Here is a 267,870-nt window from a genome sequence, read left to right as displayed (position 1 = left end):
GGGCATTATGTTTTAGTTTTTTGGTTGTTGGGTTTTTTATTAATAGATGTTCAATAAATGTTTAATTTATATATTAAAAACATAACTATATCCTCATACATATCATGAAAGTTGTTTTTGTTATTTTATCATCTTCTATTTGATGTTTTGTTATTTGTTATGTTAAGTGATAACCTCAGGTCCTTTTAATTTCCATGCCAGATATAAGATCAAGCTTAAAATATATTCTTCTAATTTTCTCTTAATTTCTATTGTATTTCAGTGACCATGTTACACCACAACAAACCGGTATGACATAGCTACTGCAGCATTTCGTAGTAATTTTTTAGGTGAAGTAATTTCTAGAAATGATGCCATGTTTGTAAGGAACTTGCTATAAAACAGAATTACAAAGATTATATCAGGGAATAAAAACTGTTTTCATGTAAACAATTGTTGATGTGTATTTAACTATCAATATGTCTTTTCTTTTTTTTTTTTTTTTTTTTTTTTGCATGGGTGAGGCACCAAAACTGACTCTAGCCCCAACCCCCAAATTCTCCTCAATCCGGCCCTGGTTGCGTCTAACCTATCAGATGTAGCAATTAGCTCCAAACATTACAACTGATCTTAAAATTAATTTAAATTATTGCTTAGTCCACTGCGTCAAGAACTGAAAAGGAAATAATTATATGTGGCTCTAATATACAACTCAAAATGTTTGATTAATAGCTTTTAGCTATTAGTATTTTATTATTCATAATTTTATTTTAGTCATTACATATTTCATTTAATCTTAATAATCATTTCTTAATGCTGTTAGGGGTGATGGATGATATTGTGACACCTTTGGGACTCAATACCTTCATCAGGTCTTTTGCAGTTTATTCCCATCTAGTCTGTCATACACGCACCAAATCAACTAAATATTACATCTGAATTTTAATTATTTTTCTCCCCCAAATCCATCCTGTTTTCCCCCTCTTTCCTTTTTCTTACACCAACTAAATACTCAAGGCCTGTATCAGAAGCAGAATTACTCTGAGCTGTTTTTAGCATTATCATTTTATCTGCTTTGTCAGCTCCTTAGATCTATTTTTCATTATATTGGCTAATGTTTCCTTAGATCTATTTTTTGGGATGGAGGGTGTTATTGCATCCTACTTTCTTGACAGGTGTGATGTCCTCTGGGACGCACCTGAATTCCTCACTGGCAGCAGAAGACTGAGCTGTTTTTTTATTTATTTATTTATTTTATTTATTTATTTATTTTATTTTTCCTATTTTTTTCCTCTCTCAGCAGCAGCCAGACTGGACACAAATAACAGATTCTGAATTGGATACTCCATTTCCACGTCTTATTTTAGTCTAGCTGAACCTTTAAAAAGATACAAAAGAGGGATTTTTAACTGAATGTTTACAACTAATAGAATGATGTTTTCTATTAGTTATAAAAAAAAATGAACATCTCATTAATTGAAGCCAGAGCAATTAATATTTTATGTATCAAATAATAAACAGGTACGACACAATTATATAAAAAGCTGAAAAATGATTAAATAGCCATTTTAAAAACACCTTATCGCCATCTGAAATATATGTTAAAATTAATAGCAGAGTCCATGCCTGCTAACCCTGTTAGCTGGAGGTACATATCAACGATGAGCTCAGCAGCTGTGACTCAGTTACTTTATCAGATCAGTGGGGAAAATGCAGCTTCTGGTATCTGCCAGAAATTTGATGCTGCAATCACACACACACCAACAACAACAACAACAAAAAAAAAACATCAATTAATTCAGCTCTACCTACAAGAAATTGAGCTAAAACATCCATGCAGGTGACACTTGCAGTCTTGCAAAATCAAGCAGAGCAAGATCAAAACAAGAACACAGAATTGTTGATGAAGAAATATTGTCTGATGCCTTCATGCTGTAAGACGCGGGAAAACTAAATATTATGACACTAATTCCTCTGTATCTGCTGTCAGCGGGGTTGTCAGGGAGCACCGATGGGGAATCATTGTGCACGCATGCAGCAGCAAAATGCTGGGAGTCTGCTCCCAGACGCGCCCAGGCCAGGCAGCTCCCAGAAAAGCAGACGACTGCGCTCAGTGATCGCTGATGTGCTTTATCTGGATGAGGTGAAAGCAGCGCTTGTGTTGGCTGGCTGCAGCCCAGACAGCGACGTATGGGGAGGGCGTGAGGGGAAAAGAGAGAGGGGTTGCAGGCACCGGTTCTCATCCAGTCTTGTCTGTGTTCAGGCAGCTGATGGAGGAAGAAGAGGCACCCTGCTGTTCAGGGGCCCTCGAAATCTGGACCCCGCGCATCCCAGACCAAAGCAGAGGGGGCTCCAAGCTGGCCTCCACCCGGATTGCCTCAGCAGGTACCGGAGAGTTTACTGGGGGGGCTGGCAGCATGTTATCACGCGTGCCGTGGAGACACCTGTCTCTGATGCCGCCCCAGTGATTCTAATCTACAGGACCCTTTAATAACAAGATGATAGGCTTTGCTGCTGCTGCTGCTGCTGCTGCCCCCACAGCTCGGGATGAGGGAGCAGACGCACGCTCTGCGTCCGTTGGTGTTATTTATGTTTGCTGTGGCTTTTGTGTGTTCACCTCTGCCCCTGGTGGCGGCTGCTTGGTAAAAAACCCCCCCAAAGATCCGCCACTCTCATCTCAAGAGGCAACACCGGGGTCTGATCCCATGACAGCCCTGATCATGAATTTACTGATTCCCAGTGAAGCCATCACTTCTTCTGTCAACAGAAAAGAAAAAAAAGAAAAAATCGAATTTTTAGGTTATAAAATGTAAAACATATGCAGCCTATCTAACTGTGTAACCTCGCTGGAAACTTTGAAGGGATTTTTGTTTTCTTTGTCCTTCTGAAGTGTCAAAGAGAATATATTTGAGCTGTAATTGGTTTTTTCCTCAATGCATGTGTATTTCTTTAGGTAAATAACTTTTCAACAATGTTGAGAAAAATAAAAACATTACAAAATGCTCCGTGACCTGCATGTCAAATTTTAATAATTATGTAGATATAACTTTGTTCTTCCTGTTTTATGTGTTGTTTTGTACATTATAAAAGTTTTTTTTTTTTTTAGCATTTTGGTTTTTCCTCATTCCTAAAATTTGATGACTTTCATTCCATCAGCACTCTCCACATTTAATCAGCCCTGTTTTATTTAAATCAGCCTTGTTTTGCAGCTGTGACACAAATTTGTGTAACATTCTTGAAATAAATTCATCATTTTTTTTTTTGCAGTTATATAATCGCGCATTGAAAATCCAACCTCTAAGCGTTAAGTTAATCACATTTATTGGGCTGGGAAACAACCGCTAGTTTCCTGTTCTTAATTCTCAGCCAGTCATTGACAGATTTACTGACACGTTTTGAGCCATAGCCATGTTGCAGGGTCCGGTGCTTTAGCTGAGTCTTGTTTATTTATGTTTGCAGATGTTCTCATATTTTTCTCAGCAGCCCTCAGATAGTCTGTGCAGTCTGGCCGGTCAGGTGTTGCTGCAGAAAAAGGGCCCAAAAGCACGATACTTAGGTCTCCAAGCTTCACAGTTGGAATGGATTTCTTTTCTTGAATGCTGCATTTGGTTTATGTCAAACAAGTCCTCTGTTCTGATGCATAAGTAATTTAATTTTAGACTTGTTTGTCCTGGTCTTTGTCTATGTTCTTCCAGGCCAACTTCAGATTGGAAGTAATTTTTTCTTACAGATCAAATGTTTTCTCCTTGCACATTTCAAGTCAAGTCAAGTAAATGTTTTTTTTCTAAAGCAGACTGATCATTTAAAGCAGCAATAATCAACATAAAGTAGTCTAAACAGCTGAATGAAGAGTGGAATAAAACAATAAATCTCAACAAAGTAAAATAATAATAATTTCCAATGGAAGTTAAACTTCTGTTGACTGTTTCTAACTGCACAGACATTTAAAAATATCAACTTAGTAAGTAGTGATCCTGGACTTCCTGTTTCTCTGCAGTATGACGTAAATCGCAATATTCTTTGTTTAACCCATTTTTTAAAATTGAAAAGATAAGAGCACATGTTGTATAAGTAAAGCAGAGGTGTAATGATGCTCATTATTCCAAAAATGGCTACAAGAGAATAACTCCTTGCCTAAACTTGTCAGAGTATTAATTAAAACATTTTAAACAACCGCAAAGTTGACCTAAGTTTATCTCATCACATTGAGCAGCATGGCAAAAGAGGTAAAATAGAATATCCAAAGCTCACTATTAAAGGACTGTAGCATTCATTTCATCGTGAGATTAGGCTACTGCAACAAAACATGGATTCATTTCAAAGGTTTTTATACATGCTTACCAAAACTAGGTTGCAGTGAAATGCTGAATTCATAATTAAAGAACTTCTGAGGCAAATTCCTGATTTTTAGAGGATGGGTTTGCACCTCAATTCATTCTCTGATTATATTACAACTGCAGATTTTGAAGCCAGGCAGTTGTTTAAATCGACTGTATCCAAATAGTTCTCCAAGTATAAAATATAAGTTTTGCTTAAATAAGTATTTGTAAACATTTTCACTTTCCAACATCGCTAATTTGTTCACGACTACCACGCAGGCAACGGAAATTACGCCCTTTCAAATTTGCAGCACAAAACAAACAAACAAAAAAAAAAAAAAACATTTGTGTCTAACTAACTTTTACCACGAGCATCAGCAGCACATTTCTCTCCCAAACTGTTAATTATCCATCAAGCATCCATGGTGCCAGCCATGGCCAGTAAAAAGGTCCCTCATTAGTTGATTAACATTTTACTGCTGAACATTTTCTTCTTTTTTTTTTTTTTCCACACAGACACACACACAAACTTAGCTTGTTTTATGTAACATGTTTATTACTGCAGGTTTTTTTTCCCCCCTCCCTAAGTGGAACTCTCTGTTTAACCTCAGCTGCTTTTAGTCGAGTGTAAATGTTCCCCATTGTTGGGACTCATGCTGTATAACATATTTGCCATTTGCTGACAGAACAGCTAATGTAAATTTAACCAGTGGGATAATACAGCAGTTAGCTGCAATTACTGCAAAACTAATGGTGCTTGTCATTACTTTTAAAACAGGGATTGGAAAGCAGAATTATCTGATTATGGACAGCATGTTTCATGCTGTAGATAATTGGTAGAGTAAAAACAAATCAGAAGATGAATATATGTAAATGTCAATATTCCTCAAATTGACCACTTATCGTTGTTCCCGCTCGTTTTGCACGTTGACGCTAAGGCGCTGTATAATCATATATGTTTCTTCTCGTTGCTATAATAGAAAATCAATTCCCACAACAGAATATAGTGCTTTAAAAATAAAAGGTTGCTTATAGATTCTTCTTTAAACTGCTTGGACAAACAAAAATAACGGACATAATGTTGCAGCCGGTGTTCTCCTGCTGGTGGTCAGTTATTGCTGACATATTGCACAGAAATAAACAGATTATCAATCAGGATGAAGCACAACGCCACAATAAAGAAGGCCGTGTGTCTGCACCCGTCATAAAATCACATGTTTTCTTTGGGTTAAAAGTTTATTAATCAATCAATATTTAAACCTTCTGATCGATGCAGGCCATAAATGCTTTTTCATGACCCAACATGGCGAAGCTGAGCGTCTCCAGATCCTCCCTCCCCGGCATCGTGGGAAACGCATCGGGCGGCTACGTGTGCTGTCTCCCGCCGCCTCCAAAACAAACAGGCAAGTGTTTTTCAGAAACGGACGCGATAGTCATTAATCAAGGTCACAGGCACGACCCCGGACTCTCTAAACGTGGAATCCACCTGAGAGACGAGGCGACTTATGTACGCTCTGCTGCTGCAGATCTGCAGGCCAACACACACACACACACACGCACACACACACACACACACACACACACACACACACACACACACACACACACACCCCCACACACACACACACACACACACACTCACCTGTCTGTCATGGCAGCATCTCGCAGGGAGAGGCGAGCCAACCCGCTGCCGGCTAGCTGCTAAATGTTACTGAAAGGTCAGTGCTGTGGAAGCCAATGGGTTGTTGGTTTGAGAAATGTTTTCACACCGGCTTTGCAATGAAGGCATCAGGCGTCAGGTTGCCAAAGGGGATTTTTATTCTCTGATTCATGTCTTAATGCAGGAAGGAAGCTGTGGCGCTGGCTTGTCAATAAAACGTAGGTATTTCATTATTTTACTGTTATTTTACGATTAACCAACACAAAGTCCCCCCACCTCTTTTCACTAAACAGAGTCTGGCTGTGTGTAATTTAATCTCAGTACTAATCCAACTGTTTTATGAAAGCTGCAATGAGATGGTTTAGATCAAAGTATATTCATGTTTTAGTCCACAGTTAAATCCAACTGAGAATATTTGGCGTAATTTGAAAGTTGGGTAACACTTTATTTGATGGGGTGTGCATAAGACTGACATTACACTGTCATAAACATGACATAACACCAGTGATGAACATGAAGGAGTCTTTATGAATGTCTAATAATAATATAACAACATTATTTAGCACTTCTAAAGGACTTTTAAAGCAACTTTTTGGGCAACTTTGCAATAAAAATGTCATTATTTACCGAATCACACTTAATGACAACAGTCATAGACATTCATAAAGACTCCTTCATGTTCATAACAGATGTTATGACAGTGTAATGTCAGTCTTATGCACACCCCATCAAATAAAGTGTTATCAAAAGGTGATCCTGAGATGAACAGAAATGATAAAAATCTGTTCCAAAAAGCAGGAAGAGACATATTACATGCCACACTTTTCAGATTTGTATCCTTTTCCTTCCATTTCAGAATTATGAGAGACATGCCTAAACCTGAAAAAGTGCTAATAGCTTTTTCAAGAGATTCTTCTGCATTCACAGTATATAATTAAACCAAATGATGCGTTATAGATAGATTAATCCCTCTGCTGCTCTTTCTGTGAGCTTGACCTCCCATCTAACTGATGGACTTAAGTTCTGATCTCAGTCTATCAGTCCCAATTGGGAGTTCCTCATGAATTTGAGATGCTGTAGGTGTCAAATCATGCCTTTCTGAAAGGAAACTCACACAACAAACTCAATCTCCGACCTTTTCCCCAGAACCAAACCAAACTGAAAAGCAGACTAGAGAACAAACATGAAGCTTCCTGCTGGCCCTTGCTTTGTGTCCCTAAAATGGTTAGCTTTCCTTTTCTTGCAGTTGTGTGAGTTGGACCCTACACATCTATGCTCTGGTAATGGGGGGGGGCTCCTTTCAGATTTTTGGTTAAGAGGCTGGGAGCATCTTATAGAAGGTACTTCCTCAAACAGGAAGCAGGAGTTGCTATTGTGAGAGAAGAGAAAGAGGCAAAATATGTCTGCTTCATTTTTCTGACAATGGGGATTTAATTAAAATCACAGCGAGCGCAAGCTGACCTTTTGGGCTGTTCCGAATGAAGAGTCATTATGTCCATTGTGCCTTCTTGAAAGTTTCTGTTTAAGTTGGGTTTTGAGAAGTTTTGAGACTATTTGTCAGTAGAATTTCCAAGGTAAACAACATGAGTTAGAAAACTCACATTTTCTCCCCGTCGTTCTAAAGAAACAAATAAAACGCAATTACTCATACGCTAAGCTCATTTGAACTTGACATTACTGCTCATTTACTCACGTATAAAGTACAGTTTGTCTCTATTTAACGGTATAAGTTCTTGGAGAGGACCAATCGCATCTTCAACATCTGCACTTGTTACCAAGCGACGCGACCGAGCCGTGACCTCGAGTCAAACGAGTCGCATCTCTGCGTAAATCGAAGCAACGTCGTGTTCATTTGGTCGTGGTTTTATTAACATAATGGGAGATGAGCCCATTAATGAGATTTTTTTTGTGCAAAACGAGACAAAAGGAAGCTAAGCATCATCCAAGGTTAAGCTGAGAGCAGGTTAGAGTGGATGCAAAGGATCTTTCCCGCGCCGTCTCACTTTACAATCATTATGTTTTCACAACATAAGAAGAAAAACGGTATCCGGTCATTTGATCAGTGTGTGAAATATATCCACTTGTACGCAAACTCTCCTATTATATCAAAAATATTGAGGCTTTCTCCATTTTGTTGAAGTAATGCGGTAAAACCGAGGCTTTTATTTTGTTATTTGTCGAAAGAAAATATAGAAGAAATGTTGAAAATGACCTCAGTGTGAGAGACAACAGTATGTTTTCACTTTGCACAACAGTCAACTAACTGTAACATGTTGCTATACATGCGTCTAAATGTAAAATGCTGAAAAAGCCAGAGGACACAGTAACGTGTGTATGGATCCATCCGTTTGCAGATTGTGTATGAAAACCTTTAAAACGTGTTTTTCATCACAGTTCCATACTTATTGGTTCCCCTATAATGTTTCACAAGGTCAGAGCATATGGAGAAAGAAATCCTCTCAAAATCTCTCTTCTCTTTAGTTTACAACACAGATTTTCTGCAGGATTTAGATTTAGGACTTGAATGTTGGTGTCATGTTGTGTGAACTGTTTCTGTATTGATTTAGCCAAATATTTCAGATCATTTTCTTCATTTTTTTTAATCAAAAATTCTCTGGTGTGTCCTAAGCTGCCTTTAAAGCCAGGCCCCAAAACACAATACTCTTCTCTTTGTTTTAAAGCTAACTTCACCTGGAGTGCCAAAAAGCTCAATGTTCTGACCAGAGATCACTCTTCCATGAAAAACACTCTTCATATCTACCGCAGACTCTCGGCTCGATTTAGGCACGGACTTGAGCTGATCTCCAAAGCACATTGCACCGCTCTGCAAGAACAACAGAGAAATGTATGTTGATATCAAGATCAAGAATGCATGACATTTCATACATCACAAGCAATCAAGTGAAAAAAAAACTCCTTTTAAGTCCTGATAGGTCCCACCCACTGCAACATATGTACATAGTGGTTGTCAGATACCACACGAGAAAAAAGTTCTGCCCAGATTATGTGTCAGGAAGGAGCTGCAAGAACAGAATGATGTCCTTTTGTTCATGCAGCCCTGGGTAAGAGAACAAATGTCTCTGTTCTTGTTTGGGTCTTTACACATGAAAATGCTTTGATCTGAACCCTTTCAAGTCTATTTCAGCTTCTATCAGGGTTTCTTTCCAGGACTGCCCTGCATTAAACTCCGTCCATCTTCCTATCAACTCTAACCAGCTTCCCTATCCCAGCTGAAGAAGAGCATCCCCACAGCATAATGCTGCCTCTACCATGTTTCAGAGTGGGGACTGGATGTTCTAGAGTGAGTCAAGTCTCACTCTAGATGGTTAATGTCTAGTTCGGTTCTAGCCAACTGGGGTGTGTCTCCACTATATGGGAGTGAAAATGGGCAGGAATGTGGACGGGATTGTGGGAGCAGTGGTCGATGCTCCGATGGTGTCATTTTGCATGTCTACCTTCCGGAGGCCAGTTTCTCCAAAATCTCTGTTCATCACAGACGCTGTATCTGCTCTTCTGTCACAATAAATAAATAGATTTGGACATCAAGGACCATGGAGTCACTGGTTTCCATCTAGTCATCTCACCAACTACTACGGTCTTGATGCAGATCGAAAACAGCGGTTGAGATTTTGTTGTTCATAAATTGGGCATATCCACAAAGAAAGTCTGTTGCCAATCTAGTTGCTCACGAGTTACTATGGCCCTGTTGGTTTCCTGTCCCCTCCCAGCCTGTCAGGTTACGTTCTTGTAGAGGAATCGCGATGCTTCTCCATCACACAAACACCTCACCAAATGCAATCAGAGAAACATGCAGTTCACCACTTTGACACATTAAATTGTAAAATTAGAGATTGAACCACCAACCATTTGACAGTCACCCTCGCCACTTCGCTAAAGCCATCCTTTAAATCTATGTTTAGCTCATTCCAGTGGGCCCAGAGTGTGTTCCAGAGTTAGGGACCACAGTCGCCAGCGAATATATCTATAAATACTTGATATCCATTAATAAATACAGTGGAAACCATCTTAGCACAACGCAGTTCAGGGGCTGACCAGCCTCTTTTAAGCCTCCTGAAACAAGAAACTAGCCACCGCTAGTTTGAATGTTTTGTACTAATATCATATGAAAAAAGAATCAGCCTCTATTGCATGAGTTGAAAAAGCACTACAAATATGCAAACCAGTGATTTAAAGTTGAAAATCTTCTTAACTTTTTGCAAAAGCTGCCTTTCGTTTTCTAAGCCAAATGTTCTGTGACTTTGTTTTATCTGAATTCATTTCCAAAGGAAAATATCAAATTTCTTGTCAACTTGATGCTCTAAGACAACTTAGAAACAGCGGTTTTAGTTTATTTTTGTACAAAAACGACAAAGAAATCAAATAACAAAAAGCAGAAAGATGCTACAAAGTACAAATTTTCCCTGTAATTTTTCTTTTTGCCCGTGATGCTCTTTGTTGTCAATACAACACACACTCTTTGCTCACAGCTGCTCTCAAAGGTCCATCAGCCTTTTGTTCTAACACTCCACCGATGTAGGGGTGGGAGTGTAAAAAGTTTAAGGGCATACTTGGTTCAAATATTGATCACCTCTTAGGTATTTGCTTTTCTTCCCTAAAATTGATTCCAAAAACATCATCCTAATCACACAGACAGATCTGTGTTATAGGCAGATCAGATGCGTTGTGGTCGTTTAATGAACACCCCAAAGCTTCAGTGTTTTGGCTGGAGCCCTCGTGGTCTCCTTCGAAGCTCCTAATTGAGAAATTAATGCAGGAAAATCAATTGGCCTAAAGTTTTCTGTCCGATATGCTCCTGAAGGCTTCAAGTGAGGAAGAATCAATGCTTTCCACATGGGTGACCGCACCGCTCCCTCTCTCTTTTGTTTATGTGCTCATAGCTGGAGGTTTTCCGATATATGAATTGCAAATGAAATAAACATTAATGAGCGTTCCACCTTTCCACTGTCCCGTGTGCTATCGGATGCAAATTTCAGGGCATGAAATCTTGTGGTTAACTACCGCTTAGGTGTTACTCGAGCTCTCCAGAACTGGGGACGCATTACGGAGGAGCCGCAGCCTCTACCAGCAACACTTTTGAGCTTTGCCTTATTTACACTTCAAACTGAGGATCTTTTAGCAGTCTGTGATCATCTGCGGCATTGTAGGTGGATGAATCAGCCTGTTCTGTGCATCCCTTTCGCCCTCAGGACGCCAGGCTTGTTTAGGGCCATTTGAAAGCTCGACACATCATCATCGTCGCGCCAATAAAAAAGATGCAACCTTGAATTCCCTTTGACACAGACGTCTTTTTCCAGTCGAGGACGCATCACCTTGTTAGGACTTGAGGCGAAATGGAGAACTTGAGGCCGTGGCAGACGCAAGACGACTGCTATTTCCCCCGCCTCAAATTTACTGTCATGAGCAGAGGAAAGCGGGCATTTACTCGCCTTTGGTGGATGGGTGGAAAACGAATGCAGTGTTCCTCTTTGTGCTCGTTAACCACCTTCCAAATTCATCATAAGCCCGGGGATCAGATCACAGTAATATTTGATCAATATTAATAAGGATAGGCAAACTCCTCCAGTAATTACCACAGTCTCTGGGCTTTGATTTGGACCATTACTAACGCCTCTGCATCTTTAGATTAAAAAAAGCGACCCCCTTTTATTTTGTAACATTAAATCCCGACATGCATCTTCTGAAAGCTCTAATAAGACAAAGATAAGATTTGCATCCCCATACAAGTGTCTTTTTCAATTGATTAGGAAGCCGCCATTGATGTGTGAGAAATTGATGTTTTCCTCTGTTCTTAAGGGCGGCTAATAGAAGGGGCGGGCTTCGAGGAGGAGACTTTACCACTTTGATCTTCAATCAGTAAAAAATCCTACTTCTTCTTTGTCAGGCTATATTTGGTAAATAACAGTGACAATCTGCGCGGGCCTAGAAACGGAAAAGAGAGGGGGGGAGATTTGGAGAGGGAAAGTGGATGTGTGGAAGCGATAAAGAGGAGTCGGTGGGAGTGGGAGGGGTGTTGGGGGGGGGAAGGGCATAAATAGCTCGCTTGTTAAATTATAAAGTGAGATAAGACTATCCTAAATGCACCAAAGTTTTACACGACACCCTCTGGTGCCGACAGCAGCAAATATTTCCCGTCCTCTTTGAGTGAGTGACGTCGCATCACGACATAAACGGCAGCCCTCTAATTAGGCCCCATGACAAACAACAGGTGGATGTGAGAAAAGTAACAAATCAGTCTGCAGATATGGCTGCCAAAAGGCCTGTTGGCCTGGAGGTCTTCCTTTTGTTTCTTTTCTTAAAGTTCTTCTTGATGCATCTGCAAAAACGGCTGGTTGGCGGACACGCACTCTGAACAGATGCACAAGACATCTTGTACGTCCCACGCATATTTGTGCAGCACATCATTGCTGTCTGGCACTTTTTATTCAGATTCTCAGTCGTGTTGATCGTGCCTATACGGACCAATAATTGGCAACGGTGCCGTGTGCTATGGGATGCAATAAATATAGACACAGAGTGAAACGGGGCTTTTTCAAATGTCACTCGCAGACAGCATGAAGATAAGGATGAGATGGCATTAAGTTCTTTTCACTTGCACTCTGAGTAATATTGATTTTGTTTCCATTTTTATTGATTTAGATGGAAAGATTGTCACAACTTTCTCTGTTAGACTAGAAGTTGTTCGTCTTCACGTATAGAAATAACGCATTGCGCTTTTGTGAGTTTTGTGGTGCAGTTTGCCGGACCGCAAGACGTTTCTGGGTTCGATTTTAAGTCTCCGGTGTTTCTGCGTTGAGTTTGCATGCATGGGTTCCCTCCAGGTACTCCGGCTTCCTCCCACAGTCCAAAAACATAACTGTTAGGTTGATTAGTCCTTAGATGATGGACTGGGGGCCTCTTCATGCAGAAAGGCCCCAACCAAAACCCAGTGCGGGAGCTTTATGCTGAATTTTGGAACCTTGACTTCAGAAACAAGTCTGGTTCAAAGTATAGACGACTAGTCCTTGATTAGAACCCGCTTCACCACACTTTGGACTTCACAATTTGCCAAAAGTTTGTCTCCTAACAGTGCAACGACTCTCTGCACACAGAAAAATAACAGAGTGACTTCAGGATGAGCCTTCTTTAGTGGCCTGACGAGACCCGACACCTGAACCTGACTACAAATCGCCAGAGAAACGTGAAAATGGCCGTGAACCGACGCTCCAAATCCAACCTGTCAGAGCTTGAAAGCAGGTGTGGAGTAGGGTCTACCTGTCATGCTCACTGATTTAACTGTAAAACAACACCATAAAAATGGTTACGAAGGCTTTAAAAAGGGTGGCTGGCTTTACTGGAGGCTCACCTGGACAGATGGAAGAGCACCGAGTGTCTCATCTTCATACTGATTCTCTCTTTTCCCAACATAATCCTGCTCTGTAAAGTGATCACTGCAAAAGTGAAGCTGTCTCAACGAAAGCAGAGGCGCATTGGCATCTTAGCCAGCACAGTGAAACCATGTAACTGTTTAAAATACTATTCAGACGTGATCACATCTAAGATGGAGGTGAACCAGAATTTAAAAGCCTCGTTGAGTGAGATATGACAAAGCTGTCTCTAAAAAAGAGAGAATAATGACAGGAAACAGGGTTGTTTTCTACCCTAAAGCAATTGATGTCTAACAGTAGGTGAAAATACACAAGATGCAAAATCATTGCTTTCGAATTTACAAAGTTCCCTAGAAATGTTTTTATAGAATTGTCACTTTTTTCTCATTTAAAAAAAGAAAAAGGAGTTTAGAATAAAAAAACAATAATAATAATAAGCAATAAACTACTGTACTCCTTTCAGGCACACCAAACAGAGCAGCAGATGCTTTTAACTTTCACATCACAACAAAGAGAAAAAGGGAAAAAAAGTTCAGATCTGTGCCTTTTTCAACTTTTACACAGAGGCTACAGTAAATGTGTAAATCTAAGCTGCACTGGACAGTTTTGCTTTTTTAAAATAATTGATCCCTTTTTACATATCTGTTGATGAAAACAGCATTGTTTGGACTTGTTTCACCAGGACAGATACAGCCTTTTCCATTAGAGTGTACAGCCGCAGGTTAAAACTCCATCCATGCACTGGTAAATGTAAAGAATCGGCTATAAAGTTGTTATATAGTTCCAATGTGCTTAATATCTACAAAATGCTCATTTTGTCCAATAAAACAATGGAAATTACATTTCAGTTTGGGCTGCTGAGACTGTCAGCTGCTCAGTCAGCTCAATCTGCTTGTTGTAGTAGCTTGTACACATTTATTTAACTGTCTAAACTGTTTAAACTGACAATAAATCTTTCATGTAACTTTCATGAAGAGACTTTTGTCTTCTTCGCAGAATTGTTGGAATTCAATTTGCCTGTTTACGGTCCCATGACAACGTTTTAATCCGATTTAATTCCAGACTTTGACTAGACCACTTTAAAACCTTCTACTTGTTTTTTGTTTGTTTTTTATGACCAATTGAAAGGCGGACCATCTGATTTACTTCAGAAAACGTTATAAAGTGATGACCAAAGAGCAGGAATCATGGTTCCGTCAACTATGACGAATGTGCAGGTTCTGAAAAAGCAAATGAGCTCCAGACCAGCAAACTCCCACCACCATGCTTGATTACTAGAATGATCACTTTGTAAAAAAAATATCGTTAGCTGTAAAAGGAACACCTTCCAAAACGTTTCACTTTTGTCTCATCTTTAGATGATTCCTTTAAAAGTTATGTAGCAAATTTTAGGGCAAAATAAAAAGAAATTACAAGCACAGAAAGGTTTGATTGGAACTGGAAATCCCACAGTTTAGTTCCAGGAGACGGGCGATGCAGCGGTTAGCCGGACAAGCAGGGAGCTGGAGACGAGGCCAGAAACAGAGGGAGCTCGGTGGGAGACGGTGCGGAGTCTTGGGGCTGGCTCCGGGCAGAGGAGAGAGCAGCAGAGATTTGGAGGCCTGGGATCAACAGAAAAAAACCCGAAACACTCAATAAGTCCCAATGGATGGCAGGAAGAAAACCTAAAATGCATTCACTACATGCAAAGCCTCATTTATAACCTTGAAGGAACAAATAGGTTGATTAGGCAATTTTATATCAACAAACACAAGATAAACCTGAAATAAATGCACATGCAGAATTATTTTACTTACTTATCACCCTTAGATGTGAAATCGTGCACATGGGGGTGGAGTGAGTGCAGTGCGGACGGAAACTATTGCTGAGTTACTTTACAAAGAGGATAACAACGCTCACAGTTCACAGCAGAAACATCACAGTGCTGTTTTCAGGTTTAGAAACCCAGAGCACTGCAGATTAAAGACGGATTTTTATCAAATATGAAGCGATCTGTTTTATAGATCATCAGGAGCACAAGTAAAGCTGTGCTATCAAAAATCTGGCAGAAGATGTAATGAATATTCCTGTTTTAATGATCCTCTCCCCTAATGCATTCATTACAATATTTTTGTGATGCTTTGTTTATTTAACCAAGTTGATATGTGCATGTAAGATTTCCAAATAGCAGGACCGGATGACCTCCCCACAGTGTAATCACGGCGCTGTATTGATTTTATAATTTGCGAGCGAGTCATGAATATGGATCGAAGGGAAAAAGGCGAAAGCACAAAACAGCGTTTTCGACAGAAAGCACACAGCAGACGGGTCTGACTTTCCTCCCTCCTCAAACTGAGAGGAGAGAAGGTTGCGAAAAAGTGTCAAGGCGCCGCCGCAGCTGAGAAGCTCCGGTGAGGACGGAGGGGGGATTCGTGTAGCGGTTACCGGCTCACTGAAGCCTCTGACCCGGCGACCAGCAGCCGCTCAAACGTAACTCGAGCCAAAAAAGTATACATGAGAGGCTCTTTTCTCTCCAGCCCACGTATATGAAAAGTTGTGCTGCTTCACTCAGTCTAAAGATGGCTCGTTTCTCCAAACATCTCAAAGCCGAAACGATACAACAAAAAGGTCCAGAAACAAAAAAGAAGGAAAAGAAAAATATGTTGTCTTTGCACTTAAAACAAATCCATTCTGTCTTCCCTGAGTTTGCCAAACTGAAGCAGCAGCAGCAGCTCAAAGACAAAGAAAACGCAGAGAGAAAACTTTGTCGTCTTTCATGGGGAATAAAAATTTCAGGAGGGCTGTTGATCTCCGATCCCTGCAGGTCTATTAGCGGCCTCCCCTGCGCCCCGGCCGCCACGGGAGAGGGGCAGAAAACCTGTGTCACAAAGTCTGTTTTCTAACAGAGCCTCATCAGCATATTTGAATAATACATAGTGCTTATAAGCATATTAAATGGAGAGTGGCCACGCGTCATTTGAAGACAGAGATTAGACCTTCCCAGTTAATTATAAAGATGTCAAGTGTCAGCGGGTGAACCCAAGCCCCGAGGTCGCCCCCTTTAGTTTAGTGATTATATGCACAAACTATAGATAAAGTGTCATCATACGGGCTATTACGGTGCTGAGGCTTAAAGAGAAGCTTCCTCTTGACTTTATTACTATGCAGAATCTGTCAAGGGAGGAAAACGAGACCTTAATGGTTTCTAAAACAGCTACCAGACTCGGCTTTATACACTTTTTGGGGGAACGGGGATTAATAGGAAGGCTTGGTTGATGCTAACTTGCTAAATTAGCTGGCTTTTGGGTTCTGTAATCTTTTGCTAAAATGCCCTTGACTGAGACATTTGGAGCATAAACGGTTGCAATGCCTGTCAGAATTTCACATATACTTATTTTAGGCACAAAGGCTTTGTTCTTTTATTTTATTTTTTATTTCTTTTCCCAGGGCGAACTGATGAGACAAGATAAATATCCAGCTTTAAAATCACAAATTAGGTTTTATTCTATTGCAGAGTTTATTAAATTCTCACAGGGTCAAAATTATACATACAACCCCAATAATATTTGGAAAAATGAGTTTCAGGAAATTGTGAGGAAACCGCCGGCAACCAACAGCCGTCTGGTTCAATTCTGGCTGGACACTCAACTTCAAAACATTTTAAATGTATTCAAAGTGGTTGTTTTACTTCAACAGGACTGAGGAGTATCTCTATGTTCGCTCACTTTACCCGTTCAAACACCAGCGTTTGTTTTTTGTTCAGGACCATAGGAGATTTTTTCTAACTGCTCGTTTGAGATGAGATTGGAGTATTTGAAAGTAGTCCTTTGTAAATATTTTACCTACTTTGTGAGCTCCACCATTACCACAAAGAGGAAAAATCGCCCACATTATGACACTGTCACCACCATGCTTGAAAGCTGGTTCTTAATAGCTCAAACATTACCTCACCTGACCATTTCCTGCAGAAAACATTCGACTAGTCAGCTGAAAATTTCGTTTTGGATCGCAAAATCATCTTTAGCATGTTCCTGCTCTTGACGTGTGTGAGCCTCGCTGGTTCCTAGTTGAAACTGCAACACAATTTGGTTATGAAATGGATAACGCAGGCTAGCATTACGCGTCTGGAATAGAATTGACCTCAACTTGTTTTCAAATTGAATAGTCTGTCTTTGAATGATGAATTGAAGCCAGGAAACAAACTAATTTGAATTAAATTTACCATTTTTAATCAGACAAGTAATCAAATAAGCAGTCAGAACTATAGCAGAAACGTGCTGCTGATGAGAAAACATTTAAGGTTCCTCTGCAAGTTGCTAAAATAAATCCAAATCGGATCATTTTCACCCTTAGAGAAGATTCACAATAACGTTAAACTTGTGCGCCCATCTCTTGATTATAGAAATTCATAAAACTGCAAATTGTACAAACATTCCCCTCCATTCAAAATACATTTTTACAAGCGCACATATCTGAATGAGAATCACAATCATAAGATGATTGTATGTAAACTTCCGGCCGCACTGGGGTGTGAGTTTGTTTTTGGGTCATTATCGCACTATTATGACCTGATCAGCAAAGCGGAGCAGCCTGGTGGAAAGAAAGCAGCGCGGGCCGGAGAGAGCGCCTTGGGCTCGCCTTGACAGGACCGCCAGTCAAACGGAGCAGCCCTCTCTGTGTTCCTGTCAATCCGATCCCCCCCTCTGAAGTTCATTTAAAGGGAGGAGCAGCGGCTCACTAGCTCCTAACAGGTAAGAGGGGCCCATATTATCAGCCCTCAGAGAGAGCAGGGCAGGAGTCTGATGTGCTCTTTCAACTGTACTAAACTGTCTGTACTGTAGCTCAGCTCACTGGCTGACTACACACACACACACACACACACACACACACACACACACATATATATATATACACACAACCCCCTTGGATGATTGAAAAACAGACAGAAGTGAAAAAGTAGAAAGAGGAGAAAAACCAGCATGATGAGAAGAACTGATTTGCGTATGGAAATGAACAAAAAAGATTAAGGGAATGAGGATGAGATTAAATCTCGGACATCATGATCCCGGCTGCTTCGAGGGAGCAGAAGAGGCAGATGAGAGCAGCAGGGAGAGCTGGATGGGAAAACAAGAGACAGAATGCTACATTTCCAGGCTGAGACGCATCGCAGCAGATTTTTCACATTTCAGGAACACATTAACAGGCTATAAGAGTTTGTTTTGGTTTTTGGGGAGCAAACACAGTATCTTCCGTTTCCACCATCATGCATTTTTCACCCCACACACACACACATACACACACACACGCAGACACGCGCGTGCACGCAAACCCTACATGAGGCCCCAGACGAGGCTTCGCAGCTTCCTCAATATTTCATGGCTTGGGCCCATGCTGACTAACTCAAGGCCATGCAAGCAGTTCTCCCTTAACCAGCCAGAGAGTTCACAATCTGCTTCCCAGCTGCCAATATCCACCATCATGAAAACAATAATATTTAGCTTCACTTCCCAGGAATTGGTTGAAAAATACAAAGAGCAGCAAAAAAAAAAAAAAAACCCAATCAAAGGTAAATACCGTTAAATATAAACGACGTAAAGTTTTCTCATTTGTTGTGGTGAGCGAAAGCTTAAAGAATTCACAACGCTCAGCCCGTGAATACAAGTAGAAGCATCCTCTGGGTCGGACACAGGGAGAAGTTTTACAAGTAAAACTTGTTTTCTGCTGATTGCATGGCGTTACCTCATGCAAAGTTCTTTAACGTTTTCCTTCGCAAAGTTGTTTCAATTATCCCCTGATGGTGATCCTTGAAAGTGAAGCTCAATTGGTAAAAAGTTAGAAATCACACTGTTCAAGAAGAAGAAGAAGGCTTTTTATTTTTTATCAAGAGTGTGAAGTAGAAGAGCTTGAGAAGGGACTGGTTGAAGTGTCGTTGTTCACAGTGAAACCAGTTCTGCACCAACATGGGCTGAAATGCCGCTCAGAGACGAAGAAGCCCCCCCCAAAAAAAACAAACAAATAAACAAAAACAACATTGAACAACAAAGCACTCAGGAACAATAATCAACATAAATTCTAGAAACACATCTTGTGATCTGATGAAACTGAAACTAAAGAATTTGGTATAATTTGAGGACAAAATGCATGAGAACATCATGTCAGCTGTGAAACACGGAGGTGTCAGTTTTGTGCTCTTTGCGGCTAGACGGACTGGTGCACTTTACAAAATTGATCGTTTTGTGAGAAAAGAACAATACGACAAAACATTGTAGCGACCTGTCAAGAACTCTGGAAGCTACAAATGGGTTTTCCAAATCATACTGCTACATCTGATAACTTTTCTTGATTTTGAAAGGAAAAATCTCCATAATTTTTCTTTAGTCTACCAAATAAAAATATTTTGGGTATTCATAATTAAACATTTATTCTGATTCTTTGACAGGTAGAGAGAAACCAAAGCAAAGAGAGACTAAGCTGTCTCTTTTTATACGGTGTATTTAAACATCTGGGAATTAAGTTAGGAATCAATTGATAATTTATAAGTTGAAGAGGCAGCAGTGGAATCAATCTTTGGTCCTTTTTCATAAAAAAGATATACTTGATAACTAAGTCAAGTCTCTTTCTTCCCCAATTCTCGGCATTGCAATCCCAAGCCTGGTTGTTTTTAGTTTAGCTGGGAAGAAAACAAGCAGGTCGAAGTTAAGAAAGTTATGAAAATATTAATCCCTATCAGTTTATATTTACAGAGAAAGACATGTTCCAAATGTTAAGCCCCAACATAAACAACTCCAGTGTTTATGGAGTTAACAGTTACTGCTACACAGTTTGTAAAAGCTAAGTGACGTGACGGAGGATTCTGGAGTACCTGGAGAGATCCGGGGAAGGCGTTGGGAGAACATCCAAACAGCCACACCAAAAAAAATACTCTGCTTTGACATCAACCAGGCGCAAAAAATGTTGCTTTTTGCCATAAAACTAAATCTCAGTCTCTGCTACCCAAACCACACAGCTACGGTAGGAAACGCCGCAGCTTCACGTTTGTGATGGTAGGAGAGAAGCAGCTCTTTTTCCGCCTCACTCCAAAATAACCTGCTGTTTGAGATGTTGTTAATGGTTGCCATGGAGACTTAGAGAACCTGACAGATGACCTGCAGATTTCTTTCAGTGATGTTTATAAATACTTTCAAACCTGGATCCTCGACTGTAAATGTGGGCAAGTCTGGGCTGTTTTACGGCCAGCGCCAAAATAATATTTCAAGTCAAGCAGATACACAACTGGCACTTTTCGGCAAAAGTGTTGATAACATGAAACAAACAAAATTATCAGAAACATCAGTTGATATTTGAGTTAATATGTAAATGATGATTTTGTCAAAGTAAACCAACTGTCTATATTAAGACGTAAAGGGATCTGTTTGCGGCTTCAACGCCGTTATTTGCACGAAGGTCATTAAGGCTGTTCAGAGGCACAGTTTTGAATCAGGCCAAAAATGACATGAAAATTCACTTTTTATTCAGTTTTTGACCCGCTCTTTGTTTTCGAGTCTCTTCAGCGTGAATATCAAACCATCAAACACTCCAATTTTCACCACTCTGCCTTGTTTGTCTGGGTTTTCTTCGAGCTGAGTGTCATTGGAGAGTAAACTATGTGTACGCTTTCAGTCCTTTGTATTTTTCCCCTCCGCCTCCCTTTTCTCCGGATGTGTGTGTGCAAGAGAGCCGGCACGCGCGCCTGTGTGTGTGTGTGCTCGCAAACGAACCTGTGCAAGCTTTGTTTTTCTTTTGAACATCCCTTTGATGTTGCTGTTTATTTATTTATTTCCCTGCCTGCAAAGGCCCTTTCTCAGCGGTTAGGGCTACAGCGGATTGAGCGTGCGTTGCTTTGAGTGCCATCCATCAGCGCCGAGCCTCTCTGACGGATGAACCGGTGACCCCGGCCCCCTACACCACGGCAGCTCCGAGCTGGAGCTTCGTCGGGGGATTTTTGTTTTATAAGGAGTCGTGGTGTAACCAGGAGAGCCCTCTGCTTCGTCAACAATCTGTCTGGCTGAGCATCAGTGTGTGTGCCACTTGTAAAACACTGCTGCTTTGGTTTCTCCGCCGTAATGAAGCCATTTTCTCCAGCTTATTTGTCCGTTTTGGGTTCGGCAGTCACCAAAACTGAAGAGTTTACACGGTTCTCTGTGTTTACTGGCGCTGCTGGTAAGAATGAGTCAAAAGCCTAGTAATAAATAAATATTTTAAGAGTTTGGACTTTTTTTTAATACCCTTTTTTTTGCCAGATAAACAACAAATCCCTGAATTAAGATCTGTTGTGGCATGTTCTCTCTTCTTCCCATTTTGAGCGCTGAGGAAGAGAAGTTTGTCCTTCGTGTCAATTTAAAACAGTATATATCAAGTGCTTCGTTTACATTTATCCTATTGGACTGTTATTAAATGCTACAAATTCCGTTTTACACATATGGTGCGTTTTCTTGTCTTTTCCGTTTTGAAGAATAGAAAAGTAAATTATATCTATATGACTTCAAAGCGCCTTACTTTACCGTCATGTTCGCTTGTGTTTCCACTTCTGAAGAGTCAACTTTAAAACTTTTATTCAAATTCATTTTGTAGGAATTGTCAGGAGTGGCACAGATCAGGTGTTTTATTTGCTTAAAATATATGTTCTCCAATCTTTCCCATTTTTAAGAGCAGCTTAGAGAAATACTCTCACTCTGTCACCTTTATAAGGTACATAATTTACATTAAAAGTGCTTTAGCTTCATTTATTTTTCAGAAATTGTTTGGAGTGTCACTGACAACTGCCTTTCTAGAATAGGATGGTTTCTTGTCTTTCCCATTTTGAGGAGCGTCTAAGAGACATGGGTCTCTAATTCATTCATACTTAAACTTCAGGGAAACAGAGCCTTATTCATTACTTATTACAAAATCCATCTACGCATTTTGATAACCAAAATATGAATTAAAAATGTTGCAAAGCGGTATTAGGGGAGCTGCTGAAGATCATTAGCTGTAACAGAAAAGTAGATTAAAACCAAAGAAATATCACATAAAAAAGCTCAAATTTCTGCCTGATTTGCAGTTTTAGACAAACCTATTCTCTTTAAATCTGTCCTACTTTTAAACGAGGAAGATAATTTGCTTAAAAACTCAGTGAAAAGTTGCGTAGCTGTCCATGGTGCTGATTCAACCTGATGAACATTGTTTCTGATCTAAACGGTTCTTTAAATCTTGCATGTCAAACATGTTGCACAGTTTGTCACCATGTCTGTCACACAAGAGGCTTCTGTTCTCCGTCCTGCATGCTAAAGCCCCTTACAAGTCGTCCTCTTGCAGCTTTTCTGGCATTTTGGAAACCCTTACACTAAATTTCACATTTAAGAGGACCTTTCTTTCACTTGCAAGGTCAGATGATTTCCCTCTCCATGTTGGTTTCCTCTGCTTTGAAGCAAACCTCTCATGCATGTCCCCCGGCTTCATGTTCAGCTTGTCTTTGTCCACATGTCTGGCCTTTTCTTGGATTCTTGGTCTTCTCAGGTGGATAGCCATCATCCATCAGTCAGGATATTGTAACTCTTGGAGTTAAACCCCTGACAGATATCTACTGAGGCATCCCGACTGCTAAAACTCATTTAAGACTATTGACTAACACACACCTGGCCTTAAATAAATCAAAACATTACGATTTAACGTTGGATATCTATTGGATTGAAAATGCTTTTTCCCCCCGCTTTTTTTTGGGGGGTGAAATTGATCGGTTTTCCATCAATTATCTTTTATGATAATGGGAGAAATTGCATAAATATTATCTGAAATGGCCATAACTTATTAATTATGTGGTGATCAGGCCATTAAATATAAACACAAATCATTTCAGAAATGAGGTTGCACATACTTTTAGCAGCAAGTTTGCCAGTAAAAGCGGGATGATAAAAGACACTGAAGGTAGGATTATCCTCTTTGTTTTGGTTGAGATTATGCTGCTGCTATACAACATGTCTCTTAAATCACTGAAGACTCTTGTCTCAAATAAATCAACACAAAATATAAAGAAGGAAGTCAGTTCAAGGCATTTTAAACATATTTTTAACGGTGGTGAAATGAATAAATGAGGGGGCTGTGTGAGGTTTTATTTTTCCGCCCACATGGATTTCTGCTCAGCCAAATTTCCAAATTTTTTTGATAATCTTATGTTGCTTAATGGGTGTTTTCTTATGTTTGTTCTGTATATGAAGCTGCTAAATGCCTTGGTTTGACTTGCATATTTAGGTTAAATCACTATGATGACTTCTTCAACCATTTGCATGATTTATGTTCTTTGTAGTTTGGAATTGACTGTATTTTTTTTTGTATAAACAGTCTCTTTGTGAGATATAAAAATCCAGAAAATGCCACAAGTGTTCAGCTTTAAAGGACACAGCTCTGCCTGTGAGGCTGAACAGTATTTCTAGATGTTTTGTTGGACATAAAGGAAGGTATGAAGTGTATTATATAGTGTTAGAGTTGCACCGAGATAACTTTGACCTTCATGAAGATTTCCAAGTTTTCTTCCTCTTCTACGTTCGAACAGCCTGTTAAGAGACAAAGACTGTTCATCACTCTTTTCATGTTTTGTCACTTTGTGGCAAAATCAATAAATCAATCAAATTAGCTTGTGAAGCACATTTCAGCAACAAGGCAGTACTAAGCCCTTTACATCATAAAAACATAAACAAATTAATAAATAATAACAACAACATGTAGTCACCAATTGAGAAAGCAGCAACAAACATGACACGTTGTCATTTTGTTTAGTGCCATCCTCAAAGTCATCAATACACATCGTTGATTACGTTTCAAATGCAAGTCTAAAAATGTGGGTTTTTTAGTCTGGATTTAAAGGAATTCAGTGTTTCAGCTGTTTTGCAGTTTTATGGATGTTTGTTCCAGATTTGTGTTGCATAAGAAGCTGAATGCAGCTTCCCCAAATTACTGAAATTTGGGGAATTTCAGTAATTAGCTTCCAGAAATTTTGAGGAGCAAAACTAATAAAGTCAAGAGTTTTTCTCGTTTTTCCTGGTTAAAAAGATGACCAGATAAAATCTAATCAGATTTAAGACATCATTTATGTCAGAAAGAAAGGATGGATATGGGAACAAGGGAGTTCAGCAAAGAAGAGCTGAAGCTGGTTTCAAAACATGCAAACAAAAGAAGATCAGGAGAACATTCAATTGTAAAGTTTTTATTATTTTGCTTGTAAAGCCTGGGCGTTAAATCCTGGCCTGTGGTGTGAACTTTTCCAGAGTTGACGGCAACAGAATCCAACAGGAAGTCCATGAGTTCCAGTTTAAAATAATATAAACACCTTTTAATATGTTTGAAGTATTAGGGCATTATTATTTTTTGGGAAAACAACCTCTCTCTCTCTCTTTTATATTAAGGTAATTTCTGTAATTTGCAACAATGGGGGAAAATATCCCCCTTTGTAAAAGCACTGATATACAGATTAGCAGCTGTGTAGACATTGAGTCCTGTCCTTTCAGTTATCAAATACTGGGGAAAAAAAAATTAAAATATTACAGCATTCAGGTGAACACTGAATGGAGTCCTTTTGATAATCTGGTTTTAAAGTGGTTTCATTCATTCCTTTAGTGATTTGTGATGATGTAATGAATGAGACGAAGAGGACGCTGGAGGGAGTTCAGTGACGAGGGTTTCTCACTATTACTAAGTTCTAAAAGGTGTTTTATTTGAAGAAAATATATCATTTATCACAAGCCTTTATCATCAATAAAATTCAGTCGTGTTCTTCACTTCTTTTAACCACAGCAATGACTCAAGCCACTCATTCGTATCTGCATCCATTATCATAAATCCCTTAGAAAACTTGAACAAGGAGATAAAATAAGTTTCCACACAATGAGACCGTGTTGAATGACCACGTGGGAATAAAAGATGGGCCTTAATGAAGGATGAATAATACACATTTACGACAAGTGTCCTCATAGTTTACTCTGTTGGTCGCCACGGATAGAAAGAGGAGAGTCGTCTGAAAGGACAGAGGCAGAAACTGTGCAGAAGATAATCTGGAGCTCGACGTTCGGGGCAGAAGACGCCCACTCAGAACCGAGGTCAACCCGAGGTCAACGCACAACCACCCCGGCACGACTCGCCCTCTCTGCATCTTCGAGTAAGGAAAAACAAAATTCTTTGTAAAAGCATCAGTCTACCAGTTTTATTTACCTTTTGTTCCCGTTGTCCTGCTTCAGCGAAAGACCGCCACTCGAGAAAGCATTTTCCCTCTTTGAATGAGTCCTGCGGTTCTGAGCGTCCTCTGAAAGGAATTAGATGTGGGCTACTCTAAGATCATTCTGTATCCAGATTGTTTGCCCTTGAACCGTTTCCATCAAAATCTAATGCAAGATTGCATTTGATTTCAATGGTGCACACAGGGGGTTGGCTGAATAAGCAGTTTGCTTTGTGCGAGCCATAGAAGAGTATTTATTTTTAATCAAGTGGTATAGTTTGTTTAGACTTTACGTTTCAGAAATACTGAAGTACTCTTGCATTGACCACAGGACCAGTGCTGGAGTTGAATTCAGAGGGACGAATACTTTGAATCCACTTTTGGTTTGAGGAAACCTCACTAGAACATAAACTGTTGGGTTCACTTTAATCAGACTCTAATTTGTTTGCCTGGAAAGTTTGGTTCATGTGTGAAGGAACAATCAAACTCTGATGTGGAGCAAAAGTGCGAGCGCTCTGGTCCGCCTACAAAATCTAGGTCTCGGTTCGGTTTCAGTGAATTCTGGCGCAGCTTGAATGACCAGAGACCAATCCAAGAGCAGGAAGTGTACTAGCACATGGCATTCTGGGTAAATACAACCAAAACAAATGTGCGAATCCAGTGCCAGCGTGAGAAATGTCTTGTGGTTTTTTACCAAAGACAAAAATAAATCCTAAAACCGATAAAACCTGACGCTACTCCATTTTCGTTTACGTTTTGCAAAGAATGAAATTGCGCTCATGTCGCTAAAGGTTTTCCTGTTGCGTCCTTCAGTAGTTCTTGATGCAGCGCCCCCCGCAGGCAACGGGGAGAACAGGTGTGAAAGCAAACAGCACCAGCTGAAAATTTGACAAATGTTGCAATTTTGGTCCCGAACCAAAATCTGAACCCAACAGATTAGCAGGTGTGAAAACATCCTGAATGCCAAAACTCACATCCTTTACAAAGCTCTGCAAAGATATTAACATTCTGATCTTTTTCAGCTGCAACAAAGAAATTAGTGTTTGTTGGAGCTACAAACATTAATTAATCTTCTTGAGGATTTTGTGTGACGAACTAAGTGAAGCGGAAGGAGAACGAAGAAGAATCAAGTAGAGCAGATAGACCCCTGAATAGGAAGGAGGATGTTTTACATGGATTGAATTTTTTTCTCTTCTGTTGAAATATTGAGAATAAAGTTGAAATGATGATTAAAGTTTAATATTGAGAATAAAATTGAAAAAAGGGGAAATGAAAATATTATAATAATGCATTTTGTTTGTTAGCACCCTTACAAGATGAAAACAATGCAAGAAACACAAGATGAGTGAAAAAGCTAACTTGATCAGATGAGTTTTGAGTTGTGCTCCAAGACTCAGAAGAGTCAATATTATGGATGTCTGGAGGTAGGAAGTTCCAGAGCTGGGGAGCAGAGAGAGGAACGGTTCTGCTCCCCGTGGTGCCGAGGCGGACACAGGGAATAGTGAGGCGGATGGAAAAGAAAGAACGGGGAGAGCGGGAATGAGGGAGACTGGACCGGCAGGGAGGGGTGATGCACTGGATGGCCTTGAATGTGTACAAATTGTATTCTGAGCAAGTTGCTGTAAGACTGGGGTGATATGATAAAGTGAAGGGTTTTAGTAATTTTGGACCGTTTGAAGTTTTTTGGAGGGATTTGTTCAGCAGACCCAGGAGAAGAGAACCAGTAGCCTGAGATGAGAGCGACACCAAGGAGACAAACTGTTAGAGCCAAAGTAGAAACTTTGTTTGTTAGGGAAGTTTGACACAAACCAGGATTTTATGTGAGCTCAACAGGAAGTGATGGAAGAGGAAGGAAGAGATGAATTTGATGAATTAGAAAAGAAGAGCTGGGCGTCATCAATAAGGTCATGAAATTGATGTTGAATTTATGGAAAATATATCCAAGGTGTGACTTTTTTCCAGCTTTTCATCACCGTATCAACTTTAAATTTGAAATGGGTGACAAAAAAAACAAAAAACAAAAAAAAAACTAACAAAACTTTCTACTATTTTTTTTTTCTTTAAGTTACATTAATACTCCATCCCACCCATAGCAACTCTGGATGAGATGCAGAAATAAAAAGTGGGAAAACTCATTATAAAAGACGACAGCTGTGAACTCTAATAGGATGATGACCCAAAGAGAGGATGAATGGTCCAGTCAAAGTCTAGAAACCTGTGGGAAGCCTTTAAAACTGATGCTTGCAGATTCTTCCTATCCAATCTCACAGAGCGTGGGCTGTTTTAAGGCAGAATGAACATAAATATGCAGAGCTGGTAGAGATAAACCTAAAAAGACTTGCAGCTCTAAGTTTTGTTTTGGAGACAATGAAACAAAATGTTAAAAAAAAAAAATGCAAGGATGGTCATTTATACACCAGCAGTCTGAATCAAGCCTAAATAAAATACATTTTTTTCCAAAGTTTTTTTTTTTTTTTTAAATAACTCATTACCTGTCATTAACTTTAAGGCATTGACCATATATGGCCTAAAACCAAACTCAAAGGCTTTTTAGTCTTTGAATGTAAAACTAAAGAGATATAAGTGCTTTGTTAGAGTCAAACTGTTTATATGCCCATCGCAGGTCTCTGTGTATTTCTCTTTTCACCTCCTTCTCTCCTGAGTTCAGTGTGTGAATTCAGCATTTTGATCCTGAAGTGTAATTGAGCGTCTCCGTGTTTGGAGAACCGCTGAGGGATTGAAGTGCGATCAATCACCTCGCACCGGACTGTCCGCAGGTTTTTTTCTTTCTTTTCTTTTTTTACATGTGACTGAGTCCGTGGGGTGTTCAGTCGTGGGAACCACAGCATGAAAGTTTTCATGGCACTCATAAAAAAAAAATAAAAGAGAAAAAGAGAAGAAGAAAAAAAACACCCTGACGTTTAAGGTTGGTTTATGTTTTTCTCATTGCGTAGAAAAATGATTTTTGAAAACTGGGGGTTTGTGCCAATGTCTTGTGTCAGAACTGAACCTCGCTTAAATCAGTCTGAGATTCAACTAAACAAAACACAGTAAATGTGTTAATCTGAAGCAGCGCTGTGCGATGGGCTGCTCTCAGCTGGGTCAACCTTTGTGGTGCGCGTTAACAGCCATGCCAGGAGAATAATTAATATGTTTTTACACCCTCCTACGTCTGGTCAAAGGAAGACCTATGGGCCAGGGATGTACTTGGCCTATTTAGCATAAAATGAGAGCATTAATATCCGGAGACTCAATTATTTTACAAATAGTCGTTTGACACCGCAGGTTATGAGGAGCTCCAACACTTTGAAGACTTGCTAGCTTGAGGCGATGACGGTTTTCCAATGAATTGTGGAAAACAGAACGGCATAGATTAAATGAAATTAATGATTTTGTTCAGAATCTTTTAAAATACCTTTGTGAAGTCCTGCAAGCCCCCAAAAATACATATAGTGTCTCATATCAGTTTATGAATTAGTGTATTTTGCTCCTAAATGATCTTGTGCATAAACAAGCATGAAGTTCATTCATGTGAAAATCAATTCTTGGTCTTTCCAGCGAGTTAAAACACACAATCACAAAGCAGAAGATTAGTTTTCTTTCTTATGATTAATATTTATTGAAAGGAAAAACTAAAGAAAACATATTTCTAAGGATTGTAGAAAAAACCCCCATCATGTCCAGTAAATTATTAGACTAAATAAAATAAACCAAAACAAGCCTCACTACTTATAATTAAACCAGTGCCAAACTGAAACGTACAACTACAGTAAATGTAAAAGAAACACTTGTTGACAGAAGGTTAAAAGAAGCGGCAGCTCTTTTTCAGCAAAACAAAGCTGTTTAAAACATTACATGTCCAATAATATCTATTTAGATGTCAAAATGAAGGTTATTTCAATGCTTTAACTAGGAGTTTGTAAAGATAATTTAAAAAAGAAACATGCTACCTCTGCAAACGTCTTTTCCGAGAAGTCTTCCTATGATGTGAAGACGGGTTACATATTATCTGTTTATCACAGATTTTTAAAATTTTTTAATAATATCCAGTTAACATAACTTCTTTTTTCCCCCGTTTGTCTTGGCTTTCGCCACATTGTGTAATGCAGAGCCGGCCTGCATGTCGATGTTTTAGTAGGTTTGCGTTTTGTAATTTAAAGACAAGTTTAGAGTCTTTCCTCAGTCTGGCTCCGCATTACCTGAACATTAGCACCCAACATCACCGCCTGTTGTTGTTTTCCACATTTAAGATATTTCACACATGCAGTCACTCAACAGAAGTTTGATGTAATAAACAATTCACCATTCACTTTTGAACAATAGTAATAAAATTGAAGTGAAATAGTTCACCTTTGCTGTCCCTTGTTTTACGAGTCCAACGCCGCCGTAGAAGGGTTTTGTGTAAACAGAACAATACAACAACAACAGCAGTTCAGAATGCCAATAAAATCATTGTTTACAGATTAGTTGATATGTTTTCAAGATACTTTATCTGTTCTAAATTGTAAAGCTTAATTGATCTGGAGGATGAAGGTCAAAACTAACGTACGGTTTATCCTACGAGCTTTAAAAGTGACTCCAGACACAGAGCTGACCCCAATTCTTTAGTTTTTGCACAATTATAACCACAATAGCAGTCAGACGTCTGAAAAAGCCTCACTTCGAGGACTCGACTGAACCGGCTGTGACTTTCATTGAGTCTCACCTCTCTTTGCTTCTTGCCCCGTAGATCCATACGTTTCCCTTTACCCATAATCCTCCTCCTGACTCGTTCCCCTTCCTCTCACCTGATTAGAATTTCTGGCGTGGCCTCTGGGATCGGACGATTTCAACATATTTTATTTAACCGCTTTTGTAAGCCCTGATATTCAGCAGCTGTGATCTGTGGCCGCATTACAATTTCCAGGGTCAAGGAAGGACTTGGTTGTAGGAGACAGTGGTAGGTACAACCGCTGCACAGGTGTGAGGGGGACGGGAGAGGGAGCGGGAGAGAGGGGGGGATGAGTGTGCATGTGCGTGCATGTTGGGTGGAAGTGAAGGGTTATGGAAAAGGGGAAAAAAAATCTGAGGGAAAAGGAAAAGAAGAATCTCTCGAGTGGTGTTTAAAAATGAATGAGAAAATGGGTAATCCCAGTCGCGGCATGAAAAGAGGTAAAATCAATAAGGCCTCTCAGTTCACTTGGGCCCTCACAAGTCCTTGAGATGAACAAAAAGTTGTGCATTTTGTTGCCACGTCCATACGTCTCAATAGGGAAGTGTGTGTTTGTGTGTACAGCTCGGCGAGTGTGTGCACAGTAAGAAAGCCTGTGTTTTTTTCTTCTTCTTTTCTTTAGTGCCTGCAAGCTGTTTTCTAAGGTGAACACAAAAATGTTTTCCCACAAAAGCTTGGTTTACAATTTGGTACTTGAGTACAACATGGGTCGGTCTTTGGTTTCAAGAGATACCACGGTTTTTAAAAATGTTCCTGTGGTTTAAACTCCTTTTAATAACTTGCCAGAGCTGGTTAAGGGTTGTTTTCCGTTTGGATGACACAGGGTTGCATGGAATGAGGAGTAACGCCTCATCCTACCTGCTGCCGCAAGTTGTGAGTCAGCTGTGTGCAATGGTCAAGTGGAGGGAAACTCTCCTAACTTTCTCCTAAGGTGTTTTGGCAAGAACTTGGTTGTAGCAAGAATTGAGAGAGGCTACAGAGAGAAGGAGTTATGTTGGTGCAAAGACAGGATGTGATTGGAACCTGAAGGCTGAAGTCTCTGTTTTTTTTTTGTGTTTTCCACATCTCTTAAAAGAGGATCTATTATGCAAAATTGAGATTTGCACATTTTTATACTTCTATTTGTATCTCAGCTGCCTCTATAAACAGTCAAAGAGGTTAAAAAAACAACAACCTAAGTTTTATCTGGCAGTAAGTTAATGTTTTTTGGTGTCTGGAAAACAAGACATTTCAGAAACCTCCTGATTGTTAAGTCACAATCGATGTGCTGTTACCCAGCAACCCCAGCTGAGCCCAGCTCTTCATTAGTAATCCAAGTTGCTAAGTGAGCTGCTTTTACCACTGTATGAGTTGTACAATGGCTGCTGGAAAAGACAGCTGTTTTGTTGTTGACAGAAACCACTTACTGCATTCTTGTGGGTTGTGCAGGAGGCTCTACTTCTGCTTTTCAAAGCTGTATGACTGTTTCGCATCTGTGCATCTGTTTGCAGCCATTTCCACGTTCAAGAGTAAGCACTGAGTCAGGTGTCGTGGCCAGCAGCAACTTATTAAGATTTAAAGTGACAAGTGGCCCTAAAACAGCTCAATCTGCTTGAGATGATTTTTGTGCATAAATAAAATCAATTATAGTCAGTTGCATGCAGTTACATTTTCTTAAATTTCACCACCCTCATTTTTATTCAAACATCATGCAGTCAGGATCACAGAGCCGATCTCGATCCGGTTGGTAGAAAAGTCTGAAGAGACGTTACTAGAAAGGTCATAATTACATGAGAAAAAGGAGAAAGGAAACATCTGTTTGAATGGAGAGATCATACAAGCACTGCAACCTTTACAGCGTTGATTCAGCTGACCCAGTGCACCGGTCTGAGAATCAAATAAAACTTCCCAGCTGTCATGGAAAAACTGACCAGAGAGCTTCCGTAGTGCGTAACTTCTGATGAATATTTAACTTCCAACATCTACCTACGGGGAGGCTGCATATAGACGGGGGTGGTAAACAAAGACTGGATGGAAGAATTGGAGGACGTCAGCTCTATGCAAACAATCTCTATCTCCTTCTGTTCTCCATCTAGTTAAATGTCTGAGAGCTTCAGCTTCTCAATCTGTCCATCCATCCATCCATTCCCAAAATCATCCACCCATCTCTGTGCTCTTATGCTAAGCAATACCTCCCCACCCCCTCAGCTCCCCCCCCCACCCCTTCAGTTCATTAGCGAGCTCCTCAGTAGCCTGTCATGGCGGATGTGCTCCATCAAAGCTGATCGACTCCCCGTTTTTCCAGAAAGATGTCGCAGGTTATCACGGCGCGCTCAGATCTCCGGCTGCGGGAGAAGCGTGACTGGCAGGACGTCTTTTGAAGGCAGCGATTCCTCCGCTGATGCCTCCCAGTTGGAAATTTAGAATCGTGTCTGCTAAGACACCGTATATGCAAAGTAAATTAATGTACAGGGGCGAGCCCAACTAAACTCTCCTCTCTAAGAACGTCCAGGCCACTCAGTGCCTCGCAGGCAGCCTGGCCTCCTTTGCACTCATCCCCGCTTTTCACCTCCCATCTTCGTTCTACGATGTTTGTCTTTTAAAACTGACAACCGACCCAAGGAGAAACTTTCACAAGATTAGACCCGGCCGCAACATCTGAAAAGTCATAAATGACTTTCTTTAACATTTACTTGGACATGCTGTAATCTCTGTACAGTCAGGGGTGAAGGGCGTACGAAAAAGTGACAAAACATGAATGAAGAGGAGGAAGAAAAGGAGGGGTTGCCATTAGCAGCTCGCCTTTCAACATCTTCAGATTATCATGCAAATGACGTTGCTGCTACAATTGTACGTCTTTGTAGAGGTAAAGTGTTAATTTCAGTTCAAAGGTTGTGGCGGTATTCTACAGGGAGAAACACGGAGGTGTGATGGAGATGAAAAATGAGGAGGAGGAAGAGGAGGAAGGGAGAAGGGGGTTGGTAAATGCTGCTAAGTGATTCGGTTTGGCCTTCTCAGCTCGGCTTTTACCTGCTTCTTTGTGTTTTAATGCTTCTTTGGCTGAACGTTTACAGGCTTTAAAAACACGGTAGTTTGAAGACTCCAGCTGATTTGCCTTTTTACTTGCCTCCAAAGTTATTCACTTGCAGCTGGTAACCAAGCTGGTTACCGGGAGACTGACGTGCTTCCTTCAGACAGCACAAATCTTTCCAAATGTTTGCGGTGGCAAATTTTGAGTTGTGCCACCGTTTTTGGACAAAAGTCGTGCAGGAAATCCTTTATATACAGTAAATACCTTGAATTCAATCATTTGGTGAGAAAAATCCATTGAGGGATTCAGTAGCCGAGAAAAAAAAATGTTGATCTTCAAGTGAACGAATCAGACGTTACCCTGTTTTCTATGGTGCCTCATTAAAACAAAGCATGCATAGAACTGGATAATCTCCTTTTGTGTTCACATGGTTACAACTGCTATCGCTAACATCAGATAGCCTCACAACAACCGAGACTAGAACGAGTTCAGTTAGGCTGCAACGTCAACACCAAATCCAAATAAGGACTTTCAAAGCCAACGAAACTCAACATGAGCGAACAGCTAGATAATCTACCCATAAGTAGGTTGAGTGTTTTAGCAGTGTTAAGATAAGCAGTCAAATAGCAGTTTATTTAGCTGGGCTAAGGGTAAAATCTGCCGTTTGGATAAACAACAGAACCCTTGCCAAGCGATCGTATGCAAACAGAAAATGGTAAACATATCCCCGTTTACGAGAAGCGCACAGCAGAAGCCTTAATCGTAGTGAGTTATCACATCATGCTAATGCTAATATTCACAGTTAGTTGATCCACAGTGTCATTTAAATTGTTCAAACACGATCACTAATTGTTCAGCAGCAAGTGTTGGAAAATTTGTACTTAACCTGAATTTAAAACGGTTAAGGATGCTGTTTGCTTTTTTGCTTTTAAAACAATCAATCTTATGTGTCGTTTGCCCTTTAGGAAACAAACCAGACAGTTTAATTTAAATTTGTTTTGGTTGTAAATAGTTATTTATCTGCATTAAATGCTCCTCCACATTGAACAAGCTCCAATTTTCCATGCGGCTAAATCACTCAGCAATGATAGAGGGCTTTAGTTTCCAGAACTAATGCCCTTTTATTTAATTTTTTTTTTTTTGTTTGACATGATTTTTTTTTTTGATTGAATAATTGTGAAACAAATCTAACTCCATACACATCCTAAGAATGTGAATTTTTAAAAAAATCTATCTAAATCCCAATTTTACAAGGAAAAAGCTAACACAAATTCAACAACAGGACGTGAGATTTTGTTTTATAGAGGTTGGGACTATTGTTTGACTCAGATTATGTTAATTCCAGTTTATTTTGAGATAAAACCAGGGAGTAACGATGCTAATCAGCTCAGATTCAGTGCTAAACTTTGATGTTTCCTCCTGGTGTATAAACCTAATGTTAAAAAAAGCAGCTTTCTACGCGTCACCTTTTCATCCCAGCGCTCTGGCTGCGTCCCAACTGCATCGTCACGTAAAGCCCGCAGACGTCCGCGCATCTACGGCTGCAGAAGCTTCCTGGAATAAATGGGGCCCATTGTCGTTTCACTGCGAGCACAAACGGCAATGAAATGCTCGACAGCGCTGATGGGGCGAAAAGAAAAGACAGATGAGAGAAAGGCGGCCATTCTGCTGGGAACTGGTGGCGTGTACAAACGGAGAACATGGCTCCTCTTCTAACAGGCGCACACTGGATTGTGTGTCCCTCTTCTTAATGGGCTGCAGCCACCATACGTGCCGCAGCGTGCATGCACTTTTGTGTGCCTGCTGAATCAAAAATAATGCTCATTGTGGCCCTCAAACGGAGCCATTGTGTGTGGGTTTTCTTTCTTGGGCGGCCGTTGTCGCGGGCCCACTTTATTTGTATTTATTTATTTATTTATTTTTTTTTTTACACGTGTGCGTTGATGTGTGGCAGATGACAGCATCGCGGACCCTGCTGAAGATGAAGCGAACCACCCTCCCGTTGTGATCCCACCACTGGCGCTGTTTATGCAGTTTAAGGCCCACCCTACACGGGGGGTGAGGGGGGGAGAGACAGCTCAAACGTCGCTTGTCATAATCTCTTGTCGTCTTAAATGGCTGACAAACATCAGGCTGTTTGTAATGGTGGCGCATCACAGAGAGTCCTTGTCTGGGAGGCTTCCTTTTACAAGTTTTATGCGAAACCTTGAAGAAAGGACGAAGGGAGAACTGCTGAGGTCGGCACGGCGGATGGCACTGATGCGAACAAAGGTGGCCAAGAAAAATCTACAATGTGATGTTTGCAATGTAAACGATAAGGAGCCTCGAGTGTCATGGGGAAGTTTTAATCGAAACGTTCCTGACACACACAAGAGTGACATGCTGTATTTCAAGTGAGATGTTGATGATTAAAGCCTGCAGCTCACTTCTTGGAAGATCAGATTACTGTATAAAACCGATAAATATTTGCCTGCTAAGAAAAAACCGTCCTTGGTCGTTGCTCCTCTACCGTGAATTACTGCATCAATGCGGCGTGTCATGGAGGTGAACAGCCTGTGCCCCAGCATGCTTCAGTCTATGTGGATAGTTGGCTCTGGGTTTGCTTATACTGATGTTGGTTTCTATGGGGTTCAGGCCAGGCCAGTGTGCCGGACCGTTTAATTGGTGACCATTAAAGCAGGTTTTGGTGTTTTTTTTTTTTTTTAAGGGTAAGCAGGCACCTGAAGCTCATCGATAGAGGGACACATGTGGAGCGGGAGTTTCCTGCTGGATGGTTGGGCTTATTTTAGACTTCAAAAACTTTAGCATCATCACGACTGCAGAACATTCACATTCAAGCAGCTTGGATTTCCGTAATGTTGTGTTTCTGTATGTCTGGATGAAATGCTGCATTTAATTTTAATTGAAAAGTGAAGTCAGACTCCAGTGTTACAGTCCAGTTGATGATTCTGCATATACGAAGTAAAGATAGTGGGTGTATAGTGACTTTTATAGTTATGATTATGGTACAATCTTGTCAAAACTCACAAATACAGTTCGCCTCACTTCTCAAGGCTTGAAGTTGTCCTAAGGCTTTTCCTTCAACAGAACTTTTCATTGGGTTGTATGGATTCAGGGCTCTTGTAACTCTCTCAACTGGTTGTTGAAGCTGGTGGACAACTTTTAAGTTAGAGTCTCACCCCATGACTGTGTCGGCCAGGGGAGTCCAAACTGTGGCGCAGGGAATATTTGCTTTGGACTGATTTTGTTTGGACCTTGATGACATCAGTGAAAACCAGAAACGAGTTTTTCCAGCTCAGGCAGGGATGCAGTAACAGAACTGAGACTGCTTTTGCTTGTTTCGCTAAAAATATTGTGGGTTTAGTTAATTATTTAGCAGGTCAAAATGAAGAGATAAAATTGTGTTCTTTTGCAATACTTTTCAAAAGAAGACTGATTACTTTCAGTTTGACATTTTTCGGCCCCCAATCGCAAACAAGCGAAAACAGCCGAAAACGCCAATTTGCAGATAAACTCAATTTAAGATTTTCATTAGCTGTAAAAAGTGTAAAAAAAACAACAACAAAAAAAAAAAACTTCATAATATAATTTACTGAATTAATTAGTGAAATAAATGAACTATTTGAAGATGGAGCTGTAAGACGGGAGGCGAGTTCAGCAGGACAAACATGAGATCAACGGATGAATGAAGAACTTTGTAAAGCAAACAGCTAAAAGAAAGACAGCCACTCCTCAGACATCAAATAATTAACCGCCCCACCCTCGTCCTGTGGTGTCTGTATGGAAGACGCCGCTCCTCCAGTCACTTAAGGAGGGTTAACACCCGTCTAAATTAAATATTAAAAGGTGTCTGTACCTGCTGCTATTGTTGCCCTTTGGAATAAGATATAACCTATTTTTGACAAGTTTTCATCCTCAGCTTTCTGCGGTGAGACGCTTGTCGAAAACCAAATCAGCCAATTGAAAGATGACGGTAATGTGTGTGTGTGTGTGTGTGTGTTGGGGGTTTGCGGGGGTGGGCGCTGATTAATAATCTAGTTTGTATTCTGATGACACACGTCACTCAGTAGGGGAGACTGAAAGAAAGGGATGGATAGAGATAGAGGACAGGTGGAAAAATGAGAGCAATGTATGGAGGAGGAAAACATGAAAGGGAGGGAAAGAGAAAAAGAGGAAAAAAAGAGGAGTTGATAGCCGACGTCTGCCAGGGTTTCACATGACAGTGCTCCTGTTTAAATAATAAAACAGAAAAAGGGGCTCTAAACAAATCGTTATCTCTCCACCTCCATGCGTCAATCCGCCTCTCCCCACCTTCCCTCCCTGCTATAAAAAAAAAAAAAAAAACTTGTTTTAATGCCATTTCTTAATGAACATAATAGCTCGGCGCTAATAATGAAAAGAAAATAAAAACATCTAAAAACGCGGAGGGGCCCCCGAGTTGTCGCCAGCGCTCAATTATTTCCTTGTCAAGTGGGTCTGTTTTTAATGAGGCCCTGTGGGACTGACGTCTGTCAGTCAGCCCTGACTTTTTGACACCATTACAACTTCAAATAGAAGCCGCCGCCACGCTGCCTTCCACCGCTCGCTTGCTAGCTACCGCTCATCTGACAGGCTGGGAGGGGAGGGAGCGAGGGGAGGACAGGGAGGAGGAGAAAAGGTGGCAGAGGAGGTAGAGAGAGGGAGAACGGAGCACATCAGCACATACTGTACAGGCTGCACACACGGTGCATTTAGACCGAGCGAAAGCACAGTCACACAGGGTCATTATCAGACAAGGTTTGTCAAACTGCCCGGGAATCCAGCCCCCCACCTCTCTTCTTCCCAGTCCACTTCCTCCTTTTTCCTTCCTCGTTTCCCCACTTTAATGATAAGTCTCTGTGGGTCGGCCCCACGCGGGACGGTCAAAGGGACGATATTTTGTTGGCCGTTAATTTGGTGCTTTGAAGGAGACAGTGACGCCGCGGATGGTGAGGGCCTGCGAAATGGAGGCCGACAGGGGAGGGAGAGATTTGTAAGTCTGTCTGCGTGTGTGTGTGTGTGTATTTGGGGAGGGTGGGGTGCCAACTCCCCTGTATCTTGAAAATGACGAATACGGCCCTGAAACGGAATAGCAAATGTCCTCACAGGGAACCGGGCAGCCAACCACAGGAGACAGTATTCACACTGAATGCATGTGTGTGTGTGTGTGTGTGTGTGCGCAAGACAAGTACTCATACCCCCTGCACTTTTTGCCACAAACCTCAGTGTGTTTTATCAGGTTTTTATGTCAAATCAACACAAAGTGATGTGATTGTGAGGTGGAAGGTAAACGATGCATTGTTCTGAATATTATACAAATAATAACAAGAAAAACCTGTTTTAATATTTAGCCCATTTTAGTGTAACACACCTAAATAAAATCCAGTGCAAGCAACTGCCTTCAGAGAGATTAGGGTTCACCTGTTTGTCATTTAGGGTGCATTCACACCAGCTTTGTTTAGTTCACTTTAATCAACCCGTCTTGTTTGGGGAGCTGTGAATGTGCAACTGAACTCTGATTCACCTGAAAACTCAGTTTGGTTGAAGTGAACTCTGGTGCAGTTCTAATGGAAGCGGATCAGAGACCACTCCAAAGGCAGGAAGCAAACTATCGGACACGGCATTCTGGGTAAATACAAGCAAAGCAAACGCGAGCGTGTAGCGCTACCAGGAGAAATGGCTCGTGTTTTTTTTTTTACAAAAGACGTTAGAGAAATCCTACAACCACTGAAATCTGATGCTACTTCGTTTTATTTACATTTTGTGAAGAAGGAAGTTTTGCTTTGGAAATTTTCATATTGTGGTTTTTGGTGCAACGCCCCCTACAGGCGAGGAGGGGAACAGATTTTTCTATTAGTTTGGATCATTTGACACAGTCCAGTGTGAAAGTGAGCTGCAGAAGCTGAAAAGGTAACAAATGATGCAATTTTGGTGCCCAATCGAACCGAGTCTCATCGACTATCAAGTGTGAAAACAACCTAAATCTCAGCATAAATCAAGTTGCTCTGTGAAGGCTGGAGACATGCTTTTCTTCAACAAGGACAAGCATGATACAACACCATTCATTTCAGATTTTTATTTGTAAAACTTTTTGAAAACAATGCATCATTTTCCTTCCATTTTACCGTTATGGATTACTTTATGTTGTTCTATCTCATACAATCCTCAGAAACGCAATAAAGTGTGTGGCTGAAATGTGACAAAAAGGTGATAATTCAGGAAGTTTGAACACTTTTGTGAAACAAGCTTAGATTTTCCAAACATTCAATAAGAACCACACGGGAAGACGAACCTGCAACCACATTATATCATCGGTTTGGATGCTGATAAACAGAAACATGTGTTGTGACAGTCCTGAAATACAGAGAACAAACATTACAGGTAAGATCTGCTTACAGAGAAAACATAAGAACCTCGAAAACAACTAAAAACCAACACAGTTTGTTTTGGTCCTGCAATACAATTCATGTTAATTCAGAAAAAAAAAGAAAGAAATCTTTAAACAAAATAAATCATACAGCTATATCACAGATATTTAAACTGAAACCTCTGCATTCTTAAATAAATAGTAACAGAATCACTTGCAATGAAAGCAAAACCACTATACATGACATACATTTAAATGTTAGTACATACATATATAAGCCATATGTTCTCACACAAAAAAAGTTGCAAAGTCCAGAGTAATGATTTATGATGGGAGAAAAATTTACCAAATATGGAAACTTTTAAGTATTTTTAAAGAGTGGGCTCACTTTCGGGTTAAAAACCTTAGTCTCTCTTCAAACATTTGTCAAACATTTGTTCTTGAATTGAAGCAGCTTTCTTTCAATAAACCAAACTATACGTTTGTTTTTTTAAATAGTATGAACCAAAATTCTGCCCTGAAAATAATGATTTTTGTATTTTGCGGCGCGGTTTAATGCAGGACTTTTCTGTAGGCGCTGTTCTCTGCGTCATAAAAATGGCTGACTCATTAAGTTACCAAAGCTCTGACATACTACAGTTACACATCTCCACATACAACAGTCAGAGGGCCTGCAGTTTACGACTGCAGCTGTTGCAAGTGTGCATGCATGCGCAGAACTGTGTCCAAATACTTATGCAAAATGCACACAGTTGTATTTTCTTCCAGGTTCCAAGACGAGACGTCGAGGATGACATGAAAAGTTTTACCCATCAGAAAAAAAACAAAAAAACAAAACATTTCACACCACTGTTGTCTCAAGAGATGGTAAAACAAAGAAAGAAAAAAAAAAGGCCTGAGTACAAAAGAAAAGAGAAAGGAAAAAGCAAGGGACGTGAAAAGTGGAGAAAAGGAACAAAACCAGAAGGAAAAAAGGAAAGTCAAATGGAAAAAAAGCTCCCTGTCAGGCTTAGGAAAGTATGATTCATGGGTACCATTTGTCCTAATTACAGCAGAACAACGCTGTTGTCGCTATTAATCACGCATATGTGTGTGTGTTTATATTTGCGTTGAGAGGCGTTGGGGGGGAGGTGTGGAGTGTTTTTGTATGGGTACACAGTAGAAGATCAGTGACTTCGCAGATTTAAATAGATGGCCAAGATGATGGTGAGAAGGATGATGCCTCCGAGGACGAAGACCAGGATGCGATTCTGGATGATCCTGCAGAGAGAGAGAGAGAGAGAGAGAGAGAGAGAGAGAGAGAGAGAGAGAGAGAGAGAAAGGGAAGTTAATGCAGTGTCAACACAGAGCAGTAAACATGTAAAACAGTCACATGTTTATGTGCAAATTAAATGACCAGTAATCAACTGGAGGCTTATTGTGTTTAATAGTTACCATGAGGTTTGGATACAAGGTATTTATCACTCTGTGGTCGCTGCTATGAGAACATTAAAACTTGCATAAAGTTGAATGAAAAACGGGGAAAAGAAAAAATAAAAATCTGCTGTGTTTACTCCTGCGTAGTGTCTGTAAAAAGAAGGCTGCCCTAATGTGTGTACACTTCTGAAACAGAGCAAAACACTTATAAACAAATGTGACAGATCAGTATATACACACTGCAAACTGGCTCTAAAACTTTATTTGCACAGTAAAGTGGAAAAAGTGGCTCAGGAGTTTCCTGGAGGTAATAAAAGTCGCAGAATTACTGAAGGAATTCACCATAAAACAACCCAGCCTTTTGGACAATAAAATGTGCCATTTTAACTAAAGCGAGGCGGTTCTGAACCAACACAACACAACCGGAGAGCAGAAGCGCAAACATGCTGAACTTGAGACGTTGAGGTTTTATTATAGAGAAATTATGAAACAACGTATGCTGATCAGACAGGACGGTAGTAATTGTTTGGATTGTCTTCTGGCATTGTAACCATCTTAGATAAGCACTTTATCAAATAATAAAACATGATAGTTAAAAAAAAAGCAACAACCCAGTGCACTACTGTGAAATGAAAGGAAAATATGAGTGGCTTTATAGAAAAGATTTGGCTGTTGATTCGGCTCAGGTCAAATATTAGTCAATAACTACATAGATACGTTTTTGTAGAAGTCTAAAAACACCACCAAGCTTCATGTTGAACACACCCTCCCGATGGTGGAACACGATAGTGGCAGTGTTATGATGTGGGAGTGCTTTTTCATGTGAAAAAGGTTATAATTATGTTTTGTTCACTTCACAGTTATATCTTGCTCTATGTTGGTTTAATGCGACTTGACAAAGTTCAGGTGGTGTGAAAACTTCTTCACGACACTGTGTGTGTTTTATCGGGTTGTAGTAAAACAAACAAAAAAACCTACAGTGAACATCACCTATATACAGTTAAATATTTGATATTTTCTGTGTCAAAGTTATTTGTAGAAAATTGGCTCCTTTGAGGGACTTTTTGTAATGCGTATTTAAAACATAAAAAAAAAAAAAAACAGAGGTTGGGATGCTGAAATATTGAAGTGCTATGCTACTTTACATGTTACTGACTGGCCTTTGCAAAGCAGCCAATCCAGAAGCTGCCTTTATTTTCCTTGGCTGTGATTGGTTGTATTCCTAGGAGCAGAGATAAGAAAGACAGTAGACATTAGCTACTGCCAAGAAGGTTTGCACTGTGTGGACTACTGCATATTAAGGCATATTTAAAGTTTGAACTAGACCGTTACAAGCAGTTATAGTTGGGGTCCCATGAATTTATAGATCTTTAGCTGTGGACCTTAACTCCTACGAGTCGTACAGTTAAAACCTGAAGTTGAGATGTCCTAAAGCAGAGATAAATGATGCCACTTAAAACATTATAGATAAACTGCACAGATTTTCAGAAACTGAGATTTTTCTTTCTTGGAGAAAAAAAAGGAATAATGAAAAAAGTCCAAAAGCTCAAACATTTTTCATTTTTTGGAGAATAATACAGGCCAATTCAGCGCTTTTCCAGACGTCTTAGGACTCTGCGGGAAACCGTGGCAGAAGCACACGCTCGCGCTCACACAAACACATTCCCAACCCTCCGCTGCATCTGACAAATGAGAGAATTATCACATTTGCTGACTTGTGGAGGGATAGGAGAGACGCCATGCAGTGGGGGGTACTGTCCACTTCTCTAAGCATGAGATGAATAGCCCGTGTCGCGGCCATTTATCACCGGTGAGGGTAGAGGAGGGGCCAGCTGGCTGGTTGCTCAGTCACCCTGCTACCCTCTAAAGTCCAAGTCTGAGCTTGCGGCCTTCTACACTCCACCAGCTCAGACTCACAAAAGATTCAGCAGGCCAATTAGTCTAAAGCCATGACTGCGGAGGAATGTTTTAAGCAGAAAGCTGCAAAGATGCAGCTCCGCTCGTCCTAATCGATGAATATACAAACTAAACTCAATCGCCTTGAACTTCATTTATTTTTTTTAAAACAAACAAGACACCGGACATTAGAGAGCTCACCACAAATAATGTTTGAGGTTTGGTAGGGATTTAGAGGCGGATTATTATCCAATAAACACACAAATCAAACAAAAAGATTTGAAGTTCTTTTCATACGAACTGGTGCAATGCATTTTCACACTCGCCAAAAACAAAACGGCGAATAATTCTGATGCTGCAGTGAAATATGAACCGGTAATCGAGAAGTTGCAACGAGCAAACCCGGCTCTGGTGTTTAGAGGAGGCCGCTGTGATTGGCTGAAAGCAGCTGGGGAGGAGATCCCACTGAAGCCCTCATCAGAGGACGCTTAGCAAGGCCACGTCTCTCCCCATTAATTGACATTCATTATTTAGAATGATTATTTATCCAAGCCAAATACCCGGAGGAGCACGTGTCTTGTGTGTGTGTGTGTGTGTGTGTGTGTGTATGCTTTGGGAGAAGCCAGCTTGCTTTGTGGTGTTCGTTTAAAAAACCCCCAACAACAACAAAATAAAAACAGGGTGACTTAAAGCTTACTGTGGGAAAAAAATAAATTGTACAGGACGTTAGCTTTATCCATTCAGATGAGGAGGCAGAGCGCTAATAAACCAGCGTTTATTAGAGGAGTCTTATTTGGCAGCAAAAAACACAGAGAATAACTTCAAAAACCCAAGTGTTCAAAGCTGCACTGAATATGATAAGGCTGGAATTTGTTTAATTATTTATTTCTGTCCCAGGGGTATATTAAAAAAAATACCCATAAACACACATTTTGACGTAAGGAGCCTCTGTGCAGAGGAGGAACATCTGTTTACAGATACAAAGCTGAAAAAAATATATCATGTAAACATCGGCAATTAAAGCTTTCCCCGCTGAGGGAAGGTAAAAGTGCAAATTCAATCCCCATTTTTAAACGTCTTAAATGGACAGTGAAAGGCGAGTTAAAAATCTAAACGTCTAATTAGAGAACAGATGATTCGGGTTTGATTGGCTTTAAGGATAGAGGTTCATGTTTGAGCTCATCGTTTGTTACATTTACGTGGAACAACGAAACTCGAAATTATTAGAAGATTGAGGACGGATGTTTCTTAATGTCACGTCTTTCAAATATACTGTTGAATTATTATTGTTTTTATGAATTCCTCTTTTCGTCTCGTCCGAGCTGCGCTGCACATCAAGCAAGACGTGAGAAGCTTTCAGCTTGTTCTTTACTTTGTAGATCTAACTGTACATCCGGGCAGCAGAGATGATATTTTGTTGGAGAGCAATGCTAATCCACCTCGTTTGCTTTTGCCACTCCTTTTTCAAACTCTGGGAAACTGGACAGAGAGATGTTGGAGTTGGGGATATGATTCTTGGTCGTACTCTGCATCCACCTTTTCAAGATTATTTGAGTCGTGGGGAAACTAATCAGTTCCCAGTTGCAACCTTCCCGCCCCCCCCGCCTTGCTGCCACATCATCATAACCGTCCTAAAGTAAAATGAAGTAAAGGTAAAAATCCCGTCAAGCTCAACACATCCAGAACAGAAGGGAACAATCGTCCAAACAAACAAATGATGAACAAAAGAACCATTGTTCTTACACTGTCACATGAGCAGCGGCAGCAAAGTCTGTTGAAATTAGCAATAAATCAATTAATCGCATGATAAATTAAAACGAGCTCAATAATTTCCATTTGCACGATTGTTTTTCTCGTGTCTGTCTCTCTTTGTACTAAAGACTGGAGGGCAAACGGCTTCAGTCTGGTGCCTGGTCTCAACTAGACCCTTTTGTGATGGTCTGCTGTGTTTACAAAGACTTCAGTTCCCATTTTATTATTTAATTAGCTTGTTTCATTTATTTATTTAGGATATTTAAAATGTCTTCCAGTTCTGCTATTGGACGTTCACTGGAAATTAGAGTTTATTGATCCTTGAGAGGACCAACTTACATTATTATGCCATCGCCATTACATATTTTGAAAATGGTCTCAAAATGATAACATCGTTAATCGCAATAACTTCTGGGACAATTTATCGTCCAGCAAAATTTGTTGGTGTGACAGGTTTAGAGACATAACTAATAAGGAGGAGGAAATATGACTTATTTCTCTTTGTGTCAGACAATGAGTCTGTAGATATTGATAAGTTATTTAGAATTTGTAACAGAAACAACTAGAATGCAATCTGATAGGTAAATAGATAAATGTTTCCTTTAAGCGCTCCCTGTAAGGAATTAAAAGAAAAGAAAAAGTGGGAGGTAGGAAAGTGAACACAGCTTTCCTCCACTGTGTGGTTGATCCTGTCCTGACACGTGGCCAGACAGAACAGAACTTATCAAACCGGATCCATCCTCCAGTTTTGACACTTGACATAAAGGCAGAGGGAGAGAAGTGTGTGTCTGTGTGGGGGTGGGGGAGACGGAGGTCTGAGGATGTGTGACTGATGCAAAGGGTGCAGATGTGCACACTGACCCACATCCACTCAGATCCCTACAACGATGCTAAGCTACTGGAAACCCAAATCACAACGTGTCGGTTTGTGCATTATTGAGCTTCTGAACCATGTTTTCCAGATCAGAGTGACGACGACACTAAAGAGGACATGTAGTGATTCATTCAATTAAAATGGTTTGTTGTAGGATAAAAACTACAATCAGAAGCCTTTGTTTCTTATTTTATAAACTGTAATGGTCAACATTTTACACGTGTTGCATCTTAATGGGGCATTTTGGATCAAATGTTTCCTTCAGTAAGATTTCGACAAAAGCTTGTTGCAAAATGAGTGAACAAAACAAAAGCACTGATATCTTTTTCTGTGACAGGGTAGATCAAAAACGTTCATTAAATAAATGAATAAAATTCTGCTAAAGTGGTTTCAACTATTTATTTCACAAAATTCATGTCGACTCAAGAACCTGCTATTTCTTTTTTTTTTGTAAAAATAAATAACTGAATAAAATAATTTTTATTTCCCTATTTGGAGATGGATGTTTAATATGACAAGTTAAAAACGGTATTAATCAACTCCACTTTCAACCATTTGACGCTGACAAAAGCATAAAAACCCCATCATGATGATGTCATCTCAGGGATGCCCTCTTATGGCCCACCTCTTCCTTTTCAACCCAGCTTGAAATCATCATTTCTTCATGTTTATGTCGTGTTTTCTTGTTAAAACTGTTAATTGAAGTTTTTAAAGTATTCTATGTAAAATTTGAATAAATTCATCATTTAATTCTGAAGTTTTATTCATTTAAATGATATAATGTGGGCAATTTGTTCAGTGCCTGTTGATTTTGTGAATACTATTTAAGGCTTCTAGCCAGGAGAAAATATTTAAAACTAATAAATATCCAATTCTTTATAAAGGTTTTACTTTTGTACTCTTATAGTGAAATATTTGTTAAAGAAAGTCTTTCATTTAGTGAATGGAGTTAGTAAACTTTTCAACAATATTCAAATTTATTAAATATGACTATGTATAATGTTTATGACCTAACAGCAAATTTACAGCATCTCTGACTGAAAGAGCAGAGCAGTAACTGTAAAGTGACAGCCAATAAGAGCGCAGGGTCCTGGCTATCCTATTGGCTCTCGTCACTGCTCCTCTCCAGGTAACCGGAGCGGAAACACCTAACTGGATGGAAATGCGATGTAGGAGAGACGGTCACAGAGAGTGGAAATGATCAGCGACAGAGCAGAGAAAGGAAAAGAGATGGACAATAAAGGAGCTGGAAATGGAAAAACACGAAAGAGCGGAGGGGTGAAGCAGAGAGGTGGAGAGTGAGGGGAGAAACGCAGAGCCGAAGATCGGGGGAAAAAAGAGAGGTAAAGAGAGAAAGGTCCGTTTACCCGAGGAGGCAAAGCTGGAGGAGAGGCTCCTCAGAGACAGATGAAAATAATGAGGACTTTTCTGTCAGGAAAGATTTACAAAATCGTACCAGTGTTATTAAAATTTAAAATCTCCCTTTTTTTCCTCCCCTTTTCTCCATTCCCATCCTCTTCCTCCCTCCCTTCCTTCCTTCGCCTGTTTTTTTCCCTCCTCTTTCAGCAGCACAGCCTTATTACCAGCTTTAATGAGCACCGGGATACACCTCAGCTGTGCGCGCGCATGTGTGTGTGTGTGTGTTTGGGTCCAAGTCCCTGGTGCCAGCTCCATCAGCACCCCAGATTCCCCAGCTCCTCAAATGACACACATGTGTGTGTGTACACATGGAAAACACACAACGGTGGGCACACAGTACACTTGTACAGTCTGCTTTTGATGGCTCTCTGAGGTGGCTGGACATGCACACAAAAACAAAAACACACACATAATTTTCAGACGGATAGATAACACCCCTACCCCAAAACAAAAACAATGGCGGTGAGACAGACATAAGCAGACAGGCCCAACCCACCTTCAAACACACACACACACACACACACACACACACACACACACACACACACACACACACACACACACACACTTCAGTACGAGCAAACTTAGCAGCAGAGTTGCATCTCTCAGGCCCTCCCTTATCCGTCCTCTTTCCACAAGTAGACCAATAAAATAAAAATCAATGGCTGTCTGAGCCATTCTGGCTCTCCTCCTTGCAAACCCTGGGAATATACAGCAAGGAAGACAAGGAGGAGGAAGAGGAGGAGGAGGAGGAGGGGAGAAATGGGAAAAGGAGGCAAGGATCAATGTGTTCACAAATGGTTTGAGTGATGGACATGGAGGTGGAGCACTGGTGGGGGTAAGTCTTAGTAACGCCCCGACTTGTTAAAACGAAACTAATTCAAATAAATGTTTCATTGTAGAAGCACATGTGCTCCCTAATATTCACACACCGACTCCCTTTGTCTGAGGCTTCCACACACTCTCAAACACACACGGAGCCTGAAACCGCAGACTGAAATATGATGAAACAAAGGGCTGAGATGGGCCTGCGATCGCTCCGGCTAGGCAGAAAAACGGGCAACGTTTGAAACACGCGAACGTAACGAGAAACGGGAAGGCCGAAGCGTTCAGGAAAGTTGGATCAAGTTCATTCTGCAGACCAGAGATAATGACTTGACTTGTTTGTAGGAGAGATCTGATCCCGCTATGTATGCTCAGCCTACTGCCCCCAAGGGGGTGTTAAAGATAAATGGTGATTTTTTTGCTCCCCCCCCAAACATCTACACACACACACATACACACTTACACGGCGTTAAAGTAGGTCTTTAATTGGACGCTGTTTACTGTAATTATTTAAAGAAGACCCCAACACCATGCAATTCCCCAAAGAAAAACAACATTTAAGAGGCTGCACAGACCAACACTTATATACCGACTGTACAGCAAAGAGCTTTTATTATAGGCCGTCATGCAGCGGTGGAAGGAATTTAAATACATTTTTTAAAGAAAAGAACATGTAAACATTTAGAATAATAAGAACAATAATGAAATATATATTTGATTTAAAAAAGCTAACTGTTGTGCTGAATCACTTTCCTAATTTGAGGTACAGAAGTCAAATTTTTGTTCCCGATTTCTGAGCTTTTGTAAAGCCCAAACCTGATGGTCACGATTTTAGTTGATTTCTCTTTAAGAACTATAATTTTAAATATTTTTTTCTACCCTTATGCTGTCAGTGAGCCTGTATAACAGAACCAAATCATGAAATTTTTTTTTTTTTTAAGGTTTTTCTTGTTGGCTCTAGTGGCCTTTATTTTGAAAATAGTTTGACAGGAAGGAGGGTTATGAGAGAGAGGGAAGACATGGGGCAAATGTCACCAGGCCGGGAATCGAACCTGCGACCACCGGCATGAGGACTAAGGCCTCAATACATGGGTTATGCTTTGCCCCTGCGCCACCACAGCACCCCATAAAAAAAGTGAAAAATGTTCAACCTGCATTTTAAATGGTCTTTAGCATCTACAAGCACAGTTAGTGAGGCTAGCCTTACTTCAACAAAAATCTCTGTGTGTACAGGATAAAGATCGGTCCGGTGGTATTTGAGAGGCTGAAATGACTAAAGGATAAAACAATTTCCTTCAGCCTTACTGTTACCTGCTAAAAGTCTTGCTCTCTCTTGCAAAAATAGAGTTGCCTTTTAAAACAACCTCTTAAAACTTTGTTTTTGCTTCCTCTGTCTGGAAAGAACCACAATCATCATCTTCCATCAGTTAATGCATCCAAACCAAAGAGCAATACTTTTGTTTCAGCGCATAGGTGTGGTTCAGATTCTGAACACAGAAAGCAACTCCTCTGATGAAAGCAAACAATATATGCAAATAAAACATTTCTAAACTAATGGATCATAATAATTTACAGCTAAATTTTAGTAAAATAAAAATAATACCAGAGGTTCCTTTAAAATTACTGATAAGAGTATATAAAAAACTAATTGGTCAGGTTTTAATAAGGAAGACATGGCCTCATTCTTTCCTTGCCCGTCTCCCACTTTCCTCCTTTTCCTTCTAACTAAAGGCAGGAAAATAGCACCAGAGCTTTAGCAGTTCATCCATTTTTTATTTGGCTGCTAACAACCACGGCCAGCAGCGGTAGCAGCAGCAGTACAAGGCTAGACTGGGATTCAGCAGTCTGCTGGAGAAGTAGTGCAAGGAGAACGGGAATGGGGACAGATGGAGAAAGTTAGCAGAAAGACGGTGTAAATTCAGAGTGGGAGGCAGGAACGCATATGCAAAAGATGAGATAAGGGATTAAAAGAGGGGGGAAAAAGAGATGGAAAGAGGAAACTGAAATGGGTGAAAGAGGAAAGAGGAATATGTTGCAACTGTTTCTGGAATTTTTAAGAACTTTTCTTGCCGGCAGCAATTTTGTGTTTCTGCTGCAACTTTTCCCTCATTCTGGTCTCGGCGCAGGTGGCTTTCAAAGCTCCAAACACACACAGATCAGTCCCATGACAGCTAACCTTCCTGAACCCTCACCTTCTTCTGTCTTTTCTCTTCTGGTGCACAGTTGTCTCATCTTTATGTCCCCTCCCTCACACCTTCTGCTTACTTTCTGTTCTTTCAACAGAAAGCCCTTCTTGGTTGACCTTCTCTAATTTTTCTCCTTTTCTATTGTTCCCTGTTTAGGCTGTAAGATGATAGCAGCATGTATTTTTAAGTAGATTTGTATTTTATGAAGGCATGCCATATTGATTAACTGTCATTTTCTGAATAGAGCATCCTGAAATAAGACTGTGCAGCATCTTAGTTAGCATTTAAGGGAGATAGTAGTCTATTTGGAGAAAGATAGTCCCATTATCCTTAGTTGGTGAGATACTCAAAGAAAATCTCAACAACACAGGTATTTTTTTAAGTCACTGATCGGGTTTCTCCTGGCTGATGCCGATTGGTGGATCACATCTGATCAACTGATTCCAACTTTATTTCTCGAGACTATAAAACAAAGAAATCAAGGTCTGATGAAGGTTTCTTGTCAGAGCCAGCAGGTTTGAATAAGACAGAAAATAAAGGCACTAAAAGACGATTGCAAGTCATACATTAAAGTGCATGCTGTTGGTTATGGAAATTGTAGATAATAGAAAAATATTTAAATTGGTCAAGGAGGAGTAAAGTTCCAAAGAACTTCAGTTTTGAGATTAAATTCATGTATTTACAATAAAAATCTTAGCTGTTCTCCCAAAACTAAAGCTTTTATGATTAAAATGCATACAATTACAAAAATGTATTATATAATAAGATACTGTGAAGTCAAGAATTTGAAAGAAAAAAAAATCAGAAGGTTTTTAAAAACTACACATTTTGCGCTAGAAGTTGCGAGAATTGATTTGAGTTTTTCAAAGAGGAAGTAGTAGAGTCGGGTTCTTTTCATGTGTCAGAACAAAATCTCCAGAGTGCGGACTCACTATAAACCTGGTGTGAGATCCAGAATGCACATCTATTTAAATTTAAGCCTTTAATCATAGGAAATTGTAATTTTACTCTTGCAATTTATAACTTTTAGACATCAGAGAGTAGTGGAAATTTACTCAAATGTTGTTTTTGTCAATTTTTCTTCTCTCTACAATGGCCCTAATTGTCCAACACAGTTGTATGATGGATTTACAGACTGAAAATATTGGGAATTCTTGGTTTTGGTGCACTTAATGAATAATAATAATAATAATAATAATAAAATACATTTCAAACAATGAGAAAAATGGCCAACATCTCTCTGTCCAATTGATTAGTGCTTCTCTGTTGTGTTGCAACTGCTTTCACCCAATGGAAACAAGAAAGTAGAGTTAATTCAGTAAAAAACTAAACTATATGGGGTAAGAGTTCCTTCTTAAACATCCATCCATCCATCCATCCATTTTCCTTCACCCTTGTCCCTCAGTGGGGTCGGGAGGGGTGCTGGTGCCTATCTCCAGCTCACGTTCCGGGTGAGAGGCGGGGTACACCCTGGACAGGTCGCCAGTCTGTCGCAGGGCCTTCTTAAACATCGATAGTCATTATTAAATTCATGTTGAATGAAAAGAACGGATACATTTATGACTTGTATGAAGAAGTTAACTTTGTTTTGTGTTTACGCCTCGTTTCGTAAGATTTTCTAAAGCCCAACCTGCCAAATGCAAATGCCATAAAAATGTGATCCTGTGAAAAATCCGAAAAAGCTGAAAGGTATTTTGTTTTATTGCATTTTTAAAATAACTTAACATGATTTGATTCATAAAAGCGCAGTCTTCTAAAATAAATCTGAGCACATGTTTGAATGTTAAATTTAAAAATAATAAACAAAACTTTGTTAAACTGTTGAAAACTGACATTTTGCACCATGTGCTAAGGTTACCCCATAAAAAAACGACCCTAAATCCCACTTGTATACATTCCACGAGGGCCGGGGGCCAGCTGCAGATCCGATTTCTGGCCACGGCGAAAAAAGGTGAAAGAAAATAAAATATTACCCATTACAGCTGCAGGCCTCCAAAAACCTATGACTTCAATAAATTTTTGCTGTTTGTTCAGTGTCGAAATGTCATTAACGTACATAAATCGAGTTAACGCCATGCTAAACTTTTAACTTTTTTCCAAGATAACTTGTCGGAGCTGCTTTTCTTTTGCTGGCTTTTTTTTTACAGACAGACAATGTGAATCCGTGCTTGGACACCTCAAACCAGCACTCTTGTTTGAAACGTCTTAAAGCCAGTTAATAAAACGCTGAACCAATATGTGAAATTAAAACTTTCAGCTCATTTTTCTTTTCAGGGGTTAAATTGCTGGTTTAATTGCTGGAGTTATCTTCTTTCTTAAATGAAAGTTCATATACTTTATCTCCAAAGCTTTAATTCACAAGGTGCCTAAAACTGTTTTTCCAGGAAAAAGAAAAAAAAAAAAAGATCCCAGCTTGAGATAAATGGTTTAAACTCTTTGGTCACAACAAATCCAGTCTATTTAAGCTTCCATGAGAAAGATGAGGACATTAGTATTTATGTTTGTTTCTGTATTTTCTTCTTTTTATAAACGGGTAACAAAGATCCTGTAAATGTTGCTTGTTTGCTTTCATAAAATCTAAATATTTGCTTCAAGTCCCATGTGGTTTTTGCTTCATGTGTCTCTGCACATACCATGACGTTTTATTGCCCACCGGCACACACTAAGTTAAGCCACTCAAATACACACACCCACACACACTGGTTGTTTTAAACAAATGCAAAAAAAAAAAAATCCGATGCTGGCCAATTCTCGACTGTGTAAACTTTATTATGTACTTCAACTGGATTCTTCAGTAGTACCATGTTACCAGTTGCTTCTTTGAGAAGGAAGTCCCAATAGAAGGAAAAATGGCTTTGCAATGGTGGTGCTATTTGAGAATACTAGTGGATTAATTAAGATTCAGACAGAGAGTCATTCACAAAACAAAAATCTCTTCTACTTTAGCTTGTAACTTTCATCAATAAAGACTCATTTCAATGGTCTTTTTAAATAAAGTGTTCACATTACTAAAAACCTTCCCCTGCTAATACTTTTTCCAAACATTTTGTTGTGATATTTAACTACTTTTTTGTGCTTTTTCCATCCATTCAAATATCAAAACAGACCAGGAGGTGTTAAAAAAGAAATAAAAAAAAGCTACCATGTCTTCACAGATTGCTGTGTTTTTGTTTTTTTTGTATATTTGAACTAACTGTTGGGAGTTTAAATAGATTTGTATTAGCTTTAAGTTAAAGCCAACACATTTTAACTGATTCCAGTGAATTTGAATAAGTTCATGCCAATTCAGAAGAATAGCAGTGAATTGGTTCATTTCAACTCGGCTTGATTCCTGCACATCTGAACTGATTTTTAAACTGGCACTTGTGATTTTGATCAAATTCATGCGAGTTTGGAACGACGCCTTTGAGTTTGAACAGATTCGAACGAGTCTGAATCATGACTTTGTTCATTTTTATGAACGCAAACGCAACTTTGCATGTTCGTGGAGGCAATTTGGTGGAGAAAATCTCACAACCTAGACAAAAATGACACAGAACAAATGTACAAATGTAATGCACATTTAACAGCCACAGATCATTTTATCCAGCCAGTAGGAGTGCAGTAAAGGAAGAAGATGTAGGGGTATAATGTCATTTTACAATCCCCCATTTGACACTACAAGGTAGACTTTAGTCAGACTAAATAATCCATGCTGTTCCATTAAATTTGCAGACAAGCTTCCCTAGACTCAGAGATGAGAAAGACCCAAGAGTTACAAGGCTACTGATATGGAGCTTATGTGGTGGATTAGACTAAACTTGAGGAGGCAGGAAACATTTATTATATTCACCTAATTTAAGAATATTTTCCATTTCCAGAGCATAAAATAGTTATAGTTTAGAAAAAATAGAGTCACCTGGAGGAGAGAAATCACAAAGTAAGTGTGCACAAATAAGTTTAAATAAGACAACGATCTGCAATAGACACAAATCTCCCCTTTTCTCTCAATCCCTGAAAAGAAGCAATCGTGGTTGTGCGGGGGAAGCCACCACTGTGACTGGGATTGTTGAAGAAACAGCAATATCGACTGGTTTCTCCAGCTACATTTGCTTAGTGCTCTGGAGGCCTGATCAATAGACTCTGAGCTCTGAAGCCCTGCTAATCAGGGCTTGCATCCTTGCAGAGTCAATCATCTGCTGAAACTAAAAAAAAGAAAAAAAAAAGAAAATAATAAAAGCGACCATTAAAAAAAGGGAAAAAAGGTTGGGGGAATAAAACGAAAAGAATTTGAAGGGGCCGATGATGATAGCTGGAGTTTATCGACAAAGATTTTCTTCCTCTTTGTTTTAGAAGTAAACTCATGTGGCATGCTATCTTTCCATCTCAGCTACAGCGTGGGCGTGAAGCGCCATGAGAGATGCAGATTGCTGCTTCACCTCTGCTTTTCCTGTGAACCACAGTTCAAAAGTCAAGGGGCATCTGGGTTGCTCTGGGACATTTGGAAATAAAAGAGGCAAATCATATTTGCAAAATCCTGTTGTGATATCTCATGAGGACGCAAAGAGCTCGACTCACATATATAAGAAGGAGGGAGTTCATTTGGAGCAAGTTAACATTATTATTCATGCAGGAATTTAAAGGTACGCCTTTTGAGACAACAGTCTCTAGGGTACTTAATGGCCCAATTGCATGAAGTTTGCACAAAGGGGTTTGAATGATCTCAGTCATAAGGGTTATTAATGTTATTGGGGAACTCTGAACCTGTTAACTCTTTATAAACCTAACCTTGTGGTGACAAAGGTTAGTTGCTCTAAGAGAAAAAAGAGGTAATTTCAGGATGTGGGCTGCTATACAAACTCCTTTATTCATACTTCAACTCAAATCCTTGTCTTCCTGACTAGCCTATGTCTATGCATTAACAGACTTGCAGCTTAGATAAGCTGCAAGTCTTTTGTAGACAAAAGACAAAAGATATTGTCTTTTGTCTACAACACTGTCCTAACTTGTTGATGCCAGGTCTTAAAATAAATGGTTTGGTAGATTCACTGACCACAAGTTGTGATTTTTTGCTGCAGTTCTCTATTAGTGAGCATGGACTCCCTTTCCATCCTCCTCACTGTAAATGGTGGGAAAAGAAAAACTTGGATTCGTGTCCAGCCTTGTATGTCAAAGTTGCATTTTTAATTTATTCTATGACTGTAGATATGGGAAGGTTTAGGTGACCATCAATATTCTTTCAATATTTCATTAAGTTCAACCCACATCTGCTGAAATGTGCGAGTATGTTGCAATATATCAATCAGTATCTTAAAGAACTACTTTGCAAACAAATTGTTTATGTGGTTTTATAAGTTGGAAACTATTAATATATTTGGTCCTGCTAATTGCTGAGAGCTGCAAAAAGGTTTGATAGTGTTGCTTAAGTAAAGCCAAGCATCTAATGAGTTTTATTGCCCAATCATTAATCTAGCTTAGTTTCTGTATTGGGAAATGTTGTTAAAAAGAAAAAAAATGCATTTGCTCTGGTGTATATACTTGCAGTCAATCCAAATTTAAAAATTATAAACATGTATTTTCAAGTATTTTATATATTTCACAAGTCATACAGAAATCTCAACAGTCATTTCAGTGGATTGCATATTCAGCCCTGATTAAAATACAATACAGTGAATATGTAGACAAAACATGAGAAGGAACCAATCTACTCCTTCATCAATTTGGATACCAGTACCTTGTCATTTTTTCCATTTTCATAAGCAAACCATTTTATAACCTTCATAAACCACTGCAGATCTATTTTTCCTCTCAGTTTTTTGAGGAAATATGGAGGTAAATAGTTATAAAAATGATAAAAGTTTTCATAAAACTGACTAAGGTTTTTTTCCTGAAAATGTTGTAGACCTGTAACTTGCTAACTTGCTGAGAGACTGAATTTTCCCATTAATGGACAAATAAAAATCATTTTATTCTATCTGATTCCTATTTGGGACTGTCAGCTGTTCAGAAATATAACAGATTCTGGCGCGCTAATAACTCAAAAATAGCTTTGATGGATGATGAATGGCCAAAACTGCCATGACCAGGATCCATGATTACAAAAAATATAGCTACATTCACCAAAAAGTAACTTTTTGCACAATAGTTTTGTCATGTTAATGTGACAGCTGGACTTAAAACTTGTTCCTCAAGAGTGTAAAAGTGCACAACATTGACACTGATCACACAAAATTACACAAACTAGACATAATTGTTAAAATAGCTTACTTGCTAGCCAATGGTCCATGTGATTACTATGTTCCTGAACCTGACTGCGAGCTGGGCTTCCAGTCAAATAAACTCTCTGCAGTCTCATGCACATCATAAGCTCAGTATGGAATGCTATGGGAAATTCACGGGGGACCAATCCATCAAATATTAATGATCTAGCTGAGCGAAGCCAGTTTTCTTGCAGGTTCCCCCCCTTCCCCCCAACTCATATCTATGGTCACTGCCAGAGTTTCCATAAAGAAAGAACAACAAAACAAACCAAACAGAAAAGGAAAAGAGGACAAAAGGGTAAGAAAAGGCAATAAAGATGTGTGTGGGGGTTCAATATTTTCTTTTAAGGGGCCAGAGTCTGGTTACCTTGAGTGCAAACAGGGGTTTGATACATAGGTCCCTCGGTGTAAGCACAAACCTGTACAGTGTGTCATTGCTTTTTCTCTTTCTCAACACTTTTGTTGGACTGTCAGTTGGCGAACTGGGATTATTCTATCCAGAGACAAAAAGGTAAAAAGAGAAATATTTTCACTGACACTGAGGTTTTCAGTTCTTTATGATCTTAAAGGCAGAAAAAAAAGTGTTTATCAGCTTATTTTAAAGGCAAAACATGTAACAGGATTGTGCGTTTTATTACTGTATTCATTGAAACTGGACATTATCGGTGCTGAACAGAACAAAAACCATAACAAATAATGATGCAAATACTCAGAGATCTGTAGAACTAAAACCCTTTGCACACAGACAATGACGGGAATATTTAATCTGCTCATCAATAGAGTCTTATTCTCCATCTCTTCCACAACCCTCGCAACAACCCCCTGAAATACCAACACCCACCATAGCTGCATAAGTGGAAACGCAGGGTCAGCACCCTCCCCTTTGGCCTTGCTGACCAACAGATATTTTTATAATCACCTTCTTTCTACACTTGCAGGCCTACAACCAGTGGATCCCTCGTCCATGTTGGCCCACTGCCTCTTCCCTACACCGGGGGGCTTTACGGAGCGGAGCTGCTTCGATACATTAAAACTGCTGCCCCATGATCAAACGAGCAAATACCTCCCGGGTCAGCAAAGGGCTGCCCCACGTCAGTTAACAATGCAGCATTTAAACATCAGTCGTATGCAAAGCGGCCGATTCGCAGGGGAGGAGATGTGCGGCAGGAGAAAGCGGGGAAGCAAGGTCTGGACTGGAGAGATAATGAGCGCAGGAACCGACAGGAGGACATCAACAGCTATTTAACGGCACCGTGTCAGCACCTACACAGCTTTACGATAAAAATACAATGCTGCAAGGCTGCATCAATATTATAACAGGGATGAACTAATCACTGCGCATTTTTATTTTATCAATGTTAAAAAGCAGACACAAAATTACATGCGCTTGATTCTGGTTTTAGCTATCTCGCTTGTGTTATGTAAATTGTACCTACAGCCACATTCTTAAATTTTGACATTAGGAAGTTACTCTAAATCTACAAAAAAAAACAAAAAACTATTGCAACAGAATACAAAAGTTTTACCTCCACCACAGATACTTGAACTGTATCAGTGAGGAGGAAAATATGAACGATTCTTGACAGCTATAGGATATGTTTATTTTACATACTTATGGTATTCTTCTGGCAGCATGGAGGTCTACACAGGCCAACACAGATGCAAGGCCAGACTGAAAACGTACAAGCACCGGGTCATGTTTGCTCTACAGCATTCAGTCAGACCTATGTCTCGGGATGTGAGGCCAGCACAGTTTGCAGGAGCGCAAAAGTACATGTTTGCTTTAACATTTTTGACAAGAATATGATGCACCTTTTAAAATGTGTAGGACTCTTTAATCATGCAGCAAAAACGTACAGAAGTGTTTTTTTTTTTTTCTCCAGCTGTCTCCCTCTGCCTACTGCTTGGTTAACCGGCTGACCTGCTGTCAAAGGAGCCTTTGTGAGTGCATATTGGCGGAAGGCCAATCAGATCCTCTGGCTTGTCTGTCTCAAGGAGGAAAATGGCGCCCCTGGTATGCCATCAGCAGCAAAAATGTGCAGACTGTCTGACTTCTGAGGCAGCCTTTGCTTGCTGTGGCCCTTTCCAAAACTATGCCGGAGGTAGTACCTGTCTGGCCCGCAGCCAGAGGGAGTCGATCTGCAAAGGCTGCTGGTTGTTTATCTGTTTATTCACTTACACCTTCCTCACATGGGCACTTTAAAACGTTTTATTACTACTTCATATCCACTTCCTCAGGTTCCCCTCTGAACTATAAAGGCACAACACGGGAAACAAACCCTGTTCATGTAGTTTAAACTTACACAAAACGTGTTAATTATAATTACATTTATGTATATGCGTATACATATCAGAGAATGTTTTATCTATGCATATTAATGGAAAGTTGAGTGGAAGGAAAAAAATGTGGCAGAGAAAGTCGCAGTTTTGGTACCACACATACATGTAACTCAGCAGTAATTATTGCAGATGTTTGTTATACTCCTGAGAGAGTCAAGGAGAATCTATTTTTCATTTTTTCCAAGACATTTTTCCATTCGACACATCCCACATTCTAAAGGCTGTACTATACTTTGCATGTAAACACGGTTCCCACGGTCTTCCATCTCACTTCCCATTAGGCGAAAGCTGCTTTGCCATGTATTTAGCCTTTATTTCATGCCAAACCTACCTGGAGTTTGGGCTTCAACCGTTTAGATTTACCATCTAATGGTTGTTATGGCAACATGGGAACCACAAGATCAATTTTTGCTACAGTTCTCCAACTGTAAGCTTTGGGAAGTGTTTTTGCTGCCTTACTGTCTTCCTAACTGTGCCTGGAGGTAAGATGGACTTGCTTGGCACAGTCGGCTCTTTTAAATGTCTCTCTTATTGCTCTGACTGCAGATATGGACGAGTTCAGTGATTTTTTTGATTGTTAAAGATGATCTTTTAAGAAACGTCTGTATGAGAGCATTATTACTATAAAATACTGCAACTTAATTTAATTGAGGCGTCTTCATTCATCTTTACAAGGAATCTCTATAAGTGGGGAGAGTGAAAAAAATGTATATAAGTAGTACGAAAGGATTTAATTTCGGGGCTACTGTATAACAACAAATTCCCCCCAAAAAACCCAAAACCAAAATCAAACGCAACAATAAAACAAGTTCTGAGAAACAAGAAACAAGACTTTGCACATTGTATCGCTGTGTATTTCTGTTCATATTTACTGTGTAAAACCTGCCAAAGACAAATACAACTGCACAACAAAGTGCCACTTGTGACAGATCATCCAAGGAAGCAAATGTTCAGGCTCCTGCTTCAGAAACAAACTTCTGACAGCAGAGGATGATGAAACAGAGCGGATCTCAAATTATTCCTGTGCTCCTCAGAATCTGCTAAACCTGCAACAGCCTGGAGCATGCCCCTCACCCTGACACTGACAGAAAGATACAAGGAAAAGTAAGGAGAAGAAGTGAAAATAGGTACAAGAGTGTTGACGTCGGAAGGTTTTAGTTTTTAACGTTATTTAGGACTGTTTTCTTCGCAGTGAAAACATGAGGCTTCTCTGCTGTTTACCTGCTGCTCTGGGAGTAACGTCAGCAGTTAAGCGAATGTGTGTAAATCAGAAGTCCATCTCCCTTTAAAAGTTTATACACACATGTAGTATGCTTCATTTAATGGCTGTCACACTGATGCACTCAGGAAACTCAAACACAAACATCTCTTGACCGTGTCTGTGTTTGTTTCCAAGCTTGATGGGGGAGATTTAGGGCAGGCGAACCAGTGAGAAGCGACCAGATCAGGTCATAAAACAAAGAGGAAGTAGGGAAAATACAACAGGACACGATCATGGTAACTGCAACTAGTTCCAGACTCTGTCTTCTTTCAAAGTTACCAGTTATCAATATCAGTATTTCTAGCACTTCATAGCAGAAGTATGTAACTTTTATTAATTTTTTTCCTTTTTTTTTTTTTTTTTTTTTTACATATTTGTTAAAACTATAACTATGTCGTGACAGTTTGGTATGAGACATGGACCTGCTGTCATTCAGACTGCTCTATCAGAAGCAACCAATCACAGGCAGGAGGAGGGCCTTAGTGCTGTCAATCATCTTTGTGTACATGCTGCTCACAATCTCCCCCTTTCTCTCTGATATGCTACAGATGGTTCACCACAACAGATGCTGCGATGAATGCTTAGACTAGTTAGCATGACAACCGACGACAGCTATTTCTTCAGGCAGCAATAGTAGCTCAGGGAGGAGCTTGATCTTTTCTGAGAGTATCTGTCTTGTATTACAGTCATGAGATGGTGACAATTTTAACAAATATGTCAAAAATAGAAATTTGTAAAAGTTGCTTAGGGGAGCTTTAAGAGAAATCAGCTAAAATTAGTATCTGAGAATCAGAGCTTCACGAAACGGTGACTGAAAATTGACCACAAAATCTCTCATTGGTGAATCTTTGGTCTTGTGTTTCACTAAACTCAGCTCATGAAAAAGGTTAAAACTTGAAACACTCCCACTGGGAGCAGAAATAACCCTCCGATGCAGGAATCAGAGCAAGCCGCTCACAAAATGGGAAGGAGAGCTTCTGCGACAGAAAAAAAAAAAGAAAGCAAAGAGAGGCAGATCTGACAGTGGAGGTACAAAAAAAAAGCTAAAAAAAAAATAAAAAATCTAGCTTGATTTTTAAAGAAGTTATGAAGTTTAGTAATAATAGATGAAGAGATCCCTTCCTTGTCAAGTGTTCTTGTGATTGTGCCAGTCGGTTCCTGAGGCGGATTTCACTGGTTATTCTATTCTTGTCTGCAGGCCACAGTGGTGTGTAAAATGAGAGGGAATGCTATGTTTTGGGAAATCTAATTTGAGGCTTGTGTTTGTTTTTTCTGCCTTATTTTGCAACCGGGAGGCTAACTCCAAAGTAGTACGACTTTCTCTCTTCCCTTACTTTCACAACAATGTCCAGCAACAACATTGAACACAAGGCCTGCATGCTCCAGTTTAGGTAAAGGTATTATTCTTACATCAGCTCCTTTTTCTCCCGTCTCTCAGATTTAGCTCAGAATTACACAGACAGTTAATTGGAAGGGTTTTCGTCACAGAAGCATATGCCTACATATAGATGCATTTAAAAACAGAAATGTTAGCAGTCATCCTTTGGCAGCTAATTGCGACATGTACCCTGTGGGAGGAGAGAAGGGTCCTCTGTCGATAATTAATCCTCGTTTAAAAGAGTAAATGACATTCATTAGTGGGGAATCGAGCCAAGTGCCACTATTTACATGGCAATAATCTTGAGCATGCTGGTGGCAGTCTTTTAATGTTACAGAAATAACTCTGGGACAGGGGGATGAGTACAGTTGCCTTCCTCCTCCTTTTTCTCTCCATGTCTTCGCATGCAGGAACAATTAGGCTCAGGCGAACAGATGGGGACGCCTCTGACTGTGAAAGCTCCTCTTCATCTCATTCCTATCTCATTCCCTCATCCACGCAGACTCAGGCATGAGACAACTTCCACAGCCAAAATAAGGACTAATGCACAAACACTCACAAGACAGCATACTTTTAACTGAGTCAACTTCAGTGTTTATGACAAAGGAAAAGGTTTCACAAGAGGCTAAACAAGGACTTTAAAAATGCACAAATTTAAAGAAGAAAACATTGTAATGGCAAAAAGGATATGTTAATGATAAAATTATTAGGAGTTCATTATGGCTGAATTCTACAAAGAAACCTGTTTTCTTTTCATTAGTAACTGAATACAAATGCATCTCAAAATATTAAAATATGATCAAAAAGGGTCACAGCCAAAACATTTCTGTATTTGAATACTTTTCTCAATCATTAATGGTCATATGTAATGTTATAATTTTCTGAGAAACTGAAATTTGAGGTTTCATTAGCTGAAAGCCATCAAAATTAACAGAAGTAAAATGCAATATCTCTTTATTGCTATTCAAATTGAGATTCACATTTGAACCTAATCAGAAATACAAATATCTTTGAGTCAACTCAGCTAAAGCTTGTAAAATGATCAAAATGTTGCATAATGGGCCATTTGTTGCACAACCTCAAACTTTCCCACAATGGCTCTAGTGTCTGTGGAATGTACTGTACTGTCAGTGATGTAGACAGGACAGGAATGGAAAGAGAGAAAGACATGACCCGAGAGAAAAAGAGCCACTGTTGGTCACAAAACCCTGGCAACACAAATGAGGGGATGCCTTGCGAGAGATGGGAGCAGGAGTTGTAAAATTTACTATCTACCCAGTATAATCAGCATCTGTCTGCTTGATCACAGACTGAACGTGAGAATGGGCCTTGAGGTGCAGTATGAATTGGAGTCAAAAGGGGCTGGATACTAGAACAAAGTCTGTCCCAATACACTTTCTTTCAAAATGGACTGAGATTAAATAGTACAGGTACCAATAAATAGATGGACTCCACAACCATGTCTAAGACCTATAAAAATACTCACAACTCTCTTAACAGTTAAACCAACAACGATGCCTCAATATGCATTATTACTACAGCAGGAGCTAATATCTACAGTTTTTCTTATCTCCGTTCAGGAGGGTAACAGCCAATAAATTAATGATCCAGGATCATTAATTGATCCTGGATTGGCTACTAGCATTGCACCTACATGTCTCAGCTTCCCAAGCATATTTAAAATATTTTAGACATGTGCTACGAAAAAATCCTTGAATGGGCTATTTTTTCTAAATAATTTGGAGTCATATTCCATATAAACATCTGTGAACAGGTGAATCCGTGAATATTGAACTGCGAATAGGTGGGAGTCTACTGTAGTAACTAACACCATAAAAAATCATATAAGATAAATGTTGGCCTTGGTAAACAATATTTATAATAAATAGATGCAAGAACTCAAATGTCAACTATCCAGGTGCCAGTGGGAAAAACTGACAAACCAATCTGGGGTTAATCTGTGAATAGTTAGATGGTAATTTCCCTGATTTGTTAATGTCAGTTTTCTGCTCTTTTCTAGCAGTTTTCTACTCCAAACCAATTCCAGAGCTAAAGTGGTGTGAATGTTTGCCAGGCACTAGTTATCTGTTTTTCCACTGGTGCAAGTACCAACTCTGGTACACTTAAATTGGTGCTATTTCAGCACCAAGTCTTTGTTGAGCCATAAAAAACAACAACCTAGGAGCTGGAAGGCCAGGCCATGTGGGTTAATTTCGCTTTTGAACAGCCTAATTTTGACAAAAAAGGCCAACACAACTGTCAGTTGTGGTAATAACACAAGTTCACCGTCTCGTATATTCCCAATATTTATTTTATTATCATGTAATTTAAGTGTGTTAATGCACTGACAGCTTATTTTCCACGTGAAAGACCATTAATAACCCAGTTTCTAAAATCTGTACTTTTTGTTATATTAACTGAGTTAGTAGTGTTGATAAATCTTGCTTTAAAAGTTGTTTTGAACTCCACAGAGTGATCTACATGTTGGAGATGTAGGAGCTATATTTATTTATTTTTTTATATTTTGTGTTTATGTTTTATGTGGGTTTGTTGCATTACTTGTGTAGCCACTTGGTGTCACTTCTGAGTTGGTAAATATGTGAATAAAAAATAGGAACTTTCATTCAAGAAACAGTTATTGGCGGTCTAAAGGAGCATAGTGTAATGTTGTTTTTTTTTGTTGAGTATTGTTTGCATTTTGGGTATTTGGTTACTCATTTGGTAACCCATAAACCCTTTCAGTGACCAGATGAACATGTGTTAACACAAGAAAATTCAATGCAGCGGTGGATAATTTGTATTTTTTCACTGTATGCGACAGAGTGTGTTAAACATTTACAAGAAGAAATGTTTTGGCGATGAATGATGTGGCTCCACGCTGGCTGTGGAAAACCAAGCTGGTAATTTGATACAAACCAGTAAAGAAATTGCTCTAGCGCAGCCCAGGTTAAGCACTAGAGCTTTGGTGGAAAACCCCACTCCTAGATCTTAGATTAATGAAAGCACACTAAAATATGATGTAAAAATTATGACAGCTACTTCAAATTTCATTCTCATTGGAGGATCAACGATCCCAATGACCTGGTTCCTGGAGGGATTCCCGCTAGCCTGTCCAATATCAGACACGTGAAAGCTAACACACCTGTTTTTGTGCAACCTGTTACCCATCTTTGTCTGCTAAGTACAATGATTAAGGTATCAGTCCTTGGGGAACCATTTTCAGACAAAAACAGAGGCAGAGACAGCACTGGGAGGACACATAACAGCATCACAGTTTCAGTGTGCCCTCAGCCTCCTCTGTGGGGATCTTCTCTGCTCCCTCTGGTCATGCTGTTAGACGGGGAAAGTTCCATCAGTCTCATCGCTCTCCTTTATCCAGAAATATTAGGTTACATTGACTTGTGTTTGGTGACACCAAGGTAGCACCCGGACTCCCTTAAGGACTCCTCCTACATCATATTTGGTTACAATTCCCAAACAATAGACCTTGTCAAAAAGGTAAACACAAGTATTTCTTTGTTTTTTCCAAGGACAGCACATTAAAGAGTGTTACATGTAAAAACAGAGCAACTATTGTTTTGTACATACTGGCTAATTTACAAACCTAGTCCTTGGCTAGGGTTGTAAGACACCTAAATTAAAATTAAAGATTCCTGTCACACGCACAGACACACAAACATATATGGTGAATTTTTATGACTATAGACAAAAAAAGATGAAAATGCATATTAGACAAAACTACTTCTCCACCTCTAAATAAGTCTGTATTAATGAGAATTCACTACTTGTTTTTGTATTGTTTCACCTGGGAATTAAAAACTCTAAGATATTAATGTTAATGTTGATGGTAAACTGTTCAGGACCTCTGAATGAGAAGGAACCTTGACCAACCTATGTTTAAATCAATGATAGTAAATTAAAAGGGCAAAGGCAGGGTGAACGCTAAAATATGTTTCTATTTTGAAATTGTAAAACAAATAACCTTAATTATTAACCAAACTTAACCTTCTGTGCTCATTTATGTTCTCGTTAAGATCTACTGCAGCCTTTTGAATCGTAAAAGGCTAAAATTGAAGAAAAATCTTCTTCTTAACTTGTGCATCCAGCCAGCCACTTCCACCATCTCTTCTTGTGTGACCACTCCTCAACAAACTCTCATCGATCTGCTTACCTCCAGAGATAAAAGGTTTGTACGGTTGTTGTACATTTAGCCTGGGCCGAGTCCACCCACATTATGTCTAAATATTAATGATAATAAAGTCTCACACCCATCCCTGTGTCAGGCAATTACAGCCAACATCGATCCTTAACTCTCTGCTCCAATTAGAACTCACCTCTCGTAATGCGTCTCAGCACATCAAAGGATAAGAGCCATTGATCCACTCCTGGATCTTAACATTTACTGTTCGAAGAGGGAGAAAGATGTGGAGTAGCAAAGAGAGGGGGAAGCAATACTCTGACCACAGGAGCAGATAGAAGCCAAAGAAACCATTTTATCCAGTAAGTCAGGAGAAGGAAGGGTGGAAACGTCACGGCAGTGGAAAATGGTACGCAAATATCAAAATTCACGTCTAAATTTATAAGCCTTCCGAGTGGAAACATATTATGTGAACAAACCTTTTGCCATTTCTCTTATATAGATTCAAATATTTTGTGTTATTAAATATATATTATAATAATTGTTATACTTGGAACAAAAAAAAATCTTATTTTAGGTTTTTAAAACTGTTATCGGAATCAGAAACAATCCAATAAGAACAACTTATATAAACAACTTATACATTTTTGAGAGCTTTTTAGTAATGTGTGCACTAACAATAGGATTTATGTGAAATGCTTAATGTTGATGCCAGAACTTGACCTAAACCATAAACTCAAGAATACAGTTTCTGATAAGGCAAAAAGAGAAAAAAGAAAGAAAGTAAAGCACAAACTGTCAGTGGAAGGGGAAAAAGCCACCATGTCTTCACCCACACCTATGTCTTTAGGCTATCTATCCCTCATAACTGACCTTTATGACTTTGGAAAGTTTATAGAAAGTAAAAATCTTAAATCCTTGTACAGCTTATAGATGGTAAAATCAATTCAAAAGCACAATAGGCAGAGAGAAACATGGCAGCATCTGACCTACTGAGTCTATAGACAGCGACAAGTCACCATTAAAACAGGGACATTCCTTACACAAATGAAGCTGCACAATCCCACTGCTGACACCATTATTTGACAGGGTCCGTTGTTATAGTGTTTCCCCGCTAGACTAATAGCACTGATAGTCTTGGCCTTGGTCACGACCTCACAGAGGCCTTTGTCACAGAGCTGGACGAAGGCTTGTCCATCGCTCTGGGCTACAATGACACTCTTCATGACATCGTAACACACCGAGAGTCTGTGTAACGGGAATGCAACCCCGTGGTTTGTATACCTACAATTATTTGGCTGTGGGTTGCCACTGGAAGATAAACTAAAAATGTGAGCAATGGAGTTACATGGGGAGAAAAAGAAATTAAAGAAAGGTGTAAAGTAAATAAGATTGTTAAATTAGTGTCACAATAGTGATTCGAGATTCAATATTTTTTCTCCAATGTTTTTGATCAAACAGTTTTTAACATCACATAAAGATGATCCAAATTGAATGCTGTACTTAAAAGCACTTTTTCAAATAGTGATTGCATTTATTAAGGGGGGAAATCTATCCAAACCACCTTAGTGTACTTATGTGAAAAGGTAATTGTACCCCCTTGTTAAATTGTGAATCAACTGTGATTACTGCATTTTCTAGAAAGATGCATTCAATTTCACTAGCCACACCCAGGCCTGATACCTGTACAATTAAGAAATCCCTTAAACATAACCTGGCTGACAACATTATATATATATATATATATATATATATATATATATTAGTCTAGACAGGAACTTAAAGCTATTTCTAGGGCTTTGGGACACTGCAAACCAAAGTGGAAGACATAAAACATGAATTGAACCCTGCCAAGAGCAGCTGACCAACCAAAATTACTCCGAGGGTGCCAAACAACTCATCTAGCAGGTCACAAAATAATCCAGAACAACTAAAGCACTGTATCTTTCCGTCTAGTTAAGGTCAGAGGGAAACATTCAACCAAATGAAACAGACTGGGAAAGAACAGCATTCATGGGAGAGTTCAAAGGTGTACTGACCAAAACCCCCCCGCATAGGCCTATCTGAGATTTGCCTATGCAAATCTCAGATAATTATAATGTCATTGTAATCAACTGAACTGATGACAAGTTATTTGTCCAGTTACATCAAAACTAGCACAGTTTTTCAGAAAAGAAACAAGACCCCTAAAGGCAAACATGGCAGTAGCACTGAACTAGTCAGAGTCATTGAGAGGGAAATTAATTTTGACAGAATATTTACCAGAAAATTCCTATGAACACAGTCAGGAAATCAGTTAAGCATTCTTGGGTAATGCAGATTAAAAGTGCGACTTAAGACTGGACTTAAACGCAATTTATATGTTGCATAAACGGAGTAATGATTGAAAATGATTCAATGTGGCACAACAAAAAAGTTCATAGAAGTAATAAGGAGGCAAAATTCCTTCACAGTGGTGAGAAAGACACTTAAAGTTAATACTTGTGGGCTTGTGGTTTAGTTATTAGGGCAGCTATGTTTTCACATTGCGTTTATATGGTGTTTATGAAAAGAAAATCTGAAAGGGGGGTAATTTTTTTTTTCCTCAGGGTTGTATGCAGGACTTTATGAAAGCAAGTGAATGAACAGTGGCTTGTTTGTTTTTTTTTTTTTTTAATTACAAAGCTATAATCATAAACTTTTAAAACAAAATGACAAAAAATCACAAAGACAGTCTGAGAAATCTTCAAGCTCTTAACACCTTAACATTTCTTAAGTATTTTTTATGTATGATATTTTTTCTTTTCCAAACCCGCTGGCTTTCAGCTGTGGTATCCCTCGCTATTATATGCTTTGATAACATGGTGCTTTGCTTCAATTCTGTACCTCGGTTGCTACGATGTAATTAAAGATCAGTAAAATGAAACCAGTGTTTAGAAATGGTTTATGTCTAGTCTGTTTTTTAAATGCTCCACCACGAGGGAACTTTTAGATGGGATGAGTGTACGTCAACGTCTTGTTAAACAAAATGAGAGTCCTGGCCTAGAGGCTCAGGGAAAAACAACCACACAACAGAGCCTAAACACGAGCCAGGACAGAGGACAAATACAGCAGAAACAGCAGGAAAACATTTGCTGCTGGCTGGAATATCAAGCTCCTCACATGTGTGTGATACTCCATGATGCAGTCAGGTCAGCTGAGGAGAATGAGGGTATTTGGCGGGCTCCACAAACAGGCTGGGAAAATGACACTAGGATGCAAGGCCAAGACTTCAGTGTCCTCACAACTTCCCTGTAACAGTGAAGCAATGTTAGCCATGGCGCCATCAGAATGTGGGGTAAGGGGGGTTATGGTTTACACAATGGCTAACAGGATGTATGCAAGGGACCCAGCAAACGCTTAGAAAACAAACAAGATGGCTCTGAATGCTGAGCTGCTCTACATTTCAGAATCCAATGTTATTTTAGGGAGAACTGGATATTTTTCTTGTGTTGCCTGCATCTAACAGGCAAGAATGGGGCAGCTATCTGACATCTGTAGCAATTTGTATCCAGATTAGCTTAAAGATAAAGATATCACTTATTGCAAAGTTGTCTGGGGTTGTAAGGAGTCTTGTAGCAGGCCCCTATTTTAATCAAACATTTGCTTTGTCTGGCTTGCAAAAGTTCTCTAAATCTCTGAAACTGTGAGGACATCTTTCATCCATAGCCATCTTTAGGTTCTATTGTATCGCTGATGGAAGACACCGTATTACACCGGTTCCAAAAGTTGGGGTTAGGATCGATTCATAACAGCAGGGGCATGAGATTTCTTTCAAAAATCACACAAAACTACAAAAACTATAATAGTCAAGAATTATGTAATCAATAGGTTATGTGATTTGATCTAGGTAATTTAAGTGAAATTACCAATGTCATAAACAGTATATGGGATCCCAAAAACTATTTTTTTTCTACATTTCTAGAAATTTTAATTACTTCTTTTAAAATAACTTTTGTCATATGCCTTGTTTTTTAAATAACCTTACTATTTGATTTTACAAGCAAATAAGAACAAATAGATGTTAATGTGGTTTGGAAAATTTTTACCAGTCACAGTAATATTGCTAGCTCACAAATGAATACAAATAATAAAAAAAGGCCTATAAAGAGTTTTCAGAGCTGTGCTGTGAGCATGGATCTTCACGCTGAGGCAGGTCACAATGGGATGATGTTGACCCTTTAGGTGCAAACTGTGATCCCTGTCGCCAAAGAGACGCGAAGATTGTGGTGTGAGCAAGGATATCTTCTCTAGAGCTGGCAGCGGGCCCGATCTAGCACCAAGGTGCACAGCCAACTGCTCCCATCCCTCAGTCACACCCTCCCTTCTCTGTGTCTTTCCCCCCACAGCCTCCTGAATGCCAGTCTGCCTGGCTGGTGTGGTCCAAAAAGAAGCCAGCCGTTGGGGCCAATGGGGCACGGAGTCTCTGCCAGCTGGGCAAGCACTTCACGGCCGAGCACCACTCTCCAAACAAACAGAGCAATGGGCCACAAGCCACGGGCAACATGGAACCTGTCATTACCAGCAGTGCAATGCTGGTACACTCCCCAAAAGCCCAAAAGCCCAAGCCAGGCCAACAGCTTCAGTATGCAATGCACTTGACTTTAACAAATTTCTTAGCCATTTTTGCCAACAAAGACACTTTGATAGAATGGTATAGATCAAGCTATCCACTTGCTTTGTGTCTATTAACTCCTAAAAAGTTATGCTAACTTTTATCGTCAACCGTTTGGAATGAGAAACGTTGCTAATTTTAAAGTGTGACGTTTAAATTAGAGATGCTTAAACAAAGCGGAAAAATTGTTCCATTTAGGTTGGAATTACCTGTAGATTATACAACTTATTGAAAATATTCACATATTTCCAATTTTAGAGTGGAATGGGCATATTAAGGTTTATCTCAATAAATCAAAAATAAATTCGGTTGCTGAATTGTTTTCCTCAGATTTTGATGATATTTTCTGAATAAAAAGGAGCTAAAATGTAAAGTAATAGAGTATGATTAGAATTATTAATCAAAATGACTGAAATGAGGCAAAAATGTTTGAGGAGGATGACTAAAAATGCAGTAAGATTAACAAAAAATAGATTTAAAACTAAAAACACTACAGGTGGCTAAAATGTGACAAAATCTAGACAACATCTTAGTCAAGTGACAATGAATAAAACTAAATTAAAATGTGCTCTCAAAGTTTACACGGGTTAAAAATTTTATTTTTTTTATTAAACTGGCTACAATGTTAAACCAATGCTGGTACTTGCGCCATTTTTGTCGCCACCAGAACTGGTGTAACTAGTGTCACTTTTCTCTAATTTTGAGCTAAGACATATGGAAAAAATAATAATTTCAAAGTGGCAAGGTATGTGAGCCTTTCATCAGCCTAAAACTAAGTCCCAAGGTCAAACAAAAAAGAGCTTTAACATTTATAAAAAAGGTAGATTAGCACCAACAAAACCTGAGCACAATTTCTGCTGTTTATTTTGATATTACTCTTTTTGCACGGTTTGACAAGGTTGATGTACCACATACAGCTGTGGTTACAAGTGATATTTTCAAATTTCCAACTTATCTCTTAAACATCTTTTAAGGAGTGTGTGTCTTTAATTGCACCCTTAATTCTACCATAACACCAACTCTAAAGTCATCTTACTAGAGTGATGAACTAAAGTGTGCAAAAACATTTAACCGGAAAAGCATTCGACAAAGACAAAGTTTAGAGCAACAAATACGTAAAACCATTTCATATAGAAAAGTTTGCATGCATGATCTAAAAATCTGCTATCTAAAATAAGAATGAATTCAACATATTTGTGAGCATTTTGAATTGCCTTGTTGCTGAAAATGTGCTATATAAATAAAATTACCTTGCCTTACCTTACGTCCTATTATCAACAAGCACTGCCAAAGAGAGGACAGAGTTCAACGCTCAAAGAATGAATTTATAAGAAAGTTCTCAAGAATCTACATTATTATGAAGTTTCACCAATAACAGACCAAGGGCCAAATAATAGACTGAGAAAAATAATTCTTTTCTATAAACTCTTTTACTCAATTATTATCGGGACAAAGTCAAGTCTGGGCCAAATGCAAAGAATGAAAATAAAGTAAATCTTTTTAGACAAAAGTATTACTGGCCTATTACCCTTTTCACACTAACAACTGCTATTTCAAATCCTGAAGAAACTACATGACTGGATGAGTCTCTTTTTCCATAATCTGAATTACTTTAGTTTTTTTTTAATGGCATTTAATCTTGCAGCAATCACTACTAGATTAACTGATCAAAATTTTAGCATTTATTTGAAGATTAATTCACAACTGAGAAAAAGCCACAAAAAACCCTGAACAAACAAGGAAGAAAACAAGCGTGCTTTAACATTTTGAAAGGTTCTTTTGAAATGCCAAAACTGAATGGCATCTTTCTCTTTCACAGGGTAGTAAAATCTGCTGAATAAAACAACAATGATGATGTGAATCAATAACAAAAAGGCAAAAGCTCCACTCTTCGATTCGGTTATTCCTCCCTTCTGCTGTATCTTTCTTAATCGGTGACACTTCTGTCAGGAATGAATCACTCCAATTTTCATATGACAATAGAAAGAATTCAAACAAGATTGAGATTGAATTTGAAGATTGGATTTTGGCAAATAAGACATGTTGAAAGTGGTTTTCTTCAGTATTTGTTAAATAAAACCTCTTGTGTTTTAGACATCATGGAATGCCTTCACAACATCACCAAACCAAACTAAGGGATGGGTGGGCCTGGCCTTTTGCCTCCCAGGCTTTGGTATTGAAGCACAAAAATACAATATAAATCCCATTTTTGTGTTTTGTATAAAAGCGCTCAAGGTTAGAGGGTGTTTTGCTTGGAAACGGGACCAATGTGATGTTAAAGTATTTTACAGGAGCTCCTGTTGTCTACAAATGTTTTTCCCTTTAAACCTTTAAACTTTCTTAAAGAAAAAAAATTGTGATTGTGTTTTATTGTTTTGCCCAGTTGTGATAAAGAATATCTTTCATGCCATCAACAACATTGCAATAATGTTCTGCCTTTGTTTCATTGCACCATCCTGGGGGGCAGCGAGGATGAGACAGACATACAGAGGCGCAGTAAATGATTGATGAGCTAGAAGAAAATATTAAGACAAGTAAAAATTTGAGCTTTTCTAAATATTTCAAGCAAAGAAAGATATAAGAAGAGCAACACCACTAACGGTAAAAAGTAAAAAGAAACACTGCTCATCACCAAAACAACTTAAAACCAACGGTATAATATGGTGGTACCGGCATTACGCCCCGGGGTTTTCTATCCTTAGACAGAAAATTAGAGCTAGACTTTTTTCAATGTGGATGAAATCATGAACGGTGTAAAATATCTGATAGCCAACACTGAACTTGTTAGGAGACTACTAGAAAGCTAAAGATAAAGAAGGATTTTATTTTTTAGCACCAATATGTGTTAAAATCACCAACAAAAACCCAAATATATGGAATAGCCCAAAAAGTTCAGAACTAGATTTGACTGAAATTTTTCACCTAAGGAGGTCTGAAAATGACAGATATCTTCAGATTTTATTAGATTTGCACAGCTTTTGCAGTGGAGGGTTGAGAAATATTATGACCTGTTTATTTGGACGGTTAGTTCCATTGACGTCTATGTTTTTGTCGTCATCTTGCAGCTTCATTTTATGTACATTTTCATTTATCTTCATTAAAATATAAATTAAATAATAATCCTGTTCTGCTGTCTGTATTTTGGTCCAGTTTTAAACTCAGCAAACTTAACACCAGCTTTCTATTCTTATATTTTTGTTGAATTTTTACAGGATAAACACTATTTTGCCAAAAGTATCATCTCACAGTTCATTCAGGTGGTCCCATCATTTCCTTGGCCACAAATGTATAACATCCAGCATCTAGGCACACACTCTGCTTTTACAAATATTTGTGAAAGAATGGCTTGTTCTCCGTGAACTCCAGTGTGTTACAGTGTTAGATTCCCACCTATGCAATAACTGCAGTAAGAAAATCTCTTCGCTACAAGATGTTCCACAGTCAATTGGGTGATTGGGAATGACAGCAACTCTGCCACAAAGTGGGAGGGAACATAAAAATCACAGAGTGGAGTGCAGAGTGTGCAGAGGTCTCCAACTTTCTACCAATCAACCAATGCAGACTTCCAAACTTTACGTGGCCTTCAAATTCACTCAAGCATGGATAGAGCGATTCATTTAATGGTTTCCCTGGTCAAGCAGTTGCATCCAAGCCTTACACCACCAAGAACAATGCCGAATGCTAGATTAGGGCTGTAAAACATGTCACCACAGGATTCTACAGCAATAAAGAGGTACTCTCTGGTGTGAGAAATCATATGTCTCTGGTTGGCAACCCGATGGATGACCCTGTGTTTACCAGTTGCCAGGAATATGGCACTTGCCTGACAGCATTGTGCTAAGTTTAGAGTTTGGTGGAGAGGAGATTATGGTGTGGAGCTGTTTTTTATGAGCTGGGTTTGGACTTTTGGATCCATTGAGAAGAACTCTTAACACATCCACACACCAAGGCATTTTGGACAATTTTAAGCTCCAGTCCATCAGGATGTGGATGAGCAGGTTTTGTGTGGAAGAACTCGACTGACCTCAGCCTCACAGCACACAGAGAATGTGAGCCAGACCTTCTTGTCCAACATCAGTGTCTGACCACACAAATGTACTTCAGAATCACATTTACTGCCCAAAACTGTGCGCACAAACAAGGAATTTGGCTTTGGTTTTCAAGTGGTCATGGTGTACACACAACAGAAGGAAATAACATAAGAATGTACATTTTTCTGGAAGAATTGTCAAAATTTCCCATAAACTCCCTCCTAAACTTTAGAAAACACCTTCCCAGAAGAGTCACAGCAGTTAAAGCTGGAACCCTTCTGGATTAATGGCAGTTAAGATCTGAGAGGCTTGATTGAGCATTTATTTTTAAATCACAACCACCTGACAGTTCAACTGGGGTGTGTAGACTTTATACATGCGGTTTAAATATATTAACATAAGCACAACAACAAAAGGAACATACATCATCACAGAAAATTGTCCGAGTGACACTATTGTAAAACTATGCACCACACGATAGCAGCCTTTTCTTCTCCTCTTTATACAAAACAAGCTTTTATTGATGAAGCGGCATTCCACAAAATTCCTGGAAGCTGTGGCAAAAGCCTGCCCAGAAGTATCTATGATGGCATGCTGGGAGGAAAAAGGAGTCAAAGAAAAGACAATGTGATAGGTTCTAATTGCTTCAAAATGTCCTGGAGAAGGCCCCCTATTACCTATTTAAATCAGCTGATAATGGGAGGCTAGAAGGAGGAGACGGAGGGGAGCGAGGGGAGGGTATGCAGAGGGTGAAAGCTATCCTCTGCGCTGCTGTCGCCTCATTATTTTCTGTCTTGACGGACGCCTGCGCTCAACCCCTGGATGAATGGTCCTGTGCTGAATAAGTTATCGCCAGACAGACAAAGGGAAGGGTGCGCTCAACAAACAACACAGCACTACTGCAAAAGCACAAATCTCTTCTTCCTCTCCTTCTCAGCCCCTCCACCCCCAGCCCCACTCATACCCACTATCTTTTCCCCTCTAGACGAAAGGCTGGGCCTGCCATAGACTGAGAGCTCACCTGTAATTTCTACAGAAGCTCACAGTAGGAGGGGATAACATAAGGGATATAATAAAACAAAAGGCAGGAAGGAAACCAGCATCTATGTTCGCTGAGAAGATATACACTTCCATTCCTCCATTTTGTTTTATCTTTCCCTCTTTGTTTGTGCAGCACCTCAGTAATAACAGGGACCTCCTTTGGACAGCATCTGAAGATGTCTGAGAGGATGCTTTTTGTTCTCAAGACAAGGCCCACAGCATGATCATTGAGGATGTTTTGGTTTCATCTGATGTTTATTTTGCTTTCTTATGCTCTGCGGACTGTCAGGGCTTGGGATATCAAATCAGGATCATTCCTATACAATGCTCCCATGGGTGGTGGAGGTGTCAAGAGGATTCCCTATAGCTGCTAAACTCGAGCTAGGCAATATCTACAACTGGAAAGAAGCCCAGCTCCACAAATGATTATGGGGACGATGTGCTCCACATCTGCCAATTCCTCACCCCTCCCATCACTCAAAAGTAAGAGGTGGAACTTTTGGACAGGAAAGCCTCTTTCCCTTCTGACGGGGAAATCAGAGGGTGCCGTGGCCCGACAGGCGCTTGACGGCAGATCAAAAAGGGCGGGTACCCTTGGAGTGACACCTGGAGCCACTTCAAGGGCTGAGAGCGCCACTGATCTCCAGTCATCTCGTCAGAACGACAGTCTGTCAGGGTTAAAGGAGTGTGGAGGGAAAAATATAGAAACTCCATCGGTTCGGATGGTGTTAGTGAGGTCCAACGAACCATCACCTCTATATCGGGACGAGATGACCCCTGAGCATTTGGAGAAGTGATGGCACAAAGTCTGTTTTTCTTTTTTAGGGTTGAAATACTGAGATTCAGCTTTGAAGACGAGTTCCTGGACAAGCTGAGAGATACTTGTACCAATAAAAGAGTCTAACTCAAAATATGCCCAAAGTTTCTGCTTGCTTTGCTTTAACTTGAAATGCCAATTACCTTAGAAGGTGTAAAGCAGATATTTTGTACTGTATTTAAAGTTTGCTACCCATATTAAATCCTGTTTTTTTTTGCAAAGATGAATTTTGAAGCAATATTTCATTGCACTCACTTGGAATTAACCTTGGAAAAAAAAAGGATGCCCACTATAAGTACAGGGAAAGGGGGGCTTTGCTAGTCAGTGAAGCAATTCAAGCCTCAACAGACAAATGCATGCCTTATATAAAACAACAACACGTCTTTGCCCTTGTCAACAACCCCTTACTCTACAGCTCAGGCTTGTGTGCATCTTTTTCTTCCTGCAAAAAACGTCCCATCAGCACTCTCTAATGGGCGAGGTGTAGAAAGAGAGAAAAAGACAGCGATGGAGCGGGAAGGAGAGTGAGAAAGAGAAACAGTAAGCAGTGGTGCTTGTTTGACTCTGGAGCAGTGAGTAATGAGGCTGAGGCGCACCCTGTCATTGTCCCAGCAGCAGCCTGTGGCCACAGACACAGAGGAATAATAAAAAGTATCGTCTATCTGCAGACTGCACACTTATCTGACATTTAAAACCTGAACAGGTATTTCAAAATAAATTAAATTTATTGGTTCGTTTTTGTTTTTATCTGATAGGCCACACAGCTTATATTTGCATTCAGCCACATTCCTTTGAGACATTTTTGAAAACTATGTTAAACCCATCGATAAAGGATATTTAAATATGAAATGTCAGCAAGCTGAAAAGTGTGTCTTTGTTTGTAATTCCTTTTACATGAATTAGGCTGTTTTTATTTAGCAAAAAAGTATGACTGTGCTGCTTGCCTTCTTTCCCCCAAATTAAAATAATTTTACCTGCTCTTTATGGACAGAGGCAATCTGTTCAATGACTACAACAAACAAGACAGAGGAGAAGTGAGCAGCATCTCGGACATTTATCACAGTTTAAACACATCATGTTACCGCAACAAAAACAAATGTGATACTTTACTTTCATGCTCCAATATGTTAACTAAACCTAACCTTAACCTTTCTCCTACTCTTGACCTAAACTTTTATGACAAATTACATTAATAAGTTGTCAAATTATTTATTGTTTATCAGCCTGTACACAGTTTAGCAGTGTGCATAGGTTACTGGTATTTGCAAACCAGAATGGGTTTCACACTGTGGAGCCCTAGGGTGATTTTGAGTCTTACAGTGGTGTTAACAGTCTGCAGCTAAATACTATTGCTCTGAATAGTCAGTTGCTAGTGGCTCAGCCGCATGGAGACTGCTTGTTGACAACTGTCATGTCAGCAGTCTTCCGCATGATTATGTAGACGATAGCTTGGATTAAAAATCCCCTTTTTTAACTGGTCATATGTAATATAATTTTCTGAGAAGCTGAATTTCAAGTTTTCATTGGCTGTAAGCTATTTTAATAAAAATGAACAGAAACATGCTTAATATACATCATTCTGTGGCTAACGAGTCTACAAACAAGTCACAGTTTTTCAATTAAATTGCTGCAAAAATTAACTTCTCAATTGTATTGAATATACAGCACTGCACCTGTACTCCTTTACTATCAAACACCATAAATCTATTTTACTATACCAGCAAAAAATACAGCAAAGTACTAGAAAAGAAAACACAAACAGCTTTGCAAGAATAATGATCAAACCCTTTAAGAATTTCAGTCCTCAGATCACCAAAAAACAACAAAATCACCTCTAACAGCTAATAGCATGCTGTCCTTGTTTCTCTGAGCATATCGGACAACAGCTGCGCTCACCTTGATATGCACTATAAAGTTAACCTAAGCAGTGCCAAGGGAGCACACATGCTTCAAACTTTGATACTATGCTTCTTTGCCAAAATAAAAGCAGACTGGACATTAAAAACTCAAACACGAATAGGATGTCTCCTGAGATGGGAACAGGGGAAAGTGCAGAGGTGGGACTGACCCAAAGGAATAAACCAAAAGTGAGGAGGAGCAGGAAGAGGTGTGTGCATGCAATGGGAAAGGATGCCAGGATGAACAAATTGCAAAGCAAAGTGAACATGTTCACATTTAGTATGTGGAATTATTGTGGCAGCCACACAGACAGCAGATCAGAGAGAAGATCCACTAGGAATAATCTGCTACACTTGGGACAAAAAAAAAAAGGCTGCCATGATGTGTTCAGGTGTAATTCACAAACAAACCTTACATAAAATAAACTGAATATCTCAGTACTTCAACACGATATGTGAATATTTGGCTGCAGAATTTTATTTGAGCAACATTTTAAATGGTTGTAATCAATCTCATTGCTACAGATAAGAGATTTTAAAAAAGTCATCTTAGGGGTGCCTGTGGTGGGTAGACTAGTTGTTAGCTTCTGAAATTATATTATGGTAAATAGTATGATTTCCATTGGAGCACGTTAAGGCATATTTGGAGTTTGAACAATTAAATTGGGCATCTATAAGCGAGTGGATCTCAAGAATTTGTAGATTTTTGTAATTTGTGGGAATACTTCACCCATTACTATAAAACTAGAGTTCATAAGAGCTTGTTTACTTGATTAATGTGCTTAAATAAATAACTGTATGTGTTAAATTATGATAAACAATATATTATTTGATTAGAGAAATTCAGTCTTATAGGCAGCACGATTGTGGGAAGTTAATGAGAGACTGTTAATTTGAGCCATTAGATATTTGAAACTTGATTTCACTTGGGGCAAAAGACTTGGGACTTTACTGGATTTGGAAAAATGACTTGTGAAAATCCTGGCTGATAATTTTTATTTATATATATATATATATATATATATGCATATATAATGTGCCCAGATACATGGTAATTTGAACTTCTCTCCTCTGTTTATCTGTGACTTGTTTGTATTCAGTTAGTTCCATGTTTTAACTGAATTTTTACAACTGATCTAGTATGTAAAATCAAAGAGCGGATAATGGCCACATGAAAATGAAGCTGGAGAAAGTAAGTTCATGGTTTGGTAACAGAGCAGCACTGGATGTAAGCATCCATAGGATGCTTACATCCATAGGATGTAAGCATCATCCTCGCATCATCCTATGGGCTGATCTCTTCGTCAGTGTACAGAATGAGCCCAAGTTCTGTCCATCCTGCCTGCCTGCCCGTCGCTACTGCCAGTCCCAGCCATGAATATGGAGCTGTTCTGTGGCTGTGAGCTTGCTTATGTTTTCTGTCTGATATCTAGACCCCATTCCCATTTCAAAGGCAGGTCCACCCGGGGCCTTGACTTTTTGATCTGCCTGGCGACTGAGTCGACCACCTGCATGTGGGATCAGCTGCCAGTGAGAGCAGACAACCCCTCAGCTTCAAAATATACATCCTCTCCCCCCTCATCCTGCTCTTGCTGCTTCATTGCTCTTCACTGTAACCATCACCCCCCCAGCCCCCTCTGTCCTGCTTCCAGGAGCCCCAGTGGTCCTAACTGGGTGTGGAGCTGCATGCCATACCCCAAATGTTCTGACCATGGGTGGGAGAAATGCTGGAGGAGTTCAGAAAATCAGCTGGAAGGATTTTACTCTTGTCAGAGAATCATCTTGTATTTATGAACGCCTTGGTGTCAACATGTCACAGAAACAAGAGAGGCCTTAGTTGGGGCTATGGCCTTTTTAATCAGGAACAGCAGACAGCCAGCTTAGAGTCCCTGTCATGCTGACACAGAAACAGAAAATCCCTCCTCATCTTCAACTTTCTAGTTCAAGTTTGTTTTCATCCAAAACAATGGACCCACTCAAAGTTTTTTTTTTCTTCTAAGACTTTAACCAGGTCTCAATATTGCCAGAAGTGTGAAGTGGAAGGAAAACATGATATATGAATTAATGTTTTTAAAAATAAAAATCTGAATGATTCAAAGTGCATATGTATTGAGGCCCATTTATAGATTGGTAAACAAAAAGCAGTGCAATCAATTACCTCCTAAATAATCTGGAGTCCACCTCTGTGGACTTAAGTCATTATAATAACATTATAATGATTTAATCTCATTAAATCATTATAATGTTTTAATGATATTAAAACATTATAATCTCATTATGTTTTAATCTTGGTAAAACATTATAATATTTTATGTTTTAAAAAACATTATAATGATTTAATCTCATTATAACTACAGTTGTTCTGTGAAGGTCTCAAAGGTTTGTTAGAGAACAAGCAGCATCCTTCGAGTAGGAATTGTCCTTAAACATACAGCAAGAACTGAGATTATACAGTTTAGATCAGAACATTTTCGTCCACTGGAATGACCCAAAGTCCTAAGTCCTAAAGTTGAACGTTTGTGGCAAGACTTAAATATATATGGTCACATACAGAGTGACTCAGCTAGAGCTATTTTGCAAAGAAAGTCTGCAGAAACTTCAAATGTGCAAAGCTGGTTGAGACAAAAAGAAAGGCAGGTCTACAAAGTACTGACTCAGGAGGGCTGGATAAAAATACACGTCACAATTTTCCAGTTTTTATTTGTAAAAAAAAACAACAACAAAAAAACCAGACACTGTCAAAACTATAATATGAAAAATGTAAAATTTCAAGTGATTGAAAATATGTTTGCAAGACATTGTAGCCTTCTCCTGACTGATACCTTTGTCCGAACAAATACCTTTGGATCATTTGTAACCTTAAACTTGAAAAAATGTTCTGGTCCTAGAAGAACAGCTGATTTCAGGTCAGTCAGACTCACTGTGGTGAATGGCAGGTGTGAACTCAAAAGACTCAAAAATAGTCTAGGGTTATGCACAATGATGCTATTAAGTTACAACATTTATATACATACATATTTTCTTATAGATTGGTAGTTTCACTTGAATTTCACAATGTATTTTGCATTAATGGTAAAGCATTAATAATTTCACAAGGTCAACTTTTTTAATATTACAAAAACCTTGGATTTTGTTTAGAAGTAACCAAATCAGTATGAGGAAACAATATAAGCGGCGTCTATATTTGCAGGGCTTATTCCACACAACCAATTAACAGAACTATATCCAGTGTTTTATACCAATTACCCTCACTGGCAGAGAGGATTCTTCCCAGTTTGAAAGTTGTAACATTTTATTTTCGAACAAAACAACAGCTTTTTAGAGGCAAACATGTTTCTGAATGTTCCTTACAATAAGTGATATTCACAGAGTCTTAAAGTTAATTGGCTTTCTTGAACCAAGGCAGCCGGCTTAATGAGTGAATAATTGTTTCTCAGCAGGGGTGACAGTCATAAGACCTAAAGGACAGTTTGAACAGCTGCTAGTTAAAGTGCACTACATCAGCAAAAAACAAAAAGGGAAAATCTTTTATATCCTGTGGATCACAATCAGACAAACTCCACTTATTTCACTCTGGCCTTGATGAGAGCCAAGACTACTGACCTTTTAAGATACATTATCTCTTGTATTTGTTTTACTTTTTCCATTCAGTTTATGCAGAAAAATGTGAAGTTGCATCAGAAAGTACTTGTTAAATCCTCTTAAGTCAAAACTTAGCGGCTTCAAAAAAGGGACACAAATATTTGAGCCCACCTCTGGCTTGTATCAGTGGAAAATCTTACCTATTTGTAAAAGTCTTTTGTAAACTCCACTTCTTTTGTTGCCTTTCCAATTCATGCGCAATGACAAAGCCAGTGACATCAAAAACGAATATACGATTAATCAAAAACTGGGAACATTTCGCTAACAGAGGTGGAGGGGGTAGAGAGAACTCATTCAAGCATCCTGAACATAATTTTTGCTCTCAGTTCTGCCTCTCTGGTTTTAAACGACTTTAGACGTTAGGTTTACAATGAAAACTCAACCTTATACGCAGACAATGACAAAATGCAAAGAAGAAAAAAAAAAGGCAGGAAGTAGTCAGAGGGGTTTGCAGTCAGAGCTTGAGTCTGGAGAGCCCTCATAAATCCTGATTTCAGCAGGGCACTAACCAGAGGAGCTGAGGCACATCAAGAGGAGGAGGAGGGGGCGGCGCTGTGCCTCTTAAAATGCTACGTCTGATTAAGTCTTCCCATTAGGTGACAGCTGAACTTTAACATTAATATGATAATATTGAAATAAGTGCGTGTTATTTACTTCAGCTCCAAATGGGGTGGAGGGGAGATGAGAAGGAGGAGGAGGGAATGATGAATGATTTCTGGACAGCTTTGGGTGACAAGCCAGGCGAGCTGACCCTCCTTCCCCCCCCCCACTCCTCTTCACATAATCAGAGTTGACAAAATGGAGACATATGCAGAAATATTGGTTACAGTCGGCGTCACAGCCCTGCTCAGGCCTTCCTCTCCCTACTTTATGTTGGTCGCCCCGTGAGCCGCCCAGCAAATTGTCTATGGGCACTGAAGCATCTATTTCAATTGGCACTTCCTTCCGGCCCGGGGATTTTACATTTAGTCGGTGTCATTTACATATTACTCTTAATCAAAATCCACAACGAGCAAGGAGGAGAGAGAATAAAAAGGAGAAGAAGAAGAAGAAGAAGAAGAAAAAAAACAACAGAGAGCAAGAAACAAAACTGTGGCGTCACGGTTCAGAGCTAAGCACCACCAGCACTTTATGAAATGGAGATGTGACAAGGTATTAAGTGCGTTCGCGTGTGTCTCCATGCGCGTTCGCAGAAAGGAGGGGTGGGCACAAGATAATGCAAGGCCGATTGATATGTCTGCGTCTGAATGCTTGGACTTGTTGCCGTTTGTTGGGGGTTGCTTTGTGCACGAAGCAGAAAGCAATAGAAACAAAGAGTGGAAGTTGGATTTGAGGAAAACAAAGAAAGAAGAAAAGACGTGTGCAGCGTGAACTTGTTGGCACTGGGATGTTCTTATTTACAGTCCAATCAAGACTCTGTGCCATAAAATACAGTGATATTCCACCCAACCTCACATATTTTTAATTGTCGTTCACTCACACACTCAGCGCTTTGATTCATCTCAATGATTTACAAACAAGAACAAAAAAATACAGACCCATCTTAACTTTAACAGGAAGAAGGGAAATAACCAATTTTTATCACAGCTGACTGATTGTGATCATGTTATTTGCTATGCTTTTTATGATGTTAGAAGAAAAGATGTTTGTTTTATTCATGCATTCACAGCCCACAACACTGTTAAAGCACAATGCACAGAGAAAGGTGCAGAAACAGTGTCCCTACCTGCTTCTTACCTTCTCAGCATGCCGGTCAGGATGCGAGAACTCTTCCCCAGGTTGGCGTCCGTTTCTCTCAACTGGGAAGACAGAGGCAGTGCAAAATGGATTTTACTTTCTGTCCTCTAATCCACTTTGGTACAATCATCAAAGTCATTGATAACCTATGAATCCTTTTCTGATTATAGAAGAAACACAAGACATGTTATTAAGTAGCATACATTTTCTCTAGATTAAATGTAATGTTAAAAATAAGAAGATGCCAGCGTTTGTTTTTGCACTGCTTTTTTAATTTTCAGACCGATGGAGAATATTAATTCAAAATATCACTTTTTTTTTGCTTTCACAAAACAAAACTACAAAATCTCTACATCACAGCGTTAAATCTGCTGCCGTTTAGTTGGTAATCACGATTGAACACAACGTAGATATGCAGTAGTTTAGTAGAGGCAATAACAGTTGGTTGCAGGTTTGCTTTGTCTTCACTGGAGACTGTGCTGTATAATATTGTCCCAGAAGAGGCTATAATATTAGAATCTTTATTAGACTGTTTTCAACTCTAAACAATGTCAGGAATGACCAACTTTACTCGGGAAAGCATTAAAACAAGCAATAAGATTAAATCAGATCCACCTGTCTCCACAGAATGAATTACCTCACAAATTAAACTTCATATTGGTTTTATTATGAACAAATAATGATTCACTTCTACAGAACCATGACTGTTGGGTCAGTTGGTTTTTCCATTACTTTACAACATCTACTATTAAATTACTTACAAAGATGAAAAGTAATTTCTATTAGAAACAGTTATTGTTCTGCTTTTATTCTTTTGGATGACTATTACTTTGTGCACACAGATTCCAGAAAGGGAGCTTTCTATATTTTACCTTTAAGCTGTTTGCTTGTATAGGAACAACCAACGACAAAACCACCTACTGAGCAAACACTCAGAGCCAATTTATCCCACACTGGAAAAGCTTGACTGAGTGTAAAAACCATCTTGGCCTTTTCTTTTTTCTAATTTCAAAGTCTATAAATTGTTCCCAATGTGAATGGAAATCTTCCCTGGCTTTAATCATGTAGTCAACAGCAGTCGCTCAAATGGCCTTCTGCTCATCTTGCTGCAGAGCTAGCATCAGAATAGTGTAGAAAAAAAAAAGAATAAGAGGCATCTTTACTTTTGACGTACATGGCAAGCATAAGGTGTCCTTGAAGCTACCCTTGAAATAATGATCATGGCTATGCAGGACTAATTGCCTTGGATATTTCCCTTTTCTTGATGTATTTTCTCTCTTTTCTTTCTCTCAGCCTTTTTTCCCCCCTCAGGGGTCACAGGAATGTTTTCATTCCACCCTATTATCAGATTTAGGGACTTCAACAGTAAAATGATTTGGCAGAGATGTTGCCAACATGGTGTGAAAGAGAAAATAAGCTGACACGGCACTGAGTGAGCTGCCACTAACATCTACCTGTAGTTGTGTTTCCAGAGGATGATGGGGGGAGAACGGGGAATACTCATTGCTGAGAATTTCCTCTCTACTTAGCAGGGAGTCATTTATCTCCATCTTTCTGCAGGATAATAACTCCGATGAATTCTCTCACACACAGTATGTTTTCATTAGTTTGCTCCATTTTGTTTTTAATCCTCCGTTTTACATCTTCTTCCATTTGCCCCCTTTTCACACAATGAATCCAGCAGCGTGCTTGTTGCCGTTTTCTCTTCCACTCTGATATTCATGCACTCTTCCCTCCATTCCTTCGCTGCTACTTTCTTCATCTTCTTCCATCTTTCCTTCTTACCCTCTGGCAGCCTGGGCTGATGCGATGCAGGTTGCCAGAGCCAAGGATACATGTGATGCAGGGTAGGAGGTGGGGGACCTTGGGTTTCGGCCCTCTGGCCGAAACCCTCTGGCCCTCTGCTGGACAACAAGTCCAGCAGTTTGCCTGATGTCTGCCTCTACCCATAGATGTGTCCCCCAGATACTTCACACTTTCTCCCAAAATACACTTCTCTCTTTAAACTGCCCCTCCATTTCATTTTCCTCCTTCCTTAACCTGAAATGGAAACCAACTGAAATTTGTGTTCAGTCGAGTGTCTAAAATTAACTGCGTTTGCCTATATATGGAGTGAAAGAACCGAAGCCGTTTCAACTTTTAGTTTTCCCCAGCACAGCTCAAAAACATATCCAGTCTTAATTTGAGGGAGCTAACCGCATAGAGAAATGTAGCAATTATTAAATATTTAAGAAAATTGCCTTAAATATCAACATTAATTTACTGCTTTGATAAAAGATGTTATCATAGCATGATAACATGTTTTAGGTGGTTAAACTTAGGACTTTTTCAGGCTTAAATAAATTGGAAAAAGAAAATTAGGGTGGCTTACACAAACAACTTTAATTACTTTATAAAAGCAGGACTTTGATTTAAAGTTGAGTTATTATATTAAATTTTTTGCTACTCTGTTTAAATGTCATTTTGGAAATTTGCAGTGAAGCTGGATGTTTGACCACGCTTCTTATCAGGAATGGAAGAATCAACTTAAAGGGATTCTTTTTTCAGGCACAGTCACTCATTTTAGGGATTTTATTTAAATTTTCCAACAGGCTTGAGGTCAGGATCTTTCCTGATCATAAGGATAGCCTGCTTTATCCACTATTTTTTCTTTAAACTTAAAAAAAAATGGTTTTGAGATTTGTTTGAAATCGTGCCTTGTTGGAGCACCCAAATGTGTCTCTGCTCCCTTGAAGTTGATTTGGGGTTTTACAACGGACAGTACTTCTTAAGTAGTGTGTTGGCTACAGACCAGAGATGGACTGTTTGTGATTATTCTAACCAATGATCTTTCATCTGAGGGCTTCGTTTTTGGTCACATAGTTGATACTTGGAGATAATCTGGTGATCCAAATAAACAAGATGCCAAACACACATTGAAACCTGGGTGAAACTAACAGTAGACCAGCTGGATTAAAAGTCAGCTTCATGCCAAATAAGAGAATATTTAAAATTTTCTCTGTTCTCTGCTAATTCATCAAGACTGAAACCCCTAACTTTAATTTGGACTAATAAAACGGATTAAAGAAATACCTTTTTCCATTTTTTCCTTTATATCACAGCACTCTTCCTGCTATAAACTAGGATGATGGTTACATACTCAAATAATCTCATGGTGAAACATTTCCAATCCAATTACCAAAAGAACCAAAGAATACATAAAAAACATTTAAAATATTTCAAATGTCACTATAGGGAGACATAAACACAAACTACAAAAATATAAAACACATGCAATAAAAATGAATAAATACTTAGCCGACTTCTATTTGAAGCTTAAAAGTCAAAACAAAAGTCCACATGTGAAGCTGTGTATTCTTGTGTGTTTGTGTAATGTATGTGTTGTATGAAAAAAAAAGGTTAATTTGTGGTAACATATCTCATATTCAGTGCAAAAAAAAAAAGTAGTACCCAGTCTTTCAACCCATTTCTCTTTACATATTGTTTTTTTTTAACTTAACTTTTGCTCTACAAACTTCCTTTAAAGCAGCCTGTGCATGTGTGAATTTGTGTACATGTGGTGAGGAGAGTTTAAGCAAAGGAGACTCATGGGAAGAGGGGAGCAGGAGAGAGAGAGAGAAAAAGAAAGAGAGCAGGTACTCTCGGTAGACACTATGGAGCGTTTTGAAAGGAGATGTTTGATTTTCTTTGAAATCGTCTGTGCGAGGCCCGCTGCCATGTTATGATCTTTAAGCATTCTGCGTTGAGCGGGCCAACGGGGCCGCGCCCCCTTTCTGTGTTTGGTCTTTTCTGTGTCTGCCTACCTGTGCGTTTGGCAGGCTGCGTGTTAGGAGGGGGCAGAGCTAAGGATTAGAAGGGACTCTCTGAGGAAAAGTCAGATGGAGAGAATGAAAATGGAGAAGACTGGTGAAAGGTAAAAGAGGACTGGAGAAAAAAAAGAAGAAGACATGGTGAAGCCCACCTATCTCAAAAAAAAAGGGCAACATTCCTGCAGAAAGAATGCAGACAACCTGATCACACTTCATACGATGTTGCATGGTGTGTGTAGTTATTTGAGACTAAAAAAAAATCTGCAACACTGGAAAGCAGTGATATCCATAAATAGGCACCCAACTTGCTTTGGCAGCCCAATTCTGCTGAGTCAGTAGGCACACAAGTATACACAAGAATTTGTGTTTACTTGACAAACTCAAAAGAAGGAAAAATATGACAGCGATGCTAACCAGCTGTCACAGCTTACGGTTTTGCATGCACTTGTTGGAAGAGAGGACCCAGTTTGAGCAGGTGGCAGGTGGGTACTCACCCTTTCTCTGGCTCTCTGAATCTTCTCACGATCAGTGTGAAGGTTGGCAAGAATCTCCTGCCCCACTTGTTCTGCAACAAAAACAAACAAAACCAAAAAAATAAAAAATAAATGAACAGGCATGCAGTATGAGAAAACGGTGTGTTCAGCAATGGCTAAAAAATAGCAACAGTTTTTGATACAATGTAACGTATTATTACTGGTGAGTGGGAAAACTACTGAGAAAAGATTTTGTTTACACTCTTACAGGGTAGATTTTATCATATTACAGAGCCTTTAAAGTATGAAAAACAACTTGAATTTCCTCTATTTCACAAGGGAGTTGAGAAAATGCAAAACATACTTCTATGATACAAAAGAGGCTCTTCAAAAAGACAACAATCATCATAAATGTATTGATACTGCCAATACAGAAAACAGTTTGAATTTCAGAAGAAAACAAAAAGATATTTTTAATGTGAATATGTTGAATGAATCCCCAAAAATCGACACCCTATTGTACATGCCTCACAGTTATGAAAAAAAAGGGAGTGCTGTCATAATTTCATGAACATCAGAGTAATAATGCTGGGTAAATAAGGAGCAGAAATTATATGCACACAAATGCTGATAGAAATGTTTGTTTTTTAAACTGTAATTTTTGGGGCCATTCATCACTGTGGAGAAGTACAAGCAGATCTGGTGATTCACAGAGCTCTTTATGTCCCTGCGTAGGGTGCCAGATTGTTGGGTCTCCAACTATGATTCTTAGTTTATATTTCACATAAACATTCATCTTATGAACTCAATTTTGAGCTGGAGACTTTCCTATCATAATTTTGGTGCTCATGTTAGCTGTCTATTATCACGTGAGCAACTTTCATCACCTTTCACATGTTTTATTTTCATATAGTTCTTGATTTGCAGATGGAAATTAAGACAATTCTTGTTCATATATGTTTTAATATCTGCTTAGCAATATATGCTTCTGTCCCCACTTTATACTTCAGATGTAAAATTAAAGGATAATAGGCTGGGGAAAAAATAGCTTTAAAGTTTCTCTCAGCTTCAAGCCTCGTTTCTTTACACATACTGTGGCCAAATGTGCTTGTCCCTTTGTGACTGATCCTCAATTAGACTCTGAGATTGTTTAGTCTTTAGAAAAATGGCAACATTTAAATCTTCCTGCAATGGAGAAGAAAATCTGGATCACATATGACGGTAACTACAGCAGTCACTGCTCCATTCTACTTATTGCGTTGTTGTGTTGTAGATGTAAACATATCAGCCTACATTCCCCCAACTAGACACTTCAGATTATCTCCGTGGCCAGTGCCATTTTTCTGAGCCTTATGTTGGTACAAAAGGAGAAAGAAAGTAAAAACATAAACTGAACAAAAAAAAAAAAAAAAAAAAAAAGGAAATAAGTAGCCCTCTTCCACAACTACTAAAAAACAAAAATGCAAGTATTGATGTAACCAGACAACTTCACATTAGCGGTTAAAAATGAGGGAGACGGGATGAATCAGGAAAATGAGGGGAAAAAAAGTGACAAATCTTTGCATGGATCAAAGACAGGCTTTCAAGTGCACCAAACAAATCCAGAATAAACAGCACAGTTGCTGACTGTATTACACTACACAGGTGCCGCACACCAAAGGGCCCACGTGCTGAGCGCCTGTTTGGGGGTGGGGGCAGCAAAAATGGGTTACATCTGGCAGCTAAACAAGAGAAAAGAGAGAGAGAGAGAGAGAGGGAGACGATGATAGAGAATGAGGCTGAGAAAAGGGACCAGGGAGAAGAAGAAGAAAAAGAAAAACCACTGTCAAATGAACAACATTCGTCTCCCATTCAACCCTTCAGTTTTACAACCTCTAACACTGTAACCGACTCAAATGTGTCTCTTCCTGCCTTCATTAATTTCTAATCTGGAACAAGACAGATTGAAGGATACCCAGATTAAACAGTGCAGTCAGACAGTCACATGTGACAAATAGGGCAGATTAAAAGACTGAGTGCAGGTATTAATAACCATAGAAATACAAGCCCTCCCCCGTACTGATTGGAGAAGAACAAGGGGCAAACAGGATGGGAGTTGAAGCGGAAATCTGCTGTTAAAGAGACAAATAACCACATCGATCCATCTCTGTCGGTGGGGTGGCTTCTTTTTTTAATAAATGAGTGTGTGACAAGCACTGCAGGAGTTTTTTTTTTTTTTTAAAGCAAGTGCATTATTGGAAAGGTTTGCATTCTGTCAAAAGATGGATGAGGTTGCAGGTGAAAAAGATTTCCACCCAGAGTATTGAGCAATAGGAACTCTTTGTAACTTTGGGTTACAGGATGTTCAGGTGAAAAAATAGCAGTAAGTATTAGTTCTGCAAACTGGAGTCAAAGTAGAACGAAAAGCTTTGATAGAGACTGTGGTTTATTTGTATGAAGCTACCATTTACATTTACCGCTGGTTGTTTTCTCCATTTTTTAGGTTAACTTTAAAATGAGTTGGAAAAAATAAAAAATAAAAAACGCATACAGTGGTCTCCTTCTGACCTTCCTAGGCACAATGTTACTCAACATGCTATTGGCTGGAATTTTGCCAAGCAGCCAATCCAGGAGCGACATTCATTTTCCTTGCAACTGTTTGATTATACCTAACAGTGGACATAATTAAGAAATAAGAAAGTGCTAAGATGGTTTCCATTGTGTGCATTAATACATAGTAACATAAATTTTGTGTTTCAACTATTGAAATAGGCAGCTATAAGGCTTTTTGGAAGGGATAGCCCCTATTCAAGTACACTATTTAGGATTTAAAGTTTTACTGGATTCATAGATTCATAGTTTTCTCAAAACATAGGATAAATTTTGCCCATGAACCAAATATTGTATTTAATCTCATTGAGTGAGCTGATTATATCCTAAGTTTTAACAAATTATTGGGTTGCTTTCTATTTGTCAAACTTAGTTAAAAATGAACTTTTGCTGAATCTGTTTTGAAATTCTATTGGAATAACCTCCTAAATGTGAAGCCATTCCTGAGCATAACATATTTAAACGACGATATCACACGCACTTCTCCCATTATAAACAAAATAAGTTCATTTTTCTGTGAACACAGTCATTATTCATCATTATTTCCATCATATCTTCATAAACACCATATATCAGACATATGCAGACCAGCCAACTCATGCAAAAAAAGGATTTTCAAAGGTAAAAAAAACAACAAAAAAAACAACTAAAGTTCTAGCATATGAAGTTAAGCTTTTAGCTCCTGCAAAGTCACATATTCATATCAGAAAAATAGCATAATTAAAAAAAATACATAATTTATAACAAAAACTAACACAGATACTACAAAAAGAAAATCTAAATGAAAAACATACAGTTGATAAAACAACTCGGCAAGGAGAATTCATTTACTGTTAATGTCCCTGACTTGTTGCTCGTTAGCGTATAAAACATTCCTCGCCTGTTTAAGCAGCTATTAACAATTTAAATAACCCTGGCCCGCAGGCCTTGCTCTGACTCTCTTGTTAAAGATTCCCCCCAAAGGTCCATTTAACAAGCCCATTATTCCATTTACATCTGCACCAGAGCACCTTCATTTAACTACTTCCTGTAATGTAAAAGCAGAAAATACGTTTTTTTCTAAATAATGAAAAAAAAAAAAAAAATCAAATATAAAAGAATAACAAAACAAATGCTTGTGTGGGGAATTATCCCTATTAAAAACATGACCAGAGCACACGCAAAGCAGACTCTGGCTGCACTATCTCAGCTGCACATCTATGTTTTCCTTCCATTCTACAAAAATCGTTAAAAATAAAGGCAGATCCCACTTTTCTTGGTTCCTTGTTTTAATTTCAGTTAAATAAGCTAATCTTAACTGAAACTGGGATGTTTAGCTGTGGGGAGCTTTCCTTAAGGAAAAACATGAAGATGAGCTAAAATGAATATACAAACATAAAGTAGAAAGTAATTTGACACAAAATCATGACCTTAAGCTAACTGGGTTATGCAGCAGTACAATATACAGATGTGCAAATTACACCACCCCAAAATGAAAAATACAAACAAAAAAGATTAAGTGGACAAGATACTGATACTCTGTACCCCCAAGAGCTAACATCTATATTAGTGCTAAGGCGGCCTCCACTGTTCGTATTAATGCATGTTAAGGTGGATTTGGTGTTTGAACTATTAAAATAGGCAGCTATAACTGCTTTTAGAGAGGGTCTTAAGTATTAACTGATTTTAGCTGTTTGGTAGCGATGGTAGTCCCTAACCCCTATGAAAACAAAGAGTCCACTAACCCTACAGTGGGCCATTGTGATACTATTTATTATTTCAAAATTCATTTGTATTTACTCAGGTTATATTTGATTTAACATTTGTAAAAGATCCGAAACATGTAGGTGTAACAAAAACAGCATAAAAGGGAGAAAATACTTTTTCAAAACACTGTACTTGCAGTGTTGGGATCAAATTTATTACATTCTTCCACTTTTTTTAAGACTTTGCATCAATTAGCCGAAAATAAATTCTTTGATTAATATCTTAATGGGAACATATTTGTGTTATTTCTACGAGTTCTGAGGAAATCATAGAAAACTAAAATGTTGCTTAGAAAGCAAACAATAAAGACAGAGAGACTCAAGTTTCTCAAGTCACTTTTAATTGGAGGTATAATCTGTTTTACCCGTCTCTGTCTGTGGGTAGCAGTTTTTGTCCCCCGGAGCCAGCAGGGTACAAATCCTGACAGTGCTGTTCTCCGAGGCTCAGCAAAGCTTCTTTTCATTAAGCTGTTGAGACCACTTTGTGAGGGTTACCACACAGACTTCTATCTCAACGCAAGCCACACATTGCCAACAAACTGGGTATGAAATCCCGATGGATGGTTGAGGGGACGCAAGGAGAAGCCTGATAAATGTTAGACCATACCTTTCCCCGCTTTCAAACTCTCACAAAAAAAACAAAAAAAAAAACAGTGCAGCAGCCAACTTATACGTCTCCCAGGTGAGAAAAGTTACCTGTCTTTGTATGCTTTCAGAAAAGCTTCTTTTTTAAGGACTTCTCAAGTCTGCAACTGCATGGTGACACACTTTCATCACCCCATCAAAGTTTTACCCACAGTGGAATGTATTTGTACTGCTGAGCCCACAGGCCATGAGGCTAGCACATTCGCAGTGTGACATAGCTCACAATAAAGGAACGCCAAGCATTATGTCACAAAGGGGCGAGGAAGATCTGGGGACTCAAGAGTTGCTGTTACAGACAGTTTATAATAACGACAACCACCATTGCATGGTTAAGAGAAAACTCGAGAAGATTCCCTCAAGAAGCATATTGTCCCTAGAAAGATTTTTTTTTATTATTATTTTAACAGTCTCTCTCTTGCAGTGTGCTCACTCAAACAGTAATGTTAATATGGCGACATTAACGAGCAGCCAAGGCGAGAGACTAAGCACTTAAAAAGACCCAGACCAAGAAATATTCTGCGTAGATTAAAGCTGGCCCATTCCAGTCAATCCCAAGTTAGCCCCTGCATCGGCCCTTCCCCTCGCATACATTTGAGTCGTGGTGGGCAGTCAGGGTGAATTTCTGGGGCCTTTCTTCACTTCGCCAGGCTGTGTTTTATTCATCGCCTGTGCCCTGACCCCGCAGAGCTCCTGTTCTGACAAATCACTTCTGATTAAGACAGATCTCTGCTAGTCAGCCACTCAACTTGGCTTATTCATCATTCCACAGAAAATATCCTTCTCTTCTCTCCCTAACCGCCGTCCCTCCTCCTCCCAGCTCGTTTGCCTGTCTGTCAGACCGGAGCAAAGCACAAAAGAAATTTCCGCTGGTGTTTTAAATGGCTGATTACAGACAATTGGTGGATGGAGAGACGTAAGGGCGTCTTATGGGTGATAAGACGCAAGTTTAATGGGTATAAATGACCGGGCCTGAAGGAGAGCAGCTGGTAATAACACCATTTGTTTAAGGCTGTACTAGGGTGGAGAGAACTGAGAGCTACATTTTCTTTCTATTTGAGCTCCCCCTCCTCTTTTCCCTTCACCTCAACCTCAAAGTCAAATTCTCAGATCGCCAGATTTACATTTATTTCCCACAGCAGAAGTCGCCTTAACAGTCCTACAATGAAAATTGATGAGGTTTAAAAATAAAATGCTTGTTTTACATGCATAACGTAACTATACCAACATGTCCCAGTGGACAAACACTTTAAACTTTGACATTACCAGTCAAATATTACATTACCTTCCTCACTAAAGTGACAATTGGTATCAAAATACTTGCTGCATGTGTAATTGCAAATGCAGCAGCTGTATTCACATGCAAAGTTATGCAACGCGCAAATTACGGCAAGCTCTGCCGTGCCAAGGTGTCTACACAGCCGCCAAGCTATTGTGTTAAAATGTCTTACAAACAAGATTAAATTAACCTGAACGACAACCCCACTGGTGGCAAAGGGCTGCGAGGCAGGAGGATTGAGTGGAGAATGAGGGCTCCTACAAGCAAATTGCCTGGACTTAATCAACCAGTCTCACTGAACCATCCAAATGAAAACTAATGGACTTGGATGCCTGCAGTGATTGCCCCGCATGCAACAATGCATGGGCAGGAGAAGTATGTTTGGAGGTCTTCAATTAAAAATAAAAAAAAACAAGGAATTTCTACAGGCGGCTGGTCAGCAAATGCACCCATTCCACCGCCACTCACAACTGGTCAATTGTGAAGCTCAAGCAGAGCTGACTTGTTAATTGTATTTCAAGGAGTGGAAAATGATTTTTTATGTGTTGATTAAACTTGGCCAAAATTGCAACAACAAAAAAAAAAAGAATGAATGAAGTGTAGAATTAAAAACTCATATCCGAATGAGCTAATTTGTGAATGCATTATTCATAGTGCTGACATTTGTGTCACACAATTGTGCTGGCCACACAGCAAGTAAAATACAAAAAGTAAGTAGTGCATGAATAATAGGAAAAAACAACCCTACTACTACTACATTAAACTTTATTCAATCTAAATAATAAAATCAGAGTTTAAGTACAATTAAAATAATTGGACTTTAATTTTGCTCGAGAAGCTTTGTGAATGTTGGTGTTTCCGCTCATAAGCATAAAACACTAATATGATCAGATCTAAGCTGAGGCAGGAGGAGTGTATAGTGCATTGCACAAGTAGTCAAACTGCTTTGAACTTTTTGTAACGTTACGACCTCAAACCTCAACAGTTCTTAATATAGCTGCATCTGCTTGGCCGAAACAAAGTGCATATTTGTGAATTGAAAGGAAGTGCAGAGGTTTAATCCTCACCCGTAAGAGATGGGGTCCATTTGACCCTGCAAACTGTTTACCCTGTGAGGGGCCAATGGGATCACACTGACCCCGCATGTACTTTTAGAATTTTTTTTTAAATAATTTTTTATGCGGTTTTGGGAACTGACGGTCTGACAAGTCTCTCACTTCCCCACTAACCGACCGTGACATCTGCTGCGTTCCTCTTGAGCATCGCACAAAGACTGTGGGAGGGTCAAAGAACAATCACAGCACAAAACAGGTTTGCAGAGGTTCCTGGTACTCAGCCACTCATTTGTATCAGGTGTTTTGGAGAAGGGAAAAACCTTCTCCAAAACACCAAGAGCACTAAAAATCTGTCTGCGATTGGAGATGGGCACCTCTGTTAGACAACATTCAAAGCTTCTCATAGACCACTGTTCAATCCTAGACAATATCAAAGCAACATAATTTACGATTATTTGCATCTTATTCCCTCTTTTCTTCCTTCCTTTGTGAACTTCGGTATTTCAGCTATGAAAAGTTCAACTTTAGGGCAGCTAGAGTCCATCAAGTTGACAAAATATTTTATCAATGTGTAGATTATGGATGGATGACAATTGAAATGTAGTTTCTTAAGAGTGTTTAATACAACACTTATGCAATATCAAGGATGTGAAAAAAGGTTTCCTGGTCAGAAGAAACCTCTTTATGCCGGCAAAATCCAAAATGTTTTGAGTGGTAGAAAACTAACTCTGCACATCCCCCTGAACACACCATAACTACAATGAGACATTGTGTTTGCACTGAGGTGGATTTAGTTTACCAAGTATGGGGAAACTGGTCAGAATATATAGGAGGATGGATGGAACTTAATGGATACTGGAGGGACACCTTTGAGATGGGTTCTCCTTCCAGCAGGACAACAAACCAAAGCATCCAACTCGTTTATGTTTTACAACGGGCCAGTCAGAGAAAACACCAAAATCTAATTGAGAGTCCATCACAAGACTTGAAAATCAATGACATTCTCCTTCTACTCTCACTGACCTTGCAAAGAATTATTCTGCAAAGAATGAGAAAACATCTCGGTCTCTAGATGAGCAGAAGAGGTAGACTCAAACCTCAAAACACTCGCAGCCGTAATTGCAGCAAAAGGGGGTTTCATAAAGTATTAACTCAGTAGAGTTGCAAACAAAAACTCTATAGAGTTGGCCACACCCCTACAATTTATTAATAAAAAACTATATATTTTACACCATGTATCCTTCTCCTTTCAACTGACAATAATGTACTTTGTGTCCGTCTATCACATAAAGCTGCAATTAAAAAACATTGAGTTGTGGGGCTGCAATGTGACAAAATTTAAAAAGGCAACAAAAAACAAGGTCTATGAATACTTTTGAAAGGCAGTGTACAAAAAAATCAGTACAATAACTGTCTTTTGAGAACATTGGGAAGCTTTAACACATTTAAACACATACTTACAATGATTTATAGGTGATTTAATATAAGTGTTCTCTCCTTTCATATATCATCTTGGTATGCTAAGCCCTCAGATAAACATGGGAAGAAATTACATCAAGTGAAAACCTGGACAGAAAGAGTTTTGGCTCAAATCAGATACTGTCAGCAAACTTATTGGTGTTGGGCCAGGGACAGATCCAGAAGTTGCAGCTGTGAATACTGAACCGCAAATCTAGTCTGCATTGGTATGTACATATGCATGCTTGTGCATATTTACTCGTTTTTATGTATTTAAATGCTTTGTAAAATTTTAGAAATTTGGATCAGTCTTTTTATGCTAGACAGTAAAGAAAATTGTCTTATGCAGATTTGTTGGAAAACAAAACATCTTATTTTTATTGACAGTCACAAATTGTTGGGTTTGGAGGATCAACTGTGAATATCTAAGCTGGAGGAATAGGCACTCATGCCAAGAGTAGCAAGAGTTACAGCAACTGTGGGGGTAAACCAAATTGTATCTTGGTCCTAATCAAACACAGCATCTAATTTCACAACCCTAAGTGGATACTGAGGGAGAAAAGTTTGCCAGTGGACTGAGGGAGGGATGTAAAGAGGCGGGGGAAGAAGAAAGGGAAAACTTAACGCTCCTCTGATTCGTATTTAACAGTTTAGGAACGTTAATCATCACATTACTGTTGATTAAAAGCATTTGCTTCTCTAATCAGAAACTTGACAGGCAGATCAAAGTGTGAAACACAAATTTCTTGCCTTTTAATTATCTGTACAACACCACACCTCGGGCAGCTCTTCCCTGCCTATCTCCTCAAACTCAGCGAAAGATGCGAAAGGAGATCTAACATTCTGCAACAGTTCATTATCCAATAAAATCTGAGAACACACATCTCACCCCCCCCCCCCCCCCACACACACAAAGCTTTAAGGCTTTTTGATTAATAAAGACCTAGGGGAGGCCTGCAGTCTTCCTTATTAACATGTCTTGAATTGAAACACCTTAATTATGTTTGTCAAAATCGGACATGGCGTCAAGCTCATTTGCATGTTTTGACAGGGCCTGTTGGGAGGCTCCCTCTATGCAGAGTATTTGGCACTTCTCAACACCTACTGGTAAGAAGCTTTTGTTGCTAAATGAATGAAATAACTTGTTAAATGCACTTTGTTGGGTTTGCCAACCCAGCCCCAATGTACTGTAAAACTAATGTGAACACTGAGTGAAGCAAACAGAAAGAAAGCTCTGCACTGTCTTGATCAGCGCTTGATCACACCTCCTGTTCAGATGTACATCTGATGCTTCCTGCACACCGGCTGCTTCCAGTCAGCTAATGCAGATATTAAAAAATGAATATTTGATTTTGACAAAAAACATTTTGGCCCTGCTCTAAATGCACGCACCTATAGTTTTAGCAAACCAACAGATTCAAGACTTATTACTTCAAACAACTTCTTCCTCATTAAATCAATAATTAATAAATTAACCCTGGATGAAAATAAACGATCACTGGGGGGAGTAGACCATCTGCAGGAATGTTGCGGTGAAGAAAAAAAAGTTCACAAAAGTAACCAACAGACATTATTGTAAATCAAAGAAGCAGGCCATATGAAGGAGACAAAAATGACAATTTTGAACAATTTTTTTTCTTAAATCAGTAAATAATTTTTACAGATGAGCCTGGAAACTGTAGTAGGCCACAAACATAACACTCCTCTTCAATTTGCATATATTAAAGATTTGAAAAATCAACAACATGCTTTTTACGGATTTAAGTTTCATATGCACGTAAGATCAAAGAAGGTCATTACTGTGAGTAAATTGACCACATTTAACTTGTACTTTAATATGCTTAAGCCAATTTTTGAAATGTGAAAAAAATAAAAGCTTTTACAGCGAGGTAGGATGAGACACAGAATGGATGCATTATGTGCTTCTGATCACAATAACTGCATCCACACTGTTAAAGAAAAAAAAATACTGTCTGCTGCCTTTGTTAATTCACATAAAATGTCAGCATGTCAATCTCATCTGTGATTAATTTGCAGACTCAAAATTCAGTCACTCACATATGACAGTTAACAAAATATCTAAACAAACAATGTCACCTGGATTACTTGTCATTACATCAAAGTTGATCAGTTTGTCTTGCTTTTGTTCTCAGGCACTTCATCATGAAAGATCCAGATAACATACTTTTTCCATAAATAAGTTAAACTTGGGCACTCAACCATACTGGCTTAGCTTCTTTGTAGCACCTTATATATACTCCAGATAACTGGATGTCATAAATTACTCAATAATTAGACATCTAGACACTCTAATCAACTTAAAGCAGCAGTATTATATATTGTCCAGAAAACTGGTGTCTGGTGTTACCTTCAGTTGTAATAAAAATGTTGAATACCTGAAACAACACTTCAAAGAAATTTGACTTCAAACTGTTCTCAAATATTTGAATCTACTAAATTTTGCTCCTTGCTCCTGAAATATTGTTTTAATAAAGACACTGATTTTGGTGAAATGAAATACCTTCTGGTAGTTTTCAGTCATCTCGGAGTCAATCTGATCAAACTTTGAGACAACTGTGCGTGAAATAATGCGTCGCTTCATAAAAGCTGCCATGCTCACCTGGAAAGCAGGCGTGGAGAGAAAATGCATAGCATTTTTGAATTTGCCAATTAAGAAGCTAAGAATACATTTAATCCAACATTGTGCATTACCATGAGGCTGACAAGTGTCGCGTGGTCCTCATAATTAAGTAAAGCAGCTTAAGTGAAAACCCAACATGCCTGCCACCATTTCCCATACTAATGAAGCATATCTAAGTTTTAAGACATGGCAGAACGAATTTAATCTACCTTCTGAGGGCCCTTGGCACCATCAAATTAATTATTCATAAAGGACATGATATTATAACTCAATTGTCAACTCTGTAGCCATCTCCTTTTTTCAAACCTTCCTTTCCTGCTGCTCCCTTTTGTCTTGAGTTCTCTTTTTAGAAAGCAAGTCGCTTTCTTTTAATCTATAACAGAGCACACACTCATTCTGGGGGATGAACAAAAATCATTTGCTGACTTTTTTTTTTTTTAAATGTCTGCATATGAATGTTACAACCCCGTAAAGGAGGGTTTGTACAACTGATGCAGCTCTCTGTGGGGCTTTATAGTATGCTGAAGTCACCACTAAAGGAGCCATCAAGACTAAAATAACACGACCTTACATGCCTTTTTGTTATGTATTAATCATGCATGCCATTTAGTTTAAATAATTAACTATAATGTTGCTGGTTATAAGAAGGCGGAAAAACTGTGATTGTTTAAGCCAGGAGGCCTTGTTAAATTTGAGAAAGGAGGGATGCAAGTGAATATAATCATGAATGATGGGAACAGCAACAAACAACTTGGACAGGTTTCAACACCAAAGACACAATAAATATAAAACTCATATGTTTTTTTAAGTAAGTAAGATTTTCTGTGAAAATATGTCAATCAAAGAAAGCATCAAAACACACCATCTCCATTCTGACCAGTGTATAAATAACAATAGTAATAGTTTTGAGTAATAAATAAAACTCAGAAGCAGATGAGAAGTTATTTGCAGATTAGCTCAGCTCAGATTACATAATCTTAGCATATTCAATGGAATGGGAACTATAAGCCATAAAAAATACTTTTTTCTTGACTTACTGTAGAAAGTTAAATACTAAGTAAATACCAAGTGAATAGAATTCACATTTAGGTATTAAGTGCTCAATTATTCACACCTCTAACAGATTTAGATTTCAGGTTATTTTCTTTCAATCTATATGTTAAGTTTTGATATGAAATCAGACATGCCTCTCCAAACAGAAAATAACAATTGGACCACAGTTGGAATGTTAAAAATGATTAATATAATACTAATTAAGTAAAGATACTTTATTGGGAGTAAATAATTCAATTGCATCTTATAATTGCTGATAATAATTGACAGTTTGGTGTTAAAATGTGCAAAAGCCTGGGACTAGAAGGGCTCTTTGCCATCCACAGATAATCAGATTCAAGTGACCAGGCCTCTCAGAAATATTGATATGATCTCAATTTACAATACACTCGTTTGTAAAAGTAAAAGATTATTTCAAATTTAAATCTGTCAGAGCATTAATTATCTTTGGCTTTATCCTTACTTGATGATTAGACAATGTAGCCCACCCACACTCAGCCCAACTGTGGAACACTACATTTATTTTATTAACAAAAGAATACCAGTATATTGTTTATTTTAATTGCTTTTGGAGTTGAATGTAGCAGCTGTGTTCAATGCAGTATAAAATGACTCGTAAAAAGCACGAACCCACTTTGTTAGTGAAAGGTCTATTCACTTTTATAGAGTACCCTGTGCTTAGGCTAAAGAAGGTGAAGCAACGGGTGTCCAGAAGTGGTGTTGTTTAGTGGTTTCACATCTTTTGTCTATATTGACTGTTTCTGATGCTGAGCTCGTTCTAGGCAAAAATGTTTGACTTCTTTTACCTCTGCCATTATTGCATCGGCTAAGCTAATGAGTTCAAAAGCTAAAGACTTTGTCATTGGTATAATTCTACAACAATACAAGTAAAATGATTCTCAGCTGTGTTAGAAGTGAAGTACAGCTGACTGAATGTATCTGAGATACAAAAACACTGAACCTTTGGCATTTTGTCTGTTGATAGCTCAGCTCACATCCAATTTGTGATGTGGCTTCATGCTTATTCCATGTAAAATGGGGACCTGCGATCTGATCAATCAGAGTAGAGTTTAATGCCAGATGTGAAAGGCGTTAGTCAGATTCATCCACTTACTTCTAAACTGGTTTTATCTGAAGTGTATGTTAATGTCAGGTCTAAAAAATACATCAAGTCTGTTTCCAGCACAAACGAGTAAGGTGTATACTGTTAATTCAAATCAATTCAAACAATTTTAACAACCAAAAGCCAAACAACTATCCACATTCCAGTCTACATTTGTTTCTACCTATATTTCAAGCATAAAATTAAATATTTCAGAATAATATAATTCAAGTATGCAAGATAACTGAAAATATATCTAAACTAAATATGCCTAAATCCGCTTTCAGACCATTTGGGTTACAACTAATTTTCTTTTAAGCTCCTACTCCACTGAAATAATTTGTAGTGACAGTATCCACCTCTTTAAATCAGCTTTTTGTCTATTAACACAGAGAGTTGAACAGGAAGATGAAGTTCAGTCAAAAAAAAAACACTCGTCTCTTGAAAAAGATCTTAAACCGAAGAGCTTTCAACAGCAACCAGAGTTTAAAGGGGGGGAAAAACTCTTATGAAGACACTAATCAAAACCAATTTGTGCTAGAGTGTGAGGTTTTAAATGGAGACTCAAAAGGCTACACACCTGCATAAAATATGATTTAGCAATAGCTTTCACAAGCGACAGCGGGCACACTTTGCACGCTCCGCTCCCTGATTGTAATTGAGGACGACGCGTGACAGCCCCCCAGTGCCCTCTTGGCTGTGGCCCGGAGCATAGGACATGCTGACAGAGGATGCACTGGAGACGGTGGTACAGGGTCCTGGCCTGGCACGGCCATGGCATGGTACCCTTTGGGGCACCAACCTCCCTCTCACTCTTAACCCACGGCAACTTTCACTATGTCACCTCTGTCACCAGGCATCTCAGAGGCTAACGAGAGGGCAGCTGAGACTGCTTAGCAATTCCTCCACATCAGTTAGCTGCGTATGCAAGCGACTCCCCTTCCACCCCCCATACCTACTCTGAATGTTCATCTGACACCTTTGGTGAAATATGTGTCAGCTTGAGGAGACAGGCACTAATCAACACTTTAAACCTGGGAGGTATATTAATGCTGTGACGGTTTCCTGAAGGAGGGAAGAAAAAAAAACTCTTTGTCCTCCTAGGAAGAGATAAAGGACAAAGCTCAGGACAACTTTCGAGTGTGTAAACTTTAGCAACATAGATGGACAAAGAGCGACGAAATGCTTCACATACGAAGAAGGCACCCTGGAAATTTGAGTAATTGTGTTTCTGAGAGAGTTTATAGTCGTACAAGTTTCATTTACACAGGAAAAGAACAAGCATAAAAGGGGAATCTTAAAAATCTTCCTTTGCATATTCCTAACCAGACGCTAAGCTACGAATGAAACTTCACTCTCACAAAGAAGTGAGGAAACCAATGGGGGCCTCCTGGTATCCAGTTGCAGATACATAATTAACGGAACAAGGATAGGGAGCATGTTATTACCAATGTTTTCATTAGGCCAAGTTACTGTGTCAGTCTCCCTCAAGACCGACAGACAAGAGGCAAGAAAGTGGACGGTATAGGATAATGTCTATTGGGGTCTAAAACTCTGTTCAAAACATTTTCATATTAGAGCTTTCTCTATATCTTTCCATTCTGGCTGTACTGCTACTGTATAAAAACATTTAATTTTGACATCAGAGATATGAAAAGGCTGCACAGCCTGCCCCTTTTTTTAACTATATTTTCACTCCTTTTCCCTAACATCCAGGCTTAAATTAGCCAGGATTTTTGAGATCAGGGACTGTTTTTTAGGCTATGAAAAATGGATTAAATGAAGAGGAAGTCTGGCCTAATGAGCTCCCTGGGCTATGGAGCAGCAGGGACTGTGAGGGGAAAGAAGGGAGTCGAGGCAAGCCTTTGAGGAAGAAGGGGCTGCAGCCATGCCCAAAGTGTGCCAGTTTCTCCTTGCTTTAGCGCCAATGGCACAGACGGCACCTGGGCAAAGCTTGGCCACCCTTGTCCTGCGCCGAAGGGAAAGAGATAGTCAGAGCAGCAAGTGTGCTGAACCTGAAAAGTTCCATTAGCGATCTAAATTTGTACAGACTTTCAGCTGACTGCTCAATCTTTAATTGACAAAATAAAAATAAATATTTGGTATAGTCCAATTAAGAATATTTTTTTACTGAAATCTAATGTAATAAATGCTTGCCTACAAGAAACAGTTGATCAAGGTCAAAAGTTGCCAAATAACATTCGCTATTACACCCTTTATGAAGGTGCTTATCAAAGTGGATTAAACACATAACAAAGCTGGAGAAAATTCATTTTGAAATTGTATTTCTTGTGTTTCCAACGTGTAGACCAGTGGTTCTTAACCTGGGTTCGATCGAACCCCAGGGGTTCGGTGAGTCGGTCTCAGGGGTTCGGCGGAGCCTCTGCCACGGAGGTAAAGACACACTTGTGTGAAGTCGTGATGACGCCCCGCTTCGCCATCACTTGCTGCAGAGGATCACGTTACATTGCTTGGCCAATCAGTGCTGCGGAGGAGCACTGATTGAAGGAGCTCCACTCTCAGCATGGATTTGAACTTGTGTCTTTAATTACTTCAGCAAAGCTCAAAGTTTTTACCAAATTCTGTAGCTTTCGGTGTGCTTCTAAATCTGCTCCTTAGTCGCATCTTTTCGGGGTTGCTACTGCCTCTAGTGGCATGGGGGTGGTAACACAACTAATATAATTACATTACTAAATCAGAATACCGCAAAGTCTTTATTATTTATTATTAAATTTTCATTCTCTTAAGAATGTAGAGCTAATTAAATGATCTAAATAAGACCTTAAAGTGTTTCCAGTTTCTCTCGATGGCCAACCTGTTGAAACTGTGGCAAATTTTAAATACTTTGGGTTTTTCCTGGACAGTCAGCTCAACTTCGCTGAAAACACTGATTATATTTTGAAGAACTGCTCTCAGAGACTCTACCTTTTAAGAAGACTTAGTGATCATGGGGTGACCCAACTAGACTCGAGTTGGGTCACACCTATGTCTTGAATTTGGGGGTGGGGGTAAAAAAAATCATATTTTATTTATCACTACAGAAGGGTTCAGTGAATGCGCATATGAAACTGGTGGGTTCGGTACCTCAAAAAAGGTTAAGAACCACTGGTCTAGAGGAAGAAGTAGTTTCTTAAGTCATTAGGGGAATAAATCTCATTTGGCAGATAAGCAGCACGTGTCAAATCTCTTGATGCTGAAGCTTCAGAAAACATTGGGACAGAAATCATGGTAAATTACTGGTCTCCTGCATCCACATTGTCTTTGGTAGGCCACTGTTGCTGGTGGTACCCACCCACTGTCTCATTCTGATGATTAACATGACAATGAGTTTGCTTTGCTCCATTAATCTTCATAGTCACCAGATCTCATACAAATAGGTGCTTTTGTGATGCTGCAGAATGAAAAATTTAAATTATGGATGTGCACCTGGCAAATCTGCAGCACTGAAACGATGCTATCATGTCAATATGGTCTATCAGCGCATGTTGGATCAAAGCCACAAAGGATTAAAACTTCTTACCATTTTTATGTCCTGCATACAGCACATTACTTTTCTGGTCAAACTTCAGCCATTTTAATGGGTCAATGCATTCCTGAAGGCAAATTGGGTCAGAACTAGTAGAGTGAACTTAATATGATAGCTGGTGAACATATTTACAAAGCAGATGCATCAAAAGACAAGGTGTAAAGGTTTCCAGATTTGAACATACACTATAAATACCAGCTTGCTCTGTGCAACCATGTATGGAAGATGAGGAGGAAACGGGGAAAAAAAATAAAATAAAAATAATAACCCTGCAAGTTGATACTCCTGGTTACCATCAAAAACAAATAAAAAAGTAAAATCAAAAATAAAAGGAATAGAAAAAAGAACTTTCATTTACCTTTAAGAATGACAAGCAAAACAAAAGCTATCTGAGAACACTGAAAGGAGAGACGGGGTCTGTCACATTCCTCAGCTACTTTTCCTGACAGTGATTAGATACAGTCAGAGCCTCTCAATCTGCCACTCCTTAACACTCACAGGAGGCTTGTCAGTACAAATAGCCCCCATTAAAATACCACACTCCTGGGGCACAGGCCTTGACCCCCTCAGATACCCCACACTGCCAAATGTCTACCCACACAGTTTACCATCCTGTCAAATTGATGGGAGGCGGGAATGAGTGAGGATGGAAGACGGTGACAGGGACAGGCCCAAACAAAAAATGCTGAAAGGGATGGGAACTTTAATGTAACGTAACACTGTATAAAAATGTTTTAAAAAATCCATGAAAGTTCAATAAAATATGCAGGAAAAAAACGATGAGTATTTGTGTGTTGAATTAAACAGGTAATTCAAATCTGTATTTCACCTAAAATACACAACAGTGTTTCTCCATTTAACCAACAGAAACAACAATTTTCAGCTCAAGCTTTCAGTATGTGTCAGCTAGAGTGTCGGTATGAAGCAGACATTTGCAAACACAGAGTAATGAGTCCAATGTGTCTCGGATCTATCTGGTGCCAACGTGAATCGTCTGTCCTGACACTGAAAAATGACCTATCTCAGCAAGATTTCAGAGAGGAAAAAGGGGCAGCAGGGGGAGTTTGGGGGGGTAATGTGTGCGGCAGTCACCAGCAATGTGCTGACAGCCAAACAGAAGCAGCGGAAGAAGGCATCATTAGGATCACACACACAAATATACAAATACACACATCAACGCACCAATATTTATGTACAGAAAGCTCAAATACACTCCATCAGACATGAGAAATTGTCTGCATGCCTGCTTGCACAGAAAAAAAAGAAAGAAAGAGTCACTTGACTGATATTTTCAACCTCAAACAGAGCATGACGTCGTGGCCCCCTGTCATGTTGAACTGGCAAGCAGATTGTGGTAAAGCCAGTCAAGGCTAAATACAACTGAGACCGAGAGGAAAAAGAAAAAAAGAAAATGATTCCATGACAAACGACGTCTTAGTTATACATTTGTTTAATAGAAGCAGTAACACAAGAGTGAGCACAACTCCACAGGGCATGATTTAACACAACGTTCACATCACTGTCATAACATTTTATGAAAACAGATTAGCTTGAAATTACCTGACTGTTTGGGAAGGTAGACACACAATTGTTGACGACTGCATTTACACATGGCACCTGCAGCAGTTTTCAAGACATGCTCAAATTGTGGATAAAATGATGGTAACACACAAGACAAAATAAATTACCATATGGGGATTGGGGCGTAATATTTGAAGGAAAATATTTTTCTGTATTTTTGATATATGAACGGGCAGTGAGGTGGCAGCATTTATTCACAGAGACAAATGAGCAGACTTGAAGTAACAGCTCTTTTTCCCCAGAAAAAGAGATGACAAATACATGAGTGGAGCCATCATGTTGGTATGCCGCTAGTAATCTAAGGACACAGATTGCTAGCCACCAACAAAACTCCTAAAAACCAACCACTACATCCTTAATCAAAGCATTTTAATAGAGGTTATGGTGTAAAAATCAAGCACTTTCCTCCCAAATTTTACAGAAATCTATACATAGAATGGATAGCGTCCATAGTGAGAGGGGCAAAGGTACAGCTAACTTTCCTAAAGTTGTAAGTCATTAATACTGAGAATAAATGTTTGTGTTTTAATATTGTATTTGTAACCTAATGTTGAACCTAATCATATCAGATTGTTAAGTTGGAGTTGTGCAATATCGAACAGTGCTGTTATTAGAAACATCTGGTAGCCTTTTACATTTTGCTACATTCACACTGTGCATTTCAATCATTTATTTGGCCAGTTGGATGGACTTTCCCTGCTATTGTACACACTGTACACTGGTTTAGGTGTACAGTGTGTACACTGTACACCTAAACCAGGTGTACAGTTTAGGTGTACACCTGGTACACCTAAACCAGGTGTACCAGGTTGGCATCTGGGTCTACTGTATACAAAGTTGGCATCAAGGGATGAACTTTGGCATCCCTTGATGCCAAAGTTCAAGGGAAACAGTGGAAATCCTATTTACCATAAGGGGAGAAGTGATGAAAATGTTAATTATTTTTAATTTATATTGGTAAGTAAGTTACCAATATGTTTTTCTTTTTTTTTAAAGAGGTTTTAACAGAAACAGATCAATTTTCATCTGGATTTGCACTTATGACTGAAATCACACCTGTATGTTTTATTAAAAAAATATTCAGCTTTACTTCTAACGTATATATAAAGATTTTTTGTCAAGTTCTAGTTGGCATATATATTTTCAGACTTAAACGTCAGTGTCTTTTTTTAATATTTGGTTATGAAAAAATACTTACGGACAGAATTATCGCACTAGGAAAATATCAGCGTGTAATGAATCTCCGGTGACAAAACTCCAACTGTACTTTTGCAATCACAAGTTAGAAAGTTGAAGTTGTGTATAATCTTTTTAAAGAGATAACCTGTTGGGCTCAATATGTATCCGTCATTACAGACGAGTGGGAGGTGCAAAACTGAGTAAAAGACGGATGCAGGAGGTGACAGAAAAGGACGGTCCCGACTGACATGTTGAGACGTAAACAGCTGATAGTTATCCGGTCGACAAGCTTAGGTTTGTGGTGTTGTGAGTTGGGTTCAGACGAAAATGATGTGTGGGATCCGAAAGAAAAACAAAATCCAGAAGACATTTTATGACAGACAACCATCAGCATTTGTGCAGAGGAGTCAGATAACAATGTCCACAGAAAGGGTCATTTTGATTGCTGACTTTCCAGCGAGACTACACTTTTCCTAAAATTATGTGACATAAAGAACATTCAGCAGTACTGTCAACTCATAATTTTGACTGGAATCACTTAAAAATAATTTGCTAACCCTTGTTTAACAACTGAAGATTGGCATGACCTGTGGAGACCAAGAGGTGTGCACATGCCTCCATTTCTCAGCTCAGGTTGTGCTCTCCAAATAAAACAGACAAAAAAAAAAGGCCCTCATCTAATTAAATTACAAAAAAAAACAACAACACTGCTTCGTGGCTACGCAGTATTCATGCCGTATATTACACACAGACAGTACAAACACATTATGTATAATGTATAGCCCACTTGCTCACCACATGAGAAAAATATGTACATATTCCAAAACAATGAGGTGGTACACCAGCACGAGTGGCAAAAAAGGAGAAGGAAGAAGAGAGAGTCTGTTTTTTTTATGTGTGCAGGCAAGCTCCTGATAGTGACCCCATACCTCATCTCCAGGGCATAAATAAACATGTGTGAGTGTAAGCGAGCCTGTGGATTATAATCAGAGAGAAAAGGGAATCAAATTTATTCTGCAGCTGCCATTAATATTTCAGAGCTGTTACTGTAGCCCATGTGAAAGAGCATGAATGATTAATTTAGACATCACCTCTGTCACAATCCTTTACCAGGCCCAGTTCGTGATCCACCTTTTGAGAGTAGTAAACAAAAGGTGGCTTCTGCCTCGTTTTTTTGTTGTGGTCTAGTCTCAGCTGTTCCTGTCTGGCAGCAAAATCGGGCGCGGTGTGTTGTTGGACAAGAAGGCTGCCTTTTTGTGGTCTGCCTGTGACAGTCGGGTGATAGGAGGGATCCACAGCCACAACGGGAGGCAAAAGTTACAGTGGTGATAGTAGTAAAGGAGGGCTTCGTCTACAGTGATAGGTGTACGCCGTTAGAATCAGCAGATTCAGGGACTAAGAGATTTGGGGTCCAAAGTGCAACCAAGGGCAAAATTGCAGCTCCTGGATTGATTTAGTGTAGCACACCCACACAGAATTATTACAATTATGACCAACAAATTTAAATCTGGAACATGTTTAGGTCAACATAAAGCATGTGTTTTTTAATAACTTAACAGTAATAATTTCATAGTAAACAGGACATCATTTAGCAGAAGAAAGAATTAGCAAAACTTGTTTTAATTAGACAAGCATGCAAAGTCTTTTTTGTCTGCAATGATTCACACATCCTTTCCCTACCAAAAGAAAAAAAAAATCAAATTACTTTATTTGGTTAATAAAAATTCTGGATGCTTAGCTTATTCTTGAGGAAGAAAATAAATTCATAGCAGAGGTTTTTTTTATTTTATTTTTTTGACCCACAAGTAATATGACTTGACAATTTTATCCCAAGTGACAAAAATTTTGGACATCATTCTGCATTAACTCCAGCTGTATGATTGAGTTCTTTGTCCTGCAGATTATATTATATTACATTAACAAACTGTGTGCCTTTTGAAGGATTCAGAATAAATTGAGGTTTAGTACATAGTCCAAATGTCTGTCTCCAATTAAGAATATGCACTGCTTTCCCAACAAAATACATAAACATTTGTTAAAGGGGAATGCAGAAGTACAGCACTGCAGGTCTGCATACCTGTCTTTACCCTTTATTCCAGGTCACATTGTACAAATAGGCATCCATTCAAAAACTAATAATAATAATGCCAGGAAAAGTTTCTAGGTGACAACAAAACTCTGGGTAACAGTGTGAACCACACACAACGACCTGTTAGTCTGCTAAACCAGGTACATCAATAGCCCAAACACTGACAGGTGCACATTAGTCCCTCATCCCAAGTCGATGGATGAGCATCTTAGCTGCTGATGGATGGGGAGGCAACCGTGAGGTCCTATCAAACTGACATGTGCACCATACCTGTGTTTTTCATTTGTGTTTAGGCTTTGTGTGACGCTTGTCTGACAAGTGAAGATCACAAGGAGACAGGATCCATCTATCAGACCACAGATACCGCTGCTGCTGACTCCAGAGCCTGAGGGCGTGGTGAATATACATATATATTTATATATATCTTTATGTGTGCGTGTGTGTGTGCGTGTGAGAAAAAGTTGTAGAGTCAACAGTCTATATTTATCTAACAAGAAACTACAGACTTTTTTTCTCCTGCCCTCTTGCAAGAAAACAAAATTATATCTTTATGTGTGCCTTAGAATGTAATATAGTAAGCATTATTCTGCTTTCAGCCTGTGTGAATGTGTTCGTGTTTGCGAGGCTACCAGCAGAGCAGTAAGCCCACGGGGGCAAAGCGAGAAGGAATGACACTGATGCGATGTGTTGGCATGTGCCCTCGGGTGGTTTTGGTGTGGCTGTCATCTTGTTGTTTTCACACAGCCTGCCCCCTCCCTTCGTCAAACCCCGCATTATTCAAATAACGCGCCCAAAAGTTCTTTAAATAATGAATTCACAGCTAGATGGATTGATGAACAATGATGGAAAAGAAGGGTGTGTTTGTTTATTGTTTTTTTTTTATGATTTGCTCAGATTTCCTGTTGTTTTTTTGGACGAAGTCTTTGACAGGCACTTGTCTCATGGGAGATTGAGCGTATCAGAAAAATAAGCACCAGGGTTGGAAGGATGCTGCCTTGCTGGGATGTGTGTTATTGTTGGCGTGTGTGTGTGGGGGGGGGTGGAGGGGGGTCTGTCGTAATGAAATTCAATCAATTGGTTGTTGTGTGTTTTAAAAATAAGTTTTATTCTCTGAAATAGTTAGCTGTGTCGGTCAATAACTTGAAAGAAGCAACCAAGTGTGTCAAGAAGTCAAATTCGACAAGAAGAGCCAAAAGATGCATTGCTTGCAAAATAAAATAGAATGAAGTGTAAAACAATCAAAACACACACTTGCCAATACCGATACACAAACGACAGAAATGATAATGAAAGAAAATCACATATTAGGTCCGACATTCAAGACCTTCTTTTTCACATATATACGTGGTACAACACCTCACTCCTTTTGCTCAGCAAATCTCCATAGCTTATGAGACCCAACGAGGTCAACGTGCATCTGAAACTTCCTTTTCTTTTCTGAGGAAAAAAAAAAAAAATGTGTGGGACTTGAAAGCTGTAGCAGCAGCTCGCTGACTCTCTTCACTATAGTTCCTAAAGCCAATCCAGATCAATACACAGCCATACATACCACAACTGGAACAACTCTTGTCAAAGGTTACTCCTTTTTCTACTGTGCTATTCTCTTCACTTTAGCAGGGCGGAGGAGGATGAGGGAGATGGAGTAAGGAAGAAAAAGAAAAAAAACAAACAAATGAGACGGCGAGAGAAAACGACTTCTGAGAAGTGAGAGGAAAGCAAGAAAGATAAACCTAAAACGATCCCCTCTCTATAGTTGCGGAACTCGGTGCTAATGGGTTTTGACACACCGCCGGCAGGCCAAAGAGAGAGGGGGCCAGGGGTGAGTCGATAGTGGTGCGCGGCTGTGGCCAGGGGCAAGCAGCCGAGGCTAGACCAGACCCCTGGTACCAGCATGGGCTGGGGGCCTGACCACTAATCATTATAAAGTCAATGAGTCCTCTAGCGCTTGCAGCTACATTAGCCTTCCCAAGGAGCAAACACCACCTAGTGAGGGCCATATTGTGCACACTAAATTTATACAGCATGTCCTGTATTTATGCCAAGCTCTGCAACAAGAGTGGTATTCAAACAATAACTGCAGATACCATCTTGGTGGCATCCTGACTAATTTAGATCAGCCCTGTTTCTCTTTCTTCTTTAAAACAAAAGGTGTCTTTCTTTGCTAGCAAAATTAAAATAACAGTTATTGGATTTTTGAAGGACCACATGAAGCAAAATGATCCCATTTTTAAAATTTCTAATGAGTCAAAAATCTAAATACTGTTAAGCAAACATGCTCAGACTAAGGCGTGAACAGGGTGGGGGAAAGAAATCGCTGGCTGTATTAAGTAATATTAAACCTCTATTCCTTTTCCAGATGTAGAAAATAAAAGCAAATCCCATACTTTCCAAACTTTTCAAGACTACGTAGCACAATTTCTTGATGCAAGCCATGTCAGTCAGTGAAAGTCTCCAGACTTTGATGGTGTTGCTCTATTATTAAGTGCCGACACATCTTCCGCCCTAACCTGGACGCCGTCTCTCCTGAGACGCCACACAAACTGGTCCCAGGTCAAACTGGGGCTCGGCGGCGTCACCTGGTCCCCATGCATTTTTTAATGCCTCAAACCGATCCTGACACACAGCCTCCGACTGGACTACTAAATGAGGCAGAGTTTCTTTAATTGGCAAAAGAGCTCAAATAAAGGAGAGTCTGCGTGACTTTAAAATATCCATATGAATTTGTGTGATGAAGCATTGTTTTTACTCTTGACGATTCGTAATATACTAAATCCACACCAGTAAGCTTTGCCCTTGTTTATCCACTCTGTAAGGTCACAAAGCTTTGATCTTATTAAGATGAAAAGACTGAGGCAAGCTTATGGGGTTAGAAAAAAAAATAAAACATTTCAGTTATGCTGAAATTTTTTCTTAGTTAAGATTTATACAGCTTATTGCAAAGTATTTCAAAAAGAGAGAGTTAATTTGTAACCATTTTTCGAAAGTTATGGCTTCAAAACTTGGGGACTTTTCCATTATTCTGTTCCTGTGGTATAAACTTCTTTCAATTACATTCCACTGAAATAGCAGGGGTAACTGGATTTTCCTTCATAGAATAACCCCTCCCCTGAAATTTAGTGGCCTTTCTTTCACCAGTTGCCCAGCATTCTGCAGCAACAGGTGAAAGAAAGACCACTACATTTCAGGAGTCTGAAAACTGTTGTGGTTGCAAAACTCCCCCACAAAATCATCACACTCTTCACCACAGACTTATTGAAAGACAGTCAGCATCTTGATGTGATCACTGAAGGACCTAAGCTTCCTCAAAAAGTAAAGTCTGCTTTGTCTGTTCTTGGAAACAGCTTTACAGTTTACGCTTCTGCTGCCACAGTAGGAAGTGTTAGACCTAACCCTGTTTCTCCTGAAATCTATAATCATTGATTTTTTGTTCACTTTTAATATGAGACGATTGTTTTCAGCTCTCTAGTCTCAGCTTCTTGTACATTTCCTAAAAATACAACGACTGCTAAAATACAATATCTATTGATTATTACAGTCATGACGATGTTCTCCATTTCATTTATTACAAGAATCCTGGAGTGATCCTAAACAGAATTAAGAAGGTTTAGAACATGTAAAGAAGGATGGATTGCAAAGATGTTAGATGCATAGACTAGATGAATAAACACAAAAGGGAAACAAAATATATAATATGAACATTTAAGAAGTGTAAAAGCTTTAAAACTGGCAGATGTTCCTTTTATTTTCTATTCAACTTGACCCAAATTCACTATAAGCTTGGTTTTCTAGAGCATGTCCAATAAACCAGCATTCTTTCAATGTCCTTTCTCTGTTTAAAATTAAGTATGAAATCATACAATGACCATGACACACAGACTGATTAAACTATTTTAAGTATTTACCATTAGCTAACAATTACCTACTCTGTTGAGCTTTATGCGTAAATATAAAATGAGCTAAAATGTGTAAAAAAAATAAAAAATAAAAAATCTTGAATCAATAGCCTTACAGCTTCTTAGCTCCACTCTGATCAATATGCATATAATCAAACTTTTTGCCAGCATTACTTCCACCACTACGCCCATCGATTGAGTTCATTGATCCTGATGCTCAACTGTCTTTGAGGAGCGGATGGTATGGATATTTAGCACAAGAGACCCCATCTGGCCAGCTTTGTGAACTTTGACCTTTGAGCTAATCCTCAAACAAAAGGTAGAACTTATTGGAACCTATACAGTCTGACCTGGAACCATCCCAAAGGAGGCCAACTGAAAACAGCATGGTGTCAAACAAGACCCAACAACTCAGACCAATGCGCTCTTGTAGGCCTGGTTTCTACTGCAACAACTACAACTCTCAACAAACCTAAGTTATTCAGCTGAAGGCTGTGCCTGCCTGAAGTCCAACTTTTTCAGACACTGAACAAAAGCATTGGTTGAGCGAGATGGATAAGATCAAAAGTAAGAGATGACGAATTTAGAGCAGCGCAGGGAAGAAAAAGAAGCAACTAAGGGTCAGTGAAGGAGGGGCAGGCAGGACCCAGGTCTGGTGGAGGATTGGGCGTTCAATGAAGCTCTCCACTGATGTGCCGCCGAGCTCTTTGAAGGGATTATTAACACATTTTGATTACTCTGGTCCAGTTGTCACAGAAAATATAACCTCCATCAGGGCTATAAAATGGAAAGCTCTTTTCTTCCCTCATCTACTCGCGTTGTTGCTCCTTTCACTCCCCGCAGACCATCTCATTGCTCTGGGATTGACTGGCTCAAAGCAATCCACTAATTACAGTCTCAGACATCTTGAAGAATAATCTTTCACACTATTATTCTGATGGGGAAAACACACCTATCTGCAAATGCAGGCCCACACGCTGATATGGCGCTAGGTCTAATGTCTGACAACATGCAGCTGGTTGTGTGCAATTTCCTGTAGTATTTGAATAATTATAGAAAACGTGGTGCGAAAGCAGGAGAAAAATGTAACAGGAAACCATACGTTTCAGACACCAAGCAGCTGGAGAGAATTAAAATAAAACAAAAAGCACTTTGGATTAGTTTACAAAGTGCTTGCTGCTGCTCCCAAAGGAAAGCATTCCAAAACCAGAATAGTCAATCAACTTGAGAATATTTCCACAGTGAATAGTGGTGATGACAGCACTATCCACATAGTATATCAATGATGAGGCCTGGGAAACACGTGAGCTGAAGGAATCACAGACAGCAGTGACTAAAGAAATAGAAACTGGACTATAATGGAAGGGATGCATTCATTTTGTTAGGTTCATGCCAGACGGTTTTGTGGAGGACGGGCTTTCCAGACAACACCTGAACTGAACTAGAGAAATATTAGACCAGACAATACTTATCTAGCAACCCTGAACAGGAGCACCTAGTTTACGAACTTTAGATCCAACATTAGATTATTTTACTTCTTTTGCTTTCCTTTGGTTTGTTACTATGTTTGTATTTCCTTTTAATTCATGTAAAGCACTGTGCTATATAAATAAAAATATGAATAAAATTACCTTACCTTATATCGGCATTAGAGCAATTTTCTGGAAGTTAAGACTGGATCAAACAATCCTGGCGATGCCAGATGTTGTACAATAGAGAAATCAACCGAAACAATAGTCTTTTTACCCAGAGAAAGGGCCAAATGTTTGTACTGATTTCAAGAAATTTGATTAATAAAGTGTATTGTGATTAGCTGAAAGCCACAAAAGACAGAAATAATCCCCTCTATCACAGTAAAATTAATACACTTGTTGAAGTGGTTTACAAATCTATGATGCATTCACTTTTAAAGAGATAAAATGCTGATAAATGGAAAAAGTCAGAATTATAATCAAAAAATATCTAAAAAAAAGGTAACAAAGCTAAAACACAGCATGAAATTGAACTGAAGTTTGGAATAAAGCCAAAGATTCTCAGCCAAAAACGGAACAATTAAATCTAGACCTTACACAATTTAACAAAAGACGCCAACATTTGAAAATCAATCATATATTACTATTTAAAAAAAAGTAATTACAAAAAGCTGACAAATTTCTACATCCAAGTCCGTGCAGACAATGAATAGCTCTGTTTGCCATAGAAGCAGGACACATTTTTATTCATGGGAATATCAGCTGCAACATATTCATATAGTCACTGAATTGACCAGGAGAATATGAATCTTTGCAGTGCAAGTTGAATTTAACTTAAAAAAGGGAAAACAGTCAACTTGATGTCTTGTTAGTGTTTGAGCTTTTGACTTCTGAGATGCACACGCCTACCCAGCTTCACACCCTGTCACTTCAAGATTAAATGAAAAAGATGCTAACAGACAAGCAAACACGCATTTACGCACTGAATGAAAGCATTTTCCTCTAAGAACCGAGTCGGGAGGTTTGTTGAAATAAAAACATCAAAAAAAAAAAGGCAAAGAAACTTTCAGTGAAAAAAAAAGCATAAACAGAAGAGCGGCTCTAAGTGCAAACCTTAGCATCATTTACAATGATAGGCACAGCTAATACACATGAGAGGGAATGCTTTTTTATTAGACCATTAACTTCATATCATATTTGTGAAATGTATATTCATAAACAGACTGAGGATTGTCCAAATGGGATATATTTATAAAGCACACTTGATCTGTGAAAAGGGCCAACGTGGCTGACATCAAAGGGTCCGAAGTGGGAGAGGTAAAAGTAGGCCAGGCCACGGCCTGGGAGAGAAGTGGAGAGGATACAGAGGAGAGCAATGGAAAGGAGAGAAAACAGGCCGTACGGACGGAGGGAGAACTGGAAACAGAGGACGGTCCCAGGCTGGGAGGAGCTCAGGTGCGAGTTGTGAGGAGGCACCTTCTGTTCATGGCTTTAAGGCCCCTGTGCAGACAGAAGAGGGGGCCCAGACAGACCCGGGTCCTCTTGTTTGGCCCAAATAATCCAGGTGGCTCAAGACGCGTGCCCATCGCATTCAACACATGCTTTAATCTCACAGACTGACACATAAACTGTAAAAAGAAATGTACCCACTCAAACACAGTTCAGCACTAATAGACAGGAATCTAAGTAAATTATACTACTGAAAAGTTATTTTATCTGCTTTTTAGGATTTGGTTTTGAATTTCAGTTCCACTGAAAAAACGAACACTTCATAAGACCAATAAAAAAGACAAAAAAACAACAAAAACGTTTTAATGCAGAAGTTTTAGACTTTTGAAAGGCATGTCAATGCTCTGTGCAGCGTTTGCACTGAACACTTGGCTGAGGCTTGCTTTGTATCAAGTAATGCATCGATGTGGTGTGGAATGGAGACTATCAGCCTCTGGAACATCTGCTAAAGAATCTGGGTTGCTTTAAAAGCAGCGTCCAGCTCATCTGTATTGTTGGGTCTGTTGTGGTTTAATTTAGGCAAGTTGGGAGTTCGCTGGTTGGTAAAGCACAGGGAAACCACGGTCATTAAAGCTGGTACTGGTACTGGTACTTTTGGGACTGTGGGCATGTGCCAAGTCCTGCTTGAAAATGATTTCAACATCCCCCAAAAAGCTCATCAGCAGGAGGAAGCTTACGACCCCAAATTATCAACAACATCAGTTCTGTGCCTCTCCATTCCTCCTGCAGACTCTGGGGACTTGTTTTCCAAATGAAGTTCAAAATGTACTTTGATAGAAACAGAAGATGTTGGATCTCTTTGTAACAATCAATTTTAACAATTTTTTTTTGTAACTAAAACACTTCGGACATCTCTGGGTCAGTAATGACTTTTAAAGCACAAGTAACAGGGCACTTGTTCATGTCTCAGATGCATCTTTTCTCTTAGAAAGGCGCTGACTCCAGATGCAAGCAAAGGATTGAAAATCTTTCACAAAATTTTGCCTTTCCCCTTCCACGTAATTTCAATTTATATGCTTATATAAAATTAATCTGGCTGTATGAACAGCCAGATTCATTAGTAATAAACTTTGATGACATACAGTTACTGTGAAGAGCGTGAATGGCAGTCAGTTGGATAACTTTCAAGTCAGTATTCCTTCTCCATTGATTTGTAGTCCATAAGGTTATATTCTTTCTTTATTGGTCTTATGGAATACTTTTTTTTCCAGGGAAAATTAATTTTGGGGTTTTTATTGGATGTAGCCATAATTATCTTAATTAATAGACACTGAAATATATCATTATGTGAGTAATGACTATATAACAAAGGAATTTGACTTTTTCACCTAATTTAATTACATAAATTTCCTTTCCCATGATATTCTAATTCTCTAAGATGAACCTGCAAATCAAAGTTTTGTAGAAGGAAACAATATGTCATGCCACAACTAAAAGACATTCTGGTGCATTTCAACAAACAGATGCAATTTCATTGACTAATCTTTAAAGGTTGCCTCTAATTATTTCCCACAAAAGTATTTTGATCAAAACTCTTACAGTATGTGACTGATGCTGATCGACCGAAAAGTCTTGTTTAAAGCATTCTTTCTTTTTGTGTTACGTTCTCATTTTCTGAAAGCTTAATGCCACATGTCTGTGAAACAGATGCAACATCCAAGCCTAATGTGTTGCAGAGGCTGGAGAGAAATATCAAAGAGGAAACAACAGATACTCATGTACAAAACTGTCTCTGTTCACACTAAATTACTACCTACAATGGTGAGACATTACTGGGACATTAGACACAAAGAAACTAAATAACTTGCAAGTAAAATGACCAACAGGTCCGTTCATTGGTCCATTTCCTACTATTGACTTTTATGATTCCTCTGTAGTTGAAGGATTACAAAAGATGCTCCTGTGAACCTGCACAAACTGATCTGGAAACAAGTCTAGGTCTGCTCTGTGGTATATATTAAAGAAGAAAGTAGGCATATATTTGAGGTGTTAATGTCTAGAAAATTACAGGAAAGTTTTCAAAAGGTTTTAAAAATGATCAAATGTTCCAGGGTGACTTAAAAGTTCAACATGATGGAGGAAGTACTGCACTTTTTGCTGCACATCGTCAAGAAGCTAGCTGAAAGAAGGCTACTGTCGCTACCTCTCGCCCAAAACGTTAGCTGGAGATGGGCACCAGCAACCCTCCCGACCCCACTGAGGTACAAGGGTGTAAAGAAAATGGATGGATGGATGGAAGTTCTGAAAACAAAACTTAGTGCATTCTTAATCTATATTTTTACTCAAGTTAATGTATATGACAATAATCGGACAATGTATATAAGTGTATTTAACTGTAATTTGTAGTAAGTATGTTATTTTAGTAGCAGGAGGGATAATTGTGGCTAAAACATTTTTTTTTACTTTAGTAAAATAAAAAAGTGTAATAATGTGGTCTCTTTAGCTCAAGGTTTTCATAACACAACAATCTCATGTCGACCAGTGCCCTGAATAATTGTAGAAAAAGGTACAAATTTTTGCAAAAATGAGAAAATAATGACGTACATTCCTCTAAGGATGATCCTGACAGATTTACCAAACAAATAAATAAAAAAGAAACTTTTCTGCTAGAAAGAGGCTGAAACTACTCAAATCAATTACATCAAAGATAAAGCTCACATATCGAGACTTGTTAAGTTAACTGCATTCATGTTCCAAAGGTAGACTGCCGGAGTCATTGTTGTCATTTGACGACGGCTGCGTTTAAATTGGGAGTGAAATCCTCCCCAGGAGAGATGGTTCAACCTGTCACAGCAGACTGAGGGGACAGAAAAGGTTTTTCTTTGGAAAAAGACACATTCAGACGCATACACACTAAACACAGTGTCTGCAGATGTGTAAGATCTTAATCATCATCACCGTCATCTGCTCTGCTCGTTCAGAGTGTGTATGTGGTTCACATGAAAGGAATGCAATTCTTCCAAGACACACTCGGATGCAGAGATTTTCCCTTTGCTCTGAATTTGCATAAATTCTGCGCGTCTGGCCTTTAGGAGGCAATAACAATTATTCACCAAGTTGGTTGTTTAAGCTCAAATTCAAGATGGCCATCTAAATAGCTCATTAAGACGGCAAACCACCTTACATAAAGAACACTGGAAAACTGGAAAATTCAGCATATGCATGGACTGGTTACTGGCATTGAGGATATGCTTACTGTGGTTTAATGAGATGCCAGACAAAATGATGGAGTGAGAGGAGTTTCCTTTCTTCATAAGACAGACCCTCCCTCACTAGTTGCTGTGCATTGACAGTCAGCTGGCTGAAATACGGCATCTACAGGTTTCCCTCACAACAGGGACAACTAAAAGTGAGTTATACCTATAATAATCAATGTATTATTTTAGCAACGGCGGGGAAATTATCTTTTCAGATGATATACTTAAAAGTAATTACATCATGATATGGATATTTGTTTTTAAAAAAATCATACTTAAAGTTGTTATACATTTAAAGTCTAATGTAGATAATACTGAGAATTTGTTTGCCTTGCTTTGAAGAGAAAGTTCAACTATTGTGTATTTCTTTTTGATGCAATGAAACCACTTTCTTGGACAGCGGTTTTACTGACGTCTGTCTGCCCACATTTTTTTAAATTAGTCTCTACATTTTTAAAGTAAGTCTCATTCTGAAGATACATTTTAATTCTAAAGTGTTGTCTGCAAAATATTTTGTATATTTTCTCTTTCTAAGAGAGCTGCTTTTATGATTGCCAAAACATTTTAACAAATCATATTTCATTATTTCTATTATCAACTTGAATCATCACAGAGGAGCAATAAAGTAAGACATTTAAGATATTCCACATACAAATCAAAAGTTTATACATTCTCAAGATGATGCGTTTTAATTCCTTCAGTTAATCTCCTGCACCTTGGTAATGTAACTAAGGGCAGAGAATGACGAGAATTCAAGTAGCAAATTGATAAATTACTCAAACAAATCCCTCCCCCCCGCCTCACAAAATTGCAAAAATGATTTTTAAAAAATACCAAAAAGAACATTCCCGCGATCAAATGGCCTTCGTCAAACATTTTCAAAAGCCTACATCAATGCATCAACTTTGTTCTGTGTGTAAGTTGTAACTAGGCACCTACGCACATCAAACTTGAGATGTGCCAGACCGAGGAAGGTGTCCCTTAGGCCGTCTTAGTCAGTCTTTCACAACTGCGCTTTAAAAGATGGGCGACAGAACAGTGCGCCGCGGTTGGCCCCGATTGATGATTGAGTAACCCGAGATCATAGAAGTTCTCGTCGAGGACTTGCCGCCGCATAACTGCGCATACATCAGCCCTTCAGGACTACAGCTACACACGTCATGTGGCGAGACCGACTGATGTGAACATGGGGGCTGTCTGGACTACTTAAAAGAAGTTTGCAATGCAGAGGTCAACAAGCAAAGACACACACACACAAAAAAAGAAAAACTGACAGGACAAGAGAAGACGACTTTGTTGCTGTAAATATGATTTTAGATGATCATCTCACAACTTAAATGCACAGTAAATGCAGCGAACACATCTAAAAACAAAAAGATCCATGATAAAGATAAGCAAAAGATAGATATTAACTAGATAACCTGGACAGGCACAATCTCATGAACCAACTAAATAAATAAGTTTGTGTTGACTGTGCAAACACCTTATTTTTAGGAACTCACACAGACCCATCCGCATGAATACGTGTGTGTGTGCGTGTGTGTATTTGTGCATGCACAGAGGCTTCCTTTCAGGACCCTCTTACAGGAGAGCGAACAGGCAGCGACTCCATCCTAAAGCAGCTCAAGGGCGCGGCCTATCTACCAAAAGGCAGAATGCATGAATAGAAATTGTTGCTTCAACTCAACATCGAGTCAGTACTTTGGTTCATTTATAAGGGAGTCAAAGAGTTTCTTTTTGTTAGTTTTTTTTTTTCTTTGCAGAGAAAGCAAAATTCAGGTAATTTAAAAATCTGACAACTCTCTTATATCTGATGATGACTTGACTTCAATCCAGATAAATTGATTCATATAAGATGAATACAATCAATTCCTAAAAAATGCCATTTAAAAAGGTTTAAGCAAACTGTTATTTCACTCTGATCTTACAAATGTAAACTGTGGTCATTTTGGTCAACACGTCACCAGACGCGTAAATTAAAACAATGTCAGCTTCCTGTTTGCTCAAAACTATGAAGCAGAAGCTCCTACTCCCACACACACACACACACACACACACACACACACACACACACACACACACACACACACACACACACACACACACAATCACCCAGAAAACATGCCTGAACGGGACACAGAGCACTCCTAAGGTTACCCCCCAGGACAGCAGCTTTACCATCCCACTGACTGACAGATGGGGCGACCAGCTGACATCTCGGACCGGCTCCGTTTCATGTTCCCCGGGTGTCTTAAACGGGCCGGCGCCCCGTCAGATGGGCGCAGAACGGCCAAGGAGGAGGCTTCTTTGACAGAGGACGGGAGGTGTGCTTCTAGGGGTTACCACAGAGCAACAGAGAGGCGAGGAACAGACGGAGAGGGCTAATGTGCTTCACTGTGGTTGGACGTTATAATTGTGCATCGTGCAGGGGTGGTGTGTTCTGAGAAGGTCTATAGAAGATGCAGATTTTTCTTTTTTTAATGAGCTAAAGACCACATTTAGCTCTATATGGCTTTCCAACACAGGATCAAATAGTGGCCTCAAGGCTGCAGCCAACATTCATTTATGCAGGATTCATGATTAGTCGTTGATTTCTAGATTATTTACATCTAAAAGAGTGAGCCTTTTCTTACTTCAGAACATGCCACTTAACAGTTTGCAGACTTTATCTGGTAAAATGAGAAGTGACAAAACAAATCAGAATCTTAATCGATCCAGATGGGAAACGTTCTTTAGAAGTGAAAACAATGTGATTAACAGAATAAAAATCCCATAAGTACAGGTTTTACTACTCTCTGGCATGTATTTTATTTACATAGTAGCAAAGATTATTTATATAAAAAAAAATTCTGATCAATTCACATGGAAGGTTTTCAAATTGTTAAGCAAACAGAATTTTTCTCAAAACTCCACATAAAAATGTAAAAGCACCAAATGATCTTGTTCAAGTTCATACATTCTTAGTATGAGAGTAATTGGGAAAACGCCTTCAAGGATGTGACTGTTACTTGCAACTTTTCATGAAAAAATATTGTTTTAATTTCCTTTTTGTTCAATTTGAGGCTTAAAAACAGGCATTTTAAATGGAATAAAACAACTTTTAAGTACTTGTGAACAGGGTGGGAAAACATTCCATATTCAATTAGACATATTTATTCATCTTTTGCAATAAATTAATACAATTACATTTACCCCTAATTTTACTGTTGCATAATAATGAAATAAAAATTAAGTTTTTGGGGGTTTTTTGGGCTGTTTTTCTGTTTGCTATTAAGTTTGTGCCATTCAATACATTCATTTACAAAAGTCAATAGTGGCTGAAAGTCCACATTAGTAAAATATGTCACTGATAGATTTTATTATATTTTCACAAAATAAGAGTAAAATAAAACTGTTACTGCTGTAATAAAAAAAAAAAGTTGAAAGCAATTTCTTATCTCAAAATATAGTGCTGATACTGCAGAAAAAAAGACCTATTATGTAGCTAAAGTGAGGCAGGATTGAGTTTTAATAGTACTTTTATTGTTGAAATGACTAAAGAAAAAAAATAATTTTATTGAATTCCTGCATCTACTTTCAGATAAAAGTCTGTTTTATTTAACATCTTGTCAATTCTTTTCTCAATCACAGAGTCATTTTCATCACCAGATTAATATTCTTGATACATATTCCCTGATGACAAGGTGGCACCATTGTCTATCAGTTCTACTCTTGTTTTTTTTTTTTTGGCCTTTTTTTATTATTCATTTATTTGTCCGTCCTTTCTGCTTTTAATATTTCAGTGTCTCAGATGTAGCGGCTCTTTAAAGCGCCCATAGGGGGGCTGTGAGTCCTTGCTTTTGTCTCCCATTTCCTTCTGAAACTGTTTTTCTTTAACCCTATGCAGCTCTTCACAGTTGTTGTCTTAGCTCTCTCTCCCCCTCCGTCGCTCATGCTGTTGTTTTCTTCCCTCTCTCCCTCTTTCTCCATCTCCCGCTCTTCCCTCCGTTTTCTCTGTGTCAGACAGAGGTCAATGCTACACTTTTTTCTCCTGCACGCACCGAGGCAGGGGGTATCGTTTTTTTTTGTTACTGTGACCTAAAAATAGGAAGAAAAAATGATTTAGGGTTGGGACCAAGGTGCCTTTTAAGATATAGCAGCAAACCACTATCTTGCTACTGAAGGGTGCTTTGTATCTAGAGATAGAGGCTGGATTATATCAAATGATTTGTAGGAGACATAATTACAAAATAACTTTATTTTAGGAGTTTTAAAGACAAAGGTTTACTAAAACTGGGTTAACTAGCTGTTATATGTTCAAAAGTATGACAGAGAACAAAAGCAATATTGTGGGAAGTATGGTTTGAGGTTAACTTTAAAAAAAGATGCTGAACAGATTGTTCTGTTGGAAATGTTCACAATGGTAGTTCAAGAATTTTACGGAGCCCTCCAGGGGACATGGGGAATTTATTTTCTTTTGCGTTCCCTCGCAATACTTTTGCGTTCCCTCGCATTAATCTACTGATCAGTTCATGTGGCATAATTGAATACTGTAAGCCTTTTTTACGGTGGAAGCCGTACTTTCTGCTTTAATACAAGCTTATAAGGTTTTTCCATGGACTATTGAGTTATTATCGCGGGGTAATAAGTCATCTGATTGTCTCTGTTGTGTTCGTAGTCTGAATGGTTTCAGGGCTGCTTTCAGTGCCGTTCCATCTTAGCCTTAACAGACATAAACATGCAGTAAATAAATCGATTTTCAATCAGTTTTTTGCACCAAAGCGTTAATAATAATAAACACGTTTTATTATTATAAAACACAGCAAACTAATGGTGGTAGCGGGCCTCACTGGGTTAACTCAGGGAATCTCATCTGTCCATGTATCAACCAACTCCTAACCTCTTCTTTCTTCTGTCACAATTATTGATTTATTTTATTTTTATTATCATGCTCCAAACTTTGCGAGGACTGACCACCCAGCTCACCCGCTTCCTCATACACACACAAAGCCAGCAGCCAGTAACCTTCCCATTCGTACCTGATGACGTCACGCCCACATCGACACGCCCACCACCAGGTGTCAAAGCTGCTGCTCCTGTCATATCAATAATTACTTATTTCATTCATATGGCTCTTACAGAGCCTCAGTGAAATGCCTTTTGCGAAGGAACACAAACGTTTTGCGAGGGAACGCAAAAGAAAAATAAATCCTCATGTCCCCTGGAGGGTTCCGTAGAATTTGACTCATTTTTACTCTCCTGTTTTTTTTTTTTTTTCCCACATTTAAGGTTAGAAACACTTTGTTGTCTATTAATTACAAAGCAAAGTTCTACTTAAAGCTTTAAATCGTGTCCTAAATGTTTAAATCTATAAAAAACATAACCCACCCCTGTTAGATTTCCATTTTTGTTTGTAACGTAACAAGTATTTTTCAGATTTGATGTGATGTTGATTCTCCACAATTCCACTGAGAATCCAAATCTTTTAAAGGGGAAAATGTCGAAAACAAAAAAGCGTCAACGACTTCACCCTCTTGAATACTTTTTCACAGCACCTTTTGATTTTTTCATTTTTATTATTTAGATTTCACTCTTACTGAGTTCACACCTAACCCTTAATTAGTAATTCTAATTACCTTAAAGTTCTGCTGTCCTTATGTTGACTTTCCTGAAATTCTTTCAGTTGCAGAAAGGTTAAAAAGTTAAAAATGTGCCAAAGGATTTCAGTGTTTAAATTTAGGGGAATGATACAAAAAATATAGACCAGTTATTACTTATTAAGGCACAAAGAGGTCAATTGTTGGAGAATAAAAAGTGACAAACATCTGCACCTGGCTAACATCTTCAGAAACCGTATGTGAGAATGTGTTACGTTTAATTAAACCAAACTCTGGGCCACCATTCAAAAAAGGGTGTTTGAAATTTAAAGAAAGAAACACCAAAAGAACCCCATAACAACAGTCAAACAAGGTGACGGCAGCATCATGCTCTGGGGCAACTTTACTTGAAATAAAACTGCATTTTTTCCAAATGTATTTGTAAACTGACTAAGTTATGTGCCGTTTCAAACCTTACTGTGTCTGCTCGAAAGCAGAATATGAGGGAAGATCATATTTTTCAGCACCACAGTGAGTCACCGCACACATCCAAATCAACAACAGAATCGTTTCACATGAAGAAAAATAAAAACTGTACAGTGGCCTAGTCAGAATCCAGACCTGAATCTGACAGGAAACCTGAGGGTTCCCCTGAAGAGGGCTGTGGATGAGAAATGCCTTCACAATCTGACACATTTGGAGCACTTTGCCAAGGTAAAACAGAGAAATCATCAAGAATAAAAACTGGAATTAAGTCAAGGGTGTTCAATCTTATACAACCAGGTTATTGCAGGTTTCATTTTCTTTCTTTTTTTTTTACATTTTTCCCTCTGACAGACTGTTTCAGCTGAACTGTACAGGATTTAGGTCGCACTAAAAGATGAAGTTTAAAACTAATTTACACTCTTTTTTTTACACCACATAAACTTAGCATTTTTACAGGAGTGTCTTCACTTTTAAGAGCTGTGTGTTTTGAGTTAGCATTTAGAATCTATTACAATGTTGCTTATTCATAAAAGAGCTAAATTTGTGGTAACAATATTGCCTCACGTTTGACTAAGCAGTGAAGCTTAGATGAGCTGACTAGTCAGATCATTACCTCCAAGAGTCTCATTATGCTGAGAGGCTTGTTGAAACTAATAACTGACTAAAGGTCTAATTATTACATTTTCTCATAATTTTATTACAGCTATCCATAACACTTTGGGAGGACCTAATTGAGGAACACAAGGAGGGAAGCAGTGGTAGTTTAGCAGCAGGTGGATTGAAGCATTACTGAGGAATCAAGATTCAAAGAAGGTTCGTGTTCACGAGTTTGCAACTACATCTTGGAAAAACACAGACTTCTCCCAAAGATATACAAAAACCTGGCTCACAGTCACAAACACACACTTGAGTTTGTTGGTTCAGCTCTTCCATTGAGGGCCCCTGTGCTAGCCCACCATTGTCCACGCAAAGCCTTTTGTCTAGCTAGTCTGAAACTAGAGATTGCACCTTAGCTACCGCAGTTCAAGCGTAAACAGTGTTTTCATGCCCTATGATAGACACTGTTGCCAGTGGACCCCTAAATCCCTGGAACAGCTGAGTCCTAGGGTGTCAAAGATAATGGCGATTTATTGCAGTGCGAGGTTTTCTCGTTGCCTCCCCCTTCCTTTTCCAATCGTCCCTCCGACCCCTCCTCCCCCCTCAAACAGATTAAAATTAAGCCGTAAACATGTGAGGACGGAATTAACACATTTACCGAGTCTCCTCTTCCCACAACCCATTTTCACTCCGGAGCGGCTGATCCCCGCCGCCGAACGTGGGTGCAATTTTAATGACTCGCAACGTTTTTGAAGTCCACATGAAAAAAGCGACGTTCGCCGTTTGTGGCGGCGCTAGATATGGCTAGGCCATGGCCGACTATGATTGGGAGGGGGGGCTGGGCGGGCGGGGGGAACGCACGCCGCCAACTCGGACTCCAGGCTCTTCGATAGGATCGGTGTCATTTTCCTCTCCACGATAAGACGCCTTGCTGACAAGGTCCGATTAGGAGAGAAAAAAAATCATTATTGCTACCCCTTTCATCCACCGGGGGTTTACCGATAAACAGCTCACCCACGGCTAGATTTGCTGAGAGCGAGATGTTGTACGCAAGAAAAAAAATTTATATATATATATATATATATATATATATATAAATAAATAATTTTTTTAGCAATTGTTTAGCTTTTAGAAAGCCACATAAAAATATTCCACATAAGAAAAAAATAAATCTCTTGGCTGAAAACTCAAGCTGTGAAATATTTAAGTGCCAGCTCTTGCCTCCATTAATAAGACATATATCAAATGACTTATATTCTTTTTCAACCCGACACTACACACCAATTGTTTCAGCCTACAAAAAACTGGATTGATTATGCTGTACCTCAAGGAAAACCACTTTAGCAAACGTCTTTTAAAATAGAAAATGAAAGGAAGTTGTTTAAAATATTCAAGCTACATTCTAGAGCAAAGAGAATGAACTAAAAACAAAGCATAGAAACATTATTCAGTCACATTTACATAGTTTACATATATAAATATACTTCAGATTTTTATATATTCATTACGTGACAGAAGAAAAAAAGCTTTTAAATAAATAATATAACTTATGATCTTTTTAAGAATTGAAAAAAATGTAATTATTTTTATTCACATAAACATTTAGAAATGCATTATGTAGGATTTCATTTAAGAAAAACAAAAAACAATGCTGCTAAATTGGATGAAAATATTTTTAAAAAGTATAGTGTGATTGCGATTCTCTTTAGAGACAATAAAGGCTTGTGGTGAAAATACAACATAAGGTCTATAAATGTGATGCATTATGTCACTTGTTAAGCATCTGGCAGCAGTTTTTGAGTAGTAAGCACGACTTTGGTGGCACGGCACAAAAAAGAAACACCAAGTCTGATCTTTAGAGCGAACAAGGAGAAAGAAAGCAAGCGGGAGAGAAAAAGAAAGAAGATGGAGGGGGAGAGATAGAGAGTCGGGACAAACGTGCTCTGTGTTACTGGGCCACTCCAGCACCCATGGACTCCCAGCAAGACTCAAAGCCACTCTCTGCTTCAAACAGGAGTCATGAGGATATTTTTTTTTTTCAAGTTTCCCCAAAAAGCACATTTATTTATTTCTCGTCACTCTCCCATTTGTCTGTTTATTTCTTTCTGCCCCGGCACCCCTCACGCCGTCGTTAAAACCCTGTTGATGAAGCCGCCGTGTTTGCCCTCCCCTCCCTCTTTTAATACCACGGCAGCTGAAAATCAAACTCCTCTAAAACAAATTGATGTACCCTTTAATACTGTCGTCACATCATCACAGGGTCCTCGTGTGTCTGTCTTTGTGACGACTGCAGGGCTGCTTAGCTGAGCCCAGCGATGGCTGTCACGGTTTAGGTTGCTTCAATGATTCATCACAAAAAAATAAAAATAAGGAAGAAAGAGAGTTTCTGAGAATAGAGAGAGAAAGGAAAAGGGGAGAGACAGAAAGAAAAATCCCCAGGATCATGGCTGAATCACTGAGACCGTTGATTGACAATGTCTAATCAGATTATCTCCAGCCTAATAAAGTTGACAGCCTGCAGTGTTGCTCTCTACCTGGCATGGTGTGAACTTAAGGCTGGGTCGGAGCCCTCGGGGGCCCGAAACCTGACCCTCTCTGCTTATCTAAACAGGACTGAAATCAATTCCTAATGAAGTGTTTTCATTTTGGAGGATTGATTACAGACCACTAACCATCAAGATGCTCACCTAAGAAGTTCCCTCGATCTCTTACCAGGCAGGTTTTAAAGTGGATGAGAAATTTTGTGCCTCCCTCTTTGTTTCTGCATCTTAGTTATTTATACTATATAGGTTTGGAATTAGAATAGCTTAGGTTTAAGGCTGTGTCTTATATGCTGTCTTAATGCTCATGAGGAAATTATTTCAGGAGTAAAGTCTTGTATTTATAATTTAACTGTCATTGCAAATATGAAAAGACTCAAAGGTAAAAAAAAAAAACAAGACAAAATAAAAATCCACATAAACCTGGATATTTTGAAGGTTGCATACAAATAAGTTATCTTATTTCATAAGGTGAACTAGGCTGCTAGTAGCTGCTGGAGGTAAATAACTAGCCTTGCTGTCCCTTCTGTATGAAGAAGAAAACATAAAACCATTTAAAAACCCTTTGTAGTGCAGCTATAAAGGTTAAAATAAAGACACATTTAAGACTGGGGAATTTTCTAGGCATTAAAATGCCCCTGCTATGCATTTACTATGTTTTAATTGCACTTAATAAAGAATGAAAAATTTACCAGCACAATTACCAAATAGTTTTAACTGCAATTTAATTTAATAATTCAACTGAATCGCCACTGAATTGCACATTTGCTGTTGATCAGTATTGTGCCTTCGTAAAAAGACCTTGGGTCAAAAGCAAAAAGTCTTTTCCAACTCATATCCATGTGTTTCTCTTCTTACTGAAAATTTAAGCCGTATCAGGCAGTTTATCAATAAATTTGCTTGTTTTGTTCTTAAAGAAATCTGAGGCTAGCCTTACTCTAATAAATGAAGAGCAGAAAGGTGCGATAGCAATTCACTGTAGCTTTGATGTCTTTACAGACATGCTTTTTCTATTTCTAAACAACCAGCCATAAATGATTCAAAATCTTTTCAAGTCTGGAGCTAAGGGCCAATATTTGGCATGCCTTTGATTAAACATCAGTCTTCACATTTGACAAGCCTTCACATTTGGGCATTTCAAATACTCTTGACTCAAATGTCTTTAAATTAGCTAACTGCATGCCCTCCCCCTTTATTTATCGCCCCCTTTTAACTGGGCTATCCCTCATGTCTGCTTGGTGGAGTGCCTGGGCTTTTGAGGCAGTGCTCTTCACTAATACAGTTCTATATTTTATTTATGAGACAAACAGAGAACCCTGGTTTCTTGAGGGTGCGTGTGGTAAATAGCTCTGCATGTCCAAAAAGTCTCCATGATATCCCTCTGAGGGCTCTCACTGCTTTTGGCAAGCCTTTGTTTTCTTCCAATAAACACTGGAGATGTTGAGAGCGAAGAAAAAAAATTGGGGGAAAAAAAGAAAAGAAGTCAAAACAGCAATCATAAAATGATACCATGTAGAGACTCATCTTTTCTCAGAACTAGGATTCCCTTATTTTTGCCTAAAATGTGACCTAGAAGCAGCGTAGCTTGTTTTTCTTCTTGGTCATTAAGAAATGTACTCTTAGCAGTGAGGAGAAAGGTGAGGCTATGAAGCGTTTCTATTCCATCTCTGTTCGAGAACACTCGCTTTGAAATAAAATGTCTTTTTGTTCCACTTCTGATCGGTCTGAGGAAGTTCTTAAGGGTGACAGAGTCACAACAGCTAAAGAAAGCAACTTCAGATTACTGCAAATATAACCGTGCTGAAGTACTTTACATAAAAACAATATATATATTAGGGGATAGTTGAGATGTGTAACTAAAAACACAGTGTGCCTATAGAGAGTTTGGTGGAACAAAGACTTAGTGCTTTAATTATTCCTGTTTAAAAGTTGAGGTTGCCATACGTAATCATTCAAATACACAAACCTTATTGGAAGGAACATAGCAAAAGTATTTCTTGTGTTTGAATAAACTGTCACGTTACCTGGGTTTTTATTATTTTCAGTTTCTCTTCAGGTGCAAAAATAAAAAAATAAGTAGCCACAAATCATTACAGTTTTGGTAAAAGTATAATCACAGTGTCTCTGTTAATTGATCTGAATAATTTTTAGATAATATTAAGTGAGACATCTGATGAGTAAAATTATCTAAAAGAAACTAAATGTGCAATTAGGTAAGATTAATCAGCATTTATTTTTTAAAAATATTTCTATCTAATAATCTAATACTGAGGTAAGCTATATTGCAAAATACGTTGTTTTCCCTGTAAAATCTCATACCTAATTTTACAGCAGTTTTCTTTTGTATAAATTTAGCTCATTAAGCATAAATCAGAGCACGACGACCAAAGAACAGATTTACGTTTTGCATGTTTAGATTAAGTGCAAGCAATCATTTATGAACATATTGAGATACAGCAGACCTTTAAGCACACTTATATTGTTTTGCCCAACTCAAAAAGTTTCTTTTTATTCAAAAACTTAGACAATAACAACAATTTTCAGGTAAAGAGCACTTGTTTATGATTCTAAAAAAAGAGGAGAAAAAAATACTGACGAGTCAGAACAAGATCAAACAACAACAGGGAACACATTTCATTTCAGCCCTTTGGCATTTCATATTTTTCTAGCTTTGGTCATTTTGTACAGGAGAGTTGAATATAAAATATACTTGGCTGTCATGTGTGCAGACTGTGAAATAATTTATTCCCATCTTTGGGACACTTAGTAGCCACTTTAAAAACTTATGAGTTAAAGAAATGTTTTGTATTCTACTCATAGCTCGTTAGGAAAAGCAGACACATGCTTCCAAAAAATCATATTATTTTCATACATAATGAAAATAAATAAGAGAAAAACCTGATCAAGTCCAGGGGTACTGAATGGTTTGTTTACAGATATGAAAAGAAAGTAGGAGGAGGAAAAAACACACACACACACACACACACACACACACACACACACACACACACACACACACACACACACACACACACACACACACACACACACACACACACAGCATTGGTACAAAAAAGTTATTTTGGTAAACAGGTGTTTCTTCACCTGCACTTTGTATTAACACTCTGCCACTACAAAACCAAGTCACTACTAACTGCCCTGATACTGATTCAGACTGGGATGCTACAATCAGCACACCTGTCAAAAGGTCTTGTTGTGCGTCTGGACGTGCAGTCACACTTATTTGGCGAGGATTACAAGATAGAAACTACACCCACAAGTCGATTACATTTTAATGCCAGAATAAATATGCACTCCTCTATGATTTTGCATGGGAATGAAGAAAACACAATGAATCAGCAAGTATCATGTATGGGCTGGTTACTGCTGTCAAGGAATACCAAAGGCTAAAAAGGTTATGGTTTGAAACGGCTGACATTTCATACTGCTAAAACATTTAACACCTCCGCCCCCAACCTGTTGCTTGCTGTGCACTGCCAGCCAGTGGGCTGAAAGAAGGCTGCTTCACTTTGTCTGGCTTACAACAAAGACAAATGAAAAACTCAAGAGTTATGGTGCGGAAACCATAAGTACTTGAAAACTCCATAATAAGCAATATTTAGAATAATTTTAGCAGCACTGTAAACGATGTCTGTTTTTTTCAGTTTCAATAAATATTTTAGCTTAAAACGTTTGAAGATTAAGAAACATTTTTTTTTTACATAGAGTATTAAATGGACAATGGATGAAAGCCCATATTGTTAAACTTGCAATTTACTCCAAAAAGGAAAGTGCTTTCAGCTGTGAAAATTGAGATAAGCAAATATCTGTCTGTCAGAACATGTGCTTGTTTTTTCTCAACAAAAATATGAAATTGGCAATAATCCTAATCCTAATCATAATAATCAAATCTGCTTTCCTCGTTTCTCAAAAGTTTCTCATTTCAGCTTTCACATTAAAAATTACAATTGTTTTGTTATTACTATGGGTAAAAAGAAACACAGGTGTGATGTTAAAAGTGTGAAAAATTGCCTCCTGGCCTTTTTCAAAGTTTACATGAAGGTTTTGTGTTGGCTGTTGGTAGTCAGAGGTATACTGTAAATAACTGAGTAACTAAGTGATTTTTTAAATTGAATTTTTGCCCACTTTGTAAGCAAACATGGTTGCATCTGGCTTGCAAAAATTCACTTCAACTTTTGAGAGCTTTGCATCAAAAGCAATCAATCAGTCTCGTAAAGACTGCATAATCTAAATGCAATCTATGGCTTGTGCTGATTTATTCCTAATTTGACCTGGAGACATCGCCAGTTCAGGTTGTGCATCTGAGCGAATGGTCTGTATCGACAGCAGAGTTAAGGAAAGGGTCGTGGATAAAAGAGGCAGGGTGAAGATTCCCCACAAACATACCCCACAGCTGGTGTGCGCCAAGCCAAGTGTGTGGGACTGAGCAAGGATAAACGAGCATTGTTCTCACCCTGCCTCACACAGTGTGAATAAGACAGCCAACCGGCAACCCGGGGTCAAGGGGCATGTGGCCGACACCAGCAGGAGAAACCGCTGGGCCCAGTAGGTACTGATCAATGTTAAGCTAAAGGCCCAGCAAGCTGTGAAGCAAATGATCCAAACAAGCTTTTGTATGAGATGCGACTGGGTGAGAGCAAGAAGAAAAAAAAAAAAAAAGAAAATCCCCCAGCTGTCGTAGAATTCTACACTATCGAGAAACTGGAATAACGTCAGAAACAACCGAGGCGTTTGAATCAACATTTTTAGGCAGAAGATGCAGACTGCATTTATGAATTTGTGAATGCAAGTCACAGGGAACATCAAAAGCAGGTGGTCCGCATGCAAACCTTAGTTGACTTGAATTATTAAATCTGTCGACGTCGCGCGCACCAGCCACCCCACGATTATAGTGTAAATTGACAAACTTTTCTCCAAACTACAACGGAAGCCACAGAAAGCTAGTAGATGCTTCAAGAATGAGCTTTGATATCTCTCTGAGGAATACACTGTGCCTCAATAATGTGGTGGCTGTCAGGAAGGAAGACAGGAAGGGGGGGGGGGGAAGCACATGCTAGCTGGCTAAGTTTATTTAGGCTTCCAATGAGATTTTTTTCCCTATTTTAAGATTAAAACCACCCTTAATAATGAGGAATTTGTTTTATTTTTCTGTCCGTCCCACTCCTGAATTAAGAATGCTAACATTGTTTATTTTCATAGACCTCCTGCTTGAGTAAAAACAGAAAAAATCTACTATAAAACCCAACACACTTGCATACATAACTTACAGACACACAACTATATGGGTACTTGAATTTTTATTTTTTTTTCAGGGGAAGCGGCTCCCGATATGCCGCCTGTACACTTCTTCCTCTCACCTTTGATGTGCAACCGAAAATGTCATCAGGCGTCAAGGAAAGATTCTTTTTTAACAGTCCTCCCCACACACAATCCAACCCTCCAAAACACACACACGCATCCGCCCACCTCGTGTGTGAGCAAGACAATTTGCCGTTGCTCACTCATCCTCGTTGCTATCTTGAACCCCCTCCCTTCACCGCTACCCCACTCTTTTCCAATCCATAGCAGAGTACGTACCAGTTTCTACTGCAATCTGATAGCCGGCCTCCAGTCTCCGAGATGACCTTTCCAGCCTTTCTGTGTTGTCCAACAGATGCGCTCTCTGCAATAAACAGAGGGAGAAAGAGGGAGAAAGAGGAAAAAAAAACATTACGCTTCAGAAACAGAAAATAAAAATTGATTGAGAGGCCTAGGACCTATTTCAAAGAAACGCATCAGCACCGTCACCCAAACAGACAGACCTACAGCAACAAGATAATACAACCAGCTTACCAATAACCCTCATGCATGACAATGTCTTACATGCCGATGGAGTGTCAAGCAAGAAAATGCAGGTTTGCCTCATCTTGGACATAAAACGACAAACTACTTGGAGCTTTGTTGCTCCTTCGTATTGTTATATGACCTGATCAGAGAACAGGTAAGGCACAAAATAGATCAAGAGCATAGGAACAAATTGGGAGAGGTTTCCAATCAAAACAAAGTGAATCAAACATGTTGCACAGAACAGGCATGCTATAAAAATCAGTTGAAAACCTTTTTATTCATTTTGCACAATGTGAAATTTTAGATGAATTGTTCCTTCAAAGTCTAAACATGTATATGCGACATTTTGCAGATGTTCTGAGCTGCTACTGTCCATTTTATTAAGTAAAACTTTTTTCACAATGTAATTTGATCTGCACAAACTGAACTGTGTGTAATTCTTTAGTCATTGTTTTTTTTTGTTTGTTTTGTTTTGTTTTGATTTTTTTTTAAGAGCAGTCAGACTTTTTTGGAATATTTCCAAGTGGCTCTTTTTGGCTTTTTCTGAGAAAATACTTGGTGGGTTATATTTCCCATAAGACGAGTCCGTATGAAGTCAGGGAATCTGAATATATGACTCGAGTGAATTAGAATGAAATGTATTTCATTTGAATTTGGACTGAACTGAATACTTTACAAGGTGACATGAGTTCAATCTGTTTATCTGAAAAACTATCCGTTGTGAATTGGCATTATATACATGAATTGAAGTGAATTAAATTGATTCATGATGTAAGGGTTACTGTGTTTCCTCCTTCCTTCCTCATTATTATAATCAGCATCTAAAACTCGACTCAAAAAGCATGTAAAAAGATGTTTCATTAACCAATAAATCAGCAATTTGATAAAAGTGGAAGTTGGTGAAGGTCAAAATGGCTGAAATAATGTGTTTGCAAGTTTGGACAGCTGATTAGGCCGAGTTTCTTAGCTCCCATCAAAGCTCTTGTTGAGCATAAAAGTAGTAAACTAAATCATCTGTTGAGTCTGGTTTAGTGGGGAAATTATCCTTCGTACTTATGTGCCACTGTCAATGCTTTGAATGTTTGTGGTACATTTTCTTTAACTCACTACATCAATTATTTTTTGCTGCATTTAGCTAAAGTCTGTTTCCTGGGGGCTTTCATAGAGCTGATAGGATAACAATGATGTTTCCCAGATTTAAAATGCATTATTTTAAAAGGACTGATGTGGAACAATTTATTGGATAATAAGTATCCCCCAACTGATGTCAGCTCCAAGTGCATTTCAAATATTGACAAGATTTATTGTTTCCTCTCTAGTTTCTAGTTCGTTTCCCCCCCCCCACCTCAATGTTTCATATTCTGGAATATGAAGAATAGGAGCAAAACGTCCAAAAGACAAGAGGGTTTTATATCAAAAAAATATGACCATTGTTAAGATCTAAGAACATTTCTATTCATTTTTGTCTTTTTCTACCTGACCTTTTTGAATTAGCTTATTTCATATTAACCATTCATGAATTCCTGTCAGTTTTTGAGATGTTTTGTAGATAAATTGATCCTTCAAAGTCTGAACATGTATACGCAGCATTTCGTTAACGATTGTGTGCAAAATGATTGTCAATCAGCTTTGACAATCGCTGATTGACCAAATGCTACTGCACTATTAGGAAGCTTGATTAAATGACATCAGCAAATAATACCTACAACTAACTAACTAACTAACTAACTAACTAACTAACTAACTAACTAACTAACTAACTAACTAACCCAAAGAAGAATCAGAACCAAATGGAAAAGGGTCAAAAACAAGGTCTTCAAAAAGACAACGGAATTAAATTATATGCGGGATAAGAATATTTATGTGCCTTTCTTTAAAGGCACATACATATGTTTGTATGTTTCTATGTTTGGTAAATATAAAGTTTCAACAACTCATCTAAAGCACAAATAACACTTAAACCAACTACTAAAGACTGATTAACAACATACTGGAGATCTTCATGTTAAAGTTCAAACTCCTCTAAGGCCCAGCTTTCATTAAACCCATGCTACATACAGTAGAGGATCACAAACAGCATAGACATGGGAGAGTTAAGTGTTTACCCAAATGCTGTTTGTTTTGATGGCCTTTTCTAACGTGCTGCGTTAGGAAACTGATCAGATTTAACATGTTTGACAGTAAAAAGCAGCCCGATGAATGACAACAACCCCGCTGACAATATCTGATGCCCATCACATGAGTGAAGGGGACAGGGGAAGAACTGAAATCTCTAGTCTTGGTTGGGCTGTCAAAATGTGTACCAGCTAATCACTCAGAGGAAATGAAAAATGTGGAGGAAAAAGGGGGTGGGGAAGCCTACGACACACTTTTCAAAGTTTGACAACAAGAGGGGATGGGAAAAGAGCAGGGAGGAGAAAACTCCCTCTGAACTCTTCCTTCCCTCGTTTCCTTTTTCTTTGTGTGGCTGACAGATGTCATTTAAAATTGCAGATAGTTTTTAATAGTTAAAGCAAGGGCAGGGGGAGAAAGGAGAAATGATGGGAAGAGTGGAGGAAATGGGTTCCAAAATGAGTTTGTGGTAGGTCTGAATCAAAATGGAGGCAATGAGTGGGACAGGATGTATGGTGTTATGTTCTTTTGCTGAAAGGTGTGGCAGGGGGGCTTTGAGGGTAGGTTACATAGGTGTGGAAGTCGCAGCGGCACCAACAGACATGGTGGCAGTGCGCTTGCAGGAGAAAACGGTTACCAAACTTGGGCAATAATGAGCCCCTATGGATCAGTTGAAATAGTGGGGACGTATTGACATGCAATGCTTAAGCTAATACACCTAGACCATGGCTGCACTGCCTGTGTGTGCCTGGGAGCATGAGGCAGCCGGGGATACTGACAGAGCAGACGCACTCCCCGGGTTCTTCAAAGAGCTCAAGTGATTAGTATGTTATCATTACCATTCGAAACGTGATTTTCCTATTCCCTCTCGGCAAAGGTGACACGTCTCGGGGAGACGGCCGGCAGACTTGCTGCGATGGAAAGCCACTTCAAAGCTTTCTCCTCCTGAATTTCTCTCCCTCTCTGTGTCTTTTCTCTCCCTCGTTCTGTCTTCTTTTTAGGGCCGGGGGGAGAGGAGGGTGAGCGCAGGTGGGTTGGTGAGGCGGACGGGGGTGCTGCAGGGGTAGTGGTGGCGCGTTCATTAGAATAATACGTTCCGAGTTTGACAGTTAAAGAACCTAAAGGAAAGGTGAGAATTCAGCCACTGAGATTCCAGTAATGGCGCACTGTGATGGTCCAAATAATGGAACAACCCACCCATGGTCGTAGGAGGATCATTTAGAAATTAAAACCAAGCATCCTTCACTATATTCAGAACTGCTATTGAGATTGCTATCCCAAAAATGTAAATGTCACAACAAACGGGGTTCTTACACATTTTCAAAATTATATACTTTTCCAGTTTTAAATTTCCAGAGTTCTTAGGCTGTTCCATTTTTACGGATGTGATATAAATACATTTGTTCACTAGAACGTATGGTAGATCTACTACAAGATGGATGGACGAATGGACAGACAGACGGATGGATGAAAACAAATGGTGAATGGGAGATGGTTAATAGATGGATGTATAGACAAAGAGATGGAGGGTTACATGGATGGATTGACAAACCATTAATGGCCAGATGGGCAAAAGGGTGGTCAGATGGACTGCCGGATGGATGGATGGATGGATGGATGGATGGATGGATGGATGGATGGATGGATGGATGGATGGATGGATGGATGGATAACTGGATTTTGTCAATTCAGACAAATGGATGAAGAACCATTTTTAAACATTGTTAAAGGAAAGTCTAGAAATACAAATTTCTTGTATAAATGTATTTTTTATTTATCTTTTTCAATACTGAATTACAATTCCAGGGTTCTCCAGTTAACGCAGAAGAAAATCTCTGAAACATCTTTGTCAGCATTTTCATAAAAGGCCCTTACAGTTCCACAACATCCATTTAGGATTGATCTTTGTGATCCTCATAGCTACTGCAATTCCCTTAGAACAAGGCATCTGCATACTAATCCTTATTTAGGCTTTAGGATGTACCTGCAGCCTAAACTTGTCAAGTATTCCTCTTAAAAACACAAGGATATGTTCAAATTATACTAGATTGTCTCAAGGAACCTTAAAGCAAAGTATTTAAATGTAGTATAAGATAAACTACGTGCCTCTGTGTGCACAGGTGTACCTCTCCGCTGCCACCACCATTTCTGCCTATGTATGCCTTTTCATCTGACACCTACATTTTGAACAAAGATCTTCTTAGGAAGCACAAAAATGGTGTGTTTTTGTTGTTGTGCTTTTTGCGTCAAGAAACACTCTTCAGTTGTAAGTTATTAACAGGGAGCCCCAGAACAATGCAGCTGTAGCTCAAAAGAAATCTCTCCCCTCTTCTTTCGTTCTCCTGCCTTTTTTCAATATCAAACACAGGCAGTTACTATCACCATTTTCCAAAGTTCAGATGATTTCCTTATTATTTCAATAAGGGTGGGGGAGAGTCAAAGTGAATAATGATGACAGCTGTGATTCAGACTGACTGTGTGATCTTCTGTGCCGTTTGTTTGGGACTTGTAAGACGAGGAATTACAAGTGTCAAACAGCTGTGAATATGGGTGCTAAATATTTAAACATGTTTTTCAGCTGAAGGAAAAAGAAAGTGTAGTTTCTTTAAAAGCAAGGCTTAAGTGTGCATAAGCTTTGCCAGCCTTTGAATCAAATGTAGGAAGAGTGGAAGAGTTAAAGGCGCCAATGGCAGAGAAGGCGAAGAATCGAGTGTGATTACAAAGAGTGGACAATGGAACAAAGGCAAGACGAGTAGGGTAGCTAAAGATGTCTTATGACCCTGAGGCTAAAGTAAATATAAAAAAAAAACAACAGAGCAGCAAGAAGAGGAAACAAAAGTACTGCTAAATAAAATCTAAATGCTTTATGCCATCGCATCTGGGTCAAGTTTCAACTCTAAATTATACATAAGCGTGAAAAAGAAGGAGCAGAAGTTCTGTGTTTGAGCATAATTCCTCATAGATTAACAAGGATAAGCTTCTCACCAAGAAATTCACACTATGACAAAAATTGTGAAATACCTCAATTAAGATCAGACAAATTTTCTTTAAATATTGTTTTCTTATTGCCCAATATCTCTACACATAAATGTTCCTATAAACCATGTTTATTAGTTATCAACTTTTATTTTTATTTTGTCAGTTTCTAACTGACAGATCTTTTGATAGTTTAAGCTATGTTCACAATAACATAAAAAACTTATTAAAGATTTTCTGTTGTGTTTGCATAAGTGCAGCACAATATAATAAAACATTGCAATGGTGATATCAGCTGCAATATATAACAATTCAGAAATATAGGATCAGTTCAGTTCAATCAAACTGACAGAGTTGATTGGATATATTCCAATTTGATTCAGCTACAAAACACTAGTCTAGAACAGTCCAGTTTGCAGTTAGATAAAAAGTTTTCCACTGAAGGAAACACAACCAACTGCATTGAGTCACTGCAACAATTGAATGATTGTATTCACAAGGACCCATCTCAAATAAAAGGTTAGCCCTCTTATCTTTAAAGTGTGAAGGAATAGGGAAACTGGCCTAAGCGAAACTCATTTGGAAATGCAAACTAGTCCAGTGAGCAGATTATAATTTACTGCAAAGGAGGACGAATGAAACTTTCAGTAGGAAAAGGAGGTTTTTAGAGAAGCACTTACCTCTTCACGTAACTTTATCAACTGCATCATGAGAGCAAAAATGAAAGAAGAAAGAAAGAAGGAGCAGGTGAAGGACAGATAATAAACAAGGCAGAAACATGGCAGGAAGACCACCACGTCCGAGGTTAGAATGAAGAAATAAGTTTGATGGTACATCCGTTTAAATGTTTAATATTTGGAAAGCGCAAGAGAAATACATTAAACGGATCTAAATACACTGTTCAGGAAGAATCCAGTGAACAAACAGAGATCAAGTCCTGCTGTTGTCAGATTAAACAAGGAGGAGACTGAATTGCTCAAGTTAAACTATCAGCTACGTTATAAAGGAAGTCACATCGCAGAAGTTGAAATGGAAATAGAAAAGAAAGAAAGTTAAATATTGTCTTTACAGTGTATTTAAATGTTGTGGAAATATCTCATATCTGTCATTTTGATGATTTTTTATTTATTTATTTTTTTTCAAAGGATAAGAAGAATGTGTGCCCCTTTGGAGCAGAGTTAAAGAAATGTACTTGAAATTATTTTTATTGGTGTTGATATGTCCTCAATATTTAATGTTGCTTATCCAGTTTCAGTAAAGGAACAAGCTGTTCAAAACACATATGGAGAGTCACGTGAGGCTACCATTGTACACAAGTAAACTGCAGCTCATTATTGGAACAGATGCAGATGAAATATTTATCTTTGCCCAGCTATCCATTTTGGATGATGGAAAATAGCAAAATTACAATAAGTACATAAAAAGTTTTCTTGAAACTTGTGTCCTAGATAATGAATCAGATCACAACTAAAAATTTTGCTTATCTGGCATGTTTTTAAATTTGAATTAAAATAGTCACCAAACAGGCTTATTTACTTTGATAAATTAGATGAAATAATTTTTTAGGACATCAAAAGAACAAGTCAAGGCTGCTAATGGCTCTGATTCGTTGCTTAATGTGGACAAAATAATAAAGAATTAAGACTAAACTGAAACTTGTAAACAAATTTGTGTTCAACAGGACAATGATTCCCAATAAATATCTAAATTGGTTGGGGACAAAACAGGGTAACATTAAGCTTCTTGAATGGCTTGATACCAGCAAACCACTTTAAACGAGTTCTTATAAAAAGACTGACCGGATATTCGACCAGAATTATCTCAGAACCTTGTTTATGACTACAAATCCTGTGGGGTTGCTTTACTTTTTTCCTTAATAATATCCTTTCTTAAGGATATTATTATTAGTTGGGTTCTGTATGTATAAATTTGACCTTTATTGAATCTGGGGGGGGATCACGACAAAATCAAACTTATGCAATAATAGCTTTTGAAGATGTGTGAAGTTGTTGTATTAGCCATGTACCCTGAAAAAATAAATGCACCCTAAAGTCGTGTTACATTAATGAAATTATTATTTTTTCTTGATTCTAATCTGTTCTTAATTTTTACTCAACAAAATCAAAATACTGTCACTTATGTCATTTTAAAACACATTGATTTAAATTTTTTGTTTGATCCAATTTTTTAATTTCAGAAGCAACGACAAATTGATTTTTTTGTTGTTTAAAATAAAAATACAGTGCATGTAGAAAAACTAAAATAATATCAATACATGTAGTGTAGGAAGTAAACAAGTGTTAATGTGGGTTGCTGTTTTTTTTTTTTTTTCTAAAGAGCTCTTACCCTTGAAAATGTTAGCAGAAACAAGACGTACTTTGGAGTGTCTTTTCTAAGTCGAGCAACAACTCCCTGCTAAGAATGTATTATTGAAGAGGCCAAAGTTTAAAACGACACTGTGGATGTGGTTATTTGGGGCTCCAGCGAACCCATCAGATCCTGCGATCTCTCACCCCGGCTTTGCAATCAGTCAATGGATACCAAACAAAACTTGTTCTGACTTATTTGTGCTGCCTGACTGATTGTAAGACCTTCTGGAGGATTTGTTAAAACTATACCAGAGCTGCGATTCTTGCTTCTTGCTGTTCTGCTCTATTTTTCTTTGGCATCCATTCTTTGGTACTGCCAACCGTGTTTGTGTTGCTAAGAGATATACAGCAGTAAATACAGAATATTGTAAATGGTATAATTACTCCTGCATGAGCGCCTTTCCTTGTGTTTTTGTGATTCCAGCCAGCATTCAAAATTGCACTGCTGCAATTTTTCTGTTATGATAATCAGCAATTTTTATTTTTTTTTTTTCAAACAAAAGATTTTTTTTTTATCCAATGTGGAATTCGATACAAGTGGTAATCTGCTTCCTTTGTAGCCTGTAAAATCTGGTCCGTGCCGGCTCAAACCAGCACAATCTCTTGTGGCCAAGCCTTCTGCTGTGACTGAAATCGAAACTATTCCGTTTAGTGTTCGTGTGTGAAAAATGTGTGTGTATTTGTTGCTTTGTGTGTGTGTGTGTGTGTGTGTGTGCGTGTGTGTGTGCGTGTGTGTGTTGCATGCAGAAGAAACAGGGGGAAAAAAGTGCAATGGTAGCCTACCACATTATTAAAAAAAATGAGCGATAGTGCCAATTCAGTCTCTGTCCGCATACAGATAACGAATAAATGCCGAAGTCTATTAAATCGTCCTTTAGCCATTATCGCAGGGCCAACACGCCATTTTTAGAACTTATGACGGTTGCCTATTTACTTAGCAATAAATCCTTGCCATGTAACCAACAGATTTGTGACTGGTAATGATCTGCTCTGCCAGGGCTATATGAAATGATCCTGACCTCTTTCAGATCGTCAGGAATTAAATTGACCGACTTGCCCAGGCCCCCACCATCTTTTCCCCTTTCCTATCGACGGCGTCTCGTTAGATAAAAAAAAAAAAAAAAATCCCTCAAGTTGTGAGTACTCCTCTCACAGCAAGACCAAGACAAGTGTTATCTCCCCAACTTTAGAAATGAAAATGAACCAAATAGGGCTATAAATAACATCCCAACATGTAGATTTATTTTCATTTGTTACAACTTGCTGAAACTGTGTGTTTAGCTAGACTTGGATTTTCTTTAAGTTGAACATCAAACATTTGGCCTCATTTTCAACAAAAAAAAATCTCAATGTGTTTACAGTTCATTAGTTTTATAATTCAAGCTTTAAATATATTTAGATGTTTATCGCATGTTTCTTGCAAAACATGGTTTAAATAGCAAAATATTTGTCCTACATTTTCTAATTTTTAAATTCCTGCTAGAGTAAAATTCGCACCATGCATAATGTCATTTCATTTTTAATTATTGAATCCTTTAATAATAAATAATAGATATTCTGAATTATATATTATTAATTAAAACAGTGTGAAATCAGAATTATTAATAATGTGAATGACGTGTGTTTTGGGCTTTAAATGATAACATTCAGACACATGTATAATAAGGCAATTCACTTTTATTTTTTTTAAATTGTAACATTACTTACACAGGTATTTTAATTTTAATTGCAATTATTTGGGTAAAAATAATTATGATTACAGTAAAATATAAACATAGCCTTAAGCAGGATTCATATTTTTTGCTTTTCTTTTTTTTGCAAAGATTCTCATCATGGAATTTGTAAAAATTGTCATTTCTGACAGCAAATCTCCTTCGAACCTCGATTTACAACGTTGAGGTGGCGTCTGCTTTTCACTAAATTGCCAGGAAATAAGCATATCAATAGGAAATCTCAGTTCATGCCACATGTCTCCAAAGTGTGCAGCTCATGGGTCATGACTTAAAGGATGATGGGGAGAAAAAAAACTTGAGAACTGTATTTACCTTTACCCTCTTTTGCACATTTGTGGTGAAGGTGCATTTGACTATTCCTCTGCCTTTTCTTTTCAGCCTGCAAATTTGCAAGTGCAGAGCTTTTATTTGAATGTCAACATACACAACTCCATGCTCGCCTTGAGATGCAGTAACTCGTGCGGTCTGACAGCCGAGTCCAAACAGAAAATATAATTAGTCAAAAGACGGCTGGTCATGGATTGAGAGTGGCTGCGTAGAACATGGCGGCAGATGTGCTTGTGAGAAATAGGTAAGCTTGTCTAAAATGTTAAAATGTACAAGAATACTTATTATTTTTTTCCCCCACAATTATTTAAGCTATTTGGAATAATGAACAATTTATTTACAAAAAATTCCAAAAGTTACTTAAAATTTTAATTCATAAATAAGCTGTATGAATGTTTTTTTTTAAATCATGATTTTTTTTTAATTCTCCTTTTAAGTATATATGTGCAAGTCATCAAATTTTTTTTATTGATATTGCATTTTTTCAATAAACAAGAAACTAGTTTTTTACTAAATTAATAAATAATAAAATGCAATCCTTAAAATATTAAAAATAATTAAGATTGTAATTCCACTTTTTTCAAATCCAAAAAGCATTGTTAAAATTGTTTTAGTGATATGTATGACCACTTAACATTTTTGATCACTTCTATCAAACAAGCTTGTGAACATTAAAATTTAGAAAGAGGAAAAAAAAGTAAATAAGTAAAATTAATCAATTTACTAGGTCCATTTGAATGTGTCTTTGTTTGTACCTTCATCGTGAGAATCTCTTATGAATCCAAGTCGGCAACCAGCTGGAGAACAGCTGTTGGACGTTTGGGGATAGTGGGGTTTTGGATTGAAATGTGTTCAATTATGTCTTTCTTTTTTTTTTTTTTTTTTAAGATGTGCATGTGTTGGTCCCAATCTGGCTTGGGCCAGACGCTGGTCCCATGCCCTGATCCTCCTAACTGGCCGGCCAGCTTTGCATTAAACAGTGTTCCTTCCACATGACTTGGTGACAATAGTGGCGGTTTCAGCTCTCGATGGCCCCTGTGAGAGGAAGGGGAGGGTGGAGTGCCGGGGGTGGGTGGGGGCACCTAATCACCCTGGGGGGCAGTCGAGCCACCCACACCGGCGTTGTTTCGTGCCCCCCTTCACCAACTGATTAGCACCTTACCTGGCTCTCCGAGGAGATGGCGTCATCCCCCAGGAGCTCGTTGCGCACCTCATCACTGTAGGCAATACGTGACCTTTTCTGCAGCGGGAGGAGGATGAGGAAAAAGGACAAAAAAAGAGAAGAGGAAGAAGAAGAAGAAGAAGAGGAGGAGGAAGTAACAGAAGGGGTGCAAAAAAGAGAAAACAAGAGGGGAAATATGGTTTAGTGGTTCAGTTGATGCAAAAAATGTAACAGGCATTCTTGAAGCACGAGAGCCCCCTAATGGAACTCGGTGACAAACAATCCTACACATGCCGGTTGTGGATGTTTGTGTGCAAGTAAGTGCTTCGGGTAATGACAACAAGCTGCAGTGTGTGTTTATGCCCGTGCATCCATCTATCGCAAGTGATCTATTACAGCCAGTGTTCTTAAAAGAAGCTCCCAACATCACCTTGCCCACTTAAACAAATACAAGTTGAGTAATGAAACATCTCATGTGCATGGAGAGGCTGTGGAGCAGGGGGACAGGGGAGAGGGCCGTGAGGAAGTATCACTTGTCAGAGCTAAATCTTTTCTGGGGGGGCTGTCACCGCTGTCATCTCAGTGCAGTGGCAGCCTCTGTGATAACACCAATGCTGTGACTTAGACAGGGAATAATTCATCACCCATTGGCGGCCCATCGGATTTAGGGTTGCCTCGCGCACGGACACACAAAGTCTAACCCGCTGTCTCTCTCTCTCTCTGCCTCTCTCTCTCTGTGTGTGTGTGTCTCCAGATAGGCTACAATAAAAAAGGAATGCCATGTCCCACAAAAAAATAAATATATAACAGAAAAGGCAAAAAAATAAAAAATAAAAAAAGAACACCACCCCCCCAAAAAAAAGAAAAACACTCAGACACACATTTCACACAGACTTCAAGAGAATGCCACCTCCGATTGTGCTGGAGTTGGCTGCCATTGTACTACTTGTTTACAGACGCCCGACCCGTGGAAAAACAGCCTCTTGGCATGCCCTCTAAACTAAACACACACCAGCAGCAGACAGAGAAAGTGTTTACTGAGCCTTCCTTCGCTTTCTCCTCCCCCCCCCCTCGCTGCCTTAACAGGGTTTTCTAGGTGGGCTGCGAGGAGGTGGGCAAAAATCAAAGGCAAACACTAGCAGACGAATGAAAATATCGCTTTTCTTTCACACAAATTATTTATATTGTTTATTTAATTATTTATTTAGCTTGTAAATGACTCAAAATAAGTCCATGCAGTTTATTTATATTCAAAACAAAATAAGGAAATTCAGTGAAGGATCACCCAATTACCTGCTGGGGACATTGTTTTCCTGAAAGGCTGTATTTTTTCTTTCACCCCACACTTTCTAAAGTAGGAAAGTTTCAAGAAGCTATCGCATTAGGTACATTCACACCACCTTCCTCAGGAGAAGCAGCTTGAAAAAGACTATTCTTAAAAAAAAACACACACACACACACACACACACACACACACACACACATACCCAGAGAGATGATATCAAGTTGCTTGATTGAAATAACTCGGAATCACATCGCAATCGAGCCGACTGATTTCTTTCCTTATTTTATTTTGTCTCTCCTCATAATCTGAAGCACTGAGTGGAAAGTCATGCCTGATGTGATTTGGCTGTTATTATCATGATGGCGAGGGCCACAGTTCTCAGGAGTAATTACTGAGGAGACAGAGGGGCCTGATTGACCCAGACCACAAAAACCCATTAGATAAAGAGAGCACCCAAACAACACTCGACCACAGGGAGCAAAGCCAACCGCTGAACGCCTACTGTGGGAGGAAAAAAAAAAAAGATTGGCAGCACAGACTCGAACACACAACACAGCCCACTAACCCCCCGCCCCTTGAAGAGCACACATAAGGACAGAATCACTGTCAAAATGTGCCATATAAGATCTGATTCCTCCATAAATTGATAAATCCTGGTTTTGTTGCACTTTAATTCTCAGTCATGGGACAGTTAAATATTATTTCTTTAAAAAATCTTAAGAAATGCAATTCCCTCTTAGGTCCTAAAAGTCATTTTCATTTGTTTAATCTAGTCAAATTATCCAAAATGATCTGCTTTATTTCCAATTGTAAGAGTGTCTTGCAACTGAAAGTCTGAGCATTCCAAGTAAATTAGGTGATAAAAGAAAACCACGACCTTGGATGAATTTTAATGGGGGGATTTTATGTCACAAACCAACACAAAACTAGTGAATAACTCAAGTGGGAGGAAAACACTTTTTTATATAAATTAAAAACTCAAAAGTGTGGTGTGGTTTTTTATTCTATCCCCTGTTTACTGCAGCACACCTAAGTAAAATCCAGTGCATCCAATTATCTTGAGACATCTTCTAATTACTTCATAGAGCGTCAAGGAAGTGAGACTTTAAACAGTTACAGTTTCCAAAAGATAGCGCCACCTATCACTGTCACCGAGGTAGCTCAATGTTTAAATAGACAGCCTGACTTGCATTAGCCTGTAAAGTCCAAAACTTTAAAAATGCAATAATTCTGCACAATACGTACTTGAAAACCACCACTAAATATATGAAAATCTCTGTAGTAAATCGATGATATGAATAAATTATTGTATATTTTTTAATAAGCAGAAGTTGGAAAATGTGTGTATATATATATATATATATATATATATATATATATATATATTAAATAAAGAAAAACTATGTCTTTTTTAACTAAAAGGTTCCATAAATGCCTTTAAGTAATTTAAAAATAGTTTCCTCTTATGAAAGACTCAAAACAAACATTTTATTTAGGACTAGCTGAGTAAAAGGGGAGCTTCTACAAACACCCGCTGTACTGTGTGGATTTTGGCTGAAAACAAATCTCAACACCCATGAGCCCGTTCCTTTGCACTTCACAATTAATATTACAATTCTTTACAAATTAATATTTATAAAATTAAAATGGTTTGTGGTTGTATTGTGAAAAAAAATTCAAGGGATACGGATATCTTTGTAGGGCACTGTATATTCAAATAAATAGTATTTCCTTGTTGTTGCCGCGTTGCTCATTTTTTCAGCCCCACCTTCTGGTAGAGGTTAAATCTACCGTTAGGGTCAATGTGTGTCTGTTTGCAGTAACTTTAAAAGAAATTAAAGATGCAAGTAGTAGCGTAAAAAAAAAAAAAAAAAAAAAAACGAGATTAAGGCAGCAAGTACACTAGCACATCAGGCACACACATACACCTTTTTTGCCAGGAAGGGGGGGATGGGGGGTGAACAAAACACCCACACTTTCCATTTAAGTCAAGTTTCATCTTAAAGAGCTGCAGTGCAACTTAGGGGGAGAGACGACTTCTCCAGTAATTGAGACGAAGAAACACGGGAGAAGCATTGATTTGAATGCTGAGGCTTGCGTCGCCTTCAAACCATATGCAGGGTTTTTCTGTGTTGTTTTGTATTTCTAAATAGCTGTTTGTTGCAGATGAATGCATGAAGGGGCTTCTGCAATGAGAACAGAGCAGATAACAAAGAGAGCACGAAGAATGGAAAATGTCACGGAAATGAAAGCGCCGCCGCCACTTCCCCCGTACCTACAGTACGCACTCGGCTTTTTTGGATTCCCCCTCTGGAAAACAACAGATTCCTGAGCGATTGCTGCGTTCCCATTTGATGTAAAATATAAGCAGGTGCAACACCACTTCATGTGGTAACAATTTTTTATTATCAGCTTGGTGTTGGATTAAATGACAAGAAGCTCAGTTTCGAGGTCAGGAATCAGATCTGTGCATAGTGAAAAACCTTCTCTTCTTTATTTACAGTATGTTGAGGCAAAGTTCTGCATATTAGGAGAAAACCAACTAATCAGGCTTTGCAATCTAAAAAAGAAGAAGTGCTTTCAGAAGATACCTTATTGCTCATACAAAGAAAAAACTAAGCTTTTTTTAATCCTTTTGAAAGGTCTGTCTTTTATCACATTTTTTAATCCAGGGTGAGAAACTGCTTCTATTCCCGGAAGCACACAAGAAAAGTACAAAGGTACATCTTAACTTTATGCAAAGTGGCCCGCCTTTAAAAAAAACTCTACACATCCTGTCAAATGTGGCGACGGAGGTGCCGGTGTCCTGTCAAAAACACACGTTTTACCTCTGTTGACATGATGGCTGACAAAAAAAAAAAAGAAAGAAAAGAAAAAGCAATCTTCTATGCCCGTCAAAATGCAATTACATATGCACAAGGAACAATTTATATCAGATATGCTAATCAGTTCAGCATAATCCTCTAAGAAGAGAATGATCTTAATCTAATTATAACAAATACGCGGATATTTTCTGTCTGAAAAAATCCTTTATAGTCTATTGGCTTATATATCATGATTCTTTTAATGGAAAGGTTTGTGAAGCTCCTCTATAAACAATAAAGGAAAGGATACATTTTAAAAGATGTTTGTAATTATATACATATAAAAATCAAATTTCAATCTGGAACGGATGGCAACCAATACTTCAACACCTTTAAAAGAAATCCGACATTTAAAATAAAATCAAAATAAGCTTAATTCAGTGACCTCTAACTCTCCTCCTTGGTCTCGGCCTCATGAGACGAGTGACACAAGGACAAGTCGAATAATTGTGGCGCCTAGAAAGCAGGAATAAAAAAATGTAAACAGTTCATTAGACGGGAAATAAAAGGCGTAAAAATACCCAGGGGCAGAGTGTAATGAGGGGCCCTGAAGTTCTTCCGCAGATGCTTATTTCCTCTACTTTCCCGAGCTGCTTTTCCTTTCCACCCTGCACACACGGCTGGTGGCATAGCATGAAGAATAATTAACTATAGAAAATTTAGAATGCTGTCTTCTGTAACAGGCTTTTTCAGCAGTAGGAGAGCGACTGGGTGAGTTAGGTTTAATAACTCTCATGTCCGGCTCCATGTGATTGCAAACTGGCCTTTTATTTATCATTTATTTATTTTTTTCCTGCTACACGTTTCTGTAAGAAATGGCAAACAGATCAAAAAGCAAAGTGTTAAACTCCAAGTGAGCAGGAAGCGCAAATGGATGCCTAAGAATTTAACATGCTTTCTCATCATAAAACTCCACAAAATAAATGTCTAAAACTTTATGTGATGGGGGGGAAAAATAATAACAATAAATGCTGAGAAAAATGGCTACTTGTATGCTTAACTGAAAGGTTATCTATATTACTTCTTGTCCTCCCCAGCTGTGATTTTCCCAGCTTATGTGTGGATCGCTGCCAGCAGGTCCCACTCTAGTTTCCCCACATGTGGGGGCAGAGGTTGACTGACGCGGCATGGCGTTTAAAGGAAGCAGAGACCTTTAAGCAGGCGCAAGTATCACAACAGCATTTTAAATAATGCATCTTTGCACGGCAGGTGTTTAATGCGTGCACACGCACAGCCGGCACAAAGGACAACATCCACACTCAAAGGAAATAAAACGGGTTTTTTTTTGCTGTTTTTTTTTTAAACTTGAAAAAAAAAATTGTTGCGTTGCATTTTTTGCTCCCCCTTACTAGTAACAAATTTTGAGAGGTCGTTCAATTAAGTTTCCTTTTTGAAAACATTTGATATATTAAGAGACAAAGAGGAGCAGCTACAATTGAGACTGCCACAGGAGGGTGTCATTTGAGCCTTTGCTTTACTGTGGTCTTTGGTGCCGCTGGATCCTTCAATTATGTCTGCTGTGCGCTGTGTGCGAGTCCATGTGTGCGCACGAGGGCGACCGTTTGTATAACTGAGACTTCTATGAGACCTTTGCATCCTAAAGAAACTCTCCTTTAAAGGACGTATCCGTGCAACATATGTGAGCGGCGTACCCCGCGTGTGTGTTCTCTCCCCTAAAAGAAAAGGCAGCAGTTGCAGAGAAGCCTGAGCCTCAGATAACAGCATGGGGCCTCTCATTAGCTCACAGGTTGGTGCTCTGGTGGCTTCTGTACACACAGCATTGTGTTTTACTTCCACGAAATACCTTAAGGAGGCTTCAAGAGGTGAATGTCGAAAACATTAAAGGCGAAAGATCAGCAGCGACAACGCGATAAATCAAACTGAGCCATATGAGCTGGTAACCAAGGATCGGGTGACTTTAGAGTATACAATTCAAGTTATTATATATCTGTATTGTCATTCCACTTGCAAGCTATAGAATCAACATTGCCTAATTTATTGGTAGCTTATATGGTATTTGTGTGAATCAGTAAGGATATCTGTTCAGGAGCTGCTGTCATCTAAACATAACGTCGGTTAGATGACAAACTGAGCATGTGATGAATAATAAACTCTAGTTTGTCATGTTTGTAAAGCCCAGTAGCTATTAGTTGTATTTGAATTTTGACATTTCTTCCTCTGAATATATGCAACACTGTAGTGATGTGTGCTACCATTTTATGAAATGTTCATCTTTTATGTTAGTCAACTGCTTTCAGACATTATTTACATCTATTAGTCACAATTTGAATGTTCTTTTATCACTGTGCCATTTATAAATCTAAACAAAAATATTATAAGGAGTTCCTCAAGGGTGCAATTCCAGCCCACTTTTAGTCAATATTTATATGCTCCCTGACCTCAGAAAAAGTAGTTTTATGACATCTCTTGTCATATGTATTCTGGTGACAGACATGTGTACATTATATTTCTGTGACCACAAAACAGGAGTCGAAAAATATCCACTAAGGATGGGTTAAATTTTCCTGCAGCTCAATGGAAAAATGACCAAATCCAATTGTGTCATCATGATGTCAGATAGAAATTTTAACGCCCACAAAAGTCAATCACTAATTCAAACTGCTGCCATCTGAAAACATTCCCCCAAAAAAGTGTTCTACGTCAAAACAGCACACAGAAAAATTACGTTTTTATTTTCTGTAGGTTATCTTAACTGTTACGACTAGTCATACAATACATTTATTGTTTATGATGCAATTTTCTTTACCTTTATTCTTTTATTTTCCTTTATGAATTGGTACTGTCCAAGTAAATTAGAAAGTTACAATTACTTTAAGCAACATATGCATTTTAACTGCAATTCAAAGCCAGGTACGCAAGTTTTTTTGGTAACAATTTTACCGTTTTTCTTCTAATACTTAAAATACAAATAAAAGCCAGACATTTTTTAGAAAATCTATACACTTTCTAAATTAAACCACATTTGATACAGGATTTTAACTCTTAGGAGAGAGTTTGATGGTAGAAGAATACTATTCTGATGGAGGCCTTTTATTCTCATTTCTCTGTGATACCCAGTTGTGCATTTCCCTGAAAAGTCATTTCTACTGCAAAGTGTCGGTAAGATCAGCCAATATAAGCTTAAAAACTGTTACCATAAAGCAAGAGGCCAGGATAGTGTGAGTGAAGTCCACAGGCAGGGGTTGCAAGGGAACTCCAAACAAAAGAGTAATATCAAGCAGGACTTTGATGGAGAAGGAACTGTATACTTTTTGAAGGATGATGGTTATTTCTTTAAGGCACAAGAGTGCGATTAAACCCAATATTAAAATAAGAAAGTGCTTCTAATAAAAAGAAAAAATCAAAGCCCCCATTTTCCCTCCCAGACTATCTTTCCATCACTCTTATTTGTCGTCCTCTCTTATCCTGTCAGGTTTTTGTCTTACCAAGAGCAAAGTTGTGCAGGATGGGACAGAAAGAAAGTATGAAAAGATAGAAAAATAAAGAGAGAGCGAAGGTTCTAAAGATGAGGGACCTGGGTGCTGGTGGTGCAAAACAGAGACAGACAGCATTGGTTGGAGGAGTAAATCAATAGAGTAGAGCCGTTGGGGAGGTGGGTAGCCAGGGCAAGAAAAGAGGAGAGGAGAGGAGAACCAGCGCAGGGGCCCGGGCTCCGATCACAACGCTGGCTTCTGGCGTGCAGTGGGGAATAAAGCCGGCCTCCCCGGGTCAGCACCAGAGAAAAAGGTGAGATTAGAGGAAAAGTGGAGGAGGTATTTTCACAGGAGGGGTGGGAGAGGTGGGTACTGGAGGATGACAAGGAGGGAAAAAGAGAGCGTGTGTATGAATGTGTTTGTGTGCTTCCTGGATACCTGGCAAGCCAGGGACCAACCGGCCCATTAGCCTGTGGGCACCTACATATGGTTCACTGATCCCTTTGCTGAGAAGAACTCCTCACCTATCAGTCTTCCCATCTTTTTTAAAGATACCTTCACTTTTAACCCTTCCTCTGCTTTGGAAAGAGGCTCAGTCCTGACCTCGATTTATGATTCATTTCTGTTTGATGTCTATTCTTGGACTGTTATCTAAAATTGAAAAATGTAATAAAAAAAAGAAGAAACTAGACACAAAGGGAGAGGAGTTGGGCCTGCTGAGCGTGTGCACATGCGCATCCATCAGTGGACACACACAGAAGGCCATCTCCTTTAGTGCTTTGCCTTTTATTGTAATGTGTCCATTGTTGGTGCTGAATTGCTTCACCATTAGCATAAGAATGCAGCAGCACACATAGAGACTTAGCCAGATCATTATCTCTATATATTTATGTATACTTTGTCATTTCACTATGCGAAACACATTGAAATGCTGATGAGGCCAGTTAGGCCTCTTTTCCAAGCCTTTCCAACATGTGCCCTCCTGAACTTCCCAGTGCACTTCACAGTTTCCTGGGTGTCTGCAGGTTCTGCGCTGGAATGCACCAGCAGTTCGGAAATTAGGAGAAACGGCCAACTAATGGCTTACGGTGGATAAGTGAAGACAACTTAGAAGGGTCAAATTTAAGAACAAGCATAAGGGATAAAATGGGTTAGAATAAACAATCTCAATTTTGTTATAATTATTTTTTTAAGTATATAAAAGGAAGAATGTAGAATAAATGTTTCCAAGGGGAATGAACTGAGGTAGACAAGTAAAAGTATTAACACTACAGCATAAACGCAGCTAAAACTGCTTCATAACTTTCAGGAAATTTTAAATTCTTTTAATAAAATGGCAGAGAAAAAATGGAAGCAACATAGAGAAACATAGTGCTGCCGTTCTCCCACTTCTTCCTGTGGACTGCTGATCAGCTGCTGAAAAATTAGATACATTTTCCCCCTTATACTGATAATCCAGTCAATTAGTGGAGTCTACATCCAAACTGCTAAGACTTTGCATTCCATTTTTTCTATGGGTTAAAGTCCTTCTGACATGCCACAGCGTGTCAGAGTGACCAGAGTATCATAAAGTAATTCTCCTATGTTTTTTATTTTTTTTATTTAATATTGAGGGTCCATCTGAAAATATTACATGAGTTTATGTGGTAGGAGTTCATAAATTTCCTACTTCGTCCTAATCCTTTTCGAGCATCTCAAGATTATTGTAGTACAAAAATATGTGTCTTTTGCATTCCTTGTTGATGTGTGTGATTTTATACTTGTATCATGTTCAAAATAAATAAAATAAAATAAATAAGATGTAACAATAACTAAGATGTCCTCCACAACTTAATGCTGTGCACTGAGGATGACTGAATAAATTTTTTTTTTTTTTCTCAATTACAACAATGACAAATTTGACTTTTAGGAAATATTTCTGATACCAAAAAAATACATAGTGTAGGAATTATAGGAGTGCATTATATCACTCTTAAGATGATAGTTTAAAAATTACAGCTGCCAAGCTACAAGGGGTGTCTGTAAAGCAGCAGACTGCAGGCTAGCAACCCTGGCTAATAAGGAATAATTAGTTTTCTCTTGATAAAACATCACTGATTCACTGTTCATTTTTACAAATAGAGGTAAAAACAAATACTCCAACAATTTAGACATATGTTTAACCGCACCTGCCAGAAAGATTATGTTTTTATTTTACATTTTGTGTAAATCCCATGAAATCATGGTATTTGTACTAGAGTATCTCATATGACCAATGCCTAGCTTAAAACTATTTATCTAATAAGCTATTAAATCTTCTCTTGTTGCATGTGCTTTTGGAAATACACACAGCAAAAAGTGAAGCAAACAGGAGAACAAACAGAGGAACAAAACTAAAGACTTTAGTCTCACTGCAGGACTAAGCTGATGCTCTAATGTTTGCCAACCTCTGGGATAATTGAAAAAAAAAAAGAAAAAGCACTTAATTCATCTTCCACAATGTAATTCTGATCAAGGCCACAGCTAGATACCACTGCAGGCTTCAAAAACACCAGAAAAAAGGCAAAATTGTTGGTTGCAGAGAGCAAAAGTACATCCCCCTTTCTTTTTGGCATGCTCCCTCATTAGAAACACTTAGGATCAGAGGAAGAAACTTAGGTTTAATTGTGTGTGTGTGTCAGGGTTGTGAGCTGGGATTAAAACGTGTAAACATGGAAATCTAACTATTAGGAAACACCAGTAAACACAGGATGCAAGAAGAGTTCCTCATCTATTCACCGTGTCTCCTTCTCTGAGGCTTACTTATTAAAAATCAAATGCCACTGCCTAAAATACAGACGGAAAACACAGAGCCAATGATTCATAATATATTTCATAAATACTTCATGAATCCCCCTCACCATACTTAAGCCAGTCTGGCAAAAAAGAAGAAAAAAAAAAAAAGAAAACATTGTCACCTATTCTAGTACCTGCTTGTCAGCACATCACTGGGGAGTGGGTGTCACATGTCACTTCTGGTTTACACTAGTGCATGGGATGGGCTCGCTGCATAAAAATGGGGAGTAGGACAGAGAGGAGAACAGAAAGAAAAAGTGAAGGGGAGGTGGAAAGGATTGAGGGAGGAGGGGGCGTTATCATATCATCTCCCCGTGTCTTTATATCCCCCCCTTATTATCTTTAGCCCCCCGCTCTCACCAGTCACTCAATCACACAAGCCCCGAGGACAGTGAGGGGACCTGGGAGGGCCTTCACTTCTCGCTTAAGACTGAGCCAGACAAGCGTCTGAAAGCTATACTGATCGCTGTCACTGTGTGTAGAAGTGCGGTGACTTTGGAGGGGCCAGGAGAGATAAGCGGGGAGAGGAAACGATCGGCTGGTCGGATAACGGCCGAATTTGCACACTGACAAACAAATCCGGTGCTTCGGGCAAAATGCAGATATCCCCCTCCTTACAGACAGAAGTTACCATAAGAGAGATGAACAGGAGGAAGGAGTGGGGAGATCTCACTACAAATGTGAGGCTATGTGATTTCTGTGAGGCAACTCTGAACAAAAAATAGAATTTATCACTAGAAATACCAAGATTTTTCCTAGTGCTTTCCTAATGCTTATTTATTAGCTAATATCTGCATATAGGCATAAGGTTTATGTTTACTTTAGATCTAATAAGGCAAACATAACTATTTCCAATCTGTATCTGTATGTATAATTCTTCATGACAGAAATACATGAAAAATGATCAATTATTCTGGATCAAATCTTAATTTAAAGTGCATTAAAATAGCACTTTATCCATTTGCTTATCCATTCCTCATTGATTATGATTTAGGTGATGGATCATCGTCGTTGAAGACAGCGCAGGGTGTTGATATGTTTAAAAGTCAACTTAAACTGCATCTGAATATTTTTTTTAATATTTTGATTTCATGTGAAGTTAATTATAACTGCATTTCTAGTTTGACTATAATCACTATATCCATTTATTTTGTTTTATCAATAATTGAAGAATTTTTAAATATGTTGTTTGAATTTAGTATTTTAGTATTTTTCATGTTTTTCTTATAAAAAAAAAAAACTGCCTTTCTGTCATGATCCGTGTTTCTGTGTATTTATTTTAAGGTTTTTCTGTGTTCAGTTTCTGTCCTGAGTCTCTGTTGTTTCTGCGTCTTCCCCGTTGATTGCTTCCCAGGTGTGTCTCATTCCTTGATTACCCTCCCTGTGTATTTAGTCCCACCTGTTGTCTTTGTCTCTTGTCGGATCCTGGTCGTATGTCATTTGTCTGCTTGCCACCACAGTCGAACTGTAAAGTCCTGTGTTGGTTCAGCTCTCATTTTCAGTCCTCTGTCTTTCGGTTGCTACCGGTCATTAGCTGTGTGCTAACTCTCTGCCTTGCCGCCTGTGTTGGACTGTGTTTGAGCTCTCTTTATTAAATTCATCATCACCATAACCTGGGTCTCAGCGTTAATAATTGAGCATTTGGGTTAATGATCAACATTGTTGAGACCAGCAGGCCATATGTCGATGAATTTGATTTTAAAAATTATTTCATGAATGTGTTACAATTAGCAACTTGCTCTCATAAGAACCTGCAAAGTTGCTGTCTTATGTGTGTTGTATTCTTTATATAACAAAAAAGAAAAGAGAAATCAAAAATCGGTCAGAAATCACAATTCGCATCAGCTAAGCCAGACTGGTGCAGCTCCAGTTTGTAGCATAAAAGACTCCATTAATAATAATGTAGTTACACAAATTACAGTGTATTTATCTAATTACTCATTAATGACAAAGGATAGCTTTGTAGTTATTTTTTTTTACATATCAAAATATGTCTTAGAAAAAAGATTTACAGATTTCTTTAACCCTTGCACAAACTCCATTTTGAGGGTGCTGGTGTTTTTATTTACCTAGCACATTCCAAATTACATATGAATACGTCCTTTTAAGCTTTGTAACCAACTGCTTCAACCAACTTGAGTGACAAGAACTAAATCCATGAATGAAGCCAATCATGGTGTCCATTAAGAGGACATGGAAAAGCCTCCAAGTCTCCAAATTCACAAACAGCTTGAGGAAGATGCACAGTTCACAGCAACCTCCAAATGAAAGCCGTAATTCTTAAGTAGAGAGGAAGATCTGCTTGCTTACATCTTAAATCTGCACTCAGTGCAGAGGAAATGTAGGAAGAAAATCCCAGACAATTTAAGGGAGTCCCTTTTATAACTTGCTATGAGTGATTAGACTTTAGCGTTGATGGGTTATTAAGCAGAAAAAAAAGAAAAAAAAAAACATTCAAAGAGTCAATCTGTCTTCACTTCTGTCTCTGGTAAGAACAAGTAAGCCAACCTAAGGCGATTTAAAAAGTGTCGAACAACCAACTCATGTTGGTCTGTCATGTTGTCTCTGGCAAGAGTCAGAGTAATGAGGACAAGGGGCATAAAAACATAAACCCAAAAAGATGGATTACAACAATCCCAATACATAATCTCTTGAAGCATGGTTAACGAAAGAATTAAACTTGTCCAACCCTCCCTAAAAATAAAATCTACCAAAAATGATACTGCAACATAATTATCAGTATTTGGGAGGAAAAATAACTTTTTAAAGGGCAAAGAAACTTAATGCAAAACTTTTTGATAAATGACTTTGCAAACTAATTTCTCCATCAAAGTTGTTCATCATATCAAACATGTCAAGCATTAATGGAACTTAAATGGTTGCTGCAACCTTGAAATATTGTGGCTTAGTTATAAAAACTAACTCAATATAAAAAAGGTAATTATCAACATGCTTTTTTTTGTTTGTTTTTTAAGCTTAGCAATAAAATCAGACTTCATACGCTACAGATGAGTAAATGTAGTAGTAAAAATGAACAGCTTGTGAATAACCCTCAAATAAGTGAGAAGTAAACAGCCTAATATTAAGTCACTTTTAACCAATAAAACAGGACACCAAGGTGCATCTTGATTCACACACAAAAAATGTTTTGGTCAGATTTATGCTCAAAATTGGTACGTTTAATCTGATCTTTCATGTCTTAGTGTATTTGCATTTTTTTAAATTAAAACTGAAACATGATTTTCATTTTAAAAGATTTAAATAGGCGTTATAAAAAGTAAAAAATAAAAATAAAAAAAAAACAGTCCAGTGGTTTAAGTTTTCTTTTTAAGGTCACTTGTGAAAGGGATATACAGAGGGGAAAAATTTTTTAGACCATCTTTTTTCCCCATTATGTTCAACTCTGTGTACCTGGAAAATAAACTGTTCAATATTTCAAGGTTGGTCGACTCTTTGGAAATGCATTAATTATCTCCCTGGGCAGACACGAGGAAGCATTCCATCTAAACCGTTTTTATTAAAGGATGAGGCAGTCCAGACATCCCCCTTGACCATGACTGAAGCTCCAAACAATACCCAGCAGACAACTGGAAATTAGGAAGGGATAGTTGTATCCCTGCGACAGCGGGGTCCGTGATTTAATTTCGTGATCTATAATGGAATAAATGAAGCCAGAAATGAGTGGGAGACGTAAAAGAATCATTCCATCATCATTTCAAACCTTTTCAGAATGAACACGTTTCTTCAAGTACTGTATTTCAGATGAATACAAAAAAAAAAAAAAAAGTGACCATATCACGTTTTCAGATCGTGGAATAACGGCCATTGTGCGCTGTGACAACATATTTACCAAGCTCACAAAAAAAGGCTTGGTGAGGATGGAGTGTGTGTTTCAAAAGAAATCAATGAAGCGCAGTGATGAATGGCATCTTTTTGGGGGGTCCTTGATGAAATAATATTCAGCATCTTATGACGAATCAGCATCAGCATTTCTATCCAAGTAACAAAAGCATCGCACAACGGCTCTCATGCCATCAATATAACTGCCTTGAACATAAGAGACACTAAAAGAGAGAGGACTATGAGGTACTCAATAATAAAACTTATCGGGGCTTAAAGGCTTCTAATTAACCTTATTTAAGTCAAGGATTCTTCAACATAATGCCTCTTACATTTAGACCCTTCTGCTATTGAATATAAAAAGATAAATACATTTCTTAAGGAATATGTGAAATTTTAAGAGATGTGAAAAATTGGTGAGGCCTAAATTATAAAATTCTTATAATACCTTTACAAAATTATATTAGACTTCACATATTTTTAGTTTTTGTTCTCCTGATCTAAAACTTTAAAAGAATTCTGGGAATACTGGGGGAAAAATATCAAAAAGAAAACATAAATAAAAGGTTAAACACAGTAATAAGGGGAATGAATTTGTCATTTTGACTCCACTCCAACACCTCAAAGCATGTTGGTCCTGAGACAAAAGGAAATCCTTAGAGCAACAGTGCCATCTACAGCAAAAAGACCTGAACATCCAAGCAAGCCTGTTGAGCCAGGCCTGCATGCTGACGAGCTCTCCTGAACTTTTTCCACATTGTCGTCATGTTGAAACCATAAATTTTGATGTGTTTTACTTTAGCTATTCCTAAATTAAAAAAAATAAAACATTTTTTCATAAAATTTATAGAATATTCTACAGTAATCCCAGTAAACAATAGTATCTGAGCAACTTTTAAGGCTGACAGGCAGGTCTCCAGGGGTTCTTTCATGCCCATCACTTGCCATTTGAACCTTTTTTTTTTGTAAATAGCTGGTTTATTTAGTAATGCGTTTGTCATTGAAGAACATTTTTCTCTGTGGATCACTATAAAAATGGTACACCAAAGTGTCATTTAATCTCAGCGTAAAGACAACTGTTCTGTGACGGTCTCAGGGGTTTGCTAAATCTTGTTCATGAACAAACAGCATCATGAAGAGCGAAGAACACCCCAAATAGGTCAGAGATGAAGTTGTGGAGAAATTTAAAGCTGTGTTAGATTATAAAACAATATTCAAATCTTTGAAGAGTTTACAATGGATTGGCCATTAGTCATAATCAGAGAAGAGGCCCAAAAACCCAATGGCAACTCTGCAGGAGCAATAGATGATGACAGCTCAGGTGGGCAAACATGATGACAATACTCATGCACTCTAAAAATCTGGTCTCAACAGGAGAGTGGCAAGGTGAGAGATCAAATGACTAACCTGAACACACCACTACTAATTTAAAGTACGGTGGTGATGGCATCATGCTGTGGGGGTGCTTTCTTCAGCAGAAACAAGGAAGCTCATAAGAATTAATGGCAAGATGGGCGGAGCTACATTGATGTCAGTGGTGGAGGCTGACCTTACAGGAGGACAACAGCCTGAAATATTCAGCCAGAGCTACAACAGACCGGTATAGGTGAAGGCATATTCGTGTGTCAACAAACGCAGATCAATTACAGTATTCAGATTTGCAAGAGTAAAAATAAAAGTAAAACCCTGTATCATTTCGTTCCTCTTTACAATAATGTCCCAACTTGTGTTGATCAATCACATAAAATAAAATACATTGAGGTTTGTGTGATAAAAGAGACATTTTGTACGGTAAATCAGTAAAACTTCAGAAAATAGCAAGGAAGGCGTTTTTTAAAATACTAACAGAAACACAACACTGACTTATGTATTTTAATCAAATAACACCAATTAATGAAATTATTTTAAAAAATGCTGACAAATTGTAACATTTAGAGGTGATCCCATATCGTAATACCTTTTTCTCGGTAATTCAAAGAGGTCTGCTCAATAGTTCCAAAAACAATCTCATCTGACAAAGCAAAAGGCAATCATCACCAGTAATTTTTCTTTTAATTTTCTTCAAACATTTAGACTCCCAAGGAAGTAAGAAATTTTACTAAAATTTATACTTTAAGATCGGTCCTTTCACAGCCGCTGTGAACGGAAACACACTCATCAGCCATCAGCCTGAATCAGATCATCAATCTGAGCCATTCTGCTCTGTTTTGCTTGAACCCTGGCAAGCAGGATTGTTCAAATCTTAGTTATATACTTTTTAAAAGGACGGCATCCCCTTCGGCTGCTGCACCTTTCAGACCCCCAATGCCTCCTCTATTATCAGGATGAAGCTCTCGACCACAGCAACAAAGCCTATATATCCACCTTAGGGAGGCCCGTTTGATAAGTTGTCTTCCTGGATGAAATGGACGGGTTAGCGAGGTCGACTCTTGCCCCGTCTGGAAAGAAGCGGGAATGAGGTCTCAAGCTGGCACACCGGTGGTAGGAGCACTTCAAACCGTGGGTGAATGAGAGGATGAGAGAGAAGGCTAAGGAGGGAGACACCCATGGGAGGCCAGTGGGGGGTGGGAAGTGCGGCGAGATTGAGTAGTGAGGGAGTGAAAAGGCCTTGATATCCACGGAAAGCACAACAAAGGCAGAGCTTTTTACATTAAAAAGAAAGGAGATTGCCTTTTTTCTACCAGATTCCTCTCGAACCGAGTGTCATGTCCTTCCTTGGCCTGTAGGAAGTGAGAGGCTGAGGTTGGCTACAGCATTTGGCACTTCTGATGCACATCTGAGAGACTTGGAAGTTCTTGCTTTCTGAACACTTGCATCAGGGGGAAAAAAAAGTTCCAATAAAATATAATTATGTAAGTTGGGTGATCGTAGTTTCCATGTGTGCTGCTTAGGCCACAGCACATGACGTGAAAAGGGGCTAATTATGCTCAAACAACAAGAACTATGGCTGCTGCTTCTTTCCTTCTTTCGTCTTTGCATTTCATTATTGCATGCCGTGATGAACCCAACTTTGGTGTGCGAAGATGACTCAAATGTACATGTTTTTTTTATCTATTTATGTACATTATTGTAAGCTGAGTGTAGGAATCCATAACAAGTCTCCCAAATGCTCCAAAGGGAGAAATAATAATAAAACAAAAACACCAGCAATGGAAATTAAGACTAACATGAGCCTCAGCAGGTGATAACTGCTTGATGATTAGGTACAGTGAGTGAAGGAGAAAGAAAAGTTAAAGATTAATCATGAGCCAATTAAAAACCCAGGGTGAGGAGAGCAACCTGTCTTGGCACAGAGACCCCCCTCTGTCATCTCAGTCAGACTGGCGTGTTCACAGATTACTGGTGCACTATGTCTCCATCTAGGCAGGTTTTTAAGCATGTTTACGTCACTGGTGTGCATTTAGAAGAGTAAAAGGTTTGAAATATTATTTCATTTGAGACATAACACAGCATTCTCTACATTTAATGTTATGCTTTGCAAAGATGGATAAAAACCTTAAAATAAATAATCTTTTATTGTAGAGGCATTATCCCACTGACATCAACTTCTCAGTCCAGTATGTTTCACAGCAGAGAAAGAAAGCCAATATTTTTGGATAACATTTCAACATTAATTTCATTCATTTCATTCCCATGATGACTATGATGATGACTGTCAATGAACAATAGCCTATTAAGTATCAAGTTAAAAAGTAGCAATACATACATTTTTGAACGACTATCATTTCAATTAAAGTTCATTTAACAGTATTTTTAGTAATAATAATAATAATAATAATAATAATAATAATAATAATAGATCCTTCAACAAATTCTGAAAAAAAATAAATGCAACCTGAAGCCGTTTTGCTATTTTCACAGACTTTTTGCAGATTTTGTGGCACTAATGGCCTGCATTTATTGTAAGCAGACAGGAAATGTGCAAACTCTTCAAAACTAGAAAGAGAAGAGAACATGCCATTCATGGCAAATTGCTACAAAATACTGCTTTGGTATATCTACGGCCAACCACTTTTAAATATGGAATGAAACTATATTGTTTTTCACCTCAACAATAATTATAGGACAATGTCACAGATTTGAATTCCATTATTTTTTTAAATGCTATTAAAATATTTATTTTGAAAAGCTTTTAAGTTGATGTTTAAATGTCCATGGAATTTAGAAAAAGTAAAATTTCTGTCTCTTCTTTGTAGAAAACAAGCTACCCACAAAGTCCCTTTCATGGAAACTAATAAAATACACATATTAAAGATCTTTTAACTTTTCTAGGTAAGTTTTCACGAAATGTCTTCAAAAACCAGCTAGAAACAAAGTTTAATATCCTGGTTTATGCGATTTGTTCCAAATAACTGTAAAAAGTGGAAATAAATCAAAACAGAAACATGAAGGAACAGACCTGAGCGTTCTCATCTGCTAGGTCTGCAGTTGAGAACTCAAGAACACTCTACTGCAGTGTAAGCAGCAGCACAACACTACAAACAAAACAAATAACAAAATACATTTATCATTGAAAAATCCTCAACAACTTGTAGTAAAAAAGATCATACTATTCCAAAGGAGAAAAAAAAAAAAGTAGTTGAATCGAATGTCTATTTTTAAAAAGGGTGTTCGATCAGTTGAAATACCTTGAGTATTTTTGAGTAAATATAGAGTAAAAAGAAAATGACCCAGAAGAATAGACTGTTCATTAAGCTTTGACAGAGGTTTGAAATGAAGCAAAAACATAGAGTGAGTTATGAATTACTAAACAAGGCCAGATTCTGCAGCAACACAAACATGCACAACCTGCTCTCAGTGGGCATCCCTTGCAAGTTCAAAAATAAACTGTGAATTAACCTCAGTGGATGCAGCGCTGGGCCTCTGTGCTCGGCTGTTTGTGTGAGTAAAAATGATTGCGAGAGAAAAGGTGCTTGGTTTAGAGACCAAGCTTTGGTGCAAATAGACCTGATGGTGGTTGATGGTAACAACCTTAAATATGGCGTACATGCAAATTTTGTTTTGTGTGGAAACTGTTTAAATGTGCTGTGTATTCGCAGGAACTGGTGTTGTTATCGTCCTGTGAGAATTTGAGTTTATTAAAGGCACTTACGAAGTCTTTCTCGAGCTTCTCCACCTCCTGCTTGTAGCTCTTCAGCCTGCTGTTGTACATGGCGCGGCTCTGGATGGGGATCTCCCGCACCTCCAGGTCCATCTGCTCAAGCTAGAACCCGGAAAATAACACGGTTCATGGCAAAACATTTCCAAGGTGTTTTCTTACACTTTAAAATCCATTTCAGCAGCATCAAAAATCGATTTTGAAGTGAGGATCAACACACGCATTTCCCCTCGTCAACTCTATGGCAAAAAAAAAAAAAAAAAAAAAAAAAACTTTACCCACCAAACACCACCACTTTAAAAAATTATTAGTTTTGCATCATATTTTTTTTCTGCAAATTGAAACGTGTTTAATGATATTAAATATGTTTCTGTTGCTGCATACAGTCAGTGGAATGAAAGATGGTTAATGCCCTCTACCCTTGACTAGAAGACGAAAAAAAGGCAGAGCTGCCCCTCACCACCTGATGCTGCACACTGCCGTTCATCTGGCTGAAAGAGGTATATAACTTGCTTTCTTTTCAGCATCTGTCAACTACACCTGTCACTATTTTTTTGTGTGCAAAATGAATAAGAACCATTCAGTGATCTTGATATGGTAAAGCAGTTTTAAAACAGCAAAGTGGTATTACAACTATGGCTAAGATGCAATGCCGGTTTAGCTGCGGAAACACTTCATGCTTACTTTTTTTTAAAAAAAAGCTGTTAGATCTTTTCATTACAAATGTGTTTAGAAATATTTGTGTAAATGTCGTCATACTATAAAACCATGGAATTTTTATTTTAGGGTTGTCATACTGAGAGCCTGACATTGTGATCTACCTGTCCTGTCTCTCTTTTTTATTTTTTTTTTCGTTTATTTTTTTATTTCTTCTTGTTTTATTCCCATGTGTTTTTATCAATAATTTTATGAATACTGTGCAGCAATTTGGTGCATATATAAGCTGTTTTTAAAGCTTTTTGTAAATAAAATTGACATTAGCACTAAGAGAACCCCATTAGATCCACAAATAATTGTAATAAATAATTGTATTACAATTATGCAAACACAATATATAAAGTTTCAAAATCACGGCTGCTGTCTTCATGCAATGGTGATATACCGCGACTGTACCATAGTTTGTGCAATAAAACAAAGCGGGATATCTCAAAGGAAAAGGAAGGCTTTAAAAGTATTTTAATTAAAATAAAAGAGAAAACTTTAAAAATCTGTAACTACAGCAACATTACGTTCCAGCGCTGACTGTAAAAACGTAATGCTCATGTCTGCTCATGTCACTCAGCTGTGATAAAAGTAGCAACAAAATAGAGCATCTCTGTAAATAAATGCAGCATCAACATATGAGGGGCCCTTTATTGCACCGACATGAATGGGCTCAACAGTGTCACAGCGGATGAGGGAAAAGTACATCTGATGCATCGGTGCACGGATCCCTTCTTGGCAGACTTGGAGGAAGCTAATCACCATGCCACAACAAGACAACTGCAAAAACAATTTGTCTCCGTCAGGTGACTGCTTCCTTTTATTTATTTATTTTTAAACAGCAACATGAAGTCTTTCACCTCGAGATAATGGCTTGAAATGTGTCATAGGGGTGTCACTTAAAAGCAGATTACTGGGAAGTAATCATGTGAGGAGGAAGCCTCCTTTCCGCCATGTGAAGTGCGCACATGTCTGCATGTCATGTCAGCACCGGGATAATACAGGTGCAGTTGTCTGGTTGCCGTGAAAACTGCCCCCCCCCCTCCCCCCTCCCTCTCCTCTTGCCACAAATTCATAATTTAGAAAATGGAAAAAAGGAGAAAATTACTGATCAAAGACATACCAACTCTCTGACTTCTTCAAGCTGTTTGTCGACATTTAGAACCAGCTGTGTCTTCTCCTCTGCAAGAGAAAAAAACAACACCATTATTGATCAGCCGACGGAGGAACAGAGCTTCGTGACAACAGCCAAACTCCCCCACAACAGGGGAAGAGATGGGGGAGAGAAATAGAAAGACAGTGGGAGAAAACAACACACGAGGACACATTTGAAGATATATTTACACATTCTCTCCACACGACGAGCCAACATTTGATGTCTCTTAGTTATGGCGTGTGTGAGGCCTTTGTTGGTTTCTGTTGAGGAGCAGTGAGACGCCTCATGCCAACTCAAAGGGATGGGAGGTGTCGGCTTTGCTCACTTGCCACGACTGTGAATCCCGCTCAGAATGAGTAACACTCTGCTCCACACCTCACCCCATGGATGCTCTTCCACATTACCCATAGAAACTCATTAGGACTTCAAGTTCCAACGTAAACTTCAGAACCTTCAATCATTACTTATGGCAGCAGCGCTCATACTTTGAGTACAGGTGCTAAATTGGTATTTGCTCTAAAATTAGCTCTTTTCAACAATCCCAGGAAGGAACATCAATTGTACAGCTTGGCGAGTTGCTTGGTGATCAAGTACCACGTTGCACTGTGTGCAGAATTGCTAGGGAAGTGAGTATTTTGACCATATCTTCATTTTTAGGCACATTTTCAAATTGTGAACTGGATACAGTTGATTGCTTAAAGGATTTAAGGATAACAGATGATATATCTGTGTAATGAGGGAAGGTGTAAAATGCAAAATGTGCCAAAAGAGATTTAACTGACTCTCAAAAGTCAAAAATTACCAAAAGTCTCTCAGAGGGACGCAGTGCTCTTGAAATTGCTAAGATCTTGGGGCGTGATCATATCACCATCAAAGGTTTTGTTTCACATACTCAACAGGGTCACAAGAAACATAATCGGTAAAGAAAATAAAAAGAATCACAAATTACCGACCAAAGATTTGAGAGGAATCAAGTCTGAAGCTACCAGGAACCCATCACCTTCCAGTTCTGTTATACATATAATCCCTAAAAAAGCCAAAACCTCACTTTTACTTTCTTAAACCTTCATGTTTGAGTTTTTTAATATTTTGGATTATCTGAAAGCACTGTAGATAGGATTAATAAACATATTTCCTCAAAAATATGACTTGCCTAATATTTGTGCACGTCGTAATCACGCTAACATTATAAACAACAAGAAACAAAGACGGTCACCAGAAAATCTTCAACAAGTTATGCTTGACCACAACTGTTACGTCAATTATTAATTCTCAACATGGCTACAAATCATCCAAGTCAATGATCTGGGTTTATGTACAAGGAAATGTTAATTGTCCCCATGAATATGCTCATGCGTGCATAACAAATCAAAAAAAAAAAAAAAAAAAAAAATCACTGGTTGTGACAATGAACTGGAAAATCATATTACAACCTTATTAATTTTTTTCCCCAAATCACAAAGGCTTTTTCATAAATGCTAAACAAAGGACTTGTAAATTCAAAAGAAATTGTTCTTATGAGCAACACTCAGGCAGTAGTCATGTGACTAAATGTATTTTACATGAAACAAACCCATGAATCAGAAGAACTATCTGGAAAAATTTAAGAGTATTTTAAAATATTTAAACGCAAGAGTCAACAAAACTTCTAACTCAAAAGCAAATCACAAGGTCTATCAGTTGTGGGCTGCAATGTTAAAAAAAAGGAGAAGAAGAAGAAAAAAAAGCTAACCCTAGATTGTCATTTATTATGGATCTATGGGCCAAGATTACCTTTTGCCAGTCCTCAAATACATTTTTAAAACCTGTGTCCAACCTCACAACGTACACAGTAAACAGCCAGAGGCGATTGAGAGAAAGGTGAGATTGTGCTCTCTCTCCAACTCAAACTCAAGCAGGAGAGGCGTGAAATATGTATGGATATTTACTGAGACTACAAACTGCTGACGGACACATGAGGAGTTTTGCACACAGAAGTCAAGTAAATAAAGAAGAAAGGGCTTGACCATTTTTCTTCTAACTTTGACTTGTGGACAAGACAGAAGTTTAGAAGTTGTCCCACTTTAGAAAATCAAAATTTAAACCTAAACGTATTTTTAGAAGGTGGTAATTAGAACAATAGAAATAGTAGTATACAATCTCACATATTTTACACTTAGTGTCATTGTTAACAAGAAATTAACATTATAGACAACTGAGAGGCAGAAGTTCAAAAAGGTCACATGTCATTGAAAACAGTAAATCTATATAGTCCTAAATAAGTTTAGCTCCTGTCAGAAATAACTCAGATTTTGAGCACATAATTTCTTATCTTGAAGGCAACAAACCATTAAAGCTTACTGTATGTGCATCCACAATTACTCAGCACTTACACATGTAATGCAACATTTACATTTTCAAGACACTTTCTGCGAGGATCTGCTGCAAAATACATCCAAATATATATTAAGTATTTATATCTCAACACAAACATACAAGCCGAGTGCAGACAAGCAGGGAGAACTTCTGCTACCATTTTTGATGGGTTGTAAACAAACACTGTGATTTCCAGTTTACTTTTTGCATCATGCGCTGCCTCTATTACGCTCTATCCAGGCACCTCGCGGCAGAAACTGAAATTCCGAGAGCGTATTTCACACACCGAATCTCTAAAGAGGCGTAAACAAGAGACTGCAGACCTACATTTTCTTGGAGAAACAGGAAATTGCTAAGATTTTTCTTTACATGTTTCCATCTAGTTTGCTAGGAAGCTGATAAATCTGATTGCACCTAAACTACAATGCCCGTAAATTGTTTTACTGGCAGTCTGATTTTGAACCATCTGTTTGCATCCGCATGAGAATTATTTTAACTTCTTAAATGTCCACGTTTAAAATTATAAACAGTGGTGCTTCACGGTGAGTTGAAGAACCAAACCTCTGTAGGCGGCCACCTAAAGGCAATCATTTAAAAGCAAATAGTGCTCACACATTTCACTGTACTTTAATAGGCAAATATTATCTCATGATGAATAAATTATCTCCAGGAAAAACTAGAAATCAACGTTTTGAATACTGAATATCCAAAAAAATGAAAGATGGTGGGAATTTTCATCACTTATTAATGAAAAATGAGGAAGATACATAAAGACAGCGCCTTGGAAAAGCATTCATATTTTATTGCAACAAACATTCAGAGCATTCAAGCTTGGAGAACAACTTAAAGAATTACACTCATTGCAAGACATACTCAAGTTATCAACAAAATATGAATTTTGAACACTTGGTTGACACAGAAACTCCTGGAACTTTTCTTGCTGCATTTAATGATGTGTCATTTTTGTGACCCAAAGTCAGATTATTTCTGAATTACAAGTCAGAAATACAACAAAAACAATCACTACTAGGAGATTGCTTTCAACCTATGCTTGAAAACAATACCAATGTCCCTGAACACATTATTACCACTGTGAAACACGATGGCAGCATCATGCTGTGGTGGTGCTTATCTTCAGGTGTGTTAGGAAGAGTCAGTAAAAGTTCGAGCATAAGTCTTAAGAATCTTTGGAAAGATGTGAAAACCTCTGTTCATAGACACTCTCCATGTAATCAGACTGATTTTGAACTGTCTTTCAAAAAAGTGGGAAAATGAGTCTTTGGTTGAAATAAAAAAAATAATAATTAATGAGGTTTCAAATGTGCATATTTGCAACTGACAAGTAGAAATATTTGACTGCAAGAATATGTTTAATCATTAGGGCTGTAAACATCCTAATCATACCTTTATTTATGGATTCATTTGTATGCTTAGATTACTTGGTTTGTTTCCAACAAACCTGCTGTAAATTTTATGTGAATGGCCCATTAGAAACATTTCTAAATAGTAGTGACAGGCTTAATACTTATTTTATCATAAATACACAATTGCATTTTTATTTTTGGAATGCGATTGCATCTACTTAGATGTTTTAAAGTATTGAACACCACTTCACTTTTCACCATGTTATATTTATATTTATTCTGTGTTTATGTTAAATTTTCTGTTTGACAAGGAAGATGACTCACCTCACTGTCTCCAAATCTGCCTAAGGGTTTAAATAAAATTGACTGATTGATTTACCAATCAGTCAGCCAGCCAATGGAAAAACTTGGCCTCAGGCCCTGAGTGTTTAAAATCGTTTTTAAAGACTTTATTTCTCTTTTTTTTTTGTCTACAGACCCATTTAATACATTAGAATATTATTGAAAAGTCCTTTTATTTTAGGTACTTTATCACAAGTGAAACACTTTATGTAGATTAATTAGACACAGAAAGCCTTTTCTTTATTTCTGTTAATTATGAAGATTTCACACTTAGAGGTATTGAAAACATGACATTTAAAATTAGAATGATATATCAGACTAATAAAAAAACTATTTTTAAAAACATAAATGCGGTCTTAATAACAAGTATGTTTAATAACTGCTTAAAAGTTATTTTCAAAAGGTACTTTTAATCTGATGAATTGGATTAATCGAGATATATATTCTAATGTATTGCATATGACTTCAGGTTTAACCATGAATTGTATTTTTATTGACCACTGTTCGGTCTTTAAAATGCATTATGAATTAATTTTAACAACATAATATTGTATCATATGCAAGTTACTGAATTGCTCTATCACGTTAAGTCGTTTGATTTGACTAACAACTCAAAGAGACAATGTTTTCTGCACTTTACTATATTTAAATGCTTTCAGTGTTTACATATTTCACTTTATTTAAGACACAACCAGCACATCCGGCTGTTAAATCCATCAAACAAATATCACAGGCAAGCGTTCACATTCAGTTTATTTAACAAGCAAGAACACGAAAATGTGACACAATAACAGACTAATGTTTTTTTTTCCCTTGAGGAATATCGAGTGACTGTATCAAATCACACAACCAGTAAGCTTCACCTGACACTGCAACCTCCTCCTCTCAGCTGAGACACGATAGCTAACTGACATCTTAGCTAGCAACTCACCGAGTCACGTTAACAAATTTAGCTTTCTTACCTCCACTTAGTTTAGGAATTTTCCCAATTTTGTTCGTTACTTCTGCGGTGATAGTCCCAAAATCCTGCTCGTAGGTCTCAAAGTCTGAAGACATCTTCGAATAATAAGTTTAAACACAGAAGAAGCTGTCTGGTTGGCAGTTAGCACCGGATAATAACAACAAGTCTCGAATGGAGTCTTTTCCTTGAGTAGCAACAAAAAGGGCTCGACAAGAAACTAGACTTGTTTTTTTTTCCCCAAAAAGGGTTCGGTGAGTCAATAGCACATGCCTTTCACCTTAGTGCTTTGTGGATTATGCTTGATATATTTTCACATTTTTGAGGACTTAACGAGGTTTTGAAAGACATTTCTGCTGATAATTAAATGTATTCGCGTCTGGGTGACTATGATGAGTAAGGTTCCCACCCTGTGTACACAGGAGAAATTGAAGGAAAAAAGGCAAGGAAGTGGCCAGGTTTGTCATTTAAAGTGACAGCTTTTTCGCTCTTTTAGAAATACAATTTAAATGCGTAAATGGATTTGTGTTTGTGACAACTTTACATCGGTCTGTTTCATCTACGTTATTTGAAAATGCGTCGGCTTGTAGCGGTGATCGTGTTAAAACTGGTGGCGGGGAAGCTAGGATATTTAACGTTAGTTTGCTATAAAGCTAAGCGGAAGCATAAATACATCATTAGTATGATGTATTTGATAATGATTAACCTGCTGAAGTGGAAAAAACTAGCGGTCTCTTTTGCCTCTAATAAAAAAAGTATTTTGCATAAATTCGTTTGTTTTGTCTATCTTTGGTTCGAAATTGCTAGCTTGGCAGTAGGAGCTAATTAGAAGCCAATTAGCACTGTTTTATATTTATTTTGTTACGTTTCCCTTTAAACCAGTGACATACTCGTTCAGTTTCTCTTACGTAATATCGACGAAATAAATTTCAAAAATAGAAATATCTGCCCAAATTTTGAAATTCTGTCAAAGCAGAGTAATAATGTCAGGTGTGTCACTGACATGACAGCGATTAATTATAAGCCTATGTTAGAACAGAAGTTAGAAAACCAAAATTTTCACTTAGTCTGTTGGTTTGGAAAACAATACTGGTGGCTCTCAATTAACTGGAATATTACTTATTTGTTTTTTTATTAGGTCAATTCAAAAAGCAAAAGTTATAGATTCATTACACTCAGATGTCTTCTGAGATGTTGTATCTCAGATATTATTAAAGGGGAAAAACGACGTTTAACACAAACATATCAGAGTAGTAAAACGTATATTTGTGTCAAGGTGTCAGGCATCCTGTTGATATTCCCCCTTTTTTTCTTCAAATGTTTTCCTTCCCCTCAACTTTCAGTGAACGTGCTTGGATACAGCACTCAATTAACGGACAGCTTATAAAAAAAACATTAACTGTTTGTAACTTATCCTACTTGCTGAGAGTCTCAGTGACTGTCTGCTGGACCATTTGTCAAGTCAGCATGCTACCTCATGATTGTGTCAGCCAGTGGTTCCTAATCAAGCTTTTACTGATTTCCGGAAAAGCAGAATGTTGAGATTTCTGTAACTCTCTATGTACACCTGCATAGTTTTGTGCTAAAATTTCATTGCACGTTCATTTGTTTAAACACGTTCCTTTTTTCCTTAACAGATGGGGAAATTTGAGTCTCTCACTGGGATGGTGTGTTACAGATGTTGACAGAAAAGGATGCTGGTCTTCATCACTGCAAGGATCAGGGGGCCTCAAAGATCCCAGGTGACCCGAGGCCAGGACTGCCACGCGTTACAGAGTAGACGACAAAAACCATGTGCACCGCTGGCTTTGCAAGATAGCAGTGGAAAAGAGTAGCACACTGGACATTCATTTCAGGAACGGAACCAAAAAGGACGCAAGTTAACTTCCAGTTTGAAGGATGAAGTTCCTGTCAACCTTTGTGACATTTGAGAACCTCCATGAGGTTCGGCGGTTGTGCCACTGGGGTCCAATCATAGCACTGTCTGTCATCGCTATATGCTCAACCATGGCAATGCTGGACTCTATTATCTGGTACTGGCCCCTGGACACTACAGGGGGCAGCATTAACTTCATCATGCTCATCAACTGGACTGTGCTCATTCTCTACAACTACTTCAATGCTATGTTTGTTGGACCGGGATACATTCCTCTTGGCTGGAAACCTGTAAGATTTTTATATATATATATATATATATATATATATATATATATATATATATATATATATATATATATATAGGTGCTTAAACAATATAAAACTATATGATATCCTCCAAATGTTTCTACACAGAGAGGTAAGTCATTTCATTCTAGTTGGGTAACTTACTGTTTTTCATTCTCAAACAGGAAAATCAACATGATGCTCAGTACCTACAATATTGCAGAGTTTGCCAAGGTTACAAGGCCCCCAGATCCCACCACTGTCGAAAGTGTAACAGGTAAACACCTGCACAAACAAACCTTGGTTCTGTTTTTCTTTTCTCGCCTATGAATTCATTTTTGAACTTGGAGGATATGCTCTGTGGCAGCAACTGAGCCGTTATCGGAGCTCCCAACTACCAGACAGTTGGCTTATGTTTACACCTCTTGCTGTTATATAAGGTGCAGTTTGTGAAGACTAATCCAGCACCTGGATTATGCAGTTGACACGATTACAGTGTCAAATGCATTGAGTCTGAGTGGACTTACTGCCCATTGTATTCTTCTATCATTAACTAATCCAACCATCAGTCCATCTATTAGTCTATCCCTCTATCCATTCATCAATAGTCTGTACCCATCCATATCTCTATCTGTCCATCTTTATGTCCATTAGTCTATCCATTTATCACTTTATTCTTCCATCAATCTGCCATCACATCCACAATTCTGTCCGTGTCCATCCATTCATCAGCCGGTCCCTCCCTCTTCCCTCCTAAAAGCCTGACTGCTAAAGTATAGCTACCTTAAAATTGGGATGAACTTTTGGATTTGCGTTTTAAAATCAATGACCAGAATTTTAATGCTGAATCTGGAATTTATGGAACCCAGTCCAAGACTTTATAAGAACTGCTTTTCTTCTCCTCTTATCAAGTTTTCATTATTTGGTTAAAACAAATGGAAGAACTACTACAACAGTAAACTCTTCTCAGAGGTTTATCATCCAGATGGAACAGTGTACTAAATAAAATTCAGTTCGCACTGATAAACTGAATGCTAATTAACTATGCTACTGGGTTTTATGCTGTACTTTTTGTTTAATGTGTCTCTCTTTTTTTTGTTTACATCTTTGACTCTGATTCTTTTGTATGGTTGGTTGTTTTTGGAGGAGAATCACTGTGGTTTTTCCTGCCCTTCAGATGTGTTATGAAGATGGATCACCACTGCCCATGGATCAACAACTGCTGTGGCCACTTAAACCATGCTTACTTCACTAGCTTCCTGCTGCTGGCTCCACTGGGATGCTCACATGCTGTCATTATCTTCATTATGACCATGTATACACAGCTGTATGAGAGGGTAGTTATTACTTCCACCTCACTCTGCCTGACTTTCTTGTGTTTTTTGCAGCTGTAGAAAAAGTATTGAACCTCCTTTTTTTTTTTTTTTTTTTTTTCTTATCTGCAGATATCATTTGGTTGGAGTACGGTAAAGATTGACATGAGTGCTGTGCGTCAGTTTCAGCCCCTCATGCCCTTCAGTGTGCCTGCCTTTGCTGCCACTCTCTTTGCCTTAGGTTTGGCATTGGGCACCACAATTGCAGTCGGAATGCTTTTCTTCATTCAAGTAAGTTGGTTTTTTTTTTGTTTCTCCTGAGATTTGCATTTGGCATTTCCACTTTACATAAGTTGTTTGCCATGCAAAGTTGCAAGGAACATAGGTATTTAGTTGAAAACATGCAAAGCCACAATAAACTATGTAAGCCACACTGATGTTCAGCGGAGCTGTATGTTTACTCTCAGTATTGCTTCCCTCTATTTTTGGATGTTTTGTTATGTTGCACAGTGATTCAGTGGCATGCAAGCTAAGGATAACTGTGGAATATTTCACTTTAAGGGTCTAAAAAATGAAACATTTTAATAGCAGCCTGAAGCTATTAACAATACAATGACTCTGTTTTTACACAAATGTACCATTATTAACGGTTTAATGACAAATCATAATGTTTCTTTCAGATGAAAGTCATTCTCCGTAATAAAACCTCAATCGAATCCTGGATTGAGGAAAAGGTCAGATTTATTATTTGATGTGATAAGTCATTTATTTAATGCTGTTTCAGTGTTTCCATTTAACAAAAACTATTTTTCTAACACCTTTTCTACATTTTATTGTCATATATGGCTATTATTTTGTTGTATCTAAGCCTGTGTTATTGCAATCTGCTATATTGATTACAAAGACTAAATACCATGTACATGCCACCATGTTGTTTGTTTTTTTTCCCCCTTTAGGCCAAAGACAGAATACAGCACTACCAAACAGGGGAGGAGTTTATCTTCCCATATGACCTCGGCGGCCGCTGGCTGAATTTCAAGCAAGTCTTCACATGGTCAGGGACACCGAAGGGAGACGGCATTGTATGGCCAGTTCATCCCAAGTGTCACCAGCACACCTTAACTGTAGGTTCTCCATATTGGTTGTATTATAATGTTCTGCACTTTCGACAGTACGTCAGTTGTTCTCAAAGTCTTGGATCTGATGAGAGTTTTGATGACATTAGCTTTGATATCAAAACTATTGTCTAATTAGTTGTTTCTGTGTTGCGCAATCAAATTATTTTGTCAATAGTGACATCGCAAAGCATTTTTAAGGCAAATCCGAACTGACCCTTGTGGATCTATCGACGCATATGAGTATATCATCTGATATTCTCAATTATCTACTATTAATTCTAACAGTATGAAATTAGAAGAGCTCCACTTCGAAATATTGGCACAGCCTGAAAATATTCAGTGCCACTGTGTTAAGTAATAATTCTGAATCGGATGTTTTCTTTTAACTAAATATTTATGAGGCATTACTTATTTATGTTAAATGGTACTTTGCAATAGTCCTGACCTAACTATGTCCTGTTTGTTGTGTATTTTACAGATGGAGCAGTTGAAGCAGAAAGCTGATAAAAGAGTTAGAAGTGTAGGTACCTGCTAAAGCCTTATTGTGCCATGAATAGGTTGGCAGATTTATAATGCGGTATATTTATTCTCCATGTACAGTGAATCTCAAAAATGCCATGACTGATATTGATGATGATTGCATTTTAAACATGTTCTGCCATTAAAGGGACATATCGCATATCCTGTACAACTTAAAAATAAACCAGTTTATGGGATGAATGTAAAAACACTATTACCTGGTCGCGTAAATGAGCAAACTTTTTAGTTAATACGTCATTGAAGGACTTCTTCATACAATTTTAGCGCTCAGTACTTTGTTAGAAATATTATACAGCTATTATCTTGACTTGCACTGAGGATCATGTTATGTCTAATTTCGGATTGATTAGGAAAATATCAATAAATTTAAATGAATTACAGATGATTAAATGCTAAATTGAATCCGACCAAATTATTATTCTGACCGTGGCACAATAATGCAGCAAGGTTTTATCTTTTTCCTTTGATTTCATATTTTCACTCCTAATCAAATGTTTGATTTTCAGTTGAATTATACAGGATATACGTTACATTTAAGGAGGAAAAATTAGACCATTTGTCATGGTCACAAAGCTGTGATTTTTAACAGGATTGTCAACATTTTTGTGTGACTTCACACCAGATGTTTACGTTGTATCTAATTGTTCTTTTTGACAGCTAAGATGTTCAGATTGCGACAGTAAATCCTATAGAAGTATATAAAAAAATGCATTTGTCTTGGTGAAAACAATCTATGCGTGTTACAATCTAGGCAAATAAAAAACTGAAAGTCATCATCGGAGCAGTAAAATAATGTGATATGTGTTTGCCTTGACCAGCAGGTCCAGTACCAGGTGGTGGAGGATTATAATGGAGCCTGCTGCCCTCTCAGCAAGGGTCTACAAACCTTTTTTAGAACCCCTTGCACTGAGGAACCCAGGATCCCCCTCAGTAAGGGGGACATCATCCTGGCCACCCGTGGCACCAAGTATGTTCATCCACACAAAAATGACCAATCACTGAGTGCAGTTTATCCAGAAATCTGATTCTTGTTGTTTTTTTTCTGTAGATGGTGGATGTATGGAGACAAAGTTTTGAATGAGGAAGAAATGAAAGGTAAACTGTTTAAATCTGTCTTTTTACCAGCTTTGAACGGATCCTTTATGGCTTTTTCTGCTTTTCCCTTTTAGCCGGAGATCGCGTGCGCGGATGGTTTCCGAGAAGATGCGTTGAGAAGTGCCATTATGACACAGCTGCCAATGATAGCACCAGTGATAAGAAAGTAAATTAATTCATTCAGAGGCTTTATGAGGTATAGGAGAGTTCAGCTGAACAGAATGTCCATCTACTGAAGATGTCTTGCCTCAGGCTGCAGGGCTCTACCCAAGAATTTCCTACTCTAAATAAATATGTCACCATGTTTTTTTTTTTGTTTTTTTCTTATTTAGTCTTATTTAGCACTTGCTGTTAAATGTCTAAAAAGGAATAATGCTTTGTGTGAGGGTTTGGTTTGTCTCCTCTGACTGTAATGAAAACCCAATAAGAGTCTTAATTTCCAAGAATTGCCAAAAGGCTTTTATGTGACTTTATTATGATTATGTGATTGTTTTTATTTTTACTTGAATCTCTCTCTCTCTCTTTTTATTTTACTTTTGTTATTTTTTCTACTTATGCAATGCTCCTGCCCAGCTAACCCCAGGGCTTCATAATGCAACTCTTTCTACAATATGGAGATAACAATTCATTACTTTTATTTTTGTAAAAACCAATAGTTTGCCTCAAATTATGAATTGCAAATTAAAAGAATAATCTTCCATAAGTGTGTTTATTTTTTATTTTATTTTTTTTACTTTAACTTTGTTGTTGCTTGAAATGTCCTCATTTTAAATCCTACAAATTGCCCCAAGCTTTAAGAAAGTATCCTGGAAAGGAAATTATGCTTGCTACAAAGCTGGTTCTAAACATTTCTAAAATTGCCCCCAAGATATTGCAAATTCATTAGAAAATTCAGAAAATCTGGAGTTTATTAAATAAAATGCTTGTGTCAAAGATGGTTCTTGTTTAAGCATTTAATAACTTCAAGTCTCCTTGTGTTTTCTGTTTTTTTGCTTTGTTTTTTTGTTCAATGGAAGAAAAAATCCTTCATTAACAAAAGGTTCATTATGGAGAACCACAACCTACATAAGATTGAGGTAAGATCCAATCAAGACTTTGGGTGAGGAATTCAAGCTACAAGAACCGGACAACCACAAAATATGGGATACAGCTTTCACAATTCCCTGTGTTAAGTTGTTGCTTAACCATTGATGCTTGTAGTACCTGGGTCGAAAGCAAAAAGCACTGTTGCTCAGTGGTTCGAAGTTTCTGAGGTTCAAAGACAGGTCAGCCATTTACCAGGAATGCTTCCCTCTGTTGAAACACTTAATTGACATTCTGATTTCATATTCCAGCAGGAAAAGAACCACATTACTGTGCTTGACTGGCCCACACACTGGCCTGACTTCACCCCACTAGAGAATCTACAAAGGAGGATCAAAGAGATCAGATCCAGTGAATGCAGATGAGCTAAAGGTGGCAGCCAGGTTTTCCTTAACAAATCAGAAGGCACTCAGGCTTTTGACCTCCACACTACTCTGTAACTAATATAGTAATTTATAGAAATTATATTGATATCTATATAGTGTCTACGGATACTATAGTGATATATATATTTTTAGCAAGTCAGTTGTTGATCTTATGTAATAAAAAACTTATGTATAAGATCAATAAAATAAGAATTTAAAATAATTAATTGTTTTTTCATGCAAGTCTTAAAAACGGCAGAATTTGTGCATAACTTTATATTTTATTCAGCCTGGCAACATTTTTCTTTAACATATCAAATCTGATAAAGTACTCAGATTTATGTGCTGTATAACAAAATACTTTGTACTTCAGTAATTTCTTGAATGGCTACTTTATACTTTTACTTGAGGAAAAATTATGTTGAAGTAGTGATGCTGTTAACTTGAGTACGATCATTTTTGGCTACCCCCAGTTCCTGACATTTGAATAAACCCTTGAAATAGATCACTCTACGTAACCCATCATTGAGTTGTCCAACAATGAACAGCAGATGGCAGCAACACATCATTGATGCGCCTATCTGGGTCAACTCAAAGTAGAAGAAGAATAACTAGTTGTGACGTAAAGACGTTACATTAGGACGTGGGTTTTTTTTTTGACAACAAACAAACCAGCAACAGTATTTTCAATGTGTTCTATGAAGTAATGTGTGTATAAATGCTCAAGTACTGTAGTATCTAAAGTCGTGATATTTTTTTAATATTCCGGATAATTTTTTTCCGTTTCTTTTGGCTGCTAGCTGCAGTGAAAAAGCAGTTAGCATTGCAGCTAGTGCGTGAGCTATCATCATGATTTGATTGAATACAGAGGGGGAAGAAATTTTAAGTAATTGCTGCAGTATTAGTCATGCCTCTAATTAATCTCCCGTCTTGTCTTTTTTTTGTAAGATAGTTTCTCATGCATGGCTTCGTGGCGTTTGCTAAAACTAGTTTCTCAGCTGAAAAAGCCACAGTTAATTTCAACTAAACCAAACAACACCGTGTATCTGGCGTCAGTTCAAGCTTTTTTGTGAGTACATTTCTAATTTCTTTTTTTTAATTTAAACATTTCTCTGTTTCGCATCAAAATGTATTTGACGATGCCTCGCTGTTTTGTAGAATAAGTGCATTGACAGACTTCGAACCATCAAAGAGAACAAAAGTTGAGACAAAAAAACAAACAGCACCTACGACCTTTTACAAAGGTACTTTGCTCAGACAATATTTTTCTAATGTGTATAACAAACCTATTTTTGTTACAGTTTCTGTTTGTTTTTTTTTCCTTAGGCGTGTGTTCTTGTCATCACAGCAACGGAAATGAGACCATAAATAAAGAAAGCAAGGAAAACAAAGTAAAAACAAAAATGGATATGCGACCTAAAGCTGGAGCAGGCGGTTTACGGGGCGTAAAAAGAAAAGGCTCCTTTCAAAACACCGGCCCGCAGAAGTTTAGAAATACACTTGAACAATGGCTGGTAAAGCCCTCAACACGTTTAAGTGCAGAAGTGTTTCCAGGTGAAGAGGATGTGGAAAGGACGGGAAATGAGCTGAACCCATCAGCTGATTCTGCAAACGATGAAAATGCTGAGAAATCCTCAGTTTCTTCTATGGATGAAGGTACCCAAATACTAACACCACAAGAGTTTGACGAGGACTGTCCTTTACTGCCTGACACCAAGGACTCTGAGACAGAAGAACAACCAATGGAAGCGTGTTCTTCACACTCCGACGGCTTTACCACACAGAGAGCTAAAATAACAGACTTTTTTGCAGGGAGCACGTCACAGAGTTTTGCTGTGAAAAATGGTGGGCGAAATAAGTCTTCAGGTCCAGACAAAGAACGTACAGCTCCTGGAGTTACATGGTTGGGAACGCCAATCAGCAAGCTCAGGAGAATGCCGGAATGTGGTGGGAAGCTTCCACCACTGAAAGACGTTCCTGACCAACACACCGTGATGATAAGGGTTTGAGAACTCATTTCTTTTGTTATAAACAGGACAAAAAGAGCTTTATGAATGCTTTTTCGATTCCACAGCCTTTGAATACATAAAAAATAAATACAATTCTGCTGTAATAGTTTTGTAAAATGTAGGTTTCCTTGATAATAATTAAAAAGAAAAAAGTTAATTGTGATGATCAGAAATTCAGAAAAAAATATGCCAAAAACTTGCTGACTACAGAAAGTGTTTGGTCGATTGGCAAATCGCAAAGAGATTTAAACATATCCCAATCTGATCAGCAGTGTTTAAGAAACATGAATACTAACACACTAACACTGTTATTTTTTTTGCTTGTCCCACTGATAGACAGACCTCCTTAGAAACTGTAAAGTTCCTATTCCATATCCAGCTACATTTTTGGATACATGGGATGATGTCCATGTGAAGATGCCCTGCTCAAACGGGAATTTATTTCCAGTTGATGATGAGGTAAAACTGGAAGTGTTTCTCATGCTACTCGTTTAATAACATAAAACATCACAGATGCAGACTTTGTATAAAAGTGTGGGGCTGAAATGTGGAAAATTTCTAATTTGCTTTTGTATGATTTTTTTTTTTTGTTCAAATAAAAGTGTTGAGTTTGAGTCCTAGAGGCATTTAAAGCCACATTATGCCTAGTTTTTGTTATAAAGATGCAATGTTTAATCATTTTTAAGTTGTCTAGATATTTTTTCTTACAAAGTCTAGATGTATACTAATTTTACTGGAATAAATATCAAAAAACCATGTAGAGTTATGTGCCTTATTAACCAGTAGAAGGCACAACAATGTCATCATTTGTTGCCAGCCTGAATTTACACCACTGAATGCTAATGCCATTTGTTTTTCCTCAGAAAAAGAGTCGGTGGGATCTGATCAACGAAACTTTGGACAAGAAATTCACAAATGTTTTTCAGTTGAAGGTAAGTGGTTGTACGTCTTCATTCATTCTACATCACACAAAATATTTTCTTCTGGAGTTTTCGTTTTAAGATGTGTAAATCTGTCATGCGTTGTTTTGTGTTTATCCACTATTCAGTGTTTTTGCATTAGGTTTACAAATTAGTGAACTGGAACTTGTAAAAATGAGATCAGGTGTAACACGTGCGCACAACTGTAGTTGTTATTACCTGGTTACACCACAAGATGGCATTTCAGGTTAAGAAAAGGAAAAGAACAAAGCTTTATAACATGTAGTTGGAATTTCAATGGATTTTGAACACATAAATTGAACTTGCAATCAATATTTCTTTTGCTTAAAAAAAAGTTGAAATGTGTTTGGTTCTGTCACAGGAAGCGGTGCTGAATTATAGTGCCTCACACGCCAGAAAATGGGACTTCACAGCTCTGGACTTGTACTGTAACAAGGTAAAGTGTAATTGTTAAAGCACTGTTGCTGTTTATTTCTTGTTAATTCTTCTGATTTCAAAGATGGAAAAGTAACATTTGTTTTGCTCAACAGAGATTTTACTCTGCATGCAAACACAGAAAAGTAGGAAACACAAGACACCGAAAGATTACTCTAATAGTAATGAACCGTCAAGTGTCCAACTATCCGTCTATATAGAAAAAAGATCAAATGAAATGTTTCTTGTCGATCCCTTTATTTTCACCAACATCAATAGAAATGCATGACCTCTGAGCTCTGGGAGAACATCATGACTGTCATATCGCTGGAGCTATTCTGCTAATGATTGTTTTCATTTCTTACCTGTTTGGGATTTGTTTGTAAGTATCATGGGTGTCTCTGGAAATGGTTCAGAATCTAATGCTACTTAGATATATAACTTGAGGAAGACGTAAACGGTTTATATTCATAAAATAATCAAAGTATATAATTGCTTCCACCTGCTGTCAAGAAAATGGGTTTCATTTTTGTTTGACTGTCAAAGTAAGAAATAAAACCTGTTAGTTGCCACAAAACCACTTTTGTGGCAACAATCAAACCACATTCTTGTGTTAGAAAGGCCCTGTCAATGTCCAGAACCAACTGCAAGGGGTTCAAATGAATTGAAAGTGAGTTACAATTGAAACTGTGTGGTCAGGTTTGAAAGAGACTCTCCATCGAGTCTAAGACCTGCAGCTGTACTTCTAGTGAAATATGATTGTAGGGTTAGGGTTTAAAGTCACAACGCAAGTATTTATTTATTTTTATCAGCAAAGCTACATGAATCAAATCCAAAGGCAACGTTGTAGAGAAATGTATAAAGACGCGTAGAATATTTTGACCCAAGTTTAATAATTAACAATACCTAGTTGTTTTCTTCAAGTCAAAGATGTGCTTTATTATTCCCAGTAAAGCTTTGGCTCATTGCTCTTTGCTCAGAGTCGCCAGTGTCTTCGACAGTCGCTTTTGGAGGCCATCCGTCATCTGTCATATTAAAGTGCTCTGCGTCATCTTCCGTAAAGATTCAGAAGGTAGCTGAACGTCTGGATCATTCAAGAGAGAGGGACGTTCTGTTTGAGACGTTGTTGTGTTGTGATACAAGTGAAATAAGATTTCCCAAGTTTATTAGACTATTGATGGAAATGCTTTATGTTTTAATAGCGTTTCAGACTCCAGGTGGAAAAAGTGACTGTTTTATGTCAGTATGCTACAAGTTTGAGCGGTAAATGATTTGAACAAAATGGAAAATTCTCGGAGCTTTGAGTAATAATTGAATCTTCAAACAAAAGGTCATTTTTACTAACTTGTCAGAAATGAAAATAGTTGACATTAAATAACAGGCAGTAGCTCGATCCAGTCAGCTTCTGTTGAATAATTCGTGTCAAAAATAATGTTACAAAGGATATTCCATCAAAGTGAACGCCTGCGCTGAAAGAGGCCGTAGCCACAGGCTTAGTTTTAATGCTGAGATCTGATTTAGCTGTGATGTCGAACCAGAACGATGGATAAAGGAACGGCGGGGCTGCATGGAAGCACTGAGGTCTTTCTGCGTGGAGGTTGCATGTTCTCCCCGGATACTCTGCCTTTTTCCCACAGTCATAAAACATGACTGTTAGGTTAATTGCTCTCTCCAGAATCCAAATTGCTTTTAAGTATGTGTGTGTGTGTACACTAGATGCTTCCCATGTGTGTTTTTTGCACTGTGATGGACTGGTGATCTGTCTCTACCCTGCCTTTCACCCAATGAAGGCTAGAAATGGGCACCAGCTCCCCTGTGTCCTTACAAGGATAAGCAGGCATAGACAATGGATGGGTAAAAGAATGGTCTAAGATGGAATTTAGGTGGAACTCGTATAGATGGGAAATATTTTATATTTTTTTTATTCTTATTAAATTAAAGGAGAAATAAATGATTATTCTTAAGATTATTAAGTTGCAGTAAATAAATTAAATTGTTTGAATTAGGTCTGGAAAATTGTGGTTTGGCACTAAATTTATTACATCGCTGCTTATAACTTCATTTATGGATCTTAATATTTCACATTTTACACTTTTTTTTTTTCAAGAAAAATAATATTGCTTGTGCAGCAAATTTGACTTTCAATTGTCAAACAGAAAATTGATTCTGTTACATTATGTAATATTTTTTTAGCACAGTTTCAAAAATAATTTAAAACAGCCAATGAGGTATGACGTTTTGATTATAAAGTTTCATTTTCAGAGTGAAATGACAATAGCACTTTTGTACAATGCATCTGTTTCTTCAGATTGTTATAGCTCAAGCTCTTGTGTCGGACTGAGGCAGAATGTTTTCTGGTGTCAGAGCAAAAATGCACATGAATGGCATGGAGTGACGGGTCGGGCGTCCTCATCGAATATTCATCTCAGCTCGTATTCCTTATGAATAACGGAATAGCCGTTGACGGACAGCCTCAGTTTTGTTGAGTTCAGTTCATTTCTCTCTCTGCTGCCCAACAAGTACTCTATGCATGCTTATGAGCACAAAGGGGTTCATTTTTACTTAGTCACCTGTTCATAGACTGACTGCTTACTTGGTTAGACCAGAAGAACTGACTTGTATTTTTGTAGCTGTTGTTTCTGTCAAATTCCCTCTTGCTTAGTTTAAATGTAACATTACCAACAATCTTAACACAGAAAGAAAAGCAGATACACTTCTGCTTTTTATGGAAAAAGACACATTTTTCTTACTTCACAATTACGCCTTATTTTGCGGTGTTTATCTCTTTAAATCCCAATGCATTGCCTGTTTTATAATGTGACAAAATGTGAAAAATTGAAACATGGGTACTTTTGCAAAGCACTGTACGTTCTGTTAGATTTCCTCTATCATCTGGTATTGTGTGCGGAGCTAGTCTTAAGTCGTACTGACAGTTAAGTCAGCTCATGTGAGTCTCTGTCTGCTGCTGATTTACACAGCTTGCCTAATATTACCTTAGCTATATCTACTATCCCCATCGTGTCAACTGCCGTCATTTATTACACCCAGAGGAGCAGTTTATGATGTCAGCCTGGTCATTACTTACAGCAGTGTTTAGCCAAGCTTCCATTGCCATAATATAAATGTTCCAAGCTAAATCACAAGCCGGGGCTTCTTGTTCTGGGCACACGGAACCCATTTTATTTCAAACCCTTGGTCATTTGCATTTCTTCCTGGAAGATTGTTTAATGAGTTTGCTTGGCTGTGCAACTTTGATGAAATTGCGTCGTGATTGATAATTCTGACATTTTGGTGCCACTGCCGGGCTAATGCAAGTAATATATAAAAAATGTGTTCTATGAATGACGAGCATTATGAATTTTTGGATTGCTACTTTAATGTGTCTTTTGACAGTATGACACCACGTATTCACATTATATACATTAAAAAATATATTCCATTCATGTCCTCCCATCTTTGTGCTACATCAATAATATTTCAATGTTTTTTTTTTTTTCTTTCTGACCAGTATCTTTTGTTTGTTTGTTTTACTGCTTCATAATTTAAACAAGTGTCAGACAAGTGTGTTTAATATGTCTTCAACTAATCAGCCTGAATGAGTAATAGAGAGGCAGCTGAAGTTTATGGCAAAACAACAAGCATAAACAGATCTCCTGCTCTCTCCAAGGTCCTGGAGCGTGATGCTGTGGAACATCTGTTTGACTCTCTGCTGCCAGACATGGTGCAATTAGCGCTGAGAGCATCTGAGCTCTGCACCAAGGTAACACCAGTAACTACCCATTGCAGTGACTGGCTGGTTTTGGTGAATTGTTGCAGCAGATTGATCCCAAAGGTCCCCAGATGATAAAGCATCTTGTCTAGTTGTTGTGAAAGGGGGTGAGGACCTATGATATATTTCTTTAAAGAAACTGTAACGTAGCACATCTGTACCAAAGCCACATATGCATTCTTTTTTTTAGTGAATCAATAAAAATGCATTCAGAGTTTACACATTATTACATTCATGCAGATTGCTTCCTTTAACGCGTTGGCATAGCACAAATGATTTTATCCTTCTTCAGTTGTCCCTCTGTTTGTCCTCTAGCCTATCCCCCTCCTGAAAAGAGGCATGAGCCACTCCATCACCATGTCTCAGGAGCAGGTGGCATGTCTGCTCGCAAACGCCTTCTTTTGTACCTTCCCCAGAAGAAACTCCAGAAAGACTGAGTACTGCAACTACCCAGATATCAACTTTTTCAGGTATTGTGTGTGTGTGTGTGGGTGATGTTCTGCTTTGTTTAATAGACAATTGGTTAACCATAAACCTTTTCTGGCACAAGCACATGTTTTCGTTCTAACATGGTATAATGTTGGAATAACTTGCTCATCAAAAATCATCCGAAGACATTCAGAAAGCTGGAATGTATTCATCAGTTTTTTCATTTAAACCACAAGCTTCATTGAATTTTTAAGAATTTAAGTGACATACATTGAAGCCAACACAACAAAAATGCGGCTTTCATTTATGTTTATTCCCCTTAACTCTGATACGTCTGAATGAAATCCAGTTCTAGTAGTTGTATTTACACCTCACCATTGCAAGTTTTCTCACTTTATCTGGCCAATTCTGTTTTGAGCTCTGTTTCTTCATTGTTTGATTTTACTCTACATCATCTGATTCAGGAAAATATTTCCTTAGATTTAGTAAAAGGATTGCATCTGTGAAAATCTTCTGTATTTCTTTCTCCTTACAAACCGTCGCTACAAATCCCATCAGTTAGGGTGTAATGTTAAAATCTGGCTACAGATCTCTTGCTTAGTCATGTTGCCAATATCTGTTGGAATCACAATGTGATTATCTAAATGGAAGAGGAAATTAGATTAAAACCGACTCAGATGGCTGCTTTTAATCTACATCAAACATGTTCCGTGGAAACATGTTTGTTTTCTTGAAACGTTTGTTTCCACGAAACATCAGACATGTTCCGTGGAAACATGTTTGTTTTCTTGAAACGTTTGTTTCCACGAAACATCAGACATGTTCCGTGGAAACATGTTTGTTTTCTCGAAACATGTTTGTTTCCACGGAACATCAAACATGTTCCGTGGAAACAAAAACATGTTGCCACGGAAACAAACATGTTTTCGTACACAAAGTCGAAACATTGTGTAATGCCGAAACATTACACAAAAGTCTTCAAAGAAGAAACTATTGACCATGTAAATGTTGTTTGCCAGGCGGTACGATCTAAACCTAAGAAACCTGCACCACACCCAGGAATTTAAAAGCTCTCTGTGGCTAATTCAGTTTTCCTGTATTCACCACAGTGGCAGCTCGTGAAAAAACAAGATTTCCTAGAAAAAATGTTAATCACTTCACATTATGTCTGCTCTGCTTCTGACCTATATTGCCACACTGATGTGAAAAAAACTGACTTGCCCACTCAGTCATTTGGCTCAGACACTGAGAAAAATAGGCCATTGCTCCAGCTAATAATCCTGAGTAGGCATGCAGTGGGAATGTTGGGTTAATTAATAACATGAGCTGGTATTTTGCACAGAGTGAGGCCATCTTTTGGAATTGTGTCTTGGACTTTGCTATATTCAGTTTCTTCTGCGTTGGATTGTTCTTTATCCAAAACCTTGATTTCAGTTGTTTCATAATTCAGAGGCAAAAAGTGTTTTTAACTGCGAGAGTGACTTTAGTGAGGAGAAATCCGTCCTCTTCATCTACCTGGATTAGAACAGTTCATCCATTGTTTCTGCGTAGAGGATCTTTGGGAAAGTAAGAGTGCTCACTCCAACCTTTAGCTAAGTCACTGAGTGTCTGCACATTGTTTTTTTGAAAGGGATTTATGGTCAATAATAAAATCCATTTACAATGTTTACCAGTCGTGATTTGCTGCTGTGCGTTTATAGAATAACGTTTCTGCTTTAAAAACAAAGAAAATGGCTGATTTTGATGTATGTATATATTATACTTGGAAATTTGTTTCAGTTTTCATGCTCTAAAATATGATGCTCTTTACTGCTCAGTATTTTTTAAAGCAAATTCACTTTGTCTCAGCAACATGGTTTTGGAGAGACGGCAGTCACTCCAAACTAGAAACTCGGGTGGGAATATTTTTCTATATCCATGCTTTAGTTTAAATATCCTCATTGGATCCTATTTAATTCAGTTCTGTTAAGATTCTTTTTTTTTAGCACCATTTGTAATAAATAATGTCTCAAAGCACATCATAAAGCATCTAATCTGTATGCAAATGCATGGTGTATTCGGTACAATCATATTGACAGATTGGAAGTCATGTATTGACCTGAGTGTTCCAATTTGATTTTGGCTATTAAACAATCAACTCAGATTCAGTTTATTATTCAAATTTGTACCTAAGAAAACCCAGCCGATTATATCGAGCCACTGACTTTGCAGCAATTAATCTTCCCGAATGAGCATGTAGCAGTGTATGAAGTCTTTAAGTTTGCAGCAATCCCTTATACTAAGAATTTGTTTTCCTTTCTGGAAAGCTTGGTCATCTGCTCCCACATGTAAACATCTTTTTTTTTTTTTTCTTGGCATGTTTACACCACATAGCAGATGTGTAGAAATTGGCAAAAAGTCTTGCAAAAAAAAAGAAAAAAATAATTAATGGTAACTGAAATGAAGATACAGTCTCACCATCTGCTGCAAAGGATGCTTTTAGTTATCTACCACCTTACATATTAAAAGTATTCAGTGTGTGTTCTTGTTGTCAAAGAATATTGACTTGCAAAAATGATGCTAAAACCAAATGTGATATTAAATGTAGTCACCTATGTTGTTTTGTTCACAGCTATGGTCCCTAGCAAAGGTATTCCAATGGCCAATTGTTTTGTTTGGCTACTTATATTTATTCCTTATATATTTCCAAACCTAGATAATTTTTATTTATAATTTAAGTAATAGATGCACACAAAATGATGCAAGACTCATAAAATTGTTTAAACATAAAATCATGAAGTATGATGTGCATTTATATATACCCATCACATAAAATCAAGTGCAAACAATGGCATTTACACACCACCTACATTTAAACCCAACATTATTTGTAACCTTGGCAGATTTAGATGTAAAATAGTTTTCATTAAACCAAGAACTTTGTTTTTTGATAGGAAATGGCAATTTTAATATTAGCCGTCATGCTACCACTGTACTCAGATCAAACTCAGCACTCCGGCTGGACCACTTAAAAATATTATTGCATTTAGACAGAATTTGCATGTTTTTAAAATTAAAACATGACTTTAATCCTAAATCGATGACTAATATAGGTCAATTCTCTATTTCTACAAGACTATATTACAGTTTGTTACTAAAAGGCTGCTTTCGCTGGTGGCAGACTCATGTCCAGTACATTTTTCTGAGAGCTACAAGAGGCTGGATTGTTTCTTGAGGCCACTTGGACTAAAAAAAGACAGATGAAAGCAGAAACTGGCTTTACTGAACGAGTTTTCCAGTCCCTGAAGGGCTCTTAGTGCAGCAGGCTTTTGTCATTGCTTCATTTTCATTCCATAAAATTTCCTTTTTTTTTTTTTTTTTTTTATTGTCGCATCTGTGTGCTTCTTTTAGACTCGTATTAAGAAGGATATTGTGAGTTTAGTGTTCAAAGTGCACTCGTATATCCAGCGCATCTCGCTGCCAGCGGTTTTATATATGTGTTAAGACCTTTTTTTCCTCCTGAGGACACTGTTGCTTTAAAGGGACGCAGCGTTTCCTAATGTATCCCTGGAGACAGAGAGATCCCTGATCCCCTTTTTCTTTTCTTTTTTTATGTGCGAGTGCGGGGACAGTGCAGGAGTGTTGCGCTGTGATGGACAGCCTGGGGCAACTTTCTCGTAACAGCAAAGGAGCTCCTCCATAATCGGCTAGCGACTGAAAAGGAGGCTGAGTGAGAGATGAACTAATTCATATCAAAAGTTAAAGCATGACTGAACTCACGGGGCTAAAATGGGGGTCATCCATCTCTTCAGCAATGATTCTGCAAATGAACAGTTTTTGGTCGTCTCGACTTTAGTCAGTTGGTGGTAAGATGGCATGTCATGGCCAACTTCTTTAAAGATTGAGCTTTCTTCCTTTGGAAGAAAATGTAATCGTATACACTGACACAGCACATTATTTGGGTATAACTGTTTAAGTAGTTGTTTGCTCAAACTCATTTTGACATCTGGCTTTGGAGAACACCATTTGCTGAAGTTCAAACTGAGCATTAGAATGGGGAAGAAAGAGGCTTTAAGTGACTGAATGTAGCGTACTTGGTGGTGTCAGACAACTGGAGATCTGGAATATTTGCCCACAACCATCTCTGAGGTTTACACAGAATGGTCTGAAATGAGAAAATAACCTGTGACCAGCAGTAATGCAGACTAAAAAAAACCTTGTTGCTACCACAGTAGAATGGGCAGACTGGTTTAAGATGATAGAAAGGCTGAGGATTGCTGAAGCCTTGAAGCAGAAGGGCTAGCCCAGCCGAAGACGACTTCAGAAGATTGCTTGTGTGACGTACAGATTGTAAAATTTAGCTAGGTAAATGTTTTTTTTGAAAAATATCACTCTGTATGTTTTTTTCCTTTCAGGCTGTTTGAAGGCTCATCCTCCAGAAAGATTGAGAAGCTGAAAACCTTGATGTGTTATTTTAAAAGTGTCACTGAACAGAGTAGGTGATCAGATTTACTGCTTTTTGATTAAATTGAACTGTTGCAGAGAAAGCTAAGCAATCATTCTTGTGTCCTTCAGAACCTACTGGACTTGTGACATTCAGCCGTCAAAGACTGGATAAACCTCCCGACTGGACAAGGTTTGCTGGGGTTTTTTTTGTTTTTGTTTTTTTGATTTAGTTTATTTAGAATAGTATAAGGAGCACCAAAGACACAGGAGCTTACTAAAAGTGGAATGTGGAAAACAATGTTTGCATTTCAGCTCGCCGACTTTGCTCACAAGACTCCACATTACGTGTGAAGGGACCATAGAGGACGATGGCTATGGGATGCTTCAGGTAAGACCTCTATTCAGGGTTTGTATGGGTGCTTGAAATCCTTGAAAATGCTTGAATTTCAAATAGGTGTTAGGGGAGTTCTCAGTTTCTGTATGAAGTTCTTGAAAGCACCTGGGATTCAAACTGCACGGTTTTGTAATAAAAGGTAATCTAATGTTTGATTAAAAGTCTAAAATGGGAAAGGGTTATTTACAGTTGAAGCCAAATATTTTCATACACCCAATAAGAAGACACAATTTTTTTCTTATTTTCTGAAGTTAAATCTGACTAACTTTTTTTAATTTTGGGTTATTTCCATTTACTGAAACTATGTGAGAAAATCTTTGTTTATTTTTTCCTAGTAACTGAACTTATTGATCTGTAATTGAAATAAAGGTTGTCTCATATTTTCTACATTAAACTACGTTATTGAAATTTTGATTTTTTGTTTTTGTTTCATTTGTGTGTTATCAGGCCAGTCAGGTCTATAGGTTGTCTGAGAGAGAACTTTTCAAAACATAAAATTTTGTTATATTTTAGTCTAACTTGTCCCTGTTGTAGAATGTAGAGTACGATCACAAGACATTATTAATAACAGTAATAAATACATTAGTGAATTTGTGTTTGTTTTGTTTTGTTTTTATCTCCAAAGTGTGTGTTGAAAATGTTTGAAAAGTCCTTGAATTTTGCTGTGGAAAAAGTGTCTGAGCCCCGTCTGTTGGAATTGTACACTAGTTAAAACATGTTACAGTCTGATTTAGATTTATTTACATTTTTCAGCAACTTAAATGTACCAGGGGCTGTTTCTCCTCTGTAGTAGTCATTCACTATGCCACCACATTTTCAAGTCTGTCACCCAGAATGCTTAGCAGTGCAAAATAAGCCCCTCTGAGGGAGCTGCGCACACGTCAGAGGGAGTTTGGGCTGGGACTGGGGTCGAGGCCTCTGGGCCTCCTCGGCGTCCCGAACACTGTCAGCGCTGCCCCCTCCGACTTTCACCTTTTGTTTGCCACGGGCTGACAGTTGATGTGCGCACACGACCAGCTCCGGGGCTCGCAGTAAGCTGCGATTGATGGATGCTCTGCAAGGGTGGGGTTGGGGGTTGAGGTCCTGACAGCTTGTCAAGGCAGACTCTGGAGTCTGGCTTGTTGTCCCAATGTTGAGTGACCACAATGGAGAGATCTGCCCTCACACAGCTGCTCAACTTTTTTTTTTTCATAGCGTTTTTATGCGGCTGTGATGGGTTCGGTCTGGGCCAACTGTGGGTCACTGAGTAAAAACCGTCAGCCCTGAAAATGTACAATTTCAAATGAACTGAAATAATTTAATTACTTGCAAAAATAAACAGAAAGCATAATTTTTGCAGTTTATTTCCTTAAATAAATCTTTTAATTTGATATTTGCTACTGGCGGCTGCAGAACTCAATGCAGCTATGAGGGAGAGCTCAAAGCTCATTTTGGCTTTGTGGACAGATTGCCTGAGTAATGCCACCACCTCAGGCTAACCTCCCCAATAAACCTGTCATGGATTCTGTCAAAAATAAAACACAAAGGGCAAATACAATTTCATGACATGTTTTGCTTCCAAAGTTTGAGAAGCTGTTCTTGTCTAAGCTCGTTTTTTCTTTTTTTTTCTTGCAAAAATCTGACTGATTAGAAAATGAGCAGGGTCAGCAGAAGCTTGGATGTTTTTTTTTCTCTATCTTTCATGGCTTTTGCCTTATCGTCCAGGTGGATTTTGCCAACAAGTTTGTTGGAGGAGGAGTTATTGGCGCTGGTCTTGTCCAAGAAGAAATTCGGTTCCTCATAAACCCGGAGCTCATCGTGTCACGTCTCTTCACAGAGGCCCTCGATGATAATGAGTGTCTCATTGTCACAGGTAATTTTAAATGCCTCATTTTTAGGCATTTATTTCTCTACTTCTATAATCTAATTGAGTTGGTTGGGAGATTTTGAACCCATTGTTTTCGTTTTTCTGCACTGGAGTTTTGATCTATTCTTCTCTGAATACATGCAGATGCAAAAATGCCCATTATGTCCAGCAAATTTGATTAAGTAGATTATCAAAAAATGAGGCAGATTTCACGGGAGAGGAGAATGAATTCAAGCTTGAGGTCCTTTTCTGTAAACTCAGCATCGCAATTGTATTTTTGTCTTTTCCTTAACTAGCTCCAGCTTTCAACAGGCAGTATTTCTTCTGCACTGTCTACTACATGATGCAAACAGTCCTTGCAAACATCTTTGGGAATGATAAACTATTTGCTTTGCCTACAATTTCCACTGATATAGAAACTATTGGTGGACTTTGTGTACGTCTAGCCTCATTAAAATGCCTGCAAACGGTGTGTGATTAGATATGTTATTTGTTCCTCAGAGTTCTTTTAAAAGCAGATATTTATTTGCATCTGGCCTCTTAAAGACAAGGATACCTGCAAATACACTCGTGAATTCGCCCTAGATTGTTATCCTTCCAGATTGGAACAGTAATTCTTAAGATTTATACCATTTGTGCTTCAATCTTCATACACTCTTTAACTGATGTTTACATCTTCAATTTACCCCATTCTGGGTCAGCTTGAAGGTGTTTATGGCTTTGCCGTCTTTGTCTGTCGGTCCTTGTCACACGTTTCTTTTTGATTGGCTTCGAGAGGCAGTTGGAAGATGGAGAGTTGGTGGACTTGATTGCACCGTTGAAGACTTTCTCTTAAATAATTCCTAGTACTTCACAATTGGATGTTTGCAACAAACACGGCTGTCAGAAACCTGTGTAGACCCAATAACAAGACGGCAGACATGAGGGTTCCCTCTGCAGGAGGCTGATGGCGCCTGTCCTGTTTTCCACTTCTTCTTTTTGTTTTGTGGAAATGTTTGCAGGAGCTTGATTGGGTTTAAAGAGGACAATCAGTGTATTCTGGTAACGGCTAGTAAAAAAAAAAATGTACGCCTTGTATTTTAGTATAATTTACATCTATCTTGTACAGCTGGATTAAAAAAATATCTTTAACAAAGGTTTGGATTTTACTGATTAACATGATGGTAATCTCATGTTTAGTTTTGTTTTTCAAGGACAGTAAAGTTTATTCAACTGTGGTGTTTTTTTTCGTCACTTTCTGACATGAGCAGTGATTGTCAGTCTGCATCGCCAAGAAACAACCATTCTACTTACATCTGGCTTTTGTTGTTAAATTTCTTTCTAAATATGGCTTTCATTATACATTGTATCAGAACTGTAGACTAGAATAGCAAGTGAGGCATCACATTCTTTGTCTTTGCCATCTCCAGACATGCCGCGTCTTCCCGTTTGGCCGAGTCACCTTCAGACTTCGTGCCTGCCTTTGCTCCACTTAACTTTATTACTCCAGCACAGAATTAATTAGAGCTGGAAGACCTGCCCAAGACCTGCTCCGCTAATGGACTCTTCCATTCCATCATCTTTATTAAACTCAGCCAATATCTCTTGTTCCCATTGTAAAACTCCAAGCCTTGGATGCATCGTGGCCCACTGCGGTAAATCATATTTTTCTGCAAGAGGTCTTGGCATGCAGCAACACAGACTAATGGGTTGTAGCTCTGCACTGAAATTTGCAAAAGTGCTCTGGCTAATTGAATTTTCCTTGATTGGTAGATATCTGGCTGCCATTGGGACGGTCAACGGTATAAATAGTATCAGGGAGAAGTCACATGGTTGGTTTAAAGACGATGCTGACAAGGAGATGCTTTAAATCAGTAAGGAGGAAGCAGTGCCATGGAGATTGTATTTCTTTTTCTATCTGGAAGGTGGAAACCAGTAAAACTAGTGGCAGCTTGCTTGTGTCTATGCAGTGTTTCCCATCTCCACTTATCCACACTGTTCTAATAGCATAATTTGTGATTTCTGTTGTTGCTTTTATGTTCACAAAAACAAAATGTTTCCTTTTTATTCCTTTGTCATTAAGAAAGACATTGATATGAGTTAATTAAAGATTTAAAAAAAAGTTCACTCCTCCCAGCTTTGAATTAACACGGCAATGAGATGCACTTCTGACCTTTCACTGCCCGGTCCAGCACAAATGTGAGACTTTCTTGCTTGGATATATTTGCACATGAATAAAATGACCTTTAATACTTTATTTTGACCTGCTTTTTGTTGTTACTTATGAAATCATTCTAATAGTTGGTTTTCTCTAAATTCGGTCTTTATACGCTTCCCTCCACAAATACCTTTTAAAGAACATTTTGCTCACAAAAAATGAGAAGAAGATTTAATTTTGTTCCTGAAATATTATCTGTTCAAGTGCAAAAATGTCAGGGATCATTAAAAGGTCATGTTCTTGAACAGCAAACAGATGTCTCTCCAGTTTTATGACTGAGATATTATTCCATTGTTGAGATTTCTAAGTTCTGATTTAAACAGAACATTTGGAAGTAGTAATTTAAAGTCATTTCTTCCTGTTTAATAACTGTGCTTTATTCCTACAATATAAAATTTAATTGCGCAGTCACAATATGCATTTAATCAAAGTTAACCTTTAAGAGTGTTTATTATGTCGGAGAAGGTATTCTGCGTTTGTTTCCTATGTTTTTTTTATTTAAATTGTTTATTATGTTTATAAGGGGATTTTGAATTATATTAGCCATTACTTTAAAAGAAACATGATGATGATGCCAACTGGAGTTCAGAGCTCTTTCATATGCGTCTCTTTTTTTTAATTCTTTGAGTAGGACGAGGTTTTTTGCTTGTTTTTGTTACAGCAAGTACATCTTAATTTTTGACTTTTTTGTTGGTTTTGTTTTGTTTTTGTTTTTGTTTTTTTGGGGGGGGGGGTTGTGTGTTTATTTCATTGGCAGTAAATATTCAATTATTGCAGTATTATCTACATAAGATTATTTATTCTCCACCTTCGGTCTTATTATATCCCTTACTTTGAAGCTTTAATTTGACTAAAAAAGGACACAATATTGATGTTTCAATAAAACTTATCTAATTTTACCTTTCTTTCAGTGTTGCGTCATCATCACTAGCATCATGAGCAAACTTTAAACACGGTTTTTGATGTTGCTGTCTTTCAGGATCACAACAGTATAGCAAATACACGGGGTATTCTCAGACGTATAGGTGGGCTGGCTGTCACCACGACACCACTCCAAGGTATTAATCTATTTTTTCTTTTTTTTTCTTTTTTTATCTCAACAGCAGCAGCGGGCAGCAGCCAAGTCCTGAATTTTGAAGTTTAAATTTTGATTTGTCTGGTGCTTTGATTGTGGTCTGCTGTTGAATATTTTGTTGTGGTGCCTTGCAGAAGTATTGTCTTTTTTTCCCCCTTTGTTTGTTTTGATCAACTTACTTCCTATGGTTTCTATATATGTCGAAGTATTTTGTTGTCCTCATATCTGGTTATTGACTATTTTAGAGACGACTGGAGGAGACGGTGCACAGAGATTGTTGCCATCGATGCGCTACAGTTCAGGAACTTTCTCGAACAGTTTCACCCCGACAAAATTAACAGAGAACTTAACAAGGTGACCTTAAACTTTTTTTTTTTGTTTGTCGAAGTTTCGCTAGATTTTTGCTGCATGCAATTTACCATATACAATCATTCTCTTATAATTTAGATTAAAATATACATACAAACATATATGCTATGGTAGAAAACAAATTTGAGTATGGATGAAGGCTCTCTGCTTCCTTTCACTTTGACAGAAGTAAAGACATTTTTATCTCTGTTGTTTTGTTTATAGATGCATTATTGCATTGCTAGTGGATAACTTCTAATAGTTAATAATAAATATAAGTAATTAAAGTGATATTCAGGATATAAATACTGTATTTGTGAAGATATGTTTAATTAAAGTACATGTCCATAATACCCAGAATTATCCATCATTGATTTTAATTGGAATTAAGACAATTTACTGTCAGGATACCAGTCCCATGTATCATATTTACATGGTATTCTGCTTTTACATTTAATCTTAAGCTTCCCGAAGAGGTAATGGCCATTTGTTCTGGAAGAGAATCAAGATGTTGATGTTGTCAGGTCTGCTGTCAGAAAGCATGGAGCAGTTTGACAGTTCTGACATCAGGGTGAAGAATGCACAAACACAGAGATCAATCCTGTTTCGAATATTGTTCAGTTAAATGTCACGTCTGCCCTTTCCCCAAGAAGAATTTATCACTGGTCAGAAGGGAGGACAGGCTCTTACCATTTATTTTCACCGTGCATTTTGATTTAAAGTTAAAATAAATACTTCAAGCCTCCTTGGATGTTGTGCTGAAGTAGCTTTTAAAACAGTGGCTCGTATGGCTGATGCCTCAGATTTACACAAGAGTGTTTTATAGTTATGACTCTCGACGGTGAGGCTAGATTTTGTTCTCGTACCTCCAAAATGGCACATTAAAAAAATGTAAGAAAAGATAAATCACCCTGGGGCATTTACTTAGTATGAGTCAAGTCTCAAATCTACTGCGAAAAAAAAAATAATTAAGAATTAAGAGTAGCTGGTATTTTTACATAATTTTCATTTGATTCATTTTAAGTGAAAATGTTCTAACTAAAGCATGCCCTACTGGGAAATCGTTTTGGAGACGTGATGGAATTAAATTGAACAAGCCTTTCAATGTTTTAAATGTATTGCTCCTTACTGTGCTGGTGATACTTTCTAATGTGTCTGAAGCACTTTTATGATTTGAGATGCTCCTGCCTGCCTGTTACCTTATAGTTGTTGGCACACATTTTTAATTTATTCTGGGTGCTTTACAGAAATACAGTAAAAAATACAAATGAAGGAAATTAATGTGTGTACATTGTAATACAGAGATTAATTTAGAGGATTAAGCTCTGTAATATTCATTATTTCTGCACTTTTTTACATCCTCTTTTTTAACTTATTGTCTGACACTAATGTTAAATCTTTTTTGATTCTCCTTGTAGGCTTACTGTGGCTTTTCTTACTCTGAGAAGGAAAGTCGAAACCTCGCTGCAGTGGCAACGGGAAACTGGGGCTGTGGAGTTTTTGGAGGCGACACACGACTCAAAGGTAACGCTGACGTAACGTTGACGTCGGCACATTTTGACCAGACAAGCGCTCAGATCATCACTCTAATTGGACTCTCTTTCCTGGACGCAGCAGAATAAATTTCAAGTAGAAAGCGCTTCAGCATGGGCACCCATTTGTCTTCCAGGAATTTGTGCATTTACTTAAGGCATTTTTTATTTATTTATTTTGCCTTCCTCCTATTGATCTAATGCCAAAGTTGATATGTTGCATTAATAGCGAAATTGATTGCCTGCTTGAATCCATCAATCAGTTCCAGCTTTCTGTGTGTTGTGTTGTTATTACTCCTCTGGGGAGCTTTAGGAGAAACTTGTCCATTCCTTTGCAATAGCAACTTAGCTTTTCACCACATTTCAGCCCTTTTCTGTACCACACTTTATACATTGCATATATTATTGAAAGATGCTTTATTTCAGTGATCCAGTGCAAAAGATGGAACTGGCGTGTTACACTCAGATTTATTTATTTGAAGTGTTTATTTCTGTTGGGTTTGATAATTATGGCTCACAAAGCGCTGTGTCCGTGTATATTAATGGAAAGTTGTTTAGAAGGAGAAATGGGTAGTAAAAGGTGCAGAGTAACAGACATAACTGCCTCCTTGAAAGGTGTGTGTTTATTTTTTTGTTCCTTTTGTTTGGTTATTTGATTTCTATTGCTGTTATTTGTTCTATTATTTGGTTAATTATTTTGTACATCAATACCTCTTTTTGCTTTTTGCCACTCTATATTGTTTGTTGTAAATACACCTGCTAGTGAATAATGATAATTAAAAAACAAACGGCAACAACAACAACAACAAAAAGAAATGATGAAACCTGCAGAGTGTTTACAAAGAGATATTAAAAGGCTAGAAATGGCACATTGATGGGTAAAATTGGGGTCATGAGATATAATTACAGCATTTTTAGCCATATTTATTAAAATTGAGCATTTATTTAAAAAAAAAAACGTTTGTGATGCAAAGCCTATTCAAGAATTTAGGGAATATTTTACAAAATGTGGAGTTCTGCTGCAGCAATATGCAATAATGCTTGTGAATGTGGAACAATATGACTTATGATAAATAAACAAATAGTCATTGTTTTCTATATGTTCATTGTGATGAAATAACTTGGTTATAACTTTCGCTGAAACACCCAAATGCCTATTTTTCTGCTCAAAAGTGCTTCATTTACTTTGAGGACACAAAGTCAGAAGCATCTTACCTGGACTAAAGTTTAATTAAGTTTAATTAAATTAACCTTTTAATAATGTTCAAACTTACATTTATATTGATGTGCATTTATTAGATAAACATGGGTTTTTACTATATCAATACTCACTTCCTACTTGAGAGGCTGTCTGCTATCTGGGATTAGCTTCTCCCGTCGCCACCTTTCCTTTAATCACAAAAATGATTTTTGAGGACAGCTGTTGAAGCAGAGGCAGCGAGACAAACTGCTGATGGGTAGAAGTGCTGAGTGCTGATGAAGATGTTGTTTCAGTTTTGCTCATTACGTCGGCACTTTCCCAACTTTAATTAATCAGCAGACGTATTTCCAGTCTCTTAAAATATTCACAGCTTTCCGGGGCCAGTCGGGGCTCTGCGCACCAACAGATCCAGAGTTCACAGTGGGGGTGAGACCTAATCCCTTGATTACTCACCTTTTGCTGTACAGGTTTCAAACGTCAACCTTAGAGGAACTATTCATTTATTTAAATCTTTTTCTCTATCTTTTCAAATATTTTTTTTTTATTTCCCCAAGCTTTTATTGTATCCGCATCGGTCTGCTCGCACCGAGCACTGAAGCATACTCTCTGTTGTTGAGGTTTTACAGTCCTCTTTTCCTCCAGCTCTGATCCAGATGCTGGCAGCTGCTGAGGCGGGCCGAGACGTCGCCTATTTCACCTTTGGTGACAACCAGCTCATGACAGATGTCCACAACATGCACTCCTTCCTCACCCAGAGGAACATCAGTGTTGGTGAGGCAGCCAGCCATCCCGTCTGTTTATTTCTTTTTAAAAAATTTTTTTTTTAGCCTGTTGTTTTGACACTAACGCCATTGGCATCAGTGTTTGAGTTTGGTTTGTGTATTTTTTCTAATGCGTATACAGCCTCCCAGGTCTTCATACATTTTTGGTATGTGTATATATGTTGTGCTGAAGTTTTAAAATGACAAGTCCAACATCTGTTAATTTTCTTTTAGTTGTTTTTGTGTTAGTTGCAGTTTTTTTTCAGGTGGGTAACCACCGTTCCAGTGTCCAAATGGGTCGCTCAGATAAAAGGAGAGCAGTTCTGAGAGTCAGGATTATCCCACCTCTCAAACTCTTGTGACACTGTCCACAGCTAAGAGTAAATCTAACAAGACGGAGGTCTAATCCCAAAATGTTTCATCAGAAGAGACGATGCTTGAGCTTTATAGCCACAGTAAAAACATTTGTAGACATCATGGAAAGCTTTTCAAGCCTGAGAACACTGTACTAGCTGTGGTGGCAGCAGCATGCTGCCTGTCAGTGGTCCTGGTGCTCTGCACAAAGTTGATAGAATATTCAAGCCATCTCAAAAACTTGAATGAACCAAGAAATCCAACCAATTTAAACAAACTGTACCAACTCTTCCCAGAAAGGTAGTCAAATATTTAGTTTATTTTAAAACAGAAACTTAATTATTGTAAAATACTGTACATCTAATCCATATTTTAAAATGTAATTCAAGTTAGATGTTGTGTTTTCACTGCAACCCCCCAAAAAAGCGCTTCAACTGGATCATCAAATCCCCCCAAATTCATACTTCATTCATGCTCACAGGGCTGCTTGTAAAGTTAGCCTCAACTAATAATTATAGAGTTTTGAAAAATCAGCATTTTCTTTCTCATCTTAACAAGGCGAGTCTGTACAATGTCCTTGTCTCCATCACAGGGGAGGTGTACGATCTCCTGGGGCAGTACTACAGCTCGGTTTGTGAGAACTGCCTCCGGCGGCGCCCTGACGTCAGCCTCTACTCCTTCATCTACGAGCAGGTCGGCTCCTCAGAGGCGCCGGATGAGTCCAGCAGAGCTCCGGCCGGCCAACGCTCGCCCACAGGGCGCCATTAAGGTCATGATGCTGATGAGTCACTTTGACTTTAAACTGGGAAAATGGAGAGTGCCAAGATTTTCGTCACCTTGCCGGAATCAACACAGGAATAAATAAACGGCTCATAAATTAATTGCTATGATAGAAGTACAGAACTTAAATTGTGAAGGAAATTTAATTAGAAAGGGGTTTTATTTTTATTTTAATTTGCCTGTTATTTTTCTGTTTTTTTCCCCCCAGTTTTCTATTTATTCCTGATGCTTTTTTCCGCTGTCGCCTCCCTTACCCATGAGAATAGCCCTTGTATTTTACTAAATAGGATATAATACATTTTATATACAAGCAAAAATAGATTAGGAAAAAAGTAAATGTGATTCAGAAGTAAAAGGCAATTTAAAAACGGGCATATGAACTTTGAGATTATCCATATTTTATACATCTAAATTTATTTTGGTTGTTTTTGTACTTTTAGTTGGCATAAAAAACTTGATTATGGCAGGTATTTTATTTTTTTTGGTCCTTTACAACATTTAGTTCTGGACAAACCAAAACATGAAAAGAAACAAGGAGCACGAAGATGAAAACCAAGGTGGTCAGTTATGGCCCTGCCTGCTGCTGTGGTCACTTTGTTCCAGTGGGTACGCTGGTCCACTGGGATGCAATTTGGATGTTTAACGCCGAGGCAAAGGTTGCCATCCTTCCTTTCTCTCTGTCATGTAGCTGGTTTTTATACCCGCACTTATTCAGTTTAATTGAGTTTTCTGTCAGAAATGAAGTTAAAGGACAGGAATAGTTGTTGGAGGCTCAGATCACCAGTAGGAAAGCAGTTTAGATTAAAAGAGCAGTCTTCCTCTGTGTGTAATTTATTTCTCTCCCATAATGAGTTCGGACTACAGTTTAGGTGACGCTCAATTTGATGTGATTTTCTACTTTTTACACTGATCTTATTGCTTTTCATTGTTTTAACGCAAGGATTAATTTATATTTTTTCCTGATGCGTTTTGTTTTGGAGTCCAAATAAAATTGGATTTAATAAATAAAGTCGTCTTAGTTTTAATTCTTTCCTCCAGCTCTTTTCAAATGTAGCTATAGATGTAACTGATGCATTTATGAAATATTAGATATTCAATTTTTCTGGTATTTGTCTGAAAATAAAACTATGTAAGAGTGGACCACAGCTCAGCCAATCAGATCCAAGAGTTGGACATATTTCTGGAGTGACCAGCTTCTTTACTTGGGGGTAAAATTTTATGCACTACATTGATAAATCTCTAATTATGCTGCCTATTTGTACCATTTCAACATTTTTGTTTTGTTTTCTGTTTGCAGAAAACTGGTTGAACCTAAACCATCTTTAGCTGAATGTAAAGTTAGTTTAATTCCTTTTGAATGAACTCGTGGGCTTATCTAAGTTTACTAAAGAGAGTGTAGGTGTCAAAGCTTGGCACCGTCTGCCTTTATGGAATCAGGACCCGAGGCAGGGGGTCGCTCTTTGTTGCATGCCGAGTTCAAAAAGCAGCCTTTGGGGGTCCATCTCCTGAGGGGATACAGCATAGACACAAACGGGGGGTGTCCTACTGGGGTGATCCCGCTGCAGTTAACGTCATGTGTGTTTCTGACCTTTATGCCGGCGCCTGCCAAAAAGTCACAAACATAAAGTGTTTTTGTTTCGGTAGCATGATCCCTGTTCTGCAGCCTAGTGCTGGAAAAGCCTGAGACGGTGCCTTGCAGAACTATTTATACCACTTTAACTTTTTCTAACATCCACTTAAAACTTTTTTAGACTTTTATTTAACTTACATTTGTATTGATTGATTAGTATCTCTATCTTAATAAATTTACCAGAGAAGAACAAGCACCACACAAATCATTTCAAGCTGGACACAAAACATTTCCAAGCATTAACTTGCAATGTTTGGGGATGCTTGTTTCCACAGATTCCTTCATTTGATTTAGGTTTGCACTTTAACTGGGCCATTGTAACACATGCCTATGCTTTGATCAAACCCCCCTTGTAGTTTTGGTCAGGTATCCTATGTTTGTTCTGTTTGGACAGACTATTAAATAAGGAACAAATGATAAATTGTGGAACTGTTGCGGTACTTTCATGGGTAAGAAATCGGCTGCAATATTTGTGCATTTGGATTGTAGGACAATTGGGAACATGCAAAAAAAAAAAAAAATCAGAAGTTTTCAATAACATTTATAAAGCTCTTTGGGGATAATTTTCAGATGAATTATGCACATATTTTATTAACTTAAAATGCATGAACTCATCCATATCATGCTAATTTATGGGATCATCATGTTAAAATTAGAATCAGAAGTGCTTTTGTTTTCTTCATCTAGTCTAATTTGTGTTTAAAAATAATTTTTCTAAAGAAAAAGGTAAAATGTTGCAAGGTAATATTCATCTTTTTAAAAATGTTGTTGCTTTCTGTAAACTTAAAAACTAGTTAGGTTAATATACATTGTTGTTGATGAAAGGCAAAGTGTTTTTCCTCGTCCTTCCTTCCCTCTTTTATCTCTTCTAATTTCTTCATTTCAAGTGTCAGACACACGTGGCCTCTTTAGACTGCTCACGATTTGATTCTTGAAGTTAAATAATCATTTCTCTGCCTCCATCCAACAAGGTTAACTGTGTTTTCGTAAGGTGTTTTATTATGAATTACAGGGCCTAATTAAAGTAATTAAAGGTTCTCTTTTCATGTTTCGTTATCATTTTGATCATTAGTGGAAATTCCCTGCGGTGTTTGGATGAGTAACGCTGGCTTCTCCTGGCTGCAGATTAAAGGTATATTCAGCTGAATATTGATTTGTTGACTGAAATCCTGGAAGCTGAGGTTTGTGTTTGTAATACTCGCTGTCATGACCGCTCTTTCCCCAATCCTTAATTACATTTTTTGTTTATCCAATTCTTGTTTGTTGGGGAAAGAAACATGGAGATAAGATTGCAAATGCACCTCGAGCATCAGGGTTCATATGCTAATTAGTCATTCTTATACTTTTAGTACCATTAGTACTTACAGGAATGGTCAATATCAAAAGTGGGTAACGTCAAAGTGGCAAATCCTCAGTCTTGGCGAATTTGTATTGCATTTTCCTCATATAAATTAAAATTTGCAGACAGTAAATTCTTATTAAAGTCCTCTCTCATGGAAGTAATATGCACATTAAAAATCTAAATGTTGCAGTGTAGCACACAATTTAACTCAGACTTGTTCAAATCAGGTCTTAAATCGGATATTTTGAAGGCTGATGTTGAAACTTGTTTTATGCGAGATCAAATTTAATTTACTGTTAATCTACAAGTAATTCCAAATCAAAATAATTATTCTTATAACACTTTAATAACATGTCAACATTAAAAACTGGAAAGAAAAGTACAAAAACTAGACTTTTTACCACCTGCAACATTTGATTAGTTCATCTTCTGTAGTATTATACAAAACATGTATAAAGAAAAAAAAACTGCTTGTTTGTTAATTAAATTTGTAATTCGGATTTGTTTGAACTCTGCAAGGTTTGCATGTCTGATCACTTTCCTCAATGTCCTCTATTCTTCCTCAGAAGCAGCATAGTCAAAGGCTTTTAGTGGTAATTCAGCAGCCGAGAAGCTTCCTTCTCCAAAGGCAGTTCCTTAGCTTTTCCACAAAACCTGCTCGCGTCGCCTTTTACTCGGGCTAAACAGCCTGCAGTTGAAAATACTCTCGAAAGAGAGGAGGTGCAGGCAATGCATAAATTCCTGACAACAGCAATTATTTATTAGTAGATTTCTGTGGCCATTTACAGTTCAAATATTTCCTCTGCAATTGATCCTTAAGGAAAAATCCATTTTATGTGAGAGCCGCAGCTTTTAACCAAACTGAGTGCTTGCGTTGTAAGGTCAAGGATTGAGTGAGTGAAGTTATTTTTGCTCCTGTTATTAGATTGCCTGTCCGTCACTGGACTGTCACATGATTGATACTGACTCAGCTGGAATGAAAGATGATGCAAGGCTGTCTGCTTTCACACAGGAGTAAGGATTGGACCAATTATACAGGCAGATGGTGTGAAAAACAGCTACTGCAGGAAGTGAGGAAGGAAACGTTCGGCTGCTCGTGCTGTTACTGCTCTCCTTATACGATTAAAACTGCGGTGTTTTTGTTTTTGCCTCAACTTTACAAAAAACTGCCAGCATCTAGGTACTCTAAGACATCTGAGCTGATTGAAAATATTTCTTGTTAACTTTCTAAGCAAGTAAAGCTATAAGCTAAATGTTATCGTGTGGCTAACAATAGCATTTCTTTCTACCAATAACATTTCTCGGAGCGTCGCATCTCGGTATTTCAGCTTTCCAGGCTGCATTTTCTTGCATTATGAAAAATTCACAGGCTGATTTTTTGTGAATATTATGAAAATGTGTTAAAAAGAAAACCACAAATATTGAACCATAAGCGTGTTCAGTTCTAAGTATGTTTCTGAGAACAGATTGTCACTATCACTATTCTGTTTAAATATGACAACACAGTAATTACTATTGGATTTGTTTTAATATGAATCTTGGCATGTCTCTGATTTTGTTTAGCTTTAGCCTCAATGAAAATGCCCAAATAAGAGTTATATATAAACAATAATCAAAACATCAGTCAAAAAAATTGGAATTGTCCCTTTAAGTCTTAAATAAGCTTACATAGATACCTTCATTTTTAGTGATCATTTTTGATTTAGGCTACATTTAGGAGCACTAAACAAAACACATTTTCTGTCCCAAATCTAATTCTGGCTTTCCAGCCTCAAGTCTATTGACTGAACTGTAAGCTGTGTCACTGACAGCCCCGGCACCGGCGGCGACCAGCGATCTCGCTACCAGAGGAGCAGCTTGTGACAAGACTTGGCGTCGAGATCAATGGAGGAAACCCACCTGGAGATGGATGATGGGAGAACATTACCACTAATAAGCGTCTGCCACGCTGCACAGATAGTCGGGGTCTCACCTGCTGGCTCCTATCGACTGGAAACGGAGAGGAAGGACCCAGAGCTGTCCGTCCGTCCAGACCCACTTCTTCCTGTTCATTATCGGCTTTAAAAGGCGCGAGTGAAATAGAGAGGGGCTGACACTTCACGTCTAGATCTTATTTAGCAGTTTGTTTTATTGGTACTCATTTCACTTAAATCATGCAAGAGGAGGCCCAGCTCAGTGCTGAGTGTATAGAAATTTGCATACTTTTCAGAAGCCCGACGTTTGTGCTTAAAGCAAATTAGTCAGACGTGAGACTTTGAATTTTGAGTTTTCTACTCAAAGCCTGTAAGCCGTGATCGTTAAAATTGTGAAAAATAACATCTTGAAATGTTTTCAGGACAGCTCAAAGTGCTTTACACCATAAAAATACAAAGTCAGAATACACAGTCAACAACTAAAACATTACATTTTATCTAGTGTTGTCATTACACATTCATTTATTATGGTTCAAAAGAAACTCTAAACAGGGATTTTGGTTCAGATTTAAGAGAACTCAGTGTTTTGGCTGTTTTATATTGCACTTGTACACAATATTTTCCAGATTTTAATCTATAAAAATAGTTGAAAGCCACATATTATTTTCCTTTCACTGGACACTTTTCACTACTTTGTGGTGGGATCACATGAGATCCCGATAAGACGCAAAGAGGTTATCAATGCTCGTCATATCGCGCGTCTTATTGCGCCATTGATGTTATCAATAGAATATTCAGAAACTGGACCAGTGATCCAGACGTCTTTGAAAATGAAAATGAGTCTGACATTTTCATTCAAATAGGAACAGAAGAAAAGCATCTAATTGTCTTCATTCTGACATTTAGAAGGAAGCCCAAGGAGAAGCAGGACCAGGGCCATCCGTACAATCTTTCAATTAAAGCCCAGACGTTATTTTAGGTGTCTGTTTTCACTCACAAAAGGACTCTCATAATGGCCATTCTGGCATTTATGAGGAAACCGCTTCCGAGGAAGGAGCTACGTTTACACACCACCTTGGCGCGTAATTGGGCGAGAAGCGAGGGTCCATTAAGTAATCTGCCAACATAAATTACGTGCCGAGAGTAGACACGAGCTGCTTTGACAGAACAAGTCTCATTTAAGGCAGATTTGGACAAAAGTGACGATTGCTCTTTGAAAGAATCCATAACATTAAAATTCGAATCTGGTAGGTTTTACGGCAGCTCGTAAATTGGGAACAACTTGGAATATTCTTAGTTTTATTTTTCTTTTCCAGTATACGAGACCTGTTCCCAAACAATTGTGTGCTTTACAAGAATTGCAGTGTAACTATGTCATAAGCTCTTCAGTTATTCCCGGTGATTGTTGTCATAATTACCAGAGTAAAATGCCTAACTTCAAACCCTTCACACACTCTGCTGTCAGTGGCTGCTTCAGCTGGTCTAATGAGGCTCGGCTGCATGACAACAGGACATCCATTCATCTCCAGGTAAATTACACCCTGTTCAGCTTCAGCTGTGTGTTTTCTCGAGGTTTCCAAACTATAATCCATCTAGGGGGCTGCATATTAGCTGCAACCACACTACTGTAAACATAGCACCTAAACAGAGTTGGCACCGTATGATTCATTTTGGGATTGGAGGATCAATAACCAATTTGAAGATGACCTGGTGGAGAGGGTCCAGGCTCTATGCTTTCGATGTGCGGCGTAAATCTCGGCTGGTGGATGCGTTTCTGGTCCTGCCACCGCTCCTGCTCCGGGGGGATGATTTATGCCTCGTCCTTCTGTCAGGTCCGGCGCTGGTTGGGCTCTCACCGAACAGCTCTGGCTAATTTGAGAGGCTCTGTGTGGAAATGGGATTTTCTGTGAATTGTAGGGACGGTAAGTGAAAGGGTGAAAGTAGCTGCAGACAGTCACGACTCGTATAGATTCACGTTTGCGATTGCGCTTTCTGTGCAAACACGCAGGTTCGTCTGATTGCATTAGAGTCCCATCAAAAAGTGAAACTTGCACACAGTGGAAACCGGACGTTCTACATGCCTTGTATAGAAAGATGCAACCGTTTCTCCTTTTTTCTGAAAATAAAACAACTGAACCTTTCTTCAATTTTTTTTTCTATTTGCTAAATGCCAGAAGAATGGAAGAGAGAGATTCTATTAATATACTGACTTCAGCTGCAGTCCACATCTTGAGTCTCCCCTAAACTCTTAAATAGACTCTGACTTCACAAGCCTCTCAAGGCTGCTGTTCATCTTGTTCTGCATGTTTGCTAATTCAGTTTTTCCTTCCACTCAATTTTCAATTAGTTGCTATGACCTTCTTTAGCAATCCAATGGCTGCCATTGCTGGAAACATGTCAAGTCAGCAGTCTGTCTCATGATTGCTTCGGCCATGACAAAACATTTACATTTGTTAAAAATCAAACTTTTTTTAAATTGTTTTTGTGTTATTTTGCAGTTTTCTTTGAAAATGTATGTAATACGTTTATGTAATAGATGAGTTTTCATTTTTTTAAATGTAATTACATTTTAATAAATTAATTGAATTAATTATTAATGATTTACAATTTATTGAGAGGCACCTGTATCTACTTTAAATATATCACACGTTATGTAGATCAACCAAAAAAAAAAAAAAAAAAAAGAGCTTGGCAAGTAAAACTCTGGAAGGTAAAAGGTTGTGCCAGGCTGATCTTCAGTCGTCCACTAAAGTCCTGCAAAGTGACAAACACTTAAAAGCCTTCCTCACATCGGAGTAACAACCGTTCGTCTGGCTGCATCGGCCTTTTCGTTCAGCTTGGGAGTTGGTTGCAGAAGAGTCAAATCTGAGTGGATCCAGAGTGACAGGAAGGAAAAAAGTTAGATGGAAAGAACTCATTAGGATAGCTGCAGCCTCCTTTGAAACCTGCCTCCGTTATGCAGAGGAATTTGTAAAGTGGCCATGAGTTCTGCAGGATCTCTCATAATATTTGACAAGTGAAAACCACCACCAGGCAGCTAATGGCCGTACTGTCATGAAGGCAAATATAAAGGCATGGCTCTGCATGCATGCATGCAAGCTTTGCATCTCTGGTCATGTGATGCACAGTTTGCAAAATGCAATTCCAGAGCAGATCTATTTTCCTGTCAAGGCAGATGGGAGAGGTAGAGATTGTGTACGTTAGGGAAAGTGGTTGACGCTGAAAAAATAAACAAGGAAGAGCGTGCTTCATTTGGTTTGTGGCTCCCAGGTGGCCATTTGTCCCAGTAACGTTGTCCCTGTGGAGCAGAACATTGTGGGGTGGAGAGGAGATGAGCAGAGGCCTCTGTGGGCAGTAACGGCGTTCTGGAGCCCACAGCTGCTGCTGCTGCTGCTGCTGCTGCTGCCTCCATCACTTTCAAGACTCCAGTAACCAAGAACACGCTCCATGAAGCAGCTCCTGCTTCCTGATTCCTGCCAATTACAGCGGCCCATTAAGGATGAACAAATGCTGTCTCGGCAGATGGGACAGTAGAGGTGTGTTAGTTCGCTCTCGGGATAACGGAGGAGAAGAAAAGGCTGATGCTGATGGGCTTTTTAGCTTCTGGTCCTGTTGAAAAATCAGACCTAATCTGCAGCATTATAATATAATTAAATATTACAGAAAGCATCTCCACTTATGATAGGACCATAATACAGACAAGACATCTACAGGTGAGGGTGTCCATAGATTTCCCAATATGCCACTGATTTGATATAGTTTGTGTAAAGAAATGTTACACTTTTTCATCAGGATTTGTTACTGGCACATGTTTTGGGTACAAATATAATTGATCTTTTGAATCTGCATTGTTGCCAGAAAAGGCTTTCTTGTTTGCCATACAGTCTTAATGAAGCAGCATGTCAACTTACTTGTAGTTATTTTCCGTTCACTTTAATTAAGATACATTTTAGTGAAATTAATTTTAATCATTCTATTTCAGTGCAGTGCATCTTAGTTTAACTCAAGTTTAGTTTAGTTAAATTAAATTCTATTTAGATTTCAATTTACCCTGCAAGGATAAGTGGTATAATACATTTTTTAAAAATACGTTTTATTTAAAAACAGCAGAGCATCGTACGTAAAATTTATAACACGAATACCTTTTCAAGAACAAGTTAAAACTTTTTTTTTAAAAATAAATTGAAGTTATTTTTCCAGCAAAGCCAAGGAAAATTGCATTGACGCTTAAGAAATAACGAAACTTTAACTTTCTTGGAGCAAGTTGGGAAAAATCACAAAGCAGAAACGCAAATAGCCCCTCAGGGGATTTACTCACCGTGATCAACGAACACATCAGGCCGCATAGATCGCAGAGGAATTCCTTGTGATATAAAAACAATCCAAGCACTAAGACGTAATTAGAAGCATGAGGAGGTTTATGGGCCACACAGATGTATTCATTTTTGAATTGCCACTTTTGAAAAAGAGGTAAAAAAAACAAAACAAAACAAAAAAACATATTCTTCTCTATGCATTTATGGGAACACAAGAGGGGCGGTGGAGAGAGATGAAGGGAGCAGAGTCAGTGCTGGATAATTGTTCTGTGTTTTTAAAAGTGAACTGCGAAAGCGATGCGCCGTCTGGCGACAGAGCAGACTCTCCTGCTGGGTCTCCGTCACGGGGAAGGGCCTCATCTTAAATCTTTCTCTTATTGCTACCAGCGGTGCGACAATATCTCACTCTGGAGGAGGATCTTCGGATGTTTATGGGCGCTCCTGGTGATTGAAAACCAACAGAGGAAAAGTGTCTAAACCACTTAACTATAAAACAAGAGTATCTAAACAAAATGAATAGTGAACTGATACAGGGATTGCCAACCGTCGCTGTTGACTTTAACTATAAGTAATTTAGTTTTATATGTGTGAGATCTGTTTGTGAGCATTTGGCAGAGGAGCGATGGTCTTATCAAGGCTGCATGTGTCCTGGTGTAAATAAGCCTGTCAGGTTAGTTCATATGTAATAGAGGACAGAGCTGAAGGATGACGCCTCTGCCTCTTTATGGTCCTTCCAGCAACACTCATCAAGGAAACTGGGGATGCAGGACAGCTCAGATGCCCAGGATGAACAATAGGCTTTGTTTGTGTGGTTTACAATTACCCAATACAAAGAAACTACATATAAGACTACAAAGCCTTTTCAGTTTGAGACAACCAAAATCATGGCATGTGAGGTGGGATAACGGCTTAAGTGACAAGATTATCTCTAATCTGACAAAAAAAAAAGCAGAAGTCAAAGCATTTGTAGGTCAACTCAAAATGTAAATTACTCTAAAAAACAACAAATAGAAAGCTCTATTTATTTATTTTTATGCTGATTTAAATACACCAACTCATTATTGATCATGGCAGAAACAAGATGCTGAGCACAATAATAATAATAATAAAAAGCTTCTATTTACAAGGAGAATTATGAGTCTTCAGTAACTAGGAGGGATACTGTAGACGAAATCCAATTAATATTGTATAAAAAAGCCAAAAGGAGTTTTCTTATTAAGCATGAAGTTCTCATGCGACCTTGTGATGAAACCAGCATGGCTGGTTCTGCTTCAATCCCAATGACCCAACCAGAGTGGCATGCAACAACTCCTGCGCATGTAAAGTTGTTGCTCTGCCAAGGCTCCGCCAACAATCCTAGTTTGTTGTCAACACAATAATAAACCACCACATCGTTGCTATGGAAGCATGTGCTTTGCAAGTAAAAGTACTTGCTTTACAGAGTTTAAAAAAGAAGACAACAGTATCTCTTATCAAATAAATGAAGTCTTCACTAGCATTAAGCCCCTGCTGTGTTGTGAGTTTTGAAAATAAAATGTTTTCAGACTTGTTTTCTTTACTTTTCCTCCTCGCTTAATGACTGTTGCCATATGCTGGAATCTAATCATGTCCTGAAAATGATCAAGGCCAAAAAGCCAGTAAAACGTCGCCTTTGAAATGTCTGCGAAGCATCTGTTTTCAACAGAAACATCTGCCTGATGCGGTAACAAACTCAAAATATGGCAAAAGAAAAAAAAAAAATACATACATGTTTATGGAAAGGCGCCTTATTTGAGCACGTGGCTCTTTACATGGAGCATTATCATTTTATACTTCGGTGTAAGTGTTAAGGGTATCTTGCGTTTTGTAATGAGCTTCCTGTTGTATTTTTAGATCTCTGCCATGAAACAAAATCTATTTTTCTCTTTTTGAAATTATGATTGGTCTTGTGCAGGCACTGAGCAGATGGCGGTATCTACCTCGTGAGGAAATGAGCAACAACTGTGCAATTAGAGGGCTGAAAAGATGCTGATGAAAAAAAATTAGACTAAAAAAAATTAAAAATAAACCAATTAAATTATAAAGCAAATAATTAATAAACTTGGTTTATTTGGTTTAATAAATTAGGAGAATTTATGTTGAAGTGAAACATGAAATTATACATTAAAATATAGAGCTCAGCCTCTACTAAGTGAGGTTCAGTAGAGCAACGATCTGTTGTCAGTATCTTGCTTGTTGTAGACAGACATCTTATCACAGCAGGTTTATAAATGGATAATCTGATTATATAATGTTATTTTGGTGGGTGTCAGCTCTCAGTAGAGCTAACACTAATGTTGAAGAAGTTCGTAAATTACAGAATTTTTAAAGTTCATGATTTCTGCAGTTTTTCAGCCGCCATTTGTCATCACTACACCTGGACAAAATACTAGAACGACGGCTCCACCGCCACGTGTCGGTGCTGCGATGATGTTTTCATGGTGATGTGCAGTGTTAGTTTTCAACTGAGGTTTTCACACAGCAGTTTCATAATGGAATTAAATTACACAGATGGATTTTGTTCAATAAATAAACCACTTCTGAAGACAACTGGCTGCACTAGATTTTATTTAATGGTTTCACAGTAAAGCGATCTGAATTAATATGTTTACCACGCTTTCTTTAGGTTTTTATTTTTCAAGAAAAAAAAAAAACACTTTATGGTTTTACTTTCACGTCACAGTTTTGTACCACTTTGTGTTGACCCGTCACACGAAGTCCCAACAAAATGTCAAGATGAGAAAAAAATTCAAGTGATGTGAGCACTTCTGCAGCAGAAGCCACATTTATACAGATTTGTCCTATAATTATCAATAAATACATTATTGGGTGATACATACAAGAAAAAAAAACAATTTGTGACAAATACATCTTAACCATGTTGTTCCCACATTAATAGGTGTTTTCTTCAGACAAATGACAGCAATACTTTTACATCATTTGAAGGCATTCTGAATTTGCACTTATGAGATTTTATTAGTATTTAATCGAAATTGTTGTAGCTTTATAGAGAATTAAACACACACATCTCAGGTATAATACTTATCTCAGCTTTAAAATCACAATACATTCACTTTGGTTTGTGGATACACAACAAGACAGTAATTATCTCGACACCTTTAACACTGATTGCCACTTAGAGTTCACAAAATAAATAAGACCCACAACACGTACTTGCAGGGACTTTTTCTGACGAATAAACGTTTTTAGTCTCATAACTTCATGTAGTATTTGTTTCTTTTATTTCTGAATATAAAAATAGCAACTCTTATTGATTTATCAATGAAGAAGCTCCATGCACATCATGAGCTCATCCGTCAGATTGCACAAAACCTTCACTGCACTTCGTATATTATTGCACAGATTGCTTAAGATATGCAGTACATAACTTGTTTTTTATCTATTTCATGTATTGCATCTGCTTTAAATGCAAATGAAAGGACAAATTCTAAATATATACATATGGTAAGCATATATACTTGTTTATAACTTGATAATAAAGCAGCACTGATGACTCGTAACACATATCCACATATTATTGCCACTATTGCTGTAATACATAACATGTCTAGATATTTTCAACTACTACACTGGAATTCGAACAAATAAGTTGTCATCTTGTATTTGTTGTGTGTCTTTGTGAAATCTTAATTGTTGACTTAGAATATGAATTCCAATTAGGCTCGTTTGTCAGATTTAAAGAACCTTTTCAAGATAACAACCTTCAAGCAGGTCCTGTTCATCATTTTCATGAAGCCCCAATTTCTGTTGTAAAAAATGTTTTCTTCTATTCGAAAACATGAGGAAATGTTCTAATCTTAAATGTGAGGTTTTAAGTCAGCTGGATGCAGAACATCATCATAATTAAATAAAAATAAAGGCTTGAAAGCATCACCTGTAGTGTATGTATATATCTGGTTTCAACTACATATGTCTATGAGTGTGTGTGTAGGTGTGTGTGTGTGCGTGTGTGTGTGTGCGTGTGTGTGTGTGTGTGTGTGTGTGTGTGTGTGTGTGTGTGTGTGTTAAAGTGCTTTAAAAGACATACTTCACATATACACATCTCTTTGGAAACCTTATGATTAAAAAAATAATAAATTACACATATTGATACATCGTATATTTGAACATTTAAAGTCACAGTGTAGCTCAAATGGCAAAGCTCATTCACAAATACCAGATGGGATTAATAAATTATACTCTATTCAGATTTTTTTCAGTCGCTGTCCTGTTTTATAGGTTAATACTTCATGTAGTGTAAGTTAGATGTAATATTCACAGGAAGGATCTTTTAAATAACTCTTAGACTGAGGACTGAATCCTCAGACTGGTGCTACAAACAGACATGGCTTCAAGTTCCTTAAGTGCAGCAGACCGACTTACTTCAGTCCACCAGAGTCAGTTTTGAACCCCACATCATTCTTACGCATCCAGAAAGGAAATTTACCTACTCGTTTTTCTTTTCTATATATTTTCTAAAGATGTACATATATATTTTTTATGTAGTTAAATATTCATTTATAAGGCTTTTCATTTTTCTTGAACTATCAAGCTAACTGAAGCTAACTCTAAGATTCGACTAGGTGAGTATAGGGGAGGTTCTATCTATATAGTTTACTTTCCTGATTTACGAGGCGGGCCAGCTGCAGGGATGCTTTCCGGTGGTTTGGTAGCTGCAGCTGCACTCCTGTTGCACAGATCCCTGATTTCCAACAGGCCCTCGTTTAGGGCTTTGACGAAAACGGCCGAGCTCGTCTCCGTGTTCTCCCAGAAACTCGCCACGCTGAAGACAATGTGATGCGGCTGCGGGTTGTAGCAGGCGCCGTAGCCGTTGGGCACCACAGGTCCATAGCAGCAGAACATCTCCACTGTTGTAGGAACCTGGAGATAAACACATACAGTCCAGGGATTTTTGAGTGGCTTGGACATTTTAATGTTTTTTTTTCCCAGTATAAAAAAAAGTTGTGATTATTTTTTCACAGTCAAGTGACGTTACAATAAAGTTTTCTTTTAACCCGGGACAGGACACAACTAGATCTTCTCTGTTTTTACCTGACATGTCTCTTTTGATTAATAAAATATCCTCTTTTCTATATAAGTGTATGTTTTTATCTGTGCTAACAAGTTCTGTTATATTTCAGCTCTACTGGATTTGTGACCAGTTAGTTTTTCGACTTATTTGCGGCTGAAAATATTTCCCCGATGCTCAAAGTTAATATAATTACCTCTTAGCCAAGCACTATAACTGCCAGGTTCTGTGGAAGCTTATCGTTAAAGCTCCTTTCATCAACCTGATGCATGCGCTCGTTTAAAGCATTGTGTAAGAAAAACTAATTATTTAAAGTGTGGGCGCTAAGTGCTGCCAAGAAAGTGTCCAATGGTGGAAAAAGAGAGGTCTGGAAAACCAAACGTTTTGCTGAGGCAGCTCATTTTACTGGAGTCTAAAATTAATAAGACCGCTTGCAACAAACACCGAGCCATCGGCATGAGTCTGTGCAACTGGATGAACTAAATATCTTAATTGGTTCTAAAATAGTGTTGCACATTTTTTATTGTTTCGTACAAGATTTTGCAATCACACTTTTTAAAAGTTCTCTTTCCGAATACACTAAGAGCATCTTCACTGAACCAAAGGTGATATTACAAATTCATTTAAGTTTTTAAAAATCCTCAAGTACTTTTAAAAACTTGAGGTTTTTTTATCTTTTAGAAAATAAATAGTAGATAATTGCACCTGACTGGTAGAGAGGGTGAAATGGTTACTGGCCAGATATGTCTCGTCACAGAAGATCTCTGGCTTCTCCATGTTCAGCTGCTTTGAGACCTTCAGAAGTCCAAGGAGGTGATTGTCTATTGCCATTCCTGTAATTGCCTGAGTAAAAAAAAATCAATACAATTAGAAAACCAAAATGCTAAGAGGCTCAGCCCAAGTTTCATACTGGTCAAGTTCTATGAAACAGCCACCAAAACATTTGTGATCAAAGACGTTGCTTTGCAGAAATTTTGATCCAGATTTGTTTTAATTTGGACATATTTTTAGGCATTAAAATCTGGTTGAAGCTTCTCCATTGTTTTTAAACATAGATTTTGACTAGGCTACTCCAGAACATCACAAAGTGATGATGGTGCGTTCTCTTTGGAATTGAAAGTTTCGCCTTTCAGCTCAGTGAATTGGATACAAATCTTCCAAAAATGTTTCCCTTTTTGCTCATCAGCCAAAGAATATTCCCCAGATGTGTTTGGAAGATTCAATATATTTACTTAACGAATGTAAAATGGGCCTTTTTTTAATGGATAATTGATCTTGGAGTAGTTCATTAGTGTCCCAAAGCCTTAGAAATGTGATTGAAACCCTTTCCAGACTGATTGAGGTCAATAATGTCATTTATTTTCTGTTGTGGTATTCCTTTAGATTGAGGTTTGTTATTATGCATCTTTAAGCCTACTTTACTACCTTACTTTACCACTGATCAAAAGTGTAACAGAAAACAAGTTTGAAAAAAGATTTTACAAAATGAGCTGGTGACAAATGATCAGAATATGTTTTTATACTTGACCCCAACCTTTCCAACAGACACAATACTCACTGCGATTGTGTAGTCTGTCTGGGCCTTTACTGCATCCTTCAGCCGTTTCATTTTTTCAGAGTCCTTGCAAAGATAAACACAAGATATATTCTTCAAGCAACGTAAAACACATCAAGCGGTGCAGCATACTATGCATCATGCATTGGATAAATCTGCAGGGAGATCATCTGTTTCACTGGAGTCACTTGGTTTGGCATGCCTCTAACTGGCTGTTCACACCTGTCTCATTTACAGGTGACCATTGTTCTGGGAGTTGATTATCAGGTAGAAAGTGAGACAAATGACTCACTGTGAAAGTTGCCCTCTCGTCGGCCATGGACCTCACAAAGGCCAGGGCCTCAGCTGTGGCTGAACGGATGTTATCTACCCGACCTTCTCGAAAACGACGAAGCGAAGCACTCTCATACGTGGACACCAGCCTTCCTCTGCATCTGACGGTTTTGATTTGAAATGAGCGATTATATTTGCACGTGGTGTTTACTGTGTACTGCGTGAGTGGTATACTTTACTTGTAGAATGCAAGCTGCAAGGAGATTTGTATGAATGCGTCTGGGCTCATCTTCTGTTTTTTGATAAATTCTTTTCCGTAAGTTTCAAATGTGAAAACATCCATATCAAGATTGTTCACCAGCCTGAAGTGAAACATGAAAGAGTATGAAACAGAATGTGAAACAGGAATATCTGTAATCGCAGTGCCTCGAAAAGTATTAATTTCCCTTAAACTCTTACAAATTTCGTCACATTATACTCTCTAAATTAAATGTTTTCATTGGGATTTTATATGATAGACCAACATTAAGAGGCACATGCAAAGTGGAAGGAAAAGCATTTGCAGCTTTCAACATTTTTGGAAAAGCCGTGTAGGAAACATAACAAACTCGTGAAAAAAGGTGCGCTGGATAGATGAGACAAACACACCTTTCCTATTATGAAACATGGTAATGGCGGTGTGAGGCTTTTATTCAGCCTTTTCAACAGAAAAGTTAATGAGAAGAAAGATTAAACAGAATATTGGGCAATCTTTGAAGGGAGCCTGTGAAAGACTTGCATAGAGAGAGCTAAAATGCCTCTAATGCAAATGGTTTCAAAAAGCAAAAATTCACAGTCCAACTGAGAATTTGTGACAAAATTTGAAAACTACTGTCCACAGAGGTTCTGGATGTTAATGCAGTTTGTTGCACTTCTTTGTAGAAACAAGGTCCTGGTTTTGAAACCCGGTTTGAGGTGTTTTCTGCATGAAGTTTGCATGTTTTACCCCTGCATGCATGGGTTTTCTCCAGGTTTTCACCCACAGTCCAAAAGCAAGCGTGTTGATTGGCCTCCTAAACTGCTCTTAGTGTGCCTGCGTGGTTGTTTGTCTTTGTGTGTCTCTGTGTTGCCCTGTGATGGACTCACAGCCTGTCCAGAGTGTACCCTGCTTCTCACCCAGTGACCTCTGGAGATGGGCACCACCTCCCCCGCGACCCTGCATGGAACAAGCGGGTATAGATGAAGGATGAATGGATGTTTGCAGATGCTCTGCCTCCACTTTGACTTAGCTTGAGCTGGTTTGGAAAGAGGTATATACAAAAATTCAGGGAAACCCTAAAAGACTCGCTGCTATAATTACAGTGAATGGTGGAGTACAAATCAAAGACAATACAACCGATGCACACCTTCAATTTTTTATTTGTGCATAATTTGAAAAACTAAAAAAACAGTTTAATTTTCCTTCCACTTCACAATAACACACTATTCGTGTTGGTCTATTACCTCAAATTTCTATCAAGTTTAAAGTAATTTGTCGTAACATGACAACAAATTCAGAACTTCCAGAGACAAAAATACCTTGACAAGGCACTGAATTAGTAAATTTAGATTTGGAAACTTTAGTGCACAGTGTTCTTGCCTCTGCAGTCTGTCTCCAGATGCTTCTAGGAGAGCCTGAACGTGGGAGTTGCATTTCCACAGCAGCCTCCTTGGAGGGGGTAATGCTCTGGTGCTGGACGGCTGAACCGTCCTGGAGGGACTCCCTGTTCTGATTACAACAATAACACCCTGCCTGGGTCAGATGCATTGACTGGCATGGCAAGTCGATGTAGGGTGCTGACTTACATGCGTTTCATAAGGAACTCTGAGCACTGCACCATGACTATTCCCTCAAACGGGGAATGCTCACACACCACCCCACACACCCCATCCGTTCCTACAACAAACTGAGAGAAAGGCGGAGTAAATAGTTGCCCAGATTATAAGGTTGAAGACAAAGTGACGTGACCGTGTTAAAGCCTCACCTGCATTGATTTGTCATACCAGCGGTTTGCGCCATTCCGTTCCCGGCCGCCACCGTGCAGCAGCATCAGCGCCCTGTTGGTGTCGCTGGGCGGAATGCCGCAGGGCTCGTCCAAACACACCACGCATATGCAGCTCTCAATCAGAGCCAGAGAGTCACGGTTAGCTTGATCTGGACACAGGAAGGGAGGAGGGGAGTTTACATATCTGACAGGTTATTACAAACCCAAGAAAGTAATGAGGAAGGCGGAGGAGGTGCTGGGTGACCTTTTATTAGTGCTTCCCTAGCTTGTGCCCATTCAGTCCTTCCATCTGAGGTCAGGATCCCAAAAGGAGGGAGTCTCTCTTCAGCATTTTCTGACATTTTCATGATCTTCTCCAGCTGGAGGAAGATCTCCGCCTCGTTGAGCTGTTTGTTGTTTGCGACTACATCCAAGAGGAAAAACTAATGAGGAAAGATAGATTTCATAATTAGCAATCAAAGCGTAATTTCATCTCAGTCTAAAGTACTGCGAAGGTCAAAGAGGTTTGTTAGATGACATTGATGAACAAATAGGATCCTGAGGGCCAAGGAGCACAGCAGACAGCTCAAGGGTTAAGCAGCAAAAGCACATCCAAAGCTTTGGATACCTTAAAGAGTTAGGTTTCGAAATGGAAAGAGCATGACAACTCAATAGATTTAAACTGACAGGAGCGTTAATGAGAGAAGCAATGAGATAATAATAATAATCTGTGGAAGATCAACAAATAGCCCCAATGTAAAATTCTGCAGGACAACTATCAGTCATCCACACCATCAGTCAGTCCTACGTGGAAAAGGCATGAGAAGAAAGCTACTGTTGAGAAACTTTAATTATTTTTAGCTGTTTGCCAAAATCACATAGTGGAAACTGAAAACATGCAAAAGGAGGAACTCTGGTTGGATGAGACCAAAATTGAACTTTCAGACTTACAAAATGCGAGATGTGGAAAAGTATTTACTCCCCTATTTTTTTTTTTTTTTTTACTGTTTTGACTCATCATCAAATCATGAAGCAAAGTTCAATACCAGCAAAGAAACCCTAAATGCATATTTAAATGGTTTCATTTAATAAATGAAAACCATAAATCCAATCCTGCAATCCTGTCCTTACTACCTTAGACAGCTGGCAAAGGTACAGCAAATTCCTTTGAAACAACATTTTGAAAAAGTAATTCATCCCTTCATTGCATCCTGGCTTGATTACTGTAACTCTCTTTACCTTGGAGTCAGCCAGTCCGAGCTCAAATGTCTGCAGTTAGTCCAGAATGCTGCTGCTCAGCCTCTAGCAGGGAGCACATCACCCCATAACCTGGCTCCCTTTCACTTGCATTTTAAAGCTCATTTTAAGCTTTTCTTATTTGCTTTTTTTGTTGTTCTTTGCGTCATGTTGGGAGGGTCTCTGGAAATGCCATTAAGGGATCCTATTAATCCAATCTGACTGAGATTAAGCTATTTCCAACTGCAACTGCGGTAAAATGTGATTGTGTGAAATACGGACTCAGGAGGAAAGCAAATGCATGTGAACATCTTGGCAAGGCTTTGTTGTAATTTGTTAAAATGGCTGCCTGGCAAATAAGTGTTTTTACCTGTGGCACTGACAGTTATGGCAGAAACTAAAGACGCCCAGTTGTTAGCATCAAGCTCCTCTGCTGCCATTCATTAAAAATAATGCTACTGGAAGAAGAGCTAAAGCAAAGTGGCAGATTTAATCAGCAGTAATGAAGCTAACTCCTTCCTGTTTCCACAGAGACAGACCTTTATATTCAACAGACTGTTGAATGCTCCCAGAGCCGTTTCCAGGTGAGAGCTCCTCCAGATGCTGGCAGCGCTGGCTTGCATGCGTTTGTGTGAATGATGAGAATTGCTCGGGATTGTTGTGCTTTGGGGGAAACGAGACGGCACTGGGCACACACAAGGTATGAGGGAAGCTGATTTGGGAACAGTTAAGTCTTAAACCACAAAATCTCTCATTAAAGACATTTAAAGTCACAAATAGTGTTTCTAGTTATATTTTTACTGCAATACTTTCAGCCTCTGCTGGAGCAGAGTTCAGATTCTGCAGTTAGAGGAGAGATATCAATCTGTTAGGCTGCTATAAATACGCACAAGAATTGCTGATGTTTCTCTTGCACGTTTCATGTCTTAAAACATGTAATTCAGTGGGGGTTTTTTTCCCCCTCTTAGCTGCCACTGTTCTGTTAAAGCTTTGGTTTTCCTCATCCACGTAATCAGAAAAATCTATTCAAATGGACACTGTAACATCAGATAACAAAACCGCAGTTTCCTGAAAGCGTCTGTGTTTGTTAAACCTCAAAATTTGACACTGAGCCACGTGTAGCTCACCACACTGGAGTTTCAATGTCTTCTCCCTGACAATATTAAAATTACAGATGAAGCTACCAGGTCAAATAGAAGTTATATTGTTGTTGGATTGTTGGAGTCAAACTGATGACATAATATATCTGGTGGTCAGGATGTTGTCAAATCTGTTGCACTGAAGCTTTAGGAAAAAAGTAAATGATTACATTCCATATTAATTTACATAATTCAGCGGTAAAATGTACAAAAAGCAATTCTTAAGTTTGGAGTTAACAGTTGCACTGAAATATGATCAAAAAACATGAGAGCATCTTTAGATTAAAATGCAGCATAACGTGTTCTTTATTTGTCATTATTTACTAACTCTATCTTGCAAATGTTCCCCAAATTGATCAGATTGTGAGGATGACTCTTGAGGATCAATCCGGCCCCCTACAAGTGTACGGAGAGTACAAGAGACTGTTTTCTCATGACGAAAACATCCATTCCTTGCCAGATCTCCTTGAATGTACCTTGTACATTGTGGTCTTGGTCTGAACTAAGACTTCCTCCTCTGTGGTACATACTCAGAAAACCTTTCAGTGAACATCCTTGGAGGCATCTTCATCAGATGCCCTAACTGACTCCTTTGACCAGCAGATCTAATCCAAGCTCGTCGCCATATTTTCTTTGTCCAGGACTTCATTCTTCCAGTCACGATTCTTCACCACAGCACCTTCCATCTGTCTGGTTTGGTAGCTGCTTTAGGAGTCGACCAGGTCCTAAAGACCTCCTTGTTGAGCATGATGGTGTCCATCACTGTTGGTCTACTTTTACAACCTCTGGTTGCAGCTTCAACCGGCATATTGACCTCTGACCACAGCTCTTGTGCCACATCTGCAACGGAAGATCCATCCATATTGGTGTATGCATGGTCCACATTTAAATTAACCCTGGAGTCAGGGCCATCCAGAAGGATGTCTAAGGTAAGGGATACCATTGATGGTAGTAAGATCTTGATTTTGGTGTAAACCAAAGAAGACTTAATGTTGAAATTAAATCAAAATCATGTGAAATGTATTATTTTACAGCTGTTGGCACTCCAAATCACAAAAAAATATGCATTTCAACCGCACGGTGCACACTATTTACATCAATTGTATTGACAATGCAACATTATGTTCAGTTAGAAGTGTGATGCGGTGTAAAAAACCCCATTAGCAGCCATTTAACTGACCTGGTTTTTGCACACCACGATCACATGTTCTGGCGCCGAGGAGGTAGCGTTCAAGTCGGTCTTCAGCGTATCCGTCTTCAGCCCCGGGTAGCGGTAGGAGGTGAAGAGGCGGTAATACTGCTCCATGCACAGAGGAGTCCCTGCTAACTGGCCTCGAGCAAAATCCAGTGGCAGCTTTCTCCTAAGACACACCATTACAGACATTTGAGTCAGACCTCCGGCTCTTTGTTGAGGGGTTTTCAGGATTGATCAGAAGCATCTACAATGTGGTAGTTGATCAGTTACTGGACTTACGCATCAATGAGAGCCTTATACTCCAACACCCCACAGATGAGACGAGCAGCAAATCTTAGGGGAGCAGAAATAGGTGAGATTTTCAAAACACAACGAATGTTCGGTGTAAAACACTGAAGCCACAAAGAGGATTGGTTGGTGAGTATAATTCAATAACCTCCCATCTCTCAAAAGGCTAACCGTAATCAAATCATGGTAAATTACTAGGATACAGTGCATGCATTTATCTGTGTGTGTGTGCGTGAGCAGGCAAACTTGTCAGGTCTTATGTTGTATGTCATTTGTCTCAGTGTTATTACGTTCAAAGCCAAATCGATACAGAGGAGACAGTTGCAGCACACCAAACCCTCTGAATGAGGCCTGAGCGGCGGTCTCTGCGGAGAGCTTGGCCCTGTCACTCCCGATCTAATAAGTGGCCGCGTCAGTAGGTATCCAGCTGCTTTTTGTGTGTGTGTGTGGGGGGTGTGTGTGTGTGTGTGTGTGTGTGTGTGTGTGGGGGGGGGGGCGGGGGTGTGTGTGTGTGTGTGTGTGTGTGTGTGTGTGTGTGTGTTCTGGAAACATTCAGCTTGTGGGTCATGAGCTGACAAAAGCTGATGTCGGGTTGCTGAGATGGACGGAGCAGACCTCATGCCTGGTGGAGCAGGGTTCACTTAATAAATGGGCATGACTGTAATTCAGCATCTCTGTCTGTTGAAATGAACACAAACCTTGTCAACAGCTGACAAAACTCAACATGTATGTTTTATGCTGTTTGTAATAAATGTGGAATTTAGGAACATTATGATAATCCCTCAACAGGCTGCAACTGACAGGATTGATGCTGCCTGTATTACTGATGCTACAAGCTGCTTTACTGCATATTCCTTCCTATTGCTTTTCTCTCTGATTATTTACGCTTTGTCAAAACAGCAGTGGGTGTCAACAACAAAAATAGATGATCTTTGTGAATGAAAAACGTAAATAAACTTCAAGCAAAGATTCTTTCAAAACCTACATAGTTATTATTTTTTAAATTTTTCCAAAATGTTTCTAATGTGTGGCATGTGCTCAGTATACATCTGAGCTTAATAGAACCTCAATCATTTAAAGATGTCTAAGACAATCATATTGGATGGAGGGCAGCTGTGAACATCGATTTTCAAGTCTGGCCACAGATTGTCAATTGGTTTTGGGTCTGGACTTTGACTCTGTGATTTCAGCAAATGAGCACGCTTTAATGTAATCCTCCTATTGTAGCTGTGTCCGTGTGTTTAGAGCATTTGTCGTGCTGGAAAATGAACTTCTGCCCCAGTCTCAAGTCTTTTGCAGCCTCAAACATGCTTTACTCCAAGGCTGCTTTCTATTTAGTTTTATTAATTTTGAAAAAAATAAAATAAAATAAAAAACACCCTCAAGACAGAGATGCTCCCACTTACTATGCTTTGTGGTGGAAATAATGCATTCACAGTCCTTCATCCTGGCTACAAACAAACTGAAATAAAATATATGACTTAGAAAATTTAAAAAAAAGCAGCATATACCTGAGAGCATCTTTGTGATCTCTGAAAGCCTGTTTTGGAAACACCATGGCGGGATTGGAGTTAACTGGCAGGGCCAACCTATTGCTTAGGTACATGTCTTCCAGCCAGTAGTCATAGACCTGAATGGAAGCACAGGGACACTTTGTAAGAAATATTGCTCTTTATTTAAAGCTCTATTGCTTTCAGATATAGGAGCAATGGGCAATGGAGTAGAGAAAAACAATGCCGTGTATCATCCACCAGGTGAAAAGAGGAGTGGGAGTGTGATGGACTTCACTGAGCTGGACCACTTACCCAGACACATTAGGGAAAAATGAGGTGGCAAAAGACAAGGGAATGCTCTATAAATCCTTTTTAGGGACTGAACTTATAAAATATTGTTATACACACAAAGGAGGAACACATACACATATTCATGAAAAAAAAAAATAACAGGCGCAAGAAGCTTTATTGGTGCAAGAAAAACTCTCAACTCAACATTTATAGTAGTGGAAGAGACATTTTAAAACAACTTTACCCAGTTGGCTTTTTTGTCCTTCTGCTCCAAGAGTTTCTTCTGAAGGATCTCCCCGACACCTCCAGGAGCCCCAAACTTCTCCACGATGGCCTTGGTCTTCTTAAACTGCTCTTCTTTCACAAGATGCTGGACGCATTTCAGGTAGGTGTCGAGGGTTTGTTTGAGTGGGGGCACAGGGACCTTCGGCAAGACCTGAAGTCAAAACAAAAACAGTGTTGGGTAGAAGTCTCCACAAACTCATCGTAAAACTCATTCTTGGCTTTTGACGATGATTCAAACTGTTCTTTTTTCAGTGTGCAGTCAGGTCTTATAGAATTTCTTTCACCTAAAAATGGACAAAATCGTATATAGAGGCTCAAATGTGCATGCATCCCGAATAATATTTGGCTAAATGTCCAATGACAACCACCAACAAGCTAAATCGGTAGAGTTAATTTGTTAGTTTTGAAGAATGTATGATGTAAAATTGAATTCACTGTGGACCATCATACTGGTGTTCTAGTACATTCCAGTTTATGAATGGCTTGACTGTTCCCTTTAAAGGGTTCGTCTTACATCTAAATAACACGAAATTTGGTTGGAAAGTTAAAGGTGAAACGGCACAAAGACTAGATTAATGTCTACATGTAGTTAGTTAGTTAGTTGTGTTTGGTGGGATCAACCAAACCCAACTGACTTGACTTTCAAAGTAAATTTTATTGGATTGTGGAGTTGTTTTGGGGGAGGGGGGGGGTCAAAAATTAATTCAAACTCTTGAAACATGAAAAAAAAACAATCATGTATGAAGTCCAACATTAAAAGCACATCCATGCCACGAATGTGGGTTTCACCAATGACACCTACACTACACCTGTATGTATTTCCACAAGTTTAGGGTATTTTTTTCTTTAGATAAAGATGCTTTTAATGAATCTAGTTTCATTAGTGTCTGAGTTAACATTTAATCCCATTGGCTCCCAGGCTTATCTTAGAATAAATTCCACCACCTCATGGGTTTTGTTAGAAAATGCAACGTGATTATGTTTTCTGTCTGATGTTGATATGCACACTGTTTATAAGCCAAGTGGTAAATATTGATAAGTTGGAGGCTGTAGTGAAATGAGGCTCCACAGTGGATTAGAAGAAATATTTACAAAAGTGGTTGTTATGGAAACTATAAAATGACGATAGTGATTCTGTTATTCAGCAAACAAACTAACTCGTGATTGTGACGGGATAATATGAAATAACGGCAGTTTTCAAGTGATTATCTGAAACGTACGCCCCTAGTGGTCAAATGGGGTTTCTGATCTGTGCGCTCTCCGCGGTACTGAATTCAGCAGCGGCAATCCCCCCCACCCCCAATTTTGACTCTAGAAGAACAAAGTTCTTTGCCCAAAATTTAAGAAGACAAACAAACAAACAAACAAAAAAAGAAGTAACATTTCATACTTCTTGGCCTCTTGTCGCTTGTTTCTGTAGTGCTGACATTGTTGCAGTTCAGTCCGGTCAGGTGAAAAAAGACCTCTCAGGACCGTCCCTGCTTTGAAACATGGGGCAACATTTAAAAAAGGACAGGGAGGGGAAATAAGAAAGAAAGACAGGGAATAAATAAAAGTATGCCCCTTTGAGAAATGCATCACTGCTGCTTGGAAATGACTCGACGTGCTTCCATTCCTCATCGTTTTGCAGCTTAAATGCAATTTGCTTCACGTCCTTGGATTCCAGCTGCGTCCCACCGCTCAGCGCCGCAACGAGGCATTCAGTTTAAACACTAACGCTCATCATTCATTCCTGAAGAGACTGACACATTGAGTCAACAAATGGAGTCTATTATCTAATGTAAAAGATGAACGCCCCAGTTTTACTTTATTAATTAAATTGAAGATAATTGTCAATGTAATTAAAGTCAACTTGATACAAACGTTGTATATTTTTTTCACATTGGTTGATTGCACTGGAATACCCGTTTTACAGCAAAACCTTGTGTTTTTGCAAAATTGTGGGACATACTTAAGTTTTTAAAAATGTAATAATCTCAAAAAGTAGTCAGTTTACCTAAAATGTCAAACTCTTTAAGTGACCAAATCAGTTCCTTAAAATAGCCCATGAATTTTTCAACAAACAAAAAAGTTTATAAAGACACACGTCGATTTATTTCACTGAGTGAAAAAAACACAAAACGATATATTTTTTTTTTTAATTCACGAAACAATTTCTAAAGTAAGTCAGAATGTTTTTGGAGTTCTTAAGTTGAAATTATGATGTTTTAAAAGCACAAGCATAATTCAATTTAATTCATTTGCATAACTTCAGTTCATAGCGCATGTCAACTCAAGGCACTTTACAAAGAAAGTTATTTTAACCCAACCACACAAAAGTAATGGAATATAAATATGGAAAATACAATTAAAATTTAGTTGAAAAGATTGTATTAGACCACTTAATAAAAGATGAATCATTATCCGAACTGCCACTTCACAATGATAGTTGAGATAGAAAATAACATCTTATAAGCAGTTTAAAGTTTGAACAATGTCCGAAAAGAAGTGTATAACTTAGTAACATCACAAAATTTGAAAAAGAAGATTGTGTCACTTATGTTACATGTTAAAAACGGGAAAAACTTTAGACTTTTCAACAAACGAACAAATACCAAAAGTCGGTCTAAATATTTTTCAAAGTTCTGAATGTTTTTAAGCGGACGCGTGTACACGCAATTACAGGTCAATAAATATTGTTAGACAAGGTAATGTTATACGTACACAATTAAATTAAATTCAAATCAATCAAATTTTAGGAGTGGTAGGGGAAAAATAAAAAAATAAAAACTTCTTACCTTGTTTCTGCAGCACTCGGGGAGTCCGAGGAAAGCGCTAAAGTTTCACATTGTGGCCCAGACGCCATTCAACTCTCATGTTGCGAGTTGCAGGGAGGAAAAAACAAAACAAAACGAAAAACAAAAAAACCCATCGCTGAATTCGCCGCGATGCTGCGGCTCCACATGAAAGCGCAGCTTGAAAAGATGTTGAAGGTGTTTGTATTCACCTTTTCCCTTGGGGCAACAAACTCCTCCCATCGAAATCAGTTCGTAACATATTATCCGACAGCTCATCCCCCTCCCCTCCCCTCCCCTCCACCTCCTCTCCCCACCCTCATCCGCATCCGATAATAAATTGGATGCATATTAAGAGTCCAGTTTCTGGGCTCCCTCTCATGGCCCCACTGGTGGACAGGGAGCGTGGTGCCTTTCCTGCAGTTACCTTTAAACAAGAAGAGTAGGCTATTGTGGAAAGCAAACTAGTTTGTTGCAGGTGTCCGAAGTCTATTTGCATATTTTTTTCGTATTTATAAACTGGTTTCTGTGCGTTTCCGGCATTTTAGTTCCTGAAACTATTGCGCAACCATAGCATACTGCCTCTCTGTTCTACTAAGAATTAAAAAAAAAAAGGTATTGGGAAACTTTACCATCTCACTGGACAGACAGACAGACAGACGTTTTTGTACTATTAAAAATAAGTGCAAGTTCTATCTATCTATCTATCTATCTATCTATCTATCTATCTATCTATCTATCTATCTATCTATCTATCTATCTATCTATCTATCTATCTATCTATCTATCTATCTATCTATCTATCTATCTATCTATCTATCTATCTATCTATCTATACGGGAAAGCTTCCGTTTTTTATTGAGCTACAATGAAATAAAAACGAAACCACTGTTGCAACACAGATCCAAACAAAGATTTATTAAACCACAGCTTATCCCAATAAACACATTCGTTCATCAGGACATTGTTGTTTCCATCGTCTTCACACACACACACGCACGCACACGCACGCACGCACGCACGCACAAATAAACAAACGCGTTAACAATTTTACATTGTGCATATATCCATATCCACATTATGTACAGATCCCGTTTACCATCACACACTTATCTTCAAATATCCACAGAAAAATAAAACGCATCTGGAGAATAATTCACAGAATCGTTAATCTACGGAGGCCTTTCGATGTGCAAAACTAACTAGAAGATAATGTTCTATTTTTTTGTGCTGAAGGAGGGAGAGAATGTGCTGCTTACAGTTTAGTTGGTCCCACACATTAATTATTGTCTTTATTCTTTTAATACAATACTCAGTAGTACACACAAATTCAACGAGTTCTCTCACAAAAACTCATGTTGACGAACGCCACGTAGACTTTTTTTGACACAGTAAGAGGAAAAAGAAAGAAAGAGAAATAAAACAAGAAGTCAGGAAGAGATGAAAAAAAGAAACAGACAAAGAAAGACATAAAGAGAAAAAGAAAAAAAGAGAGAAAGAAAGAAATAGATGCTTTGGCAATCATCTCACACAATCATCATTTTCTTGATTGGGTGTTTTATATTGTACATACATAAAAGTTGAAATCACTAGTTTAGGACCTGTCTGCCTCTTCCTTAGAATCAAACTCCTCACTGCCGGGAATGTCTAGGTGTACTCTGGACCGGAGGACTGTTGCGCTCTGAAGGGATCGAACCCATTTTCGTCCACCGACAAGCAATTCCCCGACGAACTGTAGCCCTTCTTTTTAGCCCTCACCTCCTCCATCTTGATGGTGTCGTACAGCCCCTGCGGAGCCTCGTCTAACAGGTTATCCCTTTCCGAGTAAGACGGTTTCATTTGGCACACGTTGCGCAGCAGCAGCAGCGCCGGCGCGTAAAGCACGTTGACCAGACCCATGCCCAGATTCAGCTGGACGAAGCCAAGGTTGTGCACGATCTGGCCGGCCACTATCGGACCCATGGCGTAAGCGATCGAATACGAGATATCAGCGATGGCATAAACGCTGCCATACACGGAGACGTGGCGCACGTCGACCAGGAACGCGAGTGTCGGCAGCAGCGCCGTGTCCACCAGCGCAATGCCGAAACAGATGCCGCACAGCGGGGCGATGAGCTGCCCGAAAGTTTTGCATGCGGGGACCGTGCATGAGCTGGCCCCTATGATTACCATGCCTAAAGCCCCGTAGAACCACTGCAGGTGGGGGTTCTTCGCGGCCAGTTTAACAGTAATGAACACACCCAGGACGTGAGGGAAGAAGGCCGGCAGCCAGGTGAGTCCCATCTCCCACTGAGTGGAGTGCATGGTGGTCTCCATCCAGTTGGCGATAGTCGGCTCCAGGAAGGCCAGCGGGATGTTGGCCATGGTGAGCGCCCCGGCCACCACGGCGATGTAGGGGTCTATCATGAGTCTGTATATCGGGGTGCCGACTGGCATGTTCTCCCGAGTCCTGTTGGAGAAGGGCTTGATGACAGTAAGCAGCAGAATGCCGTCAGCCAGGCAGACAGAGGCGAGCACGATGAAGGGGACCCTCTTTCCGGCGAACTCGTACAGGACGCCTCCGAAAGGAGGCGCCACCAGGCTCCCGAACGAGATGAACGCCAGGGAGATGCCGAGCGCTCGGCTCCTCTCCGCCTCCTCCGTGTACTTGTCAGCGATCATCGCGAAGCCGGAGGTGTCCGCGAAAGCAGAGCCCAGACCCTGCAGGCTTCTGGCCACGAACAGCGTCGCGTAGTTCTCCGCGAAGGCGAAAATGCAGGTGGAGACGAACATCACGGTTAGCCCGATGAGGAGAGGGATGTCGTATCCGACTCGATCTATGAACGTTCCTGAGAGTGGGTTGACCAGGAGCTGCAGGATGGCTTTAGAGGCGAAAAGGACGCCTATCTGGATGTCTAAATTGTCCTTGTTGCTTTTGTCTTGACTTGTGCTGTTGGCTGAGGAAGTGTTGGGGTGCAGCACTAAGTGGACGTGCTCTGATTGCTCGCTCTCCAGGTCAGCAAGATAGTCTGGGATAATTGGCACAATGACCATGTAGAGCATATTGTCCAGCAGAAGAGCCACGCAAACAATCACTAATATGATCCGCTTCTGCTGGTGAGGGTCTCTCATCGCAGAGCCCAGCTGCTTGGTCCTCTCGCCCATCTCGGAGAGTTTTACAGCGGCTGATCTGGCCAGCCCGAACGATCCTCCTTCTCCATCCATGATGTGCTTTCCCCCCGCTTTCTCTTATTAAAAAGTTGAGTCTCAGTAAAAAAAAAAAAAAGAAAAAAAAAGAAAGAAAGAAAGGAAAAGTAGTTGTGCTTCCGATCTTTCAGCGTCTTGATGTGGTGGTCTCCGTCCTCGCCTCGCCTGTGCGTAAAGGGAGAGGCGCAGGGGAACTTGGCTGCCTCATCGGTGAAGAGATGGCTTTCTTCAGCTTCCTCCACTTGTTCTCATGCGATGCACTTTCATGATCTCCCGAGAAGTGACGTGGTTAAACAGATTCAACCTCTGCAACTTTGCAGAGTTTTTCTTTTCTTTTCCTTTTTTTTTGAGCCGCTTTCTTCACATGGCAAAGTTTTTGATACAGAGATTAATGTCGCTACCTTCTACCCGCATACACGGCGACGCTCAGAGCAGCTCATGTCTTCCATCACCTGTGGCACTTTTCTTCTCTCCGCTCTGAGACCACAAATGACTTGGTGGCCATTGGTGGACATTGACCCGCAGGTTCTGCGCTATTTTAGTCCTCTTTTTTCTCCCACCTCTATCTCCACCCGTTTTTTTTTTTTTTTTTTTTTTTCTTAAGGAGTTGTGACGCACCACCGGTTTGCCACCGAGTGGGTCCTTTCGCCACTTGCCTCCTTTATGGTAATTCTACAATCACTCCAGCCAATGAGAGCAAGTGATGACCAGAAGGGCAAAGACAGGGGCAACCCCCCCCCTCCCCCACCACCCCCCAGACTTTTTTGCTTCTGTTTCCGGCACCCAAAATACATAAACTGGCCACAAGTGTCATAAGTGATAATTGTGAGATTAAAGATCTTAATTTGAGATTTAATCTTGAGTTTCATAGTCATTATTTCTAACTTCAGTTGCGATTTTCATTTTCAAGTTCATAATTCTAAGGTGTAAAATTGTAATTTTGAGCATCAAACGGATGTTTTTGACTGTCAAAGTAACAGGTCCCAGATTTAAAGTTAGAATTATGACTGAATATCATGCTTGTGTAACATTCAGAGTCAAAACGGCAAGATTGATTGTCATTAATTCAGAAGTTTGATTTTCAAATAAATAATTATGAGATTAATAGTTACATTTATGAATCATAGTATATTATTAGCATTTTCAGAGTCAATGACATGAAATCTAAAGTAAAAATGATAAGTTTGAATGTCACAAATATGACTTGGAACACATAAATACACCACTGAAAACCAATAATAGAGAATAACTAGACATTTCAATTTCCAACGATGATACTCTAAAACTTAAATTTGACTTTTCAGTGAAGTGATGTGAGATATAACATACAGATTATGACTTTAACTCTCAAAATTGTGACATTAAGTCCTACATCTTAGGTGGTAAATTGTAATTTTCACTTCCAAAATAATAATGATCATGTCCAGTGTCATGACTTTGAGTGTCAAAGCCACAAATAGGAGATTCAGTCTCATGATTGTTTAACTATTATGAAAACATAATTATCAAACACCACGTGCTCGTGTTTCTTTCATTCAAGTGGCAGAAATCCACCATACTTGTCATTTTATCTTAGCAAGAACAGAAAAACAAATCCCATATGTTTGTGAAATGTCAATAAAATAGTGATCAAGATAAGATTTCAAATCAAATATTACACTGTGTTACAGCTTCTTAAGTGCAGTTTAAAATCAAACTCCTATTTTTTCAGAACACTTTACACATTTGGTATGCAGAATACCCCAGATTTTTTTTTCTTTTTGCATAAGGAATACACATGTTTAGATAAAAAAAACATACTTGTCATCATGTAAAGACACATGGATAATCTAGTTCTAAATCTTCCCTTTTAACTAATAATGTTTTGGTGATATTGTTCAGAAATTGATAAGACATCGATCCGACATTAATCAAAGAAATAGCCAAGCAGCCCATGTCAGCTCTGGAGGAGCTGCAGAAATCCACCGTCCAGGGCAGATAATCTGTTCCACGACACGTGGAAAGAACAAAGGCTTTGTAGAAATAACAAACAAAAAACAAAACAGCTTGGCACAGGTCACTTAGGTGTTGTGGTCAGAGAAGACCAAAACCGATACTTTTATTAGCATGCAATGCAAAACACTATGTGTGGAGAGAAACTGTACTGAGCATAACCCAGAAAACACCAACCCTGGTGACAAATACTGGTAGCAGCGTAATTTGCATGAGTATACCTCAATATTGAAATCAATATTCCAAACCAAAATATACAAATGAACATAGTTTAAACTGCTGATCTCAAAGAAGACTAAGTAACATAAGAAGCCACCTTTGCTTCTTATGCAGAACCCCGAGGCTCTGGACAGCTCCACCAGAAAACAAAATCAAGTCAACCACAGTCTATATATTCAAATAAAAGATTAATAATTCTGAAGAACAAGTTAAGTTTTTGCAAGGTCAGGTGGGCACACGGCAATGCTTGGTTAGCATCTTATTCCTTTAACCCCCATGATTTAGTCTGTGAAGACAACATTTGGGTTCTGGTGAATTAATGATACACTCTAGGTGTAATTCATTTCTCACAACCAGGCGTCTCCAAAATAACACCTGATACATTGGCGGGAATGGAGTGTACCTCAAAGGTAGGATCGGAAATTCTAGCATGAAGTTCAGCTCGGTATTTATGTAGATAATACTGCCACCTGGTGGTGATTATCAACAGGTACACACAGAAAAATGGATATTACCTTTCACTATGTATTGCCTTTACCTTTGTAAGGTGAGTTAAACTTTATTTATATACCTTCCACTGGATAAAACCACATGTTGCTTCACAGTAGCACAACTATAAAACACGCCGGAAAATCAAAACGTTAAGGAGAATAAAAATAGCATACATACTTTTAACCAGCATAAAGCTAGATAAGTCAATCTGAACAACCGGGGATTTCTCTGCTTTGTCTTAAACGAATGAACAGAGTCAAGAAAGTTCAGAGAAGAAGGTAACTCGTTTCACTATTTAGAAGCCACAGCTCTGAAGGACCTACCTCTTCTGCTTCTAAAATGAGTTCGTGGAACCGTTACAACTTGTTGTAATTTCCCTCGGTTTCACATTTTGTTCAGGATCGAAAATTGTCTAAATCTTCCCAGAAGAGGGCAGCAGAGACTTGCTCATAGCGGAAATGCCTTTCAGTTGGCAGCACACAGTGTGTGACTGCTGGCCCTGAGGCGGTAATGCGAAAACTTTACAATAGTATTTCAATTTCTGCAACAAAATAGTCGCCTTCCTAAAATAATGACATAGAAGTCTTTTTTTTGTGTGTGCAAAAAGTGATTTATTTTCAAAAGTCGTCACCCCCTTTCCACCAAAACATGATTTAGGCAGGGGGAAAAAAATCCCTGTAGGTAAAAAATGACCTAGGCCATTATTTTAATAAGATGCTGATATGTAAATAAGGAAACTATAAAATAAAGTTTTCTCTTATTTTGGTGCTAATACTGAAATGCACATGACAGCTGTTTTTTTTTTTGTTTTGTTTTTTTTTTGTTTTTGTTTTGTTTTTCGGGTTTGGAGGGGATTTTTGTGGAGCAATTGTTTTCAAGACATAAAAATAGCAAAAATAATGCTAAGTTTTGCTGACAATGTGGTTAATAAAGATAATAATAATAAGAAAAAAAAACAAAACTTCCTGTAGCTGTGTGTCTTTTACTGTCATGATTTCTCTGTGGGACGTTGTAGTACTTTTAAAACAGTGGATTATATTGACTGCTGCTCTCAGTATTCAGTGGATTATCTGAAGTAGAAAAGGCAGCATGAATACACCAACTGGAGGATTAGTACGCCGCTGGAAATAACTGCCCAATTTTACTAATGACAGAGGCTTGGCACTGCAGCAGCCATTACATAAATACCTTTTTTTCCCTTCATTTTCATGCGTTTATATTAAAATCCTATACTGCAGCTATGCCTTGATTTTTTTTTTTTTTTTTTTAATACATCTGTCAGATGAAAGGCTTTGCAGAGATGTGACTGTATGGATAATCTCTGCTGACTCGTTATTTTAAATTGTCAGAATCAAATAGGCAAGTGTCAGAATAATCCTCCTGAGTTACTGATGATGTGTTGTAATCTTAATGTGTGGACATTGTGCATAAGAAGTGTATCATGCAAAAAAGGAAAGATCCATCTTCTTTTATGCAAATGGAGTCTAATCCCCTAAAAGATATGTCATACAAAAATCCTCATGGTATGTATGACATCTTTAAATTAATCTGCTGTGAGGAGTTAAAATCGCATTTTCAGTCCATCTCTTAAGAGCTAAAGAAAAACTCCACACAGAATTACATAACACACAACTGAGATTTAGACAATACTTTTTTTTATTACGTCTCTTTCTAGGCTGTGATATAATCTGACCTGTAACATGTCGTGTGTAATGTTGAAAGGATTTACAGTGACCTTTGTTTCTTCTCTAAGTAGCTTCCACAGGAGTAATCATGCTTGTGATACCGACTGAAGACTTGTATGTGCTGTGAGTTTCAAAATTTACAAAAAATAAATAAATAAATAAAGTTTTTCTAACCCTTCCATGCGAGGATTATAAACTGCAGCATTCAACAAAACGGTGGTGATTTTAGAGGCAAAATAAGCAATTAACCCCCTCATCCCAAAGTCAGATCTGCCATTAAAGTTTCAATGAACATTTATAATGGCGTTTGAATTATAACACAGCAAGCTGCTGTAGGATGTTACAAAAAGCAGAAGTTTCTCACTGCCATGAGTTGTTGCTTTAAAGGTCCTGGCATTATTTGTTGACGTACCACAAACAACCCAAATATCGCTTCTCACACACATTGAACCTGCAGACGTTTTTAAAAAAAAAGCAAAAACAACCTCTTACCACACATCAATGATATTTCTAAGTTCCAGTGCATCAGTGGTATTATGACACTTAAGTTGTAAAAAAAAAAGTCAGTGTGAGTGAATATTTCTCATAGTTAATAAATGTATAAATATCATATCGGTATTTCTTAGAACAAGTATGTGCTGGAAACTTTGACTGCACAAACTCTAGCCAGGAGAGTGTTTTTGCCTAAAATGAAAGTTTGGTTGCCTCCTTGAATTGTGTTGATTTTAAACGTTTGAAATAAAAAGGCAGAATCCATGGTTTCTTCTTTTTTTTGCTGCGTGGTGTGGCATGTCTCCCAAAGTTCTCATCTGATTAGTTGATGAGTCTCATGACTTCTCCATGCTGGATACTCCAAACTGCCAGCAGCTGAGGTGTGTGCGCTGGTTTTTGTCCAACCCAATTAAGACCAAGTCTAATTAACTTGCCACAGAGTGTTTTTTTTTATATCATTACTTGCATCTTGCATTACTGTTTTAATCCAATTTTGTGTAAAGTTCCTGCAAAGTTTTGCTTTTCTATACTAAAACCTGTTCAGCATCATGTGGTTTTCAACATTGTTTTTTTTTTTTTTTTTATAATACTTGCGGTGTCCGTTTGTGTCCAGCCCTGGTGTATCAAGGATTTGCTGTGTCCAGTGTTTCTGGATCTGGATCCATCTCCAAGGCCGATCGGACATGTCTGCCAGCTTTGCATAACCGGACACATTATAATATCGTGACATTTTTCTCCCACTTTCTGAGACAATTACGCACGTCTTTGTGTCGGGTCTGTTGAACGAAATCCAATTAAAATCCACTTAAGTTTAAAGCTTTAAGGTGGCAAAATGTTAATGTGATCCCTAATGCTAATAAAGCAACATTCACTGACAGTCGTATTTTGGCGTGTATCAGTCTGTATTCCTACTCTACTGAAATGTTGAAGCCCAATTTGAAGCAGAATGTGTTGGTAGCTTAACAAGATTTAATCTGTTTGCAGCAAGTAGCTTTGCTTTTCTCCTGTGAGTGTGTGGCCACTTTTTCTTTCCAAGGCTTTGACCAAATTAGATCACGACTCCACACACTCTCTTATTTCTGATCAGAGATTAGCCAATTGGACCGCTTTTACCAGGAATTGGGCGCTAATCCGTTGGATTCTTCAGTCTTCTGGGAAATCCTTCAACAACCCAGGTAAATGAGATGGCACCTGCAGTTTAAGGAAGAATCTTTTTCCTCAGAGTATGTGTTACATACCAACGAGTGGCTTGTTTGTGTTTATCCGATGCGGAGACGTCTGTAAGCAGTTTTCCTGAGTCAGCGTCTCATTAGGGCATTCATTATCTAACAAGTTCAGTCTCTTTTCTTCAAAGAAAAAGCTTTGCTGAAGTTCCTTAACTCCAAAAAATAAAAATAAAAATCAGTCATGCTTACAAGTGTTTAATAGGTTCACCCTGCCAGGTACAAATTTGGTAAATAGCAGTGCAGACAGAAATCCTACTTCTGCATTTGCAAAAAAAAAAAAATAATAATAAAAATAAAAATGCAGAAGTAAGGTGGCAAATGCACGATTTGTTGAAATGACGAGGAGCTGTCAAAATCTACAGGAATTAGGCACCACCTTGCACTTCGTTGTTGGAAACTCTGACTTTTAGGGGATCAAAAAAACCCCTAAATGGACCCAGAAGTTAGAATTCCAAGTGGAGTCTAAAAATTGACATTTCAGAGCCACTTTTAGGCTCTTAAATGTCTAAAAGTGGACCTGGGCATGACGTCACACTCAAATTAAACGTCTAAGCTCCTAGAAAATGAGTGGAATGCCACAACGCCACCCAAAGAGTGAGAATATCTCTTCTACATGTGCACTGTAGTATCATTTTCTTGACCTGAAGTTGCATATCCCTGATTTAATGATTTGCATATCACCAGAAATATAAACATTTTTCACTTGCAGCAAGGACCAACTTTTGTGCACCTGGCAGCCGTTTTTGGATTTATGGGTTTGAACTGTTGAGATTTTGACTTGATGCTGATTTTTGAGGGTTTGGACCTGAAACACAACAGACCACAGCTCACCAACCTCAAAACCCACTGATGCTGCTGGTTTATCAGTGCCGCCATGATAGGATCACCAATAAACTAATTGCATTTCCGACAGTTTGTATTTAACCAAGTCAGCTAAACACTCAGTTCTACATAACGTGTTTGTGAAAGTGTTGCCTTTAGTGTTTGAATGCATAAAAATATATATATATAAAAATACTGTTGCTGTCATTGAGCATACTCTAAAGCGTAACTTCACATTTATGTCCTACATGGTGCTAGTCTATGAACTTCAAATCCCAAATAAATACATCAAAGAGCTGCAACTTTAACTTTGAAATAAAGGATGTCAGTTAACTGTCGACACTTTCCTTATGCTGAACTTTAAAGGCTGCATTAGTGCTGCTCATCAGACAACTTGTCCTCCAAAAGACTGAACCACTGACTGAGAGGATTGTTTCTGCCGACAGCCAGCCTAAAGGTCAGAACGCCGGGGTTAGTGTAACTAAGACTTGCCTCATTGCAGGTTATTTATGGAGCGAGTATATTTAACTGCTGACAGACAATGACATCAATGACCAATAATGCCATGGATGTAAAAACAACAACAACTGTAACTCAAGTTAAATCCGTCAACCGTTTTCTTGGTATTGTAATCTTTTAAAGAACTTAGTTTGATTTTTGTTTTAGTTGTTACAGGTCATTACTCCCCCCATTATTTGCCTTTCCACTCAGCTCCTACTGAGTTGAAAGGCTCTATTTACACAGTTTAAAGTCTGTTTGAAAGAAAAAAAAATCTTTCCCATAATCTAGAGTAAAATAACCTCTACAACATGTATTTATTCCTCCAATAATCAGACTCTACGTGTAAAAAATGATTAGACTAAGCATATGATAGTCTTAACACAGTAACTGCTTCCTCTCATTAAAGAGACGTTGCATAAGCAGGTTCAACAGCTTTAAAACAAAGCACACAAGCAGCAGCAGCAGCATACATTTACTGAGTAGAATGTCAATGAAAACATCTGAAGTTGTTTGGTGAAGAAAAATGTTTAAGTTTCACAAATCCAACATGAGACGGGTTCAAACAGAAAGACTGTCCAGAGGGTTCACTACTGTCTAATTAAGGGAGAGAAGAGCAAGTGTGCAGCCATCACCCATCTAAGTATGTTAGTATAAGGAGCCTATCATAAGAGCGAATTACAGTTTTATATGATTTGAGAAACATGTTAATTGGTCTTATTTATTTGGACTTCTTAACGTCTGGCTCAACAATCTTCTGTCCAGTCAGGAAGTTCCAAACGCCTCCTCTGTAGAACTCATTTCCAAATGAGTAGAGAAGAGCGTTGAAGATGGGATTTGTTTTTGCAATAACTGGAAGCAACTGCAAAAAAAAAAAAAAAAAAAAAAGATAATTTTGTGAGTATTTAGAGGGACAAAAAAAGTCATTGCTGATACACAGGACTTTTAGTCTGGAAAATTGTGGAATTTTCTATGAATATTCTCAAGATCCAGCAGGGAAAAAGTAAATGGAGTATGAAAAATATTTTGAGTCTTTAGACCTCTTCCCTTATTTTGTTAACTATATATATATATATATATATATATATATATATATATATATATATATATATATATATATATATATATATATATATATATATATATATATATATATATATATATATATATATATATATATATATATATATATATATATATATATATATATATATATATATATATATATACATACACTTACATAGATAACAAACAATAAAGTCAATTTAAAATTAAAATTTGAATCTGGAATTATGAAATTGAAACTGTAGGAGTCCTGGATACAGAAGCAGCATACTTTGATATAAAAGCTTACCATTCGCAGTTTTGGAGAGACAAGTTTCACGTTCTCAAAGCAGGCGTAGATGCACATGAGGACATAAGGGCCCCAACAGGAAAGCAATACTCTCAAAGGCAAACTGGTGTTAAACTGAAAAATAAGTGGACAGTGTTACATGCTGCTTAATTCAGCGTGATGTGATTTAAGTAAACTTGGAAGCAGAGAAATAGCTTGTGAAACAGAAATTATACACAAAAAAAAATCTGCCTGGAGGCATGCCTAGGTAACCATAGGAATCATTCTTTATGTCAGAGCCAAATAAGACAGTTTTAAGTTTAATCCATGATTGAAGCGAACAGTTAACAGCTGTGAAGTTAAATGCAAACACATAAAAAGTTCAGCTTCCCTGTATATCACTGGATGAAATGTGATCAAAAACCCTTACAGTATTCAAGTTGAGATCATTTCACAAATATCCCCCATTGGAATTTCCTTTCAAGGCTTACATGCTCCTTTCAGATGCAAAATTTTGTGATTTACTTCTTTAATCAGCAACTATAAATATACAGCAACTTTCTTCCACCTATATTTGTCTCTGCCAGAACTCAATGCTGCGCCTAAAGGGACATTTCAGCATATTTACCCTGTGATGATGAATCTTCTTGAAGTGTTTGTAGATGGAATCATAACAAGAAGATATGGTGACAGCTGGGAAAGTCAGGTAGAGCACCGTCAAAGTAAGCATGTAGGTAATGTAGTCCCTGTCAGAATGAAAAAAAAAAGGTTTATGGCTTAAAATAAAGGGAATTCATATAGAATAATTAATTCTGTCGACCGGAGCATTTAGTCTCAGTGTATTCTGTAATTTTACATAACTCTACCTGTCTCCTCTAGTGTAGTCAAGCGTGCAGCACGTCCTCATTGGCTCAAAGTCATAGACGCCCCATCCCATGAGCGGAACGGCGGCCCAGAAGATGGACAGGATCCAGATGATGCTGCTCATCGTCAATGTCGTGCTCCAGAAGAGCTTCTGTCCTGCAATGGCAGTCAGATTGGATGCAGGCAAGATGCTTGATTATAACACAAATGAAATGAAACTGTTTTACTTTTTTTCTTACTGCAGTGAATATAAATTATTTCTCTAGTCAAGTTAAATGCAAGAACACAATTTTTCCCCATTTAGTTTTACTAATTAAATAAATTTATCTGTGGATTACACATAAATCGTTGATTGATGCCTTAACTAAGGGTGAAATCATCTAACAAAGCACTCACTTCCAAGGTCTGTGCTTGAGACATTTTTTCCCCCAGAGATTATCACTTTTAAGAACCCGTTACAATTTCTGAAATATATATATATATATATATATATATATATATATATATATATATAAACTGCAGTAAGTTTGTTTAGATACTAATTTAATTTATTTTATCATCTGACATCCTAATCTTTAGGTTTGTACTAAGGCCTGCACTATAAAGCAGGATTAGTGGCTTAGTGAGGTAACTCCAGGATCAATCTGGCACAAAACTACTTCAGTAAGCAATGTACGTAAACTTTATTTACACGGCGCCCTTTTGTAGGTCAAGAACCTACACAGTCACTTTACAATCAATCACTGCAGCAACTCATGCTGGACACATTAAAATGCGAGTGGCGTTCTACAGTAGAATGATCGTTATTATCCAGGAGGCACTGAAGCCAAATAGCACAAACACACCTTAAATATCATGAATTCCTTCAGAGTCTAATGCCTAGAAAATCGTGATCATTCTTCGGCAAGATATTAAGGACTGGAATTGAGTTTGTACCAAATCTTAAAGATGTGAACTAACGGGGTGGAACTGTATCTACGAACCTTTAGCAGAGACACCATTGATACCTTTTAATCTCAGGTTTACAAATCAGGAAATATATGGGTGCAGAAACCAGGGTTTCAAGGAAAACATAAGTCTCTATCAAATGGAGAGGGGAATCCAACTTGAAATCTCCTTCTTGTACTTTAATGGATTTTTTTTCCCCCACTTACTGGTGCAGTACTGGTGATATCTGTCCCACGCGATCGCAGCCATGAAGCTGATAGAAGCCAGGACTGATATCATCCCCTGGAAAGCGTGAAAATTACAACCATCTTGACCAAACGGCCAGTACCTATAAAGCATGAGGAAACATGAATCACAGTTCCTTTAACTGTATAATTTTGTTAGGCAGAACAGAACAAGGATTTCTCAACAGATTAAAACATCGGTTCAAATCTCCCTCACTGGTGATCCACAAAACAAAGGCTGCATTACGTCACACGCGTCATAAAACTTTGGGATTTATTTCGAATGAATTAAATTGTATGAACTTAAAAGAAATAAAGATTTGACTGCAAGTGGGGCAACTCTTTCACTGTTGCAAGAAGATAAAGTAACTCCATGTTAAAGTTGGGCATGAGCGAGAAAAGGAAACCCCTCAATGGCGAAAAAAGTATGTAATTTGACATGTTTGAATTATAAATAGGTGCTGCAGTAAAATTAAGATTACGAAACATTCTGAATAAAGCTTGTTGAGATTTAAAAAAAAAAAATGTATCCATGTTATTGAAGTGTTAAGGTTCCCTGTGCAGTTTCTAAAACCCTGCAGATTTGCTTGCAAAACCTTGAGTCCAAGCAAAGTGGATTGTAGACTGGATTATAAAAGACAGAAGCTGACTTGTTTTGAGCAGAATAAGCTCCTGTATTCAAATGTTAGCAGATTCTGTAAAGAACCAAAGTACCCTTACTTTTGAAGAAAAGTCTTAGCAATATAAGTTTTCCACATTGGGTTGCTACCTGAGGTAGCTGGCATAAGCAGCCGTGAGACCGTTTACATTCAGACTGATGTCGGCCAAGGCCAGGTTGAACACCAGGAAGTTACTGGGAGTTCGCATCTGCTTCACTCGGAGGAAGGCCAGGATGCTGACGGCGTTGAGGAAGAATCCCAGCACCGCTGCGGGAGAAAACAAGTCAGAGCGTTCCACACATCATCAATCATCGTCCCAATCTTTCCATAAATTCTTTGAGAGGTTTAAGAAAAATAAAATCGTGCGATCGTGGTCAACCGCAGAGGACAGAAATAGTCTTTATATTGGAACTTGGAAATAAATCTTTTCAGTTTTCTTGCTCCATTTTCTTGGAATACGTGAACCTAAAGGTTCTGTTGTCACCAAATGTTTTTAATGACTGTTCATTAAAAATTGATTAATTAATTACTATTTTTTTTGTGCTCTTAATCTTCTGTAGACCATGCTCTTAGCAGTCTTGGCCAGGATTTCTTGGAAAAGAGATTTTTAATCTAAGAGGGATTTTCCTAGGGACATAAAGGTTATTGATAATGATAATATCTCTACAGTATTGTAGTTTTCACAAGCATACCAGATTTTACCAACAGCTGTTTCTGATCTTTTCAAGAGCCTTATACAAACAATGGTCCCTGCGCCAATGGTATGCTATGTTTTAAAACGTTTCCACCTACCTTGAATGGGCAGGGCATTACATTAAAAATGTTCAATAATGCAATATGAAAGTGTTTAGGCATTCAGTTTTAACTCAGCAACCATTTCAACATTTGCCTCAAAGTGCATTTCATTTCCCTAACTTTTTTTTTTTTTCTGATTATTTTAAAATCCAAAACAAAGTTGATCAAAAACCATACTATTGATTGATGAGTTTATGGCTAAAATAGCAAGAATGCTTACTTTTAAATGCATTCAGTGAATATGATAAATAAATAAAAATAGATTTTTCAGTCTGCATGGGACATGTGAACAATTGATTGAGTATAAGGAAGAAAACAGAAGCAAAATTTGGTAAGTCGACAAAACTGAAAAAAAGGTTTAACAGATCAAAACAACAAGCATTAAGATACAACCTTATGCCATACATATAAAATATTTGCAATTTTACTTGTTAGATTTGATGTTGATTGACTTTGTAATCCGTTGTTACTGTGCAACAGGATTCATTTCAGCATTTAAAATTTGAAACATAAACATTGCATTCATTTCCAATTGTAGCAATACAATTTATAGTTTCAATTGTGAAACTATAAATTACAGCCAGCTTCTGATGGCATCAGATCCTTACAGGGATGAGCCAGCACATCAAATCAGTTGGTATTTTACATAGATACTTGAACACGTTTGAAGAGACGGGACATAAAAAACGTACAATCAAGCTAGCTTTAACTTTGTTAATCTGCACAAAATGTTGATTCTTCAAAATATAGTTTGGGTTTTATAAGAAATGTGTTGTATTTGTGGAAAAAAGAACATTCTCTGAAGCATAAAAACTGTGGAGAGGAGGGGTTTGTCCAAGGTAGAACCTCTACAGCTGACGCACATTCACAACTTAAACCTGTTTTACTATCTTCTTTTTAAAAATGAAGTTTATTTATTGCAAGGAGATCGAGACATCAGACTTCCTGACCACACAAAACGGCACCTTTCAACCATTGTAATTGAAATGCTCAACTTTTGTGTTTTTTTTTGTTTTTTTTTTTTTTTTTAGGTGCCTGTCTCTTTAAATCTTGCACAAACATCCCATCCTGATCTGCAAACTTACCCCCAACAAGAAGCGCAGAGCCGAATGCAAACATGTCAAAGTCCGAGAATCCCTCCGGTAGTGTATAAGCTCCCATGTTTGGAAAGTAAACTTAGCTGCAAACTCAGTTCTTTTCCTTCAAACAGCAACAATCAAAGCACTTCAAGATGTCGTCTTTTTTATAAAGGCTCTTTCACGTGAAAAAGCATAAAGACACTAATCTGGGTTAAACTCCCCCCCGTCCACTTTTGCAATCCTCGGAGGAATGTCCTAACGAGCAAACTTTTAGCAAACTCGCAATTTTACTGATCGCATAAAAAAGGAAAGAAAACAATCTCAGGGTCTTTTCTGAATAAATATTTGATCTGAAGGCTGAGAAATGTCTAATGGGTGTAACCTATGCTGGTGGACAGAAACTATAGCCTTTCCTGTACCTACTTCAACTTCGAGTGTGTGATAAGGAAACAATGGGAGCATGGGAAATGTTGTCCTTAAGCAGCGATTTGGACTCAATCTCACAGTCTTTCCTCATAATTCAAATGGTTTATAATGGGAATAGTGAGCATTTTTATTGAAAACAGCCGTACTCATCTACATTGCAAAACACAAAAGATGACAGAGAAATTGGTGGGATTTTTTTTTTTTTGGTCTTTTCTCAGACTATACAGTTTATGTATCTTTTACTGTAATTTCTTTTGAGAGGATCTAAATACAACGCTCAGAAATAAACACACTATAAATGAAAATACTTTTTAATTCTTCTTTTTCTCATTTTAGACTATGTTTTATCTCATTTACTGTGTTGTTTCAAAGCTTCCTGTTCATCTTTTCAGCTCTAACATTTCATTTCTTGTTGAAAAATTGCTGTTAAGATCATATTTGTGCTCTTTTCTTTTGATTTACTCTTCAGAAATCAAACCAGTTTCTCACTTTTGTCTTCTTGTAATCTCTAGTTGGCAGCAGCTGTAGGTGTTAATTGGAATAGGAACTGTTTAAAAGGTGTCCCTGATCCTAATTAAAAAAAGAAGCCAAAGAGTATCTAATATAACAAGAATATAGATAAAAAATATAGGGTACAAGCTTCTGTCAAATTTTAATTAATCGAGTTTGATGGATTAAAGTGCCACGCCCAAATCAAAATCGATGTTATCGCACACAAACATCTGTTTATTTACGTCATTAAATGCTTATCGCACACAAACACCTGTTAAATCTGCGTCATCAAATGCTTATCGTATAAAATGACCGTTAAATCTGCGTCATCAAATGCTTATCGTATAAAAACATATGTTTTGATTTAAATTAAGTTCTTATCAATAATAAAACAGGCATCATTCTGGAACCTTCTCATTCTGGAACATTCTCTGTTGCATCACAATAAATTAATTTCTTATCAATGTAAAGCAGGCAGCATTCTGGAACATTCTCTCTCTTGCATCATATATGTTCTTATCAATAATAAAACAGGCAGCATTCTGGAACATTCTCATTCTGGAACATTCTCTCTTGCATCACAATAAATTAAGTTCTTATCAATGTAAAGCAGGCAGCATTCTGGAACATTCTCTCTCTTGCATCATATATGTTCTTATCAATAATAAAACAGGAAGCATTCTGGAACATTCTCATTCTGGAACATTCTCTCTTGCATCACAATAAATCAAGTTGATATCAATGTAAAGCAGGCAGCATTCTGGAACCTTCTCTTTTATATCAAATGGTTAATAAGGGGTCAGGCCCTCTTTGTGACTTTTGACCCAGTTATACCAATGCAGCTCCTCCTCACACAGATAGACTCCACCCCCAACTGCTTTTATCTTCCTGCTCCTTGCAGATTCCCCAGCCCACTTTTATGAATCAGCCAATAGAGATAAAGGGGTGGGATTTCTGTTTTTCTGCTTTAAATCATTTTTCGGAGGCCCTGTCATTCTACTTGTTGCATTTGTTAGAGTAAGATCCACTTTGCTCTCACAGAAAAACAAACAAACAAAATGGTTCGCATTAAAAGAGAAAAGCCTCCAAAGAGAAGACATCAGGAAACCAATCGACTACCATGTGGCTCATCTGCAGATGGACAAACCATCAGGAGACCCTGCTTCATCACTGATGCTTCATCCTCTACACTCCTGGATAGAAATCTGATCCTACCTCCATCAGCATTCGAATCCTCAATTCAGCACGAGATTCCCACCTTCCAGGACTCCAAGCATCCTCCTACGCCTGATTCCTCTGGATCACCCCCTGCGTCTTCTGAAACTCCTTCATCCGGCGTGGGGGAAAAACGACACCGCACAGTGTTACCCAGTGGGACATCGCTCCTTTGTGAGACACCAGTCTCTGTTTATGAGAACCCAGACCGCACATTGGGTGCGCCACGCAAGGCTACCTTTTTTCTGTGCCGAGTGCAGAATCCATCATGTCATGTCCTGCAACAGGAGTGGTCATTGAAACCTTATGGAATGTCTGGAAAATGGGGATACCTTTTTCGTTATGAAACAGGAGAACTCTCTGTGTATCAGCTCGAGGAAGAAAAAGAACAACTAACAGCCTCATCAGTGACATGCAATCTGACCTACAACGACTGGGCAGTGTTAAGGTTGGCAGTTCCTCGCAAGAGAAAATCAACCCCACAACCAGAGGATGATAAAGAAAGGCAAGAAGAAGAAGGAGGAGAAGAAGGTGAGGAAGGAGAAATTAAAGTTTCCCCTCCACCTTTCAAGCAAGCTAAACTGCATCCCTTTCCCTCTGATCCTGAACTTGCTAAAGGTAAGATTATCTTTAGCGCTGTCTGGGAAAGCAAAACTACTCCATCTGGGCGCTGGTTTTTACGCGCCAGCATCCGTGAGATGAACTCGGACACTACCTGTGACCTGTTTGTGCTGGAAACTTTCAATTCAGACACAGGAATATTCAGGACCATGCTGGCTGTCCCGTTTCAGGTATGGTCAGATAAAATCTGGCAAGTTGGAGATCTGATCTCCAACTTGTTTCGAAGCTCCCGCACTTGGATGGATATTTTAACTGTCAAGAAAAGATTGAGATTTTTAGCTCCGCCTCCAGAGCCAACCTCCTCTGAGGACCCGCCCCCTCACCACTCTATATAATGAGAGGATTTCAGAGGGGGAGGCCTGCCACAGACCGTCTTCTGCTCATCAGGGGAGCTGGACTTCTCTTCCATTTGAAAAACCAGTCATTCTTAAAGACTTTCAGAGTAGTGTATGACAAGCACAGACTCTTGGCTGATGGAAAAACCCTCCCTTTTGGATACTAAAAGGCAAAGAGAGAGAGTGACACAGAAAATAAAATAAAATAAAATGTCTCAAATGATGGATTTTCAAGAGGTGAAAAACTTTGATCCAAAATTGCAGTGCCCTTTTTCATGTCTCATTACCGGGCCCAGCGGTTCTGGGAAAACAAACTTTGTATTCAATGTTCTTGAAAATTGTTTGTCTACTATGAGTGAAAAACCAGAAAATGTTGTGTACTTTTTTGCCTCTATGCAACCTTTGTATATGCAGCTGAAAAAAACAAATAAAAATTTAAAACTCGTACAAGGTCTTCCAGATGATTTTATAAATGACAGTACCCTCTTTCCTCCAGAGGCCTCCTCTCACTTAGTTATAATTGACGACTTGATTTTTGAGGCTGCAGAACATCCGGATGTAGTAAAAGTTTTTACACAGTACCGGCATCATAAAAGAATCAGTGCATTTTTCTTGACCCAGAACCTTTTCCTTAAAGGAAAACATACCAGAACAATTAGTTTGAATTGTACCTACTTTGTTCTATTCAAAAATCCGAGGGATAAATTGCAAATCAGTATTTTAGCTCACCAAATGTTTCCCAGTAAAAAATCTTACTTCCTGGAGAGCTTTCGAGACGCCACCAGCGTTCCGTACGGATATATAATTGTTGATTTCACACCAGACTGCCCAGATGAGTACAGGTTACGCACCGGACTACTTCCAGGGCAGTTAACCACTATTTATTTGCCACAAAAGAAGAAGAAAAGCTACTGATGCTTTTGCAATGTCTGCACGTATAAAACGCAATGCCCATTTTCTTAAGGCTCTCTCTCAATCCAGCCCTAAACAAAGAAAGGATTTTCTGAAAACCTGCTCTGCAGACTTTATTCAAACCCTGTGTGAAGTCGCGTTAAATGTTCTTAAAGGCAACATTCACCTTTCCACTTCACATTTCAACGCCTTGAAGAAACAAAAAAAGTATATCAGAATTTTAGCGGATAAAAAGGTTGGAATCAAAAGAAAAAGAAAAATTCTGAGCTCTCAGAGTGGAGGATTCCTTCCATTAATTGCTGCGGTTGTTCCCATTCTTGGTGAAATTTTGTCTGGCATAATTAGAAAATAAAACATGGCACAAAAAATGTACTTGATCTCTCCTGACCAACTCAATCAACATCTGAATCAATCAAAAAACACTACAATAAGAGACAACGCAGAATGGAACCTGGATCAAGAAATGAGGCTGATTTTAGAACATCCCACCATGTCCTCTTATGAAAAGATTAAAAAATATGATGCACTTTTACAGCGCTATTTGACTTTAATGAAACAAGGTCAGGCCGAAGAAGAACGGGTCACGTTTTCACTCCGAAAGCAGGCCACAGATGAGTCAGCAGAAACACAGCAAGGAGAGACTCTGCAGCAGCAGCAGCAGCAGCAGCAGCAGCAACCTGAGGCCTCAGGGCCGTTGGCTGCAAGTCAAGATAAGGTGTCAGAGGTATTGATAGCCATTCCTAAACAATCACACAGGAATGCAGAGTATATATTATCAAAACTGAGTCAAAACAGTGACGGATGGACAGCAAAAGGTGAATTGATCTATAAAGGGAATGTCATCCGTGGCTCACACATCTTAGACTTAGTGAAACATCTCTTGCTTCCTTTTAAAAAACAAAGCCTAGCCACACCACCTATGGGTTGGACAAGTTTTCTAGATTCTTTAAGGGAAATAAATATTCCCTCATCTTTTGTGAAAAACCCACATGCTCGTGAGCAGTACAAGAAACTACACGGGGAGACTTCTACTTCTGAAAAGAGTCCACTTTCTGGTCCTTTCAAGAAGGAAAAGAAAAATTATATTTTGTCTCCCAGCTGGACAGCGACTGCCGGTGATGATGGAAAAGAAGGCAAGCCAATAAGGAAAATAAGACATCCTCCAAAATGGATCACATTTTCCCAATAGCAAAAGAACAAAAAAAAATGACATGACATGTATTGTGATTGTTCAATAAAATGTTTTATTGATCAAACATTTTTCTTTGTTTCGGTCATTCTTACAAACAAACAAAATCATTGCTCTTTTTTTAAATAATTTTTTAAATAGGGGAAAAAAAAAGCAAACATTTATTTTTGAATTCCATACATTTCTTTAAACATCTGCAAAGAACAAGCTGAGTGAGTGAAAAAACACAGACTGTCACCGGTGATACATTTCTGATATTTTTTGACAAAATTATAAACCATCTTATCATTTTTATCCACATCATCAGAGTACTTTGATAAAATTTGCTTCAAGCTCATACCACAAGCACTGTGGGTCACAAAAAACACACAATGCTGTCCACAAACCATAGATTCCATGCTCTGAAGTTGACAAGTGTGGAATTCTATGTGAGAAGCTCGGGCCTTCATAAAATCCAAGATACTTTCTGGGTAATATAAAAATTCAGGGCTAAAACCATAGGGGTCAAAGAAAACTGCTCTGTCATGTTTTTGCAGTGCAATGGCTAACCAGTGTTGTCCAGGAAGATTTGATGGATCCGTATTGACAATCAGGAATTTTGGTCTTGGAAAGGTGACAGGTAAATATGAGAGATAGTCACAAGGAAAAACCCCACCAAATGCATTCCCCAGCAGGTGATCCAGTAACATTTCAATTTCCTGGTTGTTCATTATTATTGTATTTTTTTTGAGAGAGAAAAAAAAAAATTAGACTCAATAATAATCTACCAAAATTCTCCGCTTCGAGTCCACTTCTAGGATCGAGTCGTAACATGCATAGATGATCAAGGTGACTGTGGTTGGAAGAGGTCTCCGAAATCTTAGTTCCAGTCTCAGGGAGCCGCTTGACTGTGGAGACAGAGCATCCGTGTCTCCTGCAGGATTTAAATTAAATGCAAAGAGTGAATAACCTCGGCAAAACTCTGTACGGGATATACTCAGGGGTAAGTCCTTAAGATGTCTTCCTGTTGCTGTTACCAGATTATAGTATTCCCTCACAGTATCACCTTGCTCAAAGTTTGGCTGTAAGGCTTTGGCTGGAATCTGCCTTCCGTTTTTACACAGAGCCAGAAATTCGAGGTCATAGTGTTTAAAGTTGAAGGGGTTTAATTCTCGAGCACCAGTGAAGGCCGCATGATCCACCATTCCAAGTACCACATATTTTGGAATCAAACCCAGGAACAGATTTTCTTGTGTGCAAATTCTAGATCGCTCTGGAATTGAAAAAGTCTTGACATTAACTCGGGAGAGGTTGTACAAAGCATTTCCTCTGAGCAACGCTGAGGCGTGTCCGATCCGCACAGCTGGGGACACAGTCACTTTCTTGATAAACAGAGACGCAGATAAAATCTTGAGCTTGAAAGTTGAGTCTCTGGCACACATGAGACAAAATGCATCGTCTGCGCGTGTAAGCTTAATTTTCAGATCCACCGCGTTTATGATTAGCTTTTCAGAAAATGCCAGGTCAAAATGCAACACTCCAAGCAGGGAACATGGGGTGGACTCTCCTGTAAAGTTTGCTCTCTGATTAAGACCCAGGTTAGGCCCATCATCGGTGACAATGGAATCCATCTCGCCAGCTGTATCCTTATAAAACAGTCCCGTACTAAATTGGGATTTCAATGAGTCCTCGGAATAGTTCAGGAGTGTCTCAATGATTGCCCGGTACGGATGTGTTGCACTGGATTGAGATATCAGACGATCACCAAGTATAACATCAACTTGACCAAAAATTGTGTTAAGTGGGTAGTTAATAAGTCCCACGGCAGCATCATTAGCAATGTTGGAGCCATCTGCATTAGTAATCTTAACTCTGAGATACAATAAACTGTCATTAAGATCCACGTATGAGTCACCTTCACTGCTGATGTAAAATTCAATGGGTGAGGAGTCACTGATGGCAGACAGAGGGTGGATTTCTGTGTAGATCTTATCTTCGATGGAGAGCTGAGTCATTGGAGCTGAAAATAAATCCAGTTCAGTCAGTGTGCATTCTGCAGATTTGTTGTGTAGGAGAGACATTATGAAAATATGTCAGAAGTTCCTCCGGAGCGCTTCTTTCCTCGTTGCCTTCTCGCGGCATCTGATTTCTTTTTCTTCTTTGCAGCTTGTTTTTTAGCCACCCAGACACGTTTACCTGGGGGCCTGGTTTTCCCCCGTTTAGAGAGCATCATTATTCCTGAGCCTTCTTGCTCAGCTGTGTTCTGTGCAGAACGGGTCATTTTACTAACAGCTTTACTTATGACATCAGATGCGATGTTTGAAGCTGCAGTTTTCAGGTGGGGTTTAGCTATAGAAAACCCTTTTCTAACAAGTGGGGACACAAATCGGAAAAGCCTGGAAAACAACGATCCAAGGCCCCTGCCATACATGACAGGCGCGCCCTGGAAAAACGAAAGGTCGCCTCCAGTTTGACTGACATAATAGTGAACAAATCTGTTTGGGTCATTGACCATGTGTGACTGCGGAAAAAATGCCATTTGAATCTTGCTAAATGGATCGTGGGGGTGACACAGGTTTAAAATGCAGTTTTATTATCGATTTCCCATAAACAAAATCCACAAATCTATTTCGATCTGTTTTGATCTGAATGGAAATTGTTTTGATGTAACTTTTTGACACGGGTATATAATGCGTAGTGTTGTATCTTATGCTAATTATATCACCGAATTTCCCTCTCACTGTCACAACACCCAGCAGCGGCGAGAAGCTGTCTCCAACTATTTGGTGGTGCACAATGTCAGAGTATATAAACAAATTTGCGAGCATGCCGGCCCCTGAGGGGTATGTTGCGCTCCTGTTGGACACTGTAAACCATTCGTTCACTTTCAGGCCGAGAATGTAGGCGAGTGGAGCCCCCACTTTGATTTGAAATTGTCCATTTCCTTTAAATTCGAAGCGCTTTGTCACATTATTGTAAGACACATCTAAAGTATTGCTGTACTTTTTCAGTGCAGGCACAAAATGTTCCAGTATGTCTTGTGGTCTGTCATAATAGCCTCCAGCACCAAATTTCTGGCTGTAGATGTCAATTCCATCCTGGCCTTCAGTCTTGTCTGATGGTTGAATTAAGACTCTACGGAGCTCAAAGTAGGCCGAGTGAGTAGGCAGGTTGTACCAGGTATGTGGTATTATAACTTCACACAGACCTACAACCCAATGACCTTTTAAATCAATAGCTTTGGCCAACTCTGTTTTAAAGTTTGAGCTTGTATTGTCTTTAAAGAGCTGTTTGCAAGCATTAGAAGGCAGGGTCACATAGAAACCTTCTTGTTCTCTGTCTTCTCCTCCTGCTGACATGTTGTTGTACACTGTAGGCCTTCTTTACACATCTGAGAGGTCGCTGAGTCGGACCCAGCTATTAAATTTTGAAGGCCAGTTTTTCCATTTGACAAACACTTGCTTTTCTCCCCTCACAGTCCTGTGCTTCAAGATCTTATCAACGTGATAAACTCTCTCTTGACCCATCTTTACTTTCTGTAACTCCTCCTGGTAGAAAGATCCTTCTATAGCTTCTCCATCATAATCTTGAATTTTATAAACAGTAGGAATGCGTGGGATAACATCTGTGACTTTAAACACCTCATCCGTAAAGGTCTGTTCATAACCTTTCTGAAAAACCCCTCTGACTTTTGAAAGTCTGACTAAATCTCCAGGTTTGAACTTGGCTTGTGTTTTTTTTTTTTTGTTTTTGTTGTTTTTTCTTTGGGGTTTAGTACCATAGAGATTTCGCAGGACTTGAAGGGAATTCTCTGCAGTGACCTCCACAGGTTTCATTTTTATGCTGGAATGAAAGCTGTGATTGTAACTCGTAACCAGATCTTGTAAAACATCAACATATCTGCGTGTATTATTTGCGGTAAAATATCTCCACATTCTACTCTTGAGGGTACGATTGAATCTTTCCACAATGGAGGCCTTGAGGTCACTGGCTGTAGCAAAGTGAACAACTCCATGTTTTTTCATTAAGGCTTTGAAGCTCTTGTTAAAAAATTCTCGCCCCAGATCTGTCTGAATCTTCTTTGGTATTTGGCTCTCTCTAAATACAGACTCAAAAGCTTTCACCACTTCTCCAGCTGTTTTTCTTTTTAAAACTCGAGCATAAGCTTTTTTTGAAAATATATCAATGACAGTCAGCAGATAATTGTACCCATCATTATACTCAGCCAGGGATTGCATGTCACAAAGGTCTGCTTGAAATTGTTTTAAAGGTGCAGATGCAAACACACGGTTTCTCTGAAAATGCAGCCTGGCAGGTTTGTGTAAGGTGTATGCATCTTGCTCTGAAAGAAAGTCTTTTATTTTGTCAACATTTACTTTTTCCCCAGTTTCATTTTCAAGATTCTGTTTCAATCTTTGAACACCTCCAAAGCTACCGGGATTAGATGGGTCAAAATAGACCTTTTTCATTAGCAACTCTTCAGCCATTCCCTTGACACTCTTCTGAGCACTTGTTGAGTAATGAGAGAATCAAAAAACAACACAGAGAATTTAAGAATTTCAGATTTTTTGTCTTTATTTATATCTTTTTTTTATTATTTTTTATTTTAAAGATTTCACTCCAATAAAAAAAACATTGCAAGCAGAATAGTTTCAAAAAAATTGTGATAGTTTTTGTAAAAAATATATATTAGCTAAACTTGTCACACTTTTATAAAAATGAAAAAGACAAACATTGCGGATCACTTCTTCTTCTTCACTGGACTGAAGCATTCTGAAACCCACCACAGCTGTTTGAGCAGATCAGAGCTCATGTTCTCATACATGTCAGAAATTGCAGCATGAAAGTGATCATCACACATTAGTTCGTGTAAAATTGTCTCTGCAACTATCTTGACTGTCAGGTCACTTGCTTGAATTTTGTGTTTGGTCAGAAAAAGTTGAATTGCTGGAATGAACTGAGGTACAAATAGTAGAGGGATAATGTTGTGGTAGTTGTCCTGGTAGAATCGCTCCTGAACAGGCTCCAGACATTCATGCTGTCTCTGGCTAGGGTGTCCGGTTCGGCATCCATGGCACTTTTCTTGTAGGAGCTTTGCAGCAGTGAGGTGTAATAGATGAAGCACAGCGGTTCTCACAGTTCCAATCAACTTAGTAGCAATCCATCCATCAGTTCTTGCTTCACCATCTTGAACATTACCTTGCTCCGGAGATGTAGGAGGAGGGGGAGATGGAGGAGGAGTGGGTGGAGTAGGGTCAATACTTTTTGAAGATTGAGAATTGTACTCTTGCTGTTCCTCTGGCTCCTCAGGGATGGTCTCAAGAGTTCCACCTACCATCCAGTTTTCAGTTTGAGTTTGCTCTTCTAAAAACTGGGATGGAGAAATAGCCGGAGATGAGGATGAGGAAGAGGATGAGTAGAAGACTGGAGAGGGTGGGTGATAGGGTTCCATGTTGAAGACTCCTTGTGAGACCTTTTTGATAGGGTCCCAGTATGCATCCAAAGTCCGCTGGTTGCCTTTTTTTTTTTTTCTTTCTTTCATGGTAATGAAGATCTGAAGTCCAGCTCCCCTGATGAGCAGAAGACGGTCTGTGGCAGGCCTCCCCCTCTGAAATCCTCTCATTATATAGAGTGGTGAGGGGGCGGGTCCTCAGAGGAGGTTGGCTCTGGAGGCGGAGCTAAAAATCTCAATCTTTTCTTGACAGTTAAAATATCCATCCAAGTGCGGGAGCTTCGAAACAAGTTGGAGATCAGATCTCCAACTTGCCAGATTTTATCTGACCATACCTGAAACGGGACAGCCAGCATGGTCCTGAATATTCCTGTGTCTGAATTGAAAGTTTCCAGCACAAACAGGTCACAGGTAGTGTCCGAGTTCATCTCACGGATGCTGGCGCGTAAAAACCAGCGCCCAGATGGAGTAGTTTTGCTTTCCCAGACAGCGCTAAAGATAATCTTACCTTTAGCAAGTTCAGGATCAGAGGGAAAGGGATGCAGTTTAGCTTGCTTGAAAGGTGGAGGGGAAACTTTAATTTCTCCTTCCTCACCTTCTTCTCCTCCTTCTTCTTCTTGCCTTTCTTTATCATCCTCTGGTTGTGGGGTTGATTTTCTCTTGCGAGGAACTGCCAACCTTAACACTGCCCAGTCGTTGTAGGTCAGATTGCATGTCACTGATGAGGCTGTTAGTTGTTCTTTTTCTTCCTCGAGCTGATACACAGAGAGTTCTCCTGTTTCATAACGAAAAAGGTATCCCCATTTTCCAGACATTCCATAAGGTTTCAATGACCACTCCTGTTGCAGGACATGACATGATGGATTCTGCACTCGGCACAGAAAAAAGGTAGCCTTGCGTGGCGCACCCAATGTGCGGTCTGGGTTCTCATAAACAGAGACTGGTGTCTCACAAAGGAGCGATGTCCCACTGGGTAACACTGTGCGGTGTCGTTTTTCCCCCACGCCGGATGAAGGAGTTTCAGAAGACGCAGGGGGTGATCCAGAGGAATCAGGCGTAGGAGGATGCTTGGAGTCCTGGAAGGTGGGAATCTCGTGCTGAATTGAGGATTCGAATGCTGATGGAGGTAGGATCAGATTTCTATCCAGGAGTGTAGAGGATGAAGCATCAGTGATGAAGCAGGGTCTCCTGATGGTTTGTCCATCTGCAGATGAGCCACATGGTAGTCGATTGGTTTCCTGATGTCTTCTCTTTGGAGGCTTTTCTCTTTTAATGCGAACCATTTTGTTTGTTTGTTTTTCTGTGAGAGCAAAGTGGATCTTACTCTAACAAATGCAACAAGTAGAATGACAGGGCCTCCGAAAAATGATTTAAAGCAGAAAAACAGAAATCCCACCCCTTTATCTCTATTGGCTGATTCATAAAAGTGGGCTGGGGAATCTGCAAGGAGCAGGAAGATAAAAGCAGTTGGGGGTGGAGTCTATCTGTGTGAGGAGGAGCTGCATTGGTATAACTGGGTCAAAAGTCACAAAGAGGGCCTGACCCCTTATTAACCATTTGATATAAAAGAGAAGGTTCCAGAATGCTGCCTGCTTTACATTGATATCAACTTGATTTATTGTGATGCAAGAGAGAATGTTCCAGAATGAGAATGTTCCAGAATGCTTCCTGTTTTATTATTGATAAGAACATATATGATGCAAGAGAGAGAATGTTCCAGAATGCTGCCTGCTTTACATTGATAAGAACTTAATTTATTGTGATGCAAGAGAGAATGTTCCAGAATGAGAATGTTCCAGAATGCTGCCTGTTTTATTATTGATAAGAACATATATGATGCAAGAGAGAGAATGTTCCAGAATGCTGCCTGCTTTACATTGATAAGAAATTAATTTATTGTGATGCAACAGAGAATGTTCCAGAATGAGAAGGTTCCAGAATGATGCCTGTTTTATTATTGATAAGAACTTAATTTAAATCAAAACATATGTTTTTATACGATAAGCATTTGATGACGCAGATTTAACGGTCATTTTATACGATAAGCATTTGATGACGCAGATTTAACAGGTGTTTGTGTGCGATAAGCATTTAATGACGTAAATAAACAGATGTTTGTGTGCGATAACATCGATTTTGATTTGGGCGTGGCACTTTAATCCATCAAACTCGATTAATTAAAATTTGACAGAAGCTTGTACCCTATATTTTTTTAGATACTCTGACATATTTATTTAATTGCAAGTTGTAATGTTGGCAATGTGTAGGAAAAGTGTAATATGCCTTGCAAAAGTATTCACGAATGTGAAACGTTTCTTATTTTTTATGTTGTATCAAAAACAAAGTTGTCCATTGTTTTGAATGAGAAGAAAAACAAGATGGTTTTAAAATCTTTCAAACTCAAAATCCGAAATGTGTGCACATAATTATACCAGCTTTACATGTTAGTGCTCATCTTTCACTATAATTACATCTGCAACTCTTTTGAGATCTGTCTCTACAAGCTTTAGAGAAGATGCTTTGCTCATTCTTCTTAGCAAAACACCTAACTCAATTTATTGTGAAAATCAGTGTTTTAATCTTGACACAGACATTCTGGATTTGGATCTGTACTTTGACTAGGCAGTTATGTTCTACATGGTTAAATCAAAGTCCAATAGTAAATCAGTCTGGTTTTGCTAAAGCGTAACCCTATACTCAGTCTTAATTGTTTTGCAGCCTGTAACTGGTTCTCCTCCAGAACTTTGTAAGGGAATACATGATCAACTTTTTGACTTGAATTCGCCTCAAATGCTAATTTGTGTTAGTTTATTATTTAAAAAATCTGAATAGCTTTTTTAATGTTTGAATGTTTGTGGCTACCACCTGATGCAACTTTCAGGGTTGTAAAAAGCAGAACACTTCACATGTTGACCTTTTACTAATATGGATCCTGTTTACTTCACATGCTGCATTTAATGTGAAAGGTCACTGAAAACATCAGGAACTCATTTATTTAAATGCTTATCTGTTGACCAAAATAGCCCCTAAAAAATCAGGACAGCAGAAAATTGTGACACTCACCCAAAGCAACCTCAACCTTTTAAAATGCAACATTTGGACTGAGTCTGATGGCTCCACTAATCTGTGCCCAGATTACCACAAACTCATTAACCATGCAGCAACAATGTGTCCCAATGGGCTTATAAAATCCAATTTTTCTGAATCCTCCCATATTGTGTACAACTCCGGGTCCCAGACAGAGGAGAGCTTGTCTGCATCTGCCGTTCCGACGGCAGAAACAAGCTGAGATTTCACGTGGAGCATTCGATGCAGAAAGTTATCTCCGCGCTATCGCTAACCCAAACAAGAGGCTCGATACCTAAAGCTGTAGTGTGAGGTCATGCTGGAACATAAAGCAACTCTGTGACAAATTTCACAACACGCAAGATTCAATAACACAATCTTTTAAGCTACTACAGCTAAGGGTGATGAAAGCGGAGCTGGTCTGAGCCAGCCTTACAGAGAATGATTGTAGTGGACTTCTGTAAAATGAGCCAAGTTAAAACCTTTTGATGAAAAGTTGAATAAAATCAGAGGGCAATGAATTTCTTAACCATTTTGATATTTGAAAGAATGTAGTCCAAAATGGAAATGTCTGTGAGTTGCAAAAAAAATAAATAAATAAAAAAATCCACAAAGAAACATTATTTAGTTTAAATATTTCTACAAAAAAAATAAACTATATGAGCTAAACTTATTGCCCTGCCTGACCCAAATACCTACCAGTGGTGTATTTGCACTTTTGTCACATTTGAACATTAGTCTCTTGGCAAATAGTTAATAACTGCAAGATAATCTTTTAGCTTTGCAATGAAACAAAGGTTCAACTGTTGCAACAGAGGTAAATCGCTAAAATGAAAGTAGTTTTGTTTTACAGTGCATTGCAAAACTATTCACGTTCTTTAAACGTCACTATTTACCACATGACAACCACAAACTCCAATCTGATTTAATGTGACAGGTCAACACAAAGTAAGGTATAACTGTGAAGAGGAGGCAATCTGTATATTTTTAGTGTATGCAAATCTAAAAAAAACTTGGAATTGCTTTGTGTTCCCCCCATTTACTCTGATAACTGTAAATAAAATTCAGTGCTTTCAGAAGTGACCTAATTACCACCCAGAGTCCACCTGTGTGCATTTTAATCTCGGCACATTTAAAACTGTTCTGTGAGGGCCTCGGAAATTTGTTAGAGATCATAAGTGAACAACACATTGAAGAACTAGGATGGAATATAAATGCCCAGGAAGCTTTTCAAATATTCATTTTTTAAAAATTTAAAAACGATGTGTCATTTTCTTTGAATTACCCAATAATGCGATGCTTTAAGTTGATCCGTTTCATAAGCAAGTTTTTGACTAGAATCTAGAACAAAGGGAAGGACAAAGTGGGAGGATGAAAATTGCATGGAATTTGTCATTTTCGGAATGATGAGGTGCTACGATGGAGACAGGTGCAGAAATGTATGTTTTTCTTATGTAGGAGAGCCTCTGTATAAAGAAACAGAACAAAGACAAAATGATAAAGAGACGGAGAGATGACTGGATTAAAGGATTTAAAATCCCGTCGGAGCCCCCATGTCAATAAACTCCTGGACCTGCAAAAACCCCTCAGGGACTGTGACTCATTCAGAAAGTGTGTCACAAGCAGACACACTTTACAGGCTGGATACAAAATACACATTTATTCCCGCCCAGCAAGGAAGAATACACACATTCATCATAAGCATGAATATACTATTATGTGCTCTTGATGATTTGAATTTGAATTTACACATTTTAATTTAAGCATATGATGAATGTGAGCAATGCAAAGTTTAAAACTCACTTTAAACTAACTGTTTGTATAAAGTACATTTTGCCTTCTTATGGGAACTTACTGTAGTCAAAAAGCATGGATAAATCGACAAGGATGCACTTCAACAACATGGTTTCTTCATGAGATCTGAGTACTGATATGTAAACAAGACAGAATAAAACAAAACAAAACACATTGTACCTCTTTTTACTCTCAACTGCCATCTAGTGGGGAACCAGTGTAATTTTGACTTTGTATCCTTTTACTTTTATGTGAAAACAATAATAATTACAAGTAAGAACTCAAAAATACTAATACTGACATCGCTGTTAAAGTTTCCCACACAAATGTATTGCACAAAATACTCAAAAGTGCTAAATCTGGTTATTTTCATTTCTGTTTGAGTCTTGTGAAGGCACATTCAATGTCCCGTTTTTTTTTTTTTTTGTTTTTTTTCTTCTAGCAGCCAATAAACAGTCTGGAAAGCAGTTCTGAAAGTGAAAAGCATGCAGCCTATCAGCTTCAGGGAAAGAATAGCCTAATCGTGTGAATGAAAATAACCCAAGTCCTCTTCTAATCCCTGCCTATCCCTTTTTTATCTGTGGATTCAGAGCAGGCGGAGCAGTTGGAGCCGTGAGCCTCGAACCACCACCATGTACCCGACGTTCCGTTAGACCTTAATTGCTGCTCTTTAATTAATCGTAGTTTAGTCTCGTAGAGCTTTAGTTGCTTGCAGATAGGGGGGAAACATGAGCCGGCACTTTGTTGCTGCTTTTTGCTTGGCTTTAGTTTTTTCCCCTGTTTTAAGCACATCATGTCCTGCACAATGCAGCTGCTTCTTTCACAAGTTAAGTGACGGATCAAAGGCAAGGTAAGTTATTTTAATTTAGTTTGCATTGGGAGCTGTTACATTTGTATTGCATGCCAACTGCTTTTCCTGCTGCTTTCTACAATTCAGTCACTCTGTAATAAGCGATTGCCCTGCGCTGTTCTTTAATCTTCTTTGCTTATAACTGAACAATAGGTTACCACCTTTTCCCTCAGAATAATTGTTTTTTGTTTTTTTTTTAAACAGAAGCTTATAGATATCTAGTTTTTCTGCAAATATTTACCTATAAGTTTCCCAAGTTCAAATTTCATAATTATTTTTGGATTTATTTTCAGGCTTAAAGTAATCACAATTCTACTTTTTTTTATTTTACAGGAGTGTGCTTTGCAATGACCCAGAGATTACTGTGATTCCTCCAAACTTCCCATCCGACACATCAAAGCTACGCATAGAGAAGACGGCAATCACACGCATCGCCAGCAATAACTTTCACTACCTCAACAGCCTGGAGTTTCTCTGGATGTCTTTCAATTCCCTGAACTCGCTTAATGCAGACAGTTTTCGAGGCCTCTACAATCTGGATGAGCTCAGGCTGGACGGAAACTCTCTCACTTCCTTTCCCTGGGAAGCTTTGAGTGACATGCCCATCCTGAGGCTCCTCGACTTACACAACAACAAGATCTCCTCTATCCCGGCCTCGGCCACCATTTACATTAAAAACGTCACTTATCTGGATTTATCCAGCAACAGCCTCACAACCCTTCCAGCAGAAGCTCTCACAATGTGGCTGAGCGTGAAGCCTCCCCAAGACTCGGAGTCATCTAAGCTAATTCTGGGTGAGGATCAAGCTCTGACCGTTTAGGATACTGGAAAGTTTTCTTTTTAGAGCTGCCCTCTTTGAGTTAGGGATTAGTCTATAGTTCTTCTCTGTAGTGTCAGGCTGTTTGACTAATTCTGAACTTGATGTTGTCAAAGCTTATAGCATTTGCTCATTGCTGGTTCTGCAGGTCTTCATGATAACCCATGGCTGTGTGATTGCCGACTCTACGACCTGATCCAGTTTCAGAAGTCCCCCTCATCATCCGTGGCACTTATTGACACTCGGCTGAGGTGCGCTGATCCTGAGAGCCTATCTGGGGTTTTCTTTACTGAAGCAGAGCTTCAGAGGTGCCAGGCCCCCAGGGTGCACACAGCTGTGGCTCGTGTTCGGAGCTCACTGGGCAACAATGTCCTACTGCGGTGTGGCACTGTTGGCGTCCCCATTCCGGACCTGTCCTGGAGCCGTGCTGATGGCAAGAAAATGAATGGCACAGGTGAGTTCAGAGCAGTTACTTTTGTCCAACACTTAATATCAGAGAGATTAAAATTCTTCCCTTGTGTGTCATAATTAACTCTATTTGTGTATTTGTTGGATTTTTCAGTTCAGCAAGAGATTTCAAAGGAAGGCATCATTTGGTCAATTCTGAGCGTCCCCGCAGTCTCCTATAGGGATTCTGGGAAGTATGTGTGCAAAGCCACCAACTTTGTGGGCACTGCGGATGCCATCATCTCCTTAGTGATCACTGATTCCATTCGGTCGGAGGAAGCAGTTGGTGGCGTTTCTAAGAGAGGCAGCAGAAAGAAACCTGGGAGCATGGGAAGAGCAGCTTACCAGGAAAAACTCATTGCGAGATATGTTCCACCACCCACCAGTACTGCAGCTCAACCCATCATTGAACCTCTTAATGGCAAAGGAGTGACTGGGAGATATGAAATTGAGAGCTACAGTGTTTCTGATGGAAACTCTCAAGGACAGTCCAAAGATTCTTACCCTCTAAAGTCAGGGGAGGTGAGTCAAGGTTTAGGCAACTTGGTGGCAAATGCCTCGTCCCTACAGCAAGTTCCCGAAAAGAGGGTAGTGCGATCGGTGAAAGTGATTGGGGACACGGATCACACCGTCTCTTTGAACTGGCGTGCCCCCACAGCCATAAATACCACCAAATTCAGTGTCCTATATGCCGTTTTTGGTGAGAGAGACATGCGTCGTATTAATGTGGGTGCCGGAAAGAACCGTATCACCATTGAAGGCCTTGTACCAAAGACAAAGTACATAGCATGCGTTTGCGTCAAAGGTTTGATTCCGAAAAAGGAACAGTGTGTAATCTTCTCAACGGATGAGGCTGCCAGTGCCAGTGGCACACAGAAACTCATTAATGTGGTGGTGATAACTGTTGCATGTGTGATTGCAGTCCCCCTGACTCTGATTGTGTGCTGTGGGGCAATAAAAAAGCGTTGCCAAAAAATGCTGGGGCGGCAGACAAAAGACATACAAGACTCCTACGTAACATTTGAGACTCTTGGTCCTGGAGGCAAGGCTAAAGGGATGGAGGGGGAATATCTGACCAGGCTAAACCCTGACGAATCCAACAGGCTCCTGTCAGCGAGGTCAAGTGTTGATTCAGAAGCTATAGCGAGGACTGAGGGGCCGCCTAATGAATACTTCTGTTAAAACGGAGCAGACAGTGTCAAGAAGATGCACTTTGTTTTCGGGGAATGTTTATCGAAAAAAGGACTGGACTGGTCAAAGACTCAAAATGGACATTTTTTTGGTGGAGTGGTCTCTGTCATTAATGGTCAAAAGAGATTAATTTACAGCCTTGACAGGAACTAAATCAGTAATTTCTTTGACTGAAAAGGGAAAAGGAAAGTAAAAACAAAGACTGGCTTTAATATTCTGTATTTATTTAAAAAAAAACTTTTTTATTTGTGATGCACTATTTAAAGTGATGTTTTTTCCAAGAAAATTCTCTTGATGTCCTCAACTCTTATAAACCCAGTCAGTTATATTTTTTTCACCCTAAGAGTAACTTCTGCTTTGTGTTAAGTCTGAAATATAAAAGGAAAAGTTTAGAGCACCAACCGTTTGTTTAGCCTGTTTTGCATGTCAGCATACAGCATAATGTGTATGCATACAGCATAATGTGCCAGATTGGTTGTTGGCTCAGAAACTTAAACAACAGTGCATTTTATAATATGTAAACATTTGTAATCTCAATGATATGCATATAACAACTGAAAATAAATATTTTTTTATATTCAATTGTGCTTATAAGCTTTTTTCTTGATATCTCTCCATATATTGACGTTAACTCACAGCATTATAACTATTAATCCAATCATACCAATGGATCAAACGTTAAATTTCACTTTCAAAATTGATGTAGAATATTTATTGTGATTTTTACATATAAGTTTAACCTTACAGAACAGCCAGAGTGACAAAACCGAAAAACATTATTAGGAGTCACGCCAGCTAAAAAAATAAAATGCTAATGCCATATTATAGCATCACTTGAAGTCCAAAAATTGAATTTGTAAATGTCATAGTACCTAAAGGCTAAGGCACTATATTTGTTACTTGTCAAGAGAATAACCTACTTAATTTAAGTTGCTCAAAAGTTGACAGAGAAATATAAAACATGGAATCTACTTTGCTATTATTTGTCTACCTTTACCTCTTCTTTCAAATGATGACTCGAGCAACCTGAAAGGCGGCCAGTGTTCAGATTATTGAGGTCAGATTACAGTCCTTTCCAGACATCTGTCTCTGTCTCACCGCGGCCCTCCCTCTCAGCGCCGTTAAGCCTGACAGGCTCCGGCCCACTGAGTACAGATGGGCCTCCTATTTAGAGCTGCTGCTTTGGTTGGGTTCAAATAAATTAAATTAGACCGAAGAGAAGCATTTTGAGGACACACCTGAAAGAAAAATCCCAATATGATCAAAATACAATTGAAGGAGTGAAGGAGATGTTTAAAATTACTTCAACAGATCTGACAATGTTTTTGAGACGAAGTGGACCACTGCTATAAATACTCATTTCGTTCGTCTCACATGTCACTTGGTGTCTTAAGCATTGCGTCAAGGGAGATTAAGGTAATAGGCTTTCTTCCACGTAGCCGATAGGCATGTTCTGCTCCGACCGGCCTGCTTCACATGCTCATCCAGCAACATGGAAGTATTTTGTGCCATGTTTGGGATGTTCTTTGTATTTGACATCATCACCCCTGGATTCTCTGCATGTCTGCTGGGTTGCTCCTGCAGTAATGATAACTTGGGAAGGTAGGCAATCACTTAGACTATAGAAACATCTAGTATCTGATGTATCAAAGCTATGGGCTAGTTTTGAGGATGTTACATGTCTCTTAAAATATTCTATGGAAGAAAAAGATCTCAAAAACTGAAAATGTTGACTAATTTGAGAAAACACTGCATCTACTTTATGAACTTCAGAAATAGATGGTCTTGTAAACACTTTCCCATGTATTATTCTAGGTCTTTGCTGTGCATGGAAACCCCCATGGTGCACATCCCAGAGAACATCCCTGATGATTTTACTAAAATTCGGATTGAAAACTGCCACCTGACTGAGTTACCCCAAGGTTCCTTCTCTCAAGTTCATGCCTTAGAGTTCCTCTGGCTAAATTTCAATGAGATCACACTGATGACCATCAAGAGCCTGGAGGGCCTCTCCAACCTGACCGAGCTAAGGCTACAAGGCAACAAGCTGACTTCGGTACCTTGGACTGCATTTCAGAGCACACCAAGGCTCAAAATTTTGGACCTGAAGAACAATCAGTTAGATGTGTTGCCGGAGCACGCTTTGAGATACTTGCCTGCACTGACCTACTTAGATTTATCCTTCAATCAGCTTAGCATCACATCAAAGGAAGTGTTCACAAATTGGCCTCTTTACCAAATAGCAGAGAAAGCATGGGGGAAAGAAGGTCTGGTCTCCAACGTGGTCTTAGCGCTACATGACAACCCCTGGTCGTGTGACTGCCGCCTTAAAGGTTTTGTTGAATTCATCCGTAAGGTGAGCCCTCCTGTCATCCTGATGAACTCTTACTTGAAGTGCTCTGGCCCACGCACCAAAGTGGACAAATATTTCCATGAGGTCCAGCTGAAAACCTGCATGAAGCCGCTGGCCTCGGCGGCAGAGTCTAACGTTAGTTTGTCCCTGGGAGCAAATGCAACGCTGACGTGCCAAGTCAAAGCCAGGCCACTTTCAAACATTCAGTGGATGTATCCTCTCAAGATCATCAGAGGATTTGCTTGTAAGTCTTAAGTTTCAATTATTACAAAATTAAAAGAAATGTGAACTCATCTTATGTTATGTACGTTTGGTTTTATATCCTTTGGTGTTATATCCTAAAGAAAGCAGATTAGAATTGTAAAAAAAAAATCAAAATACAACGGAGGTTCATTTAATTGAAATCAAAGAGCTGGGGTGTGAAACAGCTCTTTGATTTCAAAGGGAATATGTTGATTTTTGTTAATTCTAGTGTAGTAGATTGATGTCTTTTTCTTGTATCCTTGTAGCTACCCAGACTCAGATAGATGAGGAGACCATCACATCCCAGCTGGTGATCCCGTCCGTGCACCTGGCGGACCGCGGACTCTACACTTGCATGGCGAACAACTTCATTGGCAACTCCTCTGTCGGTATCTCACTCAACATTGATTCCCCCATTTCTTCAGCTCCTCTTCCTCCACCTGTACCCATGCTGTCATCTAATGACAGTCCCCACATTGACATCCGCATCGCCAAGCAGACTGTCTATGGTATCACCTTGGAGTGGCATGCCGTGATGGACAATCCAGCAGAAACCTGGTTCACTGTCCACTTTGGTAAATACGATTCACCCAAGAAAGAGATGATCTTCATTGGCCCTGGCATAAATAGTTACTCGGTCAGCGACCTGCTTCCTGTCACCAAATATGAGGTGTGCGTCACCCTGAAAAACCATCCCCCCAGAGAGGGCCAGTGCATCGTCTTCGTGACAGGTAGCGACATTAGTCAGCTGGAGCAGAGGGAGAGACTCATCCACATCATTGTCATTGTGTGTGCCATGGTGCTGGCAGTGCCGGCAGGCATGTACGCATGCACCACGGAGGCCAGGTTCAGCTGCGTGGACCGCTGTGTGGATCTGTGGAAGAAGAGGAGGAGGCATGCTGAGGATGCAGAGGGATCAGAGAGGCAGAACACCTTTGACAGCCTGCAGGCAGCCAGCGATGAAGCTCTGTATAGGGACCCAGAGGAAAAACCAACAAAGAGGCGGAAATCTGAAGACAGGTGCAGAGGGGGAAGTGCTGCTCATCTATACTAGAATCAATGTGGAGGAACTAAGTTTCCCGTTAAGAAAAAAATTTACCTTTAGCTCCAGTCTGTGCCTTCTTACAGCTTTAGTCTTTGTATCAGGCCTAAATTGTTTTAACATTCAGCTCAAAATAATTTTAAATGTAATTACTTTGTTTAATGATTACATAAATTTTGAAAAGTTTAGAAAACTTAAAAGTTCCTATATCAAATGTAAAAGAAAATCCCAAACTGTTGCCCAGAGATTAAACATGCCTTTCTTCCTTTGCTGATACCCTGTATGTCCTGTATTTATATATACATGTACAAAATGAAGTATTTTGAGTACTCTTTCCTGTTTTTCATACTGCACTGTAAGTCATAATGAATACTTTGTTATTCCTTTGTCACAGGTTTTTGGATAAATTTTATTATATCGACTGTGTCATTTTATGGGCACAGTGTGTTGCATTTTGTTATGAATAAAAATCGTATCTTTTATTGTTTCATTTTGCAGATCTCTAAATGTGAAGTCTTATAAATGGTATGCAGGATTTTTGATCTGGATTAAAGAAAAAACAAATGCTGAGACATACTTGGATTGTTCAGCACAATC

At 38.6% G+C, this 267,870-nt stretch overlaps 9 protein-coding genes across 12 annotated transcripts; 4 read left to right on the top strand and 5 right to left on the bottom strand.

Moving 5' to 3' along the window:
• Positions 1-39,345: 39,345 nt before the first annotated feature.
• Positions 39,346-171,547, bottom strand: vti1a (vesicle transport through interaction with t-SNAREs 1A). 2 transcript variants are annotated; one of them, XM_088000886.1, is made up of 8 exons: positions 171,408-171,547; positions 166,352-166,410; positions 164,521-164,631; positions 145,192-145,269; positions 134,264-134,348; positions 87,478-87,548; positions 83,164-83,236; positions 39,346-40,911 (listed from the first exon to the last, which is right to left on the bottom strand). In XM_088000886.1, the coding sequence occupies exons 1-7, from the start codon at positions 171,499-171,501 to the stop codon at positions 83,171-83,173; spliced, it is 564 nt and encodes a 187-aa protein (XP_087857012.1). In that variant the 5' UTR covers positions 171,502-171,547; the 3' UTR covers positions 39,346-40,911; positions 83,164-83,170. The 2 variants fall into 2 exon arrangements, with proteins under 2 accessions (XP_087857012.1, XP_087857011.1); XM_088000885.1 differs by having other exon boundaries at positions 83,175-83,236.
• zdhhc6 (zDHHC palmitoyltransferase 6) lies at positions 171,522-178,335 on the top strand. 3 transcript variants are annotated; one of them, XM_015009086.2, is made up of 11 exons: positions 171,522-171,657; positions 173,041-173,569; positions 173,752-173,843; positions 174,744-174,903; positions 175,012-175,170; positions 175,560-175,613; positions 175,836-176,003; positions 176,476-176,517; positions 177,356-177,504; positions 177,586-177,632; positions 177,707-178,335. In XM_015009086.2, exons 2-11 carry the CDS (start codon positions 173,303-173,305, stop codon positions 177,805-177,807), a joined length of 1,239 nt encoding a protein of 412 aa, XP_014864572.2. In that variant the 5' UTR covers positions 171,522-171,657; positions 173,041-173,302; the 3' UTR covers positions 177,808-178,335. The 3 variants fall into 3 exon arrangements, with proteins under 3 accessions (XP_014864572.2, XP_014864573.2, XP_014864571.2); XM_015009087.2 differs by lacking the exon at positions 171,522-171,657 and adding an exon at positions 171,664-171,861 and having other exon boundaries at positions 177,359-177,504; XM_015009085.2 differs by lacking the exon at positions 171,522-171,657 and adding an exon at positions 171,664-171,861.
• Positions 178,336-179,694: 1,359 nt separating this feature from the next.
• On the top strand, positions 179,695-202,564 carry LOC106931137 (poly(ADP-ribose) glycohydrolase). The gene is made up of 17 exons (XM_015009080.2): positions 179,695-180,149; positions 180,239-180,324; positions 180,407-181,083; positions 181,426-181,548; positions 181,953-182,021; positions 182,392-182,466; positions 186,112-186,204; positions 186,529-186,683; positions 191,037-191,116; positions 191,197-191,257; positions 191,380-191,455; positions 193,166-193,313; positions 196,484-196,562; positions 196,825-196,933; positions 198,346-198,451; positions 200,303-200,431; positions 201,368-202,564. Exons 1-17 carry the CDS (start codon positions 180,043-180,045, stop codon positions 201,541-201,543), a joined length of 2,349 nt encoding a protein of 782 aa, XP_014864566.2. The 5' UTR covers positions 179,695-180,042; the 3' UTR covers positions 201,544-202,564.
• Positions 202,565-213,325: 10,761 nt separating this feature from the next.
• Positions 213,326-227,222, bottom strand: chatb (choline O-acetyltransferase b). Its single transcript, XM_015009083.2, has 14 exons — positions 226,952-227,222; positions 225,521-225,712; positions 225,004-225,122; positions 223,484-223,537; positions 223,190-223,370; positions 219,900-220,077; positions 219,635-219,804; positions 219,456-219,556; positions 219,250-219,378; positions 217,871-217,993; positions 217,651-217,792; positions 217,362-217,424; positions 216,509-216,646; positions 213,326-215,655 (listed from the first exon to the last, which is right to left on the bottom strand). The coding sequence occupies exons 1-14, from the start codon at positions 226,988-226,990 to the stop codon at positions 215,389-215,391; spliced, it is 1,896 nt and encodes a 631-aa protein (XP_014864569.2). The 5' UTR covers positions 226,991-227,222; the 3' UTR covers positions 213,326-215,388.
• Positions 227,223-229,226: 2,004 nt separating this feature from the next.
• On the bottom strand, positions 229,227-232,405 carry slc18a3b (solute carrier family 18 member 3b). The gene has a single exon (XM_015009093.2). It carries the CDS (start codon positions 231,537-231,539, stop codon positions 229,983-229,985), a length of 1,557 nt encoding a protein of 518 aa, XP_014864579.1. The 5' UTR covers positions 231,540-232,405; the 3' UTR covers positions 229,227-229,982.
• A 5,401-nt stretch (positions 232,406-237,806) lies between these two features.
• On the bottom strand, positions 237,807-245,837 carry rgrb (retinal G protein coupled receptor b). Its single transcript, XM_015009092.2, has 7 exons — positions 244,856-245,837; positions 243,086-243,242; positions 242,299-242,420; positions 241,147-241,300; positions 240,909-241,026; positions 240,302-240,415; positions 237,807-239,809 (listed from the first exon to the last, which is right to left on the bottom strand). Exons 1-7 carry the CDS (start codon positions 244,929-244,931, stop codon positions 239,669-239,671), a joined length of 882 nt encoding a protein of 293 aa, XP_014864578.1. The 5' UTR covers positions 244,932-245,837; the 3' UTR covers positions 237,807-239,668.
• Positions 245,838-250,287: 4,450 nt separating this feature from the next.
• Positions 250,288-254,018, bottom strand: LOC148153713 (uncharacterized protein F54H12.2-like). The gene has a single exon (XM_088016383.1). It carries the CDS (start codon positions 252,097-252,099, stop codon positions 250,792-250,794), a length of 1,308 nt encoding a protein of 435 aa, XP_087872509.1. The 5' UTR covers positions 252,100-254,018; the 3' UTR covers positions 250,288-250,791.
• A 6,500-nt stretch (positions 254,019-260,518) lies between these two features.
• Positions 260,519-264,217, top strand: lrit1b (leucine-rich repeat, immunoglobulin-like and transmembrane domains 1b). Its single transcript, XM_015009095.2, has 4 exons — positions 260,519-261,180; positions 261,514-261,974; positions 262,146-262,451; positions 262,560-264,217. Exons 1-4 carry the CDS (start codon positions 261,059-261,061, stop codon positions 263,624-263,626), a joined length of 1,956 nt encoding a protein of 651 aa, XP_014864581.2. The 5' UTR covers positions 260,519-261,058; the 3' UTR covers positions 263,627-264,217.
• An 848-nt stretch (positions 264,218-265,065) lies between these two features.
• On the top strand, positions 265,066-267,511 carry LOC106931135 (leucine-rich repeat, immunoglobulin-like domain and transmembrane domain-containing protein 2). Its single transcript, XM_015009078.2, has 3 exons — positions 265,066-265,237; positions 265,451-266,232; positions 266,498-267,511. The coding sequence occupies exons 1-3, from the start codon at positions 265,128-265,130 to the stop codon at positions 267,283-267,285; spliced, it is 1,680 nt and encodes a 559-aa protein (XP_014864564.2). The 5' UTR covers positions 265,066-265,127; the 3' UTR covers positions 267,286-267,511.
• Positions 267,512-267,870: the final 359 nt, after the last annotated feature.

This window comes from Poecilia mexicana, unplaced genomic scaffold (genome assembly GCF_051168715.1).
Source record: "Poecilia mexicana isolate PSO_F unplaced genomic scaffold, ASM5116871v1 scaffold_19, whole genome shotgun sequence".
NCBI classification, from domain to species: Eukaryota; Metazoa; Chordata; class Actinopteri; order Cyprinodontiformes; family Poeciliidae; genus Poecilia; species Poecilia mexicana.
This window is presented reverse-complemented; position numbering and strand designations above follow the sequence as displayed.

What these genes read in the sequence shown, in the direction of transcription:
- rgrb (XM_015009092.2), bottom strand. Translation starts at nt 244,931, where the DNA reads ATGGGAGCTTATACACTACCGGAGGGATTCTCGGACTTTGACATGTTT. An exon ending in ATATCACCAGTACTGCACCA is followed by an intron (nt 241,301 to 242,298) that starts GTAAGTGGGGGA and finishes CTGCCATTGCAG; the next exon opens with GACAGAAGCTCTTCTGGAGC. An exon ending in GACTACACTAGAGGAGACAG is followed by an intron (nt 241,027 to 241,146) that starts GTAGAGTTATGT and finishes TCATTCTGACAG; the next exon opens with GGACTACATTACCTACATGC.
- slc18a3b (XM_015009093.2), bottom strand. Translation starts at nt 231,539, where the DNA reads ATGGATGGAGAAGGAGGATCGTTCGGGCTGGCCAGATCAGCCGCTGTA.
- vti1a (XM_088000885.1), bottom strand. Translation starts at nt 171,501, where the DNA reads ATGTCTTCAGACTTTGAGACCTACGAGCAGGATTTTGGGACTATCACC. An exon ending in AATTCCTAAACTAAGTGGAG is followed by an intron (nt 166,411 to 171,407) that starts GTAAGAAAGCTA and finishes TTTCTCTTGCAG; the next exon opens with AGGAGAAGACACAGCTGGTT. An exon ending in AGAAGCTCGAGAAAGACTTC is followed by an intron (nt 145,270 to 164,520) that starts GTAAGTGCCTTT and finishes CTCCCGCTGCAG; the next exon opens with AAAAGGTCACGTATTGCCTA.
- LOC106931135 (XM_015009078.2), top strand. Translation starts at nt 265,128, where the DNA reads ATGGAAGTATTTTGTGCCATGTTTGGGATGTTCTTTGTATTTGACATC. An exon ending in AGTAATGATAACTTGGGAAG is followed by an intron (nt 265,238 to 265,450) that starts GTAGGCAATCAC and finishes GTATTATTCTAG; the next exon opens with GTCTTTGCTGTGCATGGAAA. An exon ending in GATCATCAGAGGATTTGCTT is followed by an intron (nt 266,233 to 266,497) that starts GTAAGTCTTAAG and finishes GTATCCTTGTAG; the next exon opens with CTACCCAGACTCAGATAGAT.
- LOC148153713 (XM_088016383.1), bottom strand. Translation starts at nt 252,099, where the DNA reads ATGTCTCTCCTACACAACAAATCTGCAGAATGCACACTGACTGAACTG.
- lrit1b (XM_015009095.2), top strand. Translation starts at nt 261,059, where the DNA reads ATGAGCCGGCACTTTGTTGCTGCTTTTTGCTTGGCTTTAGTTTTTTCC. An exon ending in GTCATCTAAGCTAATTCTGG is followed by an intron (nt 261,975 to 262,145) that starts GTGAGGATCAAG and finishes CTGGTTCTGCAG; the next exon opens with GTCTTCATGATAACCCATGG. An exon ending in CAAGAAAATGAATGGCACAG is followed by an intron (nt 262,452 to 262,559) that starts GTGAGTTCAGAG and finishes TGGATTTTTCAG; the next exon opens with TTCAGCAAGAGATTTCAAAG.
- zdhhc6 (XM_015009086.2), top strand. Translation starts at nt 173,303, where the DNA reads ATGAAGTTCCTGTCAACCTTTGTGACATTTGAGAACCTCCATGAGGTT. An exon ending in GAATGCTTTTCTTCATTCAA is followed by an intron (nt 175,171 to 175,559) that starts GTAAGTTGGTTT and finishes TGTTTCTTTCAG; the next exon opens with ATGAAAGTCATTCTCCGTAA. An exon ending in AATCCTGGATTGAGGAAAAG is followed by an intron (nt 175,614 to 175,835) that starts GTCAGATTTATT and finishes TTCCCCCTTTAG; the next exon opens with GCCAAAGACAGAATACAGCA.
- chatb (XM_015009083.2), bottom strand. Translation starts at nt 226,990, where the DNA reads ATGTCAGCACTACAGAAACAAGCGACAAGAGGCCAAGAA. An exon ending in AGGACAAAAAAGCCAACTGG is followed by an intron (nt 225,123 to 225,520) that starts GTAAAGTTGTTT and finishes GCTTCCATTCAG; the next exon opens with GTCTATGACTACTGGCTGGA. An exon ending in GGTATGACAAATCAATGCAG is followed by an intron (nt 219,557 to 219,634) that starts GTGAGGCTTTAA and finishes CCTTTCTCTCAG; the next exon opens with TTTGTTGTAGGAACGGATGG.
- LOC106931137 (XM_015009080.2), top strand. Translation starts at nt 180,043, where the DNA reads ATGGCTTCGTGGCGTTTGCTAAAACTAGTTTCTCAGCTGAAAAAGCCA. An exon ending in CACCACGACACCACTCCAAG is followed by an intron (nt 196,563 to 196,824) that starts GTATTAATCTAT and finishes TGACTATTTTAG; the next exon opens with AGACGACTGGAGGAGACGGT. An exon ending in TTAACAGAGAACTTAACAAG is followed by an intron (nt 196,934 to 198,345) that starts GTGACCTTAAAC and finishes TTCTCCTTGTAG; the next exon opens with GCTTACTGTGGCTTTTCTTA.